Below are 251,216 nucleotides of genomic sequence, written 5' to 3' on the forward strand. Positions count from 1 at the left end.
GACCCGATTACTGTCAGCCAATATTTTCACGGACCGGTGTTTGATGACGTTACGATTTTTGCAAAGAAAACTTCTAAAAACAATTCTAGAAAATCAGAATTAAATGCATCAATCAAAAAATAGCATTAATAAATCAGAGAATCACCGACTGCATATTGTTTATTGAAGTTTCCTTTGCATAGCAGAACAACAACGGAAATGCGTCACCACATAAACACTGCCATCCCAAAACACCCTTCAACCCTTAGTTCCACGGAGGAATTCTATGTTTGAACACCACAGTATAATATAATAATAAACGTGAATCCACTGTGTATTCCTTATGCAACTTTACTTGCAACATCCTCATAACATTGGTCCAACATAACACAAGTAATGTAATGTTATTTATTCTTTCTTGTGCGGCCCAGTACCAAATGATCCACGGACCGGGGGTTGGGGACCACTGATTTAGAGGACGAAAGTTTAGATGTGCTTGCGCTTGAAACACCTTTGATATTTCGAACATACTGTAAATAGTAGTACTATTAGTGAAGAATACCAGTGCAGAAAATACAAAAAAAATTACACCACAATATGAATATACTTTACAGTGTAATAAAATAATATATCTTATGCTGTATCCAAGCAAGCTTATGAATTCCAGGCAAATTATGTGGTATACAGTGTCTGAGTATAGAAATGCCAATATACATTAAAGGCCTAGAGACATCCCTTTTTTTTTCAATTAGAACAGAATTTGATAGAATGTATAAAGAGAACACATTTGCCGCATTGGAAATTAAAAATGGACACCGATTACTAAGAATAAAGCTAAAATTAAATGCCAGTTTATCGATCGGGTTCTGCACGCAGCCACACTGGTGGCGCCATTACTGTGACGTCACAAGTTCTACATCCGGATCTCAACAAACCCAAACAACATGACAGATGATAGCGACAGCTCCGTTTCTAGCGGCAATATTAGCATCATTTTATCCGATTCAGAAACCTCTTTTGACGCAGAATATGATGAATCTAGCAGTTCACATGGGCTGAGCTGAGCACGTTTTCTGAATTGTGCCCCTCCCGTCACTCTGGTTAGGTTGGCATAGAAAAAAGTGCTCTTGGGGGCTTTAGAGTGCCGAGTTGACCACGACACATGAAGAAATGACCACCCGCAACGTTTGGTGTAGGTTTTATGCGCTTTTTTAATTTTATTGCTTAAATCGCATTTTCTCGACGAGCTGAGCACGTTTTCTGAATTGTGCCCCTCCCGTCACGCTTCGACATACTTTTCAAAGTCAAAGTCTCCTTTATTGTCAATTCCTCCGCATGTCAAGACACACAAAGAGATCGAAATTACGTTTCTCACTATCCCCGGGTGACAAGACAAAGTTCACAATGCACATACAAGTAAACAACATAGGAAAAATAAAACAAGAAGATGAACAATAAGAGTGATAGCACGCTAGCCGCTCCCAATGCACAGCAGAGTCCGGAAAGATGACAGTCAACCAGTCAACCACTGTGAACACGAGCACACAGCAGGCACGCACTGTCCGGTTCGTGGATCCTATCAGGCGAACGCAATCCATCTTGTCGTCCCGCGAACGAACGTACGCCAGGAGAATGGAAGGCACGGCTGGGCGAGCTGGGTTGGCCGCAAGCCTGGTCCGACGTCTCCGCGCTGGCCCCTCTTCTCTTTTTGTTTACATTCACTGAAGCTAAACGCGTACAACTTGAGACGTCATGAGACGTCACTTCCGGCTGGCGGCTCGGTGCAGTCAAACTCGTCTGCGCGGCAAATTTAAATTAAATTTTTCAGAGCAACAGCTTCCTTTTCGTTGTTTCGATCGTCAATTTATATTTATAAGCCCATAAGCTAACTAAAACCGATTTATACATATACCGTTGTCTCTGGGCCTTTAATATATGTCTAAAAACATCCAGTTTGTGAAAGACTGTGCAAGGCTGTTTGTCAAGCAAGTACACAAAGCAATTGTGCCCACAAAGAGAGAAGTCATCTGAAAGCGAGTGCTTGCAACCCTGTTCTAACCACTGAGGGTTGTGCAAATATGAGTAATAAAAAACACACAGCTATCTTATCTTGCTTAGGACGAGAAGCTGTGTTCACCATGGACAGCTCACAAAATGCATAAAAAACCTTTTAACTCATTGGGCCCTATTTTTGTTCCAGCTGCAAGTCTAGCGCAGTCTAACTCTGCACATTGGTGCAGTTTTCTTATTCTTAGTATTTTGCTAGATTTATGTAGAATTGGGCATAACGGGGACCTTTGGACACCTTAACACACTGTTGTGGGATGGAAGTAGGCTTTTCCCAACCAATCCGTGCTATGTCCCTCATTTGCATCAATATCAGGGTGGCGGTACCTAATGTTGCGGAAACAAAAGCACCACCCAACTTGGGTTGATCACGAACCGCCAAACTAAATGTCAGCGCCGCCTGCTCGCCTCATTGACTTACCATACTTACTTAACCACAATGGAAGTTAAAACTGAACCTGGCAACTGTTTAACTTTTTTATATTTGGGACTAGGGTTGACTGATATTGATGCTGATATTTAAAGTTAAAGTTAAAGTCCCAATGATCATCGTCACACACACATCTGGGTGTGGTGAAATTTGTCCTCTGCATTTAACCCATCCCCATGTGATTTTGATCCATCCCCTGGGGGAGAGAGGAGCAGTGAGCAGCAGCAGTGCCGCGCTCGGGAATCATTTAGTGATCTAACCCCCGAGTTCCGACCCTTAAATGCTGAGTGCCAAGCAGGGAGGCAATGGGTCCCATTTTTATAGTCTTTGGTATGACCCGGCCGGGGTTTGAACCCACAACCTTCCAGTCTCAGGGCGGACACTCTACTACTAGGCCACTGAGCTCAGCTTAGAGGTCATGGTCAACCGATGATCGTTATGAGTTGCCAATATTTTTGGCCGATTGTTAGGGCTGATATCTTAAAGTTTTGTGCTTTATTTTCAGCTGCACAACATTTATCATCATTTATCGAACACACAAATCAATAAATTACGTATTAAGTGTGAAATATATAAAACGTAACATAAAAAATTCAATAATTTACGTAAGATATGTAAGGCGCACCTTCAATGAATGGCCCATTTTAAAACTTTGTCCTTATATAAGGCGCACTGGACTATAAGGCGCACCATTAATGCATCATGTCAGATTTTTAATCCAAATCAAATCATTCTCCATTTTATCTTTTTTATTTCAACTTCAGACGCAACAAATTACTTTATAATCACAAAATAATGATCCATGATTCATAGTCTTCAGCGGGCCACTTATGATTGATTTCATGACACAATGCTTCGGGCCAGTTTAAATTTAGGAATTTGGTTCGTATATAATGCGCACCGGACTATAAGGCGCACTGTCGGCTTTTGAGAAAATTTTAAGTTTTTAGATGCACCTTATAGTCCGAAAAATACGGTAAGTGTAAACTATACATTAATAAATAAAACCAATACTTTATGAATAAATATTCATTAAACAATCCAAATGAATATAAAAAATACAAAATATTAAATATATATTAAACATAATAATAATATGCATATTAAATAACAGAAGTGCTGCAAAGTTTGTCTGTAGAGGCAGCTGCTTCTTCTTTTTCTTTCTGTGCATCCTTGGAAGTTTGGAGGTGGTGGCACCTCACAAACTGGTGGTGTTTTTTGTTTTGCCTTTCTCTGCTGTCAAGCTTTAAGTCCATTGCAATTTAAGTCCACTTTTACTCCAGAGATGAGAATCTTCCGCGAATCCGCGGATTTCCGTGTTTTTTTCCGTCGGGAGTATCATTTTCGTGAATCATATAGATCCGTTGAGAAATTTGTTTTTTATATGGGGGGATGCGGCTGGCAGCAGTATTGCAACAACAGCCGCGTTATCGGCAGGATTTTGGCGCTACTTTTGTCACATCATTTGCCTACTCATTTGCCTAATTAGCAAAAGTTTTAGCCAGCATGGCGAAAGTTTTAGAGAAAAAAGACGAGGATCGTGCCAGGGAAATAGACAAGTCGAACAGGATCAGGAACTGCTTCAGATGGGCATGGCTCGAGAGCAGCGTCATCTTACATCTCAGAACACAGTCCGTAACCACCTGCCTGATGGAACATATCCGTAAATTAGATGTCCCGGGGAAGGTTTTGTGCTTTCTTTGTCAAGATGTGATAAGCTATGGAGGTCGCGGCGCTTCGAACATTAAGGAGCACATCAAAACAAAAAAACACAAAGGTACGTTTTACTCTTACAAGCATGTGGGTAACATGATGTTACATGTAAGCTAATGTTAGGCTATTGTCATGATATCATTAAAGAATAAATCTTCAAAGATTAGATAGATAGATAGATAGATAGATAGATAGATAGATAGATAGATAGATAGATAGATAGATAGATAGATAGATAGATAGATAGATAGATAGATAGATGTTGCAAAAAATTAACAGTTTTCATCAAAAGGAAAAACTCCAGAATTGATTGTGCCATTTTGATGTATTATATTCACCTTGGTAGCCCAACAAGCAGGAATATCTTTTTAACAAAACTGTTAAAATTGAGTGATGAAATGAATGGTTTTGGGGTTAGAATACTGCCCAAATCCAGGAGTTTCCAGGGAGCTATGCCCCCTGAGCCCCCTCTGGGGTGTTGCCCCTGACCCCCTGCAGCCCCCAATGGGGGCCTGTGGGTCCTGTGGGCCCCAATAGGGGCCTGTGGCCCCCAATGGGGACCTGTGGCCCCTGGCCCATTGTGGCCCCCGTGGGGGGGGGGGGGGGGGGTTGCTGCGGTCCCTGGCCCCCTGCGGCCTGTTCCATCCCAGACCCCCAGACCCCGGCTACTTTTCTGTGATTTTTTTCCATTTCCCGTTCTCATCCCTGTTACTCTCAATACACAATAGATTCTTGAACTGAATTTTCATTAATGCAAATAAGTTGGATGGAAACCTGAGTAGTGTCTGCATCAACTACCATGATTAAAAAAAAAAAGTGTCAATTTTTTTTCTGCTCAGGGGCGCTCTGTGACATGGTGCTGTGTGTGTGAGTGGGGCAGAGTGCAGCATTTGTAAGCACTATGACTACTCTGCCCCATGCACAGCCTATAATTCTCAGACTTGTGGAAAAATAAAACACAACTGATAACGTTATGTTAAGCAAGCAAACTTACAGCCCTTCAAACTGCAAGTTAGCAAACCTTTAACCAGCCGTAGCGGCCAGTTCCAGATGCTTTGATGCTCTTCATTTTCTCCTTCACTAATTGAAGCAACACTTAATAGTTTTCTAGCAATACACAATATAAACCTTACCTGTTGTTGACTACATATTTCAAACTTCTATTACTGACAGTTGGACATTGGTTAATGTCCAACTAATATAATGTTATTAATGTTGTTGAGTGCATATTCCAAACATCAATTACTGACAGGCTGATCATTGTTGGACACACACACACACACACACATTTCGCGTACACACTGTTAGGATACGAATTTTAGTTATTGATCTGACTCCAAATTGCGATCAACACTTAACACATGAGTTGCTATGTCCCAATCCACACACTGGCGCACCTAACAATTTTGCGAGTTCGTTCTGTCAAAGAGAAGACCAGTAGATCAATCAGACCAAATTTACCAATTGTTTATTCCTGACAAAGCGCACTAATACAGGCCTGGGTCCTGGGTCCCTCACACTAAAACTCGTGCGTTTTTGTGACCACCAAAAGACGACATATTCTTCCGGATTGCCCAGTTTTGAAGAAACGCAATATGAATATTAAAGCATGCAAAACATTGTGAGATGATTGGTCGATGGCCATCTCCTCCCCGTGTCGGTGTTATTGCTGAGGTCAGACGATTGGTTTTTTCCCGCGAAGCCCGACCACCTGGACGTGATGCTGTTCTCGTTTCTCACGGACCTTGAGGTGTTATCGTCCGGTACTCCCTGTCTGGGCCTATTCCACAACACTTCGAAGAAAACAAGTTCATGCAGTTTGCCTCCACATTCTTCGCCACCCACGAATCCACACGAGCACTCCAATACTAGATATTATATTAATATATAATATAATATATAAGTTTAACACAACCTTAAAAAATATGTTTGCAAACTGCCGAAAGCACATTTCCCTTTAACACACACGTTTAGAAACCATTATCCAAGCACAAAAATGGGTCCGCTTTCTTTCATTCTTTTTCTATAAAAAAAAAAAAAATCCAGTGGCTGCAAATGAATTTATGGTTGATTTTGGCACTTTGTATTCTGATGCCAAGTTCGTAACACAAATGCTTCTTTCATACGTGTGTATGATCGCCTTTTTCGGCTCTATTGTTGTTTTCACCACTTTGTTCTTCTGCTTTTCTCCTGCGTCTTTCTTGGGTAACCAAATTATCAGATGCATCAGGGGCAACTCTACTTCACGCACCTGCACGCTCAGATGACACGCCCCCAAACACGTTTACCTAAACTGGCACTGGCACCAGTGGCAGTACGACACTGAATTACTCCTTGGGTGAGACTACTTTCGAGCACCCCCCTCCTGTTTTGTAGGAGGAAATGTTGGCGTGAAACATAGTGGGATAGGATAGAATAGAGAATAGGCATATACAGGGTCCGGCAAAATGATCTGAGACATTTGTAGGTTTAATAAAATACAAATAAATTAACGAAACAAAAACGTTTTTTTTTTTATTTTCGAAAAGTACATATAAGGCCCTTTTATTTGTTTCGTTTCATTTCTTTTTTGTTTCGTTTTTGAATAATGTTATTTTGTTTTGTTTTAGTTGCTAAAATGAATTGGACCCGTGAGCATCGCGCTTTCATTGTGGAAACATATATCAAGACCGAATCTGTAACTGCAACACAACGAGCGTTCCGTTTGTGCTTCAGACTTGGTAGACATTATCCCGTACCTACTCGAAACACAATCTTGTTATGGGTTACTAACTTCAGAGGCAGTGGATCAGCATTAAAACGAAAATCAACCAGTCGACCTCACACCGCCACAACTCCAGAAAATGTGGCAGCTGTAAGACCGAAATAACATTATTCGCAAACGAAACGAAAATGAAATGAAATATGAAACAAAATGGCATTATACGCGGGTCACCTGAGTCCTCCTCTGGAGCCAGGCCTGGAGTTGGGGCTCGAAGGCGAGCGTCTGATGGCCGGGCCTTCACCCATGGGGCCCAGCTGGGCACAGCCCAAAAAGAAAACGTGGGTCGCCATGGGCTCACCACCTGTGAGAGGGGCCAAAGGGGTCAGTGCAGAGTGAGCTGGGCGGTGGCCAAAGGCGGAGACCTTGGCGGTCCGATCCTTGGGTACGGAAGCTGGCTCTTGGGACATGGTATGTCACCTCTGGCAGGAAAGGAGGCCGAGCTGGTGAGCGAGGCAGAAAAGGTCCGACACACGGTTTGAGTTCTGGTACAAGTCCTCTTGAGAGGGGCTGGACTCTCTTCCACTCTGGAGTTGGCCATGGTGAGAGGTGCCGAGCAGGTGTGGGCATACTTATTGCCCCCTGGCTGGGCGCCTGCACATTGGGGTTCACCCCGGTGAGCGAGAGGGTAGCCTTCCTCCGCCTTCGGGTGAGGGGATGGGTCTTGACTGTTTCTTATGTCTATGCACCAAACAGCAGTCCCCAACCACTGCACATTGGGGTTCACAAGAGGGTAGCCTCCCTCTGCCTTCGAGTGGGGAGGACGGGTCTTGACTGTTGTTTGTGTCTCGGCACCAAACGGCAGTTCAGAGTACCCACCCTTTTTGGAGTCCTTTGAAGAAGTGCTCGAGAGACTCCATCGTTCTGTTAGGTGAATTCAATGCTCATGTAGGCAATGACAGTGAGTCCTGATTGGCCGTGATTGGGAGGACGCCCCCCCCCCCCCGCCTCTGATCGCCGCCTGCCTCGACTACCTGCTTGCCCCGACCACGACTACGCGCTGCGCTCTTCTGCTCAGCCACACCAGCCAGATCGGCAGTCCAGCTTTCCTCCTCCCCTTTCCCCGTTTCAGTAAAGATTTGTGCTGCATTTGGTTGCCCCGTCTCTGTTCCTGACAGACACCCTGTTTATTGACACATTTCATATAGACGAATAACAGGCTGTGTAAAGGGAGATGACATATTTATATGAACTTAACCTTACTGAGGACTGGCTATAAACTGGCCACCTAAAAAAATTGGGTTTATGCCAGTGCCACCCAGAGCCCTGTGAGTTGGAAATTAGGGTAAAATCTTCACATCTGGGGGAATAGGAGGGGGCAGGAAACTGTAATTATGCGGCTCTAAACCAGGGGTGTCCAAACTACGGCCCGCCGGCTATGACGGGCCAACACAAAGAAATGGCATCGTTGGTGTGCGCCAAGGTAAAAGAGAGCGGAGATGAGGCTGTTAGGATGCACTGTATAATCCACCAAGAAGCACTGTGTGCCAAGACTGTCCAGCTGGGCAATGTGATGAACACTGTTGTAAAAATTGTTAGCATAATTCGAGCTAGAGGACTGTACCACAGAGAATTTCAGGCTTTCCTATTTGATGTGGATTCTGAATACGGGGATGTACTCTACCACTCTGATGTGCGCTGGCTCAGCCGCGGCTCTGTGCTGGAGCGGTTTTATCCCCTGAGATCAGATATCGACCGGTTTTTAAAAGAAAAAGGGCGACCTCTTCATGAACTAAGTGACCCTCTGTGGCTGGCCGACCTGGCATTTTTAGTTGATCTTACGCATCATCTGAATACACTGAACAAGAACCTATAAGGCAAAGAACAGCTGGTGCCACACCTGTATCCGCACATGAAAGCCTTCTGTGCAAAGCTCCGCCTGTTTGAGAGACAACTTTAGCTTTAACTTCAACTTTCAGCTTTAATGCTGCACGCTTCCCTGCGCTGTCTGAAATCAAGTCTGCTTTTCCAAAGGCCGACCTTTCTGCTAAAAAGGAGACATATGGGTCTGTGATTGCATCTCTCATGACAGAATTCAACTAGCGTTTCCAAGATTTGTCTGTCATTGAAGAACAAATCGGGCTGTTCTCGACCCCCTTCCTGGTGGATGCAAAGGAAGTGGAAGAGAGTCTGCAGTTAGAACTAATTGAAATGCAATGTGATGATTCTCTGAAGAGTCAACATCAGCTTCTCTCCCTCCCTGAATTCTATCAGAGTTTGTATAATGCCAAGTTTCCTCTGATGAGACGCCACGCAAAACGAATGATGAGCCTGTTCGGATCAACATACATACTATGTGAACAAACATTTTCTCTGTTAAACCACAACAAAAGCACACTGAGAACCAGAATTACTGATAGCCATCTCTGTGAAGTTATTCGTGTCTCAACCACCAAACTTTCTTCTGAAATGTCAGTTATCCTTCAATCCAAAGGACACCATCACTGCTCCCACTGAGTGCAATGTTCTTCACATTATAGGTGAGTTAGAAATACACACAGTATTCATGTCAATATGTCACCTCTAGTGTGTGGCCCGGCCCTTTGTTTATTTTTCTGTATTTGGCCCCCACTAAAAAAGGTTTGGACACCCCTGCGCTAAACAAATTGCAAAAAAAGTGTCTCACTCACAGAACTGGCTTCTTGAATGGTGGTGACCTGTGAGTTGGTAATTAGGGTAAAATATTTACATCTGGGGGGATGGGAAGGGGTGGCAAACAGTAATTACATGGGTCTAAACAAATTGCAAAAAAGTGTCTCATTCACAGAACTGGATTCTTGAACACTGTTGAAAAAGAATCATTGTCATTGCCTCTCATGGTGTATGAATGTGTGTGTGTGTGAATGGGTGAACGTGAGGCACTGTAAAGCGCTTTGGCCACCATATGGTGTAGATTAAAGCGCCAGTCCATTTAGCACGGCGCTGTGTTGAAATTATCTGACACCGCCGCCGCCCCCACCAACTCAATATGATCAAAAATGTTAAATGCCTGTGTTTTTTAATCAGCCAAAGAAGAACAAAAATCGCAATGTAATCGTTTGTCTGTCGGACCATCCTCATTGGTTACGTTACCCGTCCGCCAGTCCATGGTCAGAAAAAAGTCATCGTCCAACAGATGAAAAGCCCGGTTTGATTAAAATGGTGCATATATCAGTGTCTAAAACTTACAGCGGCTGCCAAAGAGCTGTACAAAGACTCACGTTCACTTATTTTAACTAGAATCCCCGCTCCGCATTTAGCTCCCCTTTACGCAGCCACATTGATGGTAAAGTAGCTCCAGTACACCAAAGACAAATGTTATGTTCCTGGTAGAGGGTAAGGAAAACATAACCTATAATTTCTCTCACAAGGTTGGCCAGTGTGTGTAATATTAAATTACAAGGTTTAATCTGTTTTATTTTGATGTCAGAGAGAGGAATATGCTAACACAAAAACAAATCAAAGAATCCTATAGCAAAATGAAACCAAAACAATTTCTAACCTACCGCTGAAATAATAAAAATTATAAAGCAGGATGAGAAAAACAGGCTTCTCCCTTCTACCATGTGACAAGCAGATACCATTCACAAAGAATCCCATTCTACCGCTTATCTGGGGTCGGGTCGTAGACATAGCTTCAGCAGGGAAGCCCAAACTACCCTCTCCTTAGCGACTTGTTCCAGCTCTTCCGGAGGAATCCCAAGCTGTTCCCAGGCCAGCCAGAAGACATAGTTTTCTGCAGGTGGGACATGCCCAGAACACCTCACTAGGGAGGCATCCAGGGCACATCCTAATCAGATGCCTGAGCCACCTCACCTGGCTTATTTCAACTTGCAGTGGTTAGACTCTGAGTCTCTCCCAGATGACTGAGCTTTTTCACCCTTTTATCACGCTGGGGAGGAAACTCTCATTCTTTTGGTCACAACCCACAACTGCTGCCATAGGTGCGAGTCGGAACGTAGATCGACCGAAAAATCAAGAGCATGACCTTTCGGGTCAGCTCCTGCTAGATCATGGCAGACCAATACAGAGTTCACATCACACAGACACTGCTCTGATCCGTCTGTCGAGCTCCCGCTCCGTCCTGCTCTCACTCATGAAGAACCTAAGATACTTGAATCCCTCCAGTTGGAGTAGGAATTCATGACCGACCTGTAGAGGGCATTCCACCCTTTTCCGACAAAGGACCAAGGAAGTGCTGATTTTCATCCTAAGCGCTTCACACTTGACTACGAATGGCTTCAGTGAGAGTTGGAGATCACGGCGTGAAGAACCAAACAGTACCACATCCCCTGCAAAAAGCAGAGCTGTAATACTGAGGCCACTCAATCAGACCCCCTCAACGCCTCGGCTGCACCAAGAAATTTTGTCCATAAATGTTGGGAACAGTATCAGTGACAAAGGGCAGCCCTGGCAGAGTCCAACCCTCCGCGGAAATCCCACTTACTGCAGGCAATGCTGTTAGAGTGGTACTCACTCTAACTTACGTATTTTGCAAGAACCACACGGGAGACAGTATGCCCTTTAAGCACTTGCAAGTGGAGAATTTGCTTGTTATTGTAGGTACAGCAATGTTCGAACAAAGTCTGCCTTTGGTCTCTTGCAAGAGCATATTTATTGAGAAAAAGTATGGTGGGGGTGACATTGGACATGTTTGGTGGTCACCTCAGCAACTGGCTAATCAGTGCGGAGTGTCCCAGCTCATTGTTTTACAAGGCCGTGGAAACAGAAACTAGTGGAGCATTTTAGATGACTAACTAAGCAAGAATGTTTCCACACCATTTGGAAAGTTTCAACAACTGAATGGTTAAACTTTTCAGAGTCAAGGAAAGGTAAAAGGTTTAAACAAAGTTAATAATTCTAGTCTACATTCCAACATAATCATACGATCAAGATAATCTGTAAACCCTAACATATGCGGACCAAACTATGGCATTTGTGATACAGGGACCGAACCGCCCTGATCACTGGGTTCGATACCCCATACTCCCGAAGCACCCCCCACAGAACTCCCCAAGGGGCACGGTCGAATGCCTTCTCCAATCCAACAAAACACATGGAGACTGGTTGGGCAAACTCCCATGCATCCTTGAGGACCCTCCGAGGGTTTAGAGCTGGTCCACTGTTGCACAGCCGAGACAAAATCTACATTGCTCATATTTAATCTGAGATTTGACCTTCTGATGGAGCCTCCTGTTGAGCACCCCTGAATAGCATCTGCATTTTAGGGTGAGTTACGAAATTCGCCTGTGCACAAGAGTGGTTGTGTTCGAAGAAGCATACTGTGCTACACTCTAATTCATTTCCTGACACAGCCAGCACTGGTGCATCATGTACCCAGCACATTGGCACTCTGTTGTTGGTGGACTCTGAATTTCTAAACAGCAAAATTTAGCAATGCACTGAATTTCCGAAAAGTCAGAGTTGAACTAGTGCGCGCCCTTAGTTTTAGTTAGTTTAAAACTAATTATATTTTAGTCTATTTTTAGTCAAAGAAAATTATATTTTGACATGTGTTAGTTCTATTTAACCTGTTAATATAGCATAAATCCCCAAAGAAGCATAGATGAAAGCAACATTTTTGCTAAGTCAATATGTTCTACAATATATACATATTTTACCAACCTTATTATAAGTACACGTTCAAACTCTTTTCTTAAGCAATAGTATGCAAAAATGTTAGCCCGCGACCTAAAAGGTGTGTCTTGAGTTTTGCAACCTGTGCAATAGTTTCACAGGCCTGCTCTAAATGGTCCACAGATGTGAATGTGAATATGAGTAGCTGTTTGGCTAAACATGCTCTGCGGTTGCTAAGTGGCAAACAGTCTAGTTCAAAGTTGTCAGATGGGAATGGAGCCAGCTCACCCACAATCTTCGAAAAAAGAGAGGTATACAGTACACAGTGATTGGACATAATGTTCGTTGAATATTAACGGTTTTGAGTTCAGGGGATGTTGCCATACAAGCAATGGAGCGGGATACTTCCTATTCATCAGAGCAAGCTGGTCTGTGGTAGGAAGTTTGAAATATTTCACAAACCCTCTGTTGCTTAACTAACAACGGTCACAGCAGTAAATGCAGATTTCCCTGATTAATATTTTAAGAGTGCAGGTGAAAAATTAGTACTTTTGGGGACATAGGTCCTGGGATAAATTCAGTCCAAAACTTTTTGACAATCATATATACGTATATATATATATATATATATATATATATATATATATACACAATAGTTGTATTGATCGCTATAGTATTTCCTTGTTGGAAGACAATAGAACTGATGCTGTGTCATCTGTGTGTAATTGGCCTGTTCACTTAATTCCATTGCAACAAGCACCAACCACCCACAATATTATGTCCACTGACACTAACTAGTAGTGAGTGTTGTATCTAAAGTGTTGCCTTTGCCAAGGTAACACACATCATTTGGATGAACTGTGTGTCTTTTAACTGCATTGATTTCTCATGTCCACTTGTTACTTGCAAGCTAAGGTTTTGATGCAGGGAATGAACAGGCAGATAAAAGTTTCTGCTGATCATTATACTGTATGTCAGAGGCGGGTCACAGTGTAGTGGAGCAGAATAATACAGGCAGCAGAGCCACAGACTCGTACACCAGTGTCAAAAGGCAGTGAGGTGACAGAAGAGGCCACGGAGAAACCATCTGATGCACTAACACAGCGGCCAGCAGGGCTAGACCAGCAATCTGCTGAAGCCGACGAGGACTTTTTACGGCACACCAGGACTGAGTCCATAGGACCTTCGCTTGTTCTTTTTCTCTCTTACAGTTTCTGATACTCATACTAATTATTCAGTAATTTCAGTACCTTAAATGATATAAAAAAGATAGATGATTTTCTGGTAACTGCCTATTTTAAATGTTTAGACATTTCAAGAAAGCTGCAAAGATACAGAACACGCTTGTCATAGGAATCACTTAAAAATAAAAGCTTACCGAATACTGCTATCCAGGATTTAGGCCCAATCCCATTCCTTCCTTTTAACCCTAAATCTTTGTTTCGCCACTTCCGCTAAACTCTTCGGAGAGACGAAGGGAGACAAAGGATTAGAAAAAATCCCTCAATTAGGAATGTATTGGACTTGCGACGTCATCATTTGGAGCCATGTGCTGGTTTTGTTGTAAACAGACTATTTTAAGATAGTTCTATACTAAGTGTTTATCAACAACTCAGAACATGTAACTGTACCAAAGTATGGAACATCTAAGCCAACCACGAGTGTCATTAAAAAGAAAATCAATAAATATCACTCATGTAAATATATGTCACACACTGGTTAGCACGTCCGCCTCACAATGCAGAGGTGGTTAGTTCAATTCCGGCCATGGCCTTCATGTGTGGAATTTGCATGTTCTCTCTGTGGTTAAGTGGGTTTTCTCCGGGAACTCTGGTTTCCTTCAACATCCCAAAAACATGCATGGTCAGCTGATTGAACACTCCAAATTGCACGTAGGCGTGAGTATAAGTGTGAATGGTTGTTCATCTAGCATGTGTGACTTGCAATTGGCTGGCAACCAGTTCAAGCTGTCCAATGCCTACTGCCCAATAGGCTCCAGCACATCCACGACCCTCGTGAGGACAAGCGGTTAAGAAGATGGATGGATGGATGGATGGATGGATGGATGGATGGATGGATGGATGGATGGATGGATGGATGGATGGATTCGAGGGGGTGAATGGGTGAATGGTTGACCCTTTTTTCTGGCTCGCCAATGTTGTTGGTGCCTGTTGCCGAAGGGGTGGACTATTTAGAAGTCTTATCGTCTAGGGAGATTGAGGTCTGTTTTTGTGTTGGAAGGTCATACGCCCCTTTCTGTCACGCGACCCTTGATGTTTTTGGAGAATTGGGGAAATGTTGTCTTGGGGACAACACAAGATGTAAGGTATTGGGATCTAGCCTAAGTATCTAAAACAGTGGTTCTTAACCTGGGTTCGATCAAACCCTAGTCGGCTCCAGGGGTTCAGCAGAGCTGGTATGTCATTCCCCCCGCGGATGGCCGAAAACACCTGAATGTCGTATAAATTCGCGATAACGCATATCTGAACTGGTCTTGCAAAGGCAACAGCAGAAGTCACACAGATTTGCTGGTATGTCATTCCCCTCCCTCCGAAAGAGGGGTTCGTTGAATGCGCATATGAAACTGATGGGGTTTGGTACCCCCCCCTAAAGAGGGTTCGGTGAATGCGTATATGAAACTGATGGGGTTCAGTACCTCCAACAAGGTTAAGAACCACTGAGCTAAAAGTTGAGAAAGTGTACACTTTAATTTGAAAATGTAACCTAGTTAATGTTTCAGGGTTCTTTCCAGAACAGTGATTGTCAACCGGTGGTCCGCAGCTTCCTAGCGGCCCGGGGTGGGATTGCAGGTGGTCCACGAAATTGGAAATGGAAAATAACTAACATTCTTAAAAATGTATTTATTATTCTGACTTGATTTATTTTCTGTCTTGATTTATGAATTATTTACCTATTATGTCAAATGTAGCTGAGATCCCCAAAATAGAAATACAGATGCAAAAAAATAGCCTGTATAAGTCTGTCCTCCTTCGGTGCAAAATAAAATAATATTCTGCCAAAACAGTGGCGGTTATGATGGTGGTCACTTGGACAAGACCAGTTAAAACCCTTATTCAAAAAGATAAAAAACACCCAGGTAAAAGGCCTGTGTTCAATGAAAGAAAGCAAGTTCATATAATTGATAAAAACTGTAATACATAGTGCCACATGCATGTTTATAATTTGTCTTTCACTGGATTTGAATGTTCCCACACTGTTCGAAAGGGCAACTCAATGTTGGTATGATGATCTTACTTCTTTTTTTATCAAATGGCACAATAGTGATTTATTGCTTTATTCAGAGTACTACAGTATTAGTTTTTTTTTTTTTAAATCCAGGATACATGGATGCCATCTGTCATAAATGTGATGCTCGATGAACAAGAGGACACCTTAGATAGGTGTGACAAATGTGTAAGTAAAATCCAATTTGTCAATTTGCACAAATGGCATACAATAGTGCAAATTAATATTATTAATGAATTTTAGATAAAAGTCAGAGATTATTTATTTGTTGTCATTTCTGACTTTTAAATTGGATAGTGTTAAAACGTGAAGATGGTGTTGTAATTCAAGGTGCTGTAATCTGCACTTCCTTAACCACTCGTGTAAGTAGCATACCATGTATGGATAACAAGAGGCTCTTTACCTTTATATAAGGTGAAACACTTCTCTTGGTACTTTCAGGGTCGGTTATTCTATAAGCAGTCATGATCTTCCATGTTGCAGCACTGAGTTTCTTCCTCTCCGTCCAATGTTTCACCATAAAAGTAAGGACTGGTAAATTTCTTATCAAACAATATTTGTATGATATTTTGTCTTCTATAATTTTAGGCAAATATCACCAGACTTTAGACAAACGAATTCACTCACAACGCTGATTTTAATCTGAATCATTAAGAAAATGTACCCGTAAATATGTGAACACAAATTCACAATAGAAAATGATTACATTTCAAAGCAGCATGCTATTAATCATACACCTAAGGCTGTAATTACAAGTATGTATGTATGTTGTGAGGTGTTAGAGGAAGAGACGTCCTTTCACCAGATAAATATGAGCAGACATTTAATATCGGAAGTTGGATTTTATATGCATTACTAATTATGTAGATTAAAATACCAGAAAAAAAATAATGAATTAAACAATAGATCACAATAAACCATTTAACATTTCTTTACATTTACTTTGTATGCCACTGAATACATAAGGTGTCAGGAAGACGGAGCTGAGCAAGGGTGGTAAAAAAGTGCAGATTCCAGGCAAAAAGTCCATTCCACTCTTCTGCAAAAATTAAAATGAGTTTCAGCTCACACTACAATCACCCCTTGAAGAAGAAAAAAAAAAGTGTTGTATACGACTTACTAGATGGTACACAGTTTAATCGAAATGTGCTATCATAATCATATCTAATTACATTTATATACCATTTTTCACATTAAAAAATGCAGCACAGAGCACAGGGATGAAAAGGCACAAGAAATAGTATACAAAAACCCTATATATGGACACATACATACCCATATGAACACCACCACTCCCTGGAAATGCTATCCAGGCCTTAACTAAAATACAGCTGAGAAAGGATTCAATTTACTCAAAAATGTTGCTTAATTTAAACTGCTTAATGTTTGTATTTCAGGGCTCACACGAAAAGATTAACCGACACCCTGGTAAGCCAGACCTGGTTTCAATAAGATAAAACAAATACATACAATTGACAATAACACAGATTTTTACAATTCTTTCTCAAAGGCAACACACTTGCAGATGAGGATTCCAGTGTTTCCACCCTGATAGAAAGGGCAAATGTTAATGTTGGTATGTTAATCTCACTCATTTTTATCAAAGGCAAAATCGTGATTTGTTGCTTTATTCAGAGAACAATATTACATTACTTTTTTTTTTTAAATCCAGAATTTGTAAGAGTAGTAATGAGTAACAAAACAGAGGGTAACGCACTGAGGAAGATCTACAATGCAACTCAATGTAAGGTTTACACCACAGCTCGGGGCAGCGTGGCTCCGTGGTAGAGCGGTCATTCTCCTAACCTGTAGGATTTGGGTTCAATTCTCATCATCTATGACCATGTTGAGGTGTCCTAATTTGCTCACATGGCAGCAAGGCTCCCGTTGGTGTGTGCAAACATGAGGCTTTGTACAGTAAAGCACGATAAAAATGTAATATAAATTCTGTCAAGTCTATTTAGCTGCCCTAAATAGATTCGTAATTACCAACCTAAATCCAGTGGTAAGTGGTAATTTTGGTGAAATTATATCTTTAATGATTAAGTATCGATTTATTTGTCGTGTAATTTGTCATATCCTAGCAGACTTATCTACTATCACCTGCTATTCACTGTCAGTTGCACATGGATATGTGAAAACGTGTGAAATTGTGTGAATTAGATCTCACATCAATCCACTGGTGCTAATATTTAATCCCAAACTTGGCTAATTTTGTTAGGCTATTTTGCTCACCCAGTAAGAATTATTTAATTATATTTTCTGACACAGTTGCAGCTGAAGCGGAAAGACAATTCTCGCCAAATATTTTCATTTCCACTTCAGCACTATGAGTTCAATTAACAGGTTTAGGAGAATGACATAATTCCCATGAAGTTAATAAATAAATTGAAAAAAAACATTTGTCATTGACTCTAATAGGAAACAGCAGAAAATTGGCAATTATCGACATTCACATCTTAATAAACATTTTGTGGATATCTCATTGAAAATGAAAGCATAGCATTTTATGATCTTCATTGTGAATTATGTCTGGTGTACATTTGTAAAGCATCAAGTGTGAAATTGCAAACATTGAGATTTATAAGGAAAAAAAAAAAATATGTTCTAGGCAAGAACCAAAATGAACCTCTTGTGATGTTTGGAGACATAGCCATACCAACTGGACTACAGAATGCTGACGCTTGCACAAGAAACAGGTGCCTGTGGCCAAAAGCAACGGATGGTTTGGTCTATGTGCCGTACAGAATTTCCAGGGATTACTGTAAGTAATCAATTATCTTTCAAAAGTGAATGTCATTTTCATTAAGTGGGTAAAAGCAATCTCCTATTTTTCTTTACACTACAGATTGTAGCAAAAGAACCATAAGAAGCATTGCTCAGTAGTAGTCACTCAAACCCAAACAAACTTCGAACTGTAAGAAGTTTTTTTTTCTTCCAAAACAGTGTTGTAAATGGTAAAACACAACACTATTAAGCCATTTATAGGCATAAAAGTACATTGTCATCATTATAATAATGACGATCACAGATAGAAGTTGCACTGCCAAATAAATATACCTAGTAGCATACAGTGCATAGTGTCTATCTGTACTTTTACACTCACATGACAAAACCTTTAGCCTTAATTTCTTTTTTTATTTACAAGAACATTTGAACAACTTGACATAAATTTATGATGTAGTATGTTGTAATGTTAATTACAAGCGTAAACAATTAACCACAGTTTTTACATTTCTTCTTGTCTCTGATATAGATTTCAGTAGAACCTTTCAAAGGGAAAAAAATGCACTTACTCTTGAATAATTGTCTTGAGCGAAACAGTTATATACATGCCATGACCCACCTCTTTCAAGCTGAAATAATACACAATTTATGAAGCCTGAGCTTCAATTTTTCCACTATTGTGGTTTGCATACAGTTTAGCTACTCATGAAAAAGCAGTGCAAGAGTCAGTGACATTTTTTTAAAGAGATGTACTGCAGTGTAGAGCAATGCAATAACATTAGCTGCTGATGACAGATTAACTAATTTCCTAACCTGCTTGCCAAAACGTTTTCATAGACATTGAGTCCTTTAATCTTGTCTGTTGTTTAAAATAAAAATGTTGCATCTTTTTATTTTTTTAACAAGCTACTGGAGAAAGAGAGACCATAATTAATGGTCTGCGATCATTTGCGGCATCCACTTGCATTCGCTTCACTCCACTGAATGGACAGAGGGACTTTGTGGACATCCAGTCCCGCTCAGGGTATGTAAAACACAATCCACACACTAACCTGATCTTCTGGATGTTTTATGATATAATGACTCTCATCCCCTCCATGACCTTACTGTAGTGGAAGGGTTTGCGTGTCCCATGGTCCTAGGAGCTAAATTGTCTTGGGCTTTCTATCCCTTGCAGGTCACCCATGGCAAATAGCTCGTAGGTGAGGGGCCAGATGGAAAAAACAAACAAAAAAAAAAACATTAGTTCATGATTTCCCATGCCTGCAAGCAGTCCTGGCAGTGGGGATCGCTGGCGAGTGTCTGGTGGCCGGGAATGCACCCATGGCCAGGGACAGTCTGACGTAGGGACGTAGGTTTTTCTTCCCATGCACTCACCACCTGTGGGAAGGGCCAAATGTGTCACATGCGTACTGAGCTGGGTGGTGGACAAAGGCGGGGACTTTGGGGACCTCTTGGACATTCTTCGACTCCGGAGTTGCCTATGGTGAGAGGTACCGAGCAGGTGTGGGCATACTTATGTGCCCCCCTGCTTGCCGCCTGTAAATTGGAGTTTGCCCCAGTGGACGAGATGATAGCCTCCACCTTTAGGTGGGGGAACAGGTTTTGCTGTTTGTGACTCTGAACCAAACATCAGTTCAGAATACCTACCCTTTTTGGAGTCCTTGTAGGGTGTGCTGGAGAGCGCTAAACCTGGGGACACCATCCTTCTTATAGGGGTTTTCAGTCATCACATCAGTCATACCAACTCAGTGGCCTAGTGGTAGAGTGTCCACCCTGAGACTGGAAGGTTGTGGGTTCAAACCCTGGCCGGGTCATACCAAAGACTATAAAAATGGGACCCCATTGCCACCCTGCTTGGCACTCAGCATTAAGGGTTAGTATTGGGGGGTTAAATCACCAAATGATTCCCGAGCGCGGCACCGCTGCTGCTCACTGCTCCCCTCGGGGATGGGTTAAATGCAGAGGACAAATTTCGCCACACCCAGTTGTGTGTGTGAAAATCATTGGGTCTTTACCTTTTTATCTTTACATGGGCAATGACATTGAGACCTGGAAGGGCGTGATTGGGAGAAATTCTGGACCACCATCTGGCATCTCAGGAGGGGGAAGCAGTGTAATGTTAACACTGTGTATAGTGGAGATGGGGTGCTGCTGATCTCAACTTGGGACATTGTGAGCCAGTGGGAGAATACTTCCTACTGCTCAATTCCACCGACATGCCTTAGATTGTGAAACCAAAACCTGGGGACTCTGAGGTGGGCTGTCCTATCTCTGGGGTTGAAATAAAAGAGGTTGAAAAAAACTTGTCGGAAAAGCCCCAGGCTGGATGAAATTCACCCTCTAAATATTAAGGGGATGTCCTCGTTGACACGCCTCTACAACATTGTGTGGACATTGGTTACAGTGCACCTGGATTGGCAGACTGGGTTCGCGATCCCCCTTTTTAGGAAACGGGGACCAGATGATCTTATCGAACTACAGAGGAATCACTCCTATTCAGGGGTGCTGGAGAGGATGGTTCATTGGGAGGTCGATTTCAGATTCAGGCGGAGCAGTGTGGTTTTTGTCTTGCTCTTGGGACGGTCGACCAGCTCCACACACTCTTGAGGGTCCTCAAGGGTGCATTCGCCCAACCAGTTTACATGTGTTGTGTATTTGGATCAGACTTGCGGAATCATGTGGGGGGGTGCCTTGGGAGAAGGTGTACCGAACCCTTTGATAAGGTCAGTTTGGTCTCTATACAACAGATGTCAAACTTTGGTCCGTATGTCAGAAAGCAAGTCCGATATGTTTCCAGTGAAGGTTGGACTCCTCCAAGGCTCACTGATTCTATTTATAACCTTTATGGACTGGACTCTGCACTGAGAGATAAGGTGGCTTGGGCATCTTATCAGGATACCCCCTGGACACTTCCCTGGTGAGGTGTTCTGGGCATGTCCCACTCGACGAAGGGACCGAGGACAACTCAGGACACACTGGAGAATCTATGTCTCCTGGCTGGCTCGGGAACGCCTCGTAATTCCACGGGATGTGCTGGACAAAGTAGCTAGGGAGAAAGTTGCTTAAGTTGCTATATCTGAATCTGCCATCCGACCTCAGCTAAACAGAAGAGAATAAATGAAAAATATTTGATAAGAAAAATATATCCGATGTATTTAATTATACTGTCATTGTTTTGATTTGTAATGAATTGTACAGCCTATATATGCCCTATAGTAATGGTTTCATCTGAAGTTATTTTCTTCCTGTCAAACGAACATCAGCAATTGCTTGACCAATAAGAATTTGGTAGGACAATCGCTAGCCTACAAACCATTCGAGCAATCGACCAGCAGATGTCAGCCCTCGTCAAAATTAAAGTCCTTTCTTCTTACACCTGACACTTAGCTTTTGGGCCACAGATCCACATCTACATGACAATGAATATCTTCTTTTGCAATAAGGTATTAAATAACTGGTTGATCATTGTTTAATTTCCTGCTTCACACATTTCTCATTGTTGATAAACGTTTATAAAATATGTTTGACATTTCATCTATGTAAAGACATATGATGAACTCATTCCAAAATGTTGTGCTGTGTGAGAAAATTCAAAACAGAATCATTATTGTATAATGTCAAAAGCAATTCATAATGGAGAAAACAGCTGAGAATTGTACATAATCACCTGCACAGGTTTGCCAATCTTGTTTACCTGCCAGTTGAGAAGAAGCACTTGTGGCCGACTCTAAACTTTGGAAGGTTTTTACTCTCCGGATCTGAATTCTCCAACTCTGACCACTACACTTTGTCTTGTCAACACCGGAGAATGTATTAATATTTTATAACTAACTTTTGCTCTCTTGCAGATGTTATTCATTTGTTGGACGTCGTGGTCGTGGTCAGGAAGTGTCTTTGAGTCGCCGGGGCTGTGTTTTCCGACAGGTCATTCAACACGAATTGCTACACGCCCTGGGATTCAATCATGAACAGACTCGATCTGACAGGGATCAGCATGTTAGAATCCTCTTCCAGAATGTCATTCCTGGTGAGATTGGTAAACCCTCATATTTTTCTATATTTTTGTTTCTTTACAGATAAGGTAAGGGGTTGTATAATAATAATAATAACAATTATAATAACAATAATTATATACCGTATTTTTCGGACTATAAGTCACGTTTTTTTTCATAGCTTGGGTGGGTGGGCGACTTATACTCAGGAGCGACTTATATGTGTAATTATTCACACATTTGTACTTGATCATTAACACATTACTGACTTACTCGTATAGTTGATCACGTGTTATTTTCACTTTAAACCGCAGGAGGGCGCACTATGGCTGTGGAATAATTGGAGCCTCACTGACAAGGAGTTTCATTCACTGACTTCTGGAGTCAGGAGATTTTATGATTTGGAGTGACACAGATGGTTCAATAAACTTGTTATTTATGTTATAGTTATATGTATATAGTTTATTTAGAGTAGCAACATCTATGTTGTTAGACTTCAGTAGTTTCCGATTGTCTAGCAAGGCCTTGAAAACAGAAGAGGGGGCGGGGAGGGGAGACGGGAAGAGCGATCCAGGGTGCACGTAGTTCAACAGCTGTTTTTTTTTTTGTTTTTTTTAAGTGACACAAAATGAAGATTCGGATGGATTTAATGATTTGGAGTGACATGGATAGTTCGATAAAATTGTTGTTTATATGATTGTTATTTGATATATAGTTTATATATTGTTATATGGGCCAGTGGAATAATTTGAACTGCAACTGACGACGAGTCCGACGTCAGCGGCGCGCCGCACACGCGCCGTTGTTTACATAAAGGATGAAGAATTCGATGGATTTAATGATTTGGAGTGACACAGATGGTTTGATAAAATTGTTGTTTATATTAAAGTTATTTGATATATAGTTTATCCACTGCTTAAAAAATTAAAGGAACAGTTTTTTATCAGGGTATGGCATGAAATCCATTACACTTTTCTGATAAGGTTTTGGTCAGGTACGTGGCAGAGGGTGTTGTTAATCAGTTTCAGCTGCATTGGTGTTGATGGAATTAACAACAGGTGCACTAGAGGGGCAACAACGAGATGGTCCCCAAAACAGGACTGGTTTTGCAGGTGGAGGCCATTTCAAGTTCCTTCCTCTTTTTAACTGTTTTTCCACAAGTGTTGGCTTTAGCTAGAGTCATTATCACGACTGGGAGCATGAAGCGACTTCTTAACCCTCCTGAAGTTGCGCAGATTGTCCAACTCCTCCAGGATGGCACATCCATGCGTGCTGTTGCAAGAACATTTGATGTGTCTCCCAGTACAATCTCCAGAGCATGGAGGAGATTCCAGGAGACAGGCAGTTACTCTAGGAGAGCTAGACAGGACCGTAGACGGTCCTCATTCCATCAGCAGGACCGATATCTGCTGCTTTGTGCAAGGAGGAACAGGTTGAGCACTGCCTGAGCCCTACAGAATGACATCCAGCAGGCTACTGGTGTGAATGTCTCTGCCCAAACAGTCAGAAACTTCACGAGGGTGGCCTCAGGGTACGACGTCCTGTAGTGTCCCCTGTGCTCACTGCTCAGCACCGTGGAGCTCGATTGGCATTTGCCATAGAACACCAGAATTCGCAAGTCCGCCACTGGCACCCTGCGTTTTTCACAGATGAGAGCAGGTTTACCCTGAGCACCTGTGATAGACGTGAAAGGGTCTGGAGAAGCCAAGGAGAGCGCTATGCTGCCTGCAACATCATTCGGCATGGCCGGTTCGGTGGTGGGTTAGTGATGGTCTGGGGAGGCATTTCCATGGAGGGATGAACAGACCTCTACAGGCTAGAGAACGGCAGTTTGACTGCCATTAGGTATTAGGATGAAATCCTTGCACCCATGGTCAGACCCTACGCTGGTGCAATAGGTCCTGGGTTCCTCCTGATCCACGACAATGCCAGGCCTCATGTAGCAAGAGTATGCAGACAGTAACTGGAAGGAATTGACACAATTGAATGGCCCTCACGATCACCTGATATAAACCCGATAGAACACCTCTGGGACACAATGTTTCGGTCCACCAGACGCCGCCAGGTTGCTCCTCAGACTTTACAGGAGCTCACTGATGCCCTTAGACAGATCTGGGAGGACATCCCACAAGACACCATCCATCGTCTCATTAGGAGGATGCCGCGACGTTGTCAAGCATGCATACAAACACGTGGGGGCCACACAAGACATTGAAAATAATTTTGAGTTGCAGAAATTTAATTTAGGCAAAATGGACGAGCCTGCCACATCATTTTTTCCCTTTGATTTTTGGGGTGTCTATATACTGAGCCCTCTGTAGGCTGAAAACTTTTATTTCCATCAAAAGATGTGGCATCCTTTTGTTCCTGAGACATTAAACTGTCCATATCAGTATAGATATCTTAAAAAAAAAAATCCACTATTGAAATTTTCAAAGTATTCCTTTAATTTTTTTGAGCAGTGTATATCGTTATATGTGAACTGCAACTGACGACGAGTCCGACGTCAGCGGCGCACTGCACACACCGTTGTTTACATAAAGGACGAAGAATTCGATCGATGGATTCAATGATTTGAAGTGACACAGATGGTTTAATAAACGTATTATTTATGTGAGAATTATGTGAATAACTGTTAATGTTACGTCAGGTCCATTCTCAGCTCCTCGTTTGTGTTTATGTCACGTTAGCATACCGTATCGTGTGGCCTGTTTTTGCTGGTTCATGTCTGTACTTGGTGTTGGATTTTGTCAAGTAAATTTCCCCCAAAATGCGACTTAAACTCCGGTGCGACTTATATATGTTTTTTCCCCTTTATTGTGCATTTTATGGGTGATGCGATTTTTACTCAGAGCGACTTTTAGTCCAAAAAATACGGTGTATATATATGTATATATATATATATATACATATATATATATATATATATATATATATGTATATATATATATATATATATATATATGTATATATATATATATATGAATAACAATAATAATAATAATAACAATTAACATGCAAACATGTCCTGCAGGAATGGAGGGCAATTTCAGGAAGCTTAATACAAGAAATCTTGGCACTCCCTATGATTACAACTCTGTCATGCACTATGGAAGGTAATGCACAACAAAGGACCATTATACAGATATGGTAGTTTCGTACTGGCCCGAATATAAGACGACCCTGATTATGAGACAACCCCCTCTTTTTCAAGACTCAAGTTTGCAAAAAGACTTTTTGAACACCAAATTTAATTTTTATAATTACAGTACACCTGAAACAAATGATTATAACAATATACTCGAGAGAAAAAGCATGTTATTTCGCCTCATTCAAATCATGCAAAAACTGTCTATCACATCTTAATATCTGAACATTTAAATATGTAAACTAAAGTGCAATCACATTTGTAAATGAATGGCTTCTGGTTTTTGAAATGTAAATAAACCAATCTACTGTGATAAAACAACAAAATTGCAATAACTGCATTAACCATCAACGTGAAGTCTAACTGTAACTGTAGTCTTGAAACAAATCTAAATAAGGAAAATCATTGCAATAAAATAATGCAAACTGCTACCGCTACTGTTGGGGAGCCTGAGGACTGTTGGCTCAGTTGGTTATGCTCTTTTTGCCCACGGGTGTCGGTCAGAACACAAGAGGGAAGACGTGGTTCAGTTTTAATTGCTTTACTGAATTATTGGCAAAAAAATAACAGGCACAGTGACTCATAGGGGCATACAGGCGAACTGGCAAAAGGGGATAGGCACATGTTTGGTCGTAAGGATGTGAGAGCAGGTGTGTGTAGTGTACAAGGGTGAGTCTTTGGGTGTGTGAATGTGATTCTTATATGTGTGATTATTGTATGAAGCGTATGAAGGGTGTGTGGGGTGTGTGTGCGCGTGCGTGTGTGTGTGTGTGTGTGTGTGTGTGATGTGTGTGTGTGGTTCTGCAACAGACAGAAAACAGCACGTAAGTCAACGCTCAACTTCTGACGTCACACAACACTAGTAGATGGCACACATTACATAACTAATTGTGCGTAACTGTTCCGCTATACTAAATAACCATAAATGAAATACTCTCGGCAACACACCAAACATAAGTCATCGATCAAGACAACAAAATACATTTGCTGGCGACCGTTAGTCGCCGTGCCGCTGCGTAACGGCTACTTGTACGATGCGAGGCAAATTTAAAGGAGCTTGCCGGAGCTGTCAATCAAACGGCGCGCACACGAAGCAAACTGCGATCAGACAAACGGCACAACAGTGGACAATAGTAACAATGAAATGTATATACTCACTTTGTGTCAAAGATGCACACGTTCACAGTAACATACTCAATCGATTATGAGCGCGCCGAAGCTGTCAATTAAACGGCGCGCACACGAAGCAAACCGCGATCGGACAAACGGCACAACAGTGGACAGTAGTAACAATGAAAAATGCATATACGTACTCACTTTGTGTCAAAGACGCACACGATCACAGCAACATACTCAGTCGATACCAGCAACCTTTAACTTACCGCTGCGCACAAGTTAAAATGGGTATAATGTCTAGACCCCAAATATAAGACGACCCCCACTTTTTCAGTCTTATTTCAATGCAAAAATCATCGTCTTATATTCAGGCCAATACGGTACTCACTTTGTGTCAAAGACGCACACAATCACAGCAACATACTCAGTCGATACTAGCAACCTTTAACTTACCGCTGCGCACAAGTGAAAATGGGTATAACGTCTAGACCAGATACGGGCAAACTACGGCGCGCGGGCCACATCCGGCCCACGGGGCCGTTTAATCCGGCCCACCAACCCTGAATAAATTGTATTATTAAGTTTTTGGGGGGTCATTTTCCCTGCAATTACTATGTTTCCCCAGTAGATGGGGAAGCGCCCGCCCGCGCATTTACTCCCGGGAACCGTGTCAGAAAGCACGGTGCACACTCACAAGTGCGTGCGCGTACTCGGTAGTACGGACGCGGCGCACTCCGCGCTCTATTTCATCTATCGGTGCCGAATTTCTAGCGTAGGCTGTGACGTCAGTATTCTCGTAATTCGCGCACTGAGCTTTCAGATACTGTTTTACGCTAATGCCACCCACAAACCTTCCTCTGGAATCCTTCCATTAAAATTAGAGGCCCGAAGAAAAGAAAGGTGGACACTGAGTGCCGAATGTTAAAAAAGAGTGGACAATTTGGCTCGACCTACGTGTGTGAGAAGACGTTCAGCCACATGAACGTCAACAAAGCCCGTCACAGATCTAGGTTAACGGACCGACACCTCAGCTCTATCCTAAGAATTACCACAACAAATTTTACTCCAGACTATGATGCACTGGCAAAAAAGCGAAACCAACAATACTATTGATTTCTTTATTACTTTATTTAGATGTATTTGGTCAGAGTGTTTGCCGTTGGATGTGATTTCGCCTCAATAGATAAACATATTTCATAAATCTGACCTGCAGGCGCTGAAGTGATGGAAAATGTTATTCATCATAACAGTGTCGTATTTAATAAGAATCGCTAAAGTGATGGAAAATGTTATTCATCATAACAGTGTCGTATTTAATAAGAATCACTGCTAGTAGTTTTTGGGTGAAATTTTTTTGATGCTGTTAATAAATGCATTTGTTTTCAAAAAGTTTTTTTTAATATCCATGCTTTAGTATCTACTAAAAGTAAAAACCTTTTATGCAATGACCTTTACATGTCATTTATATTACTTCACACAAACACTACATCCATCTGCTCCTAGTTCGGCCCCTCGGACAAAATTTAGAACCCAATTCGCCCCGCAAGTTAAAAAGTTTGCCCACCCCTGGTCTAGACCCCGAATATAAGACGACCCCCACTTTTTCAGTCTTATTTCAATGCAAAAAACATTGTCTTATATTCGGGCCAATACGGTAAATAACATCTGTATTCACATAAAAATATAACATGAAACAGTGTGGGCAGCACGGTGTTGCACTGGTTAGCACGTCCGCCTCACAGTTAGGAGGGTGCAGATTCGATTGCACCAACAAACCCTCCCTGTGTGAAGTTTGCATGTTCTCCCGTGCCCGCGTGGGTTTCTCCGGGCATTCCGGTTTCCTCCCACATCCCTAAAACATGCTTGGTAGGCCGATTGAGCACCCCAAATTGTCCCTAGGTGTGAGTGCGAGTGCGAATGGTTGTTTGTCTCTGTGTGCCCAGCGATTGGCTGGCAACCAGTTCAGGGTGTCCCCAGCCTACTGCCCGGTGACTGCTGGGATAGGCTCCAGCTCGCCCGTGACCCCCGTGGGGATGGATGGTGAATGACTGAACTGATCAAGCGCTATGGATGGATGGATGGATGGATGGATGGATGGATGGATGGATGGATGGATGGATGGATGGATGGATGGACGGACGGACGGACGGATGGTCATCAAACAGAGTATTAATAAACATCTCACTAGTACAGGGACAAAGTGATGAGTGAAGCCAACTGCCACGCCAAACAGAATGACAATCAGCCATATAGATGACCAAACATGAATGATATATAACTTCTCTGTGTTTGCAAAAGCTGGGCAAATATTAATAACAAATTGTTTGTGCTTGTAACAGGTTTGCCTTCTCCAGGAACAGACAACCGACAATAATCCCTATCCCTAACAATAATGTAGCCATAGGTAGGGCAGACAGAATGAGCCCCATTGACATTCGTCGGGTGAACCTTCTTTATGGCTGCAGTGTGTAGTACCTTAAAACAAACCCAGGAGGTCATCACCTTGCTTGGTTTACTATCATACAATCTTTGCTTACATCCTGCTTATCTCTTCTCTTACATGCTTATAGATTCCTTGTGGTTGTGAAAACCAAAGGCAGTGTCAATGATTGCTATATACGCACCTCTTGGGTTAAGATGTACCCTATGCTGTTTAATTGCTATGTAAAATACTGCACCATTGACAATAAATTGATTTATTCAACAGTGCAATAAAATTTCTCTGCCTCTGACATGAATACAGCAGTAATGTGCATGGCCAAAATTTGTCATTTTGTTGATCTGGAACAGGGCTCACCAACCTTTTTGAGATCTACTGCTTGAGGACTAATTAGTACAAAGGACTACCAGTATGAAAAAAAATAAAATTCTGCTCAAATTATGTTTGAAAATCATATTAACAATGAATGATATTAAGCCCTCCGTGAGTCGTCACCTTATCGTGGTGGAGGGGTTTGTGTATCCTAATGATCCTAGGAGCCAAGTTGTCTGGGGCTTTATGCTCCTGGCAGAGTCACCCATGGCAAAAGAATAGGTGAAGGGCCAGACAAAGCATGGCTCATGTACCATGTATTAATGAAAATGGACATAATTTTTCCTTGCCCGGACGCGGGTCACTGGGGCCCTCCTCTGGAGCCAGGCCTGGAGTTGGGGCCTGAAGGCGAGCGTCTGGTGGCCGGGCCTTTGCCCATGGAGCCTGAAAAGAAAACATGGTTCCCCCTTCCCATGGGCTCACCACCTGTGGGAGGGGTCAAAGGGGTTGGGTGCTAAGTGAGCTGGGTGGCAATGTGACTACCAGTTTTCATCACTCTGTGTTGGGTATTGTTTGAAAACTGCGCAATAAATGGAGTTTTCATTTTTTCATGCAGGAGGTAGAAAAAAAGCCTCATGTGAAGTACACACAATTTTGTAAAATCATTTTTATGAGAACGACAGAAAAAAAAACAACTCCAACCAAATTTTGTAATATATTACCACCTGCTGGTCTTTTTAAGTGTCTTTGAAAGTTCAATGGACGTGAATAGTAAATTTGTCAGCTACTGAGGTTCAAATTGTTATACAATGGTACCTCTACTTATGAACTTAATTGGTTGTGCGCTCGAGTTTGTAAGTAGAAACATTTGTAAGTAGAAGCAACGTTTCACATAGAAATCAATGTAAATGCAAATGTGTGTCGGATGATCCCAAAATTCACACTTTTTGCCCTATTACTCTGTGTAAGACACACAAAAACCCAAAACAACCATTTTATTTTTGCTTCTTAAAATCTTTATGACAAAACATAAATCTCACTTTATTCCTTACCTCTTAACTTTGCTTGGGGCAGGGGGAACCTGTTCTAATTTTCTACACTTGCTAAAAATATCACAGAGAGGACAGAAAAATTCAGGCTAATAAATCATTGTATGTTTTCACGTACTCCCTGCAATGTCTACAGTCATGTACTTATCATTACTTTTTGGTGAAATTGATGAGTTTTCCGAATGCATAAGTGGTCAATGAACGCACCTCGCACAAAACGTGGGTGACAACTTAAAAAAGAATGAAAAGAAAAGCAACCGAGCTTCTAAAGATGGAAATTGACAAACACAAAAGTGTGTTCTTCATATTTTTATTGAAAACAAGAGAGTACTGTCTGCGGCACGGCAACAGGTTCGACCTTTCACTCAATGCGTGCGCGCTCCTGCAGCAGGGCCCTGGTTGAAATGTGGACTCATGCCACCTTCCTTGGGACAACACTGGCTATACTCCATTGCAAGCTCGACGATACGCATGCCATGCTCCTTTATGATTTTGTGTTTCATATAGATTGTCTTTGGAGACGTACTCGACTACACTACTTTTACACTGCTAATGCACTGGCACGAAGAGGTAATGGCAGAGGAAAGGAGACAAGGGCGCGCGGGGCTTTGGTTCGGTAGTCGAAAATTGGTCCGTAAGTAGACTCAAAAAAATCGCAAGTATTCACAAGTATATGCGTTGGTAAACAGTGGTCACACTGTAATTGTGTATTATGAAACAAATCAAGAATCAGCAGAAAAATAGATGGATTCTAGCTTGACGCCATCTGTTCAGCATGGAGGAGGTAATGTGATGGTCTGGGGTTGCTTTGGTGCTAGTAAGGTGGGAGATTTGTACAGGGTAAAAGGGATTCTGAATAAGGAAGGCTATCACTCCATTTTGCAACGCCATGCCTTACCCAGTGGACAGCTTTTTATTGGAGCCGATTTCATCCTACAACAGGACAATGACCTCAAACACACCTCCAAATTGTGCGAGAACTATTTAGAGCAGAAGCAGGCAGCTGGTATTCTATCGGTAGTGGAGTGGCCAGCGCAGTCACCAGATCTGAACCCCATTGAGCTGTTGTGGGAGCAGCTTGACCGTATGGTACGCAAGAAGTGCCCATCCAACCAATCCAACTTCTGGGAGCAGCTTCTGGAAGCGTGGGGTGCAATTTCTCCAGATTACGTCAACAAATTAACAGGTAGAATGCCAAAGGTCTGCAATGCCGTAATTGCTGCAAATGGAGGATTCTTTGATGAAAGCAAAGTTTGATGTAAAAAAATCTTATTTAAAATACAAATCATTATTTCTGACCTTGTCAATGTCCTGACTCTATTTTCTATTCATTTCACAATGTTTGGTGGTGAATAAGTGTGACTTTTCATGAAAAACACAAAATTGTTTGGGTGACCCCAAACTTTTGAACGGTAGTGTATGTTTTTCCAAAAATCCATCCATTCTACTGTTAAAAAGCTTTTCCAATATTTTTGAGAGTTGTGGCAATATTGAGATAGGTCTGTGGTTTGTAAGGTTGTGTTTGCTCCCAGTTGTATAAAGAGGAATGACGTTAGCAATTTTCATCTTCTTTGGGAATGTACCAGTTAAAAATGACAAGTTACAGATGTACACCAGTGGCTTTGAAATCCCCTCAATGATTTGCTTAACTAACATCATATCAATCCCATTGCAGTCGGTAGATGTTTTATTTTTGCATTGTTTTACAATGTTAATGATTTTATTTTCATCAACTGCCTTCAAAAACATTGAGTGAGGATTCCTTTCTATTAATTTATCTCTGTTGCCTACATCTGGCGCTGGAATCGGTATGTGTTTTGCTATTTGAGGCCCAACATTTACAAAGAACTGATTAAAACTGTTTGCCACTTCTTCCATATTATAATTTTCAGTATCATTTATAACAAAATATTTAGGTAATTTGTGTTGTTCGGTACCTTCTCTAATAATGTGGTTTAGGAGAGTCCATATCCCCTTAATATTATTTTTGTTATCCTCTAATTTATTCTTATAATATTCTTTCTTACTTAATCTTATAATATTAGTTAATTTATTCTTATATCTCTTATATTTATCTTCGGCGCCTTCTGTTCTCTGTTTTATGAAGTTCCTATAGAGTAAATCTTTCTTTTTACAGGCATTTCTTAAGCCTTTCGTCAACCATGGACTGTTCTTATATTTAGTTTTTTTTATTATATTCCTTGATTGGACAATGCTTATTATATAATGAAGTGAATATAGTCATCAATTTATGGTATGCATTATTTACATCTTTTTCTTTATGTATTGCATCCCAGTTCTGTTCCATTAATTCATGATTTAGAGTAGCAATTGTCTACTCTGTCCTAATTCTTCTTTGTTGTTTATACACCCCAATTTTAGATTTGAAATTATTGTCATTTACTGTGAACACTAGAAGGTGGTCAGTAATATCAGTAATTAATAACCTGCTTGTTGTCCTGTTTTCTATTATATTGGTGAATATGTTATCAATCTGAGTAGCACTCTGTGATGTTACTCTTGTGGGTCTAGTGATTGTAGGAAAGAGACTCAGGCTATGCATTAAATTTAAAAAATCATCAATATTTTGTTGCTTATTTGGATTTAATAGATCAATGTAATAATCCCCGCAAATAAAAATATTTTTGTTGCCTTTTTGCATAATCACACGTTCTATCCATTCTGTGAATGTCTCAATGCTAGAACCAGAAGCTCTATAGACACAGTTTATAAAAATGTCTTTTTTCTTTTCAACACAAATCTGTATCGTGAGACAATCAAGAAGATTATCCACCACCTGTGTCATAGCCTCTACAATCTTGAATTTCACATTCAAATCAATACAGATTGTAACGCCACCCCCACTTTTACTCTGTCTGTTATTATGTATGAATTCATAGCCTTGCATCTCAAAGTGCATTCCCTAATCCAGGTCTCAGAATTAATTATCATATTAAATGGGTGTTTGAATGTGTTTAAATAATCCCGAATGCTACTAAAATTTTTACATAGACTCCGGCTATTGAAATGGATAATAGATAGTTTATCTTTTGTTAAGATGTCCGTATTGTACTGATCATTGCTGTAATAATAACATGTGTTGTTTGTGGTGGAGAAGAAATTATTGTCTGGGTCGATGTCCTAATCTATGTCCAGAGTGCTGCTTTCACTGTAATCAAACGTTAGTTGGAGTTGTTCATGTTCTTGTATCCACTGTGTTACATGTCCATTGTTGCTTGATGTAGGTTGAGTAGAGTCCCTGAGCATTATGTTTGTGTTTTGTGTTGTTACCTCCATTCAGTTCCAAATCCACTCCAGTTGATTTTCTATTGAGGATACTTATTCGAGCTTTTCCAGTTCCTCAATACTCCTCACCATCAGTATCTTGGCCTCGTCTGGTGATCCATTAAGCTTGATGTATATCTTGCAATTTCTGGTCCATGTACTCTGTATTTTTTGCATTCTTCTCAAGTGACGTGCTTTCTTTGCAATATCCGCATTGGTCTTTGTCAAATGTTCATTTAAAAATAAATAAATAAAGTCCCAATGATTGTCACACACACAACTGGGTGCAGTGAAATTTGTCTCTGCATTTAACCCATCCCCGAAGGGAGCAGTGGGCAGCAGCGGTGCCGCGCCCGGGAATCATTTGGTGATCTAACCCCCCAATTCCAACCCTTAATGCTGAGTGCCAAGCAGGGAGGCAATGGGTCCCATTTTTATAGTCTTTGGTATGACCCGGCCGGGGTTTGAACCCACAACCTTCCAGTCTCAGGGCAGACACTCTACTACTAGGCCACTGAGCTGGTAGTGTCTGTTGTAGATGTCTGTGCCTTTGAGCAACTTACCCTGCTTTAGAAATGCAACTTTGTGCTTCCTGTTGACAAATTTCAGAATGACTGCTGGCTTGTCATTACTCTTTCTTCTGGGCAGTGGATGACATGCTTCAACCTGGTTGGAGTCCATAGTTATTCCTTTAGTTTGCAGAAACTCAGCTCCCTGTTGCTCACCTGAGCTTGCATGTTGCTCAACGCCATCGTTACCTGCTGTCACTGCCCTTGCATAAGATATAGGTTTAATTGCTATTCCCGTGATGACAATGTCATTTATTCTTGTATATTGCTCAATGTCCACTACCCGACTTTCAAGGTAGGCAAGCCGCTTGTCCTTCTCAGCATTGAGCATACAGAGCGTCTTTACCGCTTCCACCAGTGCCAAGATGTTTTTCTGCTGCATCCTTACAGCAGAAACTTCTTCCGAAAGGAAGTCAAGTGACCTTTTTATGTCCTCGACCTCCTCCGTGGACATGGTTAGTTTTTTTTCGGCCCCATATTGCTCATGTTGGCCGCAGCTATCTCTTTTCAATAGATAAGTCGCTCCGAAGTATAAGTCGCATTTTGGGGGAAATTTATTCGACAAAATCCAACACCAAGAACAGACATGATCGAGAAACAACAGGCTAAAGGCAAAGATGGCGGCGCCCTAGACGGCTGCGGCTGCTACGGCTCTCGACAATCTGCGAGCATTTCTACAAAATATGCCGCCTCGGACGCTACAAACAACACAAAGATCAGTTTATCCATCCAGTAGATTAGTATATGACCACCAGCGCCTGCTGGAGTTGCGGTCATCAAATATTTTTGTACTCGTAGCAATAACTACCCTAGACTGTTTACGTAGCCTCGGAGTGCTTTGGGCACAAGACCCAGAGGCCCACGATGCAGCGGACTCGCCGGGCAGCTCACGCCGGAGGAGGAGCAAGCGTAGGCGGTGTGACCGGCGGCGGAGGCGCGGTTGTCGGGGTGGGCTAACGGCAAAGCTAAAAGCTAACCCCTACAAACCGCCGCTTCCATCCATCTTCCTCTCCAACGTCCGCTCACTGGATAACAAAATAGACCATCTTAAACTGGAACTCTCCGCAAAGAGGGAGCTTAGGAACTGCTGCGCTCTCATCCTGACGGAGACATGGCTGAACTCATCAATTCCTGACAACGCCGTTAGCCTGGAGGGGCTCGCTACATTCCGCGCCGACAGAAACAGCGAATTTAGCGGTAAATCCCGAGGGGGTGGGCCGTGTGTTTACATCAACAATTGTGATCAACAACAATTGGTGCAAAAATGCTAGATCTGTCGCCAGCTTCTGCTCTTCGGACATCGAGCTTTTGACTGTTAACTGCAGACCCTTCTACCTGCCCAGGGAGTTTACTGTTGTTCGCATCACTGCTGTGTACGTGCCTCCCAGCGCTATTACTAAAGAGGCCATGAGTGTTCTCTATCGGACAATCGGTGAGCAGCAATCCACGCACACAGAGGGCGTTTTCATCATTGCTGGAGACTTCAATCAGGCTAATATGAAGACTATTCTCCCTCATTTTTACCAACACGTGGACTTTCCAACTCGGGGAGAGGACACTCTAGACCTGGTTTGCACCAATATAAAAGATGCTTTCAGAGCAGCCCCCCGCCCCCACCTCGGTTCTTCAGACCACCTATCTGTTATGCTAATCCCTGCATACAGGCCCCTGCTGATCAGAGCAACACCCTCAGTGAAGCAGGTGAGGGTGTGGTTTGAGGGGGCCATGGAGGCACTCCAGGACTGCTTTGAGTGCTCTGACTGGGACATGTTCAAGTCAGCAGCAACATATGACAACCACATCAACATTGATGAGTACGCCATGACTGTGTCAGCCTACATCAACAAATGCACCGAGGACGTCAGCACCACTAAGAATATCATCACCCGGGGCAACCAACGACCCTGGATGACTGAGGAGGTACGTCAAACGCTACGAGCGCGGAACTCTGCCTTCAAGTCTGGCGACAAGGAGACACTGAGGACAGCGAGAGCCAACTTGAACCGTGCCATCAGGGTAGCGAAGCGGAACCACAGTCGAAAAATTCAGGATCGTTTCCACGACGCAAACAACACAGCGTATGTGGCAAGGCATACGGGTGATTACAGACTACAACTCACCCTCCCCCCCGGTGGGTGAAGTTGATGCTGACTTCCTAAATGGACTAAATAACTTCTTTGAGAGGTTCGAGGCACTAAACGGCACTCCAGCAGTTAAAACTGTCCCCCATCAGGAAGAGGAGGTACTCTGCCTTGACTCCGCCGACGTGTTGAAGACCCTGAGGAGAGTCAACCCCTGTAAGGCCCCTGGCCCCGACAACATTCCTGGGCGTGTGTTCAGGGAATGTGCAGGTCAGCTGGCTGGTGTCATCACAGACATTTTTAACACCTCGCTGGGCCAAGCCACAGTGCCAGCATGCTTCAAGACTGCCTCCATCATTCCGGTGCCGATGAAACCTCAAATCACCTCATTTAATGATTACTGACCTGTTGCACTGACTTCAATCATGATAAAGTGCTTCGAAAGGCTGCTTAAAGATCACATCGTTTCCAGACTCCCCCCAACATTCGACCCGTTCCAGTTTGCCTACCGGCAAAACCGCTCCACTCAGGACGCCATCTCCTCCGTTCTTCACCCGAGCCTGGCTCACCTGGAGGAGAAGAACACCCATGTGCAGATGCTGTCCCTGGACTTCAGCTCAGCGTTTAACACCATCATCCCACAGCATCTGGTAGGAAAATTGGAATACCTGGGCTTCAACACCCCCCTTCACAACTGGCTGCTAGACTTCCTCACCAACAGACCTCAGTCAGTCTGGGTCGGACAGAACATCTCTGATGTCATCACCCTCAGCACAGGCTCCCCTCAGGGCTGCGTCCTGAGCCCCCTGCTGTTCACCCTGATGACACACGACTGTGTCCCCAGGTTCACCACCAATCACATCGTGAAGTTCACAGACAACACAACGGTGGTGGGGCTCATCAGAGACAACAACGACCTGGACTACAGAGAGGAGGTGGAGCAGCTGGTGGGCTGGTGCAGAGACAACAGCCTGATCCTGAATGAGGAGAAGATGAAGGAGATCATCGTCGACTTCAGGAAAAAACAGCCTCACCACGCTCCACTGATCATCAACAGCTCAGCTGTGGAGTTGGTCAGCAGCACCAAATTCCTGGGGGTCCACATCACAGAAGACCTCACCTGGACTATGAACACTACCTGCCCACCTGCCCCCACCCATCATGAGGACGTTCTACAGGAGCACCATAGAGAGCATTCTGACAAGCTGTCTCTCTGTGTGGTGCGGAGGCTGCACCGCCTCCGATTGGAAGAACGTGAGGAGAGTGGTGAGGACAGCAGAGAGGATCATAGGGGCTCCTCTTCCCTCCATTCAGGACATTTCATCTCAGCGCTGCATGTCCCGTGCCCGTAACATCATCAATGACCCATCACACCCCCACCATGGACTGTTCTCCCTGCTGCCCTCTGGGAAGAGGTTTCGCAGCATCCGCTGCAGGTCCACCAGATTCTGCAACAGCTTTTTCCCTGCTGTCATCAGACTGTTGAACACTAGAACTGTTGAGCTCTAAACTGAACTCTGCATCACACATTCACAGAACTGTACTTTATGACACTACGGACCTCTATCTTGCACTATCTCGCACTATCAACTTTACTGAACTTGTATAAACCCTTACCCTTAAACCCATAGAAGTTTAATACATGGTTTAGCATTCCTCTGCACACTCTTAAATACTGTTTTGCCTACTTGCACTATTGCATAATTATCACTGCTGCACTTTATACTTATTTTTAATGTATATATATATATATATATAGCATATGTATATATTTTTTATAGGATATGTTACTTCTATTCAACTGCAATATCACTACTTTGTTGTAAGCCGTATGCAACGAAATTTCGTTTTGTCTGCACCATGTGCAGACAAAATGACAATAAAGTTTGTCTAAGTCTAAATGATAGGTATGCTAACGATACATAAACACAAACGAAGAGCTGAGAATGGGCCTGATGTAACATTCAGAGTTATTCAAATAACTATTACATAAATAACACGTTTATAAAACCATCTGTGTCACTCCAATTCATTAAATCCATCGATTGTCCTTTATGTAAACGATACTGCGTATGCGCTGCGCCGCTGACGTCGGACTCATCATGAGTTGCAGTTCTAAATAGTCCACAGACCCATTTAACGATGTATAAAGTATATACCAAATAACTATCATATAAACAACAATATTATCAAACCATCTGTGTCACTCCAAATCATTAAATCCATCAATAAAATTCCTCGTCCTTTGTCAACAACGCCGCGCTGACGTCAGCCTCGTTGTTATTCCACAGATCTAGTATATAATATATATATAATAAAAGTATATTGTCATGTTCCTGCGTCACCTGACTTCCAGCCAAGCCCCAATCAAGGAATTGCCAGCACCTGCTACAGCTCGTTAGGTCCCCTACTTAACCTCTGTGTATTCTGCCAGTGGTTGTCAGTTCGTCTGCTTACCCTGCCCGTGACACCACTGTCTTTTTGTCCCCTGAATGAGCTCTGTTCCCAAATGCTTCCGTTAACTGACCGACCACGCTTTGATCGCCGCCTGCCCTGACTACTTGCTCGTCCTTTGACCACGCTTGTGATATCTGCCTGCCTCCGACTATGCGCTGTGCTCTGCTGCTCAGCCACGCCAGCCAGACTGCAAGTCCAGCGTTACACTTCCCCTTACCCCTTTTCAATAAAGGATCGTGCTGCACTTTGTCGCCCTGTCTCTGTTACGTGACATACATATATATATTGTAGCGTTAACAAAGTACCAGGAAAGACGTGGGTTTGGTAAACGGCTCTTTATTTAACAAAGCAAGAGTTCAATGAGCCAACAACTACTGAACTGTAACAATAAAAACATATGCAATTTGTTACATGAAATAAAATATATCAAATAACTAACATAAATAGTTCACCGCCACACGGTCCCACAGCGTGGACTTCCATCCCCAGAGGTGGCATTTCCAACCACGGAGGTGGCATGCGTAAGAGCAGTGTCCGAGCCCCATCCACCGTCCCCGGACAGCCAGCTGCCGAGCGCCGGTCCCCGATTTCCAGCCATGGAGGTGGAAGAGAGCTCTGTAGAATAGGACCGGGCGTGCGTAAAAGCCATGTCCGAGCCCCATCCACCATCCCCGGACAGCCACCCGGCCGAGTGCCGGCCCCCGACTCCCATCCACGGAGTTGAAAGAGAGCTCCGTATTGTAGGACCGGGCATGCGTAAAAGCCATAATAGTGTTTTAAACCTTCCGTGTCACTTACAAGCTGTTAATGTCGGTAGTACGTGGGGCTCTTCGTCATCTTCGTCATCCCGTGATCTAATCTTTGTCCTTTATGTAAACAACCGCCACGCCGCGCCGCTGACGTCACTTGCAGTTCAAACCACAGTAATCCCTAAGTGATAGTCTTTACAAAGATTTCCAATGGGGAAAATGTGATCTCTTCCTTCCATGAAGTAGTCAGGTTTTATGTCTCAAATCAAAGAGACTCCGCCCATAAAATGGACGTCATTAAGTGTACCACACTTCTGTTCCAAAATATTGTGAAATCTCACTGGGTTTATTTCTGTGGGGAATTGTAGCACCGACATAACTTTTTAATACAGTTCTATCATGTTAGCTCGCTTACCATTCCTTTAAAGCACTGGTGTCAAACTCAAGGCCCGGGGGCCAGATACAGCCCGCCACATCATTTTACCCACGAAGACAAATTGTGCATCAAATTCCTGTATCATTACTAGTATTGCAAATTGTCTTCACTTTTAATAATATCTTTTTTTTAAATATTTGACCAGTTTTAACTCGTCTGATCTGAAAACGAGTTATTTGTCAGTTTGTTTTGTAGCCTTTACTGTATATAATATGAGGTGCTCATACATTTATTTGGGTTGACAAGTCAAAATGGCCCTCCGAAAGAAGTTTGACACCCCTGCTTTAAAGTATAATTGATATATGGTCTAACAATCTATCCTGCCTGTCTCTCCCTACTCCACCAACCAAACAGAAAGATCATCAGTAAGCTCTGAATAAAGCTGAAACAATCATTTGAATAAGCTCTGTGTTGCAGCAGGGAGACATATAAAACAGGCGGAATATGGTTGTCATTGGACCGTGGTTCCTTCCCCTAGCCAGTCAGACAGACAGACAGACAGACTGACTGACAGACAAATAGACAGACTGACAGAAAGCATTTTATTTGCTAGCATGGAAAATGTGTAAATACTTTCTGCTTTTTTTTATAGAGATCTGTCCTGAGTACATTTTTTAATAAAAAAACAAATATCGCATTATCACAGTACAGTTAGCTTTTAATCTCTGTATTAGAAATGTACAAATGTTCAATCCTTGATGTCAATTGAATGAGCAATTGCATTAATAAAAAAACAAGAACACATCCTGACTTTTCTTTATTGAGGGACAGTATCAAATTACAATGATCAATATTATTGTCAATATTATAGTACATTTATTCTCAGTATTACAATGACAATTACAATAACGAGTATACAGTTGTCAAACGCACCTCTTTCAATAAGGTGCCCCCGGCTACCCGGTAACGGGTTTGTCTTAGCCGGGTTCGGAGATTCGTCCGTAATCTAACCACCCGAGTTAAATTAACTCCACCGGAATCAATCTAATTTCTGTACGACGCCAATCCCTCTCAAGTCACCCGAAGCTCGAGCCGAGTAACTCAATTCGAGGCAAGAATTCGAAGTGACCGCATCGTATTGATGGCTCCCCGCTAATGTTTGAAGTTCTTATTATGTTACGGATAATTTTAGATGTCTTTGTTAAGACCTCAGGGATTCGTTTGTATAGCGCACCCAAGCACTAGTTTTGCCGAAGTAAATGTTGATATGGGTCCGTTCCACTTGTTCGCTCATGCAGCGAGCCGACCAACTTGGTTATTCGAAAGAGAATCGAATTAATAAAAGTGTGACAATAATAGCATTTAAGAAGAAAATTAATGCACTTTATATTATTAATTCTAACTTCTTATATGTAGATTTTGCACTTAACTGTCGGAGTGCTTCACCCCACTTGATTGCTTTAAAAAGAGTAACAACTTTCTTAAAACGAATACAAATGTCTTACTCTATTTAGATTTGCCCAGTAATTAATTTGGAAGGCAAGTCTATTTTTCGATCGTGTCCTGTTTAACTTTTGACGCGGCCCGACAAATTTAGGAACTGGGCCGCGCGCGACGGACAATCGAAATACTTTTATCCCTCACCAACTCTAATAATCTATTTTAACCATCGTCTTTATTTTATTTAGAGGAAGTAAATTTTCAAACGAATTCACTTTTAACGAAATTCACTCTTCCCTTAAATATCTACGAAAGTTATTTAACTCTCTAATTCTTCGGAGTTACTTTTTACGCGGCCCGTCAAAAGGGGAAACGGGCCTGCGCCCTTCAAATAATTAAATTACTTTCAGTTCTACACCAAACCAATAATCCGATTTAAACACTTCCGTTAATTTATTCAGATGAAGCAAACTTTCAAACGGATTGAAATTCACTCGTGTCTCAAATAACTACGAAAGTTATTCAATTCTCTAATATTGTCTGATGTTACTTTGTTATACCATAATAACTCCCCGCACATTAATCAAAGCGCACAACGAAGTAAATAATATACAAAACACATTTATTGAAGAAACATGAAATAGAATTACAAATCTCAATTACTCCAGAAACCGAACAATTTCACTCACTGATACCCGTGTTAATAAAATCATTCAATCCCAGAACAATTCGATTGCAAAACACAGTTCATGAAAGAGGGAAAAGGTAGACACCAGCTGCGTGCTATTTTTGGTGGAAGCAAAGTCGAGTGATCAATTCAATCTTACTTCTAAAATCCAAATTAGAGAAACAGGCTGGCCTCGAGGGAGCCGGCGGCCCGATGACTATTCCCCACTCTCGCTAAAATACATAAAAGTCGTTTTCCCTCACCTAGTTTCTCCTGTAAAGTTGTCCAGTCCAATTCTTTGGAGTAAATCCAAGTTAATTTCAGACCAGCGATCCTGCGTCTCACACAAAGATCCCGGGACTCTGGAAAAAATCTTGAAACTCCTTCGGGCTTCTTCACGTATGAGCGCTCTTTGGGGGAAAAAGCCTCGTAGCTGCTCCTGCAGGACTTTTTATAGACTTGTCTGGTACCTATATCCTATCTATAGGGTAAGACCGCCTAGTTTCCCACGCCTTATAGAATTTGGTCAGTTTTCCCACGCTGTATAGGGTTTGGACAATTTTCCCACGCTGTATAGGGTTTGGACAATTTTCCCACGCTGTATAGGGTTTGGACAATTTTCCCCCGCTCGTACACCTGCTGTCCTTTAGCAGATGTTTCTGCTTTGACCACGCATTACTTTCCACCAATGTACAGCTAGCCCCTGGTAAAACCTTTCACTTCCCCTTTTCTTCACTTCCTGTTTCATGAGAATAACTTTTTAAAGTTACGCTTCAATTAACTCTGAAATAAAAATCCAAACCTTTGATCTATTTCTTTAAACAATTTATGTCACGCCACTATTCTCATAGTGACGGGTCTCTTGATCGAATTGACTAACAATATTGCTTTAAGCGGTTACAGAATACATTTTTAGCCAAGCAAAGAAATCAAAAAGTAAAAATCACATTTGTGCTTCTCCAAACAATTTATGTCACGCCACTATTCTCATAGTGGCGGGTCTCTTGATCGAATTGACTAACAATATTGCTTTAAGCGGTTACAGAATACATTTTTAGCCAAGCAAAGAAATCAAAAAGTAAAAATCACATTTGTGCGTCCATGCGTGACTCACACTCTGACACCGTGTTCCTGTTTTATTTCTATTTTAACTTGCTTAGCTTATTTTTGCCCCTTTTTTGGTCTCATGTTTTGGTCTGGCGCCATCTTTTGGACAAATTTGGAATTTCAGCTCTGCCAATTTATTCCTGTGAACAATCCATATTTTACCATTTGCACCTTCTTTTCCCCCCATGTTACATGACACAGTAAACCCGAACATCTTCCAATTCTAATTTGATGGAGTTGCCCTGGGTAAAAAATAATCAACAAGCACAGGCCCCCAGTGGCGAACTGACCACTGAGGTTGATCAGGTACATATAACGGCATAGAGATCGATTCAATGAATTCTAATGATTGGAGTCAAACAAACACCAGCTGTTGTGTATCTATGGCATCGGCAAGTCTCTCCCAACAAGCTAACCCATGCAGCGTTTGCTGCGAGGACCATTTATCTCAATTGCGCAACACTAAAAGGTGCAATGACTGCCCCAGATTGTACAGTTGGTCACAATGCAATGTGAGATTGTCCTGTCGAGAAGCAGACAGACATACTGAGTGGTCTGCAGATTTTGTTGGATTTCATTCATAAATATGACAATAGTGTGGGATAATCCCTGTGAATCATTCACCAAACGTTCTGAACATGTTGAAAATTCCCTTGCAACAAGTACAAGCGAATGTCTGGCGACCGTTTGGTGACCATTTGAAATTCTGAACAAACCCTGATAAAAATCCAACAGACGCAAATCTCGCAATTGTTTGCTCCTTAGTGCGATGGGGACTTAAAAAGCTAGTGACAAGTGAGCAAGTGAAAAGATGGGCATACCCAGGACTCTTAGCTTTTAAGGAGTCTGGGGCTGGGAGTGTCTTTCCAAGGAACGGGCACGCATTAACTGGAATCAAATGAATATTTGCATTAAATGTTAACTTTTGAATGCATTTATTTTGCCACCCACACACACCCACACTAAGTATATTATCTCCAATGGACATATAGCGGTTTGTCTTCAGTTAACCTAACGTGCAATTTCTTGCACTGTTCAATAAAGTTAGAGCACCTGGAGACAATTCGTGAGAGCAAACACAGAGCAGGTAAAGAAAGGCCTGACCTGTCCAACATGATGCCTCATTATAAAATCCTCATGAAAAGTCTTACACCAAACAATGTAATGATTAACTAAGACAAAAGCAATTCAAAATAAATTGTCTTAACAATGGAATTATGTTGGAAAAACAATACAAAACAAAGAAAAAATATCAAAACTTTCCACAGCAATGACATTGCAATTACAAGATTACAATCTTAAAACCCTGAATGCAGAATCGCAACGCTACTGTCATCTAATTGCATACCATTTTATAGCTATAGAGGTTGAAAAGAGAATAAGGCTTCATAGTGCACAATTTCCATTCATATAATTTTAACAGGTAATTTATGTTCCAGATACCCTAAAACCTTTAATTTAAAATATATTTTATCCTCTACATGGTAAATTAAGGACAACCCTGTATTACGTTTACGTGTTCATTTTTCAGAATCATACAACTAACAGTTTAACACAAGTTTGTGTTTGGCGCAGCCCGGGATCGTGGTTGTTGTGGGCTCTGATTTGAAGAGGACGGGGAAGGACAACTGTTACGGTTGTGACTGTCAGCGACACCAAGCCTTCTTCCATACTCTTCTTTCATGAAGAGCTCAACCATGAGGACCTTTTCTTTGTGGATCTTGAGGCTGATGTCCTTGGGTATGTCTGGGATCAACCAACTGATAAAGTCACTCATGAACATCACCACATTCTGAAAAGGCGGAAGGCAGAAAATGGGCAAATATTAGAAATGTGAGAAGAGGAAGGGCGAGTGACAAATATTGTCGTGTATGTCTATTGAAACAACAAAGGAATATAACGCTCTTTATACATGTGGTTTATTTAACCCTTTTGATTTTAATATCTCACAAAGACAATTCAACCAAATATAAAATGTGGTTTCTAAATGATGACTTTATTCATTAAAGGGAGAATAAACCCTGTGATTAACCACATAATGCGACTGATGGCTGCCTCTTTTCTAGGATGGTCAGGTAGTACATTAACACAAATGCATGCAGATAAATGAAAAAAAAAAGCAAAGATTTCAACGAGAAACCCTGGTATTTATATAATATGCAGTTTATACAGTTTTAGATTCATTTGTCAATGATCAACGAAGTTTTAACTTCGTTCATTGTTAATGTTTTCAGTAAAGTATCTACCTATCACCTACCTGCCTACGTGTCTGTGTCTCGTCGCAGTGTGTGATATACACTTAGGTTAATATGAGAGAGTGATTCATTTGCTTAGTTAGTTTTTTGTAATTGATCAGTTTAGTCCTCCTGTGACATGATTGTTGCATTTGAGAATAGCAGCAACTGGTCTAGAGTAGGAGGACTGGCTGTGATAGCTATAAAAATAGGGAAATGGATATTGCCATAAATACAAAATTTTAATTCACAGTAAGGAAAAAAAAAACATGTCATTACATATTGAAATCAGCTATACGCTGTCAAATGTTCTTTGTCTCAAAAATGGTCCTTTCTTGCAATACGTGGCTGCGGACAACTTTGTCTCTTCCTTCACTGTCCATAATTTCATTAATAATGCGGTAGGATCGTTGCCCCCTAATGAGGAAAGGTTAAAAAAATGCTAATATGCAGAGCTGCTTTTAAGAAGTTGCGGCTCTCTGTCATTTAATTCTGTCTAGGCCAGATTTCATTCCCCGAAAACAAAAATACAGGATGTCGAGGACATTACTTGGTTGCCAGCTTGGACGATATAGCAAAAATCGTTTTATCAGGATATACGTAAATGACTCAATTGTTGTTTGCCCATCGTGTCTTATAGTATAAGTGATGTTTTAGGTTTAAATACAAACACTTAATATTGAGAGAAAACTGCTAAATCCAAACAAGAGGTAAAAAAGAGTGAAGCAATGAAGGCTACGACGGCTGCTTTTTCATAACCTTAACCCACTACCCAAGGAAACTAGGCCAGATTTGAAGGCTGGTTCTCAAAGGCTGGACACTGGCAGTGTGGTCTGGGTGCGCCAGAAATGACGTCATGTCGTGCCTTTATCGTGCGTGAAAAAACACTGCCTATTCATTTGTATGCAGCTATGCCGCCTGTTCAAGTACTCCAAAGTTTATGCGGTTCACGGTGGTGGGGCCTTCCAAGGCTGCGAAGGACCGAGGCTTCAAACTGTCCTTGGAGGAACCAGCCTGTGAATTTGGACACAGCGACAGGCGCTTAAAAAGATCCATGTTTGACCCTCAAGTGTCACCAACAGCCTGGCTCGTAGAAGCATGCTATATCAAATCCCCTTATCACGACCCTTCTCTCCAATGGAGCTGAACACCTTCTTCAACTTGTGTACCCCATGCATATTAACATAACAGCATAACTGTAAAATATGCCAGAGCCAGCCAAAAGTCTAATTATTATCTGTAGTTCTTGGCCAGATTTACAGTGGCACCCTGGAAGGACTACAAGTGTTAAGACGGTGCCCACTGCTCACACTAAAAAAGTTACAAGCAGTAAAGTATGACTAATATCAAACAGACAAACAAGCAATTAATGTAGAGCAAAAAATATTTACAAAAGGTAGATAAAATGTGGGAATGAACCAAAAATACAACAAACATCACATGCAAGATAAGATGGTAGTGAAAGAAGCTCAGTGCTGACAGGTGTGGTTGTCAACAAGCCAGCATTTTAACTGCAAACGGAACGAAACAGGTTTCAGGCAATCAATGCTGAAAGTCATTGATTTCTCAGATTGTTTAAGGAATGCTATTCCATTCTTTCTACGTCCTAACAGAGAAGCCTGACTGACTAAATGTTGTTAGTTTGTAATATTAGGCTTTTGTGGACAGGTGAATTGATTACTCATCTATCCAACCAAAAAGGACTTTCTACCAAAAGTATTCCTACCCTTTCTTTTTTGAGCAGTTGATAGCCCTTATCATCAGAACCTTTGTTGGCTGACCTCTTTTTGGATTCTAATTTTGGATTGAAATAGTCTTCATTAAAGTAGAAATGTTTCAACTAAACTGTGTTTTTTTTACATATATAATTTTTACTTTGTTTAATCTTTATCCTATCCAAATTTATATTTAAATGTATTTATCCAAATTTACTATTAAGATTGCAATACTGCTTTGCTATTAATGTGTCTATTTTATATCAACAACTATTTGTGGCATCCATGAACAGCTATACTCATTAACATCAGTTGTGTAATTAAGTAATCTATACTGTTACTCCATCCAGTAAGAGAATAAAACGAGTCTAATCGGTCCTGCTAAGGACAGCTAAAATATTTTAGGTGACAAATGCACCAGATTTGTCACAGACGAGGCAGGGCAACCATGTGCATCTCAAACTTCTTTATTTAAGGAAGGAAGTGGGAGACTGAAATGAGCAGCAGATCAGGTCTGGCAGAGAATGAAGCAGAGCGAGCAAACCGGCAGACATGACGTAGAGCTGAGACATAGTCAGGGACAGGCTGAGAGCCATGCTGGGCAGCTTTCAGGAATGGTCGGGTGAACAAGCAAGCTCGGTGAGCAACAAGAGTCAGAACAGGCAGGGAGCACAAACAAGTAACAAACAAGTTACAGAAGACGGGAGGGGCAGGAGCAGAGAGACAGAACTGTCTAAGGTGCTGATTTAAGGCTGGACTTTGGGCTGCAACTTTCAACCTCTTCCACTTGCGTTCTTAGATGTGCTCCACACAAACGTTATTGACACTCGTAGCCAACCTTTTCCTCTTCCGGGGCTTAGAGCTACAGCTGTTGCAGATACAAAACCAGAGGCTGTAGCTGTCAAAGGCAAGAAACCAGAGGTTGCTGCTGTTAAGCAGACGAGACCAGAGGATGCAGGTGTCAAGCAGACAAGACCAGAGGCTGCAGCTATCGCAGTAACGAGACAGTGAGCTACAGCTGTTGAAGCAGCGAGACAGGAAGCTGCAGCTGTTGTGGGAACGTGACCAGAGGCTGCAGCAGTCGAGAAGACGGGGTCTAGGAACTGAGGACGGAGCCATTGAAGACAGCGCGTCAGATCCAGGCAGGCGTTGTGCAGGTTGAGGGGAGGTGGATGGGTGGCCTAAACGCTGGAGAACTCGGGCCAGCTCTTGGGACTGCTGTTGCTGGAGCTCCTGGTGCTGCCGCTGTAGTTGCTGCTGGGCGAACTGGGTCCAATGCAGTGGGTTCACCAGAAACCCAGCGTGGTCAGAGAGGTTCAAGGCAGAGTACGTATGCATATTTGGTTGGTTCATTGGGTCATGGACGAGGTAGGGGAAACTATGTGTATCAGAAACTTCTTTATTTAAGGAAAAGGGAAGTGGGAGACAGAGACGAGCAGCAGATCAGGTCTGGCAGAGAACAAAACAGAGCAAGCAAACCTGCAGCTAGGATGTAGAGCTGAGACGTGGTCAGGGACAGGCAGAGAGTCAGGCCGGACAGAGTTTAGGACTGGGCGGGTGAACAGGCAAGATAGGTCGGCAACAAGAGTCAGAACAGGTAACAGGCAGAGAGCACAAATAAGTAACAAACCGAGAGGGAGCAAGCCAGGCGAACCAACCACGAGTGACAGGAGTGCAGGGTTTAAATAGCAGAATTATCAAGCCAGGAGCAGGTGTGGTGATAAACAGGTGTCAGGCAATCAGTGCTGATTACTTGGAGGGCATGGCTGAGGGCAATGTATGTCATAGAACATGAGGGGTAGGAGCAGAGAGACAGAACTGTCCAGGGTGCTGATCGGAGTGATATGTGACACGTGATACTGATTAACGAGAGAAAGTGCTACTACAATTTAGACAGTGAAGTAAAATAATACATTTATGATTTGTTATAAACCCGATAAGTACAGTATTTTAAACTGTAGATTTGTGTATACATTATCAGGCCAAATTTTCTTACCCCTCCACTTTCCTTTACTTACGCTTTTCACTTCTGCTCAATTTTAAGGTAGATCACGAAAGGCAACGAGGAAATAGACAATGAACAGAAAGTCAAAATTCTAGCTGAAGATGCTGTGTTATCGGATGGATTTGTCTTGACCCAGAGAAATGTGTTTACTGTCCTGGCTAAAAGGTCTTGTATTCCTCCATTTGTGAACAATTCCCCTCTTAGGCCAACTAACGATAACAAAGAGTGTTTCCATTACCATAAACCTGGACTTGTCATCGCTTTCTGCACCGCCTTGAAACGAAAAGCAGAAACGTCTGCACCCCGAAAAAATCATCTTATTAATCATTTCTGACCCGCAGAATTCAACCCTCAATGCCAGCCAAAATTCTAACTCTTGTTTTAAGCCCTTGATTTTTGTGTGGCAAATCTCTCTGGCATCACAACCGATGTGTCCAATCTGCATTCTCAGGGACACTGGTGCTTTGAAATAAGTAATTTTAGCCAGTGCCCTGCCATTTTCTTAAACGTTTTGTGGGTATGAAACTGTCCGAGGGGTAATTGAGATGGGACGTTTATGTTGTTCATTTTGTGTATATGAAATTAGAACTTATTACTGGCTGTTTTCCGAGTGATTTTTGCACTGAGTTGCCCATTGGCGGTGTGGAAACACTCATGGGAAATGACATAGGTCGGGGTAACGTCTATCAGAAATTGAAGACTGTCTTTAGAGCAGTGACAAAAGTGCCCCAAAACTATATACTGCCCAGTTGCATAACAACCCCAATATTGACCTGTGTGACAGTAAATTTATGCTTCCAGATACCTCGAAAAGCAAAACGGGCACTACCGTGTTCTGCAACTACGTGTGCAGAGAAGAGGGTGAATCGAAGTGTTAGGCAGAAGTGAGTTACAAACAGCTTGACAACCCTCACTCTGGTTACTTTGTCCAAAACGTTTGCTCACAAATGGTACCCAATCATTCCTGCTGACCCAAACTTGCATTTCTAAGAAGAAAGTATAAATTTCTAAGAAGGAAGTGGCAACTTACTTCTGCCCACCAATCTTAGCTCATGCACATAAAAACCACTCTTCTGAACATCGAGATGAATGAAAGAATTACCAGTTCTGTCATGTTCTTAGTTTTCTTGGTTTTGAAACTTTGGCTTGTTTTTATTTTTACTTTTGTCAGTGTTGTTTTCCTTGTGTTTCTTTTCTTTTCTGTCTCGTTAGATCCTTGTTTCCACCTGTTCTCGTTAGCACCGCTTCTTGTCTCTTCCAATCACTTCCTTCAACCACTTGTCCAGCCCCGTTTGTCACATCTTGTTTCTGTTACGTCTTTACGCCTTACCTTTACGACGTTTAACGTTTATTTTTTTTATTACTTTGTTTAGAGCTCTGTTTAAGTTTTACATCTCCCGTAGTACCTTGTTTTGCCTTTTATTTCTTTTATATCAAATTAATCCTTACCTGTACTCCCGCCTTGTTACCTTGCATTTAGGTCCTAAACCCTGACAGAATCACCCAACAAAATCTGCACCCAGCAGGAAGCACACAACGACCCTTATGATGTCATCAATCTGCCTCATTCTGCGCTCAGCCTGCTGACAACCCCTAAACCTTCGGAGTAAGCCCTGCCTCTTCCTCCATGTCTCCAGGTCCTAGTGTCTCTCTCTACCCCACCAATCCATCTCGTCATGTCCGTTTAGAGCCAGATGCTTCTTATTTCGAGCCTGATTTAGTTTACCCTTTTTCTGATTGACACAGTTTGACACAGATTTCAATTTTTTTTCTCTCCATTCCTCAAACCCTTGTCAGTTTTTGTCACATTTTCTTTTTATAATCCCTCTCAGTTAACCCCTGAACGTTTATCCTTAGACTTTTACTTGGGCACTCGGTTAGCCATTTACACGGGACGTCAGCAGCGTGGACGACAGATGCCCGATTAAAGGTACAAATCTAGTAATCCCACCAGTTTTTGTAAATCACATCCTTCCAAGTCACTTAATTCCCTGCCATCGTCCTCAAATTGTTCACAGCCGCCTTCTGCACCTTGGCCCGTGATAAGTCCTTTTTCTCGTTCCCTTCGCAAAAATCCTGCACTCTGTCCCTCATTTCCCTTCTGCTACCCAACCTCAATGTCGATAGGCTGATGTAGCTAAGCCTCCAGTCATGTCTCCTCGACAGCTGCAACTTCCAGCCCCCTCTCCACGACAGCTGTAGCCTCAAGTCCAGTCTCCTCGACAGCTTTAGCCTCCAATCCCGCCTCCCCGACAGCTGCAGCCTTCAGTCCCACTTTCCCGAATACCGCAGCCTCCAGTCTAAGCTAATCGACAACCGCGGCCTCCAGACTCTTCTTGCTCAGGCAACACACATCCTGCAACAACCACCCGACCTCGCTCCGGCAGTGCAGCCACCACCAGACATTGCTCCAGCGGCTCACGTTGTGCAGCCGCCAACGGATATCATTCTGGCGGCGCAAGCCCTGCGGCTGCCCTCCGGTCCTGCTCTTCTTGCTCTGGAGGCACAAGCTCTGCAGCCTGGCGGTGCAAGTTCTGCGCCCACCACCTGACCTTGCTCCGGCGGCACATGTACTTCAGCCGCCATCAGACAGTGATCTAGTGGCGCACGACATGAGGCCACAAAAGTCCTCATCTGGCAGCTCAACCCCTGCGACCGCCCTCTGATCCTCCTTCTCTTGCTCTGGTGGCGCAAGTGCTGAGGCCGCCACCTGACCTTGCTCTGGCGATGCTCGTTCTTTAGCCACCATCCAAAATTACGGATTGCGGCTGCCCTCACCCCTCGTCTGCCATCCAAGACTCCCACCGGCCTTGCTGTTTGAGGAAAGTGGACACTTTGGTGATCACTGGGGAAAACAACAGGCAACAAAGTAACAAATATATATGAACAAACCACACTTGGACTCGGCTTGGGAGTCTACAAAGCACATGGCTAAGCACATTGGACAGATGACAATGACCCAACAAACACTGAACAAAAAGGAGGACACTGAATACAAACAAATTGACAAGATAACGAGGAACACCTGGACACGTCACAAGTTGCTGAGGGAGCTGATTGGAAGACACAAGGGGGTGTGGCTAACAAGAACAGGTGGAAACAATTACTTGACGAGCCAGACATTGAAGATGAACACAGGGAAAACATGACCATGAACAAAAGGAACACAACGCAAAGTCGGAATCGGAACCAAACAAAGAAGATAACATATTGTGTCTTCTTGCATGTTTTATCCCAATAGTTATGGTTTACACAATTTCAACAAACTCAACGATTGAATAAGAAACTTTCACTGTCACTTTGAGGTGTGCAATTGATCTAGCTCTTATTTACTGTCTATAATCCATTCGTGTTTTGTCACGCATGTAAAATCCCAAACAACAGTTCTGGATTTAGGATTTAAAAATGTATTAGAAATTCACCACCAGAAAGGGTCAGAAGATGTTATTGTCGGTGGTTGTCAGTATAACTTTGCTTTGTTTTGTATGTCGTGTCATTTTATTTGATAAGAAAATACTTTGTATCTCATCTGAATTGTTTGTAGCAATGTTGGGAAAGTTAATTTTAGACATGAACTACTTCACGATTCAGTTTGCAACTTTTAAAATGAACTAGTTCAGTTCATAGTTCTTGATTGAAAATCTATCATTGTTCCAAAATGTCAAAAAAGTATTTCTCTTCCCCAATCTAAAAAAAGGTTGCCTCGAGCTGTTAACCTCTGGCATATTGGCATTTTTAACCATTCCATTCACACTAGTACCCAGGTGAAGCTATCACCCTACAATCCCAAATTGTCACGAACGGACTAATGAGATGAGAGTTACTCTTAACGGACCAGTTAGACCATGGCTAGATCAGTAATGGCCACAGAGCTCCACTTGAAATAGGATACCAGCAAGGTGGAGGCAGGGTACTGCTATGGGCTGGTATTAATAAAGATGAGTTGCTTGGACCTTTTTGAGTTAAAATGGACTTAAAATTTACTCTAAAGTCAAAACAAAAGTTAATTAAAATGAACCTACGGCCAGTTCTTTGAAGACACTTTCTGCAAGCAGAGGTACAGTAAAAAGTTTGCATCTTTCAAGAAACCCATGATTTTTATGCAGGAAAATATTCTGTCGCATGCATGTGTGGCTCGTTGGTAAAGGCCTTAAATATGATTAACTACTACTTAAAGACGAGGCCCCCTTCTTCACCTGACCTGAACTCTATTGAGAACTTGTATCGCCTTTCTAAATGGGAGATTTACGCAGAAGGAAAACAGTACACCTCTGTGAACAATGTCTGGGAGGTTATGGTTGTTCTTGCACAAAAAGTTAATCGTTAAAAGATCAAGAAGTTGATAGACTCAATGGATGGAAGTCGTATAACTATTATTAAATATTATTAAAAAGAAGGGTGGCTATATTGGTCACTAATTTTCTTTTAAATGTTAATATGTACATTTTTAGTTTTGTTTCTTATTCTCACTTTAATAAATGGAAAATATACAAGTGAGATGGGAACATTTCCATTTTTACTTTAGTTGTATAATAATTCTGCACACTAAAAGTTCCCTAATAATTGTGCACACAGAAATCTTCCAAAGAAAGCCAGAATCTCACTTTCACTTAAATGCTCAAGCTTGGTGTTAATTCACATTTTGCTTGCCCGAGAGCACTGTAGTTGTTTTAAAACAAAATTAATCCTCACAAATACAATTCGTAGGTGCCAGACTGTACAAATGAATTGCAAAACATTTAAAGTAACATTATATTTGCTTTAACTATCTTTTCATTTATAGTGAATGTATAATTTCTTAATTTATTTGCCTGAAGAACCAGAAAACGTTTATAATTTGAGACCGTTTACGGAAGCTGACAATCATGCGATATCCCTCTCAAATTTTAAAAACGTGTCCCTTGAAAGCCTTACAAAATTGGTTAGCGAGGCTAAACAGACAATGTGATTACTCAACTCAGCAAACTCGTTAAAGAATCATTTCAAATTTTAGGACCGTCCGTTTTAAATATAATTAATCTGTCTGTCTCCTCTGGCAGTGTGCCAACAGCCTTTAAGACCGTTATTATTCAACCACTACCGTATTTTTCGGACTATAAATTGCGTTTTTTTTCATAGTTTGACTGGGGGTGGGCGACTTATACTGAGGAGCGACTATGGGAATTTGTGACTATGTGAATTTTTTCACAAATTCTCCAAATTTAAAAAAAAAACAAGTGAAACCGCGATAAACGAACCGCGATGTAGCAAGGGATTACTGTAATTTGAATTTCAAGTGACGTCAGCGGCACGGCGGTTGTTTACATAAAAGACAAAGATTCGATCACGGGATGACGAAGATGACGAAGGGCCCCATATACTACCGGCATCATTAACGGCTTTGTTTGTAAGTGACACGGAGGATGAAGAGTTTGAAGGATTTAATGATTTGGAGTGACACAGAAGGTTTGAAAAACTATTATTTACTAACTATTAACTCTTATTACTTTTACGCACGCCCGGCCCTACTCTATGGAGCTCTCTTTCACCTCCGTGGATGGAAGTCGGGGGGTGGCGCTCGGCCGGGTGGCTGTCCGGGGAGGGTGGATGGGGCTCGGACATGGCTTTTACGCACGCCCGGTCCTATTCTACAGAGCTCTCTTTCACCTCTGTGGATGGAAGTCGCGGGCCGGCGCTTGGGGGGGGTGGCTGTCCGGGGAGGGTGGATGGGGCTCGGACATGGCTTTTACGCACGCCCAGTCCTATTCTATGGAGCTCTCTTCCACCTCCGTGGCTGGAAGCGCCACCTCCGGGGATGGAAGTCCACGCCGCCACACGCCTGGAAGTCGACGCCGGTGCTTGGGGCCGTGTGGCGGTGAACTATTTATGTTATAGTTATATTATATATCTTATTTCGTGTAGCAACTTGTATATGTTTTTATCGTTACAGTTCAGTAGTTGTTGGCTCGTTGAACTCTTGTTTTGTTGAATAAAGAGCCGTTTACCAAACCCACGTCTTTCCTTGTACTTTGTATACTAGATCTGTGGAATAACGACGAGGCTGACGTCAGGGCGCACGTTGTTGACAAAGGACGAGGAAATTTATCGATGGATTTAATGATTTGGAGAGACACAGATGGTTTTATAATATTATTGCTTATATAATAGTTATTTGCTATATAATTTACATATCGCCTGGGGGCCTGTGGAATATTTCAAAGTGCAAGCGCCGTCAGCGGCGCGCACCCGGCCGGCGTTGTTGACATAAGGGACGATCGATGGATTTAATGAATTGTGTGAGTGACACAGATAGTTTTATAAACGTGTTACTTATGTAATAGTTATTTGAATAACTCTGAATGTTACGTCAGGCCCGAACTCAGCTCTTCGTTTGTGTTTATGTCACGTTAGCATACCTATCGTTCAGCCCACGCATGGGCAAACTACGGCCCGCGGGCCATATCCGAACCGCCAAACCTGAATAAATTGTATTATTTAACTTTTTTTGGGGTCATTTTCCCTGCAATTAGTATGTTTCTCCATTAGATGGGGAAGCGCCCGCCCACGCATTTACTCCCGGAAGCCGTGTCAGAAAGCTTGGTGCACACTCACAAGTGCGTGTACGTACTAAGTAGTACGGACTCGGCGCACTCCGCGCTCTATTTCCATCAGTGCCGAATTTCGAGTGTGGGCTGTGACGTCAGCATTCTCGTAATTCGCGCGCTGAGCTTTCAGATACAGTTTTACGTTAATGCCACCCACAACCCTTCCCCTGGAATCCTTCCAGTGAAATTAGTGGCCTGAGGAAAAGAAAGGTGGACACTGAGCGCCGAGTGTTTAAAAAAAAAAGAGAGGACAATTTGGCTCGACCTATGTGTGTGAGCAGATGTTCCGCCACATGAACGTCAACAAAGCCCGTCACAGCTCTAGGTTAATGGACCGACACCTCGGCTCTATCCTAAGAATTACCACAACACATTTTACTCCAGACCATGATGCACTAGCAAAAAAGGGAGACCAACAATACTATTGATTTCTTTATTACTTTATTTAGAAGTAGTCTTTCACTGATTCTTCAAGATGATGTATTTGGTTAGAATTTTTGCCGTTTGATGTGATTTCGCCTCAGTAGATAAACATATTTCATAAATCTGACCTGCAGGCGCTGAAGTGATGGAAACTATTATTCATAATAACAGTGTCGTATTTAATGAGAATCACTGGTAGTAGTTTTTTGGTAAAATATTTTTTTAATGCTGTTAATAAATGCATTTGTTTTCAAAAAGCTTTTTCTGAATATTCATACTTTATTACCTACTAAAAGTACAAACCTTTTATGCAATGACCTTTACATGTCATTTCTATTACTTCACACAAACACTACATCCATCTGCTCCTGGTTCAGCCCCCCGATCAAAATTTAGAACCAAGTTCAGCCCGCCAGTCAAAAAGTTTGCCCACCCCTGGTTTAGGCTGTTGTTGCTCGTTCATGTCTGTTCTTGGTGTTGGATTTTGTCGAATAAATTTCCCCCAAAATGCGACTTATACTCCGGAGCGACTTATATATGATTTTTTTTCCACGTTATTCTGCATTTCATGGCTAATGCAACCTATATTCCGGAGCGACTTTTAGTCCGAAAAATACGGTACTTAAGCGACCAAACTCGGACCGTCTCAGTACTTATAGGCCTGTTTCAAATCTCCTGTTCATTCCTGTTTTTAATGATTACATGGTTGCTAAAAATCAATTTGAACCGGTTTTTAGAACTAACCACTGAGACAGCTCTTGCTAAAGTGACCAATGATCTCCTCTTAGTGACAGACTCATCGGTACTATTACTACTCGATCTTAGTGCTTCCATTGACACTGTAGATCACATTTTATAAGAGCACCTTAAAACCTGCGTTGGCATTTTAGGGTCAGCACATTGTTGGTTTAGTTCTTATCTCTCTGAGAGGACCCACCGCGTGGGCCATGGCAACACGATCTCTGAGCTCATTAATGTTATGTGTGGTGTCCCGTAGGGATCGGTACTCGGACCTATACTGTTAAGTATTTATATGATTCCGCCTGGGGAACTTGTGCGTAAATACAACATTAGTTTTCAATGTTATGCAGATGACAACCAATTATATATGGACTCCGCTGCCCTCTCTGCAGAGTATCCACCACCGTAGGGTCCACAGGAGAGTGGCCTCCATCCTTAAAGACCCCACCCACCCCCAACATGGACTGTTCACTGATCTGCTCTTTATATTGTACATTGTTTACACTCGCTTTGTTTTGCACTGCATTCTCCCCTGTTTAACACTAGAACTCTCACAACTGTTGTACAATGCCGTTTTTGCACTTGCCTATATTGCACATCCCTCACCTTAGTAGTTGTATATATTGTGCATATATTGTGGTTTTTATATTTTGTGTTTCTTACTTTTTTAATCTTCCTTAAATTGTCTGGCACTTTAACGGACAGTGAAAGAATTTCATTGTACAAAGAAAAAGTACTTTCCTTTTGCACACACGACAATAAATGCTTTGAATCTATGACAAATCCATGGGATTGTTGTAATTTTGAGGTATGTCTTACTGAGATAAAATAATGGATCTCTCTCAATTTCCTACGTCTTATAGCTTACGTATCACATTTATAAATTCTTCTGTTTTAAGATTTACTCATTCAGTTGTGGTTTATATAAAGTGGAACAGCAAAGCTTTTGTCTGAATTTCTCGTTTTGATAGCATCACAGGCCCCTCTTTTATATTTGTTCCTAGATGCGGCTCAGAGCGAGCCGTTTTGGTGCGATCTCTTTAAATGCAAATGATATACTTTACACCCCACTCTCTCCAGGCCGCAAGATGTGCACCTGCCTTTCTGGTCGGACATATTTGTAGTTTTTTAGCCGAGGTACCGTTTACTTGCGTCGCAAACTTTTTTATTGATTAAAAGATGTCAACGGCAGAAGACTTGCCCATACATACATAACACAATAAATCCCCTCACAATATTTATGAACATGTCTTGTAAAAAAGCACTGTCACAAAATAAATCCCCTCACTACGTCTTTATAAACACGTCTTGTAAACAAGCACTGCAGTCAAGTTAACCAGTAAGCTAATGCTAGCGTTACGAGAAGCTAACAAATGCATCTAACACATTATTGTGTTCCCCAAGAATAATACAGCACCTTCGATGCAATTCATCGAATACTACTCAGACTACACCCACATGAAGTGAAAACAGAGCGCACAGCTCTAAAATCAGCAGAAAGACTAACTAAAGCTATGAAAACAAGTGGATCATAGACATGCAATAATATGAGAATGAAATACAGTTTAGGGTGCACTGCTTCCTGAGACGCCAGATGGTGGACCAGAATTTCCTTGAAGCCGTCCGTAAGTAATTCTCCGTAAGTAATTGTCCATGGCCTCGCCAAAACTCCTCCCACGCCCGGGTTTTTGCCTCAGCAACCGCTGAAGCCATGTTCCGTGGACTCAACGTCCTCCGCCTCCTCCGGAACGTGGGAAAAGCTCTGCCAGAGGTGGGAGTTACAGCTCTTTGACAGGGGATTCTGCCAGACATTCCCAGCAGACCCTCACAGTATGTTTGGGTCTGCCAGGTCGGACCGGCATCTTCCCCCACCATCGGAGCCATCCCACCACCAGGTGGTTATCAGTTGACAGCTCCGCCCCTCTCTTCATCTGAGTGTCTAAAACATGCGGCCACAAATCCGATGACATGCACACAAAGTCGATCATCGAACTGCGGCCTAGGGTGTCCTGATGACAGGTGCACACAAGGACACCCTTATGTTTGAACATGGTGTTCATTATGGACAATCAATGTCACGCACAGAAGTCCAGTAATATAACATCGCTCGGGTTTTGATCGAGGGGGGGCGTTTCCAATCACGGCCAATCAAGCCTCACTGTCATTGCCCACATGAGCATTGAAGTCACCCAGCAAATCAATGGAGTCCCCAAAAGGACCACTCTCTAGCACTTCTTTCAAGGACTCCAAAAAGGGTGAGTACTTTTGGTTTAGTGCATAGATACAAACAACAGTCAGGACCTTTGTAAACTTATGATATATGTTTTGGGACAATAGAATTCGTAAACTTGTTTTGACCCTTTCTGGTAACTTTGTCATTAAACACCAGCGAACAAACCCTAAACGTTTTAACCTTTTAAACAAAGGATGGATCAGGACTGTCCTGATATTCCAGCTAAAAGAAAGATCAGAAACATGTTACAGCACGGAACACATAATTAAGTAAAAAGGTAAACAATGGCAGTGTATAGGGTATGTCATTATTTTGACACTCATTTGGCTAAAACTGTTTGCCATTGATATTGCCATTTTTAATGTTCAGATACATTGCCGAATAGAATGAAGAAAAATGAAATCTTAATTATGAGTGGCTTTGAAATCAGCATTTTTATCGCGATTTTGAGAACATTTTGATAGAATTTAGGTCGTGTGAATTCTGTATCCTCGATGCACAAAATCAGTTTCTTATCATCGATGAGTATTAGTTGTTACAAACCTGAAAGACCACAACAAAAGCCAGGCGAACAGCAAGAACTGCCCAAAACTCCTTGGAGAAATCATATGGTGTGCTGGACCAGGGAGGCTCCCTGTAGTCTTTATACCTAATTCAGACATTAAAAAGAAAAAAAAAACATTTATAATGATCAGAAGGTCGCATTTTTACTTATGCTATATAGACATTGAGTATAATGCAAAATTAGCTAGCTGTAAAATATAACCTTACCTGCATATTTCTACTTTATAGCCTAGGATCAATGGCTTCGCAGGGTCTGTGCCTGGCGCAAAGTCACTCACGTTGAAGTAAGACAGAGAGTGATTGACAAAGCCGTGCAGGGTGCCATCAGGACTGTACATGTACTGGTACACAAGCCGTGGGATGAAGTCAGATGTGAAGGAGATCACAAAGGCCTGGGAACCAAAATCTATGGGTTACTACTAGTCCATCCATCCATCCATCTTCTTCTGCTTATCCGGGGTCGGGTCGCGGGGGCAGCAGCTTTAGGAGGCTCTCCCAGACTTCCCTCTCCCCAGCCACTTCATCCAGCTCATCCCGGGGGATCCCAAGGCGTTCCCAGGCCAGCTGAGAGACATAGTCTCTCCAGCGCGTCCTGGGTCATCCCCGGGGTCTCCTACCGGTGGGACATGCCCGGAACCCCTCCCCAGGGAGGCGTCCAGGAGGCATCCTGATAAGATGCCCGAGCCACCTCATCTGGCTCCTCTCAACGTGGAGGAGTAGCGACTCTACTCCGAGTCTCTCCCGGATGACCGCGCTTCTCACCCTATCTCTAAGGGAGAGCCCGGACATCCTGCGGAGAAAACTCATTTCGGCCGCTTGTATCCGAGATCTCGTTCTTTCGGTCACGACCCATAGCTCGTGACTATAGGTGAGGGTAGGAGCGTAAATCGACCGGTAAATTGAGAGCTTTGCCTTTTGGCCCAGCTCTCTCTTCACCACAACGGACCGGTACAGGGTCCGCATTACTGCCGACGCTGCACCGATCCGCCTGTCGATCTCACGCTCCATCCTCCCCTCACTCGTGAACAAGACTCCAAGATACTTGAACTCCTCCACTTGGGGCAGGATCTCATCCCCGATCCGGAGAGGGCATTCCACCCTTTTCCGATCGAGGATCATGGACTCGGATTTGGAGGTGCTGACCCTCATCCCGACCGCTTCACACTCGGCTGCGAACCGTTCCAGCGAGAGCTGGAGATCACGGCCTGAAGAAGCCAACAGCACCACGTCATCTGCAAAAAGCAGAGACGCGATGCTGAGGTCCCCAAACCGGACCCCCTCAACGCCTCGGCTGCGCCTAGAAATTCTGTCCATAAAAATTATGAACAGAATCGGTGACAAAGGGCAGCCTTGGCGGAGTCCAACCCTCACTGGGAACGAATCCGACTTACTGCCGGAAATGCGGACCAGACTCTGGCATCGGTGATACAGGGACCGAACCGCCCTTATCAGTTGGCTCGGCACCCCGTACTCCCGAAGCACCCTCCACAGAACCTCCCGAGGGACACGGTCGAACGCCTTCTCCAAGTCCACATGTGGACTGGTTGGGCGAACTCCCATGCACCCTCGAGGATCCTGCCGAGGGTGTAGAGATGGTCCACTGTTCCACGGCCAGGACGAAAGCCACACTGCTCCTCCTGAATCCGAGGTTCGACCTCCCGACGGACCCGCATCTCCAGCACCCCTGAATAGACCTTACCAGGGAGGCTGAGGAGTGTGATTCCCCTGTAATTGGAACACACCCTCCAGTCCCCCTTCTTAAAGAGGGGAACCACCACCCCAGTCTGCCAATCCAGAGGCACTGTCCCCGATGTCCACGCAACGTTGTAGAGGCGTGTCAGCCATGACAGCCCCACAACATTCAGAGCCTTTAAGAACTCCGGACAGATCTCATCCACCCCCGGGGCCTTGCCACCGAGGAGTTTTTTAACTACCTCAGTGACTTCGACCCCAGAGATTGGAGAATCCGCCTCAGAGTCTCCAGGCCCTGCTTCCTCAATGGAAGGCGTGTAGGTGGAATTGAGGAGGTCTTTGAAGTATTCTCCCCACCGACTCACGACGTCCCGAGTCGAGGTCAGCAGCACGCCATCCCCACTGTAAACAGTGTTGACGTTGCACTGCTTCCCCCTCCTGAGACGCCGGATGGTGGACCAGAATTTCCTCGAAGCCGTCCGAAAGTCATTCTCCATGGCCTCACCAAACTCCTCCCACGCCCAGGTTTTTGCCTCAGCAACCGCCGAAGCCGCGTTCCGCTTGGCCATCCGGTACCTGTCAGCTGCCTCCGGAGTCCCGCAGGCCAAAACGGCCCGATAGGACTCCTTCTTCAGCTTGACGGCATGCCTTACCGCCGGTGTCCACCAGCGGGTTCGGGGATTGCCGCCATGACAGGCACCCACGACCTTACGGCCACAGCTCCGGTCGGCCGCCTCAACAATGGAGGCGCGGAACATGGTCCACTCAGACTCAATGTCCCCCGCCTCCCCCGGGACGTGGGAAAAGCTCTGCCGGAGGTGGGAGTTGAAGCTCTTCCTGACAGGAGATTCTGCCAGACGTTCCCAGCAGACCCTCAGAGAGCTTTTGGGTCTGCCAGGTCGGACCGGCATCTTCCCCCACCATCGGAGCCAACCCACCACCAGGTGGTGATCAGTTGACAGCTCCGTCCCTCTCTTCACCCGAGTGTCCAAAACATGCGGCCGCAAATCCGATGACACGACTACAAAGTCGATCATCGAACTGCGGCCTAGGGTGTCCTGGTGCCAAGTGCACACATGGACACCCTTATGTTTGAACATGGTGTTCATTATTGAAAATCCGTGTCGAGCACAGAAGTCCAACAATAGAACACCGCTCGGGTTCAGATCAGGGGGGCCGTTCCTCCCAATCACGCCCTTCCAGGTCTCACTGTCATTGCCCACGTGAGCATTGAAGTCACCCAGTAGAACAATGGAGTCCCCAGAAGGAGCACTCTCCAGCACTTCCTCCAGGGACCCCAAGAAGGGTGGGTACTCTGAGCTGCCGTTTGGTGCATAGACACAAACAACAGTCAGGACCCGTCCCCCCACCCGAAGGCGGAGGGAGGCTACCCTCTCTTTCACCGGGGTGAACCCCAATGTGCAGGCGCCCAGCCGGGGGGCAATAAGTATACCCACATCTGCTCGACGCCTCTCACCGTGGGCAACTCCAGAGTGGAAGAGAGTCCAGTCCCTCTCGAGAGGGCTTGTACCGGAACCCAAACTGTGCGTGGAGGCTAGTCCGACTATATCTAGTCGGAATCTTTCTGCCTCGCACACCAGCTCGGGCTCCTTTCCAGCCAGAGAGGTGACATTCCATGTCCCAAGAGCCAGCTTCTGCAGCCGGGGATCAGACCGCCAAGGTCCCTGCCTTTGGCTGCCGCCCAGCTCACATTGCACCCGACCCCTTTGGCCCCTCCCACAGGTGGTGAGCCCATGGGAAGGGGGACCCACGTTTCCATTTCGGGCTATGCCCGGCCGGGCCCCATGGGCGAAGGCCCGGCCACCAGACGCTTGCCTTCGAGCCCCGCCTCCAGGCCTGGCTCCAGAGGGAGGCCCCGGTGACCCGCGGTTACTACTAGTGTTCCCTCGAATTTTTCAAGTGTCTGTGCAAACACACAAGGTGCCTGGACCACCGTGTGCACCACCAGATTAAATAATAAATAAATAAATAAATAAATGAATAAATAAATAAATAAATAAATAAATAAATAAATAAATAAATAAATAAATAAATAAACCTACCTACCCACCTACCTACATAAATAAAATATTCTCAATGCGAACTTTAACTTGCTCGGGGGGGTCGTATTTTGTTTTGTGTGACAGCTCGTTCCTTTTCTGTCAGTTTTATGCGCTCTCGCAATCCCATCTTGAGTCCTTGTACAATTCCAACAGCTTTCAAATGACATTTCTGCTGAATGTAATGCTTGAGGTAGTCCAACTTCCATTCCTTCCATATTTTTCCCTCCGTAAACTCGCCCGCCACTTTGGCTTCACTCCATGTTTTGCAGAGGAGACCTTTCTCATTCGAAAAAATCTCACCCAGTTTCACCGTTTCCTCTTGTACTTGAACACACTCGCCATTCAATCTTACAAGAACTCCCGCATCTCTCATTTATTTTGGCTTGGCAAGTGTATGTGCCGCTGCTCATTCGTTTCGCCATGATTAGCTAATCTAGCATTTGCATCGCTTGACTCCGCCACACTGTCGTTAGCTAGCTAACCTGCGTGACACGGATGGGTAGGACACATGTTCAGGCACTGCCAATCCTATGATTGGCTTTGTAGCATAAGTGAACCATATCATATCATTGGCTGGACACCTGTCAATTCCTGAAAGCACAGAAAGAAAATCATTCGTCCACTTAATTAGATGAGATTACGTCTAACATTAGATATTAATCAATCAGTTAATGCAGATTTTTTTGGGAGTGTGCAGCATAGAGTTTCTTGTGCGCAGAGACTGCGCGACCAGTGCGCAATTGCGCAGCTGCGCAGTTTAGAGGGAACACTGGTTACTACTGTGTTCAACAAATGAGCAGAGGTGGGCAGAGGTGATGGAAGGTCTGTCAATCCGTCACTGATGGACATCTGCATTGCTAATGAATGACGAAAACTGATAAAAAGAAAAATCTGACGGACGAAGCATCACCGGAAGTGTGTTTTCCCATCACTAAAATTGTCAGTAACCTGGGCGGTACCGGCGAACCTTCTCAGTCAGTCACTGGCTTCTTTTACATGGATATTTTTTCAATCCATCACACTTTTGGGGCGGAAATCCTTCTGACATGCGCACAAAATATATCGGAAATAGTAGGAGAAGAAGAAATCCGTAGCGACTTTTGAGTCATGAAAATATCACTGCGTCCATTTCTAGTTTAAACGTTTGCGTTATTTCGCGGATTTTTCTAGTGTGAGCTGTTATGCTGAGTTAACAATTCTAAGTGGGACTGCAATGTATCCACGAGGAGGGCAACTCTTGTACCTGCCATGTCTTTCGCTTGCTCTGTTTCTACTAGCTTCCGTCAACAACAGAAAAATGCATAATGACTACTGTTGTCACAGACAGGTGCGATAAAGACTATTCGTTCCGACATTTTGAGATGTGTTTTCATACGTATTGATTGGATTACCAATCAACCCCTCTCATCCAGAGTAAAAACTTGATCGGAATGGGCATGATCCGATCAAGTGTGTATTGGAATGTGTATATTAAGGATTTTTATTCCCATCAGAGTTTTAATCTCATTTTGCTGACGACTGACTGAAATGCTACACATGCCTTGTGTGTATGTTCACAAGGGTGAGGATACTTTGTCAAGATGACCACATTGGGCTCTCTAATTCATCTAATTGCACATTTCTATGTCTTTACTCCTCTGTTTACATGCCACTTATGAGCAATGTCCTTGAGGAGGGAGAAGACTGACATGGAGCAGGGCAGGTACAAATGTTTCGGGTTAATGTGATAACCACTGTGTAATTTTATGGAGACATTTACCGAGGATGTCATCACATCATTTACGCATGTCACAAATGCACCGTCTGTGTGATAGAATAACTACTATTGCCACAAATGTCCACTTAAATTACCTATCTATCAATTCATCTTTATATCGCTCATTCCCACAGAGGTCGTGGGCGAGCTAGAGTCTATCCCAACAGTCATCGGGCAGTAGACGGGGAGACCCTGAACTGGTTGCCAGCCAATTGCAGGGCACACAGAGACAAAAAACATCTGCACACGCACACATCTTCGGGCAACCTGGAGTACTCAGTCGGCCTACCATGCATGGTTTTGGAATGTGGGAGGTAACCGGAGTTCCCAGAGAAAACCCCACGCAGGCATGGGGAGATCATGCAAACTCCACACAGTGAGGGCCGGAGGTACTAACTAGTGCGCCACTGTGTTTTAAGATCGTCTTTTGGAGCCTAACGTAACCTGAGCAAAACCCACGAAAGGCGGTCAGCCAAGTTACTATCGAGAGCGCAGCTCGCAGCGCAGTCTTAAGTAACCGGTCATTTTCCTGAGGGTGGTCATAGAAGATCTATGGCGGTCCTAAAAGAGTGTAGACGAACTGGAATTCAGCAGTGACGAAAGTATGGTTAAATGACTATGATGGAGTAACAGACTGACAATTAAAGTTTTGCTTTGCTTGAAAAAATGATGGACTGATGATGACGGATGCGTGTCCTAGCCTTTACTGACGTGCCCACCTCTGGAAATGAGGATGAGATGCCATGGAGAACATTCTTAGCTTGTACCATGTCTTGCAAGGACATTTGTTGACTGACTTGAAAACTCACATTTACGATGACAGCCACCTTGCTGAGACCTCTTAATAGGTTGTACCAGATACCTACAAACATAAGACAAGAACATTCATTAAGGAAATTATCTGGGATTGCTATGAGGATGCTATTGGGGTTTCATTGAGTGTGTGTGAGTGTGTGTGAGAGACACAGTGAGGGAGAGACAGTGCGAGAGTGCGAGAGAGCGAGAGTGTGAGAGCGAGAGAGCAAAAGCTGCAGTTGCCAGCTCCATGGTAGGTGGAAGCATCAAAGAATGGCGTTTTTTTTAAAGGTGGCAAATCGGTACGTTACTCTGTTGTGAGTCAGTGCATAAAAGCTTATCACATGACTTTGGTTCACACCACAAGAACGTTTAAATCCGAAATACTTTTTGTCAAGAACAAGGCAGGGCGATCAAGGACAGCACGGATCTTTATTGAAAAAGGGGAAAGGGAAAGTGGAAGGCTGGACTGCCAGCTTGGCTGGTGTAACTGGGCAGCGGAACGGGAACCGGCAGATGACTGGGACAGATTCGCAGCAGAGTGCTGGCCTCGGAGCGACAAGCTGGCTGATGGCAGGAACCAACCTAGCGGAGAGAGCAGCAGAGCAAGCGCACCGGGTGATGGAATGCAGCACGTAGTCGTGGTCAGGGGCATGTAGGTGGTCAAGGCAGGCGGCGATCAGAGCGTAGTCAAGGATGGGCAAGTGGTCAGTACACAGGCAATGTCGGCAACGTGATTCATTCAGGCAGAACACAGTGAGCACAGTGGTGGCGTCACAGGCAGGGTAAGAGGACGAAGGGACAGCAACTGGCTGTATTCACGGGGTCTAAGTAAGGCTGACCTAACGACCAGTGGCAGGTGCTAGTGATTGGCTTGATTGGGGACGTGGCTGAGAGTGATGATGTTGAGGAAAAGGAGTGGCTGGGTGGCAGGTGACGCAGGCATGTGACACTTATGATGTTGAAGAGATTACATTCTGGTGGAAATGTGTCTATAGTTGAAGAAAAATAATACTCATTCATCTTTTAATTCAATCGCAAAAGTACTAAAAAATATTAAAAACAATCTGGTTTTATCTCGGGCAGTATGGTGGGTGATTGGTTAGCATATCTGCCTCACAGTACAGAGGTGGCTAACAGGCTAACATTCCATGCCCCTACAGCTAGTGTCTGCAGCTGGAGATCAGACCTGTACCCTGTGACTTACTGGCGGCCAGTTCAGGGCATAGTCTGCAGTTAACCTGATGTCAGCTGGGATAGGCTCCAACACCCCCTGTCATCCTGAACAGGATAAACGGTGTTGAGAATAGATGGATAGATGGATGGGATCGGACAGCCTTTGGCCATCGCCCAACTCACTATGCACTCAACCCCTTTGGCCCCTCCCACAGATAGTGAGCTCATGGGGAGGGGGACACATTTACTTTTCAGGCTGCGCCCTATGGGTCCAGGCCTGACCACCAGGTGCTCATCATCGAGCTCCACATCCAGGCCTGGCTCTAGAGGAATGGCCAAGTACCCAACGTCCAGACAAAGTAAAATGTAAGGTAAACGTTTTTTGTTTGCTTGTACATTACCACACTTCATCACTATTCAATTACATGCACTGCAAACGCATGACTTGTTGAAATAAGAAATGGGGTGAAGCAGACCTGCTTATCATGTGGCAATTTGGAGTTTTTAGTCGGGCTACCATGCATGTTTTTGGAATAATAATAATGCATAAGATATATATAGCGCTTTTCTGGACACTCAAAAACGCTTTAAAGTGGATACATTATTCTCACATTTCCACTCTGGTGGTGGTAAACTATGTAAATAGCCACACAGTACTGGCGCACCCAATACGCGCACTACGCAGTTAGCGTTAGGACTCGCGTGACGTCATCATTCCGTCACGTGTTATAACTTGTCTATACTAGTTGCGCTGTATGGCTTGCAGTAGCGTGTCGTAGCCGCAAAGATGATGCGGCATTTTAAAATCAGGTAATAAAAAAGAACCTTGAATTCCCATTCGAAGGTTTCTCGGTTGAGTTGGAAGCTGGGCCTAGAGGTGGGGCTTGAAGGCGAGCGTCTGGTGGCCGGGCCTTCGCCCATGGGGCCTGGCCAGGCACAGACCGGAAAGGGAAGGTGGGTTCCCCTTCCCATGGGCTCACCCCCTGTGTGAGGGGCCAAAGGGGTCGGGTGCATAGTGAGCTGGGTTGCGGCCAAGCGCGGGGACCTTGGCAGTCTGATCCCTGGCTGCAGAAGCTGACTTTTGGGACATTGAATGTCACCTCTTTGGCTGGAAAGGAGCCCGAGCTGGTGTGTGAGGCAGAAAAGTTCCGACTAGACATGGACTTGCCTCCACACACAGTTTGGGTTCTGGTACAAGCCCTCTCGAGAGGGGCTGGACTCTCTTCCACTCTGGAGTTGCCCACGGTGAGAGGCGTTGAGCAGGTGTGGCCATATTTATTGCCCCCGGCTGGGCACCTGCACATTGGGGTTCACCCCGGTGAACGAGAGGGTAGCCTCCCTCTGCCTTCGGGTGGGGGGACGGGTCTTGACTGTTGTGTGTGTCGAGGCACCAAACGGCAGTTCAGAGTACCCACCCTTTTTGGAGTCCTTGGAAGAAGTGCTGGAGAGCGCTCCTTCTGGGGACTCCATCTTTCTGCTGGGTCACTTCAATGCTCACGTGGGCAATGACAGTGAGACCTGGAAGGGCATAATTGGGAGGAATAGCCCCCTCGATCTGAACCCGAGCGGTGTTCTATTGTTGGACTTCTGTGCTCGACACGGATTGTCAATAATAAACACCATGTTCAAACATAAGGGTGTCCATGTGTGCACTTGGCACCAGGACACCCTAAGCCGCAATTCGATGATCGACTTTGTTGTCGTGTCATCAGATTTGCGGCTGCATGTTTGGACACTTGGGTGAAGAGAGGGGCGTAGCTGCCAACTGATCACCACCTGGTGGTGGGTTGCTCCGATGATGGGGAAGATGCCGGTCCGACCTGGCAGACCCAAACGTACTGTGAGGGTCTGCTGGAAACGTCTGGCAGAGTCCCGTCAGGAAAAGCTTCAACTCATCTCCGGCAGAGCTTTTCCCACGTCCCGGAGGAGTCGGGGGACATTGAGTCCGAGTGGACCATGTTCCGTTCCTCCATTGTTGAGGCGGGCGACTAGAGCTGTGGCCGTAAGGTGGTTGGTGCCTGTCGTGGCAGCAATCCCCGAACCCGCAGGTGGACACCGGCGGTAAGGCATGCCGTCAAGCTGAAGAAGGAGTCCTATCGGGCCGTTTTGGCCTGTGGGACTCCGGAGGCAGCCGACAGGTACTGGATGGCCAAGCGGAACGCGGCTTCAGCCGTTGCTGAGGAAAAAACCCGGGCATGGGAGGAGTTTTGGCGAGCCAATGGAGAATTACTTCCGGACGGCTTCGAGGAAATTCTGGTCCACCATCCGGCCTCTCAGAAGGGGGAAGCAGTGCACCGTCAACACTGTTTACAGTGGAGATGGTGTGCTGCTGGCCTCAACTCGGGATGTCGTGAGTCGATGGGGAGAATACTTCGAAGACCTTCTCAATTCCAGCGACACGCCTTCCGTTGCGGAAGCACGGCCTGGAGACTCTGAGTTAGACTCTCCAATCTCTGGGGTCAAAGTCACTGAGGCAGTTAATTAAACTCCTCCGGGGCAAGGCCCCAGGGGTGGATGATATCCGCCCGGAGTTCTTAAAGGCTCTGGATGTTGTGGGGCTGTCCTGGCTGACACGCCTCTGTAACATTGCGCGAACATCGGGGACGGTGCCTCTGGATTGGTAGACTGGAGTGGTGGTTCCCCTGTTTAAGAAGGGGGACCATAGGGTGTGTTCCAACTACAGAGGAATCACACTCCTCAGCCTCCTGGGTAAGGTCTATTCAGGGGTGTTGGAGAGGAGGGTCCGTCGGGAGATCGAACCTCAGATTCAGGAGGAGCAGTGTGGTTTTCGTCATGACCATGGAGCAGTGGACCAGCTCTATACCCTCGGCAGGATCCTCGAGGGGGCATGGGAGTTCGCTCAACCAGTCCACATGAGTTTTGTGGATTTGGAGATGGCGTTCGACCGTGTCCCTCGGGGAGTTCTTTGGAGGGTGCTTCGGGAGTACGGGGTGCCGAGCCAACTGATAAGGGCGGTTCGGTCCCTGTATCCTCGAGTTTGGTCCGCATTTCCGGCAGTAAGTCGGATTTGCTCCCAGTGAGGGTTGGACTCAGCCAAGGCTGCCCTTTGTCACTGATTCTATTTATAACTTTTATGGACAGAATTTCTAGGCGCAGCCGAGGCGTTGAGGGTGTCCGGTTTGGGGACCTCAGCATTGCATCTCTGCTTTTTGCAGACGACGTGGTGCTGTTGGCTTCTTCAAGCCCTGATCTCCAGCTCTCACTGGAGCGGTTCGCAGCCGAGTGTGAAGCGGTCGGAATGAGAGTCAGCACCTCCAAATCTGAGTCCATGGTCCTCAGTTGGAAAAGGGTGGAATGCCGTCTCCGGATCGGGGATGAGATCCTGCCCAAAGTGGAGGAGTTCAAGTATCTTGGGGTCTTGTTCACAAGTGAGGGCAGGATGGAGCGTGGGATCGACAGAGGGATCGGAGCAGCGTCGGCTGTAATGCTGACTGTGTAATGGTCTATCGTGGTGAAGAGAGAGCTGAGCCAAAGGCGGTGCTCTCAATTTACTGGTCGATCTACGCTCCTACCCTCACCTATGGTCACGAGCTATGGGTCGTGACCGAAAGAACGAGATACAAGCGGACGAAATGAGTTTTCTCCGGAGGGTGTCCAGGCTCTCCCTTAGAGATAGGGTGAGAAGCATGGTCATCCGGGAGGGACTTGGAGTAGAGCCGCTGCTCCTCCACGTTGAGAGGAGCCAGATGAGGTGGCTCGGGCATCTCATCAGGATGCCTCCTGGACGCCTCCCTGGGGAGCTGTTTCGGGCATGTACCACTGGCAGGAGACGTAGCCCCTCTGTTTTTATGGGTAGGCTACGCATTGCCATTAATTAATTTTTTACATAGACTTCTTAACATATTTACCGTAATTTCCGGACTATAAACCGCACCGGACTATAAGCCGCACCAGCTAAAATTCTGGGATATTTTAGTTTTTTTTCTTACATAAGACGCACCGGACTATAAGCCGCATGTGCACACAAGTTTTTTACAAAGAAAGACAATACACAGAAAACCTTTTTAAAGTTTTAAAAACATACTTTAACATGTTTTTCTAAACATTGCCTGTGAAGCAGGAGTAGTACCGCAGCAACACGGAAGTGTGCACTGCTTTGTGTAATCTCTGAGTCACATGGCAGAGTAAGAGAAAGGGTTTAGAGCCCTTTGACGCAGGTCACCTAGCATGCATTCCTACTAAAGCTCATGATAGTCACAAGCAACACAGCCAGAATAAGCAGCAGCCATAGCAGTGTTTCAAAATAGTATTTTTATAGTTGTTTTTGTCTTCAAGATACCACACAACAGTGGTCCACAGCCTTTTTACGAGTGTATAAAAGTGATCAAGTCATCACAAAAATCACGATTTTTTTTTTATATAAGCCGCATCTGACTAAGCCGCAGGGTTTGAAATTTTGGAAAAAAGTCGCGGTTTATAGTCCGGAAATTACGGTAATTGATATAAAAAATATTTAGATTAGGTTACTAAAAGGAAAACTACTATTAGGGGGCAGTCTATTAACTGAGTAAATACGGTAAATTTCTGTGCGGCCAATTTGCTACCCCTATTTACCTATCTACTAACCCAGGGGTGGGCAAACTTTTTGACTTGCGGGCCGAATTGGGTTCTAAATTTTGACTGGGGGGCCAAACCAGGAGCAGATGGATGTAGTCTTTGTGTGAAGTAATATAAATGACATGTAAAGGTCATTGCATAAAATATTTTGTTTAGTAGGTAGTAAAGCATGGATATTTGAAAAATAAGCTTTTTGAAAACAAATGCATTTACCGTATTTTCCGGACTATAAGGTGCACCTTCAATGAATGGCCCATTTTAAAACTTTGTCCTTATATAAGGTGGACCGGACTATAAGGCGGACCATTAATGCATCATGTCAGATTTTTAATCCAAATCAAATCATTCTCAATTTTATCTTTTTTATTTCAACTTCAGACGCAACATATTACTTTATAATTGCATAATAATGATCCATTGTCTTTTTGATTCATGATTCATAGTCTTCAGCGGGCCACTTATGATTGATTTCATGACACAATGCTTCAGGCCAGTTTAAATTTAGGAATTTGGTCCATATATAAGGCGCACTGGACTATAAATTGCACTGTTGGTTTTTGAGAAAATTTTAGGTTTTTAGGTGCACCTTATAGTCCGAAAAATACGGTATTAACAGCATTAAAAAAATATTTCACCAAACAACTACTATCAGTGATTCACGTTAAATATGACACTGTTATTATGAATAACAGGTTCCATCACTTCAGCGGCAGCAGGTCAGATTTATGAAAGATCATTATCTTATTAGGCGAAATCACATAAAACGGCAAACATTGTGACCAAATACATCATCTTGAAGAATGAGTGAAATAATACATCTAAATAAAGTAATAAAGAAATCTAAACGGCAACATGGTGACGGATATCTGAAAATCAGAGCAGAGCTTTAACCCACAAACACCTGGTGACAGAGGTGAGGAAACGGGAAACACTTCCTTAAAGTCGGCCTTAAAACCTTTAAAAGTTAAGATTAGTCGCAAACAGATGGTGCATCAATGTCCTTGAGCATCCTGCATTGTTTGAAAATGAGAATGGTCGCTAGTTTCAATCCCTGCTATTTGTACAAATTATTTTCAAAATGCATTTTTTTTTTACAACAAACTAGAGAAACTCCCTTTCCTTTTCAGTGGGAACAGTATTGTTGGTCTCCTTTTTTTCCTAGTGCATCATAGTCTGAAGTAAAATTTGTTGTGGCAATTCTTACGATAGAGCTGAGGTGTCTGTTAACTGAGATCTGTGACGGGGCTTTGTTAATGTTCACGTGGCTGAATGTCTGCTCATATTTTGGCGTAGCGCCCCCAGGAGATCTGAACCGGCTCTGGGGCAGGTTGACAGAAGCAAGGCTGCCAGTGTGTACCTACGGCCCCTCCAATCACCACCAAACATTCATATCCAGGCAAAAACCAGTGTGAGGGGCACTGGAGGCAAGGTGTGGGAGGTGTCCTGCCCAAGGACACTTGAATGTAGGAGGAAATCAGAATATCCAGAGGAAACCGGGAAAACACGGAGAGAACATACACAAGAAGGCTGGAATGTGAGGCGGATGTGCTCACCAGTTGACCACCATACACCGGTCATACAATTACTGTGTCTTGATATTAGGAATACACAATCATTGTACGGCATCATATCACCACTCAAACGTTCATTGGATCAGGTAGAATCAGCTAAGATGCATTTTCATTTAGGTTCATTAACAGAGGTGTGAATGCCATTTAAAAACATTTTAAAAAGAAAATCTCTTTTCTGAAGAATAAGGCCTTGTGTTTTTCTACCTTTTTGTGTTTATTAATGTTAGTGTCTTGGGAAGAACACCCACCGATGTCTTTGGCTCTGACTGCAATAGGCCTTCGGAGTTCCATAACAAACTTTTTGGCATCCAGACGTATCTCAATGACATTATTCAGAAGAGCGAAGAGTGGGGCCAGAGGAAATGAGGCCACAAAAAGAGTCACCATCCCAAACTGGATGACTACAGAAATACAAAACAGTCTTTGTTGTTAAATTACAGAAAAGGTTTAAAAACGTAAGAATATTCATTACTGTAGCTCAGGCATGTCCAACTCCGGTCCAAGAGGGCCGCTGTTCTGCCTGTTTTCCATGACTCCAGGCTGCAACATTTTTTATTCAAATGATCAGCACACCAGCAGGTTCTGAAGAAGCTTGATAACGATGCTTCCTGAAACAGGCAGGACAGCGGCCGTTTAGGACCAAGTTTGGGCACCCCTGCTAGAGATGGTGTGGAATACTTAAAAAAAAAAACAAAAAAAACATAAATCATGTAAAACAGTTGTCAGGCATCGGTTTCTAAAGTAATACAATCTTTGACACATGATACTTAGTAAAATGGCAAAGACTATACTTGTTAGATTATTTTTTCTTTTAACTTTACTTTAAATCCTTTGGTGACCCTATTAGAATGTTTTTTTTGTGCTACCAAAACAACATTAAAAATCAACTTACTCATTTCCATGTACTCTGGGCTAAGACCAACAAAAGGAAGGAGGAAATGGTCCTTCTCGTGTTGCTGCAAGGTGTTGGTCAGCTCTTCTTGTTGCTTTGGGTCCATTTCAGACTTTTTCTTACATAGCAGTTTCAGCTTGCTACTGAAAAACAATGAAAGCATGAAATCAAATCAATCAATCTCAAGATGGCGGCGCGTGCACACGCAGCGGCCACTCTCTGTCCCGTCAGTACGGTGATTTGTTCGTCTAATGAGTGTTCGTCCGACAGTCTTGTGTGTTCGTCTCGTCCGTGCACGCTTTTGTTATACTTGTTTACTGTTTGTCTGTTGTGAGCCATGTCTTGTCACCGTGGGATAGGGGGGAACGAAATTTCGGTTTCTTTGTGTGTCTTTGGCATGTGGAGAAATTGACAATAAAGCTGACTTTGACTTTGAAATGAAAGCATCTAGTATTAGATATTGGCTACACAACAACCTTAGGAATTATGATTATAATTTGAAATTAGAGACAAGTAAAAACTGTTTATTCAAATATTATTGCATATATTTTAAATGCGCAATTGGTAAAATGAAATACTTGCAATGTCTCTGTGTTTTTAACAGCCAATACAGGATGGCCACCAGACCCCAACACAGATGTTTTCTTTCAATTTCCCCAGATAACTTCCCCATGCGAGGTGCAGCGCAGTTTCCTGAGATGTCATCTCAGAAGGCACAGTTTAATTGTCCTCGTCCAGAGGACACTGTTGTAGATATATATTTTTTTCAATTCAGTCATTACCAGACAAAGTGTGGTCATTAATTCTCTGCCCTCTGTTGTCGACCTTCATCTTTTTAAGAGGGCTAGAATGTCCTTGTTGCTGAGGGAACCAGACCCTATTTTCTAAGCTTTCGGTACACTTGCAGTACCGTAAGGGTCAGAGGGAGCCATCTGAGAATGAGGAATGCAAAATGTATACGTCCTCCACATCTTCTATGCACCCCAAGGCACAAGACATGGCACTTGCTCCCTACATCTTTAATGTATCCTGCCAATGAGGTACCATCCGGACAGACCACCTCACCAGTTCTGGTGCGTCGTGTGTACATGATATGGTCGGTTGCGTTTTATAAACCATCTTAGAAGATCCATCATGTTCTTCTGCAGAATATGATGACCCTCCCTGTTCAACACACCAATGGTGGAAGGTTTAATATGGTTAACGGTAACATTTTCCTTTTTAGACTTAGTTGCCCCTCCCGCCTGACCTAGACCACAGACCTGCCCAGTGATACGCTGCCCTTGGAGTGGGGGTCTTAGCGAAAGGTCTTTGGTCCTCGTCTCACGAAAAGGAAGTCCTCCAAAAACTCTGCTGTTTCATGTCCAGAGGTTGGGTTGCGCTATTTAACCCAGACCCTCAGCTCCTGACCGGTATAACTGCTCTAAAATGAAGCACCTACTTGCTCTTTTGACTTCTTCTCTGGCTGCATCCATTTCTGGTTTTAATCTTGAAGGTATTTTTTTTTTTTGGTATGGCGCCACCGTGTGTGGCAGCCTCCCAGCAGTGTTCTCTCTTTTCTCTTTATTTCCTTCTTTTCTCCTTTTTCTTTCTTTCTATTTTTCCATTCGGCGATACTGGTGCCTTCTACCGCACCTCGGCGTGTGCAGATCGCTTCGGATCGGATATTTTTTTTCCCCTGGGTCTGGGATGGCTGCGCACATCGGTCGGGACCGGTGTGACTCTACGACGGCTTCCTGCTCATCCAGCCTGTGCTGACCGGCTCCCTCGCCTTGACCTCGCAGCCGCGGCCCCTGTAGGGAGTCCGCTCCCTCGTGCTCGTCGGAACCAACGACCTTCGCCGTGCCAGCCCCATGATGACCATCTGCACGTGCCCCGACTGGGTGCCTAGGATGCTGCTTACACGTTTGCCTGTTTTGTGATGTTTTACCGATTCATGACCACGGTCCATTGGGCGCCGTTGAACTTGGCTGCCCTTACACCTGTTTATGGACCCCGTGGAGGCAATTTTGAATGTTTTGGGCTGTTCTTTGGTGTTGGGGGGGGGGGACGATGGTTGGCCGCTGTTACTTTTTTTTCCTTTGTCTTGTTGCTTTTCTTTGATAGCTTTTAACTTTCGCACTTACTGGCTTTCTTTGTGGCGCCGTTGTGTGGCAGCCTTATAAGAGCCTATTGAGTTGCACTCATGCCATCTGTGTGTCTTTTATATACCCGCTCTGTGGTATGAATACTGCAGGGGCCTGAATTTCCCCACCCCGGGATCAATAAATGTTCAATCAATCAATCAATCAATCAATCAATCAATCAATCAATCAATCAATCAATTGTTGAATTCTCTTGGCGCCTCTCCTAGCTCAATATTAGGTTCAAGGAACCGCTGACCATACATAACTTCAATGACATATTTTGCTTAAATAGCTTCCTTCACACTTCTGTAGTTACAGGACTCTTCAGAGGCCATTCACAGGCTACACGGGCCTTTCCAGTGAAATACGGAATCTACCTCATTGCCCAGTCCATCTTTGGCCATTGGTAGACGCTCAAAAGTGATGAGGTACCGCTCGAGGTCATCACCATCTTTCAACCTGGTAATAGTTGACTGTGCCCAGATTCTTGCCATGTGTTCCCAAAGCATATGAAACACAGGCACTTGTTCGGCCTAATGCTGAGGTGGAGGGTTAGTGGGAAGTTGGAACTCCACCCTCAGCCTCTGAGCTCCACTAAGACGGTTGACCTGCACCTGCATTTTGCCTCTGTGCCTCGATGTTCAATGGTGTAATTTGAAACCGCAGACACTTTCACCTGGTCTGCACTCACATGGCCATGCTTCCATGCATGTGCTGCACCAATCACTCTTTTTCAGTGATGGAGGGGAAATAGCTTTCTCACAGATATAATGACTCCTTTTTTCAAGGTGCAATTAACTCAAAGTAAGGATTATTTTACCAAGGGTGACCAAATCTGTGTTTTTTGAATGTCGGAGGAAACTGGAGCACCCAAAAGAAACCCATGCAGGCACGGGGAGAACATGCAAACTCCACACACGAAGGCCAGAGTTGGAACAGTGAGGTGTATGTGCATTCATACAAGTACAAGTGCATACATACGTACAAGTCTGCTTTAGTGTCCTACCAATATTCAACATTCATTCATTTATCATCTGAAGTGCTTATCCTCACAAGGGTCGCAGGTGTTTCTGGAGCCTATCCCAGCTTACTGTGGTCAAAAGGTGGACCAAACCCTGAACTGGACGCCAGCCAGTCGCAGGGCACACGTGAACAACAATTCATACCATAATCCACACCGTCACTGAGTGGGAACCGATCGCACGCTTCTCGCACACAAGTCTGGCGCGTACGCATCCACGATCAGTGGCGATTTGTAACACATTTTCTGTATTTGAAATCCTATTTAGATGATTAAATGCAGACCCATTCAAGTATTGATAGAATCAATAGTAATGTGAGTAGCGGTATTGCACTGATACCAAACCGCTAGTATCAATCATTTATATTTGTTTCTATGATTTCAGTTATTTTCAAATAATTATTGCGTACAATAACAGACATTTTAGGTTAAGAGTAAAATTATTCTTTGTTTGAGCTTTTCTACCAGCTAGCTGTTGTCAAGTGGCATGGTGGTACAGATGGTGCATTAAATGTGTATTAGATTTGGCCCAGGCAAATTGGCAATCGGCAATTGGTGGCTCGTACATCTCATCAGAATGCCTCCTGGACGCCTCCCTAGAGAGGTGTTCCGGTCATGTCCCACCAGTAGGAGACCCCGTGGACGACCCAGGACGCGCTGGAGAAACTACGTCTCTCAGCTGGCCTGGGAACGCCTTGGGATCCCCTGGGATGAGCTGGATGAAGTGGCTGGGGAGAGGGAAGTCTGGGAGTCCCTCCTAAAGCTGCTGCCCCCGCAACCCAACCCCGGATAAGCGGAAGAAGATGGATGGATGGAAATTGGCAATCCTAAACATGTAGTAATTCCAAATTTCACCAGGAGATGGTGGTAAAGCTTGGCATAGGGGTGACCTGATGGGAACTAGAGATCAATAGTTAAATTGTTAGTGACTAGAGAAACACGACCTGTTCTCAATTACGTATAGCAACACACAATTTTGGATTACTATTTTTGGTACTTTGCTTCGCCATAATATAATCTGTAACAGCTTGAGCAATATCATTATGTATGTTAAAGTTATAAGTACCCATAAAGTTGACTATTGTGAAAACATGTTTTATTGTTGTTGCAATGTTTAATCAATATTTAACATGTATTTAACATTGATGTTCTATTGTACACATGAATGTATTAAGTTGAGCAAAGACAACAAGGGTTAATAGTGATACTATTTGGTGGAAGACTGCGATGACGGATGAGCCTGACCCAGAGGTCACCTCAAGGCCGGGCAGGATGCAGCTGCAGTCTATTTTAGAATCAGTCATGGAAAAACATAGGTATAAGACCTAATGGGAAAGCACCGGTACGTGACCTAGCTGGTGTAGGACCCACATGCAGAAAAGCGTATAAAAAGGTCGTCCCGACACAGAGCAGGCTCTTCCTCGTCAGTGCTTTGTCACTGCATGCTGCTCGCGAGCAAAGAACGCCGTTTAATCGAAGATGAATTTCTAGTGTCTTCAAATTGGACTGTGTCAAATTTTAAGCCTCGAGATAGGCAAGGGGAAAGCTGCTCCTGTGGCAGCAAGAGGTGTTAGGGTTTTTCAGATTATCCTTATCGTATGATTATGTTGGAATGCAACCGGTAATGAATAAGATCCTACACAAGGTCGTAAAACACCCCCTGATATGTTTTGACTAGAGCACAAGGGCTTCCTATCCAGCCCACTCTCCCCCACTCTGTTTCTCTTAATAAATATGTCCTTGCAGTTGGGAGAGTTTAGACCTCCATTCGAACATCGCTGTACGCACAGCGACGAATGGACTCTCCACCTGCAGGTGTCTAAAAGGACTTACTTGTCTCCCGTGTGGTTCTTGCAAAGTAAGTTGGAGTGAGCAAATCTCTAACAAGAGGGAGACGCCATATTAGGGCGTTGGCTTTCTCCTCAAGGCCGACCTATCTTTTTAAACAAAATTCTGATTTTTGGAACAAGGCGAATTGATCCCTCGAATTATTCCACCAAATAGCGTTTTATACCTTTTGTCTCGTTTCCCTCTTTTAACTATCTTTGAGTTTTACAATCAAGAGAACTTTGATACTGAATAATGTTGCTTTATTGAGATTGGTGAGTGGAATTATTGTTGTTTGTTCTAACAATTGAGAATTGTAATATTTTCTTACTTATTCATTACATTTCTACTTTATAATCATTTAATTTTGATTAATGATTATTTTGATGTTTAGAGCTCAAAATGTCTAATGTTTCTCTTCCGTAGTCATACTGTAAACCATTCAGTTCTTTTTAAAGTGAAGACAGTTTTTATCTTTAACATCAAGAATTGTCAGATCTGGTTCGAAATAGTTAACTTAAGGTCGTGCCGGAGCGTGCTAGTGTAAAGTAACGAATCCTCACGGTCTTAACAAATACGGCTTCATTTATGCGAGATTTTACAAGTGCAATTGATCCACAGGCAGAGAGCCGTTGTCATTCTGACACCACGTCTCGTCAGTTGGCATGAGCCTCGGGATGACTTTAGAGGGATTGGCGTCCTAAAACGATTAAATTGATCCCTTCGGAATTAATTTCTTAAGGGCAGTTAGAGTTCGGATGAGTCTCTTCCAACTCCGGCTTACTGAACTCTTGTCTTTCCATGAGAGTAGCGTTGAAGCGCGTGGAAACAAAGGAGAGTCTATAACCCTTTAAACAGAGAGCCGGTCACTTACGTTTGATAAGTGTGGATTTGACACTGTTTATTAATGTGGCATAACATAAAATGTACAGTTTGAATGAGAACAACATGAAGTTAACTGCAAGTAAACAACCTGCAAGCAAAGTACGCAGTTTTTCCTCGTGTTCTCTCTGATTGGCAGCACAAGGCCAGTGGAAAAGAAACTAAAACAATGGTAAATAAGCCTTATTTACCATTCTTTTGGTTGGTTCTGACCACCTTATAGAACAAATCAAATAAAAACAAGCTTGGAGAAGGTGCATGGACTAAAGGAATTTAAGTGAGGCAGACAAAGAATATGCAAATTACTACTAATATTGTGTACATTTCAACTAAAACAACAATCCAGGTATGTTTACGATGAAGATACTATGGCATGATTAAGAAATCAATGAGAACGTTTAATTTGTAAAAAACATGTAATTCAAAAGGACAACAAATTTAAGATAGCCTTTTTTAAACCTTAAAGTACTTGGTATTGGTATCGCCGATACGGGAACCAGTACTTGGTGTCGATTGCACTAACCCCCGCCCCACCCTTTTCTACCCACCACCATTCCAGCCACACGCCTGACCATTTCAACGCAGGCCAGCTCTCCTCCCTGCCCCTCCCTACCCACCATCCTCTCTGCCGCGCGCCCTGACAAGCCACTGGCCAGCTCACTGTAGACCAGCTCTCCTCCCTACCCCTCCCTACACACCAACCTCTCTGCCACACGCCTTAACACGCCACTGGCCAGCTCACTGTTGACCAGCTCTCCTCCCAACCCCTCGCTACCCACCACCTTTTCAACCACTCACTTCCCCGACCCCTTCCACCACACCACGCTCAGAGCCACCAGCAATCTGACAGGACACGGACCACAGCCCTGCCGGCACCAAACTGTCCACCCACCCATACCCGCGTCCCCTCTGTGCTGGTGGTTGGATCCGCAATGGTACGCCACATTTCCCTCCCCAAAGCTGAGACCCACTCATTCTCCAGAGCCAAGGTCCTCGACATCAACACCCGCATCCCCCAACTGACAGCTCACCGTCCACAGATCTCCACTGTCATCATACACATCGGGACCAATGACATCAAACTCCAGCAGTCAGAGACTCTCACACAACATTTTCGCACACTCATCTCCACCGTTTCTGCAACCAGTAGAGCCTTCATTATCTCCGGCCCCTTTCCATCTCCACGACTCACCGACACCCAGTTCAGTCGGGTCCGTGATCTACACATCTGGCTCCAGGCGGGGGCACGGCTGCTCTCTCTCTCCATGGAGCTCACTCTGGAATCCCTGGACTGGCGCCATTAGTCGTGACGCGAGGAAAGTCCGATCCATTCTCTCCCTCAGAACAACAGTTCACCGCCCCTTATACCTCGGACTAACCAAGATCACCCCGCTCCCCCACACGCTAGTCCTCACACAAGGCCCCTTTACTCCACCCCCCCCCCCCCCCCCCCACCTTCACCAAAGGAAAAACCACACCACTGTCACACACTACCTTCCCACTGCAAAAAAATCATGTCCACATTTTTTTTAGAGTATCCACCACTGTCTATCGATCTCAGGCACAATTAACCAATCATAATAACCTCATAAATATCCCACTAAACCCTAGCCCAAAACTACATGCCTCTGGAGCTCACCCTCAGCCCATCACGCAATCTCATTCCAGTCAAACAGATGCCGGCACCCAATCTAGCACCCAAAATAACGTACAGATGACAAAACGGAAAAATAAGAATCACATAAAACAAATTCAAACCATATCTCAATTATGCAATATTAAATGTTTTGAAATATGCCACCTCAATGCAAGAAGCATCACATCAAAGCTTGATGAAATAAAAATACTCACTGAACAAGGCAAACCACATCTTCTCATCATTACAGAATCATAGCTTTCTCCTATCACACCAGACTCGTTTATCTCCATAGACAATTATCAACTACACAGAAGAGACCGGCCAAATAAACCAGGTTGTGCTATTCTATTACTAGTAAAGAAATCATATGCACACACAGTAACCCCAATCACAACAGAAACTGAAACAATGCAATTGGTCATCAGCTTTACCAACCAACATGCGATCACAGTTATTGCCAGTTACACGGCGCCAAACACAAACCCCACAGATTATATTAAAAATCTATCCAATATTATAAAACATATAAAAACAAAGGAATATATCGTAATTGGTGACCTGAACTTAGACTACAAAGACAAATCATCCAAACCTCTAAAAAGCATGGCAGAAAAATTAGGACTCCACCAACTGATAAAAGAATCAACTAGAATATGTCACATTAGCAGCTCTATTCTTGATCTCATCTTCACCAATCAACCTGCAAAATACAGCATATCAGGAGTCATCCACGTAGCCGTATCAGACCAGTCTCTCATATACACAGTTAGGAAAAACCTTAAACCTTGGAAAAATCATCAACAGTGCACTATTTCAAATATACCAAGATCTAAGCTACCACAGTATGAAACCGAAATAAATAATATTGATTGGAGCAACCAACTAGCACTCACCGGCCCAGAACAAATCTTAGCAGATTTCCAGAATCGTATAGAAGCCATACAGAAAAAATACACTACTACCAGAAAACTCTGTCTACGACAGAATAAATTACTATGGATAAATTCAGATATTCTCAATTTAATCGCAGAGAAAACCACTGTACTGAAATTGTATAGGTCAATAAAAACTATTGAAAATAAAACAGCTCTCACACATCTTAGAAATAAATGCACCTTAGAGATAAATAAGGCTAAAACCACCTACTTCCAGGAGCAAATCGCTCAGGCCGTTACGAACCCCAAAGTCCTCTGGCAGATACTAAAATCCATCACTGGGCAAACTCATGAAAATACAAACAACAACATACAAATATCTTTACAAAATACACTCACTACTGATCAGGAACAGATTGCAAATGCATTTAATAATTACTTCATCACCTCTATGAAAGAACTGACAGAACACTTTGATCCTCCGTCTCCACCCACACCTATAACTCCCTCATCAGACAAGCTAACTTTTTCTGAGATTACGCTCTCGGAGTTATCCAGTACTCTCAGCTCACTCAATAACTCAAAGGCCAAAGACATATATGAACTCAACACAGACTTTTAAAAAAACCATGCCAGTAGCTTCCTACCCCTAATCTTCCATTTAATCAATCTTTGCATAAGACATTCCATATTTCCGACTGCGTGGAAAAAAGCAAAAATTACCCCCATATTTAAATCAGACGACCGAACAACCCTAACCAACTACCGTCCCATATCAGTCCTCCCACCTATATCAAAACTTTTAGAAAAAAATCCTGTCAAAACATCTTATAGAACATCTTGAAACAAACAACCTTCTCAACAACTCACAATTTGGCTTCCGATCAGCTCGTTCAACACTATCTGCACAGCTACTACTCACAGAATATATACGCACTTCTCTTAATAAAGGCCACATCACAGGAGCAGTCTTTGTGGATTTCCGTAAAGCCTTTGACACAGTTAAACTAGCTTCCTTTCATCTTTCCCCCTCAGTTCTAACTATGCTCTCTTCATACCTCTCGGATAGAATCCAGGTTGTTAATATTGGTCAGGCCACATCTACTCCATTACCATCTCCCACTGGTGTTCCTCAGGGCAGCATACTGGGCCCATTATTATTCATTCGGTACATCAATGACATGCCCAACATATGCAAACAAACTCAAATCATATTATATGCTGACAACACAGTTATTTTCACCTCAGATCCGAACATCGAAACCATAAACTCCAAACTTACTTCTGATCTTCAGCTCCTACATGACTGGCTAAAAGTAAACCATCTGACGATCAATATAAAAAAAACTGTATTTCCACTCCCCTAGGAAAAACATCTCCATAACGGTCCCCATTACTCTATCCGATCAAACTCTAGTAGTCACAGACACATATAAATATCTTGGAGTGCACTTAGACTCCCACCTCACCGACAAAAAACATGTTAACATTCTCACTAATAAGCTCAAACAGACAATATATGTCTATAACAAGATCAGGACCTATCTCACCCATAATGTCTCAAATATTTATCTACATTCTATCATACTGTCTAACTTATCATACTGTCTTCCCATTTGGTCTCTCACCACAAAAGAAAATCTGGATCCCATAGCCAGACTATACAATAGAGCATACAAAATACATGGCAGACTATCAATCTGGACCCATCACTGCACGTCACTTGCACGCTCCAATGCACTAACCTTCCAGAATTACACAATTCTCATGGCAATAAAACTCTATCAACTACACACAAATTCTCTCCCACCTATAGTTAATTCACTCATTCCAGGCCGTAATGAAAGACAGGCCCGCATCACCCGCTCAGTTACACAGGACCTCATCCGAACCCCAGCATACAAAAACAATTTTGGTCTAAACTCTTTTATCCGCACATCTATTTTGATCTGGAATAAGATACCCCTTCAAATAAGATCAGCCACCTCTATTACGCAATTTAAACGGCTATACACATATTTTCTAATAACAAAACAAACTTGCACCCATTAACAATAATGTATATATTGTATTGAAATGTATGTAATGTTATAGGAACCTGCTGTAAAGCAGTTCTTGAACTGCGTCAGGCATGTCCATGAAACTTTGATGTTACATGTCGACCTTTCCTTTAAATAAACTGAACTGAACTGAATTCGGGTATCGCGCGGCTTTAACAGAAAGTATGAAGGATTCAATTTTAAATAAGTTGCAAACATGTTTTTAAACTAGCACATACTAATAATAACATATTTTAAAACTTGATAAACTCGAATATATTTGAATTGCAAATTTGTATTTCACACATAGTGAAAGCTTATTTTCCTTGATTTTTATAATAATTTCTATCGATGATAAAAAATATAAAGCAATGTTGATTTTCATCAGTAAACTTTCTGTATTTTTAAAATTCATTCGTACTTTTAGCATTTTCAAGGTACTTCAGGGACCAATGACTTTCTATTATTAATGGTAACATTATTACAATTTTGGCTCATAAGAACTTTATAGCTATGCCCTTCTGTCAAACAGGCCCACAATAAAAAGCATTCTTCCACATCACGTGTAATATTGCCCTGGTGTCATGTTCTAGACTGAAATAAATGCTAAAAGGCATGATTACTATAGCATAGTTAAGCTTGCAATAAATATGTCTGGTTCTGTGTACAAAATAAATTTAGTCAGCAGAACAATGATGTTTTCTGAAAAAGGCAGAGATCACTTTGGTTGCCATGCGATGGCCATGAAAAAAGTATGAAAACGAATGAAAGTTTATTGCCACGTTTGCAGCAGGATTGAGGATAGTGCAGGGAAGCAAACCAGGAATGCAGTAAGGGGTAAAAGGGACACAAAAAGGCAAAACCAATTACTGACATAAGTTCCAAAAGTAGAAGGGCCAGGGTTACAAAGTAAAATTTCGGAAAACTGATTAGCTGGGTGGGAACATTCATTGATAAACAACACAATGCGACTGGGACAGACAATGACTCAACAAGGACTAAAAATTAGAACTACAGTAATCCCTCGTATATCGTGGGTAATTGGTTCCAAGATGACCCGCGATAGGTGAAAATCCGCTTAGTAGTGTCACCCTCTCATTTTTAACATAGACATTTTTTGTGTATCAATAAATGTATATTAAACCATATCGGTGCATATGTTATCATTAGAATATTAAATAAAAGTTTCAAACATGAAAATACTATATTAATAGTATAAATGACATACAGAAAATAATATACAAACCGGATTCGGTTGAAGTTGGGAAATTGCGTAAAATCTAAATAAAAACAAAATACAACGATTTGAAAATCCTTCTCAACCCATATTCAATTGAATACACTACAAAGACAACATATTTAATGCTCAAACTGATAAACGTAATTGTTTTTTGCCAAATAATAATTAACTTAGAATTTTATGGCTGCAACATGTCCAGTACAAGTTGAGAATGGTGGCAAAAAATACTGAGAAAGCTGAGAAAAGCTCATCAAACACCTATTTGGAACATCCCACATGTGATCAGGCTAATTGAGAACAGGTAGGTACCATGATTGGGTATAAAAGGAGCATCCCCAAACATGCTAAGTCATTCACAAGCAAGAATGGAGCGAGGTTCACCACTTTGTCCACAACTGCATGAGAAAATAGTTGAATAGTTTAAGAACAACATTTCTCAAAGCAAAATTGCAAGGAATTTAGGGATTTCAACATCTACGGTCCATAATATTATCAAAAGGTTCAGAGAATCTGGTGAAATCACTGCATGTAAGCGCCACCCCTAGAAACCAAGACTGAATGACTGTGACCTTCGATCCCTCAGACGGCACTGCCTTAAAAACTGACTTGAGTATGTAAAGGATATCACCAAATGGGCTCAGGAAAACTTCAGAAAACCACTGTCAGTAAATACAGTTCGTCATTACATCAGTAAGTGCGGGTTAAAACTCTAACATGCAAAGCAAAAGCCGTTTATGAACAACATCCAGAAACGCCGCCGGGTTCTTTGGGCCCGAGCTCATGTAAAATGGACTGATGCACAATGGAATAGTGTTTTGTGGTCTGATGAGTCCACTTTTCAAATTGTTTTTGGAAACACTGGATGTCGTGTCCTCTGGTCCAAAGAGGAAGCGGCCCATCCGGACTGTTATCAACGCAAAGTTCAAAAGCCAGCATCTGTGATGGTATGGGAGTGTATTAGTTCCCATGGCATGGGTGACTTACATTTCTGTGAAGGCAACATAAATGTTGAAAGGTACATACAGATTTTGGAGCAACATACAGAAAAATAAAATATTGTGATTAAGTTCTTTATTTTCTGACATGCAATTAAAAAAACAAAAATGTCATACAATCTGGATTCATTACAACTCAACTGAAATATTGCAAGCCTTTTATTATTTTAATATTGCTGATTATGGCATCCAGCTTAAGAAAAGTCAAATATCCTATCTCAAAATATTAGAATATCATAAAAAAGTATACTAGTAGGGTATTCAACTAATCACTTGAATCATCTAATTAACTCCTGAGCCTTGAAAAACACTCAGCTTGGTTCAGTAAATTAAATCACAAATATGGGGAAGACTGCTGATCTGACTGCTGTCCAGAGGACCATCATTGACACCCTCCATCAGGTGGGTAAGACACGAAAAGAAATTTCTCAAAGACCAAGCTGTGTTGTTTGACTGTGGACCAATTGGGTGTAATATGTCTTGTCACCGTGGGATAGTAGGAACCGCAATTTCGATCTCTTTGTATGTCTTGACGTGAAGAAATTGACAATAAAGCAGACTTTGACTTTGAGATGACGCAGCATTAACAGCATTGTGAAGTCGATTCCAGAATTTGGGGGAGCTTCAAAGACAGTGGACTGAAGCTGGAGTCCATGTATCAAAAGCCACTGTTTACAAACGTGCCTGGGAAATGGGCTACACTAGCCATATTCCCATGGTCAAGCCACTTCCGAACTCAAGACAATGGAAGAAGCGTCTGACTTGGGCTATGGAAAAGAAGCACTGGACAGTTGCAGAGTGATCCAAAGTCCTCTTTTCAAACGAAAGCAAGTTTTGTATTTCCTTTGGAAGTCAAGGCGCCAGAGTCTGGAGAAAAGGCTGGAGAGGAGTAAAATCCAAGTTGCTTGAAATCCAGTGTGAAGTTCCCACAGTCAGTGATGGTTTGGGGAGCCATGTCAGCTGCTGGTGTTGGTCCACTGTGTTTCAGCAAGTCCAGAGTAAATGCAGCTGTGTACCAAGAGATTTTAGAGCACTACATGCTTCCGTCTGCTGAAAAGCTCTATGGAGATGATGATTTCATTTTCCAGCATGATCTGGCACCTGCCCACAGTGCCAAAACCACCGGTAAATGGTGTACTGACCATGGCATTACTGTCCTCGATTGGCCTGCCAATTCCCCTGACCTGAACCCTATAGAGAATTTGTGGGGTATTGTGAAGAAGAAGCTGAAAGACACCAGACCCAACAATGCAAATGAGCTAAAGGCTGCTATTGAAGCATCCTGGGCATCCATAACATCTCAGCAATGTCACAGGCTGATTGCCTCCATGCCACACCACATTGATGCAGTAATCCGTGCGAAACGATTCCCAACCAAGTACTGAGTGCATTAAGGGACATTTTCAAATGTTTGATTTTGTTTTGCTGTTATAAATCTTTTTTTTTTGACTTGGTCTGAGAAAATATTCTAATATTTTGAGATAGGATTTTTGAGTTTTCTTAAGCTGTAAGCCATAATCAGCAATATTAAAATAATAAAAGGCTTGCAATATTTCAGTTGATTTGTAATGAGTCCAGAATGTATGACATTTTTGTTTTTTTAATTGCATTTCAGAAAATAAAGAACTTTATGACAATATTCAAATTTTCTGAGACAGTCCTTAGTGCTGCCATCCAAGCAACATCTTTTTCAGCAAGATAATGCCAAGCCACATTCTGCACGTGTTACAACAGCGTGGCTTCGAAGTAAAAGAGTCCAGGTTCTCCCTTGGCCCGCTTGCAGTCCAGACCTGTCTCCCATTGAAAATGTGTGGCGCATTATGAAGCGTAAAATACGACAGGGAAGACCCCGGACTGTTGAACTGTTGTTCATCAAGCAAGAATGGGAAAGAAAGTCTCCTCTCTTCCAAAACGTTTATTGAGTGTTAGTAAAAGGAAAGGTGATGTAACGAAGTGGTAAACATGCCCTTTCCCAACTTGTACTGCATGTGTTGCAGCCATAAAATTCTAAGTTAATTATTTGAAAAATAAAATAAAGTTTATGAGTTTGAGCATTAAATATGTTGTCTTTGTAGTGTATTCAATTGAATATAGGTTGAAAAGGATTTTCAAATCATTGTATTTTGTTTTTATTTACATTATGCATAATTTCCCAACTTCAACCGAATACAGTTTGTATAAATAATATAAATATAAATATGATACGTGTTTGTCTGTGTGTGTGTGTGTGTGTGTGTGTGTGTGTGTGTGTGTGTGTAACATACTATGTAGATGTAGCTAAAGTATACCTACTGTAAATATGTTTTTAGAACTCTTTTATTATTATTCCACCTTTTTTATAACAAGGTACAAGTTTACATACTGCAAATACAGTCAAACTTCGGTTTTCAACCACAATCCATTCTAAAAGGTGGTTCGAGAAGTGAATCGCTCAAATTCCGAATCCAATTTTCCCATTACAAATAATGGAAAAAATTTTAATCCGTTCCAAGACATTAAAAAAAAACGCCTTTTTTAAGCATTTCATTTGCTCATTTGTGTCCGATCGTGCAACCGCAGCGCATCGCTGAACGCGCAACTGCACCGCGCTGGTCACATTATTGTGACAGAGCCGTCGCTGAAATTTAGAAAATATTTTTAAAGTCCTGATGTACTTTCCAAAATTTAAGTGGACCTCAGTCCGCAGGGAGCTTAATTTGGTCCAATCACGCAACCGCAGTGCGCCGGGTGCTCACTGTTACATTGCTTTTAGAGTGTCTTTGTGTTTTAGGATGGCTTTACTGCTCCCACTTGCTTTTTTTGGAGGCATGATTAGGGGTTAATACAATCCTCAAAGTAACGAAAATACAATAACAAACGGAGTCAGTCGGCATCCGGCCCGCGCGGTCGGGTTTTCTCGTGTCCTCTCGGCTCTTCTCGCGAGGTTCGACCTCCGAATTTTGTTCGACAACCGAAGTAAAAAAATCTCGAACTGGGACGTTTGAAAACCGAGGTTTGACTGTATGTGTTTAGAACTATTTTATTATTATAACAATTCCTTTATAACAAGGTACTATAACAACACTGTAAATGTGTTTTTAGAACTCATTATTAAAACAACTTTTTTATAACAAGGTACAAGTGTACGTACTGCAATTGTGTGGGCACTCCTTGCCTTCTGCTGGCGTGTGGGCAACTTTCGAGCAATAATTCCTTAATTTAGTATTTTTGTTTAGAGTTTTTTAAAAAAAAATTGAATTCCGCAATGTACTGAAGCCGCGATAACTGAACCACGATGTAGCGAGGGATTACTGTAAATAAAAACAAACTGACGAGACAACAAGGAACACTTTGACAAAACACAATGGGTTGGAGGGAGCTGATTGGGTAACACGAGCGATTAGGAAAACTCGTGCTAATGTACACAACAACCTAAGGAGAAAGACGCACAAAGGACACACAGCAAACTCATTAAACGAAATTCCATATCATAAACCAAATCGTCTTAGCCTAGCAAGCCAGACCCAATGCTGTACCAGTGATTTGGTCTGGTAGGTAGTTCCATCAAGCGCAATTCTCTGGTGGGGTAAACCTGAATAAACAAAGTTTGAAGGAACTAATCAGCAAAAAGAAAAATCCAAGCCTTTTTTAAAAATAAATATACTGTCAGATGCTGGGATTTTAATGATGTGATTCAGATTAGTTAAATCTTATCATCTGGTTCTTTGAACTCAAACAACGTGTTGTGGTTTCTATCAGTGACGTGCGGTGAGGTTCATGACGTCACCCCCCAGTACAATTTGTCCGGCACCTAACTGTGTCACAAAAAAGGTTGAGGAACGCTGTTCTAGTGTGTCTTATTCATTATTTAATTTAATCTAATGCTCCCAAGTCCCATTGTCCGAATCAAACCTTTTAACTCCGGAGTTGGTCTTCCTTTACCGATGACCTCCTGCTTTGACCGAAAATCCATAGTTGAAAATCGTTTGGATATGTAATCCTCCATTGTAAAGCATAATGTAAAAACAGAGACGAAAAAAAAAAAAGAATATAAAACGAAATAAATGGACGACTGCTCCTCAGTTGTTCACTGTAAATTTGAACTGGAGATCTCTTATTCCACAGGTAGGCGCATGAAGCATCCCGGGATCACTAGCACCCCCTGCCATAAGGCTGGAGAACCTTTTTTTCGTAGCCACCGTAAGGTCTCTTTTCAAAGCCGTTTTGTTCATCTAAAGAAACACGACGTTACAGACAGATGACAAAAAAACACTAGATATGATATACATCAGCTTAACTACGGAAGTTAGTTACCGTAATTTCCGGACTATAAATCGCGGTTTTTTTCATAGTTTGGGTGGGGGGGCGACTTATACTCAGGAGCGACTTTTATGTTTTTTTTCACAAATTTTTACTTGATCATTAAGACATCACTTACAAGTATAGTTGACCACTTCCCATGTTTTTTTAGTATAGTTGATCACTTCACATGCTTTTATATCTTTATCTTGAACATATTAAAAACATAAAAAATAGAGAAAACATCAAATAAAGCAATTAACACTTTAAAGCACCATATCCAAGTCCACTGTCTGCTGTATGTACACTTGCTCCATTTTTGCTCCACTTATATTTATTATTATTATTTATTATTATTTGTTTATTTATCATTTATTCAACACTCTTCTTTATTCATTGTTTGTGCCTTCTTGGTTTTTTTTGTGTTGCTTGTATGCATATGTGTACTATCTCACCGAGGGATAGTGGGAACGTAATTTCAATCTCTTTGTGTGTCTTGGTATATGAAATAAAATCGACAATAAAGCAGACTTTGACTTTGATAAAACAACCAAATAAACATAACAAAAAAACTACATCTGAAAAAAATTATATTTTCAGACGAAACTGGATGAAGGCGCTCTAAATTTCACCGTTGGCCGTGACTCATAAACTGGGTGGGCTTAAGAAAAATGGCACCAAAAAGAAACTCATCTTTTGCAGGTTACAAACTTCAAGTTGTAAAATATGCAGCTGAAAACAGTAATCGAGCAGCAGAAAGAAAGATTGGCGAACCGTGATGTACCAATGGATTACTATTTCAAGTGACGTCAGTGGCACGGCGCGGCGCGGCGGTTGTTTACATAAAGGACAAACGTACCCACGTAAGGACTTCCGGCATCATTAGCGGTGATCATTTCTAAGTGACACGGAGGACAAAGAGTTTGAAGGAATTAAGGATTTGGAGTGACATAGAAGGTTTGAAAAACTATTATGGCTTTTACGCACGCCCGGTCCTACTCTACTGAGTCGGGGGCCGGCACTCGGCCGAGTGGCTGTCCGCGAACGGTGCATGGGGCTCAGACATGGCCATTACGCACGCCCGGTCCTATGCCATGGAGCTCTCGTGTCCACGCCGCCACACGCTTGGAAGTTTGTTTTGTTTAATAAAGAGCCTTTTACCAAACCACGTCTATCCTTGTACTTTGTTAACGCTACAATATAGTTATATACTAGATCTGTGGAATAAAGACGAGGCTGACGTCAGGGCGCACGCGCGGCGATGTTGACAAAGGACGAGGAATTTGATCGATGGATTTAATGGATTTAAAGTGCACGGATGATTTGATAATATTATTGGCTTATATTATAGTTATATAAAATATAGTTTATCTATCGTTATATGAGCCTGTGGAATATTTTAAAGTGCAAGCGCCCTCAGCCGCGCGCACCCATTGTTGACAAAGAACGATCGATGGATTTAATGAATTGGAGTGACACCGATGGTTTTATAAACATGTTATTCATGTAATAGTTGTCCTTAATCACTCTATATGTTACGTCAGGCCCGTTCTCAGCTCTTTGTTTGTGTTTGTCACGTTAGCATACCTATCGTTTAGCCTGTTGTTGCTATTTAATGAATTGGAGTGACACCGATGGTTTTATAAACATGTTATTCATGTAATAGTTGTCCTTAATCACTCTTACGTTAGGTCCGTTCTCAGCTCTTTGTTTGTGTTTGTCACGTTAGCATATCTATCGTTTAGCCTGTTGTTGCTATCGTTTAGCCTGTTGTTGCTCGTTCATGACTGTTTTTGGTGTGGGATTTTGTCGAATAAATTGCCCTCCAAAATGCGACTTATACTCCGGAGCGACTTATATATGTTTTTTTCTCTTTTTGGGGCATTTTATGGCTGGTGCGACTTATACTCAGGAGCGACTTATAGTCCGGAAAATACGGTAGACAATATGCCAACCATGCATGTTTTTGGAATGTGGGAGGAAACAGGAGTACCTGTAGAAAACCAACTTAGGCACAGGGTTAATATAGAATATGCAAAAGGTGCTTATGAGTGTCAATGGTTGGTTGTCTATGGGTACCCTGCGATTGGCTGACGATCGTTTCAGGGTGTACCCGGCATACAACTCAAAGACTGCTGGGACATCTTAGTCCTGTTAAAATATAATAATCAATTTTGAGTTGTGCCTGCATTTGTAATGTGTTATGAAATTCAGTAACTCTAAAAATATCAAGAAAACATAAGATATATCTCATTATATTACTTTGTTACTGCTTAGGTGTAATATATTACTGTGCTGCGTTACTTTTGTACGGCATTACCCCAAACACTGGTCTGCACCGGGTAAACGTGGGAAACACTGCAGCAGATAAATTTGTCATAGATCGATCGACGGATTTAGGATATTACGACCAATCACAAAATTTGCATATAATGCAAAATATCAACGAATCTGATCAAGCCGAACAGATGAAGACTGTTTCATCTCTACATTTGTCACGTGCCGTGCCAATGGACGCTCAGCCTGCAACTTCCCTCAGCCACACCCCTTTCATCACCGTAATGTCTTGTCACCTGCTCCCTCATGTATTTAAACCCTCCCGTGTGTTTCTCCCTGTCGGTGTCTACTGTTGCTTTCCGTCCGTGTCCGCGCCTAGTGTTCCTGTCCTGCTCGTCCATTTTCCCTGGTTGTGTGTGGAGGCTCACAGTCAGAATCTGTTCCATGTCCAAGTGGACTTCTGTTTCCTGTCTGCTGTCCGTGGGTCCGCCTGTGTCTTTGTTCGCCCCCTTCCTTCCCTTCAAAAAACCATGGTCCATATAGTCAGGTGCGGCTTATTGTCCAGAAATTACCATATTTCTCAACAGTCAGTAGGTTTAAAAGACTGAATTTAATTACCATTGGTCAGCAGGTATTGTAAAATTGCTTAAGTGACTGTATCAATTGTCAAGTTAATTTAGTGCATAACTATGTTTATTTTCCAAATAGTTGGAATGCTCACTGACTGTTTCTCTTCCCAGACACTTTATGAGGAATGGGCCAGCTATAGTGTCTTCTACAAGTACCAGCCCATTGGACTAATTAGGTGAGATTCATTTTGCGGTTAAAATAAGGTAGAAATCATCTGGTAAACAGTTTGCACCTGAAATCTTTACAGGCACATCAGATCAAAGATGCCAGTGTGCATTTGCTTTCTCATTTATGTATTCTCGTGGTTATTTTTTTTCCCAGTGCTAAACACGACTCAAGTAACATTACAAACCATTGTTCTTTGTTTTCAAAACTGCAAAAGATGATAATGACATCTTAATATTTTCCGAAAACCAAAATGAAAACAAACAAACAAAAATGACTCATTTTCCAATTTGTTGCACAAATAGAAAATTAAGGAAACATACATTTTACAATGGTCAGTGGAATTCAACCCTTTGTGTTTCGTGTCTCTCCTTTGAAAACAGAAACAAGTCTGTCTGAAAATCAATATTAGTTTGTAACTTAAATCAGAGTTTACTATTGCAGTGTCAACGTTTGTACAGTAGAACAGAAGGAGTGTCGAGAAGCGAAGCTGTCAAGTGCCGTAGCAATTTCTCTAATCTTGTCTAAACTAGTACATAAAACCACGAAAAAAACTGAAAATACAGTACAGCAAAAACTTGGTGCACAGCCTTACGCGGTCCATGTGCGGCGCTTGACACATCCGACATTTAAAAGTCAAATTCACCTAAATCTCGATTTTACTCGATTTGATCTTACCTGACTTTCTGTCTAAGGCTCTTTGGTCATGGACCTCAATTTTGTTTTGTCATAAATACATTTTCAAGTAGTATTTTAAATGCACGACATAAGGACCGTACAAAGCTAAATGAGTAGCGTGTTAATCTTAGCACTAATGATTTGATACCTGTGACCAATTTAAAGGCGTTACATAATAAGAAGTCATTGTTTGATCTTTATGACTGCTTTAATACAGTGTTACGGACAGCTAGGATTGCTTTTGATTCGGAAAGGAGGAAGCTCACGGAAGCACCCATCCACGGAGTCACTCAGAAGTGAAAGAGCATGGCCGGACACAGTAGTAGAATAAGTGGCTGCTTTTTTCTCTCTTCCATCCAATTCACATAGCATCAAAATGATGCCTGATAATGTCATCTGCGTATTGCTTCTTTTTTAATACAATGTCAAAAGACATCGATGTGTGTGCAGCAAACATTATCAGTTCAGCTGCTCAACAACATGTCTGACATAAATTAACGCAACATAGGACCTCTTCGGCTGCCTAAAAAAAAGGCTTTCCAAAAAAACCAAGATTTATACACCACGCTTTTGGGATTAAGGCGATTCCCAAATTCTGGACGCCAAAGCGTGTAAAATCGCGATTTAGGTGTAACGAACTCAAAATGAATTAAACATACCACAATAACACTATTTAAACACGAAACGCGTTTACCCATGGTAGAACAGCCAAATTCCCGGAAATAATGTCCTGAAAGTGAATCAATGTGAACTAAAGGATGGCCATTTTTTACAAACACAGTAGCTCTCTTTTTACACGGTTGTTATTGTGTCAACTCTTCAGCGCGAACCCCTGTGGTCTTGTGAGTGCATTTTTCAGCCCACAGTTGAGCGTGACAATGATTTAGAACCTGCTAAACAACAACTCCAACTAACGTCAGATTCCAAAGCTTTGTTCGAGATCAGAGGCAAAGATTTCCCGAGATTTCATGTTGAATTTGTTGAGTACCAAGGCGGTTGAGATCCGGGGTTCTACTGTATTATAATACAAACCATTAGTAAATTATTAATTTGTCATTTGTTTATTATTATTTTACTTAATATTATTTTTTTGCCCACAGGAAATATTTTGGTGAGAAGGTTGGACTGTACTTTGCCTGGCTCGGAGTCTACACACAGATGTTAATCCCTGCTGCCATTGTTGGAGTAATTGTATTCCTCTATGGCTGTGCCACTATTGATGATAATATACCAAGGTAAAGTGGAGATTCGATTTGTAACAATTTTTATACACAACTAAAATTTTAACCTTACACGGCCCTGATAAAACAGTGTATGATACATTTACTGAACTTGAAAACAACAACAAATTATCCTCCAATTCTTCCTCCTTCCAACTCTGCTGCGTTGTAATTTTAGAAATTGCATTAATTTGAAAAAGTTATTCATTTATTTAACAATTATTTTTCTTTTCTTTGTTTAAGACAATTAAACAATTCAAACAATTTTGCATTTATCTGACTAGTCATGGCGTGCTCTGCCGCCTTCCGTAGAGGTTGTCAGCTCAGCACTGTGATGTGTCTTCTTTCTATCAGCTGATTACTTTATGTACTCAACAAAGGTTGGGGTACAAAAAACGTTTTTTGATAAAAAGCACCCAAATAGCCTTACCTTTTGAGAAAAACAATGAGAAACACGTGAAAAAGGTGCCTATGCTTTGAGCAGCTGCATGTCCAGATAATTTAGATTTTTCCTGCTCTCTTCTATTTTCTTCCCTTTTCCTTCTCCTCTGTGAATTCTTGGCTCATTCAGTCAATGACTCATACACAATTAGTAATTGACACTTATGTGCTGGTTCTATCAAGTGAATGTGAAAATGGCTCCGAATACACATCTTTACTTTTAACAGTTGGCTATTAAGTCTCAGTTTTGCTGTTCAGTATTTACTATTGAAGCTCAAAACATTGAATTTGACACTAAAATAGCAATAAGAAACCGCTTATTTTGAAGCCTTTCACACATTTTTTAATCCTACCTCTGGCTCTCTGAGTCTGAGTCACCCATGTGGATGCTGTAGGTTTGTGCAGCTATGCCTCATCGAGCCACATCCAACAGTGTATGACGCACATCTGTGTAACACTCTTACCCAGAGCCCTGAGCAAAAAATGTACTGCCTTCTCCCAACCCTGGAACCTTACCTCAACCTTACCTCAACCGTATTTTTGGGACTAAAAGTTGCTCCGGAATATACGTCGCATAAGCCATAAAATGCACAATAAAGTGAAAAAAAAACATTTATAAGTTGCTCCGGAGTATAAGTCGCATTTTGGGGGAAATGTATTCGACAAAACACCAAGAACAGACATGAACGAGCAACAACAGGCTAAATGATAGGTATGCTAACGTGACATAAACACAAACGAAGAGCTGAGAACGGCCCTGACGTAACATTCAGAGTTATTCAACTAACTATTATTTATCAAACCATCTGTGTCAATCCAATTCATTAAATCCATCGATCGTCCTTTATGGAAACGATGCCGCGTATGCGCCGCGCCGCTGACGTTGAAATATTCCACGGACCCATATAACGATAAATAAAGTATATATCAAATAACTATCATATAAACAACAATATTATCAAACCATCTGTGTCACTCCAAATCATTAAATCCATCGAAGTTGTTGAACTGGAGAAAGTCCTGGAGGGCCTGAAATGTGGAAAGGCAGCAGGATATAACAACATCTCTCCAGAGTTCATGAAACACCTTGGCCCCCGAGCCCAAACCTGGCTGACACGATTCTTCACTAGGATTGTAAAAACAAACTCGATCCCGAAGAAATGGCGGACAGCAAAAGTTATTGCCATACCAAAACCTGGCAAAGACCACAAACCGCCCAATCTCCCTACTCAGCGTTCCTTTCAAAATCTTGGAAACGTATTTCGCCAGGAGTAGAGGAACTTCTTTGTGTGGATCAGGCAGGTTTCCGCAAGGACCGCAGCACAGGAGAACAAGTACCGGCCCTATCCACCTTCACTGAAAATGGTTTCGAGAGCAGACTGAAGACAGGGACTGTGTTCCTCGATCTCACAGCCACCCATGATACTGTCTGGCACAAAAGCCTCCTACTCAAACTCACAAAAGCGCTCCCTGCCTGGGCAACGGCAATAATACAAACAGAAGGTTCAGAGTTCACCTCGGTCAGAACACGAGTGCATGGAGAAGGCAGGCAAACGGTCTACCACAAGGCTCAGTCCTAGCTCCAACATTGTTCAACCTCTACATAAATGACCTACCCGCCTCCAAATCCCGGAAATTCATCTATGCAGATGACATCTGTCTGGCATTTCAAGCACCAGACTTTGACCAACTGGAACGGGTGCTCATAGAAGATCTTGTCAAACTGGACCAGTTCTGTAAAACCTGCCGCCTAAAGCCAAGCCCAGCAAAAACTGTATCCAGCGTATTCCATCTCCATAACGCAAAAGCTGCCAGAGAACCAAACATCTACCTGGGTGGACTCAAGCTGAAGCACGCCTCCAACCCAACCTACCTGTTAGAGATTTGCTCACTCTAACTTATTTTGCAAGAACCACATGGGAGACAAGCAAGTCCTTTTAGACACCTGCAGGTGGAGAGTTCACTCGTTCAAGGAATGAAGTCTGAAAGTCTCCTTCCTGCAAGGACATATTTATTAGGAGGAACAGAGTGGGGGTGAGAGTGGACAGGTTTGGTGAACCCCCGGCCTCTGGTAAGATCAGAGCAGGGGGTGTTTTACGATGTTGTGGGAAACAGAACAACTTTGATTGCTTCCTCTGCAGCTGGTCACTCAAGCAGAGGAAGCAACCACTTTATTTTACTGCGTTGGGAGAGCAAGACAAGATTGGTTAATCATTATAGTCTACATTCCAACATAATCCTACGATAAAGATAACCTGGAAAACCCTAACACTACCTTGGAGTGACCATTGACTGGACCCTATCTTTTAAGCAACACCTAAAGGGGACGGCAGCCAAAGTTAAATCAAGGAACAACCTGCTCTGCAAACTGACTTGTGTGAAATGGGGGGCAGTAGCGTCCACACTGCGCACCTCGGCACTGGCCCTTGCATACTCTGCAGCTGAATATTGTGCCCCTGTCTGGTCAAGGTCCCCCCACACTCACTATGTGGACACCCAGCTCAACACAACCATGAGGACCATAACCGGGACTGTCCGCTCAACAGCACTCCCCTGCCTTCCTGTCCTATCAAACACCCCCCCCCCCCAACCCCACATATCCGGCGAGAAGCAGCCACTCATAAGATGCTTCAAAAGATCAAAGACTCTCCCCATCTACCGATCTATACAGACATCTACAACCCACCCACTGCTCGACTCCTGTCCAGACGACCAATCTGGAAGAACACCCTTCAAACCGACTTCACCAACCAGTTGGCTTGGAAAATGGAATGGGAGTCCAAGAAGGTCCCAAACAAACACTTGGTGCCAGACCCCAACCATCAGGTTCCTGGCACCAACCTCTCAAGAAGACAGTGGTCCACATTCAATCGTTTCAGGACTGGACATGGGCCCTGCTTGGCCAGCCTTCACAAATAGGGCAGTAGCCTCACCCCACTGTGTGCTTGTGGAGAGGAGCAAATCATGGAACACATCATGGAAGTTTGTCTTCTCCACAGACTTAAAAGAGGGTTAGCCACCCTCCATACAGCAGACCAGGAGGCAACTGCTTGGCTTAGGAACTTTGCATTCGCTAAATAAATAAATAAATAAATAAACTAATTAAATCCATCGATCAATTTCCTCGTCATTTGTCAATATACTAGATCGTTATTCCACAGATCTAGTATATAACAATATTGTAGCGTTAACAAAGTACCAGGAAAGACGTGGATTTGGTAAACGGCTCTTTATTTAACAAAACAAGAGTTCAACGAGCCAACAACTACTGAACTGTAACGATAAAAATATATACAAGTTGCTACACGAAATAAAATATATCAAATAACTATAACATAAATAGTTCACCACCACACGGCCCCAAGCACCGGCGTGGACTTCCAGGCGTGTGGCGGCGTGGACTTCCATCCCTGGAGGTGGCAATTCCAGCCACGGAGGTGGAAAAGAGCTCCATAGAATAGGACCGGGCGTGCGTAGAAGCCATGTCCGAACCCCATCCACCGTCCCCGGACAGCCACCCGGTCGAGCGCCAGCCCCCGACTTCCATCCACAGAGGTGAAAGAGAGCTCCGTAGAGTAGAACCGGGCGTGCGTAAAATCCATAATAGTTTTTCAAACCGTCTGTGTCACTCCAAATCATTAAATCTTTCAAACTCTTCGTCCTCCATGTCACTTAAAAACAAAGCCGCTAATGATGCCGGTAGTACGTGGGGCCCTTCGTCATCTTTGTCATCTCGTGCTCGAATCCTTTGTCCTACATCGCGGTTCCACTTTTTTTTTTTTTAATTTTGAAAATTTGTGAAAAAAAATCACATATAAGTCGCTCCTCAGTATAAGTCGCCCCCCCACCCAAACTATGAAAAAAACGCAACTTATAGTCTGAAAAATACGGTAATATTAACTTCAACTATACACTCTGCTGGAAACATATGTATGTTACTGCACCATCCCACTGATTTCTTTGTAAAGGACACCTTAACTTTATTTAACTCAAGGCCCAGGGTATAAATTCGGCCTGCCACATCATTTTATGTGGCCCGCGAATGAAAATTAGGCATCGACTTCATTTGTCAATAACGAAATTTTAAATTGTCTTCAGTTTTAAAATAGAGATATTGCTAGCAATTGTTGTTACCATTCATTTTTTTAAAATATGTGAACAATTTTACTCGCCTCTGATTTTCAGAACAATATATACATATATATATATATATATATATATATATATATATATATATATATATATATATATATATATATAAGTTCTGAAACATATATATATTATATATATATATATATATATATATATATATAGTTCTGAAATCTATATATATATATATATATATATTTCAGAACTATATATATATATATATATATGTGTGTATACATGTATATATGTGTATACATGTATACATGTATACATATATATATATATATATATATATATATATATATATATATATATATATATATATATATATATATATATACACATGAATACAAATATACATATATATACCGTATTTACTGTCGCTCCGGAGTATAAGTCGCACCAGCCATAAAATGCCCCAAAAAGTGAAAAAAACATATATAAGTCCCTCCGGAGTATGAGTCGCATTTTGGGGGCAATTTATTCGACAAAATCCCACACCAAAAACAGTCATGAACGAGCAACAACAGGCTAAACGATAGCAACAACAGGCTAAACGATAGGTATGCTAACGTGACAAACACAAACAAAGAGCTGAGAACGGGCCTGACGTAACATATAGAGTGATTAAGGACAACTATTACATGAATAACATGTTTATAAAACCATCGGTGTCACTCCAATTCATTAAATCCATCGATCGTTCGATACGATAGCAACAGGCTAAACGATAGGTATGCTAACGTGACAAACACAAATGAGGAGCTGAGAACGGGCCTGACGTAATATATAGAGTGATTTAGGACAACTATTACATAAATAACATGTTTTTAAAACCATCGGTGTCACTTCAATTCATTAAATCCATCGATCGTTCTTTGTCAACAATGGGTGCGCGCAGCTGAGGGCGCTTGCACTTCAAAATATTCCACAGGCTCATATAACGATAGATAAACTATATTTCAAACAACTATAATATAAGCCAATAATATTATCAAACCATCCGTGCACTTTAAATCCATTAAATCCATCAATCAAATTCCTCGTCCTTTGTCAACATCGCCGCGCGTGCGCCCTGACGTCAGCCTCGTCTTTATTCCACAGATCTAGTATATAACTATATTGTAGCGTTAACAAAGTACAAGGATAGACGTGGGTTTGGTAAACGGCTCTTTGTCAAACAAAACAAACTTCCAAGCGTGTGGCGGCGTGGACTTCCAGACACGAGAGCTCCATGGCATAGGACCGGGCGTGCGTAATGGCCATGTCCGAGCCCCATGCACCGTTCGCGGACAGCCACTCGGCCGAGCGCCGGCCCCCGACTCAGTAGAGTAGGACCGGGCGTGCGTAAAAGCCATAATAGTTTTTCAAACCTTCTATGTCACTCCATATCCTTAATTCCTTCAAACTCTTTGTCCTCCGTGTCACTTAGAAATGATCACCGCTAATGATGCCGGTAGTCCTTACGTGGGTACGTTTGTCCTTTATGTAAACAACCGCCGCGCCGCACCGTGCCACTGACGTCACTTGAAGTAGTAACCCATTGGTACATCACGGTTCTCCAAACTTTCTTTCTGCTGCTCGATTACTGTTTTCAGCTGCATATTTTACAACTTGAAGTTTGTAACCTGCAAAATATGAATTTCTTTTTGGTGCCATTTTTCTTAAGCCCACCCAGTTGATGAGTCATGGCCAGCGGTGAAATTTAGAGCACCCTCATCCAGTTTTGTCTGAAAATATCTTTTTTTTCAGATGTAGTTTTTTGTTTTGTTTATTTGGTTGTTTTATCAAAGTCAAAGTCTGCTTTATCGTTGATTTTTTTTCATATACTAAGACACAGAAAGAGATTGAAATTACGTTCCCACTATCCCTCGGTGAGATAGTACACATAAGCATGTGGTAATTGCTTTATTTGATTTTTTCTCTATTTTTTATGTTTTGAATATGTTCAAGATAAAGATATAAAAAGCATGTGAAGTGATCAACTATACTAAAAATAACATGGGAAGTGGTCAACTATACTTGTAAGTGATGTCTTAATGATCAAGTAAAAATTTGTGAAAAAAAAACATATATAAGTTGCTCCTGAGTATAAGTCGCCCCCCACCCAAGCTATGAAAAAAAACGCGACTTATAGTCCGGAAATCACGGTACATGTATACGTATACACACACACACACACACACACACACACACACACACACACACACACACACACACACACACACACACACACACACACACACACACACACACACACTTTTTTTATTCTTAGTGCTTTGTGAAGCGAACCATTGTCGACAGAACCTCAGACATCGGTCAGAGGTACAATTTGGCTGTTATGAGCGACTTCCACTGGAAACATAACATCCCGGAGGACATAACGAGACTGCCGGGTTCTCCATGGATTACCAGCCTACCCAGCCAGCAAGCCGAGAAGGCGGCGGAGAGAGAGAAAGCAAAAGCAAGGATGCCGGTCGGGACCTGCTACCAGGCTACGTATACAACCTCACAAGCATACATTACCGAGCCTCTTCCTCTCAAATGCCACATAATTGATGAATTGGAGCTACAGACGGCGACATACAGTTTTGTGTGGAACTGCAGTGTTATGGTCATCACAAAGACGTGGCTACACCCGCTAATCCCCGACGCTGCGGTCGAGCTAGTAGGATGCCCACTCCATTGGCAAAACAGAACCGGTGACTCGGGTAAGGGCAGAGGCGGAGGGCTCTGTGTTTACGTGAACTGCGAGTGGTGCTCTAGCAGTATGACCATTGACTCTCACTGTTCTCCTGATTTGGAAATTCTCGCAGTCTCATGCAGCCCTATTTATTTTCCAAGGGAGTTCATGGTAGTCATTGTTTACATCCCACCTGATGCTCACGTTAGCACGGGCCTTAGCATCTTGCTAGCCTGCATAAATAAACTGCTGCTGGCTCACCCGGATAGCATCTGTATTGTTGCTGGGGACTTTAATCAGGCGTGTTTAAACACTGTGGTCCCAAAGTGCTTTCATTACGTGAAGTGTGCCACCAGAAGGGAAAATACTTTGCACCATGTTTATTCAAACATAAAACATGCATACAGAGTCACTCCCCTCCCCATCTTGCTGGTTCTGACCATCTTTACCTGGCCCTCGCTCCTACCTACACCCCCCTGCTGAAATAGACAAAGCTACACCGAAAAGGAATTCAAACCTGGGCTGAGGAACCCCTCTCTCAGGGAGAAGGAGCCCTCTCTCAGCTCCAGGTCTGCTTCTCCCTTATGTAATGAGTTATTTTCCAGCTGTGACCTGCAGGAGTACACTCACACCGTACTCTCCTTCATCCTGCATCGCTCTGTCTCTCTCACCTGGACAAGAGGATCGACCGACCAACCTGTCTCTGTCACAGGCCACCATTCCACCCTGCCTTAAATCCTCCATCATCATCCCAGTACCAAAGGAGACAGTAGTGGAGAGCATAAATGACTACAGGTCGGTTGCACTTATACCAGTGGTCATGAAATGCTTGAAAGACTGGTTTGTCAGCACATCAGAGTTGGTCTGCCTCCCACTCTGGACACTCATCAGTTCACGTACAGGCCAAATCGCTCAACAGAGGATGCCATCAACACAGCACTCCACAATGAATCTACGTTCAGTCATCTGGAACATGGGCCCCCAACCCAATATAGCCACAGTGTTTGAACACTTAAACAGCGACATAAAGACAGAGAGCAGTTCAGTCTAACTGCATTGCCTGTCAACATAGGCAGCCGTGTGATTATGTAATCTTCAGAGGAGGCTAGGCAGGAAGTTGGCTCCTTCGAGCGAATCGTCTTCGGTTTTAAAATAACTAAAAATTCAGCGGTTTTGGTTCAAAATGATACAAAACTATTGAAATTAAAAGGAAAATTCCTTTATAATGAAAACAGTTGAATTTGTTTTTCCCCTTTTCATGATGGCAGGGGAGGCGTGCCTCCTCTGACTGCACGTCCCTGGTTTCTATTTACCTGACATGTTTCAGCAGAATCCTTTCACCTTCATCAGAGTGTCACGAGATGGTCTTTGACGTGTCTTCATCAGCTGATCCTTTAAGAAGACATAACCCACTGTCAGATTTGACAGGTGGGTTTCACCCTCTGCTGTCCGTTCGCCCCCTCCAGGATGTTGGTCCAGATCTCTGTAACATCTGGTGTCTGCTTCCTCGTCCCTGTCGATGGTTCTCGGGCCCCGTTTCCAGATTTAAATGGCCTCCCTAATCTTGCTGTCTTCAGTGCGGATGACTCTGGCCTTTTCCCAGTCTATTATGTGGTATTCTCTTTTGCAGTGGCTGGTGATAGCTGTAGTGTTCCTGTTGTGCCTTTTCTCTTATTGCTCTTGTCTTGTTGCTGTCTCCTTCTCACACTCCTGTTTGTGTTCTTCCTTCCTTGAAATAAAACCCCTCCCCGTCTACCCAATTTACCATATTGGCCTGAATATAAGACTGTGTTTTTTGCATTGAAATAAGACTGAAAAAGTGGGGGTCATCTTACATTCGGGGTGTAGACATTATACATTTTTGGACAGTTACGTCACCGCGCCTTAAATCTCGCGTGAGTTACCTCAGTTTACCGCGGTTGTTGGAGCTTGTGCGCAGCTGTAAGTTAAAAGTTGCTGGTATCGACTGAGTGTGTTGCTGTGATCGTGTGCGTCTTTGACACAAAGTGAGTATATACATTTCATCATTACTACTGTCTACTGTTGTGCCGTTTGTCTGATCGCGGTTTGTTTCGTGTGTGTGCCGTTTGATTGATAGCTTCGGCGCACTCCTTTAAGTTTCCCTCGCATCGTACGAGTAGCCGTTACGCAGCGCCAAGGCGACTAACGGTCGCCAGCAAATGTATTTTGTTGTCTTGCTCGATGACTTATGTTTGGTGTGTTGCCAAGAGTATTTCATTTATGGTTATTTAGTAAAACAGACCCGTTACGTGCAGTTAGTTATGTAATGTGTGCCGTCTACTAGTGTTGCGTGACATCAGTGTCAGGGTCCAGGGAGGTGTTCTTTTCAGGTTCACAGGTGGCAGCCGTTAGCAGAGTGGCGGAGGACTCAGGTGCAGCTCATTAGGGGAAGGCTTTTAAGGAGCGTGCTGCTCGTCGCCTAATTGTCTGCCTATGTGGTCTCCTGCACGGTTGTGCCTCTAGCTCCTTGATCTCGCTCCTCGTTCTCGCTATTGAATTCTCTGACCAAATATTGTGTGTTCCACGCTCTTAGATTTCCTATCGCCAAGATCCACCCCGCTCTGGCCGAACTCCTCGCGCTCCATAAATCGCTGCTCCCGTTCCGTGCTCCTGGCTCAGCTCCTCCCGCTCACCGTATCACCTCCATTAAAGTCTAATTATTCAATTCTGGACTTCCGAGTTGGTTTTCTGCATGTGGGTCAAAACAATCGCTAAAACAATGACACAACACTCAGGCCAATCAGACTCAGCAGAGCCACTCAGCCGAGCCCTCACAGACCAGCAACATCAACTCCAGTCCCACGAGTCCACTCTCAAAGCCCTCCTGGAGCAGCAGCAACGAACCAACCTTCATCTGGAACAAGCGACCAGATTGCTTCAAGATACCCAGGTCAGAGAAACCCCCTCGCCGCCAGCTGGCATCGCAAGCACCTCCGTCTCGCAGCAGAGTCTGCACTTCGGCGAGGTTCATTCCCCTCATCCGGAGAAATTCTCCGGAGAGGGTGGTAGTTGCGGAGGTTTCCTCCTGCAATGTTCACTAGTTTTTAATCGCTCTCCCCAGTCTTTTTCCCACAACGGAGCAAAGATCTCATTTATTTTGGACTCCTCATGGGCAAGGCGCTAAGATGGGCAGAAGCCCGATTTTTGCAAGATGGCAGCGCGCGCACACACAGCGGCCACTCTCTGTCCCGTACGGTGTTTTGTGAGTGTTTAATGAGTGTTTGTCCGACAGTTTTATGTGTTCGTCTCGTCGTAATACGTCGTGCTACAAATGCAGCAGGCAGGTTCTGCTCGACATCGGCGAAAGTGGGTTTTGTGGCGTTCTGGAGACATTAAAGGTGCTCGGACGGCTCCATCCTGGAGCGTCGCCGGACTCGCCTGCTATTCCTCCCCCGGTTGGACTGCGTCGAAAGCTCGGACTGCTCCGTCCTGGAGCATCGCCAGACTCGCCTGCTATTCTTCCCCCGGTTGGAATGCGTCGAAAGCGGTGTGCGAAGAGGCAGAAGAGGGGCCAGTGCGGAGGCGTCCGGGCCAGGCTAGCAGCCAACCCTGCTCACCCGGCCATGCCTTCCATTCTCCTGGTGTATGTTCGTTCGCTGGACGACCAGATGGGTTTCGTTCTTCTGCTAGGATCCACGAACCGGACAGTGCGTGCCTGCTGTGTGCTCGTGTTCACTGTGGCCTGGTTGACTGTCATCATTCCGGACTCTGCTGTGCATCTGGAGCGGCTGGCGTGCTATCACTCTTATTTATTCATTGATGTTGCCTTCTTGTTTTATTTTTCATATGTTGTTTACGTGTATGTGCATTGTGAACTCTGTCTTGTCACCGTGGGATAGTGGGGAACGTAATTTCGATCTCTTTGTGTGTCTTGACATGTGAAGGAATTGACAATAAAGCAGTCTTTGACTTTGACTTTACTGACTACAGGCATTTTGGCTGTTCTTACGAAGAATTTTTGAGGGAATTTAAGCAGACCTTTTCGACCGAGACCGATCAGACCGGTGTATCTCGCCCATTATGGGGGCTTAGGCAAGGGAACTACCCTGTGTCAGATTTTTCCATTGAGTTTCGTACGCTAGCAGCCATGTCCGGGTGGGGCCTTGTAGCCTTGAAAACCAGCTCAGTGGCCTAGTAGTAGAGTGTCCGCCCCGTTCTGGGTTCAAACCCCGGCCGGGTCATACCAAAGACTATAAAAATGGGACCCATTGCCTCCCTGCTTGGCACTCAGCATTAAGGGTTGGAGTTGGGGGGTTAGATCACCAAATGATTCCCGAGCGCGGCACCGCTGCTGCTCACTGCTCCCCTCTCCCCCAGGGGATGGATCAAAATCACATGGGGATGGGTTAAATACAGAGGACAAATTTCACCACACCCAGATGTGTGTGTGACGATGATCATTGGGACTTTAACTTTAACTTTTAAATGGCGTTCTTTCAAGCCTTGGATGAGTCCTTAAAGGACGAATTGGCAGTCCTGGAAGAACCAGACACTTTAATTTCCCTGGCCATTCGTTTGGACAATCGGATTAGGGAGAGACGGAGAAGCTCCCGATGGGAGCGAACAGAAGGAAGATCACAGTCCTTTTTGGCCAGGCCCAGTCCGCCGGGGTGATCGCCTTACCAGTCCTCTCCAGAGCCCGAGCCCATGCAGAGTCCCGACAATGTCTGTACTGCGGCTCCCCGGATCATTTCGTCACCAGCTGTCCGATTCAGCTAAAAGAGAGGGTCCGACGGTCGTGAGGGGAGGACCGCTGGACTATCTTTCGAGTATCAAGACCCCTCGCTTCTCCCTACCCGCCATGATTTCTGTCCACAACCATAGCTACGAGCTATCCGCGCTGGTCGACTCGGGGTGTGAAAGAAACCTGATCGACCAGGAATTTGTCTCCCGAGCCCAGATTGAGACGGAACCTCTCTCAATTCCTCTCTCTCTCTGCCCTGGATGGGAGGGGATTCTCTAGCATCACCCAACGCACCAAACCTGCGGAGCTGCTCATTTCTGGCAACCATCGAGAACTTGTTTAATTTTTTGTCTTTCCAATCAGACAGTCAACCCTTGTCCTTGGGTTCCCCTGGCTCCAGAGTCACAACCCCCAGATCAACTGGTCAGAGTGCCATATCGAGTCCTGGTCCACAAAGTGCTTATCCTCTTGTCTTCAGTCTGCTGTGCCATCTCGCTTGCCCCTAGTGACAGCCGAGGAACCGGCTTCGATCGATCTTTCACATGTTCCCGGAGAATACCATGACCTAAGTCAGGTTTTCAACAAGAGCAAGGCTTCGTCCTTACCACCTCATCGCCCCTACGATTGTGCCATAGAGCTTCTTCCCGGAGCCCCACGACCGTCCAGTAGGCTCTACAACCTCTCACGCACGGAAAGACAAGCTATGGAAGCATACATTAATGATTCACTGGCCGCTGGCATCATTCGCCCTTCCTCCTCACCCCTGGGGGGAGGATTCTTCTTCGTGGGCAAGAAGGATAAGACTCTCCGCCCTTGCATTGACTACCGTGGCCTCAACCTCATCACAGTCAAGATCAGGTATCCCCTTCCTCTCATTTCATCAGCATTTGAACCAGTCCAGGAAGCCAACATCTTCACTAAGCTCGACCTCCGAAACGCAAATCATTTGGTCAGGATCCGCCAGGGAGAGGAAGACCGCTTTCAAGACTCCGCTAGGCCACTTCGAGTACCTCGTCATGCTCTTTGGACTTTGCAACGCCCCCGCAGTTTTTCAAGCCCTAGTCAATGATGTCCTCCGGGACTTTCTCAACGTATTCGTGTATCTGGATGACATTCTCATTTACTTGCGCAACCCCTTGAAACACTGCCGTCATGTCCGCCTGGTGCTACAGCGCCTCCTGGAGAACCGATTGTACATCAAGGCAGAGAAGTGCGAGTTCCACAAACCATCCGTCACCTTCTTAGGGTTCATCCTTGAGAGTGGACAGGTTCGACCAGACTCTGATAAGATCAAAGCCGTCCTGGACTGGCCTGTTCCTGAGACCCGCAACCAAGTCCAACGCTTCCTCGGGTTTGTCAACTTTTATTGCCGTTTCATCCGTAATTACAGCCAGACAGCCGCTCCCCTAGCAGCACTGACATCAACCAAGACAACGTTCACCTGGAATCAAGAAGCCAAAGCCGCGTTCATTACTCTTAAAAAGAAGTTTTCTGAGGCACCTATACTCGTACATCCGGATCCCAAGAGAGACAACAATCGGACACTGACGGAAAGCTTCACCCCTGTGCATTCTTCTCCCGACGTTTATCTCCAGCGGAGAGGAACTACGACGTAGGGGACAGAGAACTTCTGGCCATCAAGCTTGCGCTCGAAGAGTGGCGCCATTGTTTAGAGGGCACCGAAGAACCCGTGTTGGTCTGGTCAGACCATAAGAACCTAGCCTAGCTACAGTCCGCGCAACGCCTGAATTCCCGACAGTCTCGCTAGTCCTTGTTTTTCTCTCGAATCAATTCGTCCATCTCTCATCGCCCAGGCTCCCAGAACACGAAACCAGACGCCTTGCCCCAACACTTCGCTCCCGGCGAGTCAGTGGAGGAACCAGCTCCCATACTCCCCCCCAGTTGCATCGTAGGCTCCCTCTCCTGGGATGTCGAGTGGCTTGTTCAGGCTCAACTTCAGTAACCCGATCCAGTCCCGCTGGACTTTAACAGCCTCTCGCCATACCAAAACGTCCCTGGTCCCATATTGTGTTAGCCTTTGTGACAGGCCTGCCCGTATCACAGGGAATGACCACCATCCTCACCGTCGTCGACCACTTCTCCAAGTCATGCTATCTTGTACCACTCAGAAAGCTCCCCTCGGCGTTCCAGACAGCTCAGCTTCTCGTCAAACACGTATTCCATCTCCACGGCATCCCGCAGGAGATCCTGTCCGATCGAGGTCCCGAGTTCCTATCCCAAGTGTGGAAACAGTTCTGCTCAGCCCTCGATGCGAGGGTCTCCCTGACATCGGGCTACCATCCCCAGACGAACAGGCGTACTGAACGCATGAATCAGGAGCTCGAGGCCGCGCTCCGATGCCTTAACTCCGATAACCCGGCTGAGTGGAACAAGTATCTTCCATGGGTGGAGTATGCACACAATTCTCATGTCTCTGCTGCCACAGGACTCTCTCCGTTTGAAGTCACGCTAGGTTATCAACCGCCGCTGTTTCCGGCCGACGAGAGGGAGATCTCGGTCACTTCGGTTCGTCACTACATATGATGCTGCAAGAACATCTGGTCCAACACTGTTAAGGCCCTTCACCGCTCCGTCGAGCAGAACCGCAAGTATGCCGACCGATGACGCACGCCCGCCCTGCTTTATTCCCCAGGTCAGAAGGTCTGGCTTTCGTCTCGGGACGTTCCCCTCAAGTTTGTGACGCGGAAACTGTCCCCCCCACTTCATTGTATGAGATCCTGGCGGTGATCAGTCCCTAGGAGGTCCGTCTCCGTCTTCCTCGAAGCCTCTGGATTCATCCCACCTTCCACGTCTCCCAGATTAAGCCGGTCGGGTCCAGCGCGCTCCTTCCTTCGGCCGTGCCCGCGCCTCCTGCCCGGGATCCTGATGGGGACCTGGTCTACCCGGTCCAACAGATCGTGGACTCCCGTCGGCGGGGCCGTGGGTGGCAGTACCTCGTTGACTGGGAGGGCTACGGTCCCAAGGACCGGTCTTGGGTGCCCGGTTCCTACATCTGTGATCCCTCCCTTATCTTGGACTACTGGTCATCGCGCCTGTCTTCCTCTTCTGGGCCGCCGGGGGATGGTCGTTAAGGGGGGGTTGTCAGGGTCCAGGGAGGTGTTCTTTTCAGGTCCACAGGTGGCAGCCGTTAGCAGAGTGGCGGGGGACTCAGGTGCGGCTCATCAGGCTCATTAGGGGAAGGCTTTTAAGGAGCGTGCTGCCAGCGGCTCGTCGCCTGAGTGTCTGCCTATATGATCTCCTCGGTTGTGCCTCTAGCTCCTTGATCTCGCTCCTAGTTCTCACCATTGAATTCACTGACCAAATATTGTGTGTTCCACGCTCTTGGATTTCCTCCACGGACCATCGCCACCCCGCTCTGGCCGAACTCCTCACGCTCCGTCATCGCTGCTCCCACTCCGTGCTCCTGGCTCAGCTCCTAACGCTCACCCTTCACCGTATCACCTGCATTAAAGACTCCTTACTCAATTCTGGACTTCCGAGTTGGTTTTCTGCATGTGGGTCAAAACAATTGTTAAAACAGTGACAGTCAGAAATTGAGCGTTGACTTACGTGCTATATTTCTGTCTGTTGCAGAACTACACACCACACACACACACACCACAAACACCCTACACACCCTTCACACGCTTCATACAATAATCACACACACAAGAATCACATTCACACACCCAAACACTCACCCATGTACACTCCACGCACCTGCTCTCACATCCTTACGACCAAACGTGTGCCTATACCCTTTTGCCAGTTTGCCTGTATGCCCTTATGAGCCACAGTGCCTGTTACTTTTTTGCCAATAATTCAGTGAAGCAATCAAAACTGAACCACGTCTTTCCTCCTGTGTTCTGACCGACACCCGGGGGCGAAAAGAGCATAACCTTCCGAGCCAACCCCCTATACAGTCCTCAGGCTCCTCAACAGAAACGTAGCGACCATCTGGAGAAAAGTGGGTCGAAGATCGGCCAGGTTAACCGGCAGCCTAGGAGAAGTTATGATGCAAACTTCAAGATGATGGTGATAAATGAGGCAGAGTCTTCAAACAATTGCAAAGCGGCTGTGAAATATGGTGTCACAGAGTGTAATGTACGGAGATGGAAAGCTCAAAATGATCGCCTTAAAAAATGCTCACAATCAGAGAAAAGCTTTCCGTGGTCCTCAGAGCGGCCGCGTTCGAGAGCTCGACAGGATCATTTAATTCAGATGCACTGTAATTATTTTCTGTATAAAAATTATATTTGGTGTTCAAAAAGTCTTTTTTTAAACTTGAGTCTTGAAAAAGAAGGGGTCGTCTTATAATCAGGGTCGTCTCAGTGGTCTTCAATCTTTTTTATTAAATAAATAATACATTTATAATCGATATATAAATACGATGAAATAAAATGATACGACTTGCATAAAAACAAGTATAAATGACATAAAAATAAAACTCACCATTACGTTGAATTAGTGGGAGTACTGAGCTTGTTTCTCAGAAACGAGCCGGTCCCATCTAGGTGTAACAATGATTTAAAAGACAATGACACCCGAAGTGGTTAAGGTTTGTCTTTTAATGCAGGATGCTTGTTCTCCATGTGCCGATGCAGTTTTGAAGGCTTCATTGCCTCGTTAGCTAGTCTGTCGCCACATATACAGAATGGGCTTGGCGCGTCAGACTCACCTGTGGCGATAAATCCATACTTTAAGTAGGACTTCAGAAATGTTCTTTAAAATGCAGCTTTCCTTTTCTTAGAAGTCGTAGCCTCTTCCGTCTCCTCATTGGGCTTTTTTCCCTTGCCGAAGAAGCTTTCCAAACATCTCTGTTTCTTGCTCATTTTTGCTTGCTTTGCGGGCTCGACTGAGGTGACATGTCACGTGACCAAGACGAGCGTCTTGACCTGAACTGACGGATGTAATTGGCAGAGAATCGTCATTTTTTTGTGTATTTTTCAAAATAAATTCTTACTCATTTTTGCTAGCTTTGCAGGTTCGACTGGGGAAACATGTCACATGACCGGGACGAGCGTCTTGACCTGAATTAATTGATCGTCGATAAAAAAATATATATTTTTTTTTTCCTGTGTGGCTTGGCGGCCCGATACCAAGTGAACCACGGACCGGTACCGGTCCGCGGCTCGGTGGTTGGGGACCACTGGTCTTATATTCGGGCCAATACGGTATTACACGATTGGCATGGTATTTCATGTATGCGTTTGTCTTATGGGTGTATACCATCCTTGGGATGAACCAGTATTTGACAGAGTGTTATGTGTGGGTTTACGAGTGTAATGTATTTTTTCATTGCTCTTTGGATGACTCCTCTTATGTATGGAGGCATTACTATTCTTAAGTGTTCTTGTTTATTTGCTGAATTTTCTTCCTTCCTTTTGTTGTGTTTTTCTTGTGTTTGACCTGTCGTGCTTCTTTTGTTATTAGCCATTGTGGGTGCTGGCATTTTTCAGAGTTACTTATGTTTTTCTATTCCTTCCGGGTCTTGCGGGTCTGTGATTATTGTTGCGCTTATGCAATGTTCTGACGACTGACAGTTTATGGCTCTTAGGGTGTTCATAAGTCCAGAGGAGATATTGGTCGGTGTGTGGGTGATTTTAACAGAGCGAACCTCACACATGAACTCCCCAAATACAGACAGCACATAACGTGTCCCACGAGAGGGACAGAGACACTGGACCACTGTTACTCCGTAATAAAGGACGCATATCGATCTGTGCGGTAACCCTAACCCTTACCCAACCTACAGGCAGAAATTAAAAACTTCTAAGCCTATAGTGAGGACTGTGTGGAAACGGATAGCGGAGTCAAAGCAGGACCTCCAAGCCTGCTTTGACTGCACAGATTGGGGTGGTTTTGAAGCTGCAACTTCAGACCTGCATGAACTCACCGATGCCGTGACATCATACATCAGTTTTTGTGAGGACTTGTGTGTGCAGACCAAGATCTTCTGCATGTACAACAACAACAAACTGCGATTTACACCAAACTTCAGGATGCTGCGCAAAGCCAAGCCGGAGGCCTACAGGAGTGGGGACCGTGACCTGTTCAGGCAGGCCAGGAACACACTGACCCGAGAGATCAGGAAAGCTAAGAGGAGCTATGGGCAGAGTTTGGAGAGACACCTCTCTGCCAATCCTGATCCCCCATCAGTGGGGAAAGGCCTGCAGAGCATCATGGGCCAAATTCCCCCCCCCCCCCCCCCCATCCTGTGGCGAGCCCAAGGCTTGCAAACCAGCTAAACAGGTTTTACTGCAGGTTTGAACGGTCCAACCACACAATGTGACCTCCTGCATGACAATCAACTTCCACACCTCCCCCCACAACCCCCCTGGTCACACCTCCATCGCCGTTATCACCTACTCTCTCTTTAAGAAGCCGCGCCAACACTTCAGATCTGCGAGGAGGAGGTGTGTCAGATATTCTGGAGACTCAAGGTCAGGAAGGCACCAGGCCCAGACGGTGTGTCCCCCTCCTGCCTGAAAGTCTGTGCTGAACAGCTGGCACCCACTTTTGCACGAATCACGAACCGTTCCCTGGAGCTGTGTGAGGTGCCCTTTGTGCTTCAAAAGCTCCATCATCGTACCGGTGGCCAAGAAGCCTGCCTTCACAGGTTTGAATGATTACAGATCCGTCACCCTGACATCTGTGGTCATGAAATCCTTTGAGAGGCTAGTGTTGAGCCACCTGAAGGACATCAAGGGCCCCCTGCTCGACCCTCTACAGTTTGCCTTCCGGGCAAACAGGTCGGTGGACGTTACGGTCAACATGATACTGTACTACATACTGCGCCACCTAGACATCCAGGGACGTACGCCAGGATCCTGTTTGTGGACTTTGGCTCGGCGTTCAACACCATCGCTCCCGACATTCTCCACCACAAGCTCATACAGCTTGTGGTGCCTGCTCCACCTGTCAGTGGATCACCAGCTACCTGACCAACAGGAGACAGCATGTGAGGCTGGGGACCATCACATCCGACACCCGGACCACCAGCACTGGCGCCCCACAGGGGTGTGTACTCTCCCCACTGCTCTTCTCTCTACACCAACGATTGCTCCTCAGGCAACTCTTCTGTGAAGCCCCTGAAGTATGCGGATGACACCATTCTCATCAGACTGATCCGGGACGGTGATGAGACTCCGTACAGACATGAGGTAGAGCGGCTGGTCCACTGGTGCAGCCAAAACCACCTGGAGTTGAACATGCTCAAGACCGTGGAGATGACAGTGGACTTCAGGAGAGACCCTTCGCCACTTCTACCCCTCACCATCCTCAGTAATGATATTCCCACCACAGACACCTTCAAGTTCCTGAGATCCACAATCTCCCGGGACCTGAAATGGACCGGCCACATAGAATCTGTCCGGAAGAAGGCCCAGCTGAGGTAGTACTTTCGGAGATAGCTCAGGAAGTTCAACTTGCCTCAGGAGCTGCTGAAGACCTTCTACACTGCCATCATCCAGTCTATCCTCTGCACCTCCATCACTGTTTGGTTTGGATCGCCCACCAAACAAAACAAGCACACACTGCAACGGACAATCAGGTCTGCGGAAAAGATAATCGGGACCAACCGGCCATCTATCCAAGACTTTTACCTGTCCAGGACCAGGAAACGTGCGAGTAACATCTCTGCAGACCCTTCTCACCCAGGTCACAGTCTGTTCAAACTACTCCCTTTCGGACGGCGTTACAGAGAACTGTACACCAAAATCAGCAGATACGGGCAAAGCTTCTTCCCGTCGCTCTGACGAACTCACACCACTCATAGAGACTCAGAGAGATCACTGTGCAATAACATCCTGCTCTCGCCACTTAATTGTTGTTAGTTGCCTGAATGTTGTCAGTCACTTAAATGTTGTACAGAGGCTGAGACCAACCAGAGTCAAATTCCCTCTTTGGCATGCCAAACTTGGTCAATAAAGCTGATTCTGATTCCTGTGTACTTTTATTTTGATGTCCCCGTTGTCCATGAGCTGAATCCCCAGAAAGGCTATGGATCTGTTGGTATCCTCTTCATGTATAAATTAAATACTGCCAGTGGTGCCTATGGTTTTCAGGTTGTCTGTGAGTTTGTGTGTATCTTGTTTAGACCTTTTCCAAAATGTCTTCGACGTATTGTTTCCGTAATGATGGAGTCTGTATTTTTCTGGGGTTGTTCTAAGTGCTTTTTGTTCCAGATCTTCCATGACAAAAAATGCACGTGATGGCTGACAGTGGGTTTCCCATGTGTCTGGTGACACATAAGGCGTAACCCGCCTGTCAGGTGATAGACATGTCACACACCATCTCGTGGCACTGTGATGAAGGTGAAAGGACATGCTAGGAAAATAGAAACCACAAAACATTGTTTGGAATAGAAGAACCAGAAGATTTATGGAGAATTAACTTTAAATTACCGAGTTTAATGTTGAATTAAACAAACGATCATCTCTCTCGTGTGCCATTTTGAATGTTGTGAGGATGTACTTCTGCCAAAAGAATGACCGTGTATGAAGAATAGGGTAAAGCAAGTAAACGAATTTGATTTATCTGTTCATTTTGAGCTGAGCCGAGTGCCGATGAATGGCGTCCTCCCCAGATCTATACTTTCTTTGTGGGTCTGGCTTGCCAGGCTAAAATCAACTAGGTCTATGACGTTTATCACTTACGGTACGCCAATCTCAAATAGATTGTTTTGGATGAACTGCTTCCCAAGCATGGTGATACATAACTGGATGCATAATTCCATTAGGCAGCCTGCCTCGGCACACTGGAAAAAGAGGATGCAAAGTGCTGTGTGTTTGGACCCAAATAATCAAGGTTCATCCAGTTTTAAAATATTAAATCTAATCTGTTATCTTAATATATATGAAATACATTTTAATTCAAAACACAATTGTTACCTCTTCCATTCTGTATGACCCAACAACATACAGGTAGTTTCCTGGCCGCCCAACAAGTCTATGGAGCAAAAGAATATTTTATATACATTCACTTAACACAAATGGGTGCACACGCACGCACGCACACACAAGAACCCACGCACAAACACTAAATACAGTAAAACCTTATTTGCAACAATTTGATATTGAGAAACTTTGCATCTGATGTGCTTTTGGGAACTTTGCATCTGATGTGTTTTGGGTGCCTCTTGTCTGAGCCCTTATCTCATTTGAAATCCAATTTTATTCACTGCAATAGATGCCAAATATAGCAAAACTGAACAAAACATTTCAATAAGGTTTAATGAGAACCCACAAATACAGTGACAGTGCAAGTTGTGATAGTATAAATTAATTAACAGATTTGATAATAATAAGTGCAGATATGAAAATCTTGTGGGTGTTTTCTTACCTCCCCCTAAAAAAAGCCAAATAAACAATTGGCGTGAAGGCATTTGCAAATTTCAAGACAAACGTCTTGAAGATAAGCCGTTCTTCAAAGCTCTTATCTGTTTTTGGAACTTCTGCAAAAGATTGGGAAAAAAAGCATTTAATGCTATTGAATACTAAAATTAACCAAATATGGCTCTATGAGAATTATGCATCACAGACACAATTTCATTAGAGACTATAATATCAGGTCTGTTTTTTGAGTGATTAGTTTTCTTACCAAGTAGAGTGAGCCTGCGTGCGATATTACCATAGATTTCATCTAAGACGATGATGACGATGAGGCTGATGATGGCAGCCGTTGTTTTGACGATGGCTCGGACATTGTACCGTGCTCCAGGGTAGTTATTAATTTGTAAAGCTGCGTTAATGGTAATCCGGTAGAGAACAATCCCAAAGACAATAACAAATGTCACTGTGATCTACAAGTAAAGAGAAAGAGAACATGAAATTTCACATTTCACAACAGTAACCACTAAAGGACTGATGTACCATATCATTGCTTTTCTTGATAAATTCAGAATATATAGTTATAAAACGTTTACATTTTCAAGGAGATAGATAATGCATTTGTTTCACAATTTTAAACAATTCCCAGGATTCTTACCTCTTGCCTTCAAATAGTCCTAAAACACTTTTGACAGCACTGACATCTGTGGTCATAAAATCTTTCGAGAGGTTAGTGCTGAACCTCCTGAAAGATGTCACGGGCCCCCTGCTTGACCCCCTCCAGTTTGCCTACCGGGCAAACAGGTCGGTGGATGATGCGGTCAACATGGGACTGCACTACATCCTGCAACACCTGGACACCCCAGGAACGTACGCCAGGATCCTGTTTGTGGACTTCAGCTTGGCGTTCAACACCATCGCTCCTGACATCCTCCAACAGAAGCTCATCCAGCTCACGGTGCCTGCCTCCACCTGTCAGTGGATCACCAGCTTCCTGACCAACAGGAGACAGCGTGTGAGGCTGGGGAGCATCACATCTGACAATACTGGAGCCCCTCAGGGGTGCGTTCTCTCCCTACTGCTCTTCTCCCTCTACACCAATGATTTCTCCGCAGGTGACTCTCCGGTGAAGCTCCTGAAGTATGCAGACGACACCACTCTCATCGAACTGATCCAGAACGGTGATGAGACTGCGTACAGACAGGAGGTGGAGCGGCTGGTCCACTGGTGCAGCCAAAACCACCTGGAACTGAACCCGCTCAAGACCGTGGAGATGACAGTGGACTTCAGGCGAGGCCCTTCACCACTTCCACCCCTCACTATCCGCAGTAATACTATTCTTTCAACAGACACCTTCAAGTTCCTGGGAACCACAATCTCTCGGGACCTGAAATGGACCGGCCACATAGACTCTGTCCGGAAGAAGGCCCAGCAGAGGCTGTACTTCCTGAGACAGCTCAAGAAGTTCAACCTGCCGCGGGAGCTGCAGAAGACCTTCTACACTGCCATCATCCAGTCTGTCCTCTGCACCTCCATCACTGTCTGGTTTGGATCGGCCTCCAAACAAGACAAGCACAGACTGCAACGGACAATAAGGACTGCAGAAAAGATAATTGGAATCAACCTCCCATCTATCCAAGACTTGTACCTGTCCAGGACCAGGAAACGTGCAAGTAACATCTCTACAGACCCTTCTCACCCAGGGTGTAGTCTGTTTGAACTACTCCCCTCCGGACGGCGTTATAGAGCTCTGTACACTAAAACCAGCAGACACAGAGACAGCTTCTTCCCCCAGGCTGTTGCTCTGATGAACTCACACCACTCTTAGAGTCTAAGAGTCATTACTGTGCAACATAATGCTCTCCACACCTTTTTTGTCTACACTGTTTGTACTATGTGTCCTCTCTGCATCCATTGCAGCCTGGTCATCCTAGAAGAGGGACCCTCCCATCTGTGGTCTCTTCTCAAGGTTTCTCATTTCCCCTAGGTGGAGTTTTGAGTTTTCCTTGCCCTCTTGGGAGTTTAAGATCAGGGGATGTTTGAGAATATCTTCCATTTTTCACATGTCCTGAGTGTTGTTGTTAGTCACCTAAATGTTGAACAGATGCTGTGATTTACCAAGGTCAAATTCCTTGTTTGGCACACTCAAACATGGCGAATAAAAAACTCTTGAATCTTGAATCTTGTATACCCAATGGAACAGGCTCACTAGTTGTCCATTGATGATGTGGGAGTTGACATGAGTAAAAATGTGAATTTTGAGGCCCACAGAGCTCCGGACGTTGACATCACGCATCCCACAATACACTGTGCCAACTGTAGTAGTTGCTTTGTCAGTATAGAGAACATGTCGCTCCTTTGAGTGAATGCAAATACCACATTTTGAGAAAGATCACTGTGCACTGTGCAAAAGCAAAAAAAGTGATGACCACTCTACTGACCACCAAAACGACAACGAATGTGTCATACATGAATGGATAGCAGCCATAAAAAGAGCCAAGAACAAGACCCTAAGTGGGATTCCTCTCATAGTGGCATTTACGGTGGTGTTCAAGGGGAGAAGGGAGTGTCTAATCAGCCAGAGTTTTACCAACTAAACAAGCAGCTACATGTGATGCTTCCCACCAGACAGCTAGACCACAGCTGGCTTCGAGGGTACCTCGCTGATCCTGGCAGTAACATTATACTTGTCTAAAAAATTAAACCATGCAAGTATTAAGTACACACACCTTTAAGTTTGTAACATGCTAAGTCTTTGTATGATTGCAAGCACTTACTTGCATAGTGAGAGGGAAAATTATTGAAAGCAGTGTACTGACAATCTGTCTGCCTATCTACTGTTGCCATAGTTGAAAAAAGCACTCCTGCTGCTTGATAGATCAATGATATCCAATATTCTGTCCAGCTTGCGTACCTCACCCATCAAGTGAGATGTGAATTCACTGGGACAGAATGTAGATGGGTAAACACTGCTTTTATTGTTACGCTCTTGTAGTCTTTGGTATGCTGGCGCTACTTTACAGCCAATGTGGCTGCGTAAACAGGAATAGTCAGGTGACGTCTAGAGGTCTTAAACCCCTACAAAGTAAAACATCTAGCGCGGCCGCTTAAAAACGCCGGGAAGCATATTTCAACAGAATGCTTACATGCGAATGGATCGGAAAAACAGTCATTTGAGTAAATATTTGAGTAAAGTAAACTCTCCACGACCATAAATGTTACTTCGAAAATTATATTCTGACTGATGCAACAATATTTATCGACCCCCATGCCCCAACTCACTGGATGGACAATTTAACAGGAAAGCAATGGTTGGACATTGACACCTACCTGAATTTTTTGGGGGGATATAATATTTATCCTAAAGGTAACACCTAAGGCCTATACTGTAATTCATTAGAAGCATATATTTTTGAAGGTCTAAACATGGCAAAACTTAATTACAAGCTGCACACACATTAGGCCTGCCAAAAACATATTGTGTTAGCCTGCCACAACCAGATCATAAAGACAAATTGAAGAGAAAAAAGAGAAATTGGCAATATGTCGGGAAAGAGTGGAGCCGGGCGACCAAATGCAGCTTGAACCAGGGTTTATTGAAGGGAAAGGGAGTTGGAAGGGAGGTACGTAGTAGGTGGGGAAACGAAGACACAGACGGGATAGAGACTCACAGCCAGCAAACAGACAGACAAAAGTCCACTCGGACACGGAACAGATTGTGACCATGAGCCTCCAGAAAAGACCGGGTGAATATAGACGAGCAGGACAGGAACACTAGGCGCGGACACAGACGAGAGACAACAGTGGACACCGACAGGGAGAAACACACGGGCAGGGTTTAAATACATCAGATGACAAGAGGGAGCAGGTAACAGATATTACGATAACGAAGGGGTGTGACTGAGGAAAGTTGCCGGCCGAGCCTCTCTGGCACAGCACGTGACATTACCCTCCCTCAAGTGACGCTCTCGACGTCCCAAAGCCAACCCCCACACGGTGTTTGCGCGTGGGGGGGGGTAACAGAGGCGCACCAGTCCCAACGGCCCCCGACTGGTCTATGGCAAAGTCCAAGGTGGCAGCAACAGAGTCTGAACCTCGCACAGCGGCAAACGGGGTAACAGAACCGCGCGCAGCAGCAATCGGGGAAACAGAACTGCAATCGGCGGCATTCGAAGAATCAGAACCGCAATCGGCGGCATTCGGGGAGTCAGAACCGCAATTGGCGGCATTCTGGGAGTTAGAACCGCAATCGGCGGCATTCAGGAGGCCGAGCTGTGCGCAGCGGCAGGAGTCAAGACGTACTGTAGCCGTGGGAGCGGGGGTCGGGTGATGATCCTGGTCCGGCGCCGCTGGATCGAGGTCCAACGGCGGCCGCAGGTCTGATGGCGCTGGGACGCACTCTGACGGTAGCCACGGGTCCGGCACCGCTGGGACGCAGTCCGGCGACGGCCGCGGATCCGGCGGCGCCGAGGTGGGTCTCGATGGCACCCGTGGGTCCGGCGTCGCAGACGGGAGCTGGTGGCAGAGGTTGGTCCAAGCGCTGGTCGCTGTAAAGGTCGGTGTCTTCTGTCGGGAATGTTTGGAGCAGGGCGACCAAATGCAGCTTGAACCAGGTTTTATTGAAGGGAAAGGGAGTTGGAAAGGAGGTAGGTGGAGAAACGAAGACACAGACGGGATAGAGACTCACGGCCAGCAAACAGACTGACAGAAGTCCACTCGGACACGGAACAGATTCTGAACGTGAGCCTCCAGACAAGACCGGGAAATATAGACGAGCAGGACAGGAACACTAGGCGCGGACACAGATGGGAGACAACAGTGGACATCGACAATGAGAAACACACGGGCAGGGTTTAAATACATCAGATAAAAAGAGGGAGCAGGTGACAGACATTACGATAAAGAAGGGGTGTGACTGAGGAAAGTTGCCGGCCGAGCGTCTCTAGCACGGCACGTGACACAATATCTCTGGAACCAAATCCCTCACCGGGAAAATAAAAACTCATTTCATTTTGGGGACAAAAGAGAAAACCTGAGAGGTCACCACTGATGAGGTTGTAAACGTGTGCAAAAACTCATTAAACTTTGCACAAACATCAGGCCTGTTGTTTGTCGTGAAAAAAAAATCAAATATTAATATGCCTACCAATGCGAGTATCCTAATGTGCTACTACCACAACAAGGCTAGGATCGAGACCTTTAGAGCTTGGAGCTCTATTTTTACTTAGATCTTTAGTTCATTTCCTGATTTTATTTCCGTATTGTATTTATCCATAGACCCATGTAGATTTGACAAGAAATGTGCATGCAATAATAACTGGCTTGTGTACTGTGTTTGAGTCAACATTATAAACTGCTATATTGGAGAAATAATTGTCAGTGTTGCAAACATTACAGACAAGACAGAGTTGACCAGGTTTTTCGTCGCTGACCTTGTAAATAATCCGCTGTGGTGCTCCTTTAATTTGACAAGTGATAGCCAAGGTTAACGCAGGCATTTGGAGCTTGCAAACAATTAATCTAACTCTTTTAAGCAGAGCAATATTTGCAATGAATTGTATGAATTAGCTGCACATTAAAAAGTTAGTTTTTCTGCCTTTTTGGGTGGCTTAATGGTATGGGATATTGTTAAAATCTTTCTTTAAATAAGGCTGTTAAAGAGTCTAATTGAAAGAGATGCGTTACTCACCATGAAAGCCATCATGGCTATAGTAGTCAAGTAAGCTGGCAGTCTGTCAGTACATGTCAGCTTCACTTTCTCATCCTAACATAAAAACATACATAGAGTAAAAACACAGCAACATAAAAACACTGGATCTGGATCTGACTGGATTACTGAAATGTTGAAAATATGTTTAAAATAAATGTTGTGTGTGATTTTAAACACACAGTTCTCAAACCCCCCAGGGCTGCGTGCTCAGTCCATTGCTCTTCACCCTGCTGACGCATGACTGCTCTGCGACCTACAGCGACAACCGCATAGTGAAGTTTGCTGACGACACGACTCTGGTGGGTCTCATCACGAAGGGCGACGAGACTCGGTACAGGTCGGAAGTTGACCTTCTGACCACGTGGCGCAGGGACAACAACCTCCTGCTGAACGTCAATAAGACCAAGGAAATCATTGTTGACTTCCGGAAGGGTCACACAACACACCTGCCGCTGATCATCGACGATGCTGTGGTGGAGAGGGTGAGCTGCACCAAGTTCCTGGGGGTGCACATCAGTGAGGACCTCTCCTGGTCCGCAAAGACCTCGTCACTGGCAAAGAAAGCTCAGCGCCGCCTGTACTTCCTGCGGAAGCTCAGGCGTGCATGTGCTCCTCAGGCAGTCCTGTCTACATTCTACCGTGGCACCATTGAGAGCGTCCTCACCAGTTGCATCGCTGTCTGGGGTGGTAACTGCACTGAACACAACTTGAAGGCCCTGCAGCGCATAGTGAATACGGCTAGTAAGATTATTGGTGCTTCGCTCCCCTCCCTGAAGGACATTTACACCTCCCATCTCGCCCGCAAGGCAACCTCGATTGCCAGAGATGTGAGTCACCCGGCTCACTCTTTGTTTGACCTTCTGCCCTCTGGGAAGAGGTACAGGAGCCTGCGCTCCCGCACCACCAGACTCGCCAACAGCTTCTTTCTCCAGGCTGTTAGGGCCCTGAACTCGCTACCCCCTTCTGCGTAGCGTGCGGCACTGTTGCGCTATTTTCGGGAATGTCTGCTGTACGCGCACTTGCTCCTTTTTTTTTCTGCTCCTCTTATTTATTTATTTATTGTTGTGTTATTTAGTCATTATTTATTCAGCACGCTTTTGTTGTACTTGTTTACTTGTTTGTCTGTTGTGAGCCATGTCTTGTCACCGTGGGATAGGGGGGAACGAAATTTCGGTTTCTTTGTGTGTCTTTGGCATGTGGAGAAATTGACAATAAAGCTGACTATGACTTTGACTTTTACTTGAATATACAAAAGTGCACATACAGATCACTATGGGTCTCCTTTGGAGCATAGCTTATTCAGCCTCAAGCAACCGTGTAGAGCCGACTAGAGTATAGCAGAGCCAACTGAGAAATGGGTCAGGGGACAGTGGCACAGTTTTCTTAAAAAACAGAGAGTAAATGCTAAATTCCCAATATTTTTTATACACACGCACGCACGCACGCACACACACACACACACACACACACACACGCACGCACACAAGCTAATTACAATAAAACAAATATGGAATCAGCATGGGAGACTCCCTCTGAATCATTGCGGAAATCAATCCACTAATTGATTTATTATTATTTTAGGAATATGTGAATAGCCCCCAGTCACCATCACACAACAGCGCACACAGGCACAAATACCCTGCTATGCCCTATTCTTTTGGCTTAAAGTCTAGTCAAATACCAAAACAAAGAAAACTCCACCCATGCACACAGTTAGACTTGCACTTGTAATGAAAATCGTAACGAAAATAATGTAGTAAAGTAATGAAATTATTGTAGTAGTGCCTGTAGTTTGTGCATGCTGCATGCTGCCTCTGCTTGCTACTTTTCTGCTTTCAGCTACCGCCACCGGCTAGCCCTCTGTTTCCGGGGGTGAAATGAGGAGCCAAGTGTATAAGCCTCCTCAGCCGGTACACAGCCTCTCCATTGCCAAGACTTGCACATGCCTCCTCGTGGCCACACACGGCAACTGGCACCCTGCGGTCCCAGGCTAAGTTGTGCAGGATCTCGGAGCAGCAGTGGGCCCCAGAGATGCGGCATGTAGGCCCACTGGTGTGTGGACACGTCCTACTGTCCATCAACCACTGTCCCGGCTGTGGGTAAACAGCTCCAGCTATGGGTAAATAGTGAAGACCTCAATGGTGGACCAGGCGGAGGATGATGGCTGACCTAAGGGGAGGCGTTACAACGGCTGGGAAGGCGGATGAAGGCTGCAGAAGAAAAGGGTCACTTGTCGTCTTGGGATCCATGCCACTGGATGCTGACCCCGATCTGTCAAGGACAGTGTGGTGACTGTCTGTGCACCAGTCTCCCCACTTTAAACAAAGTCACGCACAGGCGTCTTTTTCAGGGAATCCACCTTACATCCCGGATTAAAGTCCTGTGGCAACCAGTAAGTAGCAACGGGGGCAGGATTGTGAAGTCTGGAGGCCCCTAGTCACAAGCTGGCACATCAGGCAGTGGATGTTAGATGATCGTTGAGCTCTTGGACCGAGGTAGAAAGAGGTCTTAGGTAGCTGCATCCACGACTGAGCAGCCCTTTTTAGGATTCACTCTGCTCACCCCTGATGGGGAAGGGGCTAGAAAAGGTGCCCTAAACATAGCCTGCCTCAAACCTCCCGACTGGATTACCGCATTCAGAGGGATCACCAATATGCGGTCAAAAACACAGAAACATGAATTTTGGAGCCTGTAATGTGCGCACACTAATGGACAGTGTAACCAGTGATAGGCCGGAGAGGAGAACTGCTGTCATTGCCAGGGAACAGAGAAGATGCCAGATTGACATAACTGCTCTTTCAGAAACCTGACGGGCAGAGGAAGGTGATCTGAAGGAGGAAAAGGGTGGATGCACTTTCTTCTGGAAAGGAAAGGCCACAGATGAGCCTAGGATCCATGGAGTTGGTTTTGCCATCAAGAACCAACTGATCAGTCAGCTCTCTGAACTCCCTGTGGGAATCAGTGAGCGCCTGATGACCCTCCGTCTGGTGCTGGCCAACAACCAGACGGCAACAGTTCTTAGTGCTTATGCACCTACCCTCGTTTCCGATGAGGAAGAAAAATAGACCTTCTATGACTGTCTGGATGAGGTATTGTCAAAAATCCCCAAGGAGGACAAGATCATTATGTTGGGAGATTTCAATGCCAGAGTGGGCCGAGACCACCACCTCTGGAAGGGCACCATTGGAAAGGAAGGCATTGTAAACATCAACTCCAGCGGGGTTTTGCTTCTTAGCAAATGCGCTCAATACGACCTTACCATCACCAATACCATCTTTCGCCAGAAGAACAAACTCAAGGATTCATGGAGACACCCTCGCTCTAAACAATGGCATCTTATTGACTATGTCATTGTCAGAGCCAGGGATCAGCGCGACGTGAGCATCACAAAAGCCATGATGGATTCAGAGGCCTGCTGGACAGATCACCGCCAGATACGATTCACGATGTCCATCAGACTCAAGAGGAAGAGGAGACGAAGCAAAGAAGCAGAGCCGGCAGAGACTAAACCTTGAGAGCCTGAACGAAACTGCCACTCTGCAGCTGCTTCAGGCCTCTCTTGGAGAAAGCCTCAATCAGGAATACCCTGAGGACATTGAAGAACACTGGAGCCTGCTCAAGTCTTCCATCCTTGATACCTGCAGTGCCACTCTCGGGTACAAGTCCAGAAAGCATCAGGACTGGTTCGATGAGAACGACACAGAGACAGAACAGCTCATCTCCATGAAAAGGGAATCCTTTCGTGTCTGGCAAAATGACATCACCTGCAAAGCAAAGAGACAGGCTCACTCGAGAGCCAAGGCTGACGTCCAGAGCCGGGTGAGGCAGATTAAAAACTCCTGGTGGACAGAAAGGGCACTGGAAATCCAGAGTTTGGCAGACTCTGGTGACACCAGAGGCTTTTTCAGTGCTATTAAGGCTGTCTACGCCCCAAGCCATCGCAGCCAAAAAACCCTACGCTCTAAGGACAGGCAGGAGGTGTTGAAGGACAATGAGTCCATAATCAACCGGTGGAGAGAGCACTTTCAGGAACTCCGTGACAGCACAACTCAGTCAGATTTCCTCAGTCACATCCCTCAGAGTCCCATCAGGGAAGACATGGGTGAACCTCCCACTTTAGCAGAGGTCCGAGATGCCATCAGGAGCCTGAAGACAACAAGGCTTCTGGGGTAGATGGGATCGCAGCTGAAGTCCTAAAGGAAGGTGGACCAGAGCTCCAGTGCCACCTCTATGCCCTCCTTCTGAAGGTCTGGGAAAAAGAAGTACTCCCCTCGGAGCACAGGGACGCTCTAATAGTGACCATTTTCATGAAAGGGGACAAAGCGGATTGCGGAAACTATAGGGGCATCTCACTCCTTTCAACAGTTGGCACAGTACTTGATCGTGTTCTTGCCAATCGCCTACTGCCACTGTCTGAGAAAGTTCTCCCAGAATCGCAGTGCGGTTTTCATCCATCTAGAGCAGCGGTCACCAACACGGTGCCCGCGGGCACCAGGTCGCCCATGAGGACCGCATGAGTCGCCCGCAGGACTGTTCTAAAATTAGCTCAAATAGCGGCACTTGTCAGTGAGCTGCATCTATTTATTTTACAGTCAAACCTCGGTTTTTGAACGTCCCGGTTCTCGAACAAATCGGAATTCAAACAAAAAATTCGAGATTTTTTACTTCGGTTGTCGAACAAAATTCGGAGGTCGAACCTCGCGAGATGAGCCGGGAGAACCCGAGAAAACCCGACCGCGCGGCCAGGATGCCGACTGACTCCGTTCGTTATTGTATTTCCGTTACTTTGAGGATTGTATTGACCCTCATGCCTCCAAAGAAAGCAAGTGGGAGCAGTAAAGCCATCCTAAAACACAAAGACGCTGTTAAAGCAATGCGACAGTGAGCGCCCGGCGCACTGCGGTTGCGCGATCGGGCTAAATTAAGCTCCCTGCGCACTGAGGTCCACTTAAATTTTGGAAAGTACATCAGGACTTATAATATTTACAAAATTTTAGCGACGGCTCTGTCACAATAATGCGACCAGCGCGGTGCAGTTGCGCGGTCGGCGACGCGCTACTGTTGTGCGTTCGGCAGTCCGCTGCAGTTGCGCGATCGGTCAAAATTAAGCTCTCTGCGCACTTAGGTCCACTTAAATTTTGGAAAGTACATCAGACTTTAAAAATATTTTCTAAATTTCAGCGACGGCTCTGTCACAATAATGCGACCAGCGCGGTGCAGTTGCGCGGTGGGCAACACGCTACGGTTGCGCGTTCAGCGGTGCGCTGCAGTTGCGCGATCGGATAAATACGCGCGAATAAAAAAATGCTTGACGAAGGCGTTTTTTTTTTTTTTTTGTCTTGAAACGGATAATTATTTTTTCCATTATTTGTAATGGGAAAAATAGATTCGGAATTCGACCAATTCACTTCTCGAACCGCCTTCTGGAACGGATTGTGGTCAAAAACCAAGATTTGACTGTATTTTTGCTATTCTTGTTAAAATCACACTTACATGTGAACTGGAAATGACAATAATAACACATAGTGAAAGACAAATTGAGCAAATTGGCTATATCAAAAGTGTGTGTCAAACTGGTAGCCCTTTGCCTTAATCAGTGCCCAGGAAGTAGCTCTCGGTTTAAGAAAGGTTGGTGACCCCTGATCTAGAGGCACTGCAGACAGGATTTTTACAGCACGCCAACTCCAGGAGAAATGCCGTGAGCATAAACACCCTTTGTTCATGGCTTTCATAGACCTGACAAATGCCTTTGACACGGTGGATTGCCAGGCCCTATGGAGCATCCTTCTGAGGTATGGTTGCCCGGATAAATACGTTAGAATACTGCGAGTGTTACATGACGGAATGACAGCCACAGTGCTCAAAAATAGCTCCTTGACTGAGCCTTTCACTGTAGAGACAGGGTTCAAACAGGGATGCATCATTGCACCCACCCTGTTCTCTGTCTTCATTGCCGCCATACTCCACCTCACGAAGTTCTACCACAGGGAATCCCAATTTGGTACAGAACTGATGGCAGGCTCTTCAACCTTAACATGTTCAAAGCCAAAACCAAGATCAGAACCACCACGATCATGGAGCTCCAGTGTGCAGACGATAATGCCATTGCAGCACACTCTGCAGAAAGCCTCCAGGGCATCCTGAACTCCTTCGCTAAGGCATACAGAGCCCTGGGTCTGACCGTGAACATCAAGGACCCAGGTGCTACATCAACCCCCTCCCAACCAGCCATCTACTCCGGCCATCATAAATGTGGACAACACTGCACTTGAAAATGTTGACCACTACCCCTACCTCGGCAGCCTTCTCTCCTCCAAAGCGGACATTGACTCTGAGGTCAACCATCGCCTGATCTGTGCCAGTGGAGCATACGCCAGACTCCAGAAAAGAGTCTTTGAAGACAGAGACCTCCGGGTTGACACCAAGTTCCTGGTTTACAAAGTTGTGGTCCTTACTTTATGGGGCAGAATCATGGACGACCTACAGCAGGCACCTAAGAGCTCTTGAACAACACCACCAGAGAACCTTGAAGAAAATACTCAGGATCAAATGGGAGGACAGACGCACAAACATCAGTGTTCTGGAGGAAGCCAGGATACCGAGCATCACCACCTTAATAATGCAGCACCAACTCCGATGGACAGGACATCTCATCCGCATGGCTGACACCCGCCTCCCCAAACAGATGTTATACTCCCAGCTGGAGAGAGGTCCGCGAGCCCCAGGTGGGCAAAAGAAACATTTCAAGGATAAACTCAAGACCAATCTCAAGAAATTCCAAATAACATCTCAGGACTGGGAGCGCATCGCCTTGAACAGGAACAGCTGGAGGGCAGCGGTGCAAGAAGGTGCAGCACATCATGAAAAGGAACTCCGCCGTGTCGCAGAAACCAAACGACAACTCCATAAGGAAAGACAAAAACAGGCTCCAGCACGACCACAACCCACCAGCACTTTCCCCTGCCCACACTGCATAAAAATATGTGGATCCCGGATCGGCCTCTATGCCCACCTGCGGACCCACAAGTAGATGACCCCGAGAAGGAGACAGTAATACTCGTCCCGAGTGACCGCCGATGATGATGATGACAAGTTTAAAGACATGATGCTAATTAGAGGGCACACCTCGGTTGAATATCTCTCTATGCTAAAAATATTTTCCATGTTTTCTAGGGGTACCATCATATTTTACTTGCATTGGTTAATTTTCATATTTAAACATTTTGTGATTTACAAGTTATTTTTGTGACCATAGTGGGTTTTTCTTTCAATAGGAGAGGAGCATCAATGATTTTGCGCATATAGTTTTAATGGGGTAGTGTTTATCAAGTCTAATTCACAGTCAAAAGGTTTTGGGTTTACTGTGTCTTTACTGTGCCCATAGATGTGCATCTACTATGTGAGAATTGTTTCACTCCATGAGCCCTACGATTGATTGGTGGCCAGTGCCGCATGAATCCTGCCTCTCGCTCAAAGTTATTTGGGATAGACCTAGCTTATGACCCTAAATAGAATAAGCATTACACATTAGTAGACTACAAATGACGTCGCGGGACATCTTTGACATTATAGCATTTAATCTGTTATAGATTGATGGAAATATAAACATTTATTGACATTTACTCTACCTTAGCCATTGAATTTTCCAGTCTCTTTGCTTTTTGCATGACACGGCGCTCATACTCGGGTCGGTTGTGGTCCTGAAAAAGACATGAGTTAATCATGTTCGTTAACCTCGAAGGCTGTGATACCTGCCATCATGAAATGGGGAAAAACAAATTCAATTATTTTTATTATAAAGTCGTTTTCCTTTTAATTTCAATAGTTTTGTATAATTTTGAACCAAAATCGCTGAATTTTTATAGTTATTTTAAAACCGAAGACGATTCGCTCGGAGGAACCAACTTCCTGTCTAGCCTCCTCTGAGGATTGCGTAATCACACGGCTGCCTATGTTGACAGGCTATGCAGTTAGACAGAACTGCTCTGTCTTTATGTCGCTGTTTAAGTGTTCAAACACTGTGGCTATATTAACAAATTTCCGTAGTTAAACTGGTGTATATAATGTGATTTTTGTCATCTGTCTGTAATGTTGTGTTTCTTTAGATGAACAAAACGGATTTGAAAAGAGACCTTACGGAGACTACGAAAAAAAGTTCTCCAGCCTTATGGCAGGGGGTGCTAGTGATCCCGGGATGCTTCATGCGCCTACCTGTAGAACAGTGGTTCTTAACCTGGGTGGCGTTCGGCAGAGCTGGTATGTCATTGCCCCGCCCCGCCGTTCGCGGATGGCCGAAAACACCGGTAGCAACCCCCCCCCCCCGTCTGCGGATGGCCGAACACACCGGTAGCAGCCCCCCCTTTGTCTGCGGATGGCCGAACACACCAGTAGCAGCCCCCCTCCCATCCGCGGATGGCCGAACACACCAGTAGCACCCCCCCCCTCCCATCTGCGGATGGCCGAACACACCGGTAGCACCCCCTCCCCCTCCGTCAGCGGATGGCCGAAGACATCGGTAAAATAGGGCTTCGGTGAATGCACATATGAACCTGATGGGGTTAGGTACCTCCAAAAAGGTTAAGAACTACTGCTGTAGAATAAGAGAGCTCCAGTTCAAATTTACAGTGAACAACTGAGGAGCAGTCGACCATTTGTTTCGTTTTACATTCGTTTTTTTCGATTTTACATTTCGTTTTACAATGGAGGATTACATATCCAAACGATTTTTAACGATGGATTTTCGGTCGAAGCAGGAGGTCATCAGTAAAGGAAGAGCATCTCCGGAGTTAAAAGGTTTGATTCGGACAATGGGACTTAGGAGCATGTCTTTTCAAACGGAGTGGTACGCACGATCAAAAAGAAGTTTCTGATTCCATGTGCTTTATTGAGTGATTTTATGTGTGAAGACTGCTGATATGAAATTTTAATTAAAATAGTTCAAATTAAATAATGAACAAGCCACACTAGAGCAGCGTTCCCTAACTTTTTTTGTGACACGGTTAGGTGCCGGACAAATTTTACCGGGGGGGGGGACGTCAGTGCCACCCCAGTCATGAACCTCACCGCACGTCACTGATATATATATATATATACACACCACACACGTCTCCAGACACACGCTTTGATTGCAGTATAGAAAACTGACACTACCACACCCTTTACTCATCAATATTTCCCTACATTTACATCACTAACATAGTTATAATTCACAGGACTAATGCCAGCTTTTGCTGAAATTTATCCGCTGAAAGCAAAATAATATTTACTTAATATTCCATGTTTACATAATGTTTGCATCAGTGGTTCTTAACCTGGGTTCAATCGAACCCTAGGAGTTCGGTAGGTCGGTCTCAAGGGTTTGGCGGAGCCTCCACTGCGGAGGTCCGAACACACCCGTATGTCATGTATATTTGTGATCACAAAGAAGTCACACTGATTTCCTGGTGTGCAATTTTTTGTGAGTTCATGCATTGTGTTGGTTTAGTTCTTTGAACAAAGTGATGTTCATGCATGGCTCATTTTGTGCATCGGTAAAAAAATCTGTCTTGAATTTGAATTTTTATTTTTTTATTTTTACTAAAGAGGGGTTTGGTGAATGCGCATGTGAAACTGGTGGGGTTCGGTGCCTCCAACAAGGTTAAGAACCACTGGTTTACATGCAGCCATGCACCCACGTAGCAGTCTGCAGTAACAAATGGAAAGCAGAAAGTGAAAAGCAAAAACTGCAGGGATAAGAAATCCAAAATTTGAAAATAATGCTCCAATAAAGAAGTTAAAAGAAGGTTGGGAAGCATTGTCGGAAAGGAAGCAGATAACATAGAGATCACAAAAGTAGTAAAACTTGCAATGATGACTGACTACTAAAAAGTGTTTATAATGTTAAAAGGTAAAGCAAGTCAAACCTTGTGTTCCTCCTGTAAAGTACACCATAAACAGAAAAGGGACAACAAGTCAGCCATTGTTTGTATGATTATACAATAATTCATACATTACATTAGTCAACTGTTTTAGAAATACAGTTGTGGCAAAAAATATTGATGTAGTGGGCAATATTTGGTGATATTTTGTAACTTCCTCTAAAAAAAGTTTTTTGGTGTTCTCCCTGGAATTACACACTACTACATTGATTTTAAACACTACATTTCTACTCATATAGTATGAATACTAAGTAGTCTTGAATTAGGCATTACACTGTTTTATAGCACATTTGGCACATTCATAGCACACAAGTGCTATGAATATAATTTGTTCATTTCCCAAATAATATACACAATGTATATTCTACTTAACACCTTTATAATTTTGCATCATCTTATAAATTCATTTTACTATTTCACCATGTTGAATGTTGGTACAATTATGAGGCAGTTTAAGTGTCTCAATACCAACATACAAAACAAGCACCCCTTGCTTTAACTGTTGTCGAGGCATGTGAAGGCTACGCTGTCTCGTTGTTACAATTATGCTATCAGAACCAATTAAAAACACATTTCTTCATAGATTTTTACTGTTCACAAAATTATGTTAATGAACTAATAATCCCAATATTTTATGGAATATTTTTTGTCACATGACTGTAAATGATACAAAATTGGTGCAAAAAGAATCTAAACCCAAACAGAGATTTTTAAAATTCTGGGGAACTTTTTTAAAATCTGCATTATGCTTCAGCTCACCTCCTCTTCCTCTCCATAGCCTGTCAGGTCCCAGACATAGTTAAGTCGCATCTGTCGTCTCTTCCAGTGCTCCATGAAGAGAACGGCTATATAATAAAGCATACACAGCTAAATGTAAAACTCACAATAAAGGATGAGGGTTGCATAACTGCAGATGTTTAACTCAAAACTAATAAGTTGAAAGTCTTGTAGACTTATTACTGATGACCTTAATGACATACGTACAATAGGTAGTAGGGTTATATTTCAATAGCACTTTTAAAAACATGCAGTTACAAAGTATTTTACAAACACATAGGTTAGTATTGACAAACATGAATAAAGTAGACAAGCACGGCAACACAACACAAGAGAATCAATAAACTTCATGTTTATTCAATTAATTCTGATTCGGATTAATCACCACCTTGCATTGTAATTGTAACTACTGAAAAAGTGTTCATCCATCCCTTTTCAACACCGCTTAACCTGTTCAGGGTCGTGGGGGGGTGCTGGAGCCTATCCCAGCTGACATCGGGCGAAAGGCAAATGACACCCTGAACTGGTGGCCAGCCAGTTGCAGGGCATATACAGGCAAACAGTCACACCCACACGTACACCAGGACTCGATCCCACACTGCCCGCACATTAGTCAGGTGACTTTTAGTGCAAATCCTATGAGCAAAATAATTTTGAACACAGTGTGTTAACTGTCATTTCATCATGTCTGTCCTCTTTTAATGGTGGTACATAATATTTCAGACTCATAAAGGGACAACTTTAAATAACGTCTACATTAAATGACAACATAGAAGAGGGAACGTTTTGCTTCTCCCAACATTTGTCCCGCCTCACTCCTCTGTTGGTGTCTTGGAAAAAAAATTCTGGTGGGTGGGTGATGCTACCATTTAAAGATAGGAACCAGGGTTGAGGGCAGAGTAGGTTGCAAATAAAGAATTGATATTCAGCGTCTGACTTCTGGTTACCTTGGGAAGCTCTTGGGATTCCCAAGGAAGAACAGCACAAAGTAACTTGGCGGAGGAAAGTCATGAACAGATTCATAGATTGTTGAAGATGGATAAATGGATAGATACTCAACTGGTATCTTATGTTAGAACCTTGTAAATGACGTATGCTAGAAATTCATCTCGAAATCATAGTCCTTGATAAGCGCAATTTATAATCTTCATACGGTGTCATTTCTCCTCAGAATGGCGCGTGGATAGCACATGACTGTCAGGGCGCCTTATGCATGCTTACTAATGGTGACGTGACCAAGCTACATCTACAGTAATCCCTTGCTACATCGCGGTTCGTTTATCGCGGTTTCACTACATCGCTGATTTTTTTTCCAACACTAAAAAAAATTAAAAGTAAAAACAAAACTTCTAAATTGAGGAATTATTGCACGAAAGTTGCCCACACGCCAGCAGAAGGCAGGGAGTGCCCACACAATTGGAGTGCGTACACTTGTACTTTTTAATAAAACAAAAAAAGTTGTGATAATAAGAGTTCTGAAAATATATTTGCAGTGTTGTACCTTGTTATAGAAACATTTTTATAATAACAAAAGAGTTCTAATAACATATTTACAGTATGTACACTTGTACTTTGTTATAAAAATTGTTATAATAATAATAAAAGCTGTTCTAAAAATGTATTTACAGCATGTGTTAAGAATTATCCATGTTATTTATGTTATTCAGCCATGCTTTGATTTAAGGTAGGGTGCTTTATTTCGAAGGCCATTTTCAGGCAATACCACTGCATGTTTCACATTCGTGTACATGTCAGTTACAGTGATACAGGAGTCATTGACGATGTAAGTGGGTCTCCTAACAAGAGAAATGAACGATCACATGTGCCTAACCTTTAGGATAAAGTAGTATTGCTCCAAATGTTTGTTTACATTCCTTTGAGGTTCGTTTTCGCGTGTTAACACGATCGCAAATTAGCATCTTTCCGCTAACTCGTTAGCCTGCCCGGAACTTCTTGTTAACATGTTACACGCACACATGTATAATATTTATATTTTCAGTATTTATACAAAATCTTCTGTGTTATTTATACTATCAATGTACTGTTTACATGTTTGAAACAATTATTTAATGTTCTATTTATAAAATATGCTCTTAAAGGATTTCATATACCGTATTTTTCGGACTACAAGTCGCGTTTTTTTTCATAGATTGGGGGGGCGACTTATACTGAAGAGCGACTTATATATGAATTTTTCACTAATTTTCAAAATTAAAAAAAAAAGTGAAACCGCGATAAACGAACTGCGACGTAGCAAGGGATTACTGTAATTTGAATTTCAAGTGACGTCAGCAGCGCGGCGCGGCAGTTGTTTACATAAAGGACACAGATTCGATCACGGGATGACGAAGATGACGAAGGGCCCCACTACCGGCATCATTAACGGCTTTGTTTGTAAGTGACACGGAGGACGAAGAGTTTGATTTAATGATTTGGAGTGACACAGAAGGTTTGAAAAACTATTATGGCTTTTACGCACGCCCGGTCCTACTCTACGGAGCTCTCTTTCACCTCCGTGGATGGAAGTCGGGGGCCGGTGCTCGGCCGGGTTGCTATCCGGGGATGGTGGATGGGGCTTGGACATGGCTTTTACGCACGCCCGGTCCTACTCTACGGAGCTCTCTTTCACCTCCGTGGATGGAAGTCGGGGGCTGGCGCTCGGCCGGGTGGCTGTCCGGGGACGGTGGATGGGGCTCGGACATGGCTTTTACGCACATCCAGTCCTATTCTATGGAGCTCTCTTCCACCTCCATGGCTGCAAGTGCCACCTCCGGGGATGGAAGTCCACGCCGCCACAAGCCTGGAAGTCAACGTCGGTCCTTGGGGCCGTGTGGCGGTGAACTATTTATGTTATGGTTATTTGATTTTGATTTTATTTCATGTAGCACCTGGTATATGTTTTTATCGTTCAGTAGTTGTTGGCTCGTTGAACTCTTGTTTTATTAAATAAAGAGCCGTTTACCAAACCCACGTCTTTCCTTGTACTTTGTTAACGCTACAATATAGTTATATACTAGATCTGTGGAATAACGACAAGGCTGATGTTAGGGTGCACGCGTGACGTTGTTGACAAAGGACGAGGAATTTGATCGATGGATTTAATAATTTGGAGTGACACAGATGGTTTGATTATATTATTGCTTATATAATAATTATTTGATATATTTTATATTGTTATATGGGCCTGTGGAATATTTTGAAGTGCAAGCACTGTCAGCGGCGCGCACGCGGCCGGCATTGTTGACATAAAGGACGATCGATGGATTTAATGAATTGGAGTGACACAGATGGTTTTATAAACGTGTTATTTATGTAATAGTTGAATAAGTCTGAATGTTACATCAGGCCCGTTCTCAGCCCTTCGTTTATGTTTATGTCACGTTAGCATACCTATCGTTTAGCCTGTTGTTGCTCGCTCATATCTGTTCTTGGTGTTGGATTTTGTCGAATAAATTTCCCCCAAAATGCGACTTGTACTCCGGAGTGACTTATATATGTTTTTTTCACGTTATTGTGCTCATGCGACCTATATTCCGGAGCGACTTTTAGTCCGAAAAATACGGTACATTTATTGACACAAAAATTGTACAGATGAGAGGGTGACCATACTTCGCGGATTTCACTTATCGCGGGGGTTTTTTGGAACCAATTATCTGCTATAAACGAGGTATTACAGTATTTGGAGTGTCTAACCAAGTAATTGTCCAATTGTTTTGACCTTCAAGTATTAAAACCCGTTTACAGGAGTTGTGGGATTCGAGTGTTTACTTACAGGTAATTACTTAATTAACATGATACTGTATCAATAGAGCTGTCATCAGTAATTATGACGTGTGGAATAATTAACGCATCCAAGGTAACATGTCATTTCAATTTTGCTCTGATGGCTTAAGCAAATTTTTTTTTGTAACTCTTGACTATTTTTGTAAAGCTCTAAACACAAATAACAGAACCTTTAAAGGACAATTATCGTAGAAAATTGACTTTTTTTGCTTTTAAAATAATTTTCTTGTGTATTTGGAGTCTCCAGGGGTGTAGAAAAGTGTAATACATCCCTGAGGTGCTGCAGAGATACTTTTATGATCAGTTTGGGGGGTTATGTTTTACTCTGTTCAGTTTTCTCTATTTTCTATTACAGTGGAGCCTCGGTTTTTGAACACAATCTGTTCGAGAAGTGAAAAGTTTGAATTCCGAATCATATTTTCCCATTACAAATAATGGAAAAACAAATAATCCGTTCCAAGCCAAAAAAAAAACCCGCCTTTTTTAAGCATTTTTTCATTTGCACATTTTTGTCCAATCGCGCAACTGCAGCGCACCGCCGAACGTGCAACCGTAGCACACCACCCACCGCGCAACTGCACCGCGCTGGTCGCATTATTGTGACAGAGTGGTCGCTAAAATTTAGAAAGACTTTTAAAGTCCTAATGTACTTTCCCAAATTTAAGTGGACCTCAGTGCGCAGGGAGCTTGATTTTGTCCGATCGTGCAAGCGCAGCGCGCTCAGTGTCGCATTGCTTTCGGAGCATCTTTGTGTTTTAGGATGGCTTTACTGCTCCCACTTGCTTCCTTTGGAGGCATGATTAGAGTTGATGCAATCCTCAGAGTAACGAGAACGTAATAACAAACGGAGTCAGTTGGCATGCGGGTCTTCTCGGCTCATCTTGCGAGGTTCGACAACCGAATTTCGTCCTACATCCGAAGCAAAAAAATCTTGAATTTTTTGTTCGAATACCGATTTGTTCGAGAACCAGGACGTTCGAAAACCGAGGCTTTACTGTACGTGTTTTTATCTATTACATCACATCGGTTGGGGCGGGACAAACCAAACAAGGTAATCAGTGTGGACAAACAGTTTTGCAAACCCGCCATGTTGCGCCAACTTTTGTAGTCCAATCAACTCAAGGATGCCGAAGTGGAGGGATCAAAATGTTTGTTGTTGGATGCATCAATCCACACAAATCATTGCACCATCCCCAAACATAAGAACCTCAAAGAAGTGCCTGGTCAAATTTCATTTTGACAATCAGACGGACAGCTCCTCGCCCCAACCTCCGCATGCCGAGGACTAAGGACATTCTGAGCACAGACGCTGACAATGACACACCGCACAGGGAGAGGCAACGATCCACGGGCTACTGGTAATCACTATTCACCACGAACTCTGCAAAGACTCTTGCACAACGCATGGTGATTGCAATCAACAATAGGACTATGGGTTTATTTGTGATTTTGGTGTTTTGTTGCGTGTGGAAGTAAAAATAAAATGAAGAATGATTTAATTCGGGGAAAAATCTTGCATAAAGCAATTAGTATTAATATATATATTTTGTGTTAAAGTGCATGATTTTATGATCTAAGACTAACAATTTATTATTGTTTGTAATTTCATGCGTTGAAGGTTTTTCACCTGACGAAATAAACTGAGTGATACCACGTCCCCGAGTCAAGCCCTTCTTTGCAAGTGGAGAAAGCTGTGCGGTCATAATACATTGACAATGCATACTAATAATAGAGTTTACATTAATTGTATTTACCCCACAGGGCCATGAAAATGGCGAAAAAGACAGTTGCTGCGTTGTCGAAGAGATGGCTGGCTCTGGCAGTACCACATGCTGTCGTGAGTTTCCAGTAGTTACAAGCACTATCACAAAGTGGGCACATTGTGATGTTATTCCTTGGGTCACAAACCTCCATACTATAGGGGGACAACAGAGAACAAAATTAGAACAAACCAAAATAATTATATCATGTGAAATTAAAACAGCCAGTCCTTTGATAGTGTTTTCCAAATAATTATGCATGTAGGATTTTCACATGTGTATACAGTTCTTTGCAGTATAGAAAGCAATACCGATTTCTTTTTTTGCATGGAATGGTCAAATGTTTGGAAAAGGATCAAAAACATTGGACATTTCAAGACAATCGTTTAACTGGTAAATAACTTGTAATTTACTTATAAAGCAACTGGCTTTGTTCAGACAAAGAATAAGGAAAGTTTTCATTAATACCAATAGGAGAGAAACTTGAAAACCTATTGAAAGGTATTTGAACCGGCTTTAGCACACTTGAGTGTTTAATTAAGCTACCATGCATTTTATTCGAATGTGGGAGGAAACAAGAGTACCTGAAGTAAAACCAAACAGGCATGGTATGGGCTGGTATTATTAAAGATGAGCGACTTGGAGCATTTTAAGTTAAAGATGGACTTAAAATTAACTCTAAAATTAAAACAAAAATTAATTAAAATTAACATACTTTTAGAAGACACTAAAACCAAAAAGTCTGCATCTTTCAAGAAGACCATGATATTTATGCAGGACAATACTCCATCACATGCATCAAAGTACTCCACTGCGTAGCCCTCCGGTAAAGGCCTTAAAGGTGATAGTGTGGCTGGACACTGGAGCAGGCCTCTCACCCAGCAGGAATGCGGTTGGGGTGTGTCTGTGCTTGTATCATGCAATGTGTGCTTTTGTCTTTTATGTGATGTTTCATGTTCAGTATCTTGTTGGAAGTTTTGGAATTAAGACGTGTTTGAAAAGATAGCTGTGTGTGTTTAACACTGCTACAAAAGAATAAAGACATGGCCCCTTCTTCACCTGAACTAAACTCCATTGAGAACTGGTTGGCCCTTCCTAAACGGGAGAGTTACGCTGACCGATAACAATTCCCTGATGGTCTAGTGGTTAGGATGCGTCGCTTTCACCGCCGCGGACTGGGCTCGATTCCCAATCAGGAAACCAGATTTAGCCATAGGGCAGCCATATGGGGGCTCAAGCACAGAGAGTTGCGTCAGGAGGTGCATCTGGCGTAAAAACTGTGCCAAAAACCTCTCTTGCCAACCATCAGGAAAAAAACTGCTGTGGCGACCCCACCACACTGAAGGATAACAATACACCTCTGAACAATGTCTGAGAGGCTGTGGTTATTGCTGCACAAACGTTAATCACAAAAAGTTAATCATCAACGGACCTTAAGAACTTAAGAAGCTGACAGACTCCATGGATGAAAGTCGTATACCGTAGTTGCCGGACTATAAGCCGCACCGGATTATAAGTCGCACCAGCTAAAATTCCCTGAATTTCTTTTTTTTTCTTACATAAACCGCACCGGACTATAAGCCGCACGTGCACACGAGTTTTTTACAAAGAGAGACACAGAAATACATAGAAAGCCTTTTTAACGTTTTAATAACATACTTGAACGTGTCTTTCTAAACATTGCCTGTGACGCAGCAGTCGTACCGCAGCAACGCGGAAGTGTGCACGCGAGTGATTAGCAAAGAAAGACTGGACACAGAAAGTTTTTTTTTAAAGCTTTAATAACATACCTTAATATTTCTTTCCAAACACTGCCTGTGACGTGGCAGTAATACCGCAGCAACACGGAAGTAACACAGCAGTCACTGAGACGCGGCGGTAACACAGCAGCAACACAGCAGCAACACGGTAGCACAGCACTAACAGGGCTGGTTAAAAAAAACATACCAGTAAAAGTAAAAAAAGAGCGGTCTTCATCTTCCTCCTGTGCACTGAAACCATCGAAGTCTTCCTCCTTAGTGTCCGATTGGAATAGCGTTAGATATCCTTCGCCTCACACTGTCTCAGTCTCTCTTTCGTCGTCGGTTTTAGGCATTTCTTCGAGTGTGAAGAGGGTCTGTTCATGCTAATCTTATTCATACACGAAGCGCTAAATTACATTAAACTAGCGAGCGACACGTATAGCTTAAAAGCGGCATCATATGCATTTCTTTTATCCCCCATAATGACGGTTTGTGTATAAAAGCTTCGTGTCTTTGTGTGAATGCGGGTGTGTGCGTGATGCGCGAGACGATCACGTCTTCTCCGGCGCATTATCTCTTCTTCATCTGTCTCGCTCTTGCTTCCTGCGAGAGCGCCCCCTGGAGACCAGAGGCCGTAAAAATCCATAAGTACGCTCCAGAGTAGATACAAGATAATGTCATCAACATCGACTGCCTTTGGCTTAAAAGCGGCATCATATGCATTTCTTTTGTCCCCCATGATGACGGTTTGTGTATAAAGGCTTCCTTTCAGTAATGTCCGTCTTGATCGCGTTCTGCATGATGCGCGAAATGTAAACACAAACTAGCGCGTCTTCTTCGGCACATTATCTCTTCTTCGCCTGTCTCGCTCTTGCTTCCTGCTAGAGCGCCCCCTGGAGGCCGGAGGCCGTAAAAATCCATAAGTACGCCGCGCCGCCGTTTAAGGTTCAAAGTAACCTTCTGAATAAAATGCATTAAAAGTGCACATTCATTACAAGTTGTTTTTGGTGGGCAAAATGTCAGAAGAATTGAATTTAAATGCTGATTGATTGGGTTGTAATACAATGCAGATGGTCAAACAGCGCCCCTGCTTTGTGTAATCGCTGAGTGATATGGCAGAGTAAGAGAAAGGGTTTAGAGCACAGGTGTCAAACTCAAGGCCCGGGGGCCAGATACGGCCCGCCACATCATTCTATGTGGCCCGCGAAGACAAATTGTGCATCAAATTCGTGTGTCATTAATAGAATTGCAAATTGTCTTCACTTTTAATATCTTTTGTTTTAAATATTTGACCAGTTTTTACTCGTCTGATTTGAAAACGAGTTATTTGTCAGTTTGTTTTGTAGCTTTTACTGTATATAATAGTGTTAAGAGTAAAAGTGATCAAGTCATCACAAAAATCACGAAAAAAATCTTATATAAGCAGCACCTGACTATAAGCCGCAGGGTCCAAAATTTTAGAAAAAAGTCACGGCTTATAGTCCGGAAATTACGGTAATTGTTATTAAAAAGAATGTTGGCTATATTGGTCACTAAATTTCTTTTAAGAATCGCCTGTATTGTCATTATAATTTACATTATAACAAAAAGAGTTGCTTGCAAGGTGCATAAAAAATGACAACTCTGAAAAAAAAATAGACGTAATGTAAAGTCGTATGGTGCAGTAAATATCGCATCAATATAAATAAGAAAAAATATATGTGTCACGGAACAGAGACAGGACGACCAAGTGCACACGATCCTTTATTGAAAAGGGGGAAAGGGGAAGTGGAACGCTGGACTTGCGGTCTGGCGTGGCTGAGCAGCAGAGCACAGCGCGTAGTCGTAGTCGGAGGCAGGCAGGTTGTCGAGACAGGCGGCGATCAGGAGCGTGGTCAAAGGACGAGCAAGTAGTCGGGGCAGGCGGCGATCAAGGCATGGTCGGTGAGTTTACACAAGCAGTTGGCAACAGACATCGTTCAGGGGACAAAAGGCAGTGGTGTCACGGGCAGGGTAAGTAGGCGAACTGATAACCACTGGCAGAATACACAGAGTTTAAGTAGTGGACCTAACGAGCTGTAGCAGGGGCTGGCAATTTCTTGATTGGGGCTTGACTGGAAGTCAGGTGACGCAGGAACGTGACAATATGTGTGAGCAAGGGTTTTACAATCTGGAAAATATTGCACGTTTAGTTATTGCACTCGAAGATTGTTGCACATTGATATGACGCAATATTGCACATGTTTGTATTGTAGTGGAAAATATTGCACGTTTGATCTTACAACAGTTATTTGACTTTGTATTTCAGGGTTCTGTTCAATACCGTAATGGCTCCGGGGAAGAAGCTATCCCTGGACCTGATTGTCCGGGTTTTGTGTGACTTATACTGTCGACCTAAGGGTAGTGGGTCAAACAGGTCGCTCCTGGGGTGGGATTAATCTTTGATGATGCTGGCTGCTCTGCTGAGGTAGCGGGAGCTGGCAATGTCCTCTCGGCTGGACAGGGAGCAGCCATTCGCTGGGCCATGTCTATCACTCTTTGCAGCACTCTTCTGTCTGCTGCTATGCACCTCTTGTGCCATGCTGTGATGCCATATGCGAGGATGCTCTCGATGGTGGCTCTGTAGAACAACACCAGCAGCTTCTCCTCCAGATTATTCCTCCTTAGTACCCTCAGGAAGTGGAGTCACTGCTGTGGTTTCTTTACCACCACTGTCGTGTTGGCAGACCAGGAGAGGCTATCGTAGATCTGCACTCCCAGGAACCTTATGAAACTGACCCCTCACAGTCCCCATTGATGTAAAGCGGGGCTGGGTAAGCACTGCCCTTTCTGAAGTCTAGAATTATTTCCTTAGTTTTTGTGGTGTTCAGTGGCAGGTTGTTTGCTGACCACCACACTGTCAGTCGGTTGACCTTGTCCCTGTAATCAGACACTTTTCCTCCTGAGATGGTTTCAACTATGGTGGTACACATCCGCAAACTTTACGATGGAGTTTGAGGGATGGGTCGGTGAGCAGTCGTGAGTATGTAGGGTGCATAAGAGAGTGTTCAATGTTCAATACACAGTCTTGAGGGGAGTCGGTACTAAGTGTGACAGTGGCGAAGAGGAGGGGTCCTAATTTCACGGACTGTGGACTGTCTGTGAGAAAGTTTATCCACTGACAGATGGGGGAGGAGATGCCCAGGTGAATGAGTTTCTGGACCAGGATCTTTGGGATGATGTGGTTGGAAGCTTAGCTGAAGTTGAGGAAGAGCATCCTTACATAACTCCCCCTATGCTCCAGATCAGTGGACCCCAAACTTTTTAGCACCACGGACCATTTTATTGTCATACAATATTTTCACGGGCCGGTGTTTGATGATGTCATGATTTTTGCGATGGAAACTTTTAAAAGTCATTCAAGAAAAAACTAATCAAATCAAATGTCGAAAGTATCAATAAATGAAATAATCATGGACTGCACACTGTTTTCAGAAGTTTTCTGTTGTCTGTTTCGTCCATATTTGAACTACAATCCCATTTCCGCAAAACAGACCAACCAACCACAATCTTAAACGTCAGCCTATTGTCCCTCCAGCTGATTATACAGCGTCATGTCTTCCAAAGTGATCTGAACACCAAGTGGATGTGGTACCTACGCCAACTTATAAAATGTGGTGGATAAATACGACAAAATAAAATGATACGACTGGCATAAAATCAATGGTATTGTGGAGCCGAAGTAAAGGAGATGCAGGTGTGTCGCAAAAGACTTTACTGAACATACTCGTAATATGAGGAATAGGAAGAACAATGCAAGTGCGTTACCACATAAACACCATGTTCACAACATGTCCTTCAACCCTTAGTTCCATGGGTGAATGCTTTATGCGAACACCACAGTATAATATAATATAATAATAAACGTGAATCCACTATGCACAGCCTCCTCATAACATTGTGCCAACAACATAACATGAGTAATGTTATGTTCACATTGTGGCGGACTTCAGTACCAGGCCTCTCACCCAACAGGCCAGCAGTTAGGGGTATACATGTCCTTTGTAATGTCATGTTCTCTTTGTTGCTTTGATGACTTGTCTCTAGCCATAGTTGTTGGCAGTCAGTCATGAAATAAAGATTTGTTCCTCACTTCCGACATGATGTGGGCCCACCACGATGTGAAGCAGACAGATTAATTTTTGCCATTCACGGATGGCTGTAGCGGACCTTCACTAGGAACAGTTGAGCATTTTCTCCATTGGACGCGCTCAAGAAACGACCGCCTGCTCCGCCATGATTGTCCGCTCACAGGATGATGTTCAGTCAGGCTCAAAACGCAGCATGCGCTCCTGCCCATCCACTCAACGCCCCCCTGAACCTTCCACCCGTGCCTCTGCATGCACTCCTTGAGTCAGGCTTTCAGAGCCTTTAGGGCTGCACGCTACGTTCAGGACCATCCGAGCCAGCCCCCCGGCCCGGCCTCTCTGCTCCATCCGCTCCTCAACGTTGCATCCTTAGCCTGCCCCTAGCCGTCAGGATAGCTGCACGCCTTAGTCAGGACCAGCTTTCCTCGGCTTTTCCGGCCAGCTGTGCGTTGGAAGCAGGTGACCACCTAAGCCAATGTCTGCAGTGCCTTGTCGGGTTTTCAGGACAGCACTGCTACATGTGTTAGATCAGACCCGGGCAAAATACGGCCCGCGGGCCATATCCGGCCCTTTGTGCGTCTCTGTCCGGCCCACAATCATAAATCACATTTGATTACAACTTAATAAATAAAAGAAATCTGTGTCGCACATGCAATACAACTGTGCTGCTTTTATTTTGAAAGGCGTCACACTTCCGTGTAGCGTGCGTGCATGTGAGCTGTGCGTGTAGGTGAACAGCGCGAAGTAATGCTGCCCTCAAAATGTGTGCTGACGCGAAGAAAAGAAAAGTTGACGAGTGCCGTGTACTCAACAAGACATGGACTGCCAAGTATTTCTTTACAGAATTGAAAGGTAAAGCCGTGTGCCTGGTTTGTGGCACACAGGTCGCTGTGTTTAAAGAATAGAATTTGAGTCGCCACTACACGACCAAGCATGAGAAAAAATACAGAAATCAGTCTAATAAAGAGCGCGCAACAGAGGCTGATGCATTGCTAGCAAAACTGCAAGCCCAACAAGGACTTTTTATCAAACTTCACACCCACAGAGATGCAGCGGTCAGGACAAGTTTTGTCATTTCCCGCAAAATTGCCAGAAAAAGTAAGCCGTTTACTGACAGAGAGTTTATTAAGGAGTGCTTATTGGACTCTGTTGCACTTATATGCCCGGAGAAAAAGAGCGCATTTGAGAATGTGTCACTTTCCCGACGTACCGTAACAAGGCGGGTTGAGGACACATTGATATGTTTCTATGAATGTGTTGTAATTCACAGTTTGAGGAAAAGTTAAAGAAGTTACGAATAAATTGTACTGATTAATGATTTTTTTATTTGACCTATACACCACAATTTCACATAGCCTAATATAAATATAAACAGAATAATTGTAGTCTTCTAATTACCAGTACCAGCTATTTAAAATAAATAATTTAGTGCATATTACAATGGAATAAAGTTGAGCAGGTTTAAATGATCGTTGGTGTGGTCCTCTGACATAACTCAGGTTTTTCATGTGGCCCCTTGTAAAAATTAATTGCCCACCCCTGTGTTAGATGCATGTGATGGCCTGGCCGACGTCTGCCTGTGTGCTGCACCCTCTACCTTAAGACTGCGCCCTCAGTGAGAGATCTACCCTTGCCCTCTTCCTCTGCCAGTGAAGCAGAGGAGCTTGGTACTGATACCGACCGGCACTGGTCCCCAGCCCGGGGGTTGGGGACCCATGCTGCAGATGACTGAACGTAGATTCATTGTGGAGTGCTGTGTTGATGGCATCCTCTGCTGAGCGATTTGGCCTGTACGTGAACTGATGAGTGTCCAGAGTGGGAGGCAGACCAACTCTGATGTGCTGACAAACCAGTCTTTCAAGCATTTCATGACCACTGGTATAAGTGCAACCGACCTGTAGTCATTTATGCTCTCCACTACTGTCTCCTTTGGTACTGGGATGATGATGGAGGATTTAAGGCAGGGTGGAATGGTGGCCTGTGACAGAGACAGGTTGGTCGGTCGATCCTCTTGTCCAGGTGAGAGAGACAGAGCGATGCAGGATGAAGGAGAGTACGGTGTGAGTGTACTCCTGCAGGTCACAGCTGGAAAATAACTCATTACATAAGGGAGAAGCAGACCTGGAGCTGAGAGAGGGCTCCTTCTCCCTGAGAGAGGGGTTCCTCAGCCCAGGTTTGAATTCCTTTTCGGTGTAGCTTTGTCTATTTCAGCAGGGGGGTGTAGGTAGGAGCGAGGGCCAGGTAAAGATGGTCAGAACCAGCAAGATGGGGAGGGGAGTGACTCTGTATGCATGTTTTATGTTTGAATAAACATGGTGCAAAGTATTTTCCCTTCTGGTGGCACACTTCACGTAATGAAAGCACTTTGGGACCACAGTGTTTAAACACGCCTGATTAAAGTCCCCAGCAACAATACAGATGCTATCCGGGTGAGCCAGCAGCAGTTTATTTATGCAGGCTAGCAAGATGCTAAGGCCCGTGCTAACGTGAGCATCAGGTGGGATGTAAACAATGACTACCATGAACTCCCTTGGAAAATAAATAGGGCTGCATGAGACTGCGAGAATTTCCAAATCAGGAGAACAGTGAGAGTCAATGGTCATACTGCTAGAGCACCACTCGCAGTTCACGTAAACACAGAGCCCTCCGCCTCTGCCCTTACCCGAGTCACCGGTTCTGTCTTGCCAATGGAGTGGGCATCCTACTAGCTCGACCGCAGCGTCGGGGATTAGCGGGTGTAGCCACGTCTTTGTGATGACCATAACACTGCAGTTCCACACAAAACTGTATGTCGCCGTCTGTAGCTCCAATTCATCAATTATGTGGCATTTGAGAGGAAGAGGCTCGGTAATGTATGCTTGTGAGGTTGTTTACGTAGCCTGGTAGCAGGTCCCGACCGGCATCCTTGCTTTTGCTTTCTCTCTCTCCGCCGCCTTCTCGGCTTGCTGGCTGGGTAGGCTGGTAATCCATGGAGAACCCGGCAGTCTCGTTATGTCCTCCGGGATGTTATGTTTCCAGTGGAAGTCGCTCATAACAGCCAAATTGTACCTCTGACCGATGTCTGAGGTTCTGTCGACAATGGTTCGCTTCACAAAGCACTAAGAATAAAAAAAGTGTGTGTGTGTGTGTGTGTGTGTGTGTGTGTGTGTGTGTGTGTGTGTGTGTGTGTGTGTGTGTGTGTGTGTGTGTGTATACGTATACATGTACCGTGATTTCCGGACTATAAGTCGCGTTTTTTTTCATAGCTTGGGTGGGGGGCGACTTATACTCAGGAGCAACTTATATATGTTTTTTTTTCACAAATTTTTACTTGATCATTAAGACATCACTTACAAGTATAGTTGACCACTTCCCATGCTTTTTATATCTTTATCTTGAACATATTCAAAACATAAAAAATAGAGAAAAAATCAAATAAAGCAATTACCACATGCTTATGTGTACTATCTCACCGAGGGATAGTGGGAACGTAATTTCAATCTCTTTCTGTGTCTTAGTATATGAAAAAAAATCAACGATAAAGCAGACTTTGACTTTGATAAAACAACCAAATAAACAAAACAAAAAACTACATCTGAAAAAAAAGATATTTTCAGACAAAACTGGATGAGGGTGCTCTAAATTTCACCGCTGGCCGTGACTCATCAACTGGGTGGGCTTAAGAAAAATGGCACCAAAAAGAAATTCATATTTTGCAGGTTACAAACTTCAAGTTGTAAAATATGCAGCTGAAAACAGTAATCGAGCAGCAGAAAGAAAGTTTGGAGAACCGTGATGTACCAATGGGTTACTACTTCAAGTGACGTCAGTGGCACGGTGCGGCGCGGCGGTTGTTTACATAAAGGACAAACGTACCCACGTAAGGACTACCGGCATCATTAGCGGTGATCATTTCTAAGTGACACGGAGGACAAAGAGTTTGAAGGAATTAAGGATATGGAGTGACATAGAAGGTTTGAAAAACTATTATGGCTTTTACGCACGCCCGGTCCTACTCTACTGAGTCGGGGGCCGGCGCTCGGCCGAGTGGCTGTCCGCGAACGGTGCATGGGGCTCGGACATGGCCATTACGCACGCCCGGTCCTATGCCATGGAGCTCTCGTGTCTGGAAGTCCACGCCGCCACACGCTTGGAAGTTTGTTTTGTTTGACAAAGAGCCGTTTACCAAACCCACGTCTATCCTTGTACTTTGTTAACGCTACAATATAGTTATATACTAGATCTGTGGAATAAAGACGAGGCTGACGTCAGGGCGCACGCGCGGCGATGTTGACAAAGGACGAGGAATTTGATTGATGGATTTAATGGATTTAAAGTGCACGGATGGTTTGATAATATTATTGGCTTATATTATAGTTGTTTGAAATATAGTTTATCTATCGTTATATGAGCCTGTGGAATATTTTGAAGTGCAAGCGCCCTCAGCTGCGCGCACCCATTGTTGACAAAGAACGATCGATGGATTTAATGAATTGAAGTGACACCGATGGTTTTAAAAACATGTTATTTATGTAATAGTTGTCCTAAATCACTCTATATATTACGTCAGGCCCGTTCTCAGCTCCTCATTTGTGTTTGTCACGTTAGCATACCTATCGTTTAGCCTGTTGCTATCGTATCGAACGATCGATGGATTTAATGAATTGGAGTGACACCGATGGTTTTATAAACATGTTATTCATGTAATAGTTGTCCTTAATCACTCTATATGTTACGTCAGGCCCGTTCTCAGCTCTTTGTTTGTGTTTGTCACGTTAGCATACCTATCGTTTAGCCTGTTGTTGCTATCGTTTAGCCTGTTGTTGCTCGTTCATGACTGTTTTTGGTGTGGGATTTTGTCGAATAAATTGCCCCCAAAATGCGACTCATACTCCGGAGGGACTTATATATGTTTTTTTCACTTTTTGGGGCATTTTATGGCTGGTGCGACTTATACTCCGGAGCGACAGTAAATACGGTATATATATGTATATTTGTATTCATGTGTATATATATATATATATATATATATATATATATATATATATATATATATATATATATATATATATATATATATATATATATATATGTATACATGTATACATGTATACACATATATACATGTATACACACATATATATATATATATATATAGTTCTGAAATATATATATATATATATATATAGATTTCAGAACTATATATATATATATATATATATATATATATATATAATATATATATGTTTCAGAACTTATATATATATATATATATATATATATATATATATATATATATATATATATATATATATATAGTATATATTGTTCTGAAAATCAGAGGCGAGTAAAATTGTTCACATATTTTAAAAAAATGAATGGTAACAACAATTGCTAGCAATATCTCTATTTTAAAACTGAAGACAATTTAAAATTTCGTTATTGACAAATGAAGTCGATGCCTAATTTTCATTCGCGGGCCACATAAAATGATGTGGCAGGCCGAATTTATACCCTGGGCCTTGAGTTAAATAAAGTTAAGGTGTCCTTTACAAAGAAATCAGTGGGATGGTGCAGTAACATACATATGTTTCCAGCAGAGTGTATAGTTGAAGTTAATATTACCGTATTTTTCAGACTATAAGTTGCGTTTTTTTCATAGTTTGGGTGGGGGGGCGACTTATACTGAGGAGCGACTTATATGTGATTTTTTTTCACAAATTTTCAAAATTAAAAAAAAAAAAAGTGGAACCGCGATGTAGGACAAAGGATTCGAGCACGAGATGACAAAGATGACGAAGGGCCCCACGTACTACCGGCATCATTAGCGGCTTTGTTTTTAAGTGACATGGAGGACGAAGAGTTTGAAAGATTTAATGATTTGGAGTGACACAGACGGTTTGAAAAACTATTATGGATTTTACGCACGCCCGGTTCTACTCTACGGAGCTCTCTTTCACCTCTGTGGATGGAAGTCGGGGGCTGGCGCTCGACCGGGTGGCTGTCCGGGGACGGTGGATGGGGTTCGGACATGGCTTCTACGCACGCCCGGTCCTATTCTATGGAGCTCTTTTCCACCTCCGTGGCTGGAATTGCCACCTCCAGGGATGGAAGTCCACGCCGCCACACGCCTGGAAGTCCACGCCGGTGCTTGGGGCCGTGTGGTGGTGAACTATTTATGTTATAGTTATTTGATATATTTTATTTCGTGTAGCAACTTGTATATATTTTTATCGTTACAGTTCAGTAGTTGTTGGCTCGTTGAACTCTTGTTTTGTTAAATAAAGAGCCGTTTACCAAATCCACGTCTTTCCTGGTACTTTGTTAACGCTACAATATTGTTATATACTAGATCTGTGGAATAACGATCTAGTATATTGACAAATGACGAGGAAATTGATCGATGGATTTAATTAGTTTATTTATTTATTTATTTAGCGAATGCAAAGTTCCTAAGCCAAGCAGTTGCCTCCTGGTCTGCTGTATGGAGGGTGGCTAACCCTCTTTTAAGTCTGTGGAGAAGACAAACTTCCATGATGTGTTCCATGATTTGCTCCTCTCCACAAGCACACAGTGGGGTGAGGCTACTGCCCTATTTGTGAAGGCTGGCCAAGCAGGGCCCATGTCCAGTCTTGAAACGATTGAATGTGGACCACTGTCTTCTTGAGAGGTTGGTGCCAGGAACCTGATGGTTGGGGTCTGGCACCAAGTGTTTGTTTGGGACCTTCTTGGACTCCCATTCCATTTTCCAAGCCAACTGGTTGGTGAAGTCGGTTTGAAGGGTGTTCTTCCAGATTGGTCGTCTGGACAGGAGTCGAGCAGTGGGTGGGTTGTAGATGTCTGTATAGATCGGTAGATGGGGAGAGTCTTTGATCTTTTGAAGCATCTTATGAGTGGCTGCTTCTCGCCGGATATGTGGGGTTGGGGGGGGGGGGGGGTGTTTGATAGGACAGGAAGGCAGGGGAGTGCTGTTGAGCGGACAGTCCCGGTTATGGTCCTCATGGTTGTGTTGAGCTGGGTGTCCACATAGTGAGTGTGGGGGGACCTTGACCAGACAGGGGCACAATATTCAGCTGCAGAGTATGCAAGGGCCAGTGCCGAGGTGCGCAGTGTGGACGCTACTGCCCCCCATTTCACACAAGTCAGTTTGCAGAGCAGGTTGTTCCTTGATTTAACTTTGGCTGCCGTCCCCTTTAGGTGTTGCTTAAAAGATAGGGTCCAGTCAATGGTCACTCCAAGGTAGTGTTAGGGTTTTCCAGGTTATCTTTATCGTAGGATTATGTTGGAATGTAGACTATAATGATTAACCAATCTTGTCTTGCTCTCCCAACGCAGTAAAATAAAGTGGTTGCTTCCTCTGCTTGAGTGACCAGCTGCAGAGGAAGCAATCAAAGTTGTTCTGTTTCCCACAACATCGTAAAACACCCCCTGCTCTGATCTTACCAGAGGCCGGGGGTTCACCAAACCTGTCCACTCTCACCCCCACTCTGTTCCTCCTAATAAATATGTCCTTGCAGGAAGGAGACTTTCAGACTTCATTCCTTGAACGAGTGAACTCTCCACCTGCAGGTGTCTAAAAGGACTTGCTTGTCTCCCATGTGGTTCTTGCAAAATAAGTTAGAGTGAGCAAATCTCTAACAGGTAGGTTGGGTTGGAGGCGTGCTTCAGCTTGAGTCCACCCAGGTAGATGTTTGGTTCTCTGGCAGCTTTTGCGTTATGGAGATGGAATACGCTGGATACAGTTTTTGCTGGGCTTGGCTTTAGGCGGCAGGTTTTACAGAACTGGTCCAGTTTGACAAGATCTTCTATGAGCACCCGTTCCAGTTGGTCAAAGTCTGGTGCTTGAAATGCCAGACAGATGTCATCTGCATAGATGAATTTCCGGGATTTGGAGGCGGGTAGGTCATTTATGTAGAGGTTGAACAATGTTGGAGCTAGGACTGAGCCTTGTGGTAGACCGTTTGCCTGCCTTCTCCATGCACTCGTGTTCTGACCGAGGTGAACTCTGAACCTTCTGTTTGTATTATTGCCGTTGCCCAGGCAGGGAGCGCTTTTGTGAGTTTGAGTAGGAGGCTTTTGTGCCAGACAGTATCATGGGTGGCTGTGAGATCGAGGAACACAGTCCCTGTCTTCAGTCTGCTCTCGAAACCATTTTCAGTGAAGGTGGATAGGGCCGGTACTTGTTCTCCTGTGCTGCGGTCCTTGCGGAAACCTGCCTGATCCACACAAAGAAGTTCCTCTACTCCTGGCGAAATACGTTTCCAAGATTTTGAAAGGAACGCTGAGTAGGGAGATTGGGCGGTTTGTGGTCTTTGCCAGGTTTTGGTATGCAATAACTTTTGCTGTCCGCCATTTCTTCGGGATCGAGTTTGTTTTTACAATCCTAGTGAAGAATCGTGTCAGCCAGGTTTGGGCTCGGGGGCCAAGGTGTTTCATGAACTCTGGAGAGATGTTGTTATATCCTGCTGCCTTTCCACATTTCAGGCCCTCCAGGACTTTCTCCAGTTCAACAACTTCGATGGATTTAATGATTTGGAGTGACACAGATGGTTTGATAATATTGTTGTTTATATGATAGTTATTTGATATATACTTTATTTATCGTTATATGGGTCCGTGGAATATTTCAACGTCAGCGGCGCGGCGCATACGCGGCATCGTTTCCATAAAGGACGATCGATGGATTTAATGAATTGGATTGACACAGATGGTTTGATAAATAATAGTTAGTTGAATAACTCTGAATGTTACGTCAGGGCCGTTCTCAGCTCTTCGTTTGTGTTTATGTCACGTTAGCATACCTATCATTTAGCCTGTTGTTGCTCGTTCATGTCTGTTCTTGGTGTTTTGTCGAATACATTTCCCCCAAAATGCGACTTATACTCCGGAGCAACTTATAAATGTTTTTTTTTCACTTTATTGTGCATTTTATGGCTTATGCGACGTATATTCCGGAGCAACTTTTAGTCCAAAAAATACGGTTGAGGTAAGGTTGAGGTAAGGTTCCAGGGTTGGGAGAAGGCAGTACATTTTTTGTTCAGGGCTCTGGGTAAGAGTGTTACACAGATGTGCGTCATACACTGTTGGATGTGGCTCAATGAGACATAGCTGCACAAACCTACAGCATCCACATGGGTGACTCAGACTCAGAGAGCCAGAGGTAGGATTAAAAAATGTGTGAAAGGCTTCAAAATAAGCGGTTTCTTATTGCTATTTTAGTGTCAAATTCAATGTTTTGAGCTTCAATAGTAAATACTGAACAGCAAAACTGAGACTTAATAGCCAACTGTTAAAAGTAAAGATGTGTATTCGGAGCCATTTTCACATTCACTTGATAGAACCAGCACATAAGTGTCAATTACTAATTGTGTATGAGTCATTGACTGAATGAGCCAAGAATTCACAGAGGAGAAGGAAAAGGGAAGAAAATAGAAGAGAGCAGGAAAAATCTAAATTATCTGGACATGCAGCTGCTCAAAGCATAGGCACCTTTTTCACGTGTTTCTCATTGTTTTTCTCAAAAGGTAAGGCTATTTGGGTGCTTTTTATCAAAAAACGTTTTTTGTACCCCAACCTTTGTTGAGTACATAAAGTAATCAGCTGATAGAAAGAAGACACATCACAGTGCTGAGCTGACAACCTCTACGGAAGGCGGCAGAGCACGCCATGACTAGTCAGATAAATGCAAAATTGTTTGAATTTTTTAATTGTCTTAAACAAAGAAAAGAAAAATAATTGTTAAATAAATGAATAACTTTTTCAAATTAATGCAATTTCTAAAATTACAACGCAGCAGAGTTGGAAGGAGGAAGAATTGGAGGATAATTTGTTGTTGTTTTCAAGTTCAGTAAATGTATCATACACTGTTTTATCAGGGCCGTGTAAGGTTAAAATTTTAGTTGTGTATAAAAATTGTTACAAATCGAATCTCCACTTTACCTTGGTATATTATCATCAATAGTGGCACAGCCATAGAGGAATACAATTACTCCAACAATGGCAGCAGGGATTAACATCTGTGTGTAGACTCCGAGCCAGGCAAAGTACAGTCCAACCTTCTCACCAAAATATTTCCTGTGGGCAAAAAAATAATATTAAGTAAAATAATAATAAACAAATGACAAATTAATAATTTACTAATGGTTTGTATTATAATACAGTAGAACCCCGGATCTCAACCGCCTTGGTACTCAACAAATTCAACATGAAATCTCGGGAAATCTTTGCCTCTGATCTCGAACAAAGCTTTGGAATCTGACGTTAGTTGGAGTTGTTGTTTAGCAGGTTCTAAATCATTGTCACGCTCAACTGTGGGCTGAAAAATGCACTCACAAGACCACAGGGGTTCGCGCTGAAGAGTTGACACAATAACAACCGTGTAAAAAGAGAGCTACTGTGTTTGTAAAAAATGGCCATCCTTTAGTTCACATTGATTCACTTTCAGGACATTATTTCCGGGAATTTGGCTGGGTAAACGCGTTTCGTGTTTAAATAGTGTTATTGTGGTATGTTTAATTCATTTTGAGTTCGTTACACCTAAATCGCGATTTTACACGCTTTGGCGTCCAGAATTTGGGAATCGCCTTAATCCCAAAAGCGTGGTGTATAAATCTTGGTTTTTTTGGAAAGCCTTTTTTTTAGGCAGCCGAAGAGGTCCTATGTTGCGTTAATTTATGTCAGACATGTTGTTGAGCAGCTGAACTGATAATGTTTGCTGCACACACATCGATGTCTTTTGACATTGTATTAAAAAAGAAGCAATACGCAGATGACATTATCAGGCATCATTTTGATGCTATGTGAATTGGATGGAAGAGAGAAAAAAGCAGCCACTTATTCTACTACTGTGTCCGGCCATGCTCTTTCACTTCTGAGTGACTCCGTGGATGGGTGCTTCCGTGAGCTTCCTCCTTTCCGAATCAAAAGCAATCCTAGCTGTCCGTAACACTGTATTAAAGCAGTCATAAAGATCAAACAATGACTTCTTATTATGTAACGCCTTTAAATTGGTCACAGGTATCAAATCATTAGTGCTAAGATTAACACGCTACTCATTTAGCTTTGTACGGTCCTTATGTCGTGCATTTAAAATACTACTTGAAAATGTATTTATGACAAAACAAAATTGAGGTCCATGACCAAAGAGCCTTAGACAGAAAGTCAGGTAAGATCAAATCGAGTAAAATCGAGATTTAGGTGAATTTGACTTTTAAATGTCGGATGTGTCAAGCGCCGCACATGGACCGCGTAAGGCTGTGCACCAAGTTTTTGCTGTACTGTATTTTCAGTTTTTTTCGTGGTTTTATGTACTAGTTTAGACAAGATTAGAGAAATTGCTACGGCACTTGACAGCTTCGCTTCTCGACACTCCTTCTGTTCTACTGTACAAACGTTGACACTGCAATAGTAAACTCTGATTTAAGTTACAAACTAATATTGATTTTCAGACAGACTTGTTTCTGTTTTCAAAGGAGAGACACGAAACACAAAGGGTTGAATTCCACTGACCATTGTAAAATGTATGTTTCCTTAATTTTCTATTTGTGCAACAAATTGGAAAATGAGTCATTTTTGTTTGTTTGTTTTCATTTTGGTTTTCGGAAAATATTAAGATGTCATTATCATCTTTTGCAGTTTTGAAAACAAAGAACAATGGTTTGTAATGTTACTTGAGTCGTGTTTAGCACTGGGAAAAAAAATAACCACGAGAATACATAAATGAGAAAGCAAATGCACACTGGCATCTTTGATCTGATGTGCCTGTAAAGATTTCAGGTGCAAACTGTTTACCAGATGATTTCTACCTTATTTTAACCGCAAAATGAATCTCACCTAATTAGTCCAATGGGCTGGTACTTGTAGAAGACACTATAGCTGGCCCATTCCTCATAAAGTGTCTGGGAAGAGAAACAGTCAGTGAGCATTCCAACTATTTGGAAAATAAACATAGTTATGCACTAAATTAACTTGACAATTGATACAGTCACTTAAGCAATTTTACAATACCTGCTGACCAATGGTAATTAAATTCAGTCTTTTAAACCTACTGACTGTTGAGAAATATGGTAATTTCTGGACAATAAGCCGCACCTGACTATATGGACCATGGTTTTTTGAAGGGAAGGAAGGGGGCGAACAAAGACACAGGCGGACCCACGGACAGCAGACAGGAAACAGAAGTCCACTTGGACATGGAACAGATTCTGACTGTGAGCCTCCACACACAACCAGGGAAAATGGACGAGCAGGACAGGAACACTAGGCGCGGACACGGACGGAAAGCAACAGTAGACACCGACAGGGAGAAACACACGGGAGGGTTTAAATACATGAGGGAGCAGGTGACAAGACATTACGGTGATGAAAGGGGTGTGGCTGAGGGAAGTTGCAGGCTGAGCGTCCATTGGCACGGCACGTGACAAATGTAGAGATGAAACAGTCTTCATCTGTTCGGCTTGATCAGATTCGTTGATATTTTGCATTATATGCAAATTTTGTGATTGGTCGTAATATCCTAAATCCGTCGATCGATCTATGACAAATTTATCTGCTGCAGTGTTTCCCACGTTTACCCGGTGCAGACCAGTGTTTGGGGTAATGCCGTACAAAAGTAACGCAGCACAGTAATATATTACACCTAAGCAGTAACAAAGTAATATAATGAGATATATCTTATGTTTTCTTGATATTTTTAGAGTTACTGAATTTCATAACACATTACAAATGCAGGCACAACTCAAAATTGATTATTATATTTTAACAGGACTAAGATGTCCCAGCAGTCTTTGAGTTGTATGCCGGGTACACCCTGAAACGATCGTCAGCCAATCGCAGGGTACCCATAGACAACCAACCATTGACACTCATAAGCACCTTTTGCATATTCTATATTAACCCTGTGCCTAAGTTGGTTTTCTACAGGTACTCCTGTTTCCTCCCACATTCCAAAAACATGCATGGTTGGCATATTGTCTACCGTATTTTCCGGACTATAAGTCGCTCCTGAGTATAAGTCGCACCAGCCATAAAATGCCCCAAAAAGAGAAAAAAACATATATAAGTCGCTCCGGAGTATAAGTCGCATTTTGGAGGGCAATTTATTCGACAAAACGAGCAACAACAGGCTAAACGATAGCAACAACAGGCTAAACGATAGATATGCTAACGTGACAAACACAAACAAAGAGCTGAGAACGGGCCTAACGTAAGAGTGATTAAGGACAACTATTACATGAATAACATGTTTATAAAACCATCGGTGTCACTCCAATTCATTAAATAGCAACAACAGGCTAAACGATAGGTATGCTAACGTGACAAACACAAACAAAGAGCTGAGAACGGGCCTGACGTAACATATAGAGCAGGGGTCACCAACACGGTGCCCGCGGGCACCAGGTCGCCCGTGAGGACCGCATGAGTCGCCTACAGGATTGTTCTAAAATTAGCTCAAATAGCGGCACTTGTCAGTGAGCTGCATCTATTTATTTTACAGTCAAACCTCGGTTTACGAACGTCCTGGTTCTCGAACAAATCGGAATTTCAACAAAAAAATTCGAGATTTTTTTTGCTTCGGTTGTCCAACAAAATTCGGAGGTCGAACCTCGCGAGATGAGCCGGGAGGACCCGAGAAAACCCGACCGCGCGGTGCGGATGCCGACCAACTCCGATGTTATTGTATTTTCGTTACTTTGAGGATTGTATTAACCCCTAATCATGCCTCCAAAGAAAGCAAGTGGGAGCAGTAAAGCCATCCTAAAACACAAAGACGCTCTTAAAGAAATGCGACACTGAGCGCCCGGCGCGCTGCGGTTACGCAATCGGACCAAATTAAGCTCCCTGCGCACTTAGGTCCACTTAAATTTTGGAAAGTACATCAGGACTTTAAAAATATTTTCTAAATTTCAGCGACGGCTCTGTCACAATAATGCGACCAGCGCGGTGCAGTTGCGCAGTTTGCGACGCGCTACTGTTGCGCATTCGGCGGTGCGCTTCAATTGCACCATCGGACAAAATTAATCTCCCTGCGCACTTAAGTCCACTTGAATTTTGGAAAGTACATCAGGACTTTAAAAATATTTTCTAAATTTCAGCGACGGCTCTGTCACAATAATGCAACCAGCGCGGTGCAGTTGCGCGGTGGGCGATGCGCTTCGGTTGCGCGTTCGACGGTGCGCTACAGTTGCGCGATCGGACAAATATGCGCAAATAAAAAAAATGCTTAAAAAAGGCGGGTTTTTTTTTTTGTCTTGAAACGGATCAAAATGTTTTCCATTATTTGTAATGGGGAAAAATAGATTCGGAATTTGACCGATTCGCTTCTTGAACCGCCTTCTGGAACGGATTGTGGTCAAAAACCAAGGTTTGACTGTATTTTTGCTATTCTTGTTAAAATCACACTTACATGTGAACTGGAAATGAGAATAATAACACATAGTGAAAGCCAAATTGAGCAAAATGGCTATTTCAGACGTGTGTCAAACTGGTAGCCCTTTGCCTTAATCAGTACCCAGGAAGTAGCTCTCGGTTTAAGAAAGGTTGGTGACCCCTGATATAGAGTGATTAAGGACAACTATTACATGAATAACATGTTTATAAAACCATCGGTGTCACTCCAATTCATTAAATCCATCGATCGTTCTTTGTCAACAATGGGTGCGCGCGGCTGAGGGCGCTTGCACTTTAAAATATTCCACAGGCTCATATAACGATAGATAAACTATATTTTATATAACTATAATATAAGCCAATAATATTATCAAATCATCCGGTTCTTTTCTGAGAAACAAGCTCAGTGCTCCCACTAATACAACGTAATGATGAGGTTTATTTTTAAGTCGTTTGAACTTGATTTATGCCAGTCATCATTTTATTTCATTGTATTTATATAATTATTTTAAATGTATTATTTATTTATATAAATGTATTACAGTGGAGCCTCGGTTTTCGACCATAATCCGTTCCAGAAGGCTGTTCGAGAAGTGAAATGTTCGAATTCCGTGTTTTCCCATTACAAATAATGAACATTTTTTAATCCGTTCTAAGCAAAAAAAAACACTTTTTTAAAGCATTTTTTCATTTTTTTACACCCTAAACTGCATAAATAAGTGAGTAGGTAATGTATAAATGAATAATATAAATAATAAACTGAATTTATAGAGTAGGCCAGACTGGGGAATGTATTGCCGTATCTGTAGCAACTCGCTTGTGTGTTTTATTCTAATACTAAAAGATATCTTTTTAAATTGTGAGGGGAAAAAAACACATCAAAACATTTATTTTTACCAATGAAAGACAACATTTCAAAGATCATGTGAAAGTAAACAGCAAAAACGTTTTCTTAACTTAAAAAAACAAAAACATTAAAAACAATGCAGAAATTCTAATGAAAGACAACATACAGTACACGTATTGTATCAAAGTCTTTGTTTTTCAGGATCGAGCTTATTGTCGATTTTGCCATGCAAAACTCCCGCGCCAACTCTGACACACACACCGGAGTCATATTTTGCGATTATTTCTTTTTTAAATTCAACCGTTTTGTGCACTGCTTTCCTCTTTGTTAAAAAGTCAAAGTTAAAGTCCCAATGATCGTCACTTACACATCTGGGTGTGGTGGAATGTGTCCTCTGCATTTAACCCATCCCCGTGTGATTTTGATCCATCCCCTGGGGGAGAGGGGAGCAGTGAGCAGCAGCGGTGCCGCGCTGGGGAATCATTTGGTGATCTAATCCCCCAATTCCAACCCTTAATGCTGAGTGCCAAGCAGGGAGGCAATGGGTCCCATTTTTATAGTCTTTGGTATGAGCCGGCCAGGGTTTGAACCCACAACCTTCCAGTCTCAGGACGGACACTCTACCACTTGGGCACTGATCCATGATCAGCTTTACTGCTCCCACTTGCTTCCTTTGGAGGCATGATTAGAGTTGATGCAATCCTCAGAGTAACGAGAATGTAATAACGAACGGAGTCAGTTGGCATGCGGGTCCTCTCGGCTCATCTCGCGAGGTTCGACAACCAAAATTTCGCCGACTTCCGAAGCAAAAAAGGTTGGGGACCACTGGTGTAGATTATACCCAGAACCCCGGTAACACATTAGACCAAACTTGCACTGGCACGAAAATTAAGTCACACCGAGCGCACGGGTGTCAGTCTACTAAAGCAAGGTCCTTTGTATGTATGCACATCTACGGAAAAGATTGACTGGTGAAACAAGCTCAAATTTGCAAATATTCCTTACATTGTCTGTTTTTAATATTTATTTGAACTAACATGTATCAAGTAATTAAACTGATTAAAATTATTTACATGAGTCAGTTTTGGTTACCTTTCTGTCGCTGGGTTTGGCATTGACTCCTATCTCCCCCTGTAACATTTAAACACTGGTAAATTCAATATCTTAAGCACACCAACACAGAATTTAGCAGTTTTTTGTTTGAGGCTGCAAATATCACATAAAATAGTTGCAAAATTATGCAGCTCATGGAGCCTTCATTATTGTACTTTAAATGTTCTCAAGCCTTATTTGAGCATTGATGTTGATACTCACATCATGAGGCGGATAACCAGCTGTATAAACACCATTGGCAAGCAGACTGGTGAACCCTGTGAAAATCAATATCATAAACATAACATTCAGGATACCCATAGAAAATACTATTCTACTCGCAGAATTTCAGTTTGAAAAACATACATAAGTGCTGCATAACCCTTGTAAAAGTTTCCAGTACGGTATCTAAAAATGCAGCAATGATTCAGGCTTGCGGGATGCAGCTTAATTTCATTACGTGGTAATGATTTTCTTTGTTACAAAGGTTCAAAATCCTTCAGAAAAACGCTGATGTGCTTCAATGTGCCCCGCTCCTTTTTTTAAATATCAGCAAATGTGCAAATTCGCATGCAAGCGAGTAAAGGAAAAAGGAAATGTAGGATAGAGATTGGACCATATGTTTCCAACATAGTATTTTTTAATGACATAGTACATTTTTGGTATCTGAAACAAAACAAAAAAATAGATAAAAAAAACAATAGGTAGGGAAACATTTGGCCCACCCTGTAGCAAAATAGAAACTGAAATGTGAGTATTTTTTGGAGGGGTTACAATTTTAAGTATAGTCATTTTAAATTCAGAAAATAGTTTTTTTTATTCAAGCTGTTCTATTTTTTTACTTGTATTTTGCTGACATTAGATTTCTTGAAACTGTCCCAGAATTTGATATTTTTTCAATACAGTAGGTCAAAATCTTCACAACACACATCTGCAGCAAAATTCAGACACAAACATGACAGACAACCGTTCCAGTGGTGTTCATGTAGGAATTGTGCTGCAGATTTGTTTGACCTACCAGCAGAGCAGTTCAGCTGATGTGCAAATGTGTGTATCCTGTGTTAAAACAATATTGTATTAAAAACACAAAAAGAAATAAAATGAAATGTGTTGGAATAATTTTAAGTGAAGCTTTGGCCTGCCAGACCTGGAGGCCTCGACTTTACGAGTTTATCTTTCCTTTTATCTAGGTTCTTTCTTTTTAGTGATAGGGATGTCTTTTGATCCCTGTCAGCCATTTGTATCCTTCCTGTCCTTATGTTGTCTGTGTGTTTTCGTTCCCGTAAGAGGCCTTCACTAACAATGAGCAGGGCTTATTTGCATAGGTGACATGTTCTTTGTTTGATTCACAGGAACTTCATTCCTTTTAATTTAGATGTAGGTTTGGTTCATAGATTGTAGTTTATCAGACCTGTTTTTCTTTGTTCAAGGTTACATACAGTTAGAAGTAGTTGCATAAAAGTTATCCCATATTTACTCAATGTTTGTTTAAGGAACTGCATACCGGTTACCTCACGTTTGCTTAATGTGTGTTGAAGTGTTTAGGACAAGTTACTTATTATTATTATTATGTGTTAATTACCAAGTAGACAAAGTTAGCAAAGGTCTAGTTGCATTTGTTCCACAGCAAAGCGGCAATCAACGTGCTTCAGGGTATTTGACCACAGTCGAGAAGGAGTCAGCCAACTGTGAGGGAAGACGGCTGAGGACGGTCTCTGCGGGGGTTCAAGAGCCAACAACGAAGTGCTAATTCACACCACACTACATTCTTTTGCTAATCAGCGTTGCTACAGACACAATCCCCCCTCCCTTTAGTGTAGCAACGCCTCTGTAACCAGGGCAACCATAACATTAAAAAGAGGGGCACGTGGAGTAAGGACTCAGAACTGATGGAGGTTGTAACTGAGATTGCTTTCTCTATCGTTCTCCTCGCGAGTAAACCTGTTCTGGTTGTCTTCTCCTCTTCATTCCAGCGAGTGATTTAATGTCTAATCGTATTTAGACCCAACATTTAATTGGTCCTTCGAGCCGGATGCCAACACACCTGAGGATTCCAGCGGACGGCAGCAGAGATCCAGAAAGACCGCGCGCGGCAGGACCTCCCTAGGTGGGGTCCTACATCCTTTTCAAGGGCTGGCTGTCTGCTCGTCAGCTGGGATCTAAGGGTTGAAGGCAGTCCGAGGTGCAGAGGTGAAGAGAACCAGGGGGTGAGTTTGTTTTGTTTAAAAGTGTGGTGCGGCCGAGGGCTCGTCATGCCCTGTAAAACCCTAGGTGTGTAAGTAGGACAACGGAAGTCCACAGACCCTGCATAACTGAAATTCCGTGTAGGACAGTGGATGTCCAAGTAGTAGGTTGCGGAGCCGCAGAAAAGCTGAAAATGAAATTTCCGTCTATAACATCCGTAATACTGAGTGATTGAGAGTGTGAATGGGAATACGTATCACTAGATACAGTATTCCATATTAAAGCAGTGGGGAACACATAACGTGGTTCTGTGGACGCAATAGGCAAGGATTCTCCACCAGAACGCTGGTAGAAGTGAGAATCACCACAGGATCTTTTCGTTATCCCACTGGAAACACCCGGCTTTAGAAACCCCTATGGTTTTACAGTTGGGACCAAATTGATTAAAATGGGGAACGGGAAGAGTAAAAATAATATCCGAGATAATCTTAAATGTAAAGATTGGAAAATAATTGAAAGGCAGGATCCCGACCGACTTAAAAACCTCGATAAATGGGTTAAGAAATATAAATTTGAGGGACAACTAAAAACAACCAAATTGATAGAACTTAGAGGCGCCATAAAAGAGAAAACAAAGAGAGACCCTAGAAAAATGAAAAAAGAAGGAGATGAGGATGTGGTGTTTTGGCTCAAAGTAGCAGGAGAGAGAGAGAGGGGAGAAAAAGAGAAAGTGGAAAAGGCACTGTATTGTAGGAAGGAAGATGATGAGACCGGGCCTAATAGTAGGCAGGCAAGAGATAATCAAAATTTACAGAGAGCTAGAGAAGAAGGGGGAGGTGTAGAGGAAGTAGAGAAGCGCGTAGGGAAAGCACATGCTACAACTTCAAAACATAAGGTCATAGAGAAGTTGTATCCACAAATACCCGACACTGGTGCACAAGAGGGGTCACCCCCCCCTTATGGGTTAAAAGACAGAGCCACCAGACAGAAAAACCCAATAGAAATGGATTGGTCAAAGGAAATGGGAGCAAACTATCCATTGATCCCTAGAACCAAACCTGGGTCTTCAGCCCCAGTTGCTGAAGAGGCAACTGTTGAAAATTCCGAATTAACTCCAGATATGCCACTGTATCCAATGATACAAGTGGCCAACCCAAATTATGACCCAAGAAATGAACAAGTACACCCCAGGGTGGTAATGGTTTACAGAACATGGACAATGGATGATGTAAGGAAAGCATTAGAAGGGGTAGTTTCTTATAGGGAGGATGTGGAACAGTTCTGTACAGGAATGGAAGACTTGAGGAGATCTTATAGTTTGAATGGGACTGAAGTCCAACAAGTCTGGATGACTGCTTTGGGCCCAGAGTGGCATTTGGTCAGAGGAGAGTGGGCACTCATAAATGCTCGGGGTCAACCCTTACCCTATGATAGCCCAGAATTAATTAATCAAATGGAAGGGCTGATTAACCGGGTACGCAACAGATATAGAATGAGAGCAAATTATACAGAGATAGGGAAAACAAAACAAAATGATAATGAAGCCTTTGACGAGTATCGAGTGCGCATGACAAAAGTGTTTAAAACACACAGTGGGCTGGTGGAAGATATTGCGCCTCAAGGTGCTTATCAACAGCAATTAAAAAATGCCATCCACGCAGGGTCCAGGCCAGCAATACAAGGCTGGGTGATCAAACATTATATAGGCATGAACACCGGAACTTTGGAGGAATACATAAATCACGCCCTCCATGCAGAAAAAGTAGTCAAAGAAAAACAGAAACAAGTGAAAGCGACAAAAGACATTTTTTGGGTAGATGAGGACAGTGACACTTTCTACCAAGATACAGGCAGAGGGTGGAAAAGTCAGAGGGGGCGAGGAGCCACTAATAAAGGAGGCTCCAAGGGCCACGGGAGAGGATTTGTACCTTATAGTGAACGTGAATGTTGGAATTGTGGAGAAAAGGGCCACATGGCACACAATTGTCCATATAAACAAAACAATAATGACTAGTACAAGATCAAAATAAATCAGATTCTCATGTAATAAAGTGGGGACCCGGCAGCCAAAATTAAAGAGAAATTAGCTTAAATATACAGGAGATATTTGTGTTAACAGGATAAAGATAAAGAAACACTGAAGTTAAAATTTGCAAAATAAATGGAACAGAATTACAAATAGCTCCTGAAACTAAAATAGAGAATAAATCTGACAAATAAGATGAGCAAAAAGGTGTTCTTAGTACGCTCTGTGTGGTTTTATATGTTGTGCATCATCCTCTTGTGCTGATGTGTGTGTGTGCGCGTGTGCGCAGAGGATCCTCATGAATGTTGTGTATATGTGTGTGTGTGTGAGTGAGATGTGTGTCCTATGGAAGAAATCAGTAATGGAGAATGTTCAGGAGGCTGTTGAGCAATAATAGGGTAATTGAGAAGTGGATGATGGTGTGCTTAAGTTGGTTGGAGAACCTAAGATGAGCAGTGTGTGGCAGTAGAGAAAATAAGACGTGTGTGGCAGAAAGTGACTAGAACGGTGGCTTGATAGGATGAAAATAAGAGACAGCAAATGTTGTGTAGAAGACAGTGAAAGATGTTGTATGTGAACATGATGAAAGGGGGCAACAGCAAAGTTGGCCTGCCCTTTGAGAGGGTGAGACTGACAAGCGCGTAGTCGCGGGTCGGGGCTGTGCGCGTACGCCTGTGCTATGCTCGTGTGGGCGGTGGGCCGGCATCATGATTGTTGCAGGAAATGGCCAGCCTGTGACCAATCAACATTGATGCCGCGTCTCCCCCTCGCACGGGGGGTGCTATGGCTGTGGGCGAGGCAGGGAAAGTGTGAGTTTCTCAGAGAATGTTTGAAGCAAGGTGATGCTTAAGGAAGATGTGACAACATTAGCATGAAGGATAAAAGGCACTGATGGAAAAAAAAAAAAGGTATAACCAAAACGTCAAAATAGAGGATGACGTTTGCGCAGCGTTGTTTGTTGGTATTGTTTGTGATTTGTGTCTCTGCTGTTTTTGTGTTGTTTGTGTGCTGTCAGTGTTATGTGTTAAAAGGATGAAATTGGCTAATATACGTAGGTGCACAAAATAATTTATTAGACTGTAGTCTATCTGATTTGCACCGCAAAACAAAATCAATTTTGAAAAAATAGGAAGTAAAGAAAAGCAAGCAATTTGTTTATGGGCAGAAACTGGTCCACACTGCATTAATGCCTAGCCTTGATGAAACAAAATTTGAGAGATGGAAAGAACTTGCTTTCTGGAATTGGATGAAGAAAAATTATGTAATAACGACATTTTAAAGCTAAATTTAAAATTTGAGAATAAGAGAGCGATTGAGCTAGTTAAAGTTAAGAAACAACAACAATTAACTATTATATTAATTCACTGGCAGTTATTTTGTTGATTTTTTTCCGATTGGTGGATTGGGTTGTCACTTTGAGAAAGAAAAACTTCCGATGCAAATGGGCAGCAATATTATGTGCTCGTACAAATGAACCGATACATATGGGCAGCAATATTAAGCCATGAAGTTGTCAAGTGATGTTGACTTGACACATGGCTCAACAGGGGGGATGAAAGGGCAGTTCAGTCAGCTTTATACAACATATGGATTTGATTCATATACAAAACATTTATAAAAAAAAATTGTAGAGCTTGTTTACCATGTGCTAAACTCAATCCACAGGGTTATAATGCCTGGTCATAATAGATGCATTCTCAAAATGGATTGAATTGGCTTCAAAGTAAACACTGAATGCCTTAACAGTGGCAAAAATGTTATGTAACAAAATAATACTTTGGCAACAACAGCTGTAGACGTTAAAGAATGAAATTAATATCTCTAGAATGAATGTTTGATAATTGGTTTCAGGTAACTACCTATAAGAGTAACTGGTAAAAGAAACGATTGATTGCTAATGGAAAAACAAGTTGCAAACCAGAGAGAAAAAAAAAAAAAGAAAAAAAATGAATGTCATGTGTATGGGTTTGCGACCGATTCTTTATGTTGTACCATTACCATTGACCAAAGATTGTGTGAAATCTGTCACGTCTACTGATTGTGAAATGTACAACAGAGCGTTCTATATAATATCCGTTGAGGAAAAGAAAAGAAACCATTGCTTCTAGAGAATGTAGTCAAGCAAAATTGTATATGTATCGACACGCCAAGATCTGGGGAAAAGCTGGAAAAAACCAAAATGTCTTTAAATTTGAGAGGCGACGATGATCTGACTTTAATTGATGCAATTAGAGTCCCCAGAGGAGTTCCTGATTAATAAGAATTAATTGACCAAATTGCAGCAAGATGGGAGTCTTCCATTTGTTGGTGGTGTTCGATAAACAAAAACGTAGACAGGATAAATTACATCCATTACAACGTGCAAAAATTGGGCAAATGGACACAAGCGGGGCTTGAGGCAGTGCATGAACAGCTAGCAACGACTTCCCTAATGGCCTTCCAGAATCGCATTGCTCTTGATATGTTGTTGTCTGAGAAAGGAGGGGTCTGTGCAATGTTCGGAGAACAGTGCTGTACCTTTATCCCCAACAACACCGCCCCTGATGGGAGCCTGACAAAGGCCATTGCAGGCCTGCGATCCCTCAACACGAGGATGAAAGAGTACTCTGGTGTGGACACATCAATGTGGGACAACTGGATGCATGCCTTTGGGAAGTATAAAGCACTTGTGTCCTCAATTATAATATCAGTTGCAGTATTTACTGCTATACTCACCTTGTGTGGATGTTGTTGTATTCCATGTCTGCGTGCTCTGTTTAATCGTCTCATCACTACAGCAATATCGCCCATGGAAGACAAGATGGCCCGGGTATGCCTAATGTCTGAACGCCAACATGTTGATGATAACGATGAAGATGAAATTTATGCACTTGAGTTTACAGACTTTTCCCCAGATCTGTGTGTTTCCAAATGATGATGATGCAACAATTGACCCTTGGGTGTAAACATATTTGTGCTCATACCTGTGATCCGACAACTGAAAATCGAGTGAAGTGGGTGTTTTTGGTGATGTAAAAATTGAGCAAATATGTGATAAACAGGGGGAAATGTTGGAATAATTTTAAGTGAAGCTTTGGCCTGCCAGACCTGGAGGCCTCGACTTTACGAGTTTATCTTTCCTTTTATCTAGGTTCTTTCTTTTTAGTGATAGGGATGTCTTTTGATCCCTGTCAGCCATTTGTATCCTTCCTGTCCTTATGTTGTCTGTGTGTTTTCGTTCCCGTAAGAGGCCTTCACTAACAATGAGCAGGGCTTATTTGCATAGGTGACATGTTCTTTGTTTGATTCACAGGAACTTCATTCCTTTTAATTTAGATGTAGGTTTGGTTCATAGATTGTAGTTTATCAGACCTGTTTTTCTTTGTTCAAGGTTACATACAGTTAGAAGTAGTTGCATAAAAGTTATCCCATATTTACTCAATGTTTGTTTAAGGAACTGCATACCGGTTACCTCACGTTTGCTTAATGTGTGTTGAAGTGTTTAGGACAAGTTACTTATTATTATTATTATGTGTTAATTACCAAGTAGACAAAGTTAGCAAAGGTCTAGTTGCATTTGTTCCACAGCAAAGCGGCAATCAACGTGCTTCAGGGTATTTGACCACAGTCGAGAAGGAGTCAGCCAACTGTGAGGGAAGACGGCTGAGGACGGTCTCTGCGGGGGTTCAAGAGCCAACAACGAAGTGCTAATTCACATCACACTACATTCTTTTGCTAATCAGCGTTGCTACAGACACAATCCCCCCTCCCTTTAGTGTAGCAACGCCTCTGTAACCAGGGCAACCATAACATTAAAAAGAGGGGCACGTGGAGTAAGGACTCAGAACTGATGGAGGTTGTAACTGAGATTGCTTTCTCTATCGTTCTCCTCGCGAGTAAACCTGTTCTGGTTGTCTTCTCCTCTTCATTCCAGCGAGTGATTTAATGTCTAATCGTATTTAGACCCAACAAATGATAATCATTCCATCAAGTGCCATGTTCAAGTTTCTGATATCACTAGCCTTGTAGTGTAGCCAGAGCCGATCAACAGCACCTAAAATAATTGAACGAAAATGACAGCAATGTCTAAACAAAGAAATATTTTGTTTCATGTTTCTGAAATCTTAGTCTTGTACTGTGATGTCCCCAGAGTCAAACCTCAACCGTACCACTACTGTGCAACATTATCGAGGTGTCAGAATAACAAACATCTACATCAAGGGTGTCCAAACGTTTTGCAAAGAGGGCCAGATTTGTTTAAATGAAAATGTATAGTATGTATGTATGTTTTAGTCGGCTAATACGAACTGACATTCCTCGACCCATTACCATTGTAAATGATCTTGTAAATATGTAACGATATCCTTTGCTGTCTGCAGATAGGTTGATACTGCAAATGAGAATCTACTGTCTATTGCACTACCAGGCTAGTTAAAGATTAAAATAATAACAAATTAAATACAAATGAATGATTTTATGACAGTTGAATGTTTTTTATTACATGTATTGAGTTTGTTTTATTATTGTTATTGTTGTATTAACGAGAAGGATAATATTGGTGTTTCGACGGCAGTAAACAGGCCAGGTTGTATCATGCCAGACTTTTTATTCAAATTAAATCATTCTCTGTTCTTTTTTTTTATTTTACCTTCATACACAACTAAATACTTCATAATCACAAAATAATATTCCACAGTAATTTTGTTGTTTGAGATCACTGTGAGTTGGCGGCGCAGACACGCAATAGTGTTTGATGATGGTGATGATGATGAGAGAACTTTATTCATCCCACAGCGGGGAAATTTACTTGTCACAGCAGCGCATACGAGTGCAAGAAAACAAGTGCCAAAATTTCACAAAGGATAAATAACAGACAAGGACAAAGACAAGTGCCGCTAGGAGAGACGAAACACAATTTATATCAGGTGCCACGCATGTTGTAAAGTCTGACAGGAGAGGGAATGAAGGACCTGCGGAACCGTTCCTTCCTACACCATGGGTGTAATAGTCTGCTGCTAAAGGAGCTGCTCAGGGACCGCACAGTGTCATGGAGGGGGTGAGAGGTGTTGTCCATGATGGATTTCAGCTTAATCAATGTCCTCCTCTCACCCACAACCTCAATAAAGTCCAGGGGACAACCCAGGACAGAGCTCGCTCTCCTGACCATCTTATTCAGTCTCCCCCTGTCCAAGTCCGTACTGCCCCCACCCCAGCAGACCACAGTGCAGAGGATGGCAGAGGCCACCACAGAGTCATAGAAGGTCCTGAGGAGAGCCCTGCACACACCGAAGGACCTCAGTCTCCTCAGCAGGTGGAGGCGACTCTGGCCCTTCTTGTACAGGGCGTGGGTGTGATCAGTCCAGTCCAGTTTGTTGTTCAGGCGAACACCAGGGAATTTGTAGTTCTCCACTACCTCAATGTCCGATCCCTGGATGTTCACCGGAGTTAAGTGGGGTGCTGTCCTCCCAAAGCTCACAATCATCTCCTTCGTCTTGTCGGTGTTCAGCCGGAGCTGGTTGAGCTCACACCAGCTGACAAAGTCCTTGATGGCCGTCCTGTATTCCAGATCGTTCCCCTCCGAAACATATCCAACAATGGCCGTGTCGTCGGAGAACTTCTGGATGTGGCAGTGTGCGGTGTCGTGGGTAAAGTCCGAAGTGTACAGGGTGAACAGGAAAGGAGAGTGCACCGCACCCTGGGGGACACCTGTGCTGCAGTGCACCACGTCAGACTCACAGTGATGTAACCTCACATATTGCGGCCTGTCAGTGAGGAAGTCTGTTGTCCATGCAGCCAGGCGCTGGTCCGCACCCACCTTCTCCATCTTCACCCTGAACAGTGACAGCTGGATGGTGTTAAAAGCACTGGAGAAATCAAAGATGATCCTCCCAGTGCTCCCGATGGTCTCCAGGCGAAGGTGTGTTCTGTGCAGTAAATAAATCACTGCATTGTCCACCCCAACACCAGGCCGGTAATACAAACTGCAGGGGGTCCAGCTGCGCTCCCACCAGTGAACGCAGGTGACCCAGGATGATCCCATAGTCTTCATCAGGTGGGAAGTCAAGGAAAAAGGCCTGAAGTGGGTAGTCTCCTTGGGGTGCGGCACCTCCGGTACGGGGACCACGCAGGAGGTCTTCCACAAGGCTGGAACTTTGTTCGGGTTCAGGCTCAGGTTGAACAGGTACATGACCACGCCACTCAGCTGGTCCGCACAGTCCCTGAGCAGCCTCGAACAGATGCCGTCCAGGCCCGGGGCCTTCCATGCCTTGATCTTTCTGAGGTGACTCCTCACCTGAAGATCTGTAAAGGAGAGGAGGGTGTTGGAAGACTGGGGTGATGGGGTGAAGAGGGGGTTGGTGAGCTGGCGGGGGGGAGTGTTGAAGGTGGCAGAAACAAATCTGTTGAAGAACAGATTGTGTTCATCCGCCCAGTCCTTGTCCCCATTAGCTGGTTTCTGATCAACCCCTTTACCATGGCCCGAGATAGATTGCAGACCATGGTAAAGGGGTTTGTAGAGTTAGTAGCAAGTAGACGGAGCTCTCACCAGTAGTCTGTGGATTATGTTCCTTTTCCCTGTGCAGCGTCAGATCTGATCTGATCTTAGCGCCGCTTAAGTTCTTGGGGTGCAAAGATTTGAATGAGGAAGTGTCTGTATCATTGATTATCTTGCAAACAGACACCTGTGTGCCTCGATCATGAGCGGTCACTCACGTGCGCATTCCCATTCGTACACGTTTCACTTTTGTGGCTCGCTCCGGGGCGCGCAGGTCCCCGCGACATGCGAGCGGGCCACATATTATTGATTTTATGACACAATGCTTCGGGCCTGTCTAAATTTAGGCACAGGCCTGTTTTGACCCATGGGCCGGATTTGGGGGATGCCTGATCTCCATCCATCCATCCATCCATCCATCCATCCATCCATCCATCCATCCATCCATCCATCCATCCATTCATCCATCCATCCATCCATCCATCCATCCATCCATTTTCTGAACCGCTTAGTCCCCACGGGGGTCGCGGGTGTGCTTGAGCCTATCCCAGCCGTCAACGGGAAGTAGGCGGGGGACACCCTGAACCCGTTGCCAGCCAATCGCAGGGCACACAGAGACAACCAACCATTAGCACTCGCACTCACACCTAGGGACAATTTGGAGTGCTCAATCAGCCTACCAAGCATGTTTTTTGGGATGTTGGAGGAAACTGGAGTGCCCGGAGAAAACCCACGCTGGCCCGGGGAGAACATGCAAACTCTACACAGGGAGGGCCGGAGGTGGTGAAAGAGACAACCCTTGTTGCGGAGGGGGGGGGGGTGCTCGAGCTGACATTAGGCAAAAGACTACACCCTAAACTGGTCACCAGCCAGTTGCACAAATTGCAAAAAACTACCATCCACACCCACATGCACACCATCACTGAGTGGGAATCAATCCAACACTGCCCGTACACAAATCAGGTGCGTATACACCTACCATAAGCGCCTCTTCGTATGTACAATATAAACATGTTGCCTCCCTGTGTGGAGATCTCCCCACTGAAATAATATCTGCATCTGAAGGCCTTAAAAAAAAGCGAAGAGTTCATCGTCAAAACAATACCAGTGTTGACATGTCAACATGATGAAATGTACCCTGAGTTATTATGAATGCATTTGCTTATATTATGGCTAACATTCCAAGCAGCCCGAGACAAAAAGACTCCATTGCAATTTCAGAAACGTGTATTATAAAAACTCTTATGAACTCTCAAGAATTCTGATCATGAACTTTGAAGAATCCCGATTATTGGGCAAAAAAAAACCATGAACCACCATGTTGTTGCTGTATACAACTTAGAATGCCACACTTGTTATTTTTGTGATAGCAAAAGAAACATATAGAATGTGTAATTATTGAGGTGCATGATGTAAATTGCTGGTTGAAATCAGAACTAGATAACTAGATAGGCAAAATTGCTTCATCAGCAAGTCATGTGTTCAGTGGATGAAATGAAATTGTGATGAATGGTGACAAAGTACTGTATTTTCTGCACCATCAGGCGCTTTGGGTGAAAAGGTGCAGACTCAATTGCGGAGTCTATTTTGTATTTAATCCACACATAGGGCGCACCGCATTATAGGGTGCATCCATGCCATGACTTACGGTAAACAAAAAAAAGAACGTCACGGGAGCTAGACAGTGAGTTCTTTATTCTACTGTTAACCTACTGTACTCACATTATTAGTGTGAAGGCAAAGGCCTTTACACTTATGTTATTCTACTTTTTTATTCTCCTCACTTTTTTGTCCTTGTTCTTCTTCCATATAATTCAACTGATTCACTCCATTCCACTTTTCTATGTATTCGAAATATTCACGTGATGAGCGCTTCCATTTTTCTCGTTCAGAAAATGTTCCGTTTTCGCAAAATTCGCAAATTTACGACAAATGTTTCCCCATTCATTCTTAATGGCACATTCAATATTTCAACTTACGTCGTTCCAGTTTAAAATTCACATCATTCAGCACATTCGAATCACATTCGGGAAGATTCTCGACATTCCCAGAACTGTCAAATTCACAAATTTCATGTTTTCACGTTTAAAATTTCCGCAAAATTTCACAAAATTTCGTTTTTCACCTCTAATTTCTACATTTTTCAACCGATTCAACCCATTCCAACTTTCAACTGGTCATCGTTTGCCTACCTTTTCCACAATTATACACTTACCAAAAATTCCAAATTTTTAAATTTGAAATTCACGCCAAATTCTCCCAAATTTCATTTTTCCCTTCTACTTTCTGCATTTTTCCACCGATTCAACCCGTTCCAACTTTCAACAGTTCATCTTTTGCCTACCTATTCCACAACTTCCCACTTACCCGAAATGTTCAATTTTGAAATTTCCCCAAAATTTCACAAAATTTCATTTTTTCTCCTCTAATTTCTACATTTTTCAACCCATTCCAACGTTCAACTGTTCATCTTTTGCCTACCTATTTCACGACTTCTCACTTACCAAAAATTCCAAATTTTCAAATTTGAAATTCACGTCAAATTCTTCAAAATTTTGTTTTTCCCATCTAATTTCTACATTTTTCCACAGATTCAACCCATTCCAATTTTCAACTTTTCATCTTTTGCCAACCTATTCCACAACTTCCCATTAACCAAAAATTCCAAAATTTCAATTTTAAAATTCAGGCAAATTCTCCAAAATTTGGTTTTTCCTTTCTAATTTCTACATTTTTCAACTGATTCAACCCATTCCAACTTTATTCACTTTGTTCACCTTATGCTTACCATATTCACCCCCTTCACCCCAACTTCCATTATGCTTACCAAATTCTAGTGATGGGTCAGGCGACACCGATGCGTCGGCGCATGTGTTGAGCTCATAGAGCGAAGCCCTAAGTGGGTGCGCGTATCGCTTTAAAAAAGTCACGTGACCGAACGAGCAGCAGTATAGTCTATCAAGTAAGCGCGCCAAAGCTCTGTTAAAGGAAGCGCATCTGCTAAAACAATATCTGATGTTTTGCAGTCCCCAAGTCAGAGACTGGAACAATCAAAGACCCACTACACTGCACTCCAGCCTCATCTGTGCTGCGTGAGTGGCTGTTTTCAACGGCGGGAGAAATTGTGTCCAAAAAAAATGCAACAGGCTTACTTGACATTGGAAAAACTTTTTTATAAAATTTGTAAATCCCAGTGCACAAGCATCCTCTTACATGTTCGCATTATTAATTGACTGTAACAAATAAATAAAATATATTTTAAATTTAAATATATACTATATATATTATTTTACAATATAATATATAATTTTAACTTTTAACTTTAACTTTATAATTACTTAAAGGAACTAACGTGTATACTATGTCATCAAATCAGTGTCAGTTGAGTCTGTCAACTTTGATGCCTGTAGTATTCTTAAGGTCCAGCGGTTGTCGGGAGTGTCAGCAGTCAGCAACACAGTATCGACACAGTGTCAATACAGTTTGCCAATGTGTATGGACGACACACGATGCCTCATGGATCCATTACTACCAAATTCACCCCTTCACCCCCACTTCAACAGTGTGGCGGCCATTTTGGATTGACCCAGAAGTGCCCCAAAATCAACACAAAGTGAACCGGAAGTGCCCCAAAACAAACAGGAAGGGCCCAAAATGAACAGGAAGTGACCCAATATGACCAGGAAGTGAACCGGAAGTGCCCCAATGTTAACAGGAAGTGAACCGGAAGTGACCCAAATCAAACCGGAAGTGACCCAAATTAAACCGGAAGTGCCCCAAATCAAACCGAAATGTGACCTAAATCAAACCGGAAGTTACCCAAATAAACCGGAAGTAACCTTTTTAAACTGGAAGTGACCCCAAATAAACCGGAAGTGCTCTAAATTAAAGCGGAAGTGCCCCAAATAAACTGAAAGTGACCTTATTTCAACAAGAAGTGCCCTGAATAGCTAAATTTGCTCTAACTTGTCCAATTCAACCCATTTCAACATTTGAACCCCAAAAGTGAACCTCCTGGACCCATACATTTCATTTCGTTCCAAATTTCATTTTCCAAATTAATTTTCCGCAATTATTTTTTTAAAATCCCCATTCATTCTCAATGGGGATTCAACATTTGCTCTAACTTCTACAATTTTTGTCCGATTCAACCCGTTTCAACATTTTAACCCCAAAAGTGAACCTCCTGAAGCCGTATATTCCGTCTGAACCCGTATATTTCATTTCATTCCAAATTTCTAAAATTTTGGGCATTATTTTTTTTTTAAATTCCCATTCATTCTGTAACATTTGCTCTAACTTCTACAATGTTTGTCCCATTTAACTTGTTTCAACTTTTGAACTCGAAAGTGAACCTCTTAAACCCGTAGTTTTCGTTTTGTTCCAAATATAAAAAAAATGTTGGCGCAATTATTTTTTAAAGTCCCATTCATTCTCTATGGGGATTGAACAATTGCTCTAATTTCTACATTTTTCAACCGATTCAACCCGTTCCAACTTTCAACTGTTCATCTTTTGCCTACCTATTTCACAACTTCCCACTTACCAACAATTCTACATTTACAATTTTGAAATTCACCCCAAGTTCTCCAAAATATCATTTTACACTTCTCATTTCTACATTTCTCAAGTAGTTCAACTCATTCCAACATCACTCTGCAGCGTTCCCCCAGAAGTTATTCAGTTTCATGCCTTCACACGCAATTTCTCCAGAAATTGCATTTGCTAGTTGTTAATCGATATTTATACACAAATCCTCATCTTCTGTATCCAAATTAAACAGTTGGGCAAGTTCACCATTAAACATGCCAAGTTCCTTCTCGTCGTTGCCACGTTGCTCTTCTGCAATGATCCTGGCTTTCCAGACAGCTCTAATTGCGCCTCGTAAGCATGTCTCGTTCTCTATGCCATTTTAGAGGGTTCTAATGCTGTTTTCTTTGCACAAACGATAGTATTTATTTATCAATGGCACCGGAGATATGTGTTGTGTACAGTCCTCTGATTGGTTTATCGCCCCGATCTATGTAAAACATAATATTCTCTGATTGGTTTATCGGGTCTACAGATTACGCCTGTATATTACATCTCTGTGTGGCGGAAGCCACACAAAACAACTTTGGCTTTGTCTATGCCATTTTAGAGGGTCCTAATGCTGTTTTCTTTGCATAAGCAATAGTACAGTAATCCCTCATTTATCTTGGATAATTGGTTCCAAGACCACCCACGATAGGTGAAAATCCGCGAAGTAGTATCACCCTCTCATTTTTAACATACGTACATTTTTTGTGTATCAATAAATGTATATTAAACCATATAAGTGCATAAGTTATCATTAGAACATTAAAGAATAGTTTCAACATGTAATACGATGTAATATGAATAGTATGAATGACATACAGAACATAATGTATAAATAATAAAAATATAAATATGATACGTGTCATACACACACGCACGCACGCGCGCGCACACACACACACACGCACATCTACAAATGTGTAGATGTAGCTAAAGTATACATACTGTAAATAAAAACTCTTTTATTATGATAACATCTTTTGTATAACAAGGTACAAGTGTACATACTGTAAATGTGTTTTTAGAGCTCTTATTATTATAAAAAAAATTATAACACGGTACAATACTGTAAATATGTTTTTAGAACTCTTATTATTATAACACCTTTTGATAACAAGGTACAATACTGTAAATATGTTTTTAAAACTCTTACTATTATACAATTTTTTTTATAACAAGGTACACGTGTACGTATTGTAATTATAGGCTCCCTGCCTTCTGCTAGCTTGCGGGCAACTTTCGTGCCATAATTCCTCAATTTAAAATGTGTTGAATGTTTTAAGGCAACCTCATAGCTGGAATACCCTTCTGTTTTCACTGACCGCATGCTCTTCTTGTGTTATATTTTATAATTGGTCAACACACCACCTTATCAGTAATACTTTTGGAGGGTTTGTCAGGTGAGCAGCAGATATTTACATTGCATGAATAATACAAAATGACACAATAACGTGAAAAAATATCCCTTAGAATTAGGGTAATGTGAAAAAGTATTACCCAACGAGTACAAGGCCCTGGTACATCTTGTCCTTTTCAGCAATTCATACACCTGGCAAAACAGGAAATACACACATTACACATTATACATTTCTTCATATTGCACTCCTTGAAGTTAATCATAATCATACTTACAATTGAACTCCTTGTCTTGCTGTCAAAGAAATTATCTCTGTCAGACAGATCGAATCTAGAGACGAAACCCCATAACAAATCTGTTAGACACTTTATACTCTTGGCAACAACAACAATTTCAATGTTTTCAACGCAAATCATCCCAAAAAAAATATATATATATACTATATATATATATATATATATATATATATATTTTTTTTTTTTGTTGTTTTTTGTGAAAACATTGAAATTGTATATATATATATATATATATAATATATATATATATATATTTTTTTATATATTTTAAAAAATATATTTTTTTGTTTTTTGTTTTTTTTGAAAACATTGAAATTGTTATATATATACATATATATATATATATATATATGTGCAAACGTTGTTTTGTTGGCTGTATGAGAGATATTTGACACAAAGTTATTATGGAAACAACCAGTGTTTTAAGTCAGGTTAAGATTTTACTCACAGGTGTGCCTTCTCTCTGGAAAAAGGGTGTAACAGTGATTTCACACTTTTAGGCTTGTTGGTGTCCACTTTTGGGTGCAATGGAGATGTGACTTTGTGAATGAACAGTCGGATCTTTTCCACAATATTACTTCCTTGTTTAACTTCAAAAACCTAAAAGGGGCACAAGAGGAGTGAAATAGTGTTAATTCGAACTGAAAATTGGTTGTGTTTAAATTATTTATATTTCATTTAACGTGACCAGTGCCTTCAATGAATGAAAGTTCATGAACCTGATCATATTTTGGACGAATGTGAACTGAAGGTAGCGCATTTATGCTTTGTGAACATTTTTTGTGAAGGCGCTCATTCTGGGGCCAATGAGCGATTTTGAAAGATGCCAGATTCAAGTATGTTTTTTCAAGGATGCCAGGTAGTCTCTCTTAGACTTCAAAATAAAACCTAGCTAAACACACTTTAAACAAGGCTTATGCGGGGAAAGACAATTTGGAATCCCGGCCACAATCAGTCACACGGCACGTGCGTAATCAAAATGTGCTGTGTGCTGAGAGGAGTGAAGCAAGCACAATGCGACGTCAGTTGATGTAAACTCAGTCACGCGACGAGCAGATCCACTCGCCCTTTCTTTTCAAACGGCACTAATAAGGTATCATACTATGAGCACATTCAGAAATTTTAAAAGTTGTAGTGCTCTCAATGGCGTTGAACAACAAATTACTCATGAGATTGTTTTTGTTGTTGTTGTTTTAGTAATTGTTTTGGGCTTTGCACCTTTACCTTTGCAGTATGTATGTATGTATGTATGTATGTATGTATCTCTCTCTCTCTCTCTGTCTCTCTCTCTCTCTCTCTCTCTCTTTCTCTCTTTTTCTCTTTCTCTCTATTTCTCTCTCTCTGTCTCAATCTCTATCTATCTATCTATCTATCTATCTATCTATCTATCTATCTATCTATCTATCTATCTATCTACGGGTGCGCGTTCGGCAGTCCGCTGCAGTTGCGCGATCAGACAAAAATGCGCAAACGAAAAAATGCTTAAAAAAGGCGTTTTTTTTGCTTGGAATGGATTACATTTTTCTCAATTATTTATAATGGGAAAACATGATTTGGAATTCGAACAATTCACTTCTCGAACAGCCTTCTGGAACGCATTGTGGTCGAAAACCGAGGCTATACTGTACATACGTATATACATACATACACACACGCACACACACACGCGTACACACACACACATTTAAAGTACCGTATTTGCCGGTGTATTGGTCGACCTTTTTCGATCCAAAATCGACCGAAAAAAATCGACCTCGACTTATACACCGAGTCATAAAATTTAACTTCGTATTCATCGCTTCAAATGTGATGGTAACCAAGGCCGTTTCTCATGCATCTCATTGTGCGTTGCACTTAGAAAATTTGAACCGGGCGGCGTGCGCGAGTGCGCGGCCCGCTGGAAGTCGAATGAGGCGCCGCCACCACCTCCGCGGTGCTTATAAACAGCCGATCCGCTCGGCGGGGGCTATTTTCGGCCACTTGGCTCGTGCGCACGGCCTCCCGGATGTGCCGGGCGGGTGCGCGAGCTCGCCGGCCGCTGGAAGTCGAATGAGACGCCGCGACCACCTCCGCGGTGCTTATAAACAGCCGATCCGCTCGGCGGGGGCTATTTTCGGCCACTTGGCTCGTGCGCACGGCCTCCCGGATGTGCCGGGCGGGTGCGCGAGCTCGCCGGCCGCTGGAAGTCGAATGAGGCGCCGCCACCACCTCCGCGGTGCTTATAAACAGCCGATCCGCTCGGCGGGGGCTATTTTTGGCCACTTGGCTCGTGCGCACGGCCTCCCGGATGTGCCGGGCGGGTGCGCGAGCTCGCCGGCCGCTGGAAGTCGAATGAGGCGCCGCCACCACCTCCGCGGTGCTTATAAACAGCCGATCCGCTCGGCGGGGGCTATTTTCGGCCACTTGGCTCGTGCGCACGGCCTCCCGGATGTGCCGGGCGGGTGCGCGAGCTCGCCGGCCGCTGGAAGTCGAATGAGACGCCGCGACCACCTCCGCGGTGCTTATAAACAGCCGATCCGCTCGGCGGGGGCTATTTTCGGCCACTTGGCTCGTGCGCACGGCCTCCCGGATGTGCCGGGCGGGTGCGCGAGCTCGCCGGCCGCTGGAAGTCCAATGAGGCGCCGCGATCTCCTCCGCGGTGCTTATAAAGTGCCGATCCGCTCGGCTTGGAGCTATTTCCGGCCTCCCGTTGGTGCCGGGTGGCGTGCGCGAGCTCGCCGGCCGCGATCTCCTCCGCGGTGCTTATAAACAGCCGCATGCGCACGGCCTCCCGGAATTTGAACACATTTCGTCAATAAATTTCGCATATTGAATTTTGAAGTTTAATATAATGCAACAATTGAGCTCGACTTATACAAAGGATATATCATAAAATCGTAAATTTCCGTCGAATTTTAGGGGGTCGACTTATACACCGAGTCGACCTGTACACCGGCAAATACGGTAATATATATATATATATATATATATATATATATATATATATATATATATATATATATATATATATATATATACACTACCGTTCAAAAGTTTGGGGTCACATTGAAATTTCCTTATTTTTGAAGGAAAAGCACTGTACTTTTCAATGAAGATAATTTTAAACTAGTCTTAACTTTAAAGAAATACACTCTATACATTGCTAATGTGGTAAATGACTATTCTAGCTGCAAATGTCTGGTTTTTGGTGCAATATCTACATAGGTGTATAGAGGCCCATTTCCAGCAACTATCGCTCCAGTGTTCTAATGGTACAATATGTTTGCTCAATGGCTCAGAAAGCTAATTGATGATTAGAAAACCCTTGTGCAATCATGTTCACACATCTGAAAACAGTTTAGCTCGGTACAGAAGCTACAAAACTGACCTTTTTGTGAGCAGATTGAGTTTCTGATGCATCACATTTGTGGGGTCAATTAAACGCTCAAAATGGCCAGAAAAAGAGAACTTTCATCTAAAACTCGACAGTCTATTCTTGTTCTTAGAAATGAAGGCTATTTGCTAAGAAATTGAAGATTTCCTACAACGGTGTGTACTACTCCCTTCAGAGGACAGCACAAACAGGCTCTAACCAGAGTCGAAAAAGAAGTGGGAGGCCGCGCTGCACAACTGAGCAAGAAGATAAGTACATTAGAGTCTCTAGTTTGAGAAACAGACGCCTCACAGGTCCCCAACTGGCATCTTCATTAAATAGTACCCGCAAAACACCAGTGTCAACATCTACAGGGAAAAAGCGGCTGTGGGATTCTGGGCTTCAGGGCAGAGTGGCAAAGAAAAAGCCATATCTGAGACTGGCCAACAAAAGAAAAAGATTAAGATGGGCAAAAGAACACAGACATTGGACAGAGGAAGACTGGAAAAAAGTGTTGTGGACGGATGAATCCAAGTTTGAGGTGTTTGGATCACAAAGAAGAACGTTTGTGAGACGCAGAACAAATGAAAAGATGCTGGAAGAATGCCTGACGCCATCTGTTAAGCATGGAGGAGGTAATGTGATGGTCTGGGGTTGCTTTGGTGCTGGTAAGGTGGGAGATTTGTACAGGGTAAAAGGGATTCTGGCTATCACTCCATTTTGCAACGCCATGCCATACCCAGTGGACAGCTCTTTATTGGAGCCAATTTCATCCTACAACAGGACAATGAGCCCAAACACACCTCCAAATTGTGCGAGAACTATTTAGAGCAGAAGCAGGCAGCTGGTATTCTATTAGTAATGGAGTGGCCAGCGCAGTCACCAGATCTGAACCCAATTGAGCTGTTGTGGGAGCAGCTTGACCGTATGGTACGCAAGAAGTGCCCATCCAACCAATCCAACTTGTGGGAGCAGCTTCTGGAAGCGTGGGGTGCAATTTCTCCAGATTACCTCAACAAATTAACAGCTAGAATGCCAAAGGTCTGCAATGCCGTAATTGCTGCAAATGGAGGATTCTTTGACGAAAGCAAAGTTTGATGTAAAAAAAATCTTATTTCAAATACAAATCATTATTTCTAACCTTGTCAATGTCTTGACTCTATTTTCTATTCATTTCACAACGTTTGGTGGTGAATAAGTGTGACTTTTCATGGAAAACACAAAATTGTTTGGGTGACCCCAAACTTTTGAACGGTAGTGTATATATATATATATATATATATATATATATATATATACGTATATATATGCCATCAGAGCCTGCAAAGCCTTCTCTGCTGGCCTAAAATTATCTGACTCACAGACTGATGTTAACTATATTTTGTCCATGAATACGTATTAAATCATTCGAAATGCTCTGTCTGCTACCTTTCATTGGTAGCCCACTGGTTGTGCTGCTTCCAGACGTGTATTTTCATATTTAAGCATTTAACCAATCACATTTCAGCCACTATTTGTTACCAGGGTCAAAGAGATCTGCCTGGAGGCCTTCACAATCAGTTCTGCGGGCCCTGTGGCATCAAATAAATGTTGATCAAACTGTTGCTTCAACCAATCAGATTTTGAGTTGGTGACACCAAGGCCCTCTTGTAGGCGTGCGGAAACGTCAGCGGATTCACACGCTTTGATTGGATAGTCAGAGAGTGTACTAGCCAGAGCTAGCAAACTGCATCTGTAGTGGGCTGCACAAGCAAAGAAATTGTTGTGTTGATTTAATAGCTGTTTTGTCAACCCACAATGGCTGAAGGAGGAGAAGAAATTGATTTGGTTGTGACTGTCCCCATATCCACTGCTTCTGTTGAACGGACATTCTCAGCCCTACAGCAAATTAAAACTTATGCCAGAAATATGACAGGGCAGGCTCAACTTTCAGCATTAGCTTCGATGACAATAGAAAAATGACTTGTTGATGGAACTGAAACGCACTAATAATCTGCACAACAGAGTAATTAAAATCTTCTTGAGGAAAGAAAGGAGGATAGATATTGTGTACAAATAATCAGGATTTTTGGTGAGTAAAATGTTGTTATATTCCTACTTAAGGCCTAGGTGTGTGTATATATATATATTATATAAATTATAGTCGCATTATTGTGACATATATGTCACAAAAATGTGACTATAATATATATATATAATATAATATATAATATATATATATAATATAATATATAATATATATATATACATAAAAAAAAAAAAAAAAAAACTTTTCCTCACCCCCCGTGGGTGGTCTCTTTTTCCCTTCAAGCTCGGGTCCTCTACCAGAGGCCTGGGAGCTTGAGGGTTCTACGCAGTATCTTTGCTGTTCCTAGTACTGCACTTTTCTGGACTGAGATGTCAGATGTTTTTCCTGGGATCTGTTTCAGCCACTCCTCCAGTTTGGGGGTTACTGCCCCTAGTGCTCCAATGACCACAGGTACCACTGAAGTCTTAACTCTCCAGGTCTTCTCCAGCTCTTCTCTGAGCCCTTGATATTTCTCAAGTTTCTCATGTTCCTTTTTCCTAATGTTACCATCATTTGGGATGGCTATGTCAACCACAACGGCTTTCCTCTGCTCTTTGTCCACCACCACAATGTCCGGTTGGTTCGCCATTACCATTCTGTCTGTCTGGATCTGGAAGTCCCAGAGGATCTTGGCTTGGTCATTCTCTACCACCTTTGGAGGTGTTTCCCACTTGGATCTTGGGACTTCCAGTCCATACTCTGCACAGATGTTCCTGTACACGATTCCAGCTACTTGGTTATGGCGCTCCATGTATGCTTTACCTGCCAGCATCTTACACCCTGCAGTTATGTGCTGGATTGTCTCAGGACCTTCTTTGCACAATCTACACCTGGGGTCTTGTCTGGTGTGGTAGATTTGGGCCTCTATTGCTCTGGTGCTCAAGGCCTGTTCTTGTGCAGCCAGGATCAGTGCCTCTGTGCTGTCCTTCAGACCAGCTCTTTCTAGCCATTGGTAGGATTTCTGGATATCAGCTACTTCAGCTATGTTTCGGTGGTACATCCCATGTAGGGGCTTGTCCTCCCATGATGGTCCCTCCAGCACCTCATCTTCCTTTGATGCCCATTGTCTGAGACATTCACTGAGCACGTGATCCGTTGAGGCCTTATCCCTGATGTACTTATGGATCTTGGATGTTTCATCTTGGATAGTTGCTCTCACGCTCGCTAGTCCTCGGCCTCCTTCTTTACGGCTAGTGTACAGTCTCAGGGTGCTGGACTTGGGATGGAACCCTCCATGCATGGTTAGGAGCTTCCGTGTCTTGATATCTGTGGTCTGTATATCTTCCTTTGGCCACCGTATGATTCCTGCAGGGTATCTGATTACTGGTAGGGCATAGCTGTTAATGGCTAGGGACTTGTTCTTGCCATTGAGCTGACTTCTTAGGACTTGCCTTACTCGATGGAGGTATTTGGCTGTGGCTGCTTTCCTTGTTTCCTCGTCAAGGTTGCCATTTGCCTGTGGAATTCCAAGGTATTTGTAGCTGTCCTCAATGTCTGCTATTGTTCCTTCTGGGAGTGAGACCCCCTCTGTGTGGATTACCTTTCCTCTTTTAGTCACCATGCGGCCACATTTCTCAAGTCCGAATGACATTCCGATGTCAGAGCTGTAGATCCTGGTAGTGTGGATCAGGGAGTCAATGTGCCGCTCGTTCTTAGCGTACAGCTTTATGTCATCCATGTAGAGGAGGTGGCTGATGGTGGCCCCATTCCTGAGTTGGTATCCATAGCCCGTCTTGTTGATTATTTGGCTGAGGGGGTTCAGTCCTATACAGAACAGCATTGGGGACAGAGCGTCTCCTTGGTATATACCACATTTGATGGTCACGTGTGCAAGTGGCTTGCTATTGGCTTCAAGTGTGGTTTTCCACTGTTTCATCGAGTTGGCGATGAAGGTTCTCAGAGTCCCATTGATGTTGTACAGCCTCAAGCATTCAGTGATCCAAGTATGTGGCATTGAGTCATATGCTTTCTTGTAATCAATCCAGGCAGTGCTCAGGTTGGTACGTCTAGTTCTGCAGTCTTGGGTGACTGTTCTATCCACCAGGAGTTGATGTTTTGCTCCTCTGGTATTTTTACCAATCCCTTTCTGAGCAGTGCTCATGTATTGATCCATGTGCCCGCTGATCTTATCTGATATTATGCCCGACATCAGCTTCCATGTTGTGGAGAGGCAGGTGATTGGCCGGTAGTTGGATGGGACTGTACCCTTTGATGGATCCTTCTGGATCAGGATCGTACGCCCTTGGGTTAGCCATTCAGGGTGAGTCCCATCCCTTAGCAGCTGGTTCATTTGTGCTGCCAGGCGCTCATGGAGAGTTGTAAGTTTCTTGAGCCAGTAGCTGTGGATCATGTCAGGGCCTGGTGCTGTCCAGTTTTTCATTCCTGAGACTCTTCTCTGGATGTCTGCCACTGTGATGGTTACTGGGTTCTGTTCAGGGAGCTTGCTGTGGTCCTTTCTCAGAGCCACCAGCCACTGTGCATCCTTCTTATGTGATGCCTCCCGCTCCCATATATCCTTCCAGTACTGTTCAGTTTCCAGCCTTGGTGGGTCTGCTCTGCTATTATTCCCCTGCCACTGAGCGTACACTTTCGCTGGTTGTGTTGTGAACAACCTGTTTATTCGTCTGGCTTCATTCTCTCTTGTGTACCTCTTTAGGCGGCTGGCCAAGGCTTGGAGTCTTTGTTTGGCAGTTTCGAGTGCTTCAGGTATGGGCATCTGGCTGTATTTCTTGGGAACTTGCTTTTTCATTGCACCTTTCTGGGCCTCTGTCATTTGGCTCACTTCTCTCCGTGCTATCTTGATTTTGGCCTCCAGCCTTCTCTTCCATGGTGGGCACTGTTGTGGTCGCATATGGTCATTCTTCTTGTAGCCAAGCATTTCTAGGATCACTGCTGCTGAGGTGTATATCAGCTCATTGGTTTCAGTGATGGTAGCCGTAGGAATTGTTGTCAATGCTGCATTCACATCTTCTAGGAGACTTTCTGAGGGTACTTCACTTAGCCTCTGCAGTGTGTATCTAGGTTCCCGAGCATTCATTCTCACCGTGATCTCGTTCTTCAGGTCAGTTGCTGCCTCGTTCAGCTTGATTGTGCTTATTGGGGTTTCGTACCCAACCTCTGGACTTTTACATGGATTTAACTCGTCTCTGACCTGGTGCTCTGGTTGGCCTTCGCTATGGCATTTGTGTTGTATCTCATCAATCTCGAGGTGTGATAGCAGGTGCCGTTTATGGATATTGGAACATTGAGCTACTAGTTGCTTGGGCGATAGTGTTGACTGTGGGTATTGAAGTTGCCATTGTTCCCGCATTCTCCGCATGTAACCCCTCTCGCTCGGGTTGCTGGAGTAGTAGCATTCCAACAGATCCTTATTCTCGCATCTCGCCCATTTGTGTCTTGTTCCAGTAGCCCATTTTTCATCATGGTGCTCTGGTTCCCCAGCACCTGACGCAGACCTTGTTTGTCCGGGCGACGTCTGAGCCGGCATGTCTTTCGTTTCTTGTACTCTCATTATCTCTGAGGTAGGCGGTATCGTTAAGGGTCTTGCCTAAGGACCCACACTGACTGTTGGTAAGGTAATCGCTCATTGCTCACATTGTGCCCCTGCCGGGAATCGAACCCGGGTCTTCCGTTTGTAAGTCATGTCACTTACTGATTGAGCTAGTCAGCCGTTATATATATATATATATATACATATATATATATATATATATATATATATAATATATATATATATACATATAATATATATATATATATATATATATATATTATATATATATATATATATATATATATATATAATATATATATATATATAATATATATATATATATATATACTATATATATAGTATATGTATATATACTATATATATATATATCAGTGGCGTGCGGTGAGGTTCATGACTGCGTCACCCCCACCGGTAAAATTTGTCTGGCACCTAACCGTGTCTCAAAAAAGGTTGGGGAACGCTGCTCTAGAGTGGCTTATTTATTATTTAATTTGAACGATCTTAATTAAAATCTCATATCAGCAGTCTTCACACATAATCGAGCATGCATTCATCAAGTATGCGTGAGGACGTGTGCGCACCTGGCTGTCGCTTCTCGCTGCTCCGACTTCGTCAGATTTCTACCTCGATCTCAAACCGGATTACCCGCTGAAATACCGAGGTTACAGTTTCAAAAACCTCGGCGTGATCTGTGTCTGCTGTGTGCTGGCTGGACTTGTTGGTGCCGTGAGGCTTGGCATGGGAGCCATCGACGCGACCTAGATGTGGTGGGCTCCTTGGCGGCCCTGCATCGCCAGCCGGCGCCGCCGCGGCTTCCTGCCCCGAGGGCTTTGCCCGGCGCGCCGCCGTCGAGGACGACGCCGTCGAGGACAACGACGTCGTTGCCGCTCGCGCTTCTCACCATCTGGCTTTCGGCTGCGGCTAACGCCTCCACTCATCTCCAGGATCCGCCACTTCTCCACGTCCGTCATGGTACTCCATTACACGCCCGCCGAGCTTCGCCGACTCGTTCCCGTGCTTCCTCCTTCCGGGGAGTTGGTTAGCGCACTCCGAGACCTTGCCCTTCTACGCCGACCCACCTACATCCACCGCGGATCTCGCCGAAAATTTATTTACACTTCAAATACTGAAAACTGTATTCCAACAATTTGGACTGACCGCAGCTCACACAACGGCTTCCACACTTCCTTCTTACGTCATCACACCAACCCATGTCATCAGAACTTGTCCTCTGTGAACCTTTTCAACCTCTTGACAATCCCAATCACCCCCCCAACGGCCCCTGGATGATTTCTCACTAAATCAAACCAACCCTTCAGGATACTCTTACTTGGACAGCCCACGCATTGAGGGCAGAGGTGGTGGCATCGCTGCCATTTTTAATCAAAAACTCAAACCTTTGCCAAACCAGAGCCTTTGTCATTGCTGCCCCCACTCTCTGGAACTCTCTCCCCCTGACCATCCATTTCTTTATTTATTCACTGCTTTTCGGAGTTAGTGGACACTTCTTTTTATCATCATCATGCAACGCGGAGCCGGTTTGCTCACATACTCGAAGGAGGAACTGTTGTCGCTGAGAATAATGGGGCAAGCCGGACTACGACACGACATCCCGGTGGAGCTGAGGAGGAAGTACCGGGGCTGCAAAGCCGGTGCTAAGCTGAAAGCTTGGCGATCGGAGAACCGGAGGAGATATAAACCATCGATTCCTTCCGTAATCATGGGGAATGTGAACTCCCTGTCCAACAAGATCGACGAGCTGACGGCACTGAACAACCAGCGGACCTACAGGGAAAGCAGCTTGCTCATCTTTACGGAGACATGGCTAAACCACCTCGTACCGGATGCTAACGTGGACCTGCAGGGATTCACTATGGTGAGAGCCGACAGAGACGCCCAAGCTAGTGGAAAACGGAAAGGTGGGGGTCTGGTCGTGTATGTGAACCATCGCTGGTGTAACCCGGGACATGTTTCTGTAAAGACTGTGTTGTGCTGCTGGGACCTTGAGCTGCTAGCTGTTAGCTTACGGCCATACTACCTGGAGGGAGTTCAGTCACGTGATTACCATCTGTGTTTACATCCCTCCGAGCGCGGACGCAGCCACTGCCTGTGAGACTATACACACTGTCACAGCCAGGCTAACGACTCAGCACCCCAATGCTTTTGTAATAATCTCTGGAGACTTTAATCATGCAACCTTGGACTCTACTCTGCCCGTTTTCCATCAGGCTGTTGACTGCCCCACAAGAAACAACAGGACAATCATGTATGTCAATGTGAGGGATCCGTACAAGGCCACACCGCTTCCCCCACTGGGGAAGTCAGACCACAACCTGATCCACCTACAACCAGAGTACACCCCCCTGGTCAAAAAACAGCCCGTTGCAACCCGCACCATCAGGAAGTGGACCCCGGAGATGGTGTCCTGAGAGACTGTTTTAACACCACAGACTGGGATGTGCTGATCGATCCACACCGTGAGGACATAGAGGGGTTGACACACTGCCTGACGGACTACCTGAACTTCTGCATGGATGTGGTCTCTCCTGTTAAGACAGTCCGCTACTACCCGAATAACAAGCCTTGGGTAACACGGGAGGTCAAAGCCGTCCTGAACAGGAAGAAAGCCGCCTTCAGGAGCAGAGACAGGGAGCCCATGAAGGCAGCACAGCAGGAGGTGAAACACTGTGTGAGGGAAGCCAAAGACACCTACAGGACAAAGGTGGAGCATAAGCTGAAGGAAAACAACATGAGGGCCGTCTGGGAAGGTGTGAGGACTATCACGGGCCACAACACCAAGACCAGGGTCATTGAAGGGACAATGGAGAGGGCGAACGAGCTGAACAACTTCTTCAATAGGTTTGATCGGCCCATGACCCCCCCACCTCTACTGCAGCCATCTCTCCTTCCCTCCACAACACACCACCCCCGAAACAACACAGCACCCCCACCCTCCTCCTCCTGCCCCCCCCACCCCAGATACCACAGCACACCACCCCCGAAACACCACAGCACCCCCACCCTCCTCCTCCTGCCCCCCCACCCCAGATACCACAGCATCACCACTCTCCTCCTCCAGCCCCCCCACGCCAACACAAGCTCTGCCTTACATCACAGCAGACCAGGTCAGAGGACAGCTGAGGAAACTTCGACCCAGGAAAGCACCAGGCCCGGACAAGGTGTGTCCCAGACTACTGAAAACCTGCGCTGCTGAACTGGGGGAACCACTTCAACGGATCTTCAAACTCAGCCTGCAGCTGGGGATAGTGCCTACACTATGGAAGACATCCTGCATCACGCCGGTTCCTAAAAAGACCTGGCCCAGTGAACTGAATGACTTTCGGCCGGTGGCACTCACTTCACACCTGATGAAGACATTGGAGCGGCTCTTCCTCAGTCTCCTCAGACCTCAAGTGCGACATGCTCAGGACTGCCTGCATATCAGCCAGATGTTGGAGTGGAGGACGCCATCCTCCACCTACTGCACCGAGTTCACTCCCACCTGGATAAGGGAAGCGCCACAGCGAGGATTCTGTTCCTAGACTTCTCCAGTGCGTTCAACACCATCCAGCCCCCCCTGCTCAGAGACAAACTGGGCAGGATGGGAGTGGACCCATACATGGTGACCTGGATCTCCAGCTACCTCACAGACAGGCCACAGTACGTCAGACTAAAAGACACCATCTCTGACACTGTGGTCAGCAGCACTGGAGCCCCACAGGGCACAGTGCTGGCCCCTGTACTCTTCACCCTGTACACCTCAGACTTCTGTTACAACTCTGAGCTGTGTCACATACAGAAGTACGCGGATGACACAGCCATTGTCGGGTGTATCAGGGACAACAGAGAGGAGGAGTATAGGAGCCTGGTGGGGGATTTCGCCACCTGGTGCCGTGCCAACCAACTGGAGCTCAACATCTCCAAGACCAAGGAGCTGGTCATAGACTTTGGGAGGAACAGACCCAAGCCTAGGCCCGTACTGTTGGAGGGGGCTGAGGTGGAGGCTGTGGACTCCTACAAGTACCTTGGGGTGTGGCTGGATAAAAAACTGGACTGGTCAACTCACACCAACCACCTTCACAGGAAGACACAGAGCAGGATGTACTTCCTGAGGAGACTATGTTCTTTTAACATCTGCAACAAACTCTTGGAGATGTTCTACCAGTCTGTGGTTGCCAGTGTCCTGTTTTACACCGTGGTGTGCTGGGGCAGCAGCACATCCAAGAAGGACACCTCCAGACTGGACAAACTGGTCAGGCGAGCCGGCTCTGTGATCGGCAAGAAGCTGGACTCACTGGAGACAGTGGCAGAGGCAAGGACACTGAAAAAACTGTTGGACATTATAGACAATGTCAGTCACCCTCTGCACACTGTCATCACTAATCAGAGGAGCCGGATCAGTGGGAGACTGCTCCTCCCCAAATGTAGGACAAACAGACTGAAGAACTCCTTTGTCCCCCAAGCCATCAAGCTGTTCAACTCCTCACTGGGGGGGAGGAGGTTACATGGACATGAACAGGGACATGGAGATACTTGTAATAACTGTACACATTCACATCAATATACAATGTGCAATATTTCCCATTCCATCCTATTTACTACATTTGTCATCATTTGTGCAATTACTTTTTTCACACTGTCCAATAATAATACATGGCAATAATACATGGCAACTACTGTGTAGTGTTTTTTACCTCCCTCAATTTTCTTACCTAATTTATCTTTTTGCCTTTTTTACATTTCATTTGCTAATTTTTGCACTGTATATATTTCTGCATATTTCTGTATATTTTTATCTCTTATATTTTTTTTGTATATTTTGTATTTTACTGCTACTGGACACAGAATTTCCCTGAAGGAGTAATCCCAAGGGATTAATAAAGTTGAGTCTAAGTCTAAATCTAAGTCTAAGTCTAATGCTGACTCCCTGCACTCCTTCACACACCATCTCAAGACCCACCTCTTCAACTCTGCATATAACCCCTAACTCTTTGTGTGTGTGTGTGTGTGTGTGTGTGTGTGTGTGTGTGTGTGTGTGTGTGTGTGCGTGTGTGTGTGTGTGTGTGCGTGTGTGAATTTTCTATGTAAAGCGGCTTTGAGTATTTAGAAAAGTGCTATATGAAACCAATCTATTATTATTATTATTATTATTATTATTATTATTATTATTATTATTATAGAAACACTCAATAAAGCACATGAAATCAAAAACTTGTTTTTGTTCATGCGTACCACTCCGTTCCGAAGTCCCATTGTCCGAATAAAACCTTTTAACTCCGGAGTTGGTCTTCCTTTACTGATGACCTCCTGCTTCGACTGAAAATCCATAGTTGAAAATCGTTTGGATATGTAATCCTCCATTATACAAACCGGATTCGGTTGAAGTTGGGAAATTGTGTAAAATGTAAATAAAAACAAAATACAATGATTTGAAAATCCTTCTCAACTCATATTCAATTGAATACACTACAAAGACAACATATTTAATGTTCAAACTGATCAACTTAATTGTTTTTTGCCATATAATAATTAACTTAGAATTTCATGGCTGCAACATGTCCAGTAGAAGTTGGGAAAGGTGGCAAAAAATACTGAGAAAGCTGAGAAAAGCTCATCAAACACCTATTTGGAACATCTCACATGTGATCAGGCTAATTGGGAACAGGTAGGTACCATGATTGGGTATAAAAGGAGCATCCCCAAACATGCTAAGTCATTCACAAGCAAGAATGGGGCGAGGTTCACCACTTTGTCCACAACTGCGTGAGAAAATAGTTGAACAGTTTAAGAACAACATTTGTCAAATGCAAAATTGCAAGGAATTTAGGGATTTCAACATCTACGGTCCATAATATCATCAAAAGGTTCAGAGAATCTGGTGAAATCACTGCATGTAAGCGCCACGGCACTCGTACCTAGGGACAATTTGGAGTGCTCAATTGGCCTACCAAGCATGTTTTTGGGATGTGGGAGGAAACCGGAGTGCCCGGAGAAAACCCACGCGGGCTCGGGGAGAACATGCAAACTCCACACAGGGAGGAATCGAACCCGCACCCTCCTAACTGTGAGGCGGACGTGTTACCCAGTGCGCCACCGAGCCGCCACCTTAGAAAACCACTGTCAGTAAATACAGTTCGTCACTACATCAGTAAATGCGGGTTAAAACTACCATGCAAAGCAAAAGCCGTTTATGAACAACATCCAGAAACGCCGCCGGGTTCTCTGGGCCCGAGCTCATGTAAAATAGACTGATGCACAATGAAAAAGTGTTTTGTGGCCTGATAAGTCCACTTTTCAAATTGTTTTTGGAAACACTGGACCAAAGAGGAAGCGGACCATCCGTTATCAACGCAAAATTCAAAAGCCAGCATCTGTGATGGTATGTGGGTGCATTAGTTCCCATGGCATGGGTGACCTACATTTCTGTGACGGCAACATAAATGCTGAAAAGTACATACAGATTTTGGAGCAACATATGCTGCCATCCAAGCGGCATGGACCCTGCTGCTTATTTCAGCAAGATAATGCCAAGCCACATTCTGCACATGTTACAACAGCGTGGCTTCAAAGTAAAAGAGTCCAGGTTCTCCCCTGGCCCGCTTGTAGTCCAGACCTGTCTCCCATTGAAAATGTGTGGCGCATTATGTAGCGTAAAATACGACAGGGAAGACCCCGGACTGTTGAACAACTGAAGCGGTTCATCAAGCAAGAATGGGAAAGAATTCCACATGGGAAGATAAAAGAACTAGTCTCCTCTCTTCCAAAACGTTTATTGAGTGTTATTAAAAGGAAAGACGATGTAACGAAGTGGTAAACATGCACTTTCCCAACTTCTACTGCACGTGTTGCAGCCATGAAATTCAAAGTTACCGTAATTTTCTGACTATAAGTCGTGTTTTTTTATAGTTTGGGTGGGGGGGCGACTTATACTCAGGAGCGACTTATATGTGAATTTTTTCGCTAATTTTCAAAATTCAAAAATCCGTGATGTAGTGAAACCGTAATAAACGAACCGCGATGTAGCAAGGGATTACTGTCATTTGACCAGCAAGTGACGTCAGCAGTGCGGCGGTTGTTTACATAAGGACAAAGGATTCTATCACGGGATGACAAAGATGACGAAGGGCCCCACGTTTGAAGGATTTAATGATTTGGAGTGACACAAGGTTTGAAAAACGTATTTATGTTATAGTTATTTATATTATTAGTTATTATTTTAGTTAGTATTATATTAGTTATTTATTATTTCGTGTAGCAACTTGTATATGTTTTTATCGTTACAGTTCAGTAGTTGTTGGCTCGTTGAACTCTTGTTTTGTTAAATAAATAGCCGTTTACCAAACCCACGTGTTTCCTGGTACTTTGTTAACGCTACAATATAGTTGTATACTAGATCTGTGCGGCGCGCACGCGGCGTTGTTGACATAAAGGACGAGGAATTTGATTGATGGATTTAATGATTAGGAGTGACACAGATGGTTTGATAATATTGTTGTTATATGATAGTTATTTGAAATATACTTTATATATCGTTATATGGGTCTGTGGAATAATTAGAAATGCAACTTACGAGTCTGACGTCAGCGAGTATGTGGCGCATACGCGGCATTGTTTACATAAAGGACGATCGATGGATTTAATGAATTGGAGTAACACAGATGGTTTGATAAACGTGTTATTTATGTAATACTTATTTGAATAACTCTGAATGTTACTGAGGCCCATTCTCAGCTCCTCGTTTGTGTATATGTCACGTTAGCATACCGTATCGTTTAGCCTGTTGTTGCTGGTTCATGTCTGTTCTTGGTGTTGGATTTTGACAATTAATTTGCCCCAAAAGTGCGACTTATACTCCGGTGCAACTTCTATATGGTTTTTTTTTTTCACTGTATTGTGCATTTTATGGCTGGTGCGACTTATACTCCGGTGCGACTTATAGTCCGAAAATTACGGTAATTATCATTTGAAAAATAAAATAAAGTTTATGAGTTTGAGCATTAAATATGTTGTCTTTGTAGTGTATTCAATTGAATTGATTGATTGATTGATTGATTGATTGATTGATTGATTGATTGATTGATTGATTGATTGATTGCATGTATTGATCCCAGGGGTGGGGAAATTCAGGCCCCAGCAGTATCAATACCACAGAGCGGGTATGGCATGAGCACAACTCAATAGGCTCTCATAAGGCTGCCACACAACGGCGCCACAAAGAAAGCCAGAAAGTGAAAAAAAAATAAAATAAAATAAAACAGGTGTCTTCATTTTATGGATCACCTGAAATATTTTTTCCTCCCCCCCGATAGTAAAATTTCAATCATCATGAGCTCAAAAGAAAAAGGTGAAATGGCTAATATTTTCTACGTGTCATCTAGTTTTTAAGGTGCAACTGACTGCAGTCGCTTGGCTCGCATTCCTCTTCCGTTCCACGGCAGAGGCACCTGCTCACTTGTTTTTGTGCTTAAGCCAAAGTCATGTTTGATATCAAACTTGCTTTGGTGTGAATTTTGTCCCAAACAATCATGTTGGAATGGAGGAAGGAACTCCATATAAGTTGGCACACAGCCACCTTCTGTAATACAATTTTTATTGTATATATGTGTGTGTGTGTGTGTATATATATATAGCCTTATATATATATATATATATATATATATATATATATATATATATATATATATATATATATATATATATATATATACACATACACACGCTGTGGTCTGCTGGGGTGGGAGCAGTACGGACCGGGACAAGGAGAGACTAAATAAGATGGTCAGGAGAGCGAGCTCTGTCCTGGGCTGTCCCCTGGACTCCATTGAGGTTGTGGGTGAGAGGACGTTATTTAAGATGAAATTCATCATGGACAACACCTCTCACCCCCTCCATGACATTTTGCGGTCCCTGAGCAGCTCCTTTAGCAACAGACTATTACACCCACGGTGTAGGAAGGAAAGATTCCGCAGGTCCTTCTTTCCCACTGCTGTCATACTCTACAACATGCATGGCGCCTGATATAAATTGTGTTTCATCTCTACCGCTACTATTGGCACTTGTCTTTGTCCTTGTCTGTTATTTATCCTTTTCTAAATTTGGCACTTATATTCTTGCACTCTTGTACGCTGCTGTGACAAGTAAATTTCCCCGCTGTGGGATGAATAAATCGTCATCATCTATATATATATATATATATATATATATATATATATATATATATATATATATATATATATATATATATATATATATATATATAGTACATACACACACACACACACACGCAGACACACGCACGCACGCACACACACACACACACAATGTTACTTTCAATGTTTTGCGCAGAATTTTTTATGCAATCAAAGAGGCCATACAATACTAAATCAACTTTTTGGAGCATGTTAAAATCTTGAGTTCTCAGAAATAAAAAACACCCACAAAGTGATGTTTTCTTCCGTTCACTCATCTTGGAGCGTTCCCCATACCGCTCCTGCAAACTAAAAAACGATGCCCACTTTCTCACAGCAGCTATCCCTGAAACTTGAGTTGGCATGCGGCTGTTCTGGTTTTGGTAAATAAATTGTAAACTTTTTCCTGTAATCAAGTACCATAATTCCCAAACTATAAGCCGCTACTTTTTGCACAAGCTTTGAACCCTGTGGCTTGTGTGGCATATCTACGGATTTTTGTGATGACTAATACACTCATACACTCGTAAAAAGGCTGTGGACCGCTGTTGTGCGGCACCGATTTGCTGGGCGGAGTGATATGTGACACGGTCACTGGGGAGAAGAGTGGTGTGTTGATTGCATGTCCATCTCCCAGGCAAATAGTACCATATAACTGACACAAAGAAAAGACAGAACGTGATCAAGACGGACATTACTGAAGTAAGGAAGCTTTTCCACGAACCCTCATTATGGGGGACAAAAGAAATGCATATGATGCTGCTTTTAAGTTAAAGGCAGTCGATTTGGCTCAATGTAGGAACTACAGCTGCTCATGCATGCACTTTAGAGGTTTCTTCCCGTCACTAGGGGGCACTGGGCTATTGTTGATGACATCTTGTTGAGTCACCCTTTTCTTTCTTTATTTCCCGGTCACGTCTACTCTGGAGCTATACATGTGGCTCGCTAGTTTAATGTAACTTAACGCTTTGTGCATGAATAAGATTAGCATGAACAGACCCTCATCATGGAAAATGCTAGAAGAAATGCATAAAAGCAACAACAAAAGAGAGACTGAGAAAGTGTGTGGTGAAGTATATCTGACGTTATTCCAATCCGACACTGAGGAGGAGGACTTCAATGGTTTCAGTGCACAGGAGGAAGATGAAGACGGCTCTCAGGGAATTTTACTGGTATTTTTTTTAACCAGCCCTGTTAGTGCTGTGCTACCGTGTTGCTGCCGCGTCTCAGTGACTTTTACCGATGTTTTTTTATCCAGCCCTATTAATGCTGTGTTACTTTCGTGTTGCTGCTGTGTTACTGCCACATCACGGGCATTGTTTGGAAGAAAATTTAGCGTACCATATTTTCCGGACTATAAGTCGCTCTGGAGTATAAGTCGCACCAGCCATAAAATGCCCCAAAAAGTGAAAAAAAAACCATATATAAGTCGCTCCGGAGTATAAGTCGCATTTTGGGAGCAATTTATTCGACAAAATCCCACACCAAAAACAGTCATGAACGAGCAACAACAGGCTAAACGATAGCAACAACAGGCTAAACGATAGGTATGCTAACGTGACAAACACAATCAAAGAGCTGAGAACGGGCCTGACGTAACATATAGAGTGATTAAGGACAACTATTACATGAATAACATGTTTATAAAACCATCGGTGTCACTCCAATTCATTAAATAGCAACAACAGGCTAAACGATAGGTATGCTAACGTGACAAACTCAAACAAAGAGCTGAGAACGGGCCTGACGTAACATATAGAGTGATTAAGGACAACTATTACATGAATAACATGTTTATAAAACCATCGGTGTCACTCCAATTCATTAAATAGCAACAACAGGCTAAACGATAGGTATGCTAACGTGACAAACTCAAACAAAGAGCTGAGAACGGGCCTGACGTAACATATAGAGTGATTAAGGATAACTATTATATGAATAACATGTTTATAAAACCATCGGTGTCACTCCAATTCATTAAATAGCAACAACAGGCTAAACGATAGGTATGCTAACGTGACAAACTCAAACAAAGAGCTGAGAACGGGCCTGACGTAACATATAGAGTGATTAAGTACAACTATTACATGAATAACATGTTTATAAAACCATCGGTGTCACTCCAATTCATTAAATAGCAACAACAGGCTAAACGATAGGTATGCTAACGTGACAAACACAAACAAAGAGCTGAGAACGGGCCTGACGTAACATATAGAGTGATTAAGGACAACTATTACATGAATAACATGTTTATAAAACCATCGGTGTCACTCCAATTCATTAAATCCATCGATCGTTCTTTGTCAACAATGGGTGCGCACGGCTGAGGGCGCTTGCACTTCAAAATATTCCACAGGCTCATATAACGAAAGATAAACTATATTTCAAATAACTATAATACAAGCTAATAATATTATCAAACGACCCGTGCACTTTAAATCCATCGATCAAATTCCTCGTCCTTTGTCAACATCGCCGCGCGTGCACCCTGACGTCAGCCTCGTCTTTATTCCACAGATCTACTATATAACTATATTGTAGCGTGAACAAAGTACAAGGATAGACGTGGGTTTGGTAAACGGCTCTTTATTAAACAAAACAAACTTCCAAGCGTGTGGCGGCGTGGACTTCCAGACAGACCGGGCATGCGTAATGGCCATGTCCGAGACCCGCGCACCATTCGCGGACAGCCACTCAGCCGAGCGCCGGCCCCCGACTCAGTAGAGACCGGGCGTGCGTAAAAGCCATCATAGTTTTTCAAACCTTCTATGTCACTCCAAATCCTTAATTCCTTCAAACTCTTTGTCCTCCGTGTCACTTAGAGATGATCACCGCTAATGATGCCGGCAGTCCTTATGTGGGCACGTTTGTATGTAAACAACCGCCGCGCCGCGCTACTGTACGGTTCTCCAAACTTTCTTTCTGCTGCTTGATTACTGTTTTCAGCTGCATATTTTACAACTTGAAGTTTTTAACCTGCAAAATATGAGTTTCTTTTTGGTGCCATTTTTCTTAAGCCCACCCAGTTGATGAGTCACGGCCAACGGTGAAATTTAGAGCGCCCTCATCCAGTTTCGTCTGAAAATATAATTTTTTGGGGTTGTTTTATCAAAGTCAAAGTCTGCTTTATCGTCGATTTTTTTTTTTATATACTAAGACACACAAAGAGATTGAAATTACGTTTCCACTATCCCTCGGTGAGATAGTACACATATGCATACAAGCAACACAAAAAAAAACAAGAAGGCACAAACAATGAATAAATAAGAGTGTTGAATAAATGATAAATAAACAAATAATAATAAATAATAATAATAAATATAAGAGGAGCAAAAATGGAGCAAGTGTACGTACAGCAGACAGTGGACTTGGATATGGTGCTTTAAAGTGTTAATTGCTTTATTTGATGTTTTCTCTATTTTTTATGTTTTGAATATGTTCAAGATAAAGATATAAAAGCATGTGAAGTGATCAACTATACTAAAAATAACATGGGAAGTGGTCAACTATACTTGTAAGTGATGTCTTAATGATCAAGTAAAATTTTGTGAAAAAAAACATATATAAGTCGCTCCTGAGTATAAGTCGCCCCCCCACCCAAACTATGAAAAAAAACGAGATTTATAATCCGGAAATTACGGTATGTTATTAAAACTTTGAAAATTCTTTCTGAGTATCGTCTGTCTTTGTAAATAACTCGCGGGCACATGCGGCTTTTCGTACGGTGCGGCTTATGCATGATAAAAACAAGATTTGCCCCTAATTTTTGCTGGTGAGGCTTATAATCAGGTGAGGCTTATGGTCCAGAAATTACGGTATCTACTTTGTAAGCAGTCATTGAACGAACCTCAAGTCTACCGATGAACGTGTAAGTACAGCGGACGTTGGGGTTTTAGTGGATAAAGCATCTTACTTTCCGACTATACACGATGCAAAGTTAAGAAATGGAAACTTTTTTGCTTTCTCTAGATCAGTTATGTCCAGCTACAGTCCTGGAGGATCGCTGTACTGCCTATGTTCCTTGTTTCAGCTCATCAACAAGCTCTGAAAAATCTTAACAATCCTGATTATTGTATTTGAATCAAGCGTGTTACAGCAAGGAGACATGGAAAATAGGTAGGACAGTGGTCCCTTGAGGATCAAGTTTGGACACCCCTGCTCTCGAGCAACAAAAACACAATGCAGCTTCTTCTGATCTTCCCTGACATTCTCCAGCAACACATATCATGGAAAATCGACTTTTTTGGTTTTAAAATAATTTTCTTGTGTATGTGGAGTCTCCAGGGGTGTAGAAAAGTGTAATACGGTATATCCCTCCAGGTGCTGCAGAGATAATTTTATGATCTGTTAGGGGGCCTATATGTTACTCCGTTCAGATTTCTTTGTTTTCTATTTTTATCTATTACATCACATCCGTTGGGGCGGGACAAACCAAACAAGGTAATGGGTGTTGCCAAACGGCAATCTGAGTAATAAACATGGCGGATTTGTAAGTCCGCCATGTTTATTATAATCCGCCATTTTTATTACTCAGAGACTTTTGTAGTCCAAACAACTCAAGGATGCCGAAGTAGAAACATCAAAATGCATCAATCCACACAACTCATTGCACCGTCCCCCAGCATCAGAGAAGATTCAAGCAGTGTTCCCACATCTGTGGGCAAAGTCCTGCAAAGGATGAGTGTTTCAGGAATCTTTCGTCAGTATAGCAAAGGATTCGCCGAAAGACTTCGTTTCATTGATGGTTCGGTTCCTTCAATCTATAGAAACGTCAGACACAGTAAAGCGGTAAACTTGAGATGACACAAAAATAAACTGTATTTCACTTTCATATTATTGCGTGGCTATGATGCACTCATTTTCATGGCATTAGTGTCAGTCTTTCTGCTGATTTTAGAGCTGTGCGCTCTGTTTTCACTTCTAGTGGGTGTATTTTGAGTAGTTGTATCAGTTGAATTGCATCGAAGGTGATGTTTTATTCTTGGGGAACACAACGGGGAACACACAATGTGTTAAATGCATTCTTTAGCTTCTCGCTAACACTAGCATTAGCTTACTTTGTAGCGTGACTGCAGTGCTTGTTTACAACACGTTCATAAATATTAAGGGGATTTATTTTATTACATGTTATGTATGGTTGTATGGACAAGTCTTCTGCCGTTGATATCTTTTAATCAATCAAAAAGTTTGCGGCGCAAGTAAAGGCTACCTCTGCTAAAAAAGCTAAAAATATGTCGACTGGAAAGGGAGGCGCACATCTTGCGGCCTGGGGAGTGTGAAGTATCTCATTTGCCTTTAAAGAGCCCGCACCAAAACGGCTTGCTCTGAGCCGTACCTCAGAACAAGTAGAAAAGAGGGACCTGTGAAGGTATCAAAACGAGGAATTCAGACAAAAGCATCATTGTTCCACTTTATAGAGACCAAAACTAAATGAGTAAAACGTAAAACGGTACAATTTATTACCGTCATACTTGGGCTTTAGGGAAATAATGTATCTGTATTCTTTCTACATCAGATGAAAAACCTTAAATTAATAAATTAATTAGTTATTTAATTAATGGTGGTCAAATTCTACTGCCTGCAGTATATTAAGGGCACCATGTATTTTTTTACATTTATAAGCATGAACTAATATTTTGTGTGCACATATTCTGAACTTAAGGCAACATTAGCAGGAAACATTCTGAATGGTTGAATGGTTAGAAGGCAAAAGAACACAAGGAAATCAGTTTCATGAATGTGGAATTGGGTCTTGAGCTGCATGTTTACAAGGACCGGCCAAGATATCTGCCAGATATCTGAAGGAGAGGTGCATGTTGATGGAAAGGTATTGCCTTGGTGACTGGAGGAGCACGGCGGCCGGCCAGCATGGGGAGAGGCGCCACACTGTTTTTTGGAGTTGTGACCTTGACTGGCAAATATAAACATGAGGACCATAGAAGTTAGACACCGCTTTTCTCACTCAGCTCGTACGCCAGTGTGAGCCTTCGCAGATAGAATGCAGTCCAGCGCTGTAATCCTTTTCCTGAACCCAGAGGTCCAAGAAAGGAGATCCTCCCATCTGTGGTCCCTTCTCGAGGTTTCTTATTTGTACCCATTGTTTTTTGTTTTTCCTTGCCCTCCTGGGGCTTAAGATTGGGGGATGTCGTTAATATTTGTCAACTGTGGGCATGTGAAGTCCTTTGTGATTAAGGGCTATATATATGTAAACTTGACTTGACTTAGAAATAGACCAAACAGTGGCTTTTCTCACAGTGTAAATAAGCATTTCATTAAGCACTTAAGTATGAACTTTGTGTACCTTGTTTGTTGCCATCTTGAGCTTCATGAACTCAGCCTCTCGACACAGGACATTCCATGGGGCATGGATCTTTAGAAAGCCAATTCCAGGTATCTTACACTGTTTAGATTTTCAAAGACATAAAGGCATTAACCAGTGACAGTTACAGACATATGTTATTGTCCTATATCATTATTATTGTCTTCTTTTAATTTTCAATTCTATTTTTATTTCATAAATCACATATGGTAAATATTAAATCACATATCTATATCCTTAGTTTTCTGGGGTGCTTTTAGTCCTCTACACTGTGGGTAGATGTAGGTTACGTTAGGTTAAATTATCCTGTGGTGGCTGCGCAAAATTAGTAGGGCTGCATTCAGTGAAATTAATTGCGAAGTGAAGTGAAGTGGCTTTGTGTCTATGCACCTCATACTGACATGAACTGCTGCATCCAAAGTTAAAAGTTAAAAAAGTGTGTTCTTCCTGTTTTTATTGAAAACAAGCTGGTACTGTCTGCCGCACGGCAACAGCTTCCGCCTTTCACTCAATCTGCATGCATTAATTCATGCGCGCTCCATGGCAGGGCGTACCAATTTTCACGGGGTACCTACTTTGGCACGCACCGGCCATACTCCCTCACATGCTTGACGATATGCATGCCTTTGCCATGCTTCTTTATGATTTCGGGTTTTATATCGATAGTCTTGGGAGACATACTCAACTTCACTACTGTTTTTTTTTACATTGCTAACGTGCCAAGATGAACGGAATGGCCGAGCAAAGAAGATAGGTGTGTGTGGGGGCAGGGGGGTCTGGGGCACCCGTTTGGAAGTTGAAGTTTGGTCTGTAAGTAGATGCAAAAGAATCGCAAGGCCCTGGTTCGTATCTCGAAAAGTTCATAAGTATGGGCCTTGGTAAGTAGAGCACCACTGTATTGACATCATTTTTTTTAATACCGACCTATAATATAACTCCTGTTTAGTGTCCCTTTAATTCAATTGATACACAAATTGGCACCTCATTCAAATAAGTTATCTTACCTCATCAGTCTTTTCCAATTCCAACCCAGTCTCTATGAGATTTTCTTCAAACTCTTCTCGTCTGAATCGCTTGTCATTTTCATGATAGTCAGTTTGTTGCTCTTGAGCAGGAATCTCTGGGTCTTCTTTGGGCTGTAAAGGTGCACGACTGCTTCTTATGCTCAAAAAACGTCGAATGAAGTTGTCGTCTCCAAATTTGGGTGATTTTCGACAAATATTGCCGGGTTTCTGGATGTGGTAAGCAAGCACATAGTCCACGCGCCGTTGGCCATCAGCAAAGTAAGGGCCTAACTGAGGGCACAATGGTGCTCTGTCTTCAGCATTAACACTTTTCATTGGCTAAAGGAAAGAAAGAGAAAGAACTTGAATGATACAGGAAATAATAATTTATTCTTGGATGTTTTCTCCTGGTGGGTTAGATCTACCGTATTTTTCGGACTAAAAGTCGCTCCAGAGTACAAGTCGCATCAGCCATAAAATGCACAATAAAGAGGAAAAAAACATATAAGTCGCACCGGAGTTTAAGTTGCATTTTGGGGGAAATTTATTTGACAAAATCCAACATCAAGAACAGACATGAACCAGCAATAACAGGCTAAACCAAGGGGGGCAAACCTTTTAACTTGCGGGCCGAATTGGCTTCTAAATTTTGACCGAGGGGGCCGAACCAGGAGCAGATGGATGTAGTGTTTGTGTGAAGTAATATAAATGACATGTAAAGGTCATTGCTTAAATGGTTTTGGCCTTTAGTAGGGAAGTAAAGCATGGATATTCAAAAAACGCTTTTTGGAAACAAATGCATTTATTAACGACATTAAAAAAATATTTCACCGAAAAACTACTATCAGTGATTCTCATTAAATAAGACACTGTTATTATGAATAACAGTTTCCTTCACTTCAGCGCCTGCAGGTCAAACTTATGAAAGATGTTTATCTAATGAGGTGAAATCACATCAAACGGTAAACATTCTGACCAAATACATCATCTTGAAGAATCAGTGAAGGAATACATCTAAATAAAGTACTAATATATATATTACTAATACAGAAATCGAAAAGGCAACACGGTGACAGATTTACTGAAAATCAGAGCAGAGTTTTAACTCACAAACACCTGGTGACTGAGGTGAGCAAACGGGAAACACTTCCATAACGTCAGCCTTCAAAACTTTAAAAGTTAAGATTAGTCGAAAATAGATGGTGCATCATAAACTTGCCCCTGTACTTGACTTTTGATCCGCAGTTTGTCGGTGAAAAAGTTTTGCTGAGTCTTCAAATTAGCTGTCAACCTCTCCACTGTAGCCGCTTGTTCATGTATTTACTCCTAGCGTAGTTAGCATGCTTCGTATCAAAGTGACGGCTGATATTGTACTCCTTGCAACCGTTTCTTGGCATATCAGACGTAACAGAATTGATCGGACTTCAGCGAAAAAATATTTTGTTGTCAACTCTTTTTTTAAACACTCGGCTATCAGTGTCCACCTTTCTTTTCCCTGGGCCACTCATTTTGATGGAGGGATTCCAGGGGAAGGTTTGTGGGTGGCTTCGGCATAAAACTGTATCTGAAAGCTCAGTGCGCGAATTACGAGAACGCTGACGTCACAGCCCACACTCGAAATTTGGCACTGATAGAAATAGAGCGCGGAGTGCGTCTGGTCCGTACTACTGAGTAGGTACATGCACTTGTGAGTGTGCACCGCGCTTTCTGACGCGGCTTCCGGGAGTAAATGCACGGGCGGGCGTTTCTCTATCTACTGGGAAAATGCAGTCATTGAAGGGAAAATGACCCAAAACAATGTATAATAATACAATGTATTCAGGTTTAGCGGGCCGGATTAAACGGCCCCGCGGGCCGTAGTTTGCCCATGTCTGGGCTAAACGATACGGTGTGCAAACGTGACAAACAAACGAGGAGCTGAGAACGGGCCTGACGTAACATTAACGTTATCCAAATACAGTCAAACCTCGGTTTTCGAACGTCCCGGTTCTCGAACGAATCGGAATTCGAACGAAAAATTCGCGATTTTTTTTTTTTCTTCAGTTGTCGAACAAAATTCGGAGGTGGAACCTCGCGAGATGAGCCGAAAGGACCTGAGAAAACCCGACCGCGCGGCCCGGATGCAGACTGACTCCGTTCATTATTGTATTTTTGTTACTTTGAGAATTGTATTAACCCCTAATCATGCCTCCAAAGAAAGCAAGTGGGAGCAGTAAAGCCATCCTAAAACACAAAGATGCTCTTAAAGAAATGCGACAGTGAGCGCCAGGCGTGCTGCGGTTGCACTATCGGACCAAATTAAGCTCCCTGCGCACTGAGGTCCACTTAAATTTTGGAAAGTACATCAAGAATTTTCTAAATTTCAGCGACGGGTCTGTCACAATAATGTGACCAGAGCGGTGCAGTTGCGCGGTCGGCGGCGTGCTATGGTTGCGCGTTCAGCGGTGCGCTGCAGTTGCACGATCGGACAAAAATGCGCAAATGAAAAAGTGCTTAACAAAGGCGTTTTTGTTTTTTTTGTTTTAGAACGGATTAAACATTTTTCCATTATTTGTAATGGGAAAAATAGATTCGGAATTCGACCGATTCACGTCTCGAACCGCCTTCTGGAACGGATTGTGGTCGAAAACCGAGGTTTGACTGTAACTATAACATAAATAACACCTTTATCAAGCCATCTGTGTCACTCCAAATCATTAAATCCATCGATCGAATTCTTCGTCCTTTATGTAAACAATGCCGCGTGTGCACCGCGCGGCTGACGTCGTCAGTTGCAGTTCAAATTAGCGAGTAATCCCTCGCTACGTCGGGGTTCGTTTATCACGGTTTCACTACATCGCAGATTTTTGAATTTTTAAAATTTGTGAATAATTTCACATATAAGTCACTCCTAGGTATAAGTCGCCCCCCCACCCAAACTATGAAAAAAAAACACGATTTATACTCCGCAAAATACGGTAATTGTATTGGTATGTAATTATGTTATTCAATATCATTCCACATCATTCAAAATCAATTATTCCACAAGTTTTCATTCAGCCTCTCAGCCTTCATACGCGATTTCTCCAGAAATTGTATTCTCTCGTTAATCCAGAGTACTCTTTGGCATTAAATCATAGTTACTCACAAATATGCACTTGTGTCATCAGTCTAGCCTCCGCATTCCTTTCTTAATTGAGTGGCTCATCAACTTAATCCTTGTATAGTTTTCTAGAACTCTGCACGCCACCTTTGGTCTACTGTTTTATTGTATTCTAGTGTTGGTTTTTGATGACTATCAAATGGGAAGAAAGACATTTTCTTGCAACTGACGTTTTTTTATAATTTAATCCACTTTATGTGGTTCCCATAACTACCACTTAATGTACATTTGTCACCATTCTAAACACCACTGTATAAATTCCTATTTGCATAAAAAGACAGATGCCGTTTCTTACTATGGAGTTGTCATTCCATGCCTTGGTGTTTTCCATTTCAAGGTTCTTCTCCCAAGGAACTGGTGAATAGTTCTCACTCCTTCGCATATTGCAGAGCTCTTCACCTTTGGTCGTCAGTGTGGGAGAACCTTAGAAAAGCACAAAGAGAAAAATTGAAAATCACTATGTGTTCCAAAAATAGTGAAATGAACCATTTCAGTTTTTTCCAGTTCAGGCTGCAGAGAGAAAGGTACAGAGAGAAGAATTTAAAATCACTGTGTTAGATAAATTGTATATATATGTTATCATGCGTTCCCTAATGAGTACTTATTAATAAAGTTATTGCGCAGAATGCTTGCTGTTTCTTCTTGCAGACATCACCCAGTCCACAACAAGTCAAACGATGCTGTCTGGAGCTTCCTGACCTTCTACACATCTGGGAATCCAAGAAAGTTGTTGATGTCTGCACATGTCATTTTGTCTATGCACTCTTTTTATTTAACTACTTTGTTTCCCATAACATTCACTTTTCGTTTCTCGTGGGATCCTGTCCGCGACTTCTAGTTTCACATAGAATCTCGTTTCTTCACTCATGAGACAAAGCCCACGCTTTCCCCCCCACCTATCAGGGGCTAGTCTCACATTGTAGGTAGGGCATTCCTAAATAAAAAGAGAGGAGTGTAAACAAGACCTTTAGTGTATTTTGGATTGATGTAAGTCTGTTTGCACTCCTCGCGAGAAAAGACTCAACATTCTGTCTCACTGGTTTTGTCTGCTGATCCTTTTGCTGAATCTGAACCTAACACACTGTGTTCTAAAAATAGTGATATGAACCATTTCAGTTCACTCCAAGTTCAGGCAGCCAAAAGAGTCAAACGCTTTTGTTCTGCTTTCAAGGTTATTGCTACAAACTGAGAGATAACGGCATACAGACACACAGACATGCAAAACACAAATTATTTAACATAAAGTTGTCATGTGCCCGTGCCACATGCCACTCAGATGGCAATTTTCCCTCAGCCACGCCCCTGTCATCACCCTAATGACCTGCTCTTTCTTCTTAACTTCTGTATTTCAACCCTGCCCGCGAGTTTCTCCCAGTCTATTAATGGTCATCTGTTTCCGCACCTGCTGTTCCTGTCCCGTCATGCATTGCCCTTGGTCTCATGTGTAGGCTCACGGTCAGTACCCATTTCATGTATCTATTCCTGGTCCGAGTGGACTTCTGTTCCCTGCCCACTGTCCGTGAGCCTCTGTCTCGCCTGCGTCTCTGTTCTCCTACACCCCTTTTTAGTGGCAGGTGGTGGAATGCCCTCTCTGGGTCGGGGGTGAGATCTTGCCCCAAGTGGAGTTCAAATATCTTGGGGTCTTGTTCACAAGCGAGGGCAGGATGGAGCGCAAGATCGACAGGCGGATCGGTGCAGCGTCTGCTGTGATGCAGACTCTGTACCAGTCCGTTGTGGTGAAGAGATTTACCGGTCGATCTACGCTCTTACCATCACCTATGATCACGAGCTATGGGTTGTGACCTACGTAAATAACAAGATCCCAGATACAAGCGGCCAAAATGAGTTTCATCCGCAGGGTGTTCAGGCTCTCCCTTAGAGATTGGGTGAGAAGCTCGGGCATCCGGGAGGGACTCTGAGTCGAGCCACTGCTCCTCCACATTGAGAGGAGCCAGATGAGGTGGCTCAGGCATCTCATCGGGATACCTCCTGGACCCCTCCCCAGGGAGGTGTTCCGGGCATGTCCCACTGGCAGGAGAACCCAGGGACAACCCAGGGACAACCCAGGATGCGCTTGAGAGACTATGTTTCTCGGCTGGCCTTGGAACGCCTTGGGATCCCCCAGAATGAGCTGGACAAAGTGGCTGGGGAGAGGGAAGTCTGGGCGTCCCTACTAAACAAGCTGGAAACTAAGCTGGACAAGGCAAATGTGGATTTCTGCCGATTTCTTCCTAAAAGGATGGCAAATTGAGGTAGGTTGAGTGAAAATCATGTGGTACTACTGAGATTTATAAATATCAAGCACAAAATTGCTCTACTGAGACAGGAAAAGAATCTGAGAGGATCGAATGTTTACATCAACAAAAATATCAACAAGGAAAACGTCAAAATTGCTCACCAACTGAATAAGCAAGGAAAACTACAAAACACTGTAAAATTTACATAAAGCCGAATGGATCATCCCCAGAAAACAGTGCTGATCAAAACAATGGATGAACTGGATATGCAAATAGAGACAAATGTGGCTACTACTTGGAAGATCAATTTAACAGAAGTTAAATGCCAACTTTGAAAAATACAGGACAATATTTAGACATTGGACAAACCTCTCAACGTCACTGCAATATCAAAAACGTGGATCAAAGAAAATACAGAGTCAGCGATTTTCCACCTTGATGTACCGTATTTTTCGGACTATAAATCGCGTTTTTTTCATAGTTTGGGTGGGGGGGCGACTTATACTGAGGAGCGACTCATTTGTGAATTTTTTCATAAATTTTAAAAATTAAAAAAAAAAACAAGTGAAACCGCGATGTAGCAAGGGATTACTGTAATTTGAATTTCAAGTGACGTCAGCAGCGCGGCGGTTGTTTACATAAAGGACAAAGGTTCAATCATGGGATCACGAAGATTTGTTTGTAAGTGACACGGAGGAAGAAGAGTTTGAAGGATTTAATGATTTGGAGTGCCACAGAAGGTTTGCAAAACTATTATGGCTTTTACGCACGCCCGGTCCTACTCTACGGACCTCTCTTTCACCTCCGTGGATGGAAGTCGGGGGCTGGTGCTCGGCCGGGAGGCTGTCCGGGGACGGTGGATGGGGCTCGGACATGGCTTCTACACATGCCCGGTCCTATTCTATGGAGCTCTCTTCCACTTCCGTGGCTGGAAGTGCCACCTCCGGGGATGGGAAGTCCACGCCGCCACACGCCTGGAAGTCCACGCCGGTGCTTGGGGCCGTGTGGCGGTGAACTATTTATGTTATAGTTATTTGATATATTCTATTTTGTGTAGCAACTTGTATATGTTTTTATCCGTACAGTTCAGTAGTTGTTGGCTCGTTGAACTCTTGTTTTGTTGAATAAAGAGCCGTTTACCAAATCCACATCTTTCTTTGTACTTTGTTAACGCTACAATATAGTTATATACTAGATCTGTGGAATAATGACGAGGCTGACGTCAAGGCGCACGCTCGGCGTTGTTGACAAAGGACGAGGAATTTGATCGATGGATTTAATGATTTGGAGTGACACAGATGGTTTGATAATATTATTGCTTATATAAGAATTATTTGATATATAATTTATATGTGGAATATTTTGAAGTGCAAGCGCCGTCAGCGGCGCGCACCCATTGTTGACATAAAGGACGATCGATGGATTTAATGAATTGGAGTGACAGATGGTTTTATAAACGTGTTATTTGTGTAATAGTTTTTTGAATAACTCTGAATGTTACGTCAGGCCCCTTCTCAGCTCTTTGTTTGTGTTTATGTCACGTTAGCATACCTATCGTTTAGCCTGTTGTTGCTGGTTCATGTCTGTTCTTGGTGTTGAATTTTGTCGAATAAATTTCCCCCAAAATGCGACTTATACTCCGGAGCGACTTATATATGTTTTTTTTTTTCACGTTATTGTGCATTTTATGGCTAATGCGACCTATATTCCGGAGCGACTTTTAGGCCGAAAAATACGGTATATAAATAAGCTCACAGATGCAGAAGCAACAAAACAGGTGGTGGAGTCGAAATCTATATTGAAAACATTGTTTTTGAAACACTACAGAGTATATCAATGGTGATTGAAAATGTATGTGAATTTGTGACAGTCGAAATCAGACTTTTTCTATCTGTGACTATGAAAACAAATGGCACACGCACCCTACAGAGGTTCTGTATTGAAGAAGAAAAATCAAAAGCTAAACTGGGGACACACACAAAATCTATTCAGACTGAGACAAAATAACCTTGGTCTTAGAAAATTGTTGATATTTGAACACCTACAAATAAGCAGCAGCTGGTGTCAAATATTGGAACAGAAATCTCTTGTATTATGTCTACAATACAGACGGGTGCCTGTGCTGATGATGTGTTCGAATGTTAGTATAAAACTCTTCAACACTGTTTTCAAATGGTGATACCGAAATACATAAACAATAATTTGGAATTGCTAAGCGTATATTACATAAATGAGAGGGAGTTGCAGTCTTGAGGGCGCACTGGGAGCAAATCTCCTAGTGGCAGTAACAGGCACTGTGTCATAAAATATGGATCTCCTAAGCTGGCTTTTCAGTGCAAATGATCAGACACCTGTAAAATAAGACAAAAGGAACAATGTCTGGGGCCCTTGGAAACGAGGGACTTCCAGTCTTGGAAAGCATTCTGCAAGCTGAGAGCAGAGAGGCCAGATCAGACATGGGCAAAGTACAGCCCGCGGGCCATACCCGGCCACGGGGCCGTTTAATCCGGCCCGCCAAACCTGAATGAATTGTATTATTAAAAATTGTTCTGGGTAATTTTCCCTGCAATGACTGAGTTTCCCCAGTAGATGGGGAAATGCCTGCCTGCGCATTTACTCCCGGAAGCTGTGTCAGAAAGCTCAGTGCAAACTCACAAGTGCGTGAACGTACTCAGTAGTACGGACCCGGTGCACTACGCGAATTTCGAGTGTGGGCTGTGACGTTAGCATTCTCATAATTCGCGCGCTGAGTTTTCAGATACAGTTTTACGCTTAAGCCACCCACAAACCTTCCCCTGGAATCCTTCCATTAAAATGAGTGGCCCGAGGAAAAGAAAGTGTATTTAAAAAGAGTGGACAACAAAATATTATTTCGCTGAATCAATGCCAGTTTATCTGATATGCCAAGAAATGGTTGCAGCATTCAAGGAGTACAATATTAGTCATCACTTTGCTAAGAAGTATGCTAACTACACTAGCAGTCAACCATGAACAGGTAGCTACAGCGGAGAGGTTGACAGCTAATTTGAAGACTCAGCTAAACTTTTTTTACCGACAAACTGCGGATCAAAAGTCAAGTACAGAGGCAAGTTTTTGATGCAACATCTGTTTTCGACTAATCTTAACTATGTTTTTAAGGCCGACTTTAAGGAAGTGTTTCCCGTTTCCTCACCTCTGTCACCAGGTGTTTGTGAGTTAAAGCTCTGGTCTGATTTTCAGATATCCATCACCGTGGTGCCGTTTTGATTTCTTTATTACTTTGTTTAGATGTATTCTTTCACTCAATCTTCAAGATGATGTATTTGTTCAGAATGTTTGCCGTTTGATGTAATTTCGCCTCATAAGATGATCAGTATCAGAATAAGCTTTATTGGCCAAATTTGTGCATGCCAAACAAGGAATTTGACTTCGGTTGATCTCAGATCTGACCTGCAGGCGTTGAAGTAATGGAAACTTTTATTCATAATAACAATGTCGTATTTAATGAGAATCAGTTAAATCAGTAATCAGATAGTAGTTTTTTGGTGGAATATGTTTTTTAATGCTGTTAATGAATGCATTTGTTTCCAAAACCTTTTTTTGAATATCCATGCTTTACTACCAACTAAAGGCCAAAACCTTTTATGCAATGACCTTTACATGTTCTTTATATTACTCCACACAAACACTACATCAATCTGCTCCTGATTCGGCCCCCGGTCAAAATTTAGAGCCCAATTCGGCCCGCAAGTCAAAAAGTATGCCCACCCCTGGGCCAGATGATGGCAACGCTCCGTCTTGATATCTCTGAACTCAATAAGAAAATAAACAAGCTACTGGAGAACAGCCAGAGAGAACATTCGCTGTGTGATCGGTTGGCAGGTGTCGCCTGTTGCTGAGGATGATGCCTTCGGGATTGTAACTCTAACTCTCTCGAAATTGATTAAACTGTCACTGTTGAATTCAAATCAAACTGTTAAAACATATTATAACTAAATCAACTTGCCATTGCTGTATTCAAAACAAATTGATATCAATTGTTATACAAACGTCCCGTTTTATGCTGTATTCAACTAATATTCAAACTTTCACTTTATTTGTTATTGCATATATTATCCTGCTAAAACTTCTGTTTTCTTTTGTTTCTGTCGTTCCATGATTGTGGTAGTATTATAAGTAGTACTGTAGTAATGTAGATTGTGTGTCAGGCAGTGAAACCTTGGTTGTAATCGTGACGGGACTAGATAAGCAGAATTGCTTCAACCCGATTCCCTTTTCGACAAGTCATGTAAAACAAAATGTGAAATAAAGTTGTAATAAGTGTGTTGTACTTGACTATACAATCAAAATCAAACAATTTCAGTTTTTAAAAAACATACAAAATCTTTTGAGACTAATCAGTACTGTCTCTTGAGGCAATGACATCATAGGTCAATGTCTCAAGGTAAAAGCAAATATGGTTGATTTCACATTTTTTTCCACAAATCTATACTACTGGCCAGACCTCACATGGGTCTTTCATTGTGTGAAGGTCTCATTTGTTCAGTGTTGCGGAGGGTGATGGAGCCTATGCCAGTTGACATCCCAGTTGAAATATTAAAATAGCATGATACAGCTCCTTTAATGTTGCAACAAATATGCCTTTTTTAACTTTTTAACTTTTTAACTTTTTAACTTTTTGATAGTTTTGGCGATGCTAGGATTCTGCCCAACGCCAGAGATATTTATTTGCATCATGATCAAATTTCTTCCAACACATCATAAGCTTGCCACTATTGCCTTTGTTATTGAAAATCATATTTTACAGGGACTCATACAGAGGTTTGTACCTGTAATGCAACAATGCTTTCACTTTTTGTAACTATTTTTCAACCACCATAAACTCCACAGATCTTCCAGGAATGTAAAAAATTAAGCACTGGCAGCGAATGAATTGACGGACAATTGGTCTGGTTACCATCAAAAACATTTAAGTGTGGTTGTTGTGCTTTGAAACAGGTTTCCGGCAAGTTATTTTCGTCACTAAACCCATTAACGTTCCAGTGTACCCCATGTGGGACAGTTGCTATGTATAGAACTAACCAGAGCATTTGCATCGCCACCGGGCGACTTGAGTCATGAGGTTTTTAGATCAATATTGGATGAGTTTATTAATTTGTTGTGTGATTAAGTACACAATACATTTGCATGGAACCAGTTTTATATTTTAATATTATTTAACAATTAATTAAGTAAATGTGGCCTATTTTTGTAGACAGACAGTCAGGGTTAAAATGCCAGGGCTGGTCTAGTTTACCATGTTTGGCGTTGCTTAATGTTCGTGCTAGGGCATGTTTGTGAATTTGGTAGACTGCACTAGGCCTTGATAGGCATTTGATCATGTTATATTGCACCTACACTGGCGCTTCAGGCAATTTAGTAATCAAAAGTAGGCAAAATTATGGATTCGCTAAAAGCAAGGTCAAGATGTAGATCATTTGGTGTAATGCAATTACTTGATTTGATGGAGGCGCAGGTAGACAAATTCTGAGCTCGCTAAAGAATATTACTAAGACTGTTTTTTTTTTTTAAATGTTTGCAATCTCACTAAAATACAACCAATTCTATCCACTAATGAAGATTATCGTTCAGCATTTGTATACATCTCACGTCGGCCACTGTAAGCACTGCTCCCCGATCTTCCCATCTCTGGGATAAAAATCCTGCAGCTAGTACAAAATGCTGCATCAAGACAAGGAAAAGAAAGTTTTATTGTATTGTTCTGATACTGGCCAACTTGCACGCGTCCCAATACACTTGCTTAGTGACTTAAAGGTTTTGTTACTTACTCATAAAATATTGCGTTACTTAGCTGAGCACATTTCCATTTTGCCAACATCCATCCAAAACCTATGTTTGCAACACGCAAAAGGTTTTTGGGAGACTACGAAAATAAAAAAAACAAAAAGGTTGAAAAACATTTTGTATTCCGACTCCACTACTCTGAAATGATCCGTTGAGTAAATTAGAGCAGCTACCGAAATATTTAAATATTGTCTTAATACTTACTTTTACACTTTAGCATTTAGTTAACTACATGCTGGTTGCTGTTTTAGTACTGCTTTCCTTCTCTCCACCCCACTCCTCTCCCACATGAAGCAGGACGACCAAATCTGAGGCTGTAGACCAGGTATGGGCAAACTACGGCCCGCGGGCCGGTTAATCCGGCCCGCCAACCCTAAATAAATTGTATTATTACACATTTCTTTTGGGTCATTTTGCCTGCAATGACTGCGTTTCCCCAGTAGATGGGGAACCACTCGCCTTCGCATTTACTACCGGAAGCCGTGTTAGAAAGCTCGGTGCACACTCACAAGTGCGTCTACGTACTCAGTAGTATGGAAATGGCGCACTCGCGCTCTATTTGTATCAGTGCCGAATTTAGAGCGTGGGCTGTGACGACAGCATTCTTGTAATTTGCGCGCCGAGCTTTCGGATACAGTTTTACGCTAAAGCCACCCACAAACCTTCCCCTGGAATCCTTCCATTAAAAAGAGTCGCCCAAGGAAAAGCAAGGTGGACACTGAGTGCCGAGTGTTTAAAAAGAGTGGCCAATTTGGCTCGACGTACGCGACGTGACGTTCAGCCACATGAACATCAACATCAACCCGTCACAGATCTAGGTAAACGGACCAACACCTCGGATCTCTCCTAAGAATTGCCACAACAAATTTTACTCCAGACTATGACACACTAGCAAAAAAAGGGAGAACAACAACACTGTTCCCACTGAAAATGAAGGGGAGGCTTTCAAGTTTGTTGTAAGAAAATGCATTTTGAATATGATCTGGACAAGTAGCAGGGATTGAAACTAGCGACCGTTCTCATTTCCAAACAATGCAGGATACTCAAGGACATTGATGCACCACCTGTTTGTGACTAATCTTAACCTGTAAAGTTCTTAAGGCTTACTTTAAGGAAGTGTTTCCCGTTTCCTCACCTCTGTTACCAGGTGTTTGTGAGTTAAAACTCTGCTCTGATTTTCAGATACCCTTCACCGTGTTGCCGTTTTGATTGCTTTATTTGGATGTATGCTTTCACCGATTCTTCAAGATGATATATTTGGTCAGAATGTTTGCCGTTTGATGTGATCTCATAAGATAAACATCTTTCATTAATCTGACCTGCTGGCACTGAAGTGATGGAGACTGTTATTCATAATAACAGTGTCATATTTTATGAGCATCACTGATAGCAGTTTTTTAGGGATGTTTTTTTTTTTTTTAATGCTGTTAATAAATGCATTTGTTTTCAAAAAACTTTTTTTGAATACCCATGCTTTACTACCTACTCAAGGCCAAAACCTTTTATGCAATGACCTTTACAGGTCGTTTATATTACTTCACACAAACACTACATCCATCTGCTCCTGGTTTGGCCCCCGGTCTAAATTTAGAACCCAATTCGGCCCGCAAGTCAAAAAGTTTGCCCACCCCTGCTGTAGACGTATGGATCCAGCACCGACTTAATAAAACAAGATCTGAGGTGGAACACCTTCCCGAAGGAGTTGCTATGAAGAATCAATACTGGTACTTCATTTTATTTTTATTTTATTTATTTATTTAGACAGGACAGTACCAGTTTGATGAACACTAAAGATATAGACATATATACAAACATCCCAGTGTAAAACCAGTCGGAATTAGCCTAAGCTAAATTTCATCCGTTGTCCTCGTGACATAGAACATAGACAGTACAGACAGACAAATAGACATTAGACATTACATTAACTCAGCCTGACGGAGCAGACATACAGATAGACAGACTAATACATTATAGGGAGATAAAAAAAATAGTATAAAAGGTTATATCCACACTGTGGAAAAACTATTCTAACCGTCCCAGCAGACTATTTACTAAAAGTGATTACAAGTCTGTGAGCTTTTTAGCCACTGTTTCAGTCACCTTTTAAAAACATCAAAAGAAGGGATCTCTCTAATTGAGGCAGGGAGTAGATTCCAGTATTGAGTACGCTCTTACCAAAAGTAGTTCTTCTATATTCAGTTTCACAATCACCTCTGGATGTTGACCTGGTACTGCGTACGCAGTCTTTTTTATGGATGAATTCTATAAGAGGAGGAGGAGCGAGGCCATTTAAACACTTATATATTAAGCATGTGTTTTTGAAGTTCCTAAAGTTTTCAAGTTTTCATCTCATTGAATGGACTCTTAGGCTGTGTTCGTTACCACTGTATAGCACCATGTGATAAATATTATCAACTCTGCATCTATTGCAGCTTGGTCATCATGGAAGAGGGGTTCTTCCACCTCTGGTTCCTATCAAGGTTTAAGCTTTTGTTTCCAAATTAGTTTTTTCTTTGTCTATTCTGGAGGTTTAACTCACAGGATGTTTTTAATCTTTGTCAACTGTGGGTCTTTCAAGCTCTCTCAGAGCGATATGAATAAACTTGCATTATACAAGGGTGTTAAGGGGAAGAAAAGTCAGCATTTTATTTTGTTTATCGATCTAGCTACTTTTGACATGTTTGTTGAATAGGCTGAAATGGTGGTAACAACTGAAATGTTTTCAGCTTCCACAAAATTTGTACAGATCCTGGGGCAATGTATACAATGAGGAAATGGCAGTGGGTGGACTGTAGCAAAATGGGGCTGCGGCACTCATTGCTAGAGATGCACCGATCCGATATCTGGATCGGATATCGGCCCCGATATCAACAAAATAGATGGATCGGGTATCGGAAAATGCAGCCGATCTGTGAGCCGAGCCTTTCCTTAATCTATTGGGACGTGGGCTACGTCATACGTCAGCAGCACGTGTGCCGCATGCCACGAGAGTTTTCTAAACAAACGCAAACATGGAGCGAACGAAAGAGTCAGCTGTGTGGAGGTGCTTTAAACTGAACACGCCAACTAGCTCGACGGCAGTTTGTAATGTCTGCAAAGCTAATGTTGCCAGGGGTGGTGGTAGTACTGCCAGTTATAGTACTACCAATTTAATTAAGCATCTCCAGAAACACCACGCAACGGAGCACCAGGAGTTCCAGCAGTTGAGCAGATCAAAGGGAGCGGGAGGTGGACCTACACAGCAGTTAACGTTAGCAGATGCACTGCAAAGATGGGAGAAATTCCCAGGCAATAGCGCAAAAGCTATGAGAATTACTGAGAAAGGGCTGGAATTCATGGTTTTGGATGGACAACCGATGAGTGTTGTTGAAAACGAGGGCTTCCAACGTTTACTTGAGCACCTGGAGCCACGGTACAATTTGCCATCGTGCAAGTATTTTTCAAAGACCGCACTGTCAGAAATGTATGAGAAAGTGTGCGAACACTTGTCACAAGAATTAAGAGATGTAGATGCCATGAGCTTCACAACTGATATCTGGAGCTTGGAGGTGTGCCCCATGTCTATGTTGAGTTTAACTGTGCACTGGTTAGACAGGAATCACACCCCTCGCAGTGCCGTGCTGGAAGCTAAAAACTTCCCCGGAGCACACAACGGTGACACAATTTCGACTGCCAGTAAGGCAATGCTTGATAAGTGGAATATTCCGCTCAACAAAGTCCATGTAATTCTCAGGGACAATGCCAGCAATATGAAAAAGGCCAGGGAAAAGATGGGAGTGTGCAGCTTGGGCTGTTTTGCTCACACACTACAGCTCGTTGTTAACGAGGGGCTACTGTCTCAGCGAAGTGTGAGCGATGCGATTGCAAACGGCCGACAGATTGTGAAACATTTCAAACATTCTCCACTTGCTTATTCACGGCTATATGACATCCAACTCCAGATGCAAATGCAACCTAAACGCTTACAACAAGACGTCAGAACAAGATGGAACAGCACCTAATTCATGATACACAGTCTGCTGGAACAGAGGCGCGTACTAGGTGCCTATGTTGTGGATTATGATCTGCCCACAACACTGACTGCTAACCAGTGGGCCTTGCTGGAGAAAACTAGCACTGTTTTGGAACCATTTGAAGAGCTGACCAGGAAAATAAGCTCATCCACCGCCTCCACTGCTGATGTCATTCCAGCCATCACTGTCCTCAAGCGCATCCTGACCAAGGAAGACAAGGCAGATGCTGGCATTAAAACGATGAAAAAGATCCTGCTCCAAGCTGTCAAACAACGTTTTGACTCAGTAGAAGATGAGCCTCTATACGCCCTGGCCACTTTGTTGGACCCAAAATATAAGGACAGGTAAGATATTTTAAGCTAACATACTCAACAGGCCGTGAGCTATTAGCTGTGATATAATCACAACATATCATGGTCTGAAGTGAGCTATTACTTTTATATAACAGATACCAAGTATGGCAATATGAAAGTTATAGACACCGAAGCTGTTCTATGTCTGTTTCAGATACTTTACAAGTGAAACCTCTACCAAGCATGCAAAAGATGCGCTGTTGAGGGAGCTTGAAGACGGGGGCTTGACCAGCACAGCAGGAGCAGCGGAGGCTTCACAGTGACCAGAGAAGGCCCCTCGGATGGAGACTGGAGCAGAAGCAGTAGCAGCTCCAAGCAAGAGCAGTTTCATCGAAGCATTTGAGCAAATTCTGGAGGAGAGTGAGGATGCAGGTGCAGCAAGCAGCTCAAACCCTGCAGTTCAAATGAATGAATATTTAGCTGAGAAAACCATCACTGCATCAGACAGCCCATACAATTACTGGGAAGCCAACAAACATCAGCTACCTGATCTTGCTGCTACTGCCAAAAAGTATCTCTGTGCCCCCTGCACCAGTGTGGAAAGTGAGCGATTGTTCAGCACAGTTTCCAACACTGTGAATGACAAGCGAAACAGACTGACTGCAGACAGAACAGAAATGCTTGTCTTCTTGACAAAGAATTTGTCATTGCTGCTTAAGTGAGCATTAATGAAGGGGTGAGACTGCACAAGTTTCAGAGCACCAGGCCATGAATGGTGCGATTGCACTATGTAGAGACATGTTTACATTGCTTGATTATTGTATTTGACCAAGTCACTTGTTTATTCTCTTGTCCCGATGCTATAATTTTATTTTTCCACATGTAGAGGTATGTAGCTTGTTAAGTCAACCATAATATCGGATCGGTATCGGATATCGACCGATACGCAAAGCCACGGCATCGGTATCGAAACTGAAAAAGTCGGATCGGTGCATCTCTACTCATTGCTTAATGTATTCAAATTGCCATCAGAACATGCACCTGTAATTGTTGCCCACTAAATTTACACGTTATTTGAGGACAAACCGAAGGGTCATATGATTGATTTTTTTTTTTTTTTTGTTAAATACAATGCAAAGAAACTAAAGATAATATTGGATTAGTTTTATGTTGTGACAAAGAAATAGTCAATAGTCAACATGTCAATGTCACTTCATAAAACTATTCGTGGCCCAATAGTTAATGTTTTTTTTTTTTGGTTAGGCTTCATGAAATAATATAAATATGTATTTAATAAAGAATACTTGTATGCATATTTTACAATTTATTCGGGCGGACAAACAGGCAGACAGAAGGATGGATTTTATTTTAATTTTGCAAATGTTGTATTATTAATGTCAGTACCATCGTATATGGGAACACACACCTGCTTCTTTGACAGACATGTTCAACATTAATATGCTCAATCGAATTATTGGAGGTTTGGCTAATCTCAATATTGCGTACATTGGTGTAGCCATAAATTTTAAATGGTATAAGGCAAGGCAATTTTACCACTAGTCTTCAGTCAGTGCGGAATGAACACATCCAAGCAAGCCCAATAGCTTATCCCAGCCTATCCCAGCAGTAATCGGGCAGTAGGCGGAGGACAACCTGAACCGGTTGCCAGCAAATCACAGGGCACACTGAGACCAACAACTATCCGCACTCACACATTACGGGCAATTTGGAGTGCTCAATCGGCCTACCATTCATATTTTTAGGGATGTGGGAGGAAACCGGAGTACCCAGAGAAAGCCCACGCAGGCACAGGGAGACCATGCAAACTCCACATAGGGAGGGCTGGAGGTGGAATCAAAAGTTCACCCTCTGAACTTGGAGGCGGACGTGCGAACCAGTGCCCGGACTGCACGGACTGTGAGCCCAATCACACAGTCTCAAATCCTGAAAAAGTGATTTTACTTCACAAGGGCCACAATTGGAGAGCTGTGCAATATACCTGAGATTTTGATATCGATCGATACCAAGTAAAAATTGGCAGTATAGTTGATACTGATACCAAGTACTTTTAGGTTAATATATATTTTTTAAATTGCTTGTTTTATTAAATAACGCAAGTTCAAATTAAACGTTCTTGTTGAGTTTTTAACCGCCCCATACTGTCTTCAATGGAAGCATACCTGGAATGTTGTTTTAATTTACAATACAAGTAGTACGTAATCTGCGTCTTCTTCATCTCTGCCTTTCTTAGACCAGAAAAGTCCTTTAGACCGCTTGTCTCGTGTTCACAGTGGCCTGGTTGACTGTCATCTTTCCGGACTCTGCTGTGCATCGGGAGCGGCTAGCGTGCTATCACTCTTATTGTTCATCTTCTTGTTTTATTTTTCCTGTGTTGTTTACTTGTATGTGGGTTGTGAACTCTGTCATGTCACCCTGGGATAGTGAGAAACGTAATTTCGATCTCTTTGTGTGTCTTGACATGCGGAGGAATTGACAATAAACGAGACTTTGACTTTGACTTTGACTTTTGACTTTGTTTGGTCCGGGCCAAAAGTGCGCTTTTTGTCTTTTGGTGTGGTTCCCATTCAGGCTGTACATTTTGTAAGTGAAGAATATTTTGTAAACGCATCCACACTTGTGACACACGATCTGTGCTCCCATTAGACAGCAATGACCAGAGAGGCACACAGAGCACAGACCCGGAAATGGAGGAAAACATGTGAGTACTGCTCTGCATATTTGTGCTGTTGGTTCGAATCTACACTGTTTGTATTCACACCTGAAGCGAACCGCACCAGAGTCTGCTTGGAAGTGAACCAAGACCGCTTTAAAAAGTGGGTCTCGGTCCGGTTCTTGAATCCGCACCAGAATTTGTTTGTGTGTATTCACACTTGCATAAAAGGTCTGTACCAGCGTTAGAATCGAACCCGAGTCCTTTTAAAGTGAGCCAAATTGTCAGGTCTGAATACACCTTTAAATTCCTTTAGTCCAGACACCTTGTTCTTGCTTTTTTTAATTTGATTCATCAATTAAGTGAAAGAGTGCAACCTTATTTACCTTTGTTATGGTTTTCTTTCCGCTGGCTTTCTACTGGCAATGAAAGAGAAGATAAGGAAAAATTGTGCACTCTGCTTGCAAGTACTTTACTTGCAGTTAACATCAAGCTATTTTCACTCAGACAATATATTTTATGTCTTAATAATAAACAGCTTGCTGGTGGATAGAAAAGCTTAAACAAAGCAAAACACAACAATATCCATCACTGGACACAATAATTATTTGAAAATAACTGAAATCATAGAAATAAATTAAAAGGATTGATACTAGCTGGTTGGTATTGATGCAATACCAATACTCACAGTAGTATCAATTCTTGGATACTTGGATTGATCTGCACAGCCCTACCCATATCCTTCTGATAAACAGAACAGGACTAAGTGGCAGCATAGCCACCAGTGTAAAATTTGTTAACTTTATCTAGCTTTCTGAATTTATTTTGATATTTTATGTGAGTAGGCAGAAAATGCAACGCCTAAAATCCATCCATCCATTTTCTATACCGCTTGTCCCCACGGGGGTCGCGGACGTACTGGATCCTATCCCAGCGGTCATCGGACAGTAGGCGGGGGACACCCTGGACCGGCTGCCAGCCAATCGCAGTGCACACAGAGACGAACAACCATCCGCACTCGCATTCACACCTAGGGGCAATTTGGAGTGTGCAATCGGCCGACCAAGCATGTTTTTTGGGATGTGGGAGGAAACCCGAGTGCCCGAAGAAAACCCACGCGGGCACGGGGAGAACATTGAAAAACTCCACACAGGGAGGGTCGGAGGTGGAATCCAACCCGCACACTCCTAACTGTGAGGCGGACGTGCTAACCAGTGCGCCACCGACTCGGGCACGGGTGTAATGTTAGTCAATTAATAAATAATAATAATAATTCATTAAATTTGTATAGCGCTTTTCAAAAACCCAAAGACGCTTACAGGGAACAAGGCAAAGACATACCGGGGGGGGGGGGTTAGGGTTAGGACGGGGAAGAGACAATGGGATAAAGTTAAGAAGAGGACACCAGTTACGTGTAGGGGAGGTCATAGGCTTGAGAAAAGAGGTAAGTTTTTAGACGGGACTTAAATATGGGGAGATTAAAGGAGAGAGTTCCAGAGTCAGGGTGCTGTGCAGGAGACGACTCTGTCACCGAAGGATTTGAGTTTAGATTTTAGGACTGTCAGACGTGAAGTAGTGGAGGATCGGAGGGGACGGTTGGGGCGGTAGGAGATAAGGAGGTCGGATAGGTAAGGGGGAGCCAGATGGTGAAGGGCTTTGAAGGTGAGGAGGAGTATCTTGAAGATGACGCGCTGCTTGATGGGGAGCCAGTGAAGAGAGTGGAGAACAGGAGTGATGTGTTCGCAGGACGGGGTGTGGGTAAGGAGGAGGGCAGCAGAGTTTTGGACTAGTTGAAGTCTATGGAGTGAGTGAGCAGTGTTTCCAGTGAGAAGGGAGTTGCAGTAGTCAAGCCGGGATGAGATGAAGGCGTGGATTCAGTGGCAGGGAGAGAGAGGCAGTGTCGGATTTTGGCGATGCGTCGGAGGTGGAAGTAGGAGGTCTTGACAACTGAGCTAACATGAGGGTGGAAGGACAGTGTAGGGTAAAAAATAATGCCAAGGTTGTGTGCCAGAGGGGAGGGAGTGATGGTTGAGGAGTCAATGGTGAATGTGATGGATCCAGTTTTATTGAGGGAGGATTTAGTGCCTGTGAGGAGGATCTCTGTTTTGTCACTGTTGAGTTTGAGAAAGTTGTGGGTCAGTCATGCTTTTATCGTAGAGATGCAGGTTTCAAGGCGGGTGAGGGGAGGGTTTCTGGTTGGTGCGGTGCGTATATAGATTTGGGTGTCATCAGCGTAGCAGATTGAGTTTGCGGATGACATTACCAAGGGGAAAGAGGTAGCAGAGAAATAGGAGGGGGCCAAGAACTGAGCCTTGGGGGACCCCTTGTGTAACTGGGGACAGGATGGATGTGTGGCCGGAGAGAGAGACAAACTGGTTTCTGTTGGTGAGATAAGAGGTGAGCCAGTCGAGTGCAGTGCCCTCAACACCTAGTTGGCACAGCCTTTGAAGGAGGATGGAGTGGTTCACAGTGTCACAGGCTGCGCTAAGGTCGAGTAGTAATAGGATGTTGAGGGCACCAGAGTCTGCAGAAATTAGGAGATCGTTAGTGACTTTAACAAGAGCTGTTTCGGTGCTGTGAAGTGGGCGGAATCCGGACTGGAAGGGTTTATAGAGGTTGTTGGACTGGAGATGGGTGTGGAGTTGGACGGAGACAATGCGTTTGAGGGTTTTGGAAAGGAATGAAAGGTTGGAGATGGGACGGTAGTTGAAGAGGTTGACTGGGTCCAGGGTGGGCTTATTGAGGGGGTGATGGCTGCAAGCTTATAGACAGTGGGAAAGTGGCCAAGGGATAGAGACTGATTAAAAAGGGTGGTGAGGTGAGGGACGAGGACAAGGAGGCAGGCCTTAGTTAAGGTCATTGGAAGGGGGTCGATAGAGCAGGTGGTTGTCTTAGATGCTGTGAAGATGTCGAGGATGGTGGAGGAGTCGACAAGGGAGAAGGCAGTGAGAGAGGGGAAGGGCAGGAGGTCTGGGAGGGGGCAGGAGAGCAGGGGAGGTGGGGGTGGAGGAGTTATTGATGGTGGCGGTCAGAGAACTGTTGATTTGGGCGATTTTGTTGTTAAAGTTGATAAGGAGGGAGTTACAGAGGGCGGGTGAGGAGGGTGGGTTGGTGGCCGGTGGCTGGAGCAATTTGTTGATGGTGGAGATCAATATGCAGGGGTTCAGGTTGATGTCATTAATGAGAGATGAGAAGTAAAAGTCAAAGTCAAAGTCTCCTTTATTGTCAATTCCTCCGCATGTCGACACACAAAGAGATCGAAGTTACGTTTCTCACTATCCCAGGGTGACAAGACAGAGTTCACAACGCACATACAAGTAAACAACACAGGGAAAATAAAACAAGAAGATGAACATAGAAGAGTGATAGCACACTAGCCGCTCCCGATGCACAGCAGAGTCCGGAAAGATGACAGTCAACCAGGCCACTGTGAACACGAGCACACAGCAGGCACGCACTGTCCGGTTCGTGGATCCTATCAGGCGAACGCAACCCATCTTGTCATCCCGCGAACGAACGTACGCCAGGAGAATGGAAGGCACGGCTGGGCGAGCTGGGTTGGCCGCAAGCCTGGCCCGACGTCTTCGCGCTGGCCCCTCTTCCGCTGCCTCGGAGACCCGCGGCCGACGCATCCCAACAATGCTCCAGGACGGAGCGGTCCGAGCTCACGACGCAGTCCAACCGGGGGAGGAAGAGCAAGCCAGTCCGGCGTCGCTCCATGACGAAGCAGTCCGAGCGCCCTTAATCTCTCCGCACCAAAGTCCAGAACACCATAAAACCCACTTCCGCCGATGTTGAGCAGAACATGCCACACTAGTAGCACGACGTATCACACGAGACGAACACACACAAAAACACACACAAAACTGCCGGACAAACACTCAGTAAACACTCACAAAACATCGAACGGGACAGAGAGTGGCCGCTGCGTGTGCACGCGCCGCCATCTTGTTAGGTTGTCAATCAACCAGCAACAGCATAAGCAGATATGGCAACAAGGAGAGCATCACGGTAGGAGGAGATGTGTTGTTTGAAGGTTTCAGCATGGACAGTGAGGCGGGTTCTTTTGTAGAGGCGTTCAGGTTGACAGCCAGTGTGTTTCATGGAGCGGAGTTCCGGGGTTTATCAGGGGGCAGAGTTAGTGAATGTAACAGAGGAAGTTTTCCAGGGGGCTAGGGAATCAAGGGAGTCAGAAAGGATGTTGTTGAGCATGGTGGGGAGGTCATCAGGGGAGGAAGGGGTGGCGTCGGAGGGAAGGGCAGAGGATAAAAGCTGGCAGAGCGTGATTGGGTTTACAGTCTTGATGTTGCGGCAGGAGATGGTGCGTTTTGTGGAATTATGAGGCGAGGCTAGAGGGGCGGAGAAGAGGATGCAGAGATGATCTGACAGTGGGAAGGTGAGAGGACGGTGGTTGGATGTGAGTGGAAAGGAGGAGCATACTATATCCAGGGTGTAGCCTTTGGTGTGGGTGGGGAAGTTGATGTGCTGGGTGAGATGGAAGCAGTCCAGAAGAGAGATGAAGTCGGACGACAGTGGGGCAGTTGGCTGGTCGATGTGGATGTTGAAGTCACCAATGAGGAGGAGGCGATAGGAGACTGATGGTGAGGAGTTCAGAGAGTTCAGAAAGAAAAGACGGATGTGACTTTGAGGGGCGGTAGATGAGAATAGCAGTAGTAGAGTTAGGGAGGGAAAAAGCGAGATATTCAAAGGATGAAATTAGAAGAGGGATTTTCCTTGCCAAGCAATGCAAACGGTCCACCTTCAGAAATATCACATTACACTAACACTAACACATGCGTACCGAAACTAAAGAGAGTCACGGTTGCGCATGAATCTCCTGTTGCATATGTGGTCGAGTACACGATATTAAAGTTTTTTTAAACCCTCCCCAATACTTTTACGCTACATAAACCTTTCCCATCCCCTTAATGACCATTGCCACACTGTTCTGTGCATTTATTGTAGCTTTACAGTAAATAAAAGAACAAAGACGTGATATTTTCACGTGTCCCGACTCCTTCTGCACCGGTTGGTGAGCGTGGACGGCGGCCTTCTCCTAGGCTTGAATTCAGTCACGTCCGCAGTGACGTACATTGCACGCCCCGCACGATCAGGGGTCATTTCCGCTGTCCCGGATCCTGGACAATAGTGCTTTTTTATTTTTATTTTTTCCTACCCTGCGCTTGTCCTCAGTGAAGCACATTGCTCAGAGGCACGCCCCACGCTATGGGCGCTCATTGCCACTGTCCCGACTCTTTCGACACGGCGGTGGATTTTTCCTTCCAGCGCGGCTGTGTCACGTCTCTGCTCCTGCCCTGCTGGGCTAGACTTCCTGCTGTTACAACACCACTCGTTGTGAACATAAATGCAGAGACACCCTCCTCTGCTCTTACCCGGGTCCCGTTTTTTGTCCTGCCGATGTAGCGTGCGGCCTACTAGCTCGACTGCAGTTTCGGGAATCATTGGGTGAAGCCACGACCCCATGATGAAAATAATGCTGCAGTTCCGCACGAAGGTCGTCGGGCCATCTGTAGCTCCAGCTCGTCCATTTTGTGGGTGATGGATCTAGCGTTCGAGAGGAAGAGGCCCGGTACTGCTGGCCTGTGGGGTTGTTTACGTAGCCTAGCAGCCGGGCCCGGTTGGCGTCCCCACTTCTGCTTCCTCTCTCTCCGCCGCCTCTTGCGCTTGCCGGGTGGGCTGACCATCCACGGAGACCCTGGCAGTCTTGCTATATCCTCCGGGATGTTGTGTTTATGGTGATAATCACCAGAAACCGACAAACTGTGCCTGCAGCCGAGGTCGATAAGGTTCTGGCGACTATATGAAACGCCTGCATTGTTGAAATGAAAAAGTGCACACAAGAAAAATACGAAAAACAGGTACCAACCTGAAGAGGTAAGAGTGCGCCGATATCTTGCAACATCCTTAGAACCGTTGGTTCCCTCCATGCTAATCAGCGCTGATCGCCACCGCCTGGCCTTTGTTATGCGCTGATTAGGGCGTGTATATAGATGCTGTTCGCCGGTCAGTCCACGCTGTTTCATTTGCTTTGACACCCGCACGCTTGCCACCTGATTCCCATTTGCCTGATCCACTCTGTAGCGGTACACCTGGCTGGTTGTCTGCCTTAACACACGCACGCTTACCACCTGATTCCCGTTTGCCTGATCCCCTGTGTAACGAGGTGCCACCACGACGCACGACAGAAGCTCGCTAACCGGCTCGTCAGTCGGCTCGGGCACCCGCTCTGCTGGTGTTCTTGCCTCCCTTTTCCTCTTTTCGCATTCCTTAAATAAATAGTCTGTGTTGCACATATGCACTTATGAAAAGCATGCCCAAAACATTTCAAGATTAAATTTGCTCAATAAAAAGTATGGCTTTACTTTTTGCTTTCCTAACATTTTCTTAATGAGAAAGAGGTAGCAGTGCCTCATTCCTCATTCCAAGCCCTAAATTATTCTATAAATTAATCGATGGCAAAGGGAGTTTACTCAGTAGTGTGCAAAGGGTAGGAGATGTAGTTGACAAATGCTCTATGAAGAGAACAAATCTGAATGACTGATAATGAGTCATGAGGTTCAATATTGGATGAGTTTATTAATTTGTTGCGTGATTAAGTACACATAATACATTTGCATGGAACCAGTTTACATTTGAAAATTACTTAACAATTCATTAAGTTAATGTGGCCTATTTTTGTAGACAGACAGTCGGGGTTAAAATGCCGGGGCTGGTCTAGTTTACCGTGTTTGGCGGCTCGTGTTGCTTAATGTTCATGCTGGGGCATGTTTGTGAATTTGGTAGACTGGACTAGGCCTTGATAGGCATTTGAGCCTGTTATATTGCACCTACACTGGCGCTTCTGGCAATTTGGTAATCAAAAGTAGGCAACATTTTGGATTAACTAAAAGCAAGGTCAAGGTTTAGTTCATTTGGTGTAATGCAGGTTTGGTTGATTTGATGGAGGCGCAGGCAGAGAAATTCTGAGCTTGCTAAAGAATATTATTAAGACTTTTTAATGTATGCAATCTCACTAAAATACAACCAATTCTATCCACTAATGAAGCAGTGATTATCGTTCAGCATTTGTATACATCTCACCTCGGCCACCCTAAGCGCTACTTCCTGGTCTTCCCATCTCTGGGATAAAAATCCTGCAGCTAGTAAAAAATGCTGCATCAGGACAAGGAAAAGAACGTTTTATTGATACTGGCCAACTTGCTTACGTCCCAATACACTTGCTTAGTGACTTAAACGTTTTGATACTTACTCATAAAATATTGCATTACTTAGCTGAGCACGTTTCCATCTTGCCAACATCCATCCAAAACCTATGTTTGCAACACGCAACAGGTTTTTTGGAGACTACGAAAATAAAATAAACAAGAAGGTTCAAAATGATTTTCTATTGCGACTCCACTACTCTGAAATGATCCATCGAGTAAATTAGAGCAGCAGCCGCAGTACAAATATTTAAATATTGACTTAATACTTACTTTTACACTTTAGCATTTAGTTAACTACATGCTGGTTGCTGTTTTAGTACTGCTTTTCTTCTCTCCACCCCATTCCTCTCCCACATGAAGCGGGACGACCAAATCTGAGGTTGTAGACCAGGGGTATCCAAACTTTTTGCAAGGAGGGCTAGATTTGATAAAGTGAAGGGGCCCGGAGGCCAATAGTTTTTTGGGACATTTTTTAACTACAGACATTTCATGCAAATACACACTGTTATGCTAATTTCATTGTCCCAATTGTTTTAAATGACAAAACAACCAAATATAAGCCACTCAGGCAGATGTGAACAACTCTAAAAACATGAATTCTGCCTTTCATTCATATCTGAAGAGTCAGATAACATTGAACAAAATGTATGAAATACCTTAAATTTAAAAGAGTTTAAAATTATTTTTGCCTCATGAACATTTTAAACAGGTTGTAAGTTATGCAAAGTTGTCTGTTATTAAAACTTAAAACAAGTGAATTTTGCTCTTATCATTTACAACATTTTTCAGGAAGTAATCGTTTGTGTCATGTCTACAGGTTCATAACATCAACAGTATTAACATGGCCACTTTGTAATATTTAATATTCAGGGACGTGCGGTCAGAGAAGAGGTATGCCTCCCCTGCCATCATGAAATGGGGGGAAAAAATCAGTTGTTTTTATTATAGTCATTTTCCTTTTAATTTCAATAGTTTTGTATCATTTGGAACCAAAATCGCTGAATTTTTAAAACCGAAGACGATTCGCTCGGAGGAACCAACTTCCTGTCTAGCCTCCTCTGAGGCACTTGACTTCAAAATATTCCATATATAAATTAGATATCAAATAACTATTATATAAGCAATAATATGATCAAACCATCTGTGTCACCCCAAATCATTAAATCTGTCGATCAAATTCCTCGTCCATTATCAACACCGCGCGTGCGTCCTGATGTCAGCCTCGTCGTTATTCCACAGATCTAGTATATAACTATATTATAGCGTTAACAAAGCACAAGAAAAGACATGGATTTGGTAAATGGCTCTTTATTTAACAAAACAAGAGTTCAACGAGCCAACAACTACTGAAATGTAATGATAAAAACATATACAAGTTGCTACACGAAATAAAATATATCAAATAACTATAACATAAATTCACCGCCACACGGCCCCAAGCACCGGCGTCGACTTCCAGGCGTGTGGCGGCGTGGACTTCCATCCCCAGAGGTGGCACTTCTAGCCACGGAGGTGGAAGAGAGCTCCATAGAATAGGACTGGGCGTGCGTAAAAGCCATGTCCGAGCCCCATCCACCGTCCCCGGACAGCCACCCGGCCGAGCGCCAGCCCCCGACTTCCATCCGCGGAGTTGAAAGAGAGCTCCGTAGAGTAGGACCGGGCGTGCGTAAAAGCCATGTCCGAGCCCCATCCACCGTCCCCGGACAGCCACCCTGCTGAGCGCTGGCCCCCGACTTCCATCCACAGAGGTCAAAGAGAGCTCCGTACAGTAGGACCGGGCGTGCGTAAAAGCCATAATAGTTTTTCAAACCTTCTGTGTCACTCCAAATCATTAAATCCGCCGCTGACGTCACTTGAAATTCAAATTACAGTAATCTCTTGCTACACCGCGGTTCGTTTATCGCGGTTTCACTTTTCTTGGGGGGAATTTTGAAAATTTGTGAAAAAAAATCACATATAAGTCGCTCCTCAGTATAAGTCGCCCCCCCCACCCAAACTATGAAAAAAAAACGCGTCTTATAGTCCGAAAAATACGGTAACTAATTTCCGTAGTTAAAATGACGTACCGTATTTTCCGGACTATAAGTCGCTCCGGAGTATAAGTCGCACCAGCCATAAAATGCCCCAAAAGTGAAAAAAAACATATATAAGTCGCTCCGGAGTATAAGTCGCAATTTGGGGGGCAATTTATTCGACAAAATCCCACACCAAAAACAGTCATGAACGAGCAACAACAGGCTAAACGATAGCAACAACAGGCTAAACGATAGGTATGCTAACGTGACAAACACAAACAAAGAGCTGAGAACGGGCCTGATGTAACATATAGAGTGATTAAGGACAACTATTACATGAATAACATGTTTATAAAACCATTGGTGTCACTCCAATTCATTAAATCCATCGATCATTCGATACGATAGCAACAGGCTAAACGATAGGTATGCTAACGTGACAAACACAAATGAGGAGCTGAGAACGGGCCTGACGTAACATATAGAGTGATTTAGGACAACCATTACATAAATAACATGTTTATAAAACCATCGGTGTCACCCCAATTCATTAAATCCATCGATCGTTCTTTGTCAACAATGGCTGCGCGTGGCTGAGGGCGCTTGCACTTCAAAATATTCCACAGGCTCATATAACGATAGATAAACTATATTTCAAATAACTATAATATAAGCAATAATATTATCAAAACATCCGTGCACTTTAAATCCATTAAATCCATCGATCAAATTCCTCGTCCTTTGTCAACATCGCCGCGCGTGCGCCCTGACGTCAGCCTCGCCTTTATTCCACAGATCTAGTATATAACTATATTGTAGCGTTAACAAAGTACAAGGATAGACGTAGGTTTGGTAAACGGCTCTTTATTCCACAAAACAAACTTCCAAGCGTGTGGCGGCGTGGACTTCCAGAGACGATAGCTCCATGGCAGAGGACCGGGCGTGCGTAATGGCCATGTCCGAGCCCCATGCACCGTTCGCGGACAGCCACTCGACCGAGCGCCGGCCCCCGACTCAGTAGGACCGGGCGTGCGTAAAAGCCATAATAGTTTTTCAAACCTTCTATGTCACTCCAAATCCTTAATTCCTTTAAACTCTTTGTCCTCCGTGTCACTTAGAAATGATCACCGCTAATGATGGCGGTCGTCCTTACGTGGGTCGCGCCGCGCGGTGCCACTCACGTCACTTGAAATAGTAATCCATTGGTACATCACGGTTCTCCAAACTTTCTTTCTGCTGCTCGATTACTGTTTTCAGCTGCATATTTTACAACTTGAAGTTTGTAACTTGCAAAATATGACTTTCTTTTTGGTGCCATTTTTCTTAAGCCCACCCAGTTGATGAGTCACGGCCAACGGTGAAATTTAAAGCGCCCTCATCCAGTTTCGTCTGAAAATATATATTTTTTTAAATGTAGTTTTTTGTTTTGTTTATTTGGTTGTTTTATCAAAGACAAAGTCTGCTTTATTGTCGATTTTTTTTTCATATACCAAGACACACAAAGAGATTGAAATTACGTTCCCACTATCCCTCGGTGAGATAGTACACATATCCATACAAGCAACACAAAAAAAACCAAGAAGGCATAAACAATGAATAAATAAGAGTGTTGAATAAATGATAAATAAACAAATAAAAATAAATAATAATAATAATAAATATAAGAGGAGCAAACAGACAGTGGACTTGGATATGGTGCTTTAAAGTGTTAATTGCTTTATTTGATGTTTTCTCTATTTTTTATGTTTTGAATATGTTCAAGATAAAGATATAAAAGCATGTTAAGTGATCAACTATGCTAAAAATAACATGGGAAGTGGTCAACTATACTTTTAAGTGATGTCTTAATGATCAAGTAAAAATTTGTGAAAAAAAACATATATAAGTCGCTCCTGAGTATAAGTCGCCCCCCCACCCAAACTATGAAAAAAACCGCGACTTATAGTCCGGAAATTACGGTATATAATATCTTGTGTTTTTTGTCATCTGTCTGTAACGTCGTGTTTCTTTGGATGAACAAAACGGCTTTGAAAAGATACCTTACGGAGGCTAAGAAAAAAGGTTCTCCAGCCTTATGGCAGGGGGTGCTAGTGATCCCGGGATGCTTCATGCGCCTACTTGTAGAATAAGAGACCTCCAGTTCAAATTTACAGTGAACAACTGAGGAGAAGTCGTCCATTTATTTCATTTTACATTCGTTTTTTTCCTTTTTTTTTTTATTACATTTCGTTTTACAATGGAGGATTCAGTAAAGGAAGAGCAACTCCGGAGTTCAAAGGTTTGATTCGAACAATGGGACTTCGGAACGGAGTGGTACGCACGATCGAAAACAAGTTTTTGATTCCATGTGCTTTGAGTGTTTTTATGTGTGAAGACTGGTGAGATGAGATTTTAATTAAAATAGTTCAAATTCAATAATGAATAAGCCAAACTAGAGCAGCGTTCCCCAACCTTTTTTGTGACACGGTTAGGTTTACCGGGGGGGGAGCGGGGGGTGACGTCAGTGCCTCCCCAGTCATGAACCTCACCGCATGTCACTGTCAATATTAAGTAATTTTTACTTTTCATTTACTTTTGACTCAGCCCCACGTGATGAATTGCTGTTGTGATCCCAGTTCAGCTTGGAGCTGCTTCACTTTATCAGCGTGGTCACTCCCTGTTAGCTTGTCGTATGTGTTAGCATGTTTAGTCTGATGGTGTCTCTTTAGGTGGAAATCCATAAACAAGGCAACCGTCTCTTTACAAATTAGACAAACAATTGCCTTGATTTTCGGTGAAGAAGTCATGTAATTCCCATTTCTCTTGAAAGCGACGGCTGTCAATGTCAACTTTCCGTGTTTTCTTTGCAATTGCCATGGCAAAAATGAGCGGAGAGGGGTGGGGCTGCTACCTTATGGTAATAGGAGGAATTACAGTTTCAAGTTTCATGATTTTTGTTTTATTCAGTTTGACAGTGCAGGCGGGCCATAAATAATCCATTATTAGATCGAAGCTGCGGGCCGTATGAAATCCGGCCGGGAGCCGGATTTTGGACATGCCTGCTGTCGACGTATGGATCCAGCACCGACTTAACAAAACAAGATCTGAGGTGGACCACTTTCCTGAAGGAGTTGCTATGAAGAATCAATACTGGTACTTCATCTCATTGAATGGACTCATGCTGTGTTCGCTACCACTGTATAGCAACATGTGATAAATATTACCAACTCATTATCTATTGTAGCATGGAAGAAGGGTTCTTTCACCTCAGGTCCCTCTCAAGGTTAATGTTTTTTCTCCCAAATTAGTTTTTTCCTTGTCTATTCTGGAGGTTTAGCTCACAGAATGTATTTAATCTTTGTCTACTGTGGGTCTTTGAAGCTCTCTCAGGGCGATATGAATAAATTTGTATTATACAAGGGTGTTATAAGGGGAAGAAAAGTCCGCTTTTTTTTTTTCGTTTATCTATCTGGCTGCTTTTGACATGTTTGTTGAATAGGCTGAAATGGTGGTAACAACTGAATTGTTTTCAGCTTCCACAAAATGTGTACAGATCCTGGGGCAATGTATAAAATGAGGAAATGGCAGTGGGTGGACTGTAGCAAAATGGGGCTGAGGAGCTCATTACTTTATGTATTCAAATTGCCATCAAACCTGTGATTGTTGCCCACTTCATTTACACGTTATTTGAGTATAAACCGAAGGGTCGTGTGTTTGAATTTTGTGTGTTAAATACAATACAAAGAACTCAATGTAATATTGGATTAGACAGACATTATTCATTGGCCAACCCAAGATCATGACCGTGAACGCACTCCTATACCCCGCGTCAAGTTAAAAAGTCTCACAGCATGGGGGAGAAATGATGTATTCGGCCTTTCCGTGAAGCAAGATGGTGTCAACAGCCTGTCACTGAAGTTACTCCTCCGCTCGGTGACGGTGTTGTAAAGTGGGTGGACGGGGTTGTCCTTGATAGACAGCAGCCTGGCCACATCCACAGACGTTAGATCAGGTAGCTCTGCACCCATAACAGAACCCACCTTCCTCACTAGTTTGTCCAGGAGGGAGGCATCCATCTTCTTGATGCCCCCCCGAACTAGTCAGCAACTATATGTGGTTTCTTCAGTTTTCTATATCTGCTGTATTATTATTGTTTTCATTATTATTTCATTTATGTATTAATGTTTGATAATTATTTTTCTTGCATTCGATAACATTGAAAGTTTTTATCCAAGCCTAGCAAAACCCAATGCAGCCCAGCCTCAACCCCGACTCTAACTCCAGTTGCCCCCAGGTAAATTGAGTTTGAGACCCCTGAAGTCTACACAGATGGTATTATTGCGAAGAAAGCAAATGAAGCAAATTGCTAAGATGTAATATCATATGTATTTGTAATAATTTTGGAAATAGCTTGCACAACACTGGTTACAAACACTATACAGCATTGAGCTTTAGTACATCATACGCAGGACGATATATTTTCTATATATATATATATATATTATTTTCATTTTCTATACCACTTGTCCAGAGAGGGTTGCGGGGACGATGTAGTATGCAAATAAAAACACTTATTCAAATGAGTGTACTTTCACAAGTGCTGAGTAGACACCTTGATTAAAACGACGCATAGAAACTGATCACCGAAAGTGTTGATACTATACCTAAAATTGTAGCTGTAAATAGGCGAGTGCGTATGTGCGCGCATGATCCCACTGTAGATCAAATTAAACATTGACCCGCACTCTCAAATGAATAAAGGTTGGCTTCATATTTTATCACAAACGTTTCCAGGGCATCTGGATTTTGTCAAACACAATAATGTTACCCTAAATAAATGTATATATTTGTAAGGCATAATGCATGCGGGGCACCGGTTGATAGGCGCATCTGTTCAGTATTAGTGTTGATGGTGTTGATGAGTCCTCAAGATAGATGGAACTATAATGAGTTACCTAAAACTAACAAATCACATGTACACGCGTATTAACACAAACGTGTGTGACGACACACGCACAAATATTAAACGAGGCAAAAAAAAAAAAAAAAAAAGCGTTCTTACCAGTATCCTCCGTTTCTTGGAAAATTAAACCCCCAACCATTTGGCATTCCATTACGCATATCAGCTTCTTAGCTTTACGGTAAAGACCCCAACCAGATCTATTCCTCAACTGTCGTGCGTAATCTGTGTGTGTGCTCACAGGTTTGTAACCGCCTGGGTTGTTGCTTAGACACACATAGATAGGGTGCCACCAATCACAATACAATGCTGCCAAACAACTAACGTTGAAAAATAGTGATGGTCATAATAATAATAATAATAATAATAATAATAATAATAATAATAATAACATCGGGAAATGTAGCAATGAAAAGAATATGAAAAAGAATTCCCATCGTCGCAGAATTTGCCCTATTCACAAAGTAGAATAATAACACTACTTGAAGCTTTGTAATTCTTTCATTAATTCATGCATTAATTAATTAATTAATTCATTCATTCATTCATTCATTCATTCATTCATTCATTCATTCATTCATGTGTTGGGGGGGTTCATAAATATTATCTTAAAGTAAATAAATACAGGAATACTGGCAAATACAAAACCAAACCCTCCAGAAGATATGATTTGGCGTGTCTGAAATTCACCTATTTTTTCGTCGGAAACATCAATTAAGAATCCTATTTTATAAACAATATTATTTCGTATTTGATGGAATACTGCAGTGCCTATTTGCTGAAGCTTCAACAGTCCAGCCGGTACCGCCCACTTGCAAAAAGGAATAAATGAGCGAAGAAACCACCACCACACCGCACCAGCAAGTGCGGGGGTGTTTCCGACATCAAGATGTAAAAGCTTTCACGTCGACTACACATCCAGAAAAAGCATCTTAACGTTGTGAGTGAATAAGTAGCAGCGCGAGTGGACAATGTGAAGGTATAACCAAGCAATGGGCAATTGACAACACTTTTGGTTAAATGGAATCAACTTCAACACCCAAAATGTAACATTATAGCAAATGTAACAACATAGTGCATAGAAGTGCAATGGGACAGAGAGAGCGCATGTGTGAATTCCGCCTTCTGTTGTGGCTACATTATGTTTTAATCCTCAGCAGAGACATCTAGTCGAGACATGGCCAACGCTTTTCCTGTTAGATTTGTTTTTAAATATTATTTATTCATTTATTTGGAAATGGAATTATCATATTCTGTAAAAACATACAGGAAATTAACTTACGATTTATGGATCCCAGGCTTAAGCGTGAAGAAAACAAAAATTTAGCTTCCACAGAAAACAACAGTATATGCAGACTTTACCTTCTCACCACCAGAAGAGATTCCTCGATCGAAAGTTTCACAGAATATTTGCAGTTATTGTCTGTCACACTCCCCTCTCACCTGAAACAGACAGGGTGGAGGAGGAAGTGTTTCTCATCTCCCCAGGTAAAGTTTCTCCTCCCACATATGTACATCACATTGTCTGGGAGTAGCTGATTGGCCAGAAGCATAGAACTATACTGAAACCCATTCTAAACTACTCAAGTACCTACATTATAAAAATATGACATGCATTTAAGAAAAAGTTGTTGTTCTTTGGCAAAATTATACAAGTTTATATTGTAAAAAGATTGTTCCAACTTTACAGAACTCTAGCGTCCCGAGTGAGGTAGACATTCCTTGACAGGCGTGTTGGAACCTGTTGCATGTTTTGTCCTTTTCCAAGCAACATAAACCCCACTGACCCACTGAAAGTCAGAAATCAGGTAACTCTCTCTCTCTCTCTCTCTCTCTCTCTCTCTCTCTCTCTCTCTCTCTCTCTCTCTCTCTCTCTCTCTCTCTCTCTCTCTCAATGTGTAAATCTCAATATGTTACCTAAGACTGATTGGCGACTAGTCCAAGCTGTGTTGCTTGTGCCCACCTGAGAGAGGCTACAGCTGTCCAGTAAAATGGATGGATAGGATAATAAGGACATTGACCATGTTTTATTCATTTTTAAAACACACGAGTGTATATGCATTTTATAATATCAATTTTCATAATGTTTATGAGATTATAGTGACAGTAACATGTCGAGTACAGGGTAAGTGAGTGGAGGCAAAGTCAACCAACCTGAATGACACCATCAGCTAGCCTTCATCACCAGTGACTCAGAGCACAGCGCCAATGGTTGGTATGTGTGCAAAACCCGGGCGTACTGTTTGCAAAATATTTCTCCCTTAGGTGTCATGTTGGCAAATTCAAGGTTTTCCATTTCTGAAAGTAACACCTGGCTTTGGTATGACAGGAATGAGTCCTGCATTTGAATGAGGCGACTGCTTGGACTGATTGGCGACTAGTCCAAGCTGTGTTGCTTGTGCCCACCTGAGAGAGGCTACAGCTGTCCAGTAAAATGGATGGATAGGATAATAAGGACACTGACCATGTTTTATTCATTTTTAAAACACACGAGTGTATATGCATTTTATAATATCAATTTTCATAATGTTTATGAGATTATAGTGACAGTAACATGTCGAGTACAGGGTAAGTGAGTGGAGGCAAAGTCAACCAACCTGAATGACACCATCAGCTAGCCTTCATCACCAGTGACTCAGAGCACAGCGCCAATGTTTGGTATGTGTGCAAAACCCGGGCGTACTGTTTGCAAAATATTTCTCCCTTAGGTGTCATGTTGGCAAATTCAAGGTTTTCCATTTCTGAAAGTAACACCTGGCTTTGGTATGACAGGAATGAGTCCTGCATTTGAATGAGTTTAACCAATCCTGTCCATTGTTCTTCTGAAAAAAGGCAAGCCCTCAGTGTCGTTTTACCAACCACACCCAAAACCTCAACAAAATTCATGAGCCAATTAGAGAGGAAGTTTTTCTGTTGCATTATTAGGGGTAGTTTTAAGCAAAGTGTTTCTGTTGTGTGCGCAGAGCACATTTATTCTTTTTTTAGAAATACACTTTTATACCACAATAAAAAGGGAAACCATAAAAATAATAAATTGTATTCAAGCACTTTGCATGTGACTCAACGAAACTTTACAATGAGACTTCTACAAACTACAGCCAAAAAGAGGAATTGCATACTTTTAAAGATTAAAACTAAGAGATGTAGTATACTTAAGGAGTATATTATGTAGCAGATATGTAGAAAGCTCTGTCAGCCCAGGTCCGGTGCTCGGTTCTGAGAGGTGGAGACAGAGATGTCAGCAGCATGAGGAGCAGAGGGTATGGGAAGGAGTGTAGTGATGGAGCAGGTTGGAATTAGCAAGGAGCCTGGCTGTACAGGGCTTTGTGGGTGAGGAGGACGGCTTTAAAATGGATGCGTTGAGGTACAAGGAGCCAGTGGAGCTTCTGGAGAACTGTGGTGAAGTGTGCATGGGAATGGGTACCGTGTTGGTGAGCATGCAAGCAGCAGAGCACTGAAGTCCTGGTCTAATTGAGGGATAACAAAAGTTTAATTTTGTAAAGGTTGTAATCACACAATTCAGAGAAGATTTATTTTGAAATACACCAGGTTTGTGTGAGAGTACTTAGGTTAGATGGCTAGGATGGTGGTCTACTGTGCCCTAGAAGTAAACTAGATTTTGGGATAACAAAAGTTGGATTTTGTATGAATTTTTTAAATCAAACGTAATTGTTTAAATTGAAGAATCCAGAGGAGTTTATTTTTGAAATGCAACATTCTGTCACGGATCGGAAGGAGCAGGGCGACCAAGTGCAGCTTGGACCAGGGTTTATTGAAGAGAACAAACTAACAGACTTGGCAAACTGTCACGACTCGTCCCCGGTTGTGTTATTATATGTAGGTTTTCATGGTTTCTGTCCGTCTGTGTAATCGCCCCTCCCTTCCTGTGTCAACTCACAATCCATGTACTAATCACAGTCACCTGCCTCTCATTACCTGTCTTGTATTTAAGTCATGTCTGCGTGTCACTCCCTGTCGGATCATTGTTGTCGTAATGTCTTGTTGTCGTCATGTCCGTTGTTTTCTTGTCTCACATCCCCATCAGTCAGTCAAGTTATTGTTTTGTTAAATCATGTCAGTTTGCCGAGTCTGTTAGTTTGTTCTCTTCAATAAACCCTGGTCCAAGCTGCACTTGGTCGCCCTGCTCCATTCCGATCCATGACACATCAGTTTGGTTGGATACTTGGTACAGTCTAGCCCAATACGTTGATCGAGATCTATTTATCGATCACGAAGGAAGTGTGGGTAAATTGCATGACATTAAAAAGTAGGGGATCCATCTGCACTCTGACATTTGTCTTTTGACTGACAAACAGGGCAGCCAATCTGACATTTGAGGTTTTGACACCTTACGCATGCTCATTAAGCTGCGCTAACTTGTTGAAGTTTGAAGTTTATTTAGAGGAAAGGTCGACATGTAACATCAAAGTTTCATGGACTGGCCTGACTCAGTTCAAGAACTGTTTTACAGCAGGTTCCTATAACATTACATACATTTCAATACAATATATACAATATATATACGTATATATATATATATATATATATATATATATATATATATATATATATATATATATATATATATATATATATATAAACTTTATCCTCACCCCCGTGGGTGGTCTCTTTTTCCCTTCAAGCTCGGGTCCTCTACCAGAGGCCTGGGAGCTTGAGGGTTCGACGCAGTATCTTTGCTGTTCCTAGTACTGCACTTTTCTGGACTGAGATGTCAGATGTTTTTCCTGGGATCAGTTTCAGCCACTCCTCCAGTTTGGGGGTTACTGCCCCTAGTGCTCCAATGACCACAGGTACCACTGAAGTCTTCACTCTCCAGGGCTTCTCCAGCTCTTCTCTGAGCCGTTGATATTTCTCAAGTTTCTCATGTTCCTTTTTCCTAATGTTACCATCATTTGGGATGGCTATGTTAACCACAACGGCTTTCCTCTGCTCTTTGTCCACAACCACAATGTCGGGTTGGTTCGCCATTACCATTCTGTCTGTCTGGATCTGGAAGTCCCAGAGGATCTTCGCTTGGTCATTCTCTACCACCTTTGGAGGTGTTTCCCACTTGGATCTTGTGACTTTCAGTCCATACTCTGCACAGATGTTCCTGTACACTATTCCAGTTACTTGGTTATGGCGCTCCATGTATGCTTTACCTGCCAGCATCTTACACCCTGCAGTTATGTGCTGGATTGTCTCAGGACCTTCTTTGCACAATCTGCACCTGGGGTCTTGTCTGGTGTGGTAGATTTGGGCCTCTATTGCTCTGGTGCTCAAGGCCTGTTCTTGTGCAGCCAGGATCAGTGCTGTCCTTCAGGCCAGCTCTTTCTAGCCATTGGTAGGATTTCTGGATATCAGCCACTTCAGCTATGTTTCGGTGGTACATCCCATGTAGGGGCTTGTCCTCCCATGATGGTCCCTCCAGCACCTCATCTTCCTTTGATGCCCATTGTCTGAGACATTCACTGAGCACGTGATCCGTTGGGGCCTTATCCCTGATGTACTTATGGACCTTGGATGTTTCATTTTGGATAGTGGCTCTCACGCTCGCTAGTCCTCGGCCTCCTTCTTTATGGCTAGTGTACAGTCTCAGGGTGCTGGACTTGGGATGGAACCCTCCATGCATGGTTAGGAGCTTCCGTGTCTTGATATCTGTGGTCTGTATATCCTCCTTTGGCCACCGTATGATTCCTGCAGGATATCTGATTACTGGTAGGGCGTAGCTGTTAATGGCTAGGGACCTGTTCTTGCCGTTGAGCTGACTTCTTAGGACTTGCCTTACTCGATGGAGGTATTTGGCTGTGGCTGCTTTCCTTGTTTCCTCGTCAAGGTTGCCATTTGCCTGTGGAATTCCAAGTTATTTGTAGCTGTCCTCAATGTCTGCTATTGTTCCTTCTGGGAGTGAGACCCCCTCTGTGTGGATCACCTTTCCTCTTTTAGTCACCACGCGGCCACATTTTTCAAGTCCGAATCACATTCCGATGTCAGAGCTGTAGATCCTGGTAGTGCGGATCAGGGAGTCAATGTCCCGCTCGTTCTTAGCGTACAGATTTATGTCATCCATGTAGAGGAGGTGGCTGACGGTGGCCCCATTCCTGAGTTGGTATCCATAGCCCGTCTTGTTGATTATTTGGCTGAGGGGGTTCAATCCTATACAGAACAGCATTGGGGACAGAGCGTCTCCTTGGTATATACCACATTTGATGGTCACGTGTGCAAGTGGCTTCAAGTGGCACAGTGACATATATATATATATATATACATATATACATATATACCAAGGGCATACGATCCTGATCCAGAAGGATCCATCAAAGGGTACAGTCCCATCCAACTACCGGCCAATCACCTGCCTCTCCACAACATGGAAGGTGATGTCGGGCATAATATCAGATAAGATCAGCAGGCACATGGATCAATACATGAGCACTGCTCAGAAAGGGATTGGTAAAAATACCAGAGGAGCAAAACATCAACTCCTGGTGGATAGAACAGTCACCCAAGACTGCAGAACTAGACGTACCAACCTGAGCACTGCCTGGATTGATTACAAGAAAGCATATGACTCAATGCCACATACTTGGATCACTGAATGCTTGAGGCTGTACAACATCAATGGGACTCTGAGAACCTTCATCGCCAACTCGATGAAACAGTGGAAAACCACACTTGAAGCCAATGGCAAGCCACTTGCACACGTGACCATCAAATGTGGTATATACCAAGGAGACGCTCTGTCCCCAATGCTGTTCTGTATAGGACTGAACCCCCTCAGCCAAATAATCAACAAGACGGGCTATGGATACCAACTCAGGAATGGGGCCACCATCAGCCACCTCCTCTACATGGATGACATAAAGCTCTACGCTAAGAACGAGCGGGACATTGACTCCCTGATCCACACTACCAGGATCTACAGCTCTGACATCGGAATGTCATTCGGACCTGAGAAATGTGGCCGCATGGTGACTAAAAGAGGAAAGGTAATCCACACAGAGGGGGTCTCACTCCCAGAAGGAACAATAGCAGACATTGAGGACAGCTACAAATACCTTGGAATTCCACAGGCAAATGGCAACCTTGACGAGGAAACAAGGAAAGCAGCCACAGCCAAATACCTCCATCGAGTAAGGCAAGTCCTAAGAAGTCAGCTCAATGGCAAGAACAAGTCCCTAGCCATTAACAGCTACGCCCTACCAGTAATCAGATACCCTGCAGGAATCATACGGTGGCCAAAGGAAGATATACAGACCACAGATATCAAGACACGGAAGCTCCTAACCATGCATGGAGGTTTCCATCCCAAGTCCAGCACCCTGAGACTGTACACTAGCCGTAAAGAAGGAGGCCGAGGACTAGCGAGCGTGAGAGCCACTATCCAAGATGAAACGTCCAAGATCCATAAGTACATCAGGGATAAGGCCCCAACGGATGACGTGCTCAGTGAATGTCTCAGACAATGGGCATCAAAGGAAGATGAGGTGCTGGAGGGACCATCATGGGAGGACAAGCCCCTACATGGGATGTACCACCGAAACATAGCTGAAGTAGCTGATATCCAGAAATCCTACCAATGGCTAGAAAGAGCTGGTCTGAAGGACAGCACAGAGGCACTGATCCTGGCTGCACAAGAACAGGCCTTGAGCACCAGAGCAATAGAGGCCCAAATCTACCACACCAGACAAGACCCCAGGTGTAGATTGTGCAAAGAAGGTCCTGAGACAATCCAGCACATAACTGCAGGGTGTAAGATGCTGGCAGGTAAAGCATACATGGAGCGCCATAATCAAGTAGCTGGAATAGTGTACAGGAACATCTGTGCAGAGTATGGACTGGAAGTCCCAAGATCCAAGTGGGAAACACCTCCAAAGGTGGTAGAGAATGACCAAGCCAAGATCCTCTGGGACTTCCAGATCCAGACAGACAGAATGGTAATGGCGAACCAACCGGACATTGTGGTGGTGGACAAAGAGCAGAGGAAAGCCGTTGTGGTTGACATAGCCATCCCAAATGATGGTAACATTAGGAAAAAGGAACATGAGAAACTTGAGAAATATCAAGGGCTCAGAGAAGAGCTGGAGAAGACCTGGAGAGTTAAGACTTCAGTGGTACCTGTTGTCATTGGAGCACTAGGGGCAGTAACCCCCAAACTGGAGGAGTGGCTCAAACAGATCCCAGGAAAAACATCTGACATCTCAGTCCAGAAAAGTGCAGTACTAGGAACAGCAAAGATACTGCGTAGAACCCTCAAGCTCCCAGGCCTCTGGTAGAGGACCCGAGCTTGAAGGGAAAAAGATACCACCCACGGGGGGTGAGGAAAAAGTTTATATATATATATATATATATATATATATATATATATATATATATATATATATATATATATATATATGTATATATGTATATTTATATATATATATATATATATATGTATATATATATATATATATATATATATATATATATATATATATATATATATATATATATATATATATATATATATATATATATATATATATATATATACATGTAACATTACGACCAAATATATCATCTTGAATAATCGGTGAAACCATACATCCAAATAAAGTAATCAAACGGCAACACGGTGAGGGGTATCTGAAAATCAGAGCAGAGTTTTAACTCACAAACACCTGGTAACAGAGGGGAGGAAACGGGAAACACTTCCTTAAAGTAAGCCTTAAGAACTTTACAGGTTAAGATTAGTCGCAAACAGGTGGTGCATCAATGTCCATCCTGCATTGTTTGAAAGTGAGAATGGTCGCTAGTTTCAATCCCTACTATTTGTACAAATCATATTCCAAATACATTTTTTTACAACAAACTTCCTCCCCTTCATTTTCTGTGGGAACAGTGTTGTTGGTCTCCTTTTTTTTGCTAGCTATAGTCTGGAGTAAAATTTGTTGTGGCAATTCTCAGGAGATATCCGAGGTGTTGGTCCGTTTACCTAGATCTGTGACTGGTTGATGTTGATGTTCATGTGGTTGAACGTCACGTCGCATACGTCGAGCCAAATTGTCCACTCTTTTTCAAACAATCGGCACTCAGTGTCCACCTTGCGTTTCCTTGGGCGACCCAATTTCATGGAAGGATTCCAGGGGAAGGTTTGTGGGTGGCTTTTGCGTAAAACTGTATCTGAAAGCTCAGCGCGCAAATTACAAGAATGCTGTCGTCACAGCCCACACTCGAAATTCGGCACTGATGGAAATAGAGCGCGGAGTGCGCCGGGTCTGTACTACTTAGTACGTACACGCACTTGCCAGTGTGCACCGAGCTTTCTGACACGGGTTCCGGGAGTAAATGCACGGGCGGGCGCTTCCCCATCTATTGGGGATACATACTAATTGCAGGGAAAATGACCCAATAAAAAGTTCAATAATACAATTTATTCAGGTTTGGCGGGCCGGATTAAACGGCCCCGTGGGCCGGATGTGGCCCGCGGGCCGTAGTTTGCCCATGTCTGTGCTAGACAGTATGATAGAATGTAGTTAAGTACGTATTTGAGATATTATGGGTGAGATATGGCCTGATCTTGTTATAGACATACATTTTCTGTTTGAGTTTATTAGTGAGAGTGTTAACATGTTTTTTGTAGGTGAGGTGGGAGTCTAAGTGCACTCCAAGATATTTATATGTGTTTGTGACTACTAGAGTTTGATCGGATAGAGTAATGGGGACAGTTATGGAGATGTTTTTACTAGGGGAGTGGAAATACATTATTTCAGTTTTTTTTATATTGATCATCAGATGGTTTACTTTTAGCCAGTCATGTAGGAGCTGGAGATCAGAAGTAAGTTTGGAGTTTATGGTTTCGATGTTCGAATCTGAGGTGAAAATAACTGTCGTCAGCATATAATATGATTTGGGTTTGTTTGCATATGTTGGGCATGTCATTGATGTACATAATGAATAATAATGGGCCTAGTATGCTGCCCTGGGGAACACCAGTGGGAGATGGTAATAGAGTAGATGTGGCCTGACCAATATTAACAACCTGGATTCTATCCGAGAGGTATGAAGAGAGCATAGTTAGCACTGAGGGGGAGAGATGAAAGGAAGCTAGTTTGTTATGGAGTATTTGGTGATTAACTGTGTCAAAGGCTTTACGGAAATCTACAAAGACTGCTCCTGTGATGTGGCCTTTATTAAGAGAAGTGTGTATATATTCTGTCAGTAGTAGCTCTGCAGATAGTGTAGAACGAGCTGATCGGAAGACAAATTGTGAGTTGTTGAGAAGGTTGTTTATTTCAAGATGTTCTATAAGTTGTTTGGACAGGATTTTTTCTAAAAGTTTTGATATAGGTGCGAGGATTGATATGGGACGGTAGTTGGTTAGGGTTGTTCGGTCGTCTGATTTAAATATGGGGGTAATTTTTGCTTTTTTCCACGCAGTCGGAAATATGGAATGTCTTATGCAAAGATTGATTAAATGGAGGATTAGGGGTAGGAAGCTACTGGCATGGGTTTTGTAAAAGTCTGTGTTGAGTTCATATATGTCTTTGGCCTTTGAGTTATTGAGTGAGCTGAGAGTACTGGATAACTCTGAGAGCGTAATCTCAGAAAAAGTTAGCTTGTCTAATGAGGGAGTTATAGGTGTGGGTGGAGACGGAGGATCAAAGTGTTCTGTCAGTTCTTTAATAGAGGTGATGAAGTAATTATTAAATGCAGTTGCAATCTGTTCCTGATCAGCAGTGAGTGTATTTTGTAAAGATATTTGTATGTTGTTGTTTGTATTTTCATGAGTTTGCCCAGTGATGGATTTTAGTGTCTGCCAGAGGATTTTGGGGTTCGTGTCGGCCTGAGTGAATTGCTTCTGGAAGTAACTAGTTTTAGCCTTACTTATCTCTAAGGTGCATTTATTTCTAAGATGTATGAGAGCTGTTTTATTTTCAATAGTTTTTATTGACCTACACAATTTCAGTGCAGTGGTGTTCTGTTTATTTCTGTTTCATACTGTGGTAGCTTAGATCTTGGTATATTTGAAATACTGCTTTGTTGATGATTTTTCCGAGGTTTCGGTTTTTTCCTAACTGTGTATATGAGAGAATGGTCTGATACGGCTACGTGGATGACTCCTGATGTGCTATATTTTACGGGTTGATTGGTGAAGATTAGATCAAGAATAGAGCTGCGAGTGTGACATATTCTAGTTGGTTCTTTTATCAGTTGGTGGAGTCCTAATTTTTCTGCCATGCTTTTTAGAGGTTTGGATGATTTGTCATTGTAGTCTAAGTTCAAGTCGCCAATTATGATATATTCCTTTGTTTTTATATTTTTTATAATATTGGATAGATTTTTAATATAATCTGTGGGGTTTGTGTTTGGCGGCCTGTAACTGGCAATAACTGTGATCGCATGTTGGTTGGTAAAGCTGATAACCAGTTGCATTGTTTCAGTTTCTGTTGTGATTGGGGTTACTGTGTGTGCATATGATTTATTTACTAATAATAGAATATCACCGCCAGGTTTATTTGGCCGGTCTCCTCTGTCAGGCACGGGACAAGGCAAAGGACTCGGATGCAGAGTCGTTTCTTTCTTGGATTTATTCCAGCAAGCACACTGATCAAAAGTACAAATCAAAACGCCTCTTGCGAGGGAAAACACGTGGCAAAAAGTACAAACAGAAGGCGTCGCACTGAGGCGAGGTAAAAGGCTAAAAGTACAAATCAAAACGCCTCTTACGAGGGAAAACACGTGGCTAAAAGTACAAACAAAAGGCGTCGCACTGAGGCGAGACAAAAAGGCTATGGGAATCACAGTACTAACAAAAGCGTCGCTCGGTGGCGAGACAAAGAGGAGGGGTCTTACTGAGAACTCGGACATCAAGGAATCGCTGGTGGTCGGGACGAGGCAAGACACACTGGCACAGGACAAGGGGAAGACGCGGACTAAATACACACAAAAGGGCGTGGACACAGGTGCTGACCATTATTGTCAATTACACAGGTGCACAAATCGGGATCAGGGAAGACAAGACAACCAACACCGAGGAAGGAAACACGAACTGAAACGGAAGGGATGACAAAATAAAACCGGAAGTAAAATTACGACATCGACGAGACAGAAACCCGGAAAATTAAACGCGACCGCATGACAGAACCCCCCCCCTAGGGCCGGATCCCAGACGGCCCAGGAGCCCCAGGGTGAGCCGCATAAAAGTCCTCAAAAAGTCCCGGGTCCAAAATATAACTAGGTGGCACCCATTGCCGCTCCTCCGGCCCATAACCCTCCCAGTCCACCAGGTACTGCCAGCCCCGGCCTCTTCTGCGCACATCCAATAGTTCTTTTACGGTGTAGGCCGTCCCACCTCCCACAGTCCGCGGAGGCGGAGGCGGCGCAGGATCTGGCACCAATGGACTGTCCACCACCGGCTTGACCTTCCCAACGTGAAAGGTGGGGTGGACTGCAAGGAACCTGGGCAAGCGGAGACGCACCGCGGCCGGGTGCACGACCTTGGCGATGGGGAACGGACCCACGAAGCGAGGCGCCAGTTTCCTGGAGTCCCCCCGGTGGGGAAGATCCTTGGCGGATAGCCAGACACGTTGACCTCGCTGGTACACGGGCGCCGGACGTCTCCTCCGGTCAGCCATCCGCTTGACCCGGTCCCCCTGTCGGACCAGCGTGGCCCGAGCCGCCGACCAGACGCGACGATAGCGGCGCACCAAGGCGTGGGCCGAAGTCACCGTCACCTCCGGCTCACTGTCAGGGAAGACTGGGGGCTGGTAGCCATACACACACTTGAAGGGGGACATACCTGTAGCCGTGGTGGGCAGGGAGTTGTGGGCATACTCCACCCAGGAGAGGTTCTTGCTCCACGAGGAGGGGTTCTGGGAGACCAGGCAGCGGAGACTTGTCTCCAACTGCTGGTTGATACGTTCCGTCTGTCCGTTTGCCTCCGGGTGATAGCCTGACGTGAGACTCACGGTTGCCCCTATGAGCCTGCAAAACTCCCTCCAAAACCTGGACACGAATTGGGGCCCTCTATCGGAAACAATGTCTTTCGGGAACCCATGTACCCGGAATATGTGGTCCATCATCACGGTGGCCGTTCGTTTAGCGGACGGGAGCTTGGGTAAGGCGATAAAGTGAGCCATCTTTGAGAATCTGTCCACCACTGTGAGTATGGTGGTTCGCCCATGCGAGGCCGGAAGCCCGGTGACGAAGTCCATGGATATCTCTGCCCATGGGCGCGAAGGAATGGGTAGGGGATGCAGCAACCCCATACGGGCGCCGTGGGAGTTCTTATTCCGGGCGCAGACGGGACAGGCTGCAACGTATTCCTTGACGTCTGCCCTCATGGAGGGCCACCAGAATCGCTGCTGGATGACAAACAGCGTTCGGCGCATGCCCGGATGGCAGGAGAGTCTGGAGGTGTGAGCCCAATGGATTACTTGGGATCGTAATTGAGCAGGGACAAATAGTCGGTTCTCAGGGCAACCACTAGGGGGTGGCTTGTTACCATTGGCCCGCTGTACCCGGCCTTCGATAGGCCAGGTCACTGCTCTAACCAGGCAATGAGGAGGCAGGATGGTTTCGGGCTTCTTAATTTCTGGATCCGAGTTGAACACACGGGAGAGGGCGTCAGGCTTGGTGTTCTTGGTTCCCGGTCTGTAGGACAGAGTGAAGTTAAAACGATTGAAAAAAAGTGACCAGCGGGCTTGGCGTGAATTCAGTCTCTTAGCTGACTTTATGTATTCTAAATTTTTATGGTCGGTCCAGACCAAAAAAGGCTGCTGTGCTCCCTCTAACCAATGTCTCCATTCTTCCAATGCCAGTTTAACTGCCAACAGTTCGCGATCCCCTACATCATAATTCTGTTCGGCGGGCGTCAGCCGTCGAGACAGGAACGCGCACGGATGGAGCTTGTTGTCGCTCTTGGCTCTCTGTGAAAGGATGGCACCTACTCCTTGATTGGAGGCGTCCACCTCCACCACAAACTGCCGCGACGGATCAGGAAGCGTGAGGATGGGAGCGGTGCTGAAGCGGTTCTTTAGTTCCTGGAAGGCCGCCTCCGCCTCCGCCGACCAGTGGAAGGGAACCTTAGGAGACGTGAGCGCGTGCAAGGGAGCCGCCGTGGCACTGAAGTCCTTGATGAACCGCCGATAAAAATTGGCAAAGCCCAGGAATTGCTGCACCTTCCTGCGTGAGTCAGGGGTAGGCCATTCCGTTACCGCGCTTACTTTCGCCGGGTCCATCTCAACTTTGCCCGGGGCTACGATGAAGCCGAGAAAAGAAACGGTGTTCTTGTGGAATTCACTTTTCTCGGCCTTTACGTATAGTTGGTGTTCAAGGAGTCGTTGCAACACCGTCTCGACGTGAACCCTATGGGTCTTCAGATCCGGGGAATAAATCAAAATATCGTCCAAATATACGTACACAAAACGGTCCAAACAGTCTCTCAAAACATCGTTTATCATGGCCTGAAACACAGCGGGAGCATTGGTGAGGCCAAATGGCATGACGAGGTATTCAAAATGTCCTCGATGGGTGTTGAACCCTGTCTTCCATTCGTCCCCTTCCCGGATGCGCACCAGATGGTAGGCGTTGCGCAGATCTAACTTTGTGAACACCCGGGCTTGCTGTAATTGGTCGAACACGGTCGACATCAGTGGGAGCGGATACCGGTTCTTGATGGTGATCTGATTGAGGGGACTATAATCAATGCAGGGACGTAGGGTACCGTCCTTCTTGCCCACGAAAAAGAACCCCGCCCCCGCAGGCGACGACGATGGTCGAATCAGTCCTGCTTGCAGGGAGGAGTCTATATATTCATTCAAGGTTTGCTTTTCAGGTCCCGAAAGAGAATAAAGCCTCCCCTTGGGTATAGTTGAACCCGGCAGGAGGTCAATGGCGCAATCATACGGACGGTGGGGA

The 251,216-nt window shown here is 43.4% G+C and overlaps 2 protein-coding genes, 1 long non-coding RNA gene and 3 pseudogenes across 15 annotated transcripts; 3 read left to right on the forward strand and 3 right to left on the reverse strand.

Moving 5' to 3' along the window:
- Window positions 1-16,095: 16,095 nt before the first annotated feature.
- Window positions 16,096-29,470, forward strand: LOC148400078 (low choriolytic enzyme-like). 2 transcript variants are annotated; one of them, XM_088372042.1, is made up of 9 exons: window positions 16,096-16,114; window positions 16,194-16,276; window positions 17,150-17,180; window positions 17,263-17,328; window positions 18,364-18,516; window positions 19,386-19,503; window positions 22,331-22,518; window positions 25,509-25,590; window positions 29,078-29,470. In XM_088372042.1, exons 2-9 carry the CDS (start codon window positions 16,217-16,219, stop codon window positions 29,208-29,210), a joined length of 831 nt encoding a protein of 276 aa, XP_088228168.1. In that variant the 5' UTR covers window positions 16,096-16,114; window positions 16,194-16,216; the 3' UTR covers window positions 29,211-29,470. The 2 variants fall into 2 exon arrangements, with proteins under 2 accessions (XP_088228168.1, XP_088228170.1); XM_088372044.1 differs by having other exon boundaries at window positions 22,331-22,509.
- Window positions 29,471-30,445: 975 nt separating this feature from the next.
- On the reverse strand, window positions 30,446-34,576 carry LOC148400079 (uncharacterized; annotated as a pseudogene).
- A 7,525-nt stretch (window positions 34,577-42,101) lies between these two features.
- Window positions 42,102-237,825, reverse strand: ano1a (anoctamin 1, calcium activated chloride channel a). 12 transcript variants are annotated; one of them, XM_088370471.1, is made up of 27 exons: window positions 237,675-237,756; window positions 237,595-237,611; window positions 207,391-207,518; window positions 203,954-204,292; window positions 202,932-203,030; window positions 178,954-179,105; window positions 178,485-178,539; window positions 178,350-178,401; window positions 161,815-161,870; window positions 161,593-161,631; window positions 157,098-157,162; window positions 155,205-155,339; window positions 139,433-139,593; window positions 133,878-133,963; window positions 133,104-133,115; window positions 130,830-130,901; window positions 123,181-123,255; window positions 117,763-117,964; window positions 117,505-117,616; window positions 117,054-117,111; window positions 116,820-116,920; window positions 74,293-74,435; window positions 73,649-73,801; window positions 66,000-66,142; window positions 59,977-60,161; window positions 59,749-59,854; window positions 42,102-45,062 (listed from the first exon to the last, which is right to left on the reverse strand). In XM_088370471.1, the coding sequence occupies exons 3-27, from the start codon at window positions 207,475-207,477 to the stop codon at window positions 44,820-44,822; spliced, it is 2,931 nt and encodes a 976-aa protein (XP_088226597.1). In that variant the 5' UTR covers window positions 207,478-207,518; window positions 237,595-237,611; window positions 237,675-237,756; the 3' UTR covers window positions 42,102-44,819. The 12 variants fall into 12 exon arrangements, with proteins under 12 accessions (XP_088226597.1, XP_088226595.1, XP_088226590.1 ...); XM_088370469.1 differs by lacking the exon at window positions 237,595-237,611 and having other exon boundaries at window positions 237,675-237,825; XM_088370464.1 differs by lacking the exons at window positions 237,595-237,611; window positions 237,675-237,756 and adding an exon at window positions 236,415-236,563 and having other exon boundaries at window positions 74,293-74,432.
- LOC148400081 (uncharacterized) lies at window positions 66,160-70,437 on the reverse strand (annotated as a pseudogene).
- Window positions 93,711-96,372, forward strand: LOC148400082 (uncharacterized). The gene is made up of 3 exons (XR_015857413.1): window positions 93,711-94,038; window positions 94,232-94,296; window positions 96,065-96,372. It is a non-coding gene; the product is annotated as an uncharacterized LOC148400082 (long non-coding RNA).
- Window positions 126,483-127,374, forward strand: LOC148400083 (uncharacterized; annotated as a pseudogene).
- Window positions 237,826-251,216: the final 13,391 nt, after the last annotated feature.

Source organism: Syngnathus floridae, chromosome 3, assembly GCF_059516105.1.
Source record: "Syngnathus floridae isolate MCC-2025c chromosome 3, RoL_Sflo_1.0, whole genome shotgun sequence".
In the NCBI taxonomy this organism is placed as follows: Eukaryota; Metazoa; Chordata; class Actinopteri; order Syngnathiformes; family Syngnathidae; genus Syngnathus; species Syngnathus floridae.

What these genes read in the sequence shown, in the direction of transcription:
- LOC148400078 (XM_088372042.1), top strand. Translation starts at nt 16,217, where the DNA reads ATGATCTTCCATGTTGCAGCACTGAGTTTCTTCCTCTCCGTCCAATGT. An exon ending in AAAGATTAACCGACACCCTG is followed by an intron (nt 17,181 to 17,262) that starts GTAAGCCAGACC and finishes TCTTTCTCAAAG; the next exon opens with GCAACACACTTGCAGATGAG. An exon ending in TGTCATTCCTGGTGAGATTG is followed by an intron (nt 22,519 to 25,508) that starts GTAAACCCTCAT and finishes CATGTCCTGCAG; the next exon opens with GAATGGAGGGCAATTTCAGG.
- ano1a (XM_088370463.1), bottom strand. Translation starts at nt 236,466, where the DNA reads ATGGAATGCCAAATGGTTGGGGGTTTAATTTTCCAAGAAACGGAGGAT. An exon ending in CCAAACCCAGCGACAGAAAG is followed by an intron (nt 157,163 to 161,592) that starts GTAACCAAAACT and finishes TTCTCTTCCCAG; the next exon opens with ACACTTTATGAGGAATGGGC. An exon ending in ACGCAGGCTCACTCTACTTG is followed by an intron (nt 117,617 to 117,762) that starts GTAAGAAAACTA and finishes AATCTTTTGCAG; the next exon opens with AAGTTCCAAAAACAGATAAG.